At 47.1% G+C, this 268,123-nt stretch overlaps 4 protein-coding genes across 8 annotated transcripts in view; 2 read left to right on the top strand and 2 right to left on the bottom strand.

The window, feature by feature from the left end:
- The first annotated feature begins 4,356 nt into the window (after positions 1–4,356).
- Positions 4,357–15,481, top strand: LOC139404892 (transmembrane protein 198-like). Its single transcript, XM_071147429.1, has 5 exons — positions 4,357–4,365; positions 4,525–4,718; positions 7,881–8,026; positions 14,505–14,725; positions 15,326–15,481. The coding sequence occupies exons 1-5, from the start codon at positions 4,357–4,359 to the stop codon at positions 15,479–15,481; spliced, it is 726 nt and encodes a 241-aa protein (XP_071003530.1).
- An 11,390-nt stretch (positions 15,482–26,871) lies between these two features.
- Positions 26,872–58,739, bottom strand: LOC139404889 (desmin-like). Of its 2 annotated transcripts, XM_071147424.1 has the most exons (10): positions 58,036–58,739; positions 47,836–47,896; positions 47,185–47,280; positions 39,642–39,803; positions 36,899–37,024; positions 36,081–36,301; positions 34,910–35,004; positions 33,519–33,604; positions 32,117–32,197; positions 27,503–27,793 (listed from the first exon to the last, which is right to left on the bottom strand). In XM_071147424.1, exons 1-10 carry the CDS (start codon positions 58,611–58,613, stop codon positions 27,752–27,754), a joined length of 1,548 nt encoding a protein of 515 aa, XP_071003525.1. In that variant the 5' UTR covers positions 58,614–58,739; the 3' UTR covers positions 27,503–27,751. The 2 variants fall into 2 exon arrangements, with proteins under 2 accessions (XP_071003526.1, XP_071003525.1); XM_071147425.1 differs by lacking the exon at positions 32,117–32,197 and having other exon boundaries at positions 26,872–27,793; positions 58,036–58,684.
- A 34,869-nt stretch (positions 58,740–93,608) lies between these two features.
- On the top strand, positions 93,609–232,031 carry LOC139404890 (receptor-type tyrosine-protein phosphatase-like N). Its single transcript, XM_071147426.1, has 23 exons — positions 93,609–93,684; positions 117,189–117,299; positions 120,187–120,286; positions 120,847–121,098; positions 121,759–121,903; positions 130,173–130,509; positions 197,584–197,715; positions 198,779–198,804; positions 199,436–199,704; positions 200,277–200,363; positions 200,435–200,514; positions 203,070–203,134; positions 216,283–216,492; positions 221,456–221,704; positions 224,491–224,638; positions 225,525–225,598; positions 225,712–225,793; positions 226,269–226,384; positions 227,739–227,905; positions 230,128–230,181; positions 231,280–231,344; positions 231,493–231,566; positions 231,679–232,031. The coding sequence occupies exons 1-23, from the start codon at positions 93,609–93,611 to the stop codon at positions 231,748–231,750; spliced, it is 2,991 nt and encodes a 996-aa protein (XP_071003527.1). The 3' UTR covers positions 231,751–232,031.
- Positions 232,032–238,063: 6,032 nt separating this feature from the next.
- LOC139404886 (dnaJ homolog subfamily B member 6-like) overlaps positions 238,064–268,123 on the bottom strand; it is a 55,985-nt gene continuing 25,925 nt past the window's right edge. Inside the window, exons 3-11 of one of the 4 annotated variants that reach the window (XM_071147422.1) lie at positions 268,043–268,123; positions 267,869–267,925; positions 263,181–263,297; positions 260,410–260,511; positions 258,183–258,318; positions 257,945–258,015; positions 257,452–257,787; positions 239,558–239,631; positions 238,064–238,376 (exon numbers count right to left, since the gene is read on the bottom strand). The exon at positions 268,043–268,123 is cut by the window's right edge and continues 29 nt beyond it. In XM_071147422.1, coding sequence (XP_071003523.1) covers positions 239,603–239,631; positions 257,452–257,787; positions 257,945–258,015; positions 258,183–258,318; positions 260,410–260,511; positions 263,181–263,297; positions 267,869–267,925; positions 268,043–268,123 — 929 coding nt within the window. In that variant the 3' untranslated portion in view covers positions 238,064–238,376; positions 239,558–239,602. Of the gene's footprint in view, positions 239,632–255,978; positions 257,788–257,944; positions 258,016–258,182; positions 258,319–260,409; positions 260,512–263,180; positions 263,298–267,868; positions 267,926–268,042 lie in introns of those variants that run through there. The other 3 variants (XM_071147421.1, XM_071147420.1, XM_071147419.1) reach the window with 3 other exon arrangements.

The following is a 268,123-nucleotide window of genomic DNA, read 5'->3' as shown; positions in this document are numbered from 1 at the left end:
GAGATTGGCGTTTTCTATCAGGAGTTTGAAGCACATAATCAGTTTCACTTAATTTATTTTCAATGAAATAAGGACCAGAGAAACGAGCTGACAGTGAAGATCCTGGAACAGGTAATAACACCAGTACTTGGTCACCTGGCTGTAGTGGACGAGAAATAGCCCGTTTATCATAGTGTCTTTGTATTCTCTTCTTTTAGGAACACAGAGCTTCCTTTGCGAGAGCACAAGCTTGGTGTAGGCGCTCACGAAAGCGACTAACGTAGTCCAACACATTCTCATCTCCCGCACACAACTCTTGGGACAAAAACTGTTCTTTAAGGACTTTCATTGGTCCTCTCACTGTGTGACCAAATACTAGTTCAGCTGGGCTGAACCCTGGGGACTCCTTTACAGTTTCACGAGCAGCAAACAAAACTAGAGGAACTCCCTCATCCCAATCTTTCTCAGATTCCAAACAATATTTACGTAGCATAGACTTCAGTGTCTGATGCCAACGTTCAAACGCACCCTGAGACTCTGGGTGATAGGCGCTTGACACACTTTTAACACCTGCTTGAAGAGCTTTGATAGGAAATTGGTACCTTGATCACTTTGTACCACCTTAGGTAACCCGCATGTCGTGAGGAATTTAATTAAGGCTTTACTCACTACTGGGGCTGTAATCCTTCGCAGAGGAATGGCCTCGGGGTATCTTGTTGCCATACACATAACCGTTAACAGAAACTGGTTACCCGATTTTGTCTTCGGTAACGGTCCGACACAATCAACCACCACATGCTCGAATGGTTCACCTATGACAGGTATGGGACAAAGAGGAGCGGGAGGAATAACCTGATTTGGTTTTCCTGTTATCTGACATGTGTGGCATGTCTGACAGAACTGAGCCACATCTTGTTTTAAACCCGGCCAAAAGAAATGTCGAAGGATCCGATCATACGTCTTTGTAATTCCTAAATGACCAGACCACTGGTGATCATGAGCAAGGGATAACACATTTTGTCGAAAGGCTGTAGGAATCACTATGTGGTAAACAGCATTCCAATCTCCACCCGCGTCAACATGGGATGTCCATTTACGCATGAGGAGATTACCATCAACGCCACGTTCTTCTTCGTTACCTCTTCCAATGAGACAACACTAGAAAAACATTTAGCAAGCTTGTTGTCAACCTTTTGGTTAGCAATCAGCTGCTCACGAGTGACTGGTAACTGTATTGCATCAGCAATACGTTCCACATACTTAGATTCATCCCTGGGTTGTTTGTCAGAGGTGATCAGCTTCCCAGTGGTAGCACACAACCCGTCCCCTTGATCAACCTCTTTGAACAGAACAGTGTTTGACAAATCTATCACGTCACCCTCTTGTCGTGCCTGAGCACGAGTGACAGCACAAGCGGGGAACACATGTGGATAACTCTGTGCCAGCTCATTGGAGAGAGAGTGGTCACTTTTATCCAATACTTCCAATACGGGTACTACCTTTCCTCCAGCAATATCGTTACCCATTATAAAGGTCACACCTTTCACTGGCAACATAGGACGTACCCCCACTCTCGTATTCCACTGATTAACTCAGAGTTTCACAAAGTGCAATGACACTGGGACAAAACCCCTTTCAATACCCTGCACTAACACACTGGAACCACAGTATGTATCGTCAGATACGGGCAACACATCAGACAATATAAACGACTGCGCCGCACCAGTATCGCTAAGGATTTTAACCGGACGCTGAGACGCTTCGTCATTCGTTAGGGACACAAACCCCTCGAAAATGAACGGTTCATAACTGCAGTCGGGGACTAAGACTTTCAAACTACAGTTACCCTGAGGCACCTGTTTTGTTGCAGACCTCACAACCGTACGAATTAGACCAACACCTGTTGGCGGCTTGGCACGAAGAGGCATCCCTTGTTTGCGTTTTAGCAGGAAGCAATCATTAATCATATGTCCCACCTTCTGACAATCGAAACAGGGACGCTCATTTTTCTGGCGTGCTTGATATACAACTGGCCGACTAGGACTAAAACTAGGCAATTCAGTGGCTCTACTCTCCGTATGAGCCGAAAACACGCTCTTGTGCGTCAACACAAACTCGTGTGCCAACACAAACTCGTGTGCCAACACAGACGCTTCTGACAGGGAGGATATCTACTACAATGCATTCCGGTAAGGAATTTTTAAACTCTCCCAACAAGATTAACTCCCGGAGAGAGTTGAAATCAGTTATCTTGCTAGCAGCATGCCATTTATCAAACAGATTTCCTTTGTCTCTTGCAAATTACACATAAGTCTTACTAGAAGACATTCTATGAGACCTAAATCTCTGTCAGTATGCCTCAGGCACAAGCTCATAGGCACGAAGAACAGTAGCTTTGACCACTTCATAATTCAAACTGTCCTCCAGAGGTAGCGCTGACAAAATCTCTTGGGCTTTACCAGTTCATTTACACTGAAGTAATAGGCACCATACCTCTTCAGGCCATTTCAATGCTACGGCTATACGCTGAAATACACAAAAATAGGAGTCAACCTCTGACTCTATGAACAAAGATACCAAGGCAATCTGCCTACTAATGTCAAAAGTGTTAGAAGCTCCAGTTGGTGAGGACGGCTCACTAACAGGCACAGCAGGAACGGAGGCTAGCCTCGCTGTCTCTGCGTCTCTCCAACGCTAATGCTAAATCAGCTATTCCCAGCGGTGACGCTCAACACTGAACTAGACCACTATAACAATCTGCACCAGTAGTGACAGATCCCAGATGAGCCCCCACTTATGTTACTTTTTCACTATTATACTTTGCATGAGTTACAGTGAGGGGAAAAAAAGTATTTGCTCCCCTGCTGATTTTGTACGTTTGCCCACTGACAAAGATATGAGTCTATAATTGTAATGGTTTATTTGAACAGTGAGAGACCAAATAACAACAACAAAAATCCAGAAAAACGCATGTCAAAAACGTTATCAATTGATAATGAGGGAAATAAGTATTTAACCCCTCTGCAAAACATGACTTAGTACTTGGTGGCAAAACCCTTGTTGGCAATCACAGAGGTCAGACGTTTCTTGTAGTTGGCCACCAGGTTTGCACACATCTCAGGAGGGATTTTGTCCCACTCCTCTTTGCAGATCTTCTCCAAGTCATTAGGGTTTCGTTTGGCAACTTGAACGTTCAGTTCCCCCCACATAGACTGGCTAGGCCACTCCAGGACCTTAATGTGCTTCTTCTTGAGCCACTCCTTTGTTGCATTGGCCATGTGTTTTGGGTCATTGTCATGCTGTAATACCCATCCCCGACCCATTTTCAATGCCCTGGCTGAGGGAAGGAGGTTCTCACCCAAGATTTGATGGTACATGGCCCCGTCCATCGTCCCTTTGATACGGTGAAGTTGTCCTGTCCCCTTAGCAGAAAAACACCTCCAAAGCATAATGTTTCCACCTCCATGTTTGACGGTGGGGATGGTGTTCTTGGGGTAATAGGCAGCATTCCTCCTCCTCCAAACATGGCGAGTTGAGTTGATGCCAAAGAGCTCCATTTTGGTCTGATCTGACCACAACACTTTCACCCAGTTGTCCTCTGAATCAATCAGATGTTCATTGGCAAACTTCAGATGGGCATGTACATGTGCTTTCTTGAGCAGGTGGACCTTGCGGGCGCTGCAGGATTTCAGTCCTTCACAGCGTAGTGTGTTACCAATTGTTTTCTTGGTGACTATGGTCCCAGCTGCCTTGAGATCATTGACAAGATCCTCCCGTGTAGTTCTGGGCTGATTCCTCACCGTTCTCATGATCATTGCAAATCCACGAGGTGAGATCTTGCATGGAGCCCCAGGCCAAGTGACATTGACAGTTCTTTTGTGTTTCTTCCATTTGCGAATAATCGCACCAACTGTTGTCACCTTCTCACCAAGCTGCTTGGAGATGGTCTCATAGCCCATTCCAGCCTTGTGTAGGTCTACAATCTTCTCCCTGACATCCTTGGAGAGCTCTTTGGTCTTGGCCATGGTGGAGAGTTTGGAATCTGATTGATTGCCTCTGTGGACAGGTGCCTTTTATACAGGTAACAAGCTGAGATTAGGAGCACTCCCTTTAAGAGTGTGCTCCTAATCTCAGCTCGTTACCTGTATAAAAGACACCTGTTAGCCAGAAATCTTTCTGATTGAGAGGGGGTCAAATATTTATTTCCCTCATTAAAATGCAAATCAATTTATAAAATTTTTGACATGCGTGTTTCTGGATATTTTGTCTCTCACTGTTCAAATAAACCTACCATTAAAATGATAGACTGATCATATCTTTGTCAGTGGGCAAACGTACAAAATCAGCAGGGGATCAAATAGTTTTTTCCCTCACTGTATGTTACGGGTCTCGTTAACACTGCCGGGCCAAAGGGATTCGTAACACTAGTGTTTTGTACACTCAGTGTTCACGTTACCCCTGCTCACATATCACGTTTCCATATGGGGATAATAAGGTTCATTTGATTGGTTGATTGATTGATTGGTTGATTGAATCCCCATTCAGGTGGTAATGGAGGAGTTCCACCACCCTCGGACGGTGTGGGTGCCCCTGGGGGTGTTGCTGGGGTCAGGCATGCTGTTCGCCGTCCTCACCCTCCAATGGCAACGCTTCTTCACCACCCTCTCCACCGCTGTGTTCGGCTCGGCTGTCATCACCGTGACTGTGGACTACTTCCTCGAGCTGTTCGCTCTGGTCAGGTATGTTGGTGTTGTAGTTAGGGCTCTCTCCTCTCCTCACCTCTCCTCTCCCCTCTCCTCCTCTGCTCACCTCTCCTCTCCTCACCACTCTCCTCACCCCTCACACCTTCTCACCGCTACCCTCTCCTCACTCCTCCCCTCCCCTCTCCTCTTCTCCTTCTCACTACTCCCATCTCCTCCTCTCCTCCTCTCCTCATCACTACCCTCTCCTCACTCCTCCCCTCTCCTCTTCTCCTCCTCACCACTCCCCTCTCCTCCTCTCCTCACCCATCCTCTCCTCTCTCCTCTCCTCACCACTATACTCTCTTCACTGCTCCCCTCTCCTCTTCTCCTCCTCACCATTCCCCTCTCCTCACCCCTCCTCTCCTCTCTCCTCCTCACCCCTCCTCTTCTCTCCTCTCCTCTGTTGCTCAGCTGGTAGAGAGAGGTGCTTCCAACACCAGGATTGTGGAGGCCACCCATATGAAATTCAATTTCCACAGAGGCCACCCATCTGAAAATGTATTCAAATCTTTGCACGCACTACTGTATGATAATACTACTGTAAAATAACACTACTGTAAGATAACACTACTGTAAGATAACATTACTGTAATATAACACTACTGTAAGATAACACTACTGTAAGATAACTGGGCTGCAGGCCCAGACGGCATCCCCAGCCGCGCCCTCAGAGCATGCGCAGACCAGCTGGCCGGTGTGTTTACGGACATATTCAATCAATCCCTATACCAGTCTGCTGTTGCCACATGCTTCAAGAGGGCCACCATTGTTCCTGTTCCCAAGAAAGCTAAGGTAACTGAGCTAAACGACTACCGCCCCGTAGCACTCACATCCGTCATCATGAAGTGCTTTGAGAGACTAGTCAAGGACCATATCACCTCCACCCTACCTGACACCCTAGACCCACTCCAATTTGCTTACCGCCCAAATAGGTCCACAGACGATGCAATCTCAACCACACTGCACACTGCCCTAACCCATCTGGACAAGAGGAATACCTATGTGAGAATGCTGTTCATCGACTACAGCTCGGCATTCAACACCATAGTACCCTCCAAGCTCGTCATCAAGCTCGAGACCCTGGGTCTCGACCCCGCCCTGTGCAACTGGGTACTGGACTTCCTGACGGGCCGCCCCCAGGTGGTGAGGGTAGGCAACAACATCTCCTCCCCGCTGATCCTCAACACTGGGGCCCTACAAGGGTGCGTTCTGAGCCCTCTCCTGTACTCCCTGTTCACCCACGACTGCGTGGCCACGCACGCCTCCAACTCAATCATCAAGTTTGCGGACGACACAACAGTGGTAGGCTTGATTACCAACAACAACGAGACGGCCTACAGGGAGGAGGTGAGGGCCCTCGGAGTGTGGTGTCAGGAAAATAACCTCACACTCAACGTCAACAAAACTAAGGAGATGATTGTGGACTTCAGGAAACAGCAGAGGGAACACCCCCCTATCCACATCGATGGAACAGTAGTGGAGAGGGTAGCAAGTTTTAAGTTCCTCGGCATACACATCACAGACAAACTGAATTGGTCCACTCACACAGACAGCATTGTGAAGAAGGCGCAGCAGCGCCTCTTCAACCTCAGGAGGCTGAAGAAATTTGGCTTGTCACCAAAAGCACTCACAAACTTCTACAGATGCACAATCGAGAGCATCCTGGCGGGCTGTATCACCGCCTGGTATGGCAACTGCACCGCCCTCAACCGTAAGGCTCTCCAGAGGGAAGTGAGGTCTGCACAACGCATCACCGGGGGCAAACTACCTGCCCTCCAGGACACCTACACCACCCGATGTCACAGGAAGGCCATAAAGATCATCAAGGACATCAACCACCCGAGCCACTGCCTGTTCACCCCGCTATCATCCAGAAGGCGAGGTCAGTACAGGTGCATCAAAGCTGGGACCGAGAGACTGAAAAACAGCTTCTATCTCAAGGCCATCAGACTGTTAAACAGCCACCACTAACACTGAGTGGCTGCTGCCAACACACTGACACTGACTCAACTCCAGCCACTTTAATAATGGGAAATGATGTAAATATATCACTAGCCACTTTAAACAATGCTACCTTATATAATGTTACTTACCCTACATTATTCATCTCATATGCATACGTATATACTGTACTCTATATCATCGACTGTATCCTTATGTAATACATGTATCACTAGCCACTTTAGCCTATGCCACTTTGTTTACATACTCATCTCATTTGTACATACTGTATTCGATACCATCTACTGTATCTTGCCTATGCTGCTCTGTACCATCACTCATTCATGTATCCTTATGTACATATTCTTTATCCCCTTACACTGTGTACAAGACAGTAGTTTTGGAATTGTTAGTTAGATTACTTGTTATTACTGCATTGTCGGAACTAGAAGCACAAGCATTTCGCTACACTCGCATTAACATCTGCTAACCATGTGTATGTGACAAATAAAATTTGATTTGATTTGATTTTGATTTAATTTGATTTGATTTGTTCGATCACATTACTGTAAAATAACACTACTGTAAGAAAACACTACTGTAAGATAACATAACTGTAAAATAACAATACTGTAAGATAACATTACTGTAATATAACACTAATGTAAGATAACATTACTGTAATATAACACTAATGTAAGATAACATTACTGTAAGATAACATTACTGTAAGATAACACTACTGTAAGATAACATTACTGTAAGATAACACTACTGTAAGATAACACTACTGTAAGATAACATTACTGTAATATAACACTAATGTAAGATAACATTACTGTAATATAACACTAATGTAAGATAACATTACTGTAAGATAACATTACTGTAAGATAACACTACTGTAAGATAACATTACTGTAAGATAACACTACTGTAAGATAACATTACTGTAAGATAACACTACTGTAAGATAACATTACTGTAATATAACACTAATGTAAGATAACATTACTGTAATATAACACTACTGTAAGATAACATTACTGTAAGATAGCACTATTGTATGATAACATTACTGTAAGATAACATTACTGTAAGATAACACTGTAATTGGCTTTGGGGAAAATACGTTTCTGCTAAAGAGCATAAATTAAACGTCTGTTGTTTGATTTCCAAGATGACACACCCCCCTCTTATTCCTTGACTCTATTACAGATACATGTCGGAGAGGATCGAGGTGGCTCCGCCCCGTCCTCTATGCTGGTTCACCTGGGTCGTCATGGGGGTGTGGCCTGTCCTGGCATTGCTGGGGGTCCTCATCCAGTGGAAGGTGACCGCAGAGGGATGTTCACACACTGAGGGTGAGTCTGATCCCTGACCTTTAACCCTAACAGAAGGATACTCACACACTGAGGGTGAGTCTGATCCCTGACCTTTAACCCTAACAGAGGGATACTCACACACTGAGGGTGAGTCTGATCCCTGACCTTTAACCCTAACAGAGGGATACTCACACACTGAGGGTGAGTCTGATCCCTGACCTTTAACCCTAACAGAGGGATACTCACACATTGAGGGTGAGTCTGATCCCTGACCTTTAACCCTAACAGAGGGATACTCACACACTGAGGGTGAGTCTGATCCCTGACCTTTAACCCTAACAGAGGGATACTCACACACTGAGGGTGAGTCTGATCCCTGACCTTTAACCCTAACAGAGGGATACTCACACATTGAGGGTGAGTCTGATCCCTGACCTTTAACCCTAACAGAGGGATATTCACACACTGAGGGTGAGTCTGATCCCTGACCTTTAACCCTAACAGAGGGATACTCACACACTGAGGGTGAGTCTAATCCCTGACGTTTAACCCTAATAGAGGGATATTCACACACTGAGGGTGAGTCTGATCCCTGACCTTTAACCCTAATCGAGGGATATTCACACAATGAGGGTGAGTCTGATCCCTGAGCTTTAACCCTAACAGCGGGATACTCACACACTGAGGGTGAGTCTGATCCCTGACCTTTAACCCTAACAGAGGGATACTCACACACAAAGGGTGAGTGATAGATATGGTGCGGTCTTGCCAGCTGTGGTCTTTGTCATACCAAGTTTCAAGTCCTAGACATGATTAAAGTACCTGTCCAGTGTTTCCATATGTCCATGAAATTTTACTTACAATTATTTACAATGTGAGTGAAAGAGTTTTCCTTACAAAAAATGAGTAACAAGCAGCTTTTCTGTGTTGGAATGGTGTGGGCGTACCCCAACAACAGAATGGTGTGGGCGTACCCCAACAACAGAATGGTGTGGGCGTACCCCAACAACAGAATGGTGTGGGCGTACCCCAACAACAGAATGGTGTGGGCGTATCCCAACAACAGAATGGTGTGGGCGTACCCCAACAACAGAATGGTGTGGGCGTACCCCAACAACAGAATGGTGTGGGCGTACCCCAACAACAGAATGGTGTGGACCCACCCCAACAACAGAATGGTGTGGGCGTACCCCAACAACAGAATGGTGTGGGCGTACCCCAACAACAGAATGGTGTGGGCGTACCCCAACAACAGAATGGTGTGGGCGTACCCCAACAACAGAATGGTGTGGGCGTACCCCAACAACAGAATGGTGTGGACCCACCCCAACAACAGAATGGTGTGATAATTAAAAATATTAATGCTCTAGACCACTGATTGGCCAGCTCATCCTCTACGCTCTTGACCACTGATTGGCCAGGTCATCCTCTACGCTCTAGACCACTGATTGGCCAGCTCATCCTCTATGCTCTATAGGCACTGATTGGCCAGCTCATCCTACCCAAGAGCAGCACATCCTCCTCAATGAGGAAATAGTATTTTTTAAATGGTCTCTGTGAGGTAGAAGTTTGAGGTGGGTTTTTTTTAAGTGTTTTTTTTCTGCCATTCATGCAATGGCCACAAATACAAGCATAGGACGAGTCAGCAACATTATTTTTGGTACGAGTTAACAGAATGTTAACTTTTAAAAGAAAGCTTTTGACTGGGCAGTAACTTTAAGTTACTTTAAGTCCAATACTACAAATCAATGGGGTCACCACTACCACATATCTACAGTACAAAATCCATGTGTACGTGTGTGTATAGTGTGTACGTTATCATGTGTTTGTATGCGTGTGTCTGTGCCTATGTTTGTGTTGCTTCACAGTCCCCGTTGTTCCATAAGGTGTATTTTTATGATGAAGTAAATCTCTCCTCCACTTTCAGCCAGAAGAGATTGACATGCATATTATTAATATTAGCTCTCTGTGTACATCCAATGGCCAGCTGTGCTGCTCTGTTCTGAGCCAATTGTAAGTCCCTTTTTGTGGCACCTGACCACACAACTGAACAGTAGTCCAGATGCAACAAAACTAGGGCCTGTAGGACCTGCCTTGTTGATAGTGTTGTTAAGAAGGTAGAAACTAGAGCCTGTAGGACCTGCCTTGTTGATAGTGTTGTTAAGAAGGTAGAAACTAGGGCCTGTACAACCTGCCTCAACTTCCACATTATTTATTACAAGATTTAGTTGAGGTTTAGTGAATTATTTTATTCCCAAATATTATGCTTTTATTTTTTTTAAATTTTTATTTAGCTCTAACTTCTTCCTTGCCACCCATTCTGAAACTAACTACAGCTCTTTATTAAGTGTTGCAGTCATTTCAGTCGCTGTGTTGAGTCATCCGCATACATAGACACTCTGGCTTTACTCAAAGCACGTGGCATGTCATTAGTAAAGATTGAAAAAAAATACTGGGCCTAGACAGCTGCCCTGGGGAATTCCTGCTTCTACCTGGATTATGTTGGAGAGGCTTCCATTAAAGAACACCCTCTGTGTTCTGTTAGACAGGTAACTCTTTATCCACAATATAGCAGGGGGGTGTAAAGCCATAACACATACGTTTTTTTCAGCAGCAGACTATGATCGATAATGTTAAAATCCGCACTGAAGTCTAACAAAGGTTGGAGGTAGGCTATATACCACCACAGAATCAGAGGTTTCATATAATGAGGTTCTATATATATAATTATGCTTTAACAGGAAGTCACACATCTAATGTGATTAAACTATGAACACGTGATGGCTTGTGATCAAAGCATGTACTCTAGATCAAGAGAAGGAAAGGAAGCTTTGGCGCTGTGGTTGGAATCTGGTGGTTGTCATAGTAACAACCTGTGGACCCCTCCTCCCCACTCTCCCAAGATTATACCTTTTGATTGCGGGGAAGAGGATGAAGGGGGGCAGAGGGATGTGGGGGGGAGGGGCAGCAAGGAGGTCAAGAGGTGGTTGGGGGGTGGCAGCAATGAGGTCAAGATGGGGTAGGGAGATCAAGGGGGCAGGGACAGGATGGGAGAGGCAATGAGTTATCGAGAGGAGGGTTAGAGAGGGTAAGAGACAGGGTGAGGAAGAGAGGAGGGTAAAGAGGGATGAGAGACAAAGAGATGCGGAGAGGAGAGTAAAAAGAGATTAGATGGGGTGAGGAGTGGTAAGAGACAATGAGAGGCAGAGAAGAGAGTAAAGAGGGTTGAGAGACAAAGAGAGGCGGAGAGGAGAGTCAAAAGAGATGAGATGGGGTGAGGAGTGGTGAGAGACAAGGAGAGGCAGAGAAGAGGGTAAAGAGGGTTGAGAGACAGGGAGGGGCAGACAGGAGGGTAAAGAGGGTTGAGAGACAGGGAGAGACAGACAGGAGGGTAAAGAGGGTTGAGAGACAGGGAGAGACAGACAGGAGGGTAAAGAGGGGGTTGAGAGACAGGGAGAGACAGACAGGAGGGTAAAGAGGGTTGTGAGACAGGGGGCGGCAGACAGGAGGGTAAAGAGGACATCATTCAGTGGAGATAATGACAGATGGTGACTCTACCTCTCTGGCTGTGTGTGGACTGTTGAGGCACAAAAGAGAGAGAGAGCAGCAGATATGACACAAATTCTGCTGCTGCTGATAATGAACAGGGAACAGTATTATTAGTCCTGTCGATAATGAACAGAGAACAGTATTATTAGTCCCAATGAAAATGAATAGGGGGCAGTATTATTAGTCCTGATGATAATGATAATGTACAGGGAACAGTATTATTAGTCCTGACCTCTTACTTCTACCCCCTCCTTTTTCGAACATTCTGTTAAAAATCGCGCACCTTTTCAGCGTCCTGCTACTCATGCCAGGAATATAGTATATGCATATGATTAGTATGTGTGGATAGAAAACACTCTGAAGTTTCTAAAACTGGTTAAATCACGGCTGTGACTATAACAGATTGTGTGTTTCATTGAAAAACGCAAGAAAAACTGCTCTCTGAAAGCTAAAAATAATTTCCATAAGTCACTTCCATGGGTTGTTAAAAGAGGACAAAATTTAATATCGACTTGCATGCAATTCATACAAATTCCACACGATGTCGCCATTGTCGTCATTTTCAATTGAATTTATTGTTGGAAAATCCATCTATCTGGCTTCCGTTTCTTCCAGTCTCCACCCGGATGTTGTTAATGTGGACATGGGCAGCCATTGATTTGCACACGAGGAGCTATTGAATATACATCGCCCTGTAATCATTTTGATAGATTATAAACGTTTACTAATACCTAAAGTTGGATTACAAAAGGATTTCGAAGTGTTTTGTGAAAGTTTATCGTCGACTTTTTTCATTTTAAAAAATGATGCGGCGTTAAAAAACAATGTTTTTTTCTGAATGACACAGCTTCCATAGAAAGCTATTTTGGGTATATATGGACCGATTTAAACGAAAAAAAGACCCAATAGTGATGTTTATGGGGCATATAGGAGTGCCAAGAAAGAAGCTCGTCAAAGGTAATGAATGTTTTATATTTTATTTCTGCGTTTTGTGCTGCGTCGGATAAGCAGAGTCTTTGTTTACGTCGCATTCATGCATTTTCAGGTGGTGCATGCTATCAGATAATAGCTTCTCATGCTTTCGCCGAAAAGCATTTTAAAAATCTGACTTGCTGGCTAGGTTCACAACGAGTGTAGCTTTAATTCAATACCCTGCTTGTGAATTTTGATCAAGGTTTGAGTTTAAACGAGTACATTTAGCATTTAGCGTAGCGTATTTGCATTTCCAGGTGCCTACTTGAGACATATGCGTCTCAAGTAGAATCAAGAAGTTAATAATGATAATGAACAGGGAACAGTATTATTAGTCCTGATGATAATGATAATGTACAGGGAACAGTATTATTAGTCCTGTAAATAATGATAATGAACAGGGAGCAGTATTATTAGCCCTGTTGATAATGAACAGGGAACAGTATTATTAGCCCTGTTGATAATGCTAATGTACAGGGAGCAGTAGTATTAGTCCTGTTGATAATGATAATGAACGGGGGACAGTATTATTAGTCCTGCTGATAATGATAATGAACAGGCAACAGTATTATTTGTCCTGTTGATAATGATAATAAACATTGAACAGTAGTATTAGTCCTGTCGATAATGATAATGAACAGTGAACAGTATTATTAGTCCTAATGATAATGAACAGCGCACATTATTATTAGTCATAATGATAATGATAATGATAATGAACAGTGAACAGTATTATTAGTCCTGTTGATAATGAACAGGGAACTGTGTTATTAGTCCTGTTGATAACGATAATGCACAGGGAACAGTATTATTAGTCCTGATGATAATGAACAGGGAACAGTATTATTAGTCCTGTTGATAATGATAATTTACAGGGAACAGTATTATTAGTCCTGATGATAATGAACAGGGAACAGTATTATTAGTCCTGATGATAATGATACTGAACAGGGAACAGTATTATTAGTCCTTTTGATAATGATAATGAACAGGGAAGAGTATTATCTGTCATATGCTTCTTTGGGGAGGGTGTCAAAACATTGTAGGATTCTGTTTGTGCTGGGATTCAGTATCCCCAGACATTGTGGTGGGGGGATAATTGTGTCTTGAACGATATGAAAAGAAGGAGGCTGTATGAATGATGGAAGACGAGGAGATTATATTCGTCTGGACGCTGTATGAATGATGGAAGACGAGGAGATTATATTCGTCTGGAGGCTGTATGAATGATGGAAGACGAGGAGATTATATTTGTCTGGACGCTGTATGAATGATGGAAGACGAGGAGGTTATATTCGTCTGGACGCTGTATGAATGATGGAAGACGAGGAGGTTATATTCGTCTGGTCGCTGTATGAATGATGGAAGACGAGGAGGTTATATTCGTCTGGACGCTGTATGAATGGGGGACTGTGCTATTTGTGCTGTTTGATGGAAGATGAGGAGGTTTCAGACTGTCTTTATTTATCTCTCTTCCTCTTGGTCTTTTTTTTATCCCCCCCTCTCTCTCTCTCTCCCTCTCTCTCTCTCTCTCTCTCTGTCTCTCTCTACCCTTCATCGCCCTCTTTCTCTCTCTGCCCTCCCTCTCTCATCCTCTCCTCCTGTCTCTCTCTCTCTCTACCCTTCATCTCTCTCTTTCTCTCTCTGCCTTCCCTCTCTCATCCTCTCCTCCTCTCTCTCCCTCTCTCTCTCTCTCTGTCTCTCTCTACCCTTCATCTCCCTCTTTCTCTCTCTGCCCTCCCTCTCTCATCCTCTCCTCCTCCTCTCTCTCTCTCTCTCTCTCTCTCTCCCTCTCTCTCTCTCTCTCTCTCTACCCTTCATCTCCCTCTTTCTCTGTCTGCCCTCCCTCTCTCATCCTCTCCTCCTGTCTCTCTCTCTCTCTACCCTTCATCTCTCTCTTTCTCTCTCTGCCCTCCCTCTCTCATCCTCTCCTCAAATCTCTCTCTATCTCTCTCTCTCTCTCTCTCTCTCTCTCTTGCTCTCTCTCTCTCTCCAGTGGTTCTCAGTCGACAGCAGCGGAGGGTCCAGTTGATTAGGATCCACCAGAAGGAAGATAGGATGCAGAAAGAAGTGAGGAAGAAGAGGAAGAGACAGAAGCAGTACCACCACCCTCCTCCATTTACCACCACCACCAACAAACCCCTTCTCCCTCAGCCTATCACCTACCACAGGAAACCAAACCACACTCTATGCTTCGATGGGGACGTGCTGTCTCCTGTAAGACCCTGGATCTCTCTGCCTGTATTTGTCCCAAGTGGCACCGTTTTCCCTTTGGGCCCAGGCCAATAGCAGTACACTATAGGGAATACTGTATCTAATTGCCCGTCTCAATGGGTGTCAATATGTCTGTGTCAATATGCATTTGTGCCTATTTCAGTGTCTGTAAATAGGTATGTGTGCCTCTCAATATATCTTCTGTAAAACTGTGCCTTTCTTCATCTGTCTTCATCTGTCTTCATCTGTGTCGATCACTGTCTGTTTGTCTTGGCTCTGGACAAACCCTCTCTCCCTTTCCTTCTCTCTCCCTTTCTCTCTCTCTCTCTCTCTCTCTCTCTCTCTCTCTCTCTCTCTCTCTCTCTCTCTCTCTCTCTCTCTCCCTCTCCCTCTCTCTCCCTCCTACACCCTCCCTCTTCCTTTTCACTCCTCTCCCCCTCTCCCTCTCTCTCTCTCCCTCCCTCTCCCTCTCTCTCCCTCCTACACCCTCCCTCTCTCTCTCCTTCTCTCTCCCTCTCTCTCCCTCCTACACCCTCCCCCTCCCTCTCCTTCTCCCTCCCTCCCTCCCTCTCCCTCTCTCTCCCTCTCCCTCTCCCTCCTCAGAGTTACATCGCTAGTTTCCGGGACAGACAAGTGGACAGACAGGGATACCCTCACCACGGCAGGCCCATCGCCAGGCACCACATAGCTGACCGAGACTACGACTGTGGATCCCAAGTACCCCTGACCGCCCCCAATGGACCGGCTGTACGGGTGTGACAATGACAATGACCCATAGTGTTCTGGTCGGTCCATTCAATGTCCAGAAAATATCTTCAGTGTCTGGATTGAACGTTCATCTCTGGACCGATTTTTTTTCTGAGGTGCGTATAGACTATTGATGCAGTCCCTTCCCTTCTCTTTCGTTCCACCCTGAAGCAATCAGTGTCCAGATTGAGATTGACCTTTGAACCCTGGACTGATTTATTGAAAGGCTGTCTTCCATTCCGTCCTTTAGTCTGTGGTTTTACCTTTAACCCTGAACCTGTGGTTCCTACGTCTCAGCTCTTAAGGGTGCAAGAAAGCACTGACTGAAGTCTTCAAGACGTCTATTTTTGAAGTGTTACAATTTCCCAGAATGCCCGCAAGTCATTTTTGGGGCCCCCCATAGTCTTTGGGAGGTAGTTTAGTTTTTGGTATAAAAATAAGACTGTAAAATCACCAGGAATTCAACAAAACATCTGTTTAATTTAGGAAATCTGTTCATAAGTATCCCCCCCCCCCCCCCAGTGTACAAACGATTATAATTATGTTCCGGCCCCCGACCATCCCCCCAGCCACCCCCCCAGCCACCCCCCCAGCCACCCCCCCCAGCCATCCCCCGGCCACCCCCCAGCCATATTATATCTGAGGAGGCCTGCTGTGATACTTTATACAGTATGTTATTATATCTGAGGAGGCCTGCTGTGATACTTTATACAGTATGTTATTACAGCTGAGGAGGCCTGCTGTGATACTTTATACAGTATGTTATTACAGCTGAGGAGGCCTGCGGTGATACTTTATACAGTATGTTATTACAGCTGAGGAGGCCTGCTGTGATACTTTATACAGTATGTTATTATATCTGAGGAGGCCTGCTGTGATACTTTATACAGTATGTTATTACAGCTGAGGAGGCCTGCTGTGATACTTTATACAGTATGTTATTATATCTGAGGAGGCCTGCTGTGATACTTTATACAGTATGTTATTATATCTGAGGAGGCCTGCTGTGATACTTTATACAGTATGTTATTATATCTGAGGAGGCCTGCTGTGATACTTTATACAGTATGTTATTATATCTGAGGAGGCCTGCTGTGATATGTGTGCTAGTATTGATTTGTTGTGTTTGGTGTTTGGTGCATGCCTACTGCCTTGCCCTCCTCAACTGATCCTGATTTTCCCCAGGCTGTTGAACCTGTTCATCTCATTATGGGTTGCGTTCATTATTAAACCCCACTAAGTCTGTTTATTAACCTGTTCATCTCATTATGACTGTATTTAATTGAACGGATTTGAAACCTGAGGAAGGGATGTTATCTACTGTATTATTCAAACTAACCTGCTATGGCTTCAATGTTGCCCTTTACTGGTCCTCTGGGAGAGACAGTACAAATCACATGCTGTCTCCTCTCCTCTCCTCTCCTCTCCTCTCCTCTCCTCTCCTCTCCTCTCCTCTCGTCTCCTCTCCTCTCCTCTCCTCCCCTCCCCTCCCCTCTCCTCTCCCCTCTCCTCTCCTCTCCTTCCCTCCCTCCCTCCCCTCCCCTCCCCTCCCCTCCCCTCCCCCCTGTCAGCCATTGTTGCCATTAATGGTGGTTAGTGCTAGTTTGACCACCAGAGGGCATCTTTAAGAAACTAAGTTATTAAATCGCTCATCAATTTGTACATGTCATCACCCAGCGTACAAGTCATCCAAGTCTTTAAATAGAGTCAAAACATTTTAGTTATAAAACTAAATAACAAAAGGGAGCCTTGATTCATTTTTTTTTAAAGCGATTTAATTAAGAAATGCATTTGACGATTATTAACATTGACTGCACTAGAGACTTTAAACCCTTTTATGGGATGGATTTTTAGAAATGTAGCTTCATTGGTTAGATTAATATTGTGGTGTTTATATTCAGAGAAAAATCAGAAATGCATTTCTGACTGTAGCCGATGTAGGTCTACGGGTTTCAGTTAGGAAAATATGGCGCTGCACAACGTGACAGTCATCCAGACCTCAGTAGAATAAGGTAACATCACCTCAACAAGTCCGTTAGACACATTCTGTGCTGTGAAGGTAAAGTCTAGTTGGGGTTAGTAACTGGGTTAGTAACTGGGTTTGTAACTGGGTTAGTACCCAGGTTTGTAACTGGGTTAGTACCTGGGTTAGTAACTGGGTTTGTAACTGGGTTAGTACCTGGGTTTGTAACTGGGTTAGTACCTGGGGTTACTACCTGGGTTTAGTATCTGGGGTTAGTACCTGGGTTAGTACCTGGGTTATTACCTGGGTTAGTACCTGGGGTTACTACTTGTGTTAGTACCTGGGGTTAGCACCTGGGTTACTACCTGGGGGTACTACCAAGGGTTACTACCTGGTTAGTACCTGGGGTTAGTACCTGGGGTTGGTACCTGGGGTTAGTACCTGGGTTATTACCTGGGGTTACTACCTGGATTAGTACCTAGGGTTATTACCTGGGTTATTACCTGGGTTTACTACCTGGGTTAGTACCTGGGGTTATTATCTGGGTTATTACCTGAATTAGTACCTTGGGTTATTACCTGGGGTTAGTACCTGGGGTTAGTACCTGGGGTTAGTAACTGGGTTAGTAACTGGGTTAGTACATGGGTTAGTACCTGGGGTTAGTACCTGGGTTAGTACCTGGGGTTAGTACCTAGATTAGTACCTGGGGTTATTACCTGGGTTAGTACCTGGGGTTACTACCTGGGTTAGTACCTAGGGTTAGTACCTGGGATTAGTACCTGGGGCTACTACCTGAGGTTAGTACCCGGGGGTTAGTACATGGGTTAGTACCTGGGGTTAGTACCTGGGGGTTAGTACCTGGGTTAGTACCTGGGTTACTACCTGGGTTACTACCTGGGGTTAGTAACTGGGTTACTACCTGGGTTAGTACCTGGGGTTACTACCTGGGTTAGTACCTAGAGTTAGTACCTGGGATTAGTACCTGGGGCTACTACCTGAGGTTGGTACCTGGGGGTTAGTACCTGGGTTAGTACCTGGCTTACTACCTGGGTTACTACCTGAGGTTAGTAACTGGGTTAGTAACTGGGTTAGTACCTGGGTTAGTAACTCGGTTAGTACCTGGGTTAGTAACTCGGTTAGTACCTGGTTTAGTACCTGGGGTTACTACCTGGCTTACTACCTGGGTTACTACCTGAGGTTAGTAACTGGGTTAGTACCTGGGTTACTACCTGGGTTACTACCTGGGGTTACTACCTGAGGTTAGTAACTGGGTTAGCAACTGGGTTAGTACCTGGGTTAGTAACTGGGTTAGTACCTGGGTTAGTACCTGGGGTTACTACCTGGCTTACTACCTGGGTTACTACCTGAGGTTAGTAACTGGGTTAGTACCTGGGTTAGTACCTGGGTTAGTACCTGGGTTACTACCTGGGTTACTACCTGGGGATACTACCTGGGGTTACTACCTGGGGTTAGTAACTTGGGTTAGTACCTGGGTTACCGCCTGGGTTACTTCCTGAGGTTAGTAACTGGGTTAGTACCTGGGTTAATACCTGGGTTAGTACCTGGGGTTAGTACCTGGGGTTACTATCTGGGTTAGTACCTAGGGTTAATACCTGGGTTAGTACCTGGGGTTATTACCTTTGTTAGTACCTGGTTTACTGCCTGGATTACTACCTGAGGTTAGTAACTGGGTTAGTACCTGGGTTAGTAACTGGGTTAGTACCTGGGTTAGTACCTGGGGTTACTAACTGGCTTACTACCTGAGGTTAGTAACTGGGTTAGTACCTGGGTTACTGCCTGGGGTTACTACCTGGGGTTAGTAACTGGGTTAGTAACTGGGTTAGTACCTGTGGGTTAGTACCTGGGGTTACTACCTGGCTTACTACCTGGGTTACTACCTGAGGTTAGTAACTGGGTTAGTAACTGGGTTAGTACCTGGGTTAGTAACTCGGTTAGTACCTGGGTTAATACCTGGGTTAGTACCTGGGGTTAGTACCTGGGGTTACTATCTGGGTTAGTACCTAGGGTTAATACCTGGGTTAGTACCTGGGGTTATTACCTTTGTTAGTACCTGGTTTACTACCTGGCTTACTACCTGGGTTAGTACCTGAGGTTAGTAACTGGGTTAGTAACTGGGTTAGTACCTGGGTTACTACCTGGGTTACTACCTGGGGTTACTACCTGAGGTTAGTAACTGGGTTAGTAACTGGGTTAGTACCTGGGTTAGTAACTGGGTTAGTACCTGGGTTAGTAACTGGGTTAGTACCTGGGTTAGTACCTGGGGTTACTTCCTGGCTTACTACCTGGGTTACTACCTGAGGTTAGTAACTGGGTTAGTAACTGGGTTAGTACCTGGGTTACTACCTGGGTTACTACCTGGGGTTACTACCTGGGGTTACTACCTGGGGTTAGTAACTGGGTTAGTAACTGGGTTAGTACCTGGGTTACTACCTGGGCTTACTACCTGGGGTTAGTAACTTGGGTTAGTACCTGGGTTACCGCCTGGGTTACTTCATGGGGTTAGTAACTGGGTTAGTACCTGGGTTAATACCTGGGGTTAGTACCTGGGGTTACTACCTGGGGTTAGTAACTTGGGTTAGTACCTGGGTTAATACCTGGGTTAGTACCTGGGGTTAGTACCTGGGGTTAGTAACTGGGTTAGTAACTGGGGTAGTACCTGGGTTACTACCTGAGGTTAGTACCTGGGTTACCGCCTGGGTTACTTCCTGGGGTTAGTAACTTTGGTTAGTACCGGGGTTAATACCTGGGTTAGTACCTGGGGTTAGTAACTTGGGTTAGTACCTGGGTTACCGCCTGGGTAACTTCCTGGGGTTAGTACCTGGGTTACTGCCTGGGTTACTTCCTGGGGTTAGTACCTGGGGTTACTACCTGGGGTTAGTAACTTGGGTTAGTACCTGGTTTACTGCCTGGGTTAGTACCTGGGGTTAGTACCTGGGTTAGTACCTGGGTTACCACCTGGGTTACTTCCTGGGGTTAGTACCTGGGGTTACTACCTGGGGTTAGTACCTGGGTTAGTACCTGGGTTACCACCTGGGTTACTGCCTGGGTTAGTACCTGGGGTTAGTACCTGGGTTAGTACCTGGGTAACCACCTGGGTTACTTCCTGGGGTTAGTACCTGGGGTTAGTACCTGGGGTTAGTACCTGGGTTAGTACCTGGGTTACCACCTGGGTTACTGCCTGGGTTAGTACCTGGGGTTAGTACCTGGGTTAGTACCTGGGTTACCACCTGGGTTACTTCCTGGGGTTAGTACCTGGGTTAGTACCTGGGTTAGTACCTGGGTTACCACCTGGGTTACTTCCTGGGGTTAGTACCTGGGGTTAGTACCTGGGGTTAGTACCTGGGTTAATACCTGGGTTACTTCCTGGGTTTAGTACCTGGGTTAGTACCTGGGTTACTTCCTGGGTTTAGTACCTGGGTTAGTACCTGGGTTAATACCTGGGTTAGTACCTGGGTTAGTACCTGGGTTAATACCTGGGGTTAATACCCGGGTTAGTACCTGGGGTTAGTACATGGGTTATCGCCTGGGTTACTTCCTGGGGTTACTGCCTGGGTTACTACCTGGGGTTATTAACTTGGGTTAGTACCTGGGTTAATACCTGGGTTAGTACCTGGGGTTAGTACCTGTGGTTAGTACCTGGGGTTACTACCTGGGGTTAGTACCTGGGGTTAGTAGCTGGGGTTAGTACCTGGGTTAATACCTGGGTTAGTACCTGGGGTTAGTACCTGGGGTTAGTACCTGGGGTTACTACCTGGGGTTAGTACCTGGGGTTACTTCCTGGGGTTAGTAACTGGGTTAGTACCTGGGTTAATATCTGGGTTAGTACCTGGGGTTAGTACCTGGGTTACCGCCTGGGTTACTTCCTGGGGTGTAGTGGTAAAACTATAGATGGGTAAATTCTGATCACCGGGTCGCAAAAAGCGCGTCTACCGCGTTTACTTGTTTCCCCTCCGCTACACCACTGGTTGGTACATTACACATCTCCCTCTGTGTCAGGTTTAGGACCGTACCATGTACACCATATGAAGGGGGAGATCATTTCAAATGCTGAAGAAGGTACTGAAAGCTTTGCCTCAAGACTGTTATTTCCTGTTATCCAGTGTGAAATTGTATCCTTGTGTTGGTGGTTAGTCAGATGTGACGGAGGTCAACGTCAGGATAAATACACAACTTTGAATTCATGCCTTATTAAGTGTACTCTGCTCTCTCTCTCTGTTGAACACACTACAACGAGCCAAGCACCAGATGTTGAGTAGTATCCTTCTCTTGTCTCTTCTCTCCTCCTCTCTTCTCTCCTCCTCTCTTCTCTCCTCCTCTCTTATCTCTTCTCCTCTCTTCTCCTCTCCTTCTATCCTCTTCTCCTCTCTTCTCCTCTCCTCTTCTCCTCTCTTCTCTCCTCCTCTCTTCTCTCCTCCTCTCTTATCTCTTCTCCTCTCTTCTCTTCTCCTTCTCCTCTCTTCTCTCCTCCTCTCTTATCTCTTCTCCTCTCTTCTCCTCTCCTCCTATCCTCTTCTCCTATCTTCTCCTCTCCTCTTCTCCTCTCTTCTCCTCTCCTCTTCTCCTTCTCCTCTCTTCTCCTTTATTCTCCTCTCTTCTCCTCTCCTCTTCTCCTCTCCTGTTCTCCTCTCTTGTCTTCTCTTCTCTTCTCCTCTCCTCTTCTCCTTCTCCTCTCTTCTCTCCTCCTCTCTTATCTCTTCTCCTCTCTTCTCCTCTCCTCTTCTCCTCTCCTCTTCTCCTCTCTTCTCTTCTCTTCTCTTCTCCTCTTCTCTTCTCCTTCTCTCCTCCTCTCTTATCTCTTCTCCTCTCTTCTCTTCTCCTTCTCCTCTCTTCTCTCCTCCTCTCTTATCTCTTCTCCTCTCTTCTCCTCTCCTCCTATCCTCTTCTCCTATCTTCTCCTCTCCTCTTCTCCTCTCTTCTCCTATCCTCTTCTCCTCTCTTCTCCTCTCCTCTTCTCCTTCTCCTCTCTTCTCCTTTATTCTCCTCTCTTCTCCTCTCCTCTTCTCCTCTCCTCTTCTCCTCTCTTGTCTTCTCTTCTCTTCTCCTCTCCTCTTCTCCTTCTCCTCTCTTCTCTCCTCCTCTCTTATCTCTTCTCCTCTCTTCTCCTCTCCTCTTCTCCTCTCTTCTCTTCTCTTCTCCTCTTCTCTTCTCCTTCTCTCCTCCTCTCTTATCTCTTCTCCTCTCTTCTCTTCTCCTTCTCCTCTCTTCTCTCCTCCTCTCTTATCTCTTCTCCTCTCTTCTCCTCTCTTCTCCTCTCCTCTTCTCTTGTCTCTTCTCTCCTCTCCTCTTCTCCTCTTTTTTCTCGGTTTTTGTTACATAGTGAAAAGGGCTTGAGGGTGTTGATTGGAACAGTTTCTCTCCGCTTGTTATGAGACTAAACATCAGTCAATGTCTTTGTAAATATTGTACATATTTGATTGTTGTATATATATATATATATATATATATATATTATGTGTTCTTGCTTTTAATGTAATAATTATGAATGAATCTATTTATGTTTTATTGATGTTCTGAGTATTCTGAGGACAGCTAGCGTTTTGTAAGTACTGTGTTATTTGTTGACGACGGCGCGTTATAGAAACGGTAAACATGGTGAGTGTCGGATCAACTGTTAAGGACCTTTCAACTATACCTGAACACTGAACAGAGCCATGTCTGCTACGTTGCTCTGTAACACACCTCGGACGGTACTGAACAGAGCGATGTCTGGTACGTTGCTCTGTAACACACCTCGGACGGTACTGAACAGAGCGATGTCTGGTACGTTGCTCTGTAACACACCTCGGACGGTACTGAACAGAGCCATGTCTGGTACGTTGCACTGTAGCACACCTCGGACGGTACTGAACAGAGCCATGTCTGGTACGTTGCTCTGTACCACACCTCGGACGGTACTGAACAGAGCGATGTCTGGTACGTTGCTCTGTAACACACCTCGGACGGTACTGAACAGAGCCATGTCTGGTACGTTGCTCTGTGACACACCTCGGACGGTACTGAACAGAGCGATGTCTGGTACGTTGCTCTGTAACACACCTCGGACGGTACTGAACAGAGCGATGTCTGGTACGTTGCTTTGTAACACACCTCGGACGGTACTGAACAGAGCGATGTCTGGTACGTTGCTCTGTAACACACCTCGGACGGTACTGAACAGAGCGATGTCTGGTACGTTGCTCTGTAACACACCTCGGACGGTACTGAACAGAGCCATGTCTGGTACGTTGCTCTGTAACACACCTCGGACGGTACTGAACAGAGCCATGTCTGGTACGTTGCTCTGTAACACACCTTGGACGGTACTGAACAGAGCGATGTCTGGTACTTTGCTCTGTAACACACCTCGGACGGTAGTGAACAGAGCCATGTCTGGTACGTTGCTCTGTAACACACCTCGGACGGTACTGAACAGAGCGATGTCTGGTACGTTGCTCTGTAACACACCTTGGACTATACTGAACAGAGCCATGTCTGGTACGTTGCTCTGTAACACACCTCGGACGGTACTGAACAGATCCATGTCTGGTACGTTGCTCTGTAACACACCTCGGACGGTACTGAACAGAGCCATGTCTGGTACTTTGCTCAGTAACACACCTCGGACGGTAGTGAACAGAGCCATGTCTGGTACGTTGCTCTGTAACACACCTCGGACGGTACTGAACAGAGCCATGTCTGGTACGTTGCTCTGTGACACACCTCGGACGGTACTGAACAGAGCGATGTCTGGTACGTTGCTCTGTAACACACCTCGGACGGTACTGAACAGAGCCATGTCTGGTACGTTGCTCTGTAACACACCTCGGACGGTACTGAACAGAGCGATGTCTGGTACGTTGCTCTGTAACACACCTCGGACGGTACTGAACAGAGCGATGTCTGGTACGTTGCTTTGTAACACACCTCGGACGGTACTGAACAGAGCGATGTCTGGTACGTTGCTCTGTAACACACCTCGGACGGTACTGAACAGAGCGATGTCTGGTACGTTGCTCTGTAACACACCTCGGACGGTACTGAACAGAGCCATGTCTGGTACTTTGCTCTGTAACACACCTCGGACGGTACTGAACAGAGCGATGTCTGGTACGTTGCTCTGTAACACACCTCGGACGGTACTGAACAGAGCCATGTCTGGTACGTTGCTCTGTAGCACACCTCGGACGGTACTGAACAGAGCGATGTCTGGTACGTTGCTCTGTAACACACCTCGGACGGTAATGAACAGAGCCATGTCTGGTACGTTGCTCTGTAGCACACCTCGGACGGTACTGAACAGAGCGATGTCTGGTACGTTGCTCTGTGACACACCTCGGACGGTACTGAACAGAGCGATGTCTGGTACGTTGCTCTGTAGCACACCTCGGACGGTACTGAACAGAGCGATGTCTGGTACGTTGCTCTGTAACACACCTCGGACGGTACTGAACAGAGCGATGTCTGGTACGTTGCTCTGTAACACACCTCGGACGGTACTGAACAGAGCGATGTCTGGTACGTTGCTCTGTAGCACACCTCGGACGGTACTGAACAGAGCCATGTCTGGTACGTTGCTCTGTGACACACCTCGGACGGTACTGAACAGAGCGATGTCTGGTACGTTGCTCTGTAACACACCTCGGACGGTACTGAACAGAGCGATGTCTGGTACGTTGCTCTGTAGCACACCTCGGACGGTACTGAACAGAGCGATGTCTGGTACGTTGCTCTGTAACACACCTCGGACGGTATCCAGGCTTTTTTGAGGAAGTACGATTACACGATTTTCACTTTTAGTCTATGGTCGGCGGGTTGGTTTTCCATAGCTGTGTGTCCCAAACGACGCTCTATTCCCTATATAGTGCACTACTTTTGTTCAGGGTCCATAGGGCTCTGGTCAAAAGTAGTGCACTATGTAGGTACAAGTGTGCCATTTGGTAAGCACAATATGAGTTGAAGCATTATTCTGTCATGTGTGCAAAGGGGGTAACTTAAACAGAAGATCTGAGCCTTGTGTTAAATATTAGAATTTTTTTATTGAGCATGTATTTGTATGAACCTGGATATGATAAACATTATGATTCTAAAATCGCTGACTACGCAGTTTCATTACAGCAGTTTGTTGTTTCTACATCTACAGTAGCAACACATGTGATCCACCATTAGACTCTTTTAAGAATTCACATGTGAGGCCATGTGCTAAACAGAGGGAGTAAGGAGACTAAAATCGTGGTAAAAGTAGTAGCCTACAATAAGGAAAAACTACAGGTAAAAATACACTTTATCTCGTCCTTAGCCTTTATCCTAATCTGGTAAAACACACACTTTAACAAATAAAATCCACGTTTATTTGTCACATGCACAGGACACACAAGGTGCAAACGGTACAGTGAAATAGTTACTTGCATAGTACATGCAATTTAAAAAACAGAAAGTGTCCAGATAAAATATGTTATAATTATTAGATGATGCTTAGCCAGACACACTTCGATGTGAAACAAATGCTATACCCCCAGCTACATCTAGCTATTGTCACGACATGTACACATGTACCATAATCACCCCCAGACACACCTGGCTAACTTTATGGGTCATGTCGTCATCTGGCGTAGTGGAGTCTTTTGTTTAAACATAGCTAGCTAGCTAGCTAAACAATTAACCAAAATCCCAACCCATACAGTACTAGCAATAGAAACTGATTGTCATAGCTAGCCACCATACACGAAATGGTGTAGTATGAATCTGCAGGTAGCTAAAGCTAACCAATTAGAAACTAAATCGTTGTTACTCCACTGTAAAACACTCAGATCTGTGATAGTACAATGTGGAAAAAAACGGGTAGCTCATTAATAAAGCCATCCATGTTTTAATCCACCGTTAATCCACCGTTAATTCACTGTTAATCCACTGTTAATCCACTGTTAATCCACTGTTAATCCACCGTTAATCCACTGTTAATCCACTGTTAACCCACTGTTAATCCACTGTTAATCCACTGTTAATTCACTGTTAATCCACTGTTAATCCACCGTTAGTCCACCGTTAATTCACTGTTAATCCACTGTTAATCCACTGTTAATCCACAGTTAATCCACCGTTAATCCACTGTTAATCCACTGTTAATCCACTGTTAACCCACTGTTAATCCACTCTTAATCCACTGTTAATCCACTGTTAATCCACTGTTAATCCACTGTTAGTCCACCGTTAATTCACTGTTAATCCACTGTTAATCCACTGTTAATCCACCGTTAATCCACTGTTAATCCACCATTAATCCACCGTTAATCCACCGTCTATCCTCTGTTAATCCACCGTTAATCCACTGTTAATCCACCGTCTATCCACTAAATAAAATATGACCCACGCTTGACTGATCATGTTACTCTCACTTGATAGTAATGTACACACAGAGGTGAAGGGGTAAATAAAAGGCAAATCAACATACACTGTATTTTATTTCAGATCATCGGCTGTGAAACATTGTGAAGCAGACTCTTTCTGACACACACACACATAAAGAAACGTGGACTACAGAGATTCATCTCTTGACATTCTGGAGATCCCCTCTAGCCATGCGTGTTCTGTTCTGGCCAGGGCCTGACTTGAATTTCATTTCACCTTGTTCCCACCTTCTGATTACTGTAACATTGTCTTCTGATTACGGTAACATTGTATTCTGATTACGGTAACATTGTCTTCTGATTACGGTAACATTGTCTTCTGATTACATTAACATTGTCTTCTGATTACGGTAACATTGTCTTCTGATTACGGTAACATTGTCTTCTGATTACGATAACATTGTATTCTGATTACGGTAACATTGTATTCTGATTACAGTAACATTGCCTTCTGATTACGGTAACATTGTCTTCTGATTACGGTAACATTTCGTTCTGATTACGGTAACATTGTCTTCTGATTACGGTAACATTGCCTTCTGATTACGGTAACATTGCCTTCTGATTATGGTAACATTGCCTTCTGATTACGGTAACATTGTCTTCTGATTATGGTAACATTGCCTTCTGATTACGGTAATATTGTCTTCTTCTGTCTTCTTCTCCTTTGGTGATTGGTCATATAAAATCTGATTACTAGGAGTTAGTGAGTTATGAACATACCTAAGGCAGGTATAACCCTTTGTAAATGTGGTTATAACTCTTCATACGGTGTTAATAACTCACTCCCTCTCAAAAAGAGACCTTTCAAAAGAGGCTTTCCCTAGAAAAGCTACCTAGAGCAGCCCATGTATCTTGGTATGTAAAAAAAAATGTTTTAACTTGTTGTTGCTTCATTTGTTTGTTTGTGGTTGTTTACATGATGTCCTGCTGGTGCTGTGTAGATTCACTGACCACCTGTGGAAGGAGAGGACAGTCAGTCAAGGTCGAGAGGTCAGGCACAGAGAGACAACAACCAGATAGCCCAGAGAGACGAAGTGTATAGATTTGTATTTGACTTGTTTGTTGTACCTTTCGTTCAACAGGGAGTCCCATTGAGACCAAGGTCTCTTTCACAAGGGAGCCCCGCATCGTACAATCACACAACTTTTTTTTACAAAATACAACATAATACAAAAATACGATAACGAACGAGTCCCCTCATATAAATACCTTGGGCATTTGGATCGACGACGAGCTGTCATTTAAAACACGCAGATGAGCTACCGAAGAAACTGAGTCTTAAACTGGGCTTGTTCTTCAGGTTGTAGGAAAACTATTGATCAGTCAATTTCCCTGTCAAATCAAATCAAATCAAATGTATTTATATAGCCCTTCGTACATCAGCTAATATCTCAAAGTGCTGTACAGAAACCCAGCCTAAAACCCCAAACAGCAAGCAATGCAGGTGTAGAAGCACGGTGGCTAGGAAAAACTCCCTAGAAAGGCCAGAACCTAGGAAGAAACCTAGAGAGGAACCAGGCTATGTGGGGTGGCCAGTCCTCTTCTGGCTGTACCGGGTAGAGAGGAACCAGGCTATGAGGGGTGGCCAGTCCTCTTCTGGCTGTGCCAGGTGGAGATTATAACAGAACATGGCCAAGATGTTCAAATGTTCATAATGTCGGCCTTTGACTATGGGCGATATCATCTATATAAACGCTGCTGTCACTTCTTTAAAACCATTGGACACTGCTTGTCGTGGGCCACGTTCTCACGGGTAAATTCGCTGTGTGTCAGAGTCGCTGGCGGAGCCCAGCGGGCAGCTTAGCGGTTAGAGCGTCTGGGGCAGTAAGCGAAAGATCGCAGGGTTTTATATACCCAAGGTGAAAAATCAGTCGGCGTGCCGTTGAGAAAGGCACTTAACCCTAATTTGCGCCTGGGGCTCCGTACCACTATGACTGACCCTGTAAAACAACACCAATCATACTACTATGGCTGACCCTGTAAAACAACACCTATCATACTACTATGACTGACCCTGTAAAACAACACCTATCATACTACTATGACTGACCCTGTAAAACAACACCTATCATACTACTATGACTGACCCTGTAAAACAACACCTATCATACTACTATGACTGACCCTGTAAAACAACACCTATCATACTACTATGACTGACCCTGTAAAACAACACCTATCATACTACTATGACTGACCCTGTAAAACAACACCTATCATACTACTATGACTGACCCTGTAAAACAACACCTATCATACTACTATGACTGACCCTGTAAAACAACACCTATCATACTACTATGACTGACCCTGTAAAACAACACCTATCATACTACTATGACTGACCCTGTAAAACAACACCTATCATACTACTATGACTGACCCTGTAAAACAACACCTATCATGCTACTATGACTGACCCTGTAAAACAACACCTATCATGCTACTATGGCTGACCCTGTAAAACAACACCTATCATACTACTATGACTGACCCTGTAAAACAACACCTATCATACTACTATGACTGACCCTGTAAAACAACACCTATCATGCTACTATGACTGACCCTGTAAAACAACACCTATCATGCTACTATGACTGACCCTGTAAAACAACACCTATCATGCTACTATGACTGACGCTGTAAAACAACACCTATCATACTACTATGACTGACCCTGTAAAACAACACCTATCATACTACTATGACTGACCCTGTAAAACAACACCTATCATACTACTATGACTGACCCTGTAAAACAACACCTATCATGCTACTATGACTGACGCTGTAAAACAACACCTATCATGCTACTATGACTGACCCTGTAAAACAACACCTATCATACTACTATGACTGACCCTGTAAAACAACACCTATCATACTACTATGACTGACCCTGTAAAACAACACCTATCATGCTACTATGACTGACCCTGTAAAACAACACCTATCATGCTACTATGACTGACCCTGTAAAACAACACCTATCATACTACTATGACTGACCCTGTAAAACAACACCTATCATGCTACTATGACTGACGCTGTAAAACAACACCTATCATGCTACTATGACTGACGCTGTAAAACAACACTGCACCTATCCGGTTTATGTGTTTGTTGTCTTGTTGTATTTGTTGTATTGTTTCTATTGTTGTGTTGTTGTATTGTTTTATTTGTTGTATTGTTGTGTTGTTGTGTTGTTGTGTTGTTGTATTGTTGTATTGTTGTGTTGTTGTGTTGTTGTGTTGTTGTATTGTTGTATTGTTGTGTTGTTGTGTTGTTGTGTTGTTGTATTGTTGTATTGTTGTGTTATTGTATTGTTATATTTGTTGTGTTGTTGTGTTGTTGTGTTGTTGTGTTGTTGTATTGTTGTATTGTTGTGTTATTGTATTGTTATATTTGTTGTGTTGTTGTGTTGTTGTGTTGTTGTATTGTTGTGTTGTTGTGTTGTTGTATTGTTGTATTTGTTGTATTGTTGTGTTATTGTATTGTTATATTTGTTGTGTTGTTGTGTTGTTGTGTTGTTGTATTGTTGTGTTGTCATGACACTGCCGTTATCTCAACTCTTTCCTTGTTGTGTTGTTGTATTTGTTGTGTTGTTGTTTTGTTGTGTTGTTGTGTTGTTGTATTGTTGTATTTGTTGTGTTGTTGTATTTGTTGTGTTGTCATGACACTGCCGTTATCTCAACTCTTTCCTTGTTGTGTTGTTGTATTTGTTGTGTTGTTGTTTTGTTGTGTTGTTGTATTGTTGTATTTGTTGTGTTGTTGTATTGTTGTATTGTTGTGTTGTTGTATTTGTTGTATTGTTGTGTTGTTGTTTTGTTGTGTTGTTGTGTTGTTGTATTGTTGTATTGTTGTGTTATTGTATTGTTATATTTGTTGTGTTGTTGTGTTGTTGTGTTGTTGTTTTGTTGTGTTGTTGTATTGTTGTATTTGTTGTGTTGTTGTATTGTTGTGTTGTTGTATTGTTGTATTTGTTGTGTTGTTGTGTTGTTGTGTTGTTGTATTGTTGTATTTGTTGTGTTGTTGTATTTGTTGTGTTGTTGTATTGTTGTGTTGTTGTGTTGTTATATTTGTTGTATTGTTGTGTTATTGTATTGTTATATTTGTTGTGTTGTTGTGTTGTTGTGTTGTTGTTTTGTTGTGTTGTTGTATTGTTGTATTTGTTGTGTTGTTGTATTTGTTGTGTTGTTGTGTTGTTATATTTGTTGTATTTGTTGTGTTATTGTGTTGTTGTGTTGTTGTGTTGTTGTGTTGTTGTATTTGTTGTGTTGTTGTGTTGTTATATTTGTTGTATTTGTTGTGTTATTGTGTTGTTGTGTTGTTGTATTTGTTGTGTTGTTGTGTTGTTGTGTTGTTGTATTGTTGTGTTGTCATGACACTGCCGTTATCTCAACTCTTTCCTTGTTGTGTTGTTGTTTTGTTGTGTTGTTGTATTTGTTGTCTTGTTGTATTTGTTGTATTGTTGTATTTGTTGTGTTTGTTGTGTTGTTGTATTTGTTGTGTTGTTGTGTTGTTGTATTGTTGTATTGTTGTATTTGTTGTATTTGTTGTGTTTGTTGTGTTGTTGTATTTGTTGTGTTGTTGTGTTGTTGTATTGTTGTATTGTTGTATTTGTTGTATTGTTGTGTTATTGTATTGTTATATTTGTTGTGTTGTTGTGTTGTTGTGTTGTTGTGTTGTTGTGTTGTTGTGTTTGTTGTGTTGTTGTATTTGTTGTGTTTGTTGTGTTGTTGTATTTGTTGTGTTGTTGTGTTGTTGTATTGTTGTATTTGTTGTATTGTTGTGTTATTGTATTGTTATATTTGTTGTGTTGTTGTGTTGTTGTGTTGTTGTGTTGTTGTATTGTTGTATTGTTGTGTTATTGTATTGTTATATTTGTTGTGTTGTTGTGTTGTTGTGTTGTTGTTTTGTTGTGTTATTGTATTGTTGTATTTGTTGTGTTGTTGTATTTGTTGTGTTGTTGTGTTGTTGTGTTGTTGTTTTGTTGTGTTATTGTATTGTTGTATTTGTTGTGTTGTTGTATTGTTGTATTGTTGTATTGTTGTATTGTTGTGTTGTTGTATTGTTGTGTTGTCATGACACTGCCGTTATCTCAACTCTTTCCTTGTTGTGTTGTTGTATTTGTTGTCTTGTTGTATTGTTGTATTTGTTGTGTTGTTGTGTTGTTGTGTTGTTGTATTTGTTGTATTGTTGTTTTGTTGTGTTGTTGTGTTGTTGTGTTGTCATGACACTGCCGTTATCTCAACTCTGTCCTTGTTTATGTACCTTGTTTTTTCTGCTGCTCTTTTTTTTTTTTTGTGAGACAGGGCTCTCTTCCAAAAGAGACATGGTCTCAAAGGGACTTTCCTGTGAAAATAAAGGTTAAATAAACACAATAAAATACATATAGATATACCGGAGACAAGGACTATACAACTGTAGTTTACTGTGAACAATAATGTGTCCTCCAGGGTTCAGTCAATCCAGGAAGTAAAATGTAAATTCAGGAAGTAAAATGTAAATCCAGGAAGTAAAATGTAAATCCAGGAAGTAAAATGTAAATTCAGGAAGTAAAATGTAAATTCAGGAAGTAAAATGTAAATCAGGAAGTAAAATGTAAATTCAGGAAGTAAAATGTAAATCCAGGAAGTAAAATGTAAATTCAGGAAGTAAAATGTAAATTCAGGAAGTAAAATGTAAATTCAGGAAGTAAAATGTAAATTCCAATTCCTAATTCTCCTCAATGATTTTATTTTTGGTTGTTGTAATTTACCCCTCTTTTTCTCCCCAATTTCGTGATTTCCAATAGGGATCCAATTACGATCTTGTCTCATCGCTGCAACTCCCCAACGGGTTCGGGAGGTGAAGGTCGAGTTATGCATCCTACGAAACAGGAACCACCAAAACTTTGCTTCTAAACACCCGCCCGCTTAACCCGGAAACACTGTTCAACTGACGACCAAGGGGTCAGCCTGCAGGCGCCCAGCCCGCCACAAGGAGTCGCTGGAGTGCGATGAGCCAAGTAAACCCCCCGCCGGCCAAACTCTCCCCTAACCCGGACGACGCTGGGCCAATTGTGTTCTGCCCTATGGGACTTTCGGTCACGGCCGGTTGTGACGGCCTGGGATCGAACCCGGGTCTGTCGTAATGCATCAAGCATTGTACCACTTGGGAGGCCGTCTCAATGCTTTTCCATTAAGAAAATGTTTAATTGGGAATCAGGAATTTCTGTTCACTTCATGAATTGTCTGAAATGAAATTATATTGACCCGAACCCTGGTGTCCTCTGTACATCTCTGAACTGTGAGAGGAGGGTGAGATGCTCGGAGGTGGGGTAGAGTCATCAGGTCTAATACTGAGGTGCTCCGGATAGGAGAAGTGAGTTAATTAAAAGATAGTTGATCAACAGTTGAGATTTAAACTGTACTTAAACACAGAGCACTAGCACCCTCTCTCAATGAATATTTAATCTAGATCAAAATGTATTAATTAAATGACTGTAAGGCTATGAGATGCTATGTCCAAGTGCAAAATAAACACCCTATTCCTTATATATAGTGTGCTACTTTTGACACGATGTCCCGGGCCCTGGTAGTGCACTATGAAGGGGATATGGAGTTATTTAAGTTGAGGCCTATATTGGTCCATAGTGTCTGCTGTTTTTTGTCGTTCTGTCTGTTTAGCTCACCTCTCCATCGCGGGTTTCGATGGTCTTGATCAGAACAGTCTTCTTTGAGTGGACCTCTGATGAATGCCCTACGTCTGGGCTGGTCTCTGCAGGGAGAGGACAGAGGTAACACAACCTCAGTCTAATCCAGGACTCAGCTCTCAGGCTTAATGAGACTTGAAAAAGATGTAAACTCAAGACTAACCAACTATCTCTAGGCTGATGTTTTGAATGGAAAGACCACAAGTAAGACTATCTCAACCGTAACCTAGCCACAACCACAACCTAACCCTACCTCAACCAAACCTAAACACAACCTGATCAAACCACAACCTAACCTTACCTCAACCTAACCTAACCACAACCTGATCAAACCACAACCTAACCTTACCTCAACCTAACCTAACCATAACCTGATCAAAACCACAACCTAAGCTTACCTCAACCTAACCTCAACCTAACCACAACCTGATCAAACCACAACCTAACCCCCAAAACAACCTTAGTCTCTTACCACAGCAGCAGAGAGGAGATAGGCCCGCGAAATGAGGTAAAAAACAACCACAAGCTAACCCAAAAGCCACATTTGATTTATGACATCCATGATCAATATTAATTAAGTCTAATCGGGCTCCATTATTTTCATTTGGCTGGTGAACAAGACATACCCCCTACTCCTCCCCTCCCCCTACTCCTCCCCTCCCCCCTACACCTCTCCTCCCCCCTACTCCTCCCCTCCCCCCTTCTCCTCCCCTCCCCCCTACACCTCTCCTCCCCCCTACTCCTCCCCTCCCCCTACACCTCTCCTCCCCCCTACTCCTCCCCTCCCCCTACACCTCTCCTCCCCCCTACACCTCTCCTCCCGCCTACTCCTCCCCTCCCCCTACACCTCCCCCCTTCTCCTCCCCTCCCCCTACTCCTCCCCTCCCCCTACTCCTCTCCTCCGCCCTTCTCCTCCCCTCCCCCCTACACCTCTCCTCCCCCCTACTCCTCCCCTCCCCCTACACCTCTCCTCCCCCCTTCTCCTCCCCTCGCCCCTACACCTCTCCTCCCCCCTACTCCTCCCCTCCCCCCTACACCTCTCCTCCCCCCTACTCCTCCCCTCCCCCCTACACCTCTCCTCACCCCTATTCCTCTCCTCCTCCCTACACCTCTCCTCCCCCCTACTCCTCCCCTCCCCCTACACCTCTCCTCCCCCCTTCTCCTCCCCTCCCCCTTCTCCTCCCCCCTACACCTCTCCTCCCCCCTACTCCTCTCCTCCTACACCTCTCCTCCCCCCTACACCTCCCCTCCCCCTACTCCTCCCATCCCTGGTCTTAGAATAATCAATATCTGAAATGCATCAACTGTCAACCTATTTTCCGCTTCTCCCCCTTCTGGTAAAATGTGATGCTGAAGAAATGTGTTCTCACCTCTGAATCCAATAGTGGAATATGATGAGGCAGCAGAGTGAGCAGCAGAGTGAGCAGCAGAGTGAGAGGCGGAGTGGGAGCCAGATACAGTGATGCTGGGGAAAGAGAGAGAGAGAAGACAAAACATACAGGAAATGACAGGTTAGATATCTATTTGACTGAACGTTTGAAAGTCCCTGCAACAATCTATTGTGGCTGATTCCATTCATGATGACCTCCCTCGCCTACTTTTACCCTGGCTCTATCGCAACGTGTCTTTTGCAATTCCTTGCATCTTATCTCCTCCCTCCTCCTCAACGGTAATGGGGAAGAGGAAGCACAAGTGTATCTATCTACCGGGAAGAGTTTAAATATCTTCCACACCCCATTTGAATCATTGTCTGGGGAGAAAAGCCTGCAAACATTTAAACATAATGGTACTTATTGTTTTATCTATAAAATGTATTGCACAACTACCTTACTTTGTTTTGATCAATTTATACATGTATTTTGGGATCCCTCCCCCTACTCCTCTCCTCCCACTTCTCTATCCCTCCCCCTACACCTCCCTTCCCCCTACTCCTCCCCTACCTCTTCTCCATCCCTCCCCCTACTCCTACTCTCCATCCCTCCCCCTACTCCTCCTCTCCCTCTTCTCTATCCCTCCCCCTCCCCCTCTCCTCCCTCTTCCACCTCTCCTCCCACTTCTCTATCCCTCCCCTCCCCCTACTCCTCCTCTCCCTCTTCTCTATCCCTCCCCCTACTCCTCTCCTCCCTCTTCTCTATCCCTCCCCCTCCCCCTACTCCTCCTCTCCCTCTTCTCTATCCCTCCCCCTCTCCCTACTCCTCTCCTCCCTCTTCTCTATCCCTCCCCCTCCCCCTACTCCTCCTCTCCCTCTTTTCTATCCCTCCCCCTCCCCCTACTCCTCTCCTCCCTCTTCTCTATCCCTCCCCCTGCCCCTTCCCCTACTCCTTCTCTCCCTCTTCTATATCCCTCGCCCTACACCTCTCCTCCCTCTTCTCTATCCCTCCCCCTACACCTCTCCTCCCTCTTCTCTATCCCTCCCCTACCCCTCCATCTTCTCTATCCCTCCCAATACTCCACTCTTCTCTCCCTCTTCTCTGTCCCTCCCCCTGCACCTCCCTCCCTCCCTCTTCTCTATCCCTCCCTCTACTTATCCCTCTCTCCTACCGGCTCTCCTCTCCTTCCAGTAGCTTCCTGTAGGTAGCGATCTCTATATCCAGGGCCATCTTGACATTGAGGAGGTCCTGGTACTCTCTGAGGTGACGAGCCATCTCATCCTTCATCTTAGCGATCTCAGCCTCCAGACGGGTGATGGAGTCCTGGTAACTTCCAGCCTCGTTTCCCAGACGATCCTCCATCTCCCTCATCTGCCTCAGCAGAGACTCATTCTGTAGGGAGGAGAGAGAGAGAGAGAGAGAGAGAGGGATGATTACATTAACAGTAAAGTAGGTAAACAGGTATCATAGTTAGATTGAGAGGGGGGATGGGGGAATCGGGGAGAGGTGATTGAAGTGATGATAGGTTAGGGAATTGTCCTGAAGTGCATCGTACCCACATATTTAAAACCATTGGAGTGTCAAATACAATAAGTAATATAGAGTAGGGTGTAGTAATATAGAGTAGGGTGTAGTAATATAGAGTAGAATGTAGTAATATAGAGTAGGGTGTAGTAATATAGAGTAGGGTGTAGTAATATAGAATAGAATGTAGTAATATAGAGTAGGATGTAGTAATATAGAGTAGGGTGTAGTAATAAAGAGTAGGGTGTAGTAATATAGAGTAGAATGTAGTAATATAGAGTAGGGTGTAGTAATATAGAGTAGGGTTTAGTAATATAGAGTAGAATGTAGTAATATAGAGTAGAATGTAGTAATATAGAGTAGGGTGTAGTAATATAGAGTAGAATGTAGTAATATAGAGTATAATGTAGTAATATAGAGTAGGGTGTAGTAATATAGTGTAGAATGTAGTAACAGAGTACTTACGGTTCCCTTGAGAGAGTCGATCTCACAGGTGTAGGACTGGATTTGATGCCTGAACTCCATGCTCTCCTGTTTAGACTGTCTCAGAGCATCGTTGTTCTTGTTCACAGCCTGGTTCAGGTCTGACACCTGGAGAGGAGGTGGAGACATGGGGTGGAATAGATGCTACTGTCACTGTGTAGTGGTGCCAATGTAGTTAGCTTAGCTACAGTCACTGTGGAGTGGTGCCGATGTAGTTAGCTTAGCTACTGTCACTGTGTAGTGGTGCCGATGTAGTTAGCTTAGCTACAGTCACTGTGTAGTGGTGCCGATGTAGTTAACTTAGCTACAGTCACTGTGTAGTGGTGCCCGATGTAGTTAGCTTAGCTACTGTTACCTGTGTAGTGGTGCCGATGTAGTTACCTTAGCTACTGTCACTGTGTAGTGGTGCCCGATGTAGTTAGCTTAGCTACAGTCACTGTGTAGTGGTGCCGATGTAGTTAGATTAGCTACTGTCACTGTTTAGTGGTGCCGATGTAGTTAGCTTAGCTACTGTCACCTGTGTAGTGGTGCCCGATGTAGTTAGCTTAGCTACTGTCACTGTGTAGTGGTGCCCGATGTAGTTAGCTTAGCTACTGTTACCTGTGTAGTGGTGCCGATGTAGTTAGCTTAGCTACAGTCACTGTGGAGTGGTGCCGATGTAGTTAGCTTAGCTACAGTCACTGTGGAGTGGTGCCGATGTAGTTAGCTTAGCTACAGTCACTGTGGAGTGGTGCCGATGTAGTTAGCTTAGCTACTGTTACCTGTGTAGTGGTGCCCGATGTAGTTAGCTTAGCTACAGTCACTGTGTAGTGGTGCCGATGTAGTTAGATTAGCTACTGTCACTGTTTAGTGGTGCCGATGTAGTTAGCTTAGCTACTGTCACCTGTGTAGTGGTGCCCGATGTAGTTAGCTTAGCTACTGTCACTGTGTAGTGGTGCCCGATGTAGTTAGCTTAGCTACTGTTACCTGTGTAGTGGTGCCGATGTAGTTAGCTTAGCTACAGTCACTGTGGAGTGGTGCCGATGTAGTTAGCTTAGCTACAGTCACTGTGGAGTGGTGCCGATGTAGTTAGCTTAGCTACAGTCACTGTGTAGTGGTGCCGATGTAGTTAGCTTAGCTACTGTTACCTGTGTAGTGGTGCCCGATGTAGTTAGCTTAGCAACTGTTACCTGTGTAGTGGTGCCGATGTAGTTAGCTTAGCTACTGTCACCTGTGTAGTGGTGCCCGATGTAGTTACCTTAGCTACTGTTACCTGTGTAGTGGTGCCCGATGTAGTTAGCTTAGCTACTGTTACCTGTGTAGTGGTGCCGATGTAGTTAGCTTAGCTACTGTCACTGTGTAGTGGTGCCGATGTAGTTAGCTTAGCTACTGTTACCTGTGTAGTGGTGCCGATGTAGTTAGCTTAGCTACAGTCACTGTGGAGTGGTGCCGATGTAGTTAGCTTAGCTACAGTCACTGTGGAGTGGTGCCGATGTAGTTAGCTTAGCTACAGTCACTGTGTAGTGGTGCCGATGTAGTTAGCTTAGCTACTGTTACCTGTGTAGTGGTGCCCGATGTAGTTAGCTTAGCAACTGTTACCTGTGTAGTGGTGCCGATGTAGTTAGCTTAGCTACTGTCACCTGTGTAGTGGTGCCCGATGTAGTTACCTTAGCTACTGTTACCTGTGTAGTGGTGCCCGATGTAGTTAGCTTAGCTACTGTTACCTGTGTAGTGGTGCCGATGTAGTTAGCTTAGCTACTGTCACTGTGTAGTGGTGCCGATGTAGTTAGCTTAGCTACTGTTACCTGTGTAGTGGTGCCGATGTAGTTAGCTTAGCTACTGTTACCTGTGTAGTGGTGCCGATGTAGTTAGCTTAGCTACTGTTACCTGTGTAGTGGTGCCCGATGTAGTTAGCTTAGCTACAGTCACTGTGTAGTGGTGCCCGATGTAGTTAGCTTAGTTACAGTCACTGTGTAGTGGTGCTGATGTAGTTAGCTTAGCTACTGTCACTGTGTAGTGGTGCCCGATGTAGTTAGCTTAGCTACAGTCACTGTGTAGTGGTGCCGATGTAGTTAGCTTAGCTACTGTCACTATGTAGTGGTGCCGATGTAGTTAGCTTAGCTACTGTCACTATGTAGTGGTGCCGATGTAGTTAGCTTAGCTACTGTCACTGTGTAGTGGTGCCGATGTAGTTAGCTTAGCTACTGTCACTGTGTAGTGGTGCCGATGTAGTTAGCTTGGCTACTGTCACTGTTTAGTCGTGCCGATGTAGTTAGCTTAGCTACTGTCACTGTGTAGTGGTGCCCGATGTAGTTAGCTTAGCTACAGTCACTGTGTAGTGGTGCCAATGTAGTTAGCTTAGCTACTGTCACCTGTGTAGTGGTGCCGATGTAGTTAGCTTAGCTACTGTCACTGTTTAGTGGTGCCCGATGTAGTTAGCTTAGCTACAGTCACTGTGTAGTGGTGCCGATGTAGTTAGCTTAGCTACTGTCACCTGTGTAGTGGTGCCCGATGTAGTTAGCTTAGCTACTGTCACTGTGTAGTGGTGCCCGATGTAGTTAGCTTAGCTACTGTTACCTGTGTAGTGGTGCCCGATGTAGTTAGCTTAGCTACTGTCACCTGTGTAGTGGTGCCCGATGTAGTTAGCTTAGCTACTGTTACCTGTGTAGTGGTGCCCGATGGTGTGTTATAGATGGTTCCTCTGTACTATACCATATTATATAATACTGTTATAGATGGTGTTCACCTTTGACTTGTACCAGTCCTCTGCCTCTGAGATGTTCTTGGCTGCGATGCCCTCGTACTGCATACGGATGTCCCTGAGGGCAGCGGTCAGGTCTGGTTTGGACATGTCCATCTGGACCTGCACCGAGGTCTCCTGGATCTGGCTCGTCATCTCATGGATCTCCTGCAGGGGGTACGAGGTCAGAGGTCAGGGGTTGTAGGTCAGGGGATAAAGGTCAGGGGTCAGAGGTTAGTTGTTATAGGGGTCAACTAGAGTTGAATCAGAGTGGTTTTACATGTAAGAATCAGAATCGCTGCTACAGTGGATGTTTTTCGTAGTAGTATGAACAGGATTTTATTTGGATAACTAGCCTTTGTGAAGAGAGGTTCTGATGAACCCTGAAACTTCAAGTTTATTTTTATAGTTGCGTTAATAAAGTAATACGGTTTTAATGGCGAGCGTTGTGCCTTTTTCTTTTTTTAGGATCCTTTAGCATAATTAGCTACTTCTTTCCTCAACGTTCCTGAGTCATTCAATATACAGGTCAAAACCCTGGCTGCTACGACATATAGACAGGACAAAACCCTGGCTCCTACGACATATAGACAGGTCAAAACCCTGGCTCCTACGACATATAGACAGTACAAAACCCTGGCTCCTACGACATATAGACAGGTCAAAACCCTGGCTCCTACAACATATAGACAGGACAAAAGCCTGGCTGCTACAACACACAGACAGGACAAAACCCTGGCTCCTACAATACACAGACAGGACCAATGGTCTCTCTCTCTCTCATTGTCCTACAAAGACAGGACCAATGGTCTCTCTCTCTCTCTCTCTCTCTCTCTCTCTCTCTCTCTGTCCTACAAAGACAGGACCAATGGTCTCTCTCTCTCTCATTGTCCTACAAAGACAGGACCAATGGTCTCTCTCTCTCTCATTGTCCTACAAAGACAGGACCAATGGTCTCTCTCTCTCTCTCTCTCTCTCTCTCTCTCTCTCTCTCTCTCTCTCTCTCTCCCTCTCTCTCTCTCTCGCTGTCCTACATAGACAGGATCAAAGATCTCTTTCTCTGCCCTAAATATTTCCCAGCTGCTAGTCTCTCTCTCTCATGGTTTAATTTTAGCTGTGCATCTGTTGAACAATGTTACAGAGGGCCCTCGATGTCACAGGCCCAGCTGACACTCTGCCTTAACCAAGTCAGGACAGGTCAGGCCAGCATAGCACTGAAGTCCAAATGTCAGAAGAGACAGCATGACAGGATCTGGCTTTAGAAACCAGATCAAGTTCCTCCATCCATTGTGCACTGTGTAACTGTACGGGTGTGTGTGTGTGTGTGTGTGTGTGGTGGTGGTGGTGGTGGTGGTGGGGGTGTGTGTTTTGCCCAGAATGTTCTGGCTACCATAGGAGTGAGTGTCACATATATGATCAACTCACTATAGAAATGATGAACTATGCAATTAGAAACTAGGAAAGTCCCGCACACTGTGCAGGATGTGACTGTATGGTTGGAGATGTATGGTTAGAGATGTATGGTTAGAGATGTATGGTTGGAGATGTATGGTTAGAGATGTATGGTTAGAGATGTATGGTTGGAGATGTATGGTTGGAGATGTATGGTTGGAGATGTATGGTTGGAGATGTATGGTTGGAGATGTATGTTTAGAGATGTATGGTTGGAGATGTATGGTTGGAGATGTATGGTTGGAGATGTATGGTTGGAGATGTATGGTTGGAGATGTATGGTTAGATATGTATGGTTGGAGATGTATGGTTGGAGATGTATGGTTAGAGATGTATGGTTGGAGATGTATGGTTGGAGATGTATGGTTGGAGATGTATGGTTGGAGATGTATGGTTAGAGATGTATGGTTAGAGATGTATGGTTGGAGATGTATGGTTGGAGATGTATGGTTAGAGATGTATGGTTAGAGATGTATGGTTAGAGATGTATGGTTAGAGATGTATGGTTGGAGATGTATGGTTGGAGATGTATGGTTGGAGATGTATGGTTGGAGATGTATGGTTAGAGATGTATGGTTGGAGATGTATGGTTAGAGATGTATGGTTAGAGATGTATGGTTGGAGATGTATGGTTGGAGATGTATGGTTAGATATGTATGGTTAGAGATGTATGGTTAGATATGTATGGTTAGATATGTATGGTTAGAGATGTATGGTTAGATATGTATGGTTGGAGATGTATGGTTGGAGATGTATGGTTAGAGATGTATGGTTAGAGATGTATGGTTAGAGATGTATGGTTGGAGATGTATGGTTAGATATGTATGGTTAGAGATGTATGGTTGGAGATGTATGGTTAGATATGTATGGTTGGATATGTATGGTTAGAGATGTATGGTTAGAGATGTATGGTTAGAGATGTACAGTAGCTAGTAGGTATAGTAGCTGGGAGTACAGTAGCTGGGAGAACAGTAGCTGGAGGTATAGTAGCTGGGAGTACAGTAGCTGGAAGCATAGTAGCTAGTAGGTATAGTAGCTGGGAGTATAGTAGCTGGAAGTACAGTAGCTAGTAGGTATAGTAGCTGGGAGTACAGTAGCTGGGAGTACAGTAGCTGGGAGCATAGTAGCTAGTAGGTATAGTAGCTGGGAGTATAGTAGCTGGAAGTACAGTAGCTAGTAGGTATAGTAGCTGGGAGTATAGTAGCTGGAAGTACAGTAGCTAGTAGGTATAGTAGCTGGGAGTACAGTAGCTGGAAGCATAGTAGCTAGTAGGTATAGTAGCTGGGAGTATAGTAGCTGGAAGTACAGTAGCTAGTAGGTATAGTAGCTGGGAGTATAGTAGCTGGAAGTACAGTAGCTAGTAGGTATAGTAGCTGGGAGTATAGTAGCTGGAAGTACAGTAGCTGGGAGTTCAGTAGCTAGTAGGTATAGTAGCTGGGAGTACAGTAGCTGGGAGTACAGTAGCTGGGAGCATAGTAGCTAGTAGGTATAGTAGCTGGGAGTATAGTAGCTGGGAGTACAGTAGCTGGGAGTATAGTAGCTAGTAGGTATAGTAGCTGGGAGTATAGTAGCTGGGAGTACAGTAGCTGGTAGTATAGTAGCTAGTAGGTATAGTAGCTGGGAGTATAGTAGCTGGGAGTAGAGTAGCTGGGAGTACAGTAGCTGGGAGTATAGTAGCTGGGAGTATAGTAGCTGGGATGTATAGTAGTTGGGAGTACAGTAGCTAGTAGGTACAGTAGCTGGGAGTACAGTAGCTGGGAGTATAGTAGCTGGGAGTACAGTAGCTGGGAGTATAGTAGCTGGGAGTATAGTAGCTGGGAGTACAGTAGCTGGGAGTATAGTAGCTGGGAGTATAGCAGCTAGTATGTATAGTAGTTGGGAGTACAGTAGCTAGTAGGTACAGTAGCTGGGAGTACAGTAGCTGGGAGTATAGTAGCTGGGAGTATAGTAGTTGGGAGTACAGTAGCTGGGAGTACAGTAGCTGGGAGTACAGTAGCTGAGAGTATAGTAGCTGAGAGTACAGTAGCTGGGAGTATAGTAGCTGGGATGTATAGTAGTTGGGAGTACAGTAGCTAGTAGGTACAGTAGCTGGGAGTATAGTAGCTAGTAGGTATAGTAGCTGGGAGTATAGTAGCTGGGAGTACAGTAGCTGGTAGTATAGTAGCTAGTAGGTATAGTAGCTGGGAGTATAGTAGCTGGGAGTAGAGTAGCTGGGAGTACAGTAGCTGGGAGTATAGTAGCTGGGAGTATAGTAGCTGGGATGTATAGTAGTTGGGAGTACAGTAGCTAGTAGGTACAGTAGCTGGGAGTACAGTAGCTGGGAGTATAGTAGCTGGGAGTACAGTAGCTGGGAGTATAGTAGCTGGGAGTATAGTAGCTGGGAGTACAGTAGCTGGGAGTATAGTAGCTGGGAGTATAGCAGCTAGTATGTATAGTAGTTGGGAGTACAGTAGCTAGTAGGTACAGTAGCTGGGAGTACAGTAGCTGGGAGTATAGTAGCTGGGAGTATAGTAGTTGGGAGTACAGTAGCTGGGAGTACAGTAGCTGGGAGTACAGTAGCTGAGAGTATAGTAGCTGAGAGTACAGTAGTTGGGAGTACAGTAGCTGGGAGTATAGTAGCTGGGAGTATAGTAGCTGAGAGTACAGTAGCTAGTAGGTATAGTCACTGGGAGTATAGTAGCTGGGAGTATAGTAGCTAGTAGGTATAGTAGCTGGGAGTACAGTAGCTGGGAGTACAGTAGCTGGGAGTATAGTAGCTGGGAGTACAGTAGCTGGGAGTACAGTAGCTGGGAGTATAGTAGCTAGTAGGTATAGTAGCTGGGAGTACAGTAGCTGAGAGTACAGTAGCTGGGAGTATAGTAGCTGGGAGTATAGTAGCTGAGAGTACAGTAGCTAGTAGGTATAGTCACTGGGAGTATAGTAGCTGGGAGTATAGTAGCTAGTAGGTATAGTAGCTGGGAGTACAGTAGCTGGGAGTACAGTAGCTGGGAGTATAGTAGCTGGGAGTACAGTAGCTGGGAGTACAGTAGCTGGGAGTATAGTAGCTGGGAGTATAGTAGCTGGGAGTACAGTAGCTGGGAGTACAGTAGCTGGGAGTATAGTAGCTGGGAGTACAGTAGCTGAGAGTACAGTAGCTAGTAGGTATAGTCACTGGGAGTACAGTAGCTGAGAGTATATTAGCTGGGAGTATCAAATCAAATCAAATCAAATTTTATTTGTCACATACACATGGTTAGCAGATGTTAATGCGAGTGTAGCGAAATGCTTGTGCTTCTAGTTCCGACAATGCAGTAATAACAAGTAATCTAACTAACAATTCCAAAACTACTGTCTTGTACACAGTGTAAGGGGATAAAGAATATGTACATAAGGATATATGAATGAGTGATGGTACAGAGCAGCATAGGCAAGATACAGTAGATGGTATCGGGTACAGTATGTACAAATGAGATGAGTATGTAAACAAAGTGGCATAGTATAGTATAAAGTGGCTAGTGATACATGTATTACATAAGGATACCGTCGATGATATAGAGTACAGTATATACGTATGCGTATGAGATGAATAATGTAGGGTAAGTAACATTTATATAAGGTAGCATTGTTTAAAGTGGCTAGTGATATATTTACATCATTTCCCATCAATTCCCATTATTAAAGTGGCTGGAGTTGAGTCAGTGTCAGTGTGTTGGCAGCAGCCACTCAGTGTTAGTGGTGGCTGTTTAACAGTCTGATGGCCTTGAGATAGAAGCTGTTTTTCAGTCTCTCGGTCCCAGCTTTGATGCACCTGTACTGACCTCGCCTTCTGGATGATAGCGGGGTGAACAGGCAGTGGCTCGGGTGGTTGATGTCCTTGATGATCTTTATGGCCTTCCTGTGACATCGGGTGGTGTAGGTGTCCTGGAGGGCAGGTAGTTTGCCCCCGGTGATGCGTTGTGCAGACCTCACTACCCTCTGGAGAGCCTTACGGTTGAGGGCGGTGCAGTTGCCATACCAGGCGGTGATACAGCCCGCCAGGATGCTCTCGATTGTGCATCTGTAGAAGTTTGTGAGTGCTTTTGGTGACAAGCCGAATTTCTTCAGCCTCCTGAGGTTGAAGAGGCGCTGCTGCGCCTTCTTCACGATGCTGTCTGTGTGAGTGGACCAATTCAGTTTGTCTGTGATGTGTATGCCGAGGAACTTAAAACTTGCTACCCTCTCCACTACTGTTCCATCGATGTGGATAGGGGGGTGTTCCCTCTGCTGTTTCCTGAAGTCCACAATCATCTCCTTAGTTTTGTTGACGTTGAGTGTGAGGTTGTTTTCCTGACACCACACTCCGAGGGCCCTCACCTCCTCCCTGTAGGCCGTCTCATCGTTGTTGGTAATCAAGCCTACCACTGTTGTGTCGTCCGCAAACTTGATGATTGAGTTGGAGGCGTGCGTGGCCACGCAGTCGTGGGTGAACAGGGAGTACAGGAGAGGGCTCAGAACGCAACCTTGTGGGGCCCCAGTGTTGAGGATCAGCGGGGAGGAGATGTTGTTGCCTACCCTCACCACCTGGGGGCGGCCCGTCAGGAAGTCCAGTACCCAGTTGCACAGGGCGGGGTCGAGACCCAGGGTCTCGAGCTTGATGACGAGCTTGGAGGGTACTATGGTGTTGAATGCCGAGCTGTAGTCGATGAACAGCATTCTCACATAGGTATTCCTCTTGTCCAGATGGGTTAGGGCAGTGTGCAGTGTGGTTGAGATTGCATCGTCTGTGGACCTATTTGGGCGGTAAGCAAATTGGAGTGGGTCTAGGGTGTCAGGTAGGGTGGAGGTGATATGGTCCTTGACTAGTCTCTCAAAGCACTTCATGATGACGGATGTGAGTGCTACGGGGCGGTAGTCATTTAGCTCAGTTACCTTAGCTTTCTTGGGAACAGGAACAATGGTGGCCCTCTTGAAGCATGTGGGAACAGCAGACTGGTATAGGGATTGATTGAATATGTCCGTAAACACACCGGCCAGCTGGTCTGCGCATGCTCTGAGGGCGCGGCTGGGGATGCCATCTGGGCCTGCAGCCTTGCGAGGGTTAACACGTTTAAATGTCTTACTCACCTCGGCTGCAGTGAAGGAGAGACCGCATGTTTTCGTTGCAGGCCGTGTCAGTGGCACTGTATTGTCCTCAAAGCGGGCAAAAAAGTTATTTAGTCTGCCTGGGAGCAAGACATCCTGGTCCGTGACTGGGCTGGGTTTCTTCCTGTAGTCCGTGATTGACTGTAGACCCTGCCACATGCCTCTTGTGTCTGAGCCGTTGAATTGAGATTCTACTTTGTCTCTGTACTGGCGCTTAGCTTGTTTGATAGCCTTGCGGAGGGAATAGCTGCACTGTTTGTATTCGGTCATGTTACCAGACACCTTGCCCTGATTAAAAGCAGTGGTTCGCGCTTTTAGTTTCACACGAATGCTGCCATCAATCCACGGTTTCTGGTTAGGGAATGTTTTAATCGTTGCTATGGGAACGACATCTTCAACGCACGTTCTAATGAACTCGCACACCGAATCAGCGTATTTGTCAATGTTGTTATCTGACGCAATACGAAACATCTCCCAGTCCACGTGATGGAAGCAGTCTTGGAGTGTGGAGTCAGCTTGGTCGGACCAGCGTTGGACAGACCTCAGCGTGGGAGCCTCTTGTTTTAGTTTCTGTCTGTAGGCAGGGATCAACAAAATGGAGTCGTGGTCAGCTTTTCCGAAAGGGGGGCGGGGCAGGGCCTTATATGCGTCGCGGAAGTTAGAGTAACAATGGTCCAAGGTCTACCAAACACCATCAGTGTATTGAAGGGTAGGATGTGAGAAATAAGGCAGGGGAACTGACACTGATGGCTTGAACTTTACTGTAAATAAGTTTTGTCCGAGCCAGAATGGTCCATAGGGCAGGATCCTATCTCCTGTTTCCACAGCATAATGTGCTGGTTTGATATGTTCTGTTCACATTAACCTTGTAGCATGGTTTGAGCAACTATGGTAGAAGCCTCAACAGGCCGGCCCAGTTTAGTTTGGCCGGGCTTGGCTCAGTTGTGTGAAAAGGAGTTAGGAATTGTCTCAAAAGGCCATGCAGGACCACACTAACCTCCTCGTGGAACTTCTTGAGGAAGGCGATCTCCTCCTGTAGACTCTCAATGCGTCTCTCCAGGTCCAGCCTGGCCAGAGTGGCAGAGTCCACGTCCTAGAAAAACAGAACAAGAACAGGGGATAGAGTTGACGTTTAGTATTGATGTTTCAGCATAAGGCCTTTCCAAAGATGAGAGCCGACATACTGTCACAGATACAGAGAGAGAGACAGAGAGAGAGAGAGAGGAGAGAGAGAGACAGACAGACAGAGAGGAGAGAGAGAGAGAGAGACAGAGAGACAGAGAGATAGACAGAGAGCGCGAGAGAGATAGACAGAGATAGACAGAGAGACAGAGATAGACAGACAGATAGACAGACAGAGAGATAGACAGAGAGAGAGAGAGATAGAGAGAGAGAGATAGACAGAGAGATAGACAGAGAGACAGAGATAGACAGAGAGAGAGATAGAGAGAGAGATAGAGAGATACTGAGAGAGACACTCAGAAGTTACTCTATAGAATAATTGCAGCTTCAGTTCATGTTGGTATCACACTCGGTACTGTCATCAATGATCTAACCTGACAGCATGTTGATCATTGATCATTTGGGAAGAGAGAAAGTTCTGAAGGCAGACAAAGAGAGAGAGAAGGAGAGGGAAAGTGTAACTCACAGCTCTGAAGGCAGACAGGTTGTTCTCTGCCTCTTCCCTCTGGTGGATCTCCTCCTGCAGTCTGGAGGGAGGGAGGGAGGGAGGGAGGGAGGGAGGAAGGGAGGGAGGGAGGGAGGGAGGGAGGGAGGGAGGGAGGGAGGGAGGGAGGGAGGGAGGGAGGGAGGGAGGGATTAAAGAAAAGGTTCAAATTTAGTTTAAACAGATTTCAAATGCAGCCCTTTTCCTCCCTGTTTGTGCCTGTTGGAACAGCAGACTTTACACTGATGGAACAGCAGACTTTACACTGATGGAACAGCAGACTTTATACTGATGGAACAGCAGACTTTACACTGATGGAACAGCAGACTTTATACTGATGGAACAGCAGACTTTATACTGCTGGAACAGCAGACTTTATACTGCTGGAACAGCAGACTTTACACTGATGGAACAGCAGACTTTACACTGTTGGAACAGCAGACTTTATACTGATGGAACAGCAGACTTTATACTGATGGAACAGCAGACTTTACACTGATGGAACAGCAGACTTTATACTGATGGAACAGCAGACTTTACACTGTTGGAACAGCAGACTTTATACTGATGGAACAGCAGACTTTATACTGATGGAACAGCAGACTTTATACTGATGGAACAGCAGACTTTATACTGATGGAACAGCAGACTTTATACTGTTGGAACAGCAGACTTTACACTGATGGAACAGCAGACTTTATACTGATGGAACACCTGAATTTATACTGATGGAACAGCAGACTTTATACTGATGGAACAGCAGACTTTACACTGTTGGAACAGCAGACTTTATACTGATGGAACAGCAGACTTTATACTGTTGGATCAGCAGACTTTACACTGATGGAACAGCAGACTTTACACTGATGGAACAGCAGACTTTACACTGTTGGAACAGCAGACTTTATACTGATGGAACAGCAGACTTTATACTGATGGAACAGCAGACTTTATACTGATGGAACAGCAGACTTTACACTGATGGAACAGCAGACTTTATACTGATGGATCAGCAGACTTTACACTGATGGAACAGCAGACTTTACACTGATGGAACAGCAGACTTTACACTGATGGAACAGCAGACTTTACACTGTTGGACCAGCAGACTTTATACTGATGGAACAGCAGACTTTATACTGATGGAACAGCAGACTTTATACTGATGGAACAGCAGACTTTATACTGATGGAACAGCAGACTTTACACTGTTGGAACAGCAGACGTTATACTGATGGAACAGCAGACTTTATACTGATGGAACAGCAGACTTTATACTGATGGAACAGCAGACTTTATACTGTTGGAACAGCAGACTTTACACTGATGGAACAGCAGACTTTATACTGATGGAACACCAGAATTTATGCTGATGGAACAGCAGACTTAATACTGATGGAACAGCAGACTTTACACTGTTGGAACAGCAGACTTTATACTGATGGAACAGCAGACTTTATACTGATGGAACAGCAGACTTTACACTGTTGGAACAGCAGACTTTATACTGATGGAACAGCAGACTTTACACTGTTGGAACAGCAGACTTTACACTGTTGGAACAGCAGACTTTACACTGAAGGAACAGCAGACTTTACACTGTTGGAACAGCAGACTTTACACTGATGGAACAGCATACTTTATACTGATGGATCAGCAGACTTTATACTGTTGGATCAGCAGACTTTACACTGATGGAACAGCAGACTTTACACTGATGGAACAGCAGACTTTACACTGTTGGAACAGCAGACTTTACACTGATGGAACAGCAGACTTTATACTGATGGAACAGCAGACTTTATACTGATGGAACAGCAGACTGTATACTGATGGAACAGCAGACTTTACACTGTTGGAACAGCAGACTTTATACTGATGGAACAGCAGACTTTACACTGTTGGAACAGCAGACTTTACACTGTTGGAACAGCAGACTTTACACTGAAGGAACAGCAGACTTTACACTGTTGGAACAGCAGACTTTACACTGATGGAACAGCAGACTTTACACTGTTGGAACAGCAGACTTTACACTGTTGGAACAGCAGACTTTACACTGTTGGAACAGCAGACTTTATACTGTTGGAACAGCAGACTTTACACTGTTGGAACAGCAGACTTTACACTGTTGGAACAGCAAACTTTATACTGATGGAACAACTTTATACTGATGGAACAGCAGACTTTATACTGATGGAACAGCAGACTTTATACTGATGGAACAGCAGACTTTACACTGTTGGAACAGCAGACTTTATACTGATGGAACAGCAGACTTTACACTGTTGGAACAGCAGACTTTACACTGTTGGAACAGCAGACTTTACACTGAAGGAACAGCAGACTTTACACTGTTGGAACAGCAGACTTTACACTGATGGAACAGCAGACTTTATACTGATGGAACAGCAGACTTTATACTGATGGAACAGCAGACTTTATACTGATGGAACAGCAGACTTTACACTGTTGGAACAGCAGACTTTACACTGTTGGAACAGCAGACTTTACACTGTTGGAACAGCAAACTTTATACTGATGGAAAAGCAGACTTTATACTGATGGAACAGCAGACTTTATACTGATGGAACAGCAGACTTTATACTGATGGAACAGCAGACTTTATACTGATGGAACAGCAGACTTTACACTGTTGGATCAGCAGACTTTACACTGTTGGAACAGCAGACTTTACACTGAAGGAACAGCAGACTTTACACTGTTGGAACAGCAGACTTTACACTGATGGAACAGCATACTTTATACTGATGGATCAGCAGACTTTATACTGTTGGATCAGCAGACTTTACACTGATGGAACAGCAGACTTTACACTGATGGAACAGCAGACTTTACACTGTTGGAACAGCAGACTTTACACTGATGGAACAGCAGACTTTATACTGATGGAACAGCAGACTTTATACTGATGGAACAGCAGACTTTATACTGATGGAACAGCAGACTTTACACTGTTGGAACAGCAGACTTTATACTGATGGAACAGCAGACTTTACACTGTTGGAACAGCAGACTTTACACTGTTGGAACAGCAGACTTTACACTGAAGGAACAGCAGACTTTACACTGTTGGAACAGCAGACTTTACACTGATGGAACAGCAGACTTTACACTGTTGGAACAGCAGACTTTACACTGTTGGAACAGCAGACTTTACACTGTTGGAACAGCAGACTTTATACTGTTGGAACAGCAGACTTTACACTGTTGGAACAGCAGACTTTACACTGTTGGAACAGCAAACTTTATACTGATGGAACAGCAGACTTTATACTGATGGAACAGCAGACTTTACACTGTTGGAACAGCAGACTTTATACTGATGGAACAGCAGACTTTACACTGATGGAACAGCAGACTTTACACTGTTGGAACAGCAGACTTTATACTGATGGAACAGCAGACTTTATACTGATGGAACAGCAGACTTTACACTGTTGGAACAGCAGACTTTATACTGATGGAACAGCAGACTTTACACTGATGGAACAGCAGACTTTACACTGTTGGAACAGCAGACTTTATACTGATGGAACAGCAGACTTTATACTGATGGAACAGCAGACTTTACACTGTTGGAACAGCAGACTTTACACTGTTGGAACAGCAGACTTTATACTGATGGAACAGCAGACTTTATACTGATGGAACAGCAGACTTTACACTGTTGGAACAGCAGACTTTACACTGTTGGAACAGCAGACTTTATACTGATGGAACAGCAGACTTTACACTGATGGAACAGCAGACTTTACACTGTTGGAACAGCAGACTTTACACTGATGGAACAGCAGATTTTACACTGTTGGAACAGCAGACTTTACACTGTTGGAACAGCAGACTTTATACTGATGGAACAGCAGACTTTATACTGATGGAACAGCAGACTTTACACTGTTGGAACAGCAGACTTTACACTGTTGGAACAGCAGACTTTACACTGTTGGAACAGCAGACTTTACACTGATGGAACAGCAGACTTTACACTGATGAAACAGCAGACTTTACACTGTTGGAACAGCAGACTTTACACTGATGGAACAGCAGACTTTATACTGATGGAACAGCAGACTTTACACTGATGGAACAGCAGACTTTATACTGATGGAACAGCAGACTTTACACTGATGGAACAGCAGACTTTACACTGTTGGAACAGCAGACTTTACACTGATGGAACAGCAGACTTTATACTGATGGAACAGCAGACTTTACACTGATGGAACAGCAGACTTTACACTGATGGAACAGCAGACTTTACACTGATGGAACAGCAAACTTTATACTGATGGAAAAGCACTGTTCACACTACACAGCAGATATAGGCTGAGAAGGAACTCTATTTTGAAAGCAGAAACAGACAAAGACTCTCAGTGGAGAGTTAATGATGTGCAGTTGTTACTTCAACTTTACAGCACAGTCTCTCTCTGTGACTACAGGAATAGAGTCTGGACCCTTCCACAGTCTCTCTCATTTAAGAACAATTTCTTATTTTCAATGACGGCCTAGGAGCAGTGGGTTAACTGCCTGTTCAGGGGGTTTGAACTTGCAACCTTCCGGTTACTAGTCCAACGCTCTAACCACTAGTCTACCCTGCCGCCCTGTAGTTGCTCTCTGACTACAGGAATAGAGTCTGGACCCTTCCACAGTCTCTCTCTCTCTCTGACTACAGGAATAGAGTCTGGACCCTTCCACACTCTCTCTCTCTGACTACATGAATAGAGTCTGGACCCTTCCACAGTCTCACTCTCTGACTACAGGAAGAGAGTCTGGACCCTTCCACAGTCTCTCTCTCTCTGACTACAGGAATAGAGTCTGAACCCGTCCACACTCTCTCTCTCTCTCTGACTACGGGAATATAGTCTGGACCCTTCCACAGTCTCTCTCTCTGACTACATGAATAGAGTCTGGACCTTTCCACAGTCTCTCTCTCTCTCTCTCTGACTACAGGAATAGAGTCTGGACCCTTACACACTCTCTCTCTCTGACTACAGGAATAGAGTCTGGACCCTTCCACAGTCTCTCGCTCTGACTACAGGAATAGAGTCTTGACCCTTCCACACTCTCTCTCTCTGACTACAGGAATAAAGTCTGGACCCTTACGCACTCTCTCTCTCTGACTACAGGAATAGAGTCTGGACCCTTCCACACTCTCTCTCTCTGACTACATGAATAAAGTCTGGACCCTTCCACAGTCTCTCTCTCTCTCTGACTACAGGAATAGAGTCTGAACCCTTCCACACTCTCTCTCTCTCTGACTACAGGAATAGAGTCTGAACCCTTCCACACTCTCTCTCTCTCTGACTACAGGAATAGAGTCTGGACCCTTCCTCAGTCTCTCTCTCTGACAACAGGAATAGAGTCTGGACCCTTCCACAGTCTCTATCTGTGACTACAGGAATAGAGTCTGGACCCTTCCACAGTCTCTCTCTCTCTGACTACAGGAATAGAGTCTGGACCCTTCCACACTCTCTCTCTGTGACTACAGGAATAGAGTCTGGACCCTTCCACAGTCTCTCTCTCTCTGACTACAGGAATATAGTCTGGATCCTTCCACAGTCTCTCTCTCTGACTACAGGAATAGAGTCTGTACCCTTCCACAGTCTCTCTCTCTGACTACATGAATAGAGTCCGGACCCTTCCACAGTCTCTCTCTCTCTCTCTGACTACAGGAATAAAGTCTGGACCCTTCCACACTCTCTCTCTCTCTCTGACTACAAGAATAGAGTCTGGACCCTTCCACAGTCTCTCTCTCTGACTACAGGAATAGAGTCTGGACCCTTCCACAGTCTCTCTCTCTGACTACATGAATAGAGTCCGGACCCTTCCACAGTCTCTCTCTCTCTCTCTGACTACAGGAATAGAGTCTGGACCCTTCCACACTCTCTCTCTCTCTCTGACTACAAGAATAGAGTCTGGACCCTTCCACACTCTCTCTCTGTGACTACAGGAATAGAGTCTGGACCCTTCCACAGTCTCTCTCTCTCTGACTACAGGAATAGAGTCTGGACCCTTCCACAGTCTCTCTGTGAATACAGGAATAGAGTCTGTACCCTTCCACAGTCTCTCTCTCTGACTACAGGAATAGAGTCTGGACCCTTCCACAGTCTCTCTCTCTGACTACAGGAATAAAGTCTGGACCCTTCCACAGTCTCTCTCTATGTGACTACAGGAATAAAGTCTGGACCCTTCCACAGTCTCTCTCTATGTGACTACAGGAATAGAGTCTGGACCCTTCCACAGTCTCTCTCTCTCTGACTACAGGAATAGAGTCTGGACCCTTCCACAGTCTCTCTCTATGTGACTACAGGAAAAGAGTCTGGACCCTTCCACAGTCTCTCTCTCTCTCTGACTACAGGAATAGATTCTGGACCCTTCCACACTCTCTCTCTGTGACTACAGGAATAGAGTCAAATCAAATCAAATCAAACAATTTTTTGTCACATACACATGGTTAGCAGATGTTAATGCGAGTGTAGCGAAATGCTTGTGCTTCTAGTTCCGACAATGCAGTAATAACAAGTAATCTAACTAACAATTCCAAAACTACTGTCTTGTACACAGTGTAAGGGGATAAAGAATATGTACATAAGGATATATGAATGAGTGATGGTACAGAGCAGCATAGGCAAGATACAGTAGATGGTATCGAGTACAGTATGTACAAATGAGATGAGTATGTAAACAAAGTGGCATAGTTTAAAGTGGCTAGTGATACATGTATTACATAAGGATACAGTCGATGATATAGAGTACAGTATATACGTATGCATATGAGATGAATAATGTAGGGTAAGTAACATTATATAAGGTAGCATTGTTTAAAGTGGCTAGTGGTATATTTACATCATTTCCCATCAATTCCCATTATTAATTATTAAGTCTGGACCCTTCCACAGTCTCTCTCTCTGACTACAGGAATAGAGTCTGGACCCTTCCACAGTCTCTCTTTTTGACTACATGAATAGAGTCCGGACCCTTCCACAGTCTGTCTCTCTCTCTGACTACAGCAATAGAGTCTGGACCCTTCCACACTCTCTCTCTCTCTCTGACTACAAGAATAGAGTCTGGACCCTTCCACAGTCTCTCTCTCTGACTACAGGAATAGAGTCTGGACCCTTCCACAGTCTCTCTCTCTGACTACATGAATAGATTCCGGACCCTTCCACAGTCTCTCTCTCTCTCTGACTACAGGAATAGAGTCTGGACCCTTCCACACTCTCTCTCTATCTCTGACTACAATAATAGAGTCTGGACCCTTCCACAGTCTCTCTGTGACTACAGGAATAGAGTCTGTACCCTTCCACAGTCTCTCTCTCTGACTACAGGAATAGAGTCTGGACCCTTCCACAGTCTCTCTCTCTGACTACAGGAATAAAGTCTGGACCCTTCCACAGTCTCTCTCTCTGTGACTACAGGAATAGTGTCTGGACCCTTCCACAGTCTCTCTCTATGTGACTACAGGAATAGAGTCTGGACCCTTCCACAGTCTCTCTCTCTGTGACTACAGGAATAAAGTCTGGACACTTCCACAGTCTCTCTCTCTCTCTCTCTCTCTCTGACTACAGGAATAGAGTCTGGACCCTTCCACAGTCTCTCTCTCTGACTACATGAATAGAGTCCGGACCCTTCCACAGTCTCTCTCTCTCTCTCTGACTACAGGAATAGAGTCTGGACCCTTCCACACTCTCTCTCTCTCTCTGACTACAAGAATAGAGTCTGGACCCTTCCACACTCTCTCTGTGACTACAGGAATAGAGTCTGGACCCTTCCACAGTCTCTCTCTATGTGACTACAGGAAAAGAGTCTGGACCCTTCCACAGTCTCTCTCTCTCTGACTACAGGAATAGATTCTGGACCCTTCCACACTCTCTCTCTGTGACTACAGGAATAGAGTCAAATCAAATCAAACAATTTTTTGTCACATACACATGGTTAGCAGATGTTAATGCGAGTGTAGCGAAATGCTTGTGCTTCTAGTTCCGACAATGCAGTAATAACAAGTAATCTAACTAACAATTCCAAAACTACTGTCTTGTACACAGTGTAAGGGGATAAAGAATATGTACATAAGGATATATGAATGAGTGATGGTACAGAGCAGCATAGGCAAGATACAGTAGATGGTATCGAGTACAGTATGTACAAATGAGATGAGTATGTAAACAAAGTGGCATAGTTTAAAGTGGCTAGTGATACACGTATTACATAAGGATACAGTCGATGATATAGAGTACAGTATATACGTATGCATATGAGATGAATAATGTAGGGTAAGTAACATTATATAAGGTAGCATTGTTTAAAGTGGCTAGTGGTATATTTACATCATTTCCCATCAATTCCCATTATTAATTATTAAGTCTGGACCCTTCCACAGTCTCTCTCTCTGACTACAGGAATAGAGTCTGGACCCTTCCACAGTCTCTCTTTTTGACTACATGAATAGAGTCCGGACCCTTCCACAGTCTGTCTCTCTCTCTGACTACAGCAATAGAGTCTGGACCCTTCCACACTCTCTCTCTCTCTCTGACTACAAGAATAGAGTCTGGACCCTTCCACAGTCTCTCTCTCTGACTACAGGAATAGAGTCTGGACCCTTCCACAGTCTCTCTCTCTGACTACATGAATAGATTCCGGACCCTTCCACAGTCTCTCTCTCTCTCTGACTACAGGAATAGAGTCTGGACCCTTCCACACTCTCTCTCTATCTCTGACTACAATAATAGAGTCTGGACCCTTCCACAGTCTCTCTGTGACTACAGGAATAGAGTCTGTACCCTTCCACAGTCTCTCTCTCTGACTACAGGAATAGAGTCTGGACCCTTCCACAGTCTCTCTCTCTGACTACAGGAATAAAGTCTGGACCCTTCCACAGTCTCTCTCTCTGTGACTACAGGAATAGTGTCTGGACCCTTCCACAGTCTCTCTCTATGTGACTACAGGAATAGAGTCTGGACCCTTCCACAGTCTCTCTCTCTGTGACTACAGGAATAAAGTCTGGACACTTCCACAGTCTCTCTCTCTCTCTCTCTCTCTGACTACAGGAATAGAGTCTGGACCCTTCCACAGTCTCTCTCTCTCTCTCTCTCTGACTACAGGAATAGAGTCTGGACCCTTCCACAGTCTCTCTCTCTCTCTCTCTGTGACTACAGGAATAGAGTCTTGTCTAGCGTGTGTAATGCTTGGCAGTCCAGGCTATTTGTATGCAGTATCGATTGACGGCTACACGTGCAATGTGTCTGATTTTACCATCGACGATAATACCTCGTCAGAGGTCACACACAGCCAAGGTGTTTGTGGAACATAATTGCAGAGTGTGTTCTAATACCTGATCTAAGATCAGTCTCTACCAGGTCTGGTAAACCAGGGTACAGAACAGACCTGATCTGATCAGAATTCCTATTCTGAGACTCTTTATGACAACCAACCCTGAGCTGATCTGAGGTCAGTGTTACACAGCAGCTGCATATTCCACCCCTAACCTTCTCAACCTTTCCTTCACTTCCACAGTATTTTGCCTCTCCCTCATCCCCCCCCCCCACCCCCCGTTCCCCCTCATTCACGGCATCCTTTCATGCACACCCCTCCCCCCACAGAGGCCTTGAAGGAGATAGACCCTACCAGCTGTTGCAGTAACGGAGAGACAATCCAATACAAAAAAACGCCAGAGATGATTTCGCACTGCTGATCCAATAGCTTTAAATAGAAAACATCTATTAACAGCTCTGCAAACCGTTGCATTGACTAAAATGTATCCCCACAAAATGGGATGTCTCCCTACGGGCTGTGGAACGCGTATAAAAAAAATAAATAAAAAAAAAAACCTCTACTGTGCCAGGTGACTTATTGACAAGTGACCTATGAACCTATAAAGCTTATAAACAACAGACCAGTCCAAGTATTTATATCTTAGGGGCCCATAATCGAACAGTCCAAAATTCCCAAGCTAATAACTTTAAAGAGTCTATTACAGAGGTGGTTTCAGTAATTCTCTTTATGTTTTTACAGACTTCTACCGCATGCGGTTTGAGTCAAATCTACTTCCATTGTGGCTCCTGAATATGACGAGCTTCTCGTCTTCAGTGTTTGCTGGCATGGTGCATAACCTCTGGCCTCTCATGCAGTCCGTCTGACCCCTGACTCCTAACCTCTCACCTGAGTTTGAGTTTCTGCAGGTCGTCTGCCAGGTTGTCTCTCTCCACCTCCATGCGGGCTCTGTCATTGGACATGCCGTCCACCTGACGCCTCAGCTCTTTCATCTCCTCCTCGTACATCTCGGCCACGCGGGTCGGCTCGTGACCCCTCAGCCTCTGGATCTCCACCTCCAGAGTAGCGTTCTGCTGCTCCAGGAAACGGACCTTCTCGATGTAGCTGGCGAACCGGTCGTTCAGGTGCTGCAGCTCTGCCTTCTCATTGGTCCTGGTGTCCAGGAAGTCGCGGTTCGTGGCGTCGGCCAAGCTGAAGTCCAGCTTCTCGCCCATCCCGGCGTACGAGCGCATCGCGCCGCCGGAAGAGGAACGAATGCTACCGGAGGAGTAGCTGGGGCGGGCGGAGCTTTTGGTCATCTCGTAGACTCTAGAGGACATGTGGGCCGAGCCGGAGGAGCCGGAGGAGCCGCGTCCACTGTGGGAGAACATGGAGGACATGCCTGGGGTGGATCCAATACCAGAACCAAAGGTCCGGCGGTAGGAAGAGGCTGACTGGGCGGACTGGGAGGAGAAGGACTTGCTCATGGTGGACGTTGTCCGAGGGTCTGGCTGGAGGAACTGGGCTGCTGTTGAAGGTTGATAACTGAATGAGGGGCTGTTGGACAGGAGATCTGCTATTTGTAGACATACAACGCCCACTCCATAACCCCAAGCCTCGAACTCCCTCACTCACCCCACTCCTTCTCATCTCCTGCTCTCTCTCTCTCGCTCTTTCTCTCTCTCTCTCTCTCTCTCTCTCTCTCAGCTGTCATAGGGTCTAGTTTCCAGTAGCAGGGTGGAGTCTGGCCAGAGAGGGGGTGTACCATGTGGGGGTGAAGGGGGGAGGCAGGAAGGAGGCGGAAGGGGGGGAGGTGGGAAGGAGGGGGGAGGGGGGGAGAGGGAAGGAAGGTGGGCAGGAAGGAAGGTGGGGGAGGGAAGGAAGGAGGGGGGAGGTGGGAGGAGGGGGAGGGAAGGAAGGTGGGGGGGTAGGAGGGGGGAGGAGGAAGGTCGGGGGGGGGGTATATTAGTATTGTGGCTCTCTTAGAAAGATGACGTTCTGTTTACCGTTAGTTACCCTACGTATCTCTATCACAGAAAGATGACGTTCTGGTTACCGTTAGTTACCCTACGTATCTCTATCACAGAACACAAATAGATTACACCTAGTCGACGCAGATATTTACCCTGTACACCTGTTCACCTGTACACCCTACCATGTTGCTGGTTTCACAATGTGTTAACGACTGAGCTCCATTTTTACTGGTGGAAGCCTCACCAAGCCATCAAACTACTGTTTCAGTGGACATAATGTCAGGAGTACAGGAGGTTTCATGGCGTTGTGTTAGAGCTAGAGGTCACCCACTTCCTCATGACCTGAACACAGGATCCATCTAGTGAGCTCACACACATTGGGCCCTGTGTGTGTGTGTGTGTGTGTGTGTGTGTGTGTGTGTGTGTGTGTGTGTGTGTGTGTGTGTGTGTGTGTGTGTGTGTGTGTGTGTGTGTGTGGGTGTGTGTGTGTGTGGGTGTGTGTGTGTGGGTGGGTGGCCATGATGTTTCCCATGGCAACACCTGAGAAAGCCAGCATGCCTGGTCAGGTAGCAGGGCAGTGGGCCAGAGCAGCACATGGTACCGAAGACATTATCCAGTAACTCTTTCCACTGGGATTCTCTGCCTCTAACCCTATTACAGGGGCTGAGTCACTGGTCACTATTCGGTGTCCTGTGTGAATTTAAGTGTGCTCTCTCTAATTCTCTCTTTCTCTCTTTCTCTCTCTCAGAGGACCTGAGCCCTAGGACCATGCCCCAGGACTACCTGACATGATGACTCCTTGCTGTCCCCAGTCCACCTGGCCATGCTGCTGCTCCAGTTTCAACTGTTCTGCCTTATTATTATTTGACCATGCTGGTCATTTATGAACATTTGAACATCTTGGCCATGTTTTGTTATAATCTCCACCCGGCACAGCCAGAAGAGGACTGGCCACCCCACATAGCCTGGTTCCTCTCTAGGTTTCTTCCCTTGGTTTTGCCTTTCTAGGGAGTTTTTCCTAGCCACCGTGCTTCTACACCTGCATTGCTTGCTGTTTAGGGTTTTAGGCTGGTTTTCTGTACAGCACTTTGAGATATCAGCTGATGTAAGAAGGGCTATATAAATACATTTGATTTGATTTGATTTAATGGACTTTAGGGTAGATCAGGAGGCCCTGACTACTGTCTAGTCTGACCTGATGATAAACAGATACCATCTGACTACTGTCTAGACTGACCTGATGATAAACAGATACCATCTGACTACTGTCTAGTCTGACCTGATGATAAACAGATACCATCTGACTACTGTCTAGTCTGACCTGATGATAAACAGATACAGAAGTCAAGGTAATATGTACATGTAGGGTAAAGTGACTACACATAGATAGTAATCAGCAGGTAGCAGCAGTGTAAAAACACACGGGGGTTGGGGGTCAACGTAAATAGTCCGGTGGTCATTTGATTAATTGTTCAGGAGTCTTATGGCTTGAGGTGTAGAAGCTGTTAAGGAGACTTTTGTTCCAAGATTTGGCACTCCGGTACCGCTTGCCGTCCAGTAGAAAAGAGAACAGTCTATAACTGTGGTGATTGGAGTCTTAGACCATTTTTTGGCATTCCTCTGACACCGCCTGGTATAGAGGTCCTGAATGGCAGGAAGCTTGGCCCCAGTGATGTACTGGGCCGTTCGCACTAACCTCTGTAGCGCCTTATGGTCAGATGCCCAATAGTTGCGTTACCAGGCGGTGATGCAACCGGTCAGGATGCTCTCAATGGTGCAGCTGTAGAACATTTTGAGGATTTGAGGACCGATGTCAAAAAATGTTCAGTCTCCTGAGGGGGAAAAATCATTATTGTGCCCTCTTCACGACTGTCTTGGTGTGTTTGGACTATGACAGTTTGTTGGTGATGTGGACACCAAGGAACTTGAAACTCATTGCTTCTCATTGCTATTCATTGCTATTTAAGTTATCACATGCCAATACAAGTGAGTCATTACGCTTCACACACTAAAATACAGCTCAGCTGCTGTTGTTGTTGTTGTGTCTGTGTGTGTGTGTGTGTGTGTGTGTGTGTGTGTGTGTGTGTGTGTGTGTGTGTGTGTGCGTGTGTGCGCACACACGTCTCAGCTGCTGGTGTCACAGCTATCGTTAGCCTGTTAGTCTAATCTTAGTCACTGCATGGCCCAAGAGGGGACCTGTCAAGGAAGCAGAAAATAGACCCCCAGTCTCATCTCCTACACGTTGGACCATGGGGTGATAATGGCGGGTAAAAATGACATTTATCAGGGAGGCCTCTTTTTATGTTAGAAAATGTGTAATTCTCTTAAACACGAAGCAAGGAGCCCTGCAGCTGTAGGGAGTTTTGAGTTGGAATAGAAAATGGACAAGTTAAAAGGCATTCCTGGTTAATAGCAGTTAGCACCAGCCATTACAATAGTCATGTGACCTCTCTGTCCTTGATGGGAACATGCACCAGCCATTACAATAGTCATGTGACCTCTCTGTCCCTGATGGGAACATGCACCAGCCATTACAATAGTCATGTGACCTCTCTGTCCTTGATGGTAACATGCACCAGCCATTACAATAGTCATGTGACCTCCCTGTCCTTGATGGGAACATGCACCAGCCATTACAATAGTCATGTGACCTCTCTGTCCTTGATGGGAACATGCACCAGCCATTACAATAGTCATGTGACCTCTCTGTCCTTGATGGTAACATGCACCAGCCATTACAATAGTCATGTGACCTCTCTGTCCTTGATGGGAACATGCACCAGCCATTACAATAGTCATGTGACCTCTCTGTCCTTGATGGGAACATGCACCAGCCATTACAATAGTCATGTGACCTCTATGTCCTTGATGGGAACATGCACCAGCCATTACAATAGTCATGTGACCTCTCTGTCCTTGATGGGAACATGCACCAGCCATTACAATAGTCATGTGACCTCTCTGTCCTTGATGGGAACATGCACCAGCCATTACAATAGTCATGTGACCTCTCTGTCCTTGATGGGAACATGCACCAGCCATTACAATAGTCATGTGACCTCTCTGTCCTTAATGGTAACATGCACCAGCCATTACAATAGTCATGTGACCTCTCTGTCCTTGATGGGAACATGCACCAGCCATTACAATAGTCATGTGACCTCTCTGTCCTTGATGGGAACATGCACCAGCCATTACAATAGTCATGTGACCTCTCTGTCCTTGATGGGAACATGCACCAGCCATTACAATAGTCATGTGACCTCTCTGTCATTGATGGTAACATGCACCAGCCATTACAATAGTCATGTGACCTCTCTGTCCTTGATGGTAACATGCACCAGCCATTACAATAGTGATGTGACCTCTCTGTCCTTGATGGGAACATGCACCAGCCATTACAATAGTCATGTGACCTCTCTGTCCTTAATGGTAACATGCACCAGCCATTACAATAGTCATGTGACCTCTCTGTCCTTGATGGGAACATGCACCAGCCATTACAATAGTCATGTGACCTCTCTGTCCTTGATGGTAACATGCACCAGCCATTACAATAGTCATGTGACCTCTCTGTCCTTGATGGGAACATGCACCAGCCATTACAATAGTCATGTGACCTCTCTGTCCTTGATGGGAACATGCACCAGCCATTACAATAGTCATGTGACCTCTCTGTCCTTGATGGGAACATGCACCAGCCATTACAATAGTCATGTGACCTCTCTGTCCTTGATGGGAACATGCACCAGCCATTACAATAGTCATGTGACCTCTCTGTCCTTGATGGGAACATGCACCAGCCATTACAATAGTCATGTGACCTCTCTGTCCTTGATGGTAACATGCACCAGCCATTACAATAGTCATGTGACCTCTCTGTCCTTGATGGTAACATGCACCAGCCATTACAATAGTCATGTGACCTCTCTGTCCTTGATGGTAACATGCACCAGCCATTACAATAGTCATGTGACCTCTCTGTCATTGATGGGAACATGCACAAGCCATTACAATAGTCATGTGACCTCTCTGTCCTTGATGGTAACATGCACCAGCCATTACAATAGTCATGTGACCTCTCTGTCCTCGATGGGAACATGCACCAGCCATTACAATAGTCATGTGACCTCTCTGTCCCTGATGGGAACATGCACCAGCCATTACAATAGTCATGTGACCTCTCTGTCCTTGATGGGAACATGCACCAGCCATTACAATAGTCATGTGACCTCTCTGTCCTTGATGGGAACATGCACCAGCCATTACAATAGTCATGTGACCTCTCTGTCCTTGATGGGAACATGCACCAGCCATTACTATAGTCATGTGACCTCTCTGTCCTTGATGGGAACATGCACCAGCCATTACAATAGTCATGTGACCTCTCTGTCCTTAATGGGAACATGCACCAGCCATTACAATAGTCATGTGACCTCTCTGTCCTTGATGGTAACATGCACCAGCCATTACAATAGTCATGTGACCTCTCTGTCCTTGATGGGAACATGCACCAGCCATTACAATAGTCATGTGACCTCTCTGTCCTTGATGGGAACATGCACCAGCCATTACAATAGTCATGTGACCTCTCTGTCCTTGATGGTAACATGCACCAGCCATTACAATAGTCATGTGACCCCTCTGTCATTGATGGTAACATGCACCAGCCATTACAATAGTCATGTGACCTCTCTGTCCTTGATGGTAACATGCACCAGCCATTACAATAGTGATGTGACCTCTCTGTCCTTGATGGGAACATGCACCAGCCATTACAATAGTCATGTGACCTCTCTGTCCTTGATGGTAACATGCACCAGCCATTACAATAGTCATGTGACCTCTCTGTCCTTGATGGGAACATGCACCAGCCATTACAATAGTCATGTGACCTCTCTGTCCTTGATGGTAACATGCACCAGCCATTACAATAGTCATGTGACCTCTCTGTCCTTGATGGGAACATGCACCAGCCATTACAATAGTCATGTGACCTCTCTGTCCTTGATGGGAACATGCACCAGCCATTACAATAGTCATGTGACCTCTCTGTCCTTGATGGGAACATGCACCAGCCATTACAATAGTCATGTGACCTCTCTGTCCTTGATGGGAACATGCACCAGCCATTACAATAGTCATGTGACCTCTCTGTCCTTGATGGGAACATGCACCAGCCATTACAATAGTCATGTGACCTCTCTGTCCTTGATGGTAACATGCACCAGCCATTACAATAGTCATGTGACCTCTCTGTCATTGATGGTAACATGCACCAGCCATTACAATAGTCATGTGACCTCTCTGTCCTTGATGGTAACATGCACCAGCCATTACAATAGTGATGTGACCTCTCTGTCCTTGATGGGAACATGCACCAGCCATTACAATAGTCATGTGACGTCTCTGTCCTTGATGGTAACATGCACCAGCCATTACAATAGTCATGTGACCTCTCTGTCCTTGATGGGAACATGCACCAGCCATTACAATAGTCATGTGACCTCTCTGTCCTTGATGGGAACATGCACCAGCCATTACAATAGTCATGTGACCTCTCTGTCCTTGATGGGAACATGCACCAGCCATTACAATAGTCATGTGACCTCTCTGTCCTTGATGGTAACATGCACCAGCCATTACAATAGTCATGTGACCTCTCTGTCCTCGATGGGAACATGCACCGGCCATTACAATAGTCATGTGACCTCTCTGTCCCTGATGGGAACATGCACCAGCCATTACAATAGTCATGTGACCTCTCTGTCCTTGATGGGAACATGCACCAGCCATTACAATAGTCATGTGACCTCTCTGTCCTTGATGGGAACATGCACCAGCCATTACAATAGTCATGTGACCTCTCTGTCCTTGATGGGAACATGCACCAGCCATTACTATAGTCATGTGACCTCTCTGTCCTTGATGGGAACATGCACCAGCAATTACAATAGTCATGTGACCTCTCTGTCCTTAATGGGAACATGCACCAGCCATTACAATAGTCATGTGACCTCTCTGTCCTTGATGGTAACATGCAACAGCCATTACAATAGTCATGTGACCTCTCTGTCCTTAATGGGAACATGCACCAGCCATTACAATAGTCATGTGACCTCTCTGTCCTTGATGGTAACATGCACCAGCCATTACAATAGTCATGTGACCTCTCTGTCCTTGATGGGAACATGCACCAGCCATTACAATAGTCATGTGACCTCTCTGTCCTTGATGGGAACATGCACCAGCCATTACAATAGTCATGTGACCTCTCTGTCCTTGATGGTAACATGCACCAGCCATTACAATAGTAATGTGACCCCTCTGTCATTGATGGTAACATGCACCAGCCATTACAATAGTCATGTGACCTCTCTGTCCTTGATGGGAACATGCACCAGCCATTACAATAGTCATGTGACCTCTCTGTCCTTGATGGGAACATGCACCAGCCATTACTATAGTCATGTGACCTCTCTGTCCTTGATGGGAACATGCACCAGCAATTACAATAGTCATGTGACCTCTCTGTCCTTAATGGGAACATGCACCAGCCATTACAATAGTCATGTGACCTCTCTGTCCTTGATGGTAACATGCACCAGCCATTACAATAGTCATGTGACCTCTCTGTCCTTAATGGGAACATGCACCAGCCATTACAATAGTCATGTGACCTCGCTGTCCTTGATGGTAACATGCACCAGCCATTACAATAGTCATGTGACATCTCTGTCCTTGATGGGAACATGCACCAGCCATTACAATAGTCATGTGACCTCTCTGTCCTTGATGGGAACATGCACCAGCCATTACAATAGTCATGTGACCTCTCTGTCCTTGATGGTAACATGCACCAGCCATTACAATAGTCATGTGACCTCTCTGTCCTTGATGGTAACATGCACCAGCCATTACAATAGTGATGTGACCTCTCTGTCCTTGATGGGAACATGCACCAGCCATTACAATAGTCATGTGACCTCTCTGTCCTTGATGGTAACATGCACCAGCCATTACAATAGTCATGTGACCTCTCTGTCCTTGATGGGAACATGCACCAGCCATTACAATAGTCATGTGACCTCTCTGTCCTTGATGGTAACATGCACCAGCCATTACAATAGTCATGTGACCTCTCTGTCCTTGATGGGAACATGCACCAGCCATTACAATAGTCATGTGACCTCTCTGTCCTTGATGGGAACATGCACCAGCCATTACAATAGTCATGTGACCTCTCTGTCCTTGATGGGAACATGCACCAGCCATTACAATAGTCATGTGACCTCTCTGTCCTTGATGGTAACATGCACCAGCCATTACAATAGTCATGTGACCTCTCTGTCATTGATGGTAACATGCACCAGCCATTACAATAGTCATGTGACCTCTCTGTCCTTGATGGTAACATGCACCAGCCATTACAATAGTGATGTGACCTCTCTGTCCTTGATGGGAACATGCACCAGCCATTACAATAGTCATGTGACGTCTCTGTCCTTGATGGTAACATGCACCAGCCATTACAATAGTCATGTGACCTCTCTGTCCTTGATGGGAACATGCACCAGCCATTACAATAGTCATGTGACCTCTCTGTCCTTGATGGGAACATGCACCAGCCATTACAATAGTCATGTGAACTCTCTGTCCTTGATGGGAACATGCACCAGCCATTACAATAGTCATGTGACCTCTCTGTCCTTGATGGTAACATGCACCAGCCATTACAATAGTCATGTGACCTCTCTGTCCTCGATGGGAACATGCACCAGCCATTACAATAGTCATGTGACCTCTCTGTCCCTGATGGGAACATGCACCAGCCATTACAATAGTCATGTGACCTCTCTGTCCTTGATGGGAACATGCACCAGCCATTACAATAGTCATGTGACCTCTCTGTCCTTGATGGGAACATGCACCAGCCATTACAATAGTCATGTGACCTCTCTGTCCTTGATGGGAACATGCACCAGCCATTACTATAGTCATGTGACCTCTCTGTCCTTGATGGGAACATGCACCAGCAATTACAATAGTCATGTGACCTCTCTGTCCTTAATGGGAACATGCACCAGCCATTACAATAGTCATGTGACCTCTCTGTCCTTGATGGTAACATGCACCAGCCATTACAATAGTCATGTGACCTCTCTGTCCTTGATGGGAACATGCATCAGCCATTACAATAGTCATGTGACCTCTCTGTCCTTGATGGGAACATGCACCAGCCATTACAATAGTCATGTGACCTCTCTGTCCTTGATGGTAACATGCACCAGCCATTACAATAGTCATGTGACCTCTCTGTCATTGATGGTAACATGCACCAGCCATTACAATAGTCATGTGACCTCTCTGTCCTTGATGGGAACATGCACCAGCCATTACAATAGTCATGTGACCTCTCTGTCCTTGATGGTAACATGCACCAGCCATTACAATAGTCATGTGACCTCTCTGTCCTTGATGGTAACATGCACCAGCCATTACAATAGTCATGTGACCTCTCTGTCCTTGATGGGAACATGCACCAGCCATTACAATAGTCATGTGACCTCTCTGTCCTTGATGGGAACATGCACCAGCCATTACAATAGTCATGTGACCTCTCTGTCCTTGATGGGAACATGCACCAGCCATTACAATAGTCATGTGACCTCTCTGTCCTTGATGGGAACATGCACCAGCCATTACAATAGTCATGTGACCTCTATGTCCTTGATGGGAACATGCACCAGCCATTACAATAGTCATGTGACCTCTCTGTCCTTGATGGGAACATGCACCAGCCATTACAATAGTCATGTGACCTCTCTGTCCTTGATGGGAACATGCACCAGCCATTACAATAGACATGTGACCTCTCTGTCCCTGATGGTAACATGCACCAGCCATTACAATAGTCATGTGACCTCTCTGTCCTTGATGGGAACATGCACCAGCCATTACAATAGACATGTGACCTCTCTGTCCTTGATGGGAACATGCACCAGCCATTACAATAGTCATGTGACCTCTCTGTCCTTGATGGGAACATGCACCAGCCATTACAATAGACATGTGACCTCTCTGTCCTTGATGGGAACATGCACCAGCCATTACAATAGTCATGTGACCTCTCTGTCCTTGATGGGAACATGCACCAGCCATTACAATAGTCATGTGACCTCTCTGTCCTTGATGGTAACATGCACCAGCCATTACAATAGTCATGTGACCTCTCTGTCCTTGATGGTAACATGCACCAGCCATTACAATAGTCATGTGACCTCTCTGTCCTTGATGGGAACATGCACCAGCCATTACAATAGTCATGTGACCTCTCTGTCCTTGATGGGAACATGCACCAGCCATTACAATAGTCATGTGACCTCTCTGTCCTTGATGGGAACATGCACCAGCCATTACAATAGTCATGTGACCTCTCTGTCCTTGATGGTAACATGCACCAGCCATTACAATAGTAATGTGACCTCTATGTCCTTGATGGGAACATGCACCAGCCATTACAATAGTCATGTGACCTCTCTGTCCTTGATGGTAACATGCACCAGCCATTACAATAGTCATGTGACCTCTCTGTCCTTGATGGGAACATGCACCAGCCATTACAATAGTCATGTGACCTCTCTGTCCTTGATGGGAACATGCACCAGCCATTACAATAGTCATGTGACCTCTCTGTCCTTGATGGTAACATGCACCAGCCATTACAATAGTCATGTGACCTCTCTGTTCTTGATGGGAACATGCACCAGCCATTACAATAGTCATGTGACTTCTCTGTCCTTGATGGGAACATGCACCAGCCATTACAATAGTCATGTGACCTCTCTGTCCTTGATGGGAACATGCACCAGCCATTACAATAGTCATGTGACCTCTCTGTCCTTGATGGGAACATGCACCAGCCATTACAATAGTCATGTGACCTCTCTGTCCTTGATGGGAACATGCACCAGCCATTACAATAGTCATGTGACCTCTCTGTCCTTGATGGGAACATGCACCAGCCATTACAATAGTCATGTGACCTCTCTGTCCTTGATGGGAACATGCACCAGCCATTACAATAGTCATGTGACCTCTCTGTCCTTGATGGTAACATGCACCAGCCATTAAAATAGTCATGTGACCTCTCTGTCCATGATGGGAACATGCACCAGCCATTACAATAGTCATGTGACCTCTCTGTCCTTGATGGGAACATGCACCAGCCATTACAATAGTCATGTGACCTCTCTGTCCTTGATGGTAACATGCACCAGCCATTACAATAGTCATGTGACCTCTCTGTCCTTGATGGGAACATGCACCAGCCATTACAATAGTCATGTGACCTCTCTGTCCTTGATGGGAACATGCACCAGCCATTACAATAGTCATGTGACCTCTCTGTCCTAGATGGTAACATGCACCAGCCATTACAATAGTCATGTGACCTCTCTGTCCTCGATGGGAACATGCACCAGCCATTACAATAGTCATGTGACCTCTCTGTCCCTGATGGGAACATGCACCAGCCATTACAATAGTCATGTGACCTCTCTGTCCTTGATGGGAACATGCACCAGCCATTACAATAGTCATGTGACCTCTCTGTCCTTGATGGGAACATGCACCAGCCATTACAATAGTCATGTGACCTCTCTGTCCTTGATGGGAACATGCACCAGCCATTACAATAGTCATGTGACCTCTCTGTCCTTGATGGGAACATGCACCAGCCATTACAATAGTCATGTGACCTCTCTGTCCTTGATGGGAACATGCACCAGCCATTACAATAGTCATGTGACCTCTCTGTCCTTGATGGGAACATGCACCAGCCATTACAATAGTCATGTGACCTCTCTGTCCTTGATGGTAACATGCACCAGCCATTACAATAGTCATGTGACCTCTCTGTTCTTGATGGGAACATGCACCAGCCATTACAATAGTCATGTGACCTCTCTGTCCTTGATGGGAACATGCACCAGCCATTACAATAGTCATGTGACCTCTCTGTCCTTGATGGGAACATGCACCAGCCATTACAATAGTCATGTGGCCTCTCTGTCCTTGATGGGAACATGCACCAGCCATTACAATAGTCATGTGACCTCTCTGTCCTTGATGGGGACATGCACCAGCCATTACAATAGTCATGTGACCTCTCTGTCCTTGATGGGAACATGCACCAGCCATTACAATAGTCATGTGACCTCTCTGTCCTTGATGGGAACATGCACCAGCCATTACAATAGTCATGTGACCTCTCTGTCCTTTATGGGAACATGCACCAGCCATTACAATAGTCATGTGACCTCTCTGTCCTTGATGGGAACATGCACCAGCCATTACAATAGACATGTGACCTCTCTGTCCCTGATGGTAACATGCACCAGCCATTACAATAGACATGTGACCTCTCTGTCCTTGATGGGAACATGCACCAGCCATTACAATAGTCATGTGACCTCTCTGTTCTTGATGGGAACATGCACCAGCCATTACAATAGTCATGTGACCTCTCTGTCCTTGATGGGAACATGCACCAGCCATTACAATAGTCATGTGACCTCTCTGTCCTTGATGGGAACATGCACCAGCCATTACAATAGTCATGTGACCTCTCTGTCCTTGATGGGAACATGCACCAGCCATTACAATAGTCATGTGACCTCTCTGTCCTTGATGGTAACATGCACCAGCCATTACAATAGTCATGTGACCTCTCTGTCCTTGATGGTAACATGCACCAGCCATTACAATAGTCATGTGACCTCTCTGTCCTTGATGGGAACATGCACCAGCCATTACAATAGTCATGTGACCTCTCTGTCCTTGATGGGAACATGCACCAGCCATTACAATAGTCATGTGACCTCTCTGTCCTTGATGGGAACATGCACCAGCCATTACAATAGTCATGTGACCTCTCTGTCCTTGATGGTAACATGCACCAGCCATTACAATAGTAATGTGACCTCTATGTCCTTGATGGGAACATGCACCAGCCATTACAATAGTCATGTGACCTCTCTGTCCTTGATGGTAACATGCACCAGCCATTACAATAGTCATGTGACCTCTCTGTCCTTGATGGGAACATGCACCAGCCATTACAATAGTCATGTGACCTCTCTGTCCTTGATGGGAACATGCACCAGCCATTACAATAGTCATGTGACCTCTCTGTCCTTGATGGGAACATGCACCAGCCATTACAATAGTCATGTGACCTCTCTGTCCTTGATGGGAACATGCACCAGCCATTACAATAGTCATGTGACCTCTCTGTCCTTGATGGGAACATGCACCAGCCATTACAATAGTCATGTGACCTCTCTGTCCTTGATGGGAACATGCACCAGCCATTACAATAGTCATGTGACCTCTCTGTCCTTGATGGGAACATGCACCAGCCATTACAATAGTCATGTGACCTCTCTGTCCTTGATGGGAACATGCACCAGCCATTACAATAGTCATGTGACCTCTCTGTCCTTGATGGGAACATGCACCAGCCATTACAATAGTCATGTGACCTCTCTGTCCTTGATGGGAACATGCACCAGCCATTACAATAGTCATGTGACCTCTCTGTCCTTGATGGGAACATGCACCAGCCATTACACTAGTCATGTGACCTCTCTGTCCTTGATGGGAACATGCACCAGCCATTACAATAGTCATGTGACCTCTCTGTCCTTGATGGTAACATGCACCAGCCATTAAAATAGTCATGTGACCTCTCTGTCCTTGATGGGAACATGCACCAGCCATTACAATAGTCATGTGACCTCTCTGTCCTTGATGGGAACATGCACCAGCCATTACAATAGTCATGTGACCTCTCTGTCCTTGATGGGAACATGCACCAGCCATTACAATAGTCATGTGACCTCTCTGTCCTTGATGGGAACATGCACCAGCCATTACAATAGTCATGTGACCTCTCTGTCCTTGATGGTAACATGCACCAGCCATTAAAATAGTCATGTGACCTCTCTGTCCTTGATGGGAACATGCACCAGCCATTACAATAGTCATGTGACCTCTCTGTCCTTGATGGGAACATGCACCAGCCATTACAATAGTCATGTGACCTCTCTGTCCTTGATGGGAACATGCACCAGCCATTACAATAGTCATGTGACCTCTCTGTCCTTGATGGGGACATGCACCAGCCATTACAATAGTCATGTGACCTCTCTGTCCTTGATGGGAACATGCACCAGCCATTACAATAGTCATGTGACCTCTCTGTCCTTGATGGGAACATGCACCAGCCATTACAATAGTCATGTGACCTCTCTGTCCTTTATGGGAACATGCACCAGCCATTACAATAGTCATGTGACCTCTCTGTCCTTGATGGGAACATGCACCAGCCATTACAATAGACATGTGACCTCTCTGTCCCTGATGGTAACATGCACCAGCCATTACAATAGATGTGACCTCTCTGTCCTTGATGGGAACATGTGACCTCTCTGTCCTTGATGGGAACATGCACCAGCCATTACAATAGTCATGTGACCTCTCTGTCCTTGATGGGAACATGCACCAGCCATTACAATAGTCATGTGACCTCTCTGTCCTTGATGGGAACATGCACCAGCCATTACAATAGTCATGTGACCTCTCTGTCCTTGATGGGAACATGCACCAGCCATTACAATAGTCATGTGACCTCTCTGTCCTTGATGGGAACATGCACCAGCCATTACAATAGTCATGTGACCTCTCTGTCCTTGATGGTAACATGCACCAGCCATTACAATAGTCATGTGACCTCTCTGTCCTTGATGGTAACATGCACCAGCCATTACAATAGTCATGTGACCTCTCTGTCCTTGATGGGAACATGCACCAGCCATTACAATAGTCATGTGACCTCTCTGTCCTTGATGGGAACATGCACCAGCCATTACAATAGTCATGTGACCTCTCTGTCCTTGATGGGAACATGCACCAGCCATTACAATAGTCATGTGACCTCTCTGTCCTTGATGGGAACATGCACCAGCCATTACAATAGTCATGTGACCTCTCTGTCCTTGATGGTAACATGCACCAGCCATTACAATAGTAATGTGACCTCTATGTCCTTGATGGGAACATGCACCAGCCATTACAATAGTCATGTGACCTCTCTGTCCTTGATGGTAACATGCACCAGCCATTACAATAGTCATGTGACCTCTCTGTCCTTGATGGGAACATGCACCAGCCATTACAATAGTCATGTGACCTCTCTGTTCTTGATGGGAACATGCACCAGCCATTACAATAGTCATGTGACCTCTCTGTCCTTGATGGGAACATGCACCAGCCATTACAATAGTCATGTGACCTCTCTGTCCTTGATGGGAACATGCACCAGCCATTTCAATAGTCATGTGACCTCTCTGTCCTTGATGGGAACATGCACCAGCCATTACAATAGTCATGTGACCTCTCTGTCCTTGATGGGAACATGCACCAGCCATTACAATAGTCATGTGACCTCTCTGTCCTTGATGGGAACATGCACCAGCCATTACAATAGTCATGTGACCTCTCTGTCCTTGATGGGAACATGCACCAGCCATTACAATAGTCATGTGACCTCTCTGTCCTTGATGGTAACATGCACCAGCCATTAAAATAGTCATGTGACCTCTCTGTCCTTGATGGTAACATGCACCAGCCATTACAATAGTCATGTGACCTCTCTGTCCTTGATGGGAACATGCACCAGCCATTACAATAGTCATGTGACCTCTCTGTCCTTGATGGTAACATGCACCAGCCATTACAATAGTCATGTGATCTCTCTGTCCTTGATGGGAACATGCACCAGCCATTACAATAGTCATGTGACCTCTCTGTCCTTGATGGGAACATGCACCAGCCATTACAATAGTCATGTGACCTCTCTGTCCTTGATGGGAACATGCACCAGCCATTACAATAGTCATGTGACTTCTCTGTCCTTGATGGGAACATGCACCAGCCATTACAATAGTCATGTGACCTCTCTGTCCTTGATGGGAACATGCACCAGCCATTACAATAGTCATGTGACCTCTCTGTCCTTGATGGGAACATGCACCAGCCATTACAATAGTCATGTGACCTCTCTGTCCTTGATGGTAACATGCACCAGCCATTAAAATAGTCATGTGACCTCTCTGTCCTTGCTGGGAACATGCACCAGCCATTACAATAGTCATGTGATCTCTCTGTCCTTGATGGGAACATGCACCAGCCATTACAATAGCCATGTGACCTCTCTGTCCTTGATGGTAACATGCACCAGCCATTACAATAGTCATGTGATCTCTCTGTCCTTGATGGGAACATGCACCAGCCATTACAATAGTCATGTGACCTCTCTGTCCTTGATGGGAACATTCACCAGCCATTACAATAGTCATGTGACCTCTCTGTCCTTGATGGTAACATGCACCAGCCATTACAATAGTAATGTGACCTCTCTGTCCTTGATGGGAACATGCACCAGCCATTACAATAGTCATGTGACCTCTCTGTCCTTGATGGTAACATGCACCAGCCATTACAATAGTCATGTGACCTCTCTGTCCTTGATGGGAACATGCACCAGCCATTACAATAGTCATGTGACCTCTCTGTTCTTGATGGGAACATGCACCAGCCATTACAATAGTCATGTGACCTCTCTGTCCTTGATGGGAACATGCACCAGCCATTACAATAGTCATGTGACCTCTCTGTCCTTGATGGGAACATGCACCAGCCATTACAATAGTCATGTGACCTCTCTGTCCTTGATGGGAACATGCACCAGCCATTACAATAGTCATGTGACCTCTCTGTCCTTGATGGGAACATGCACCAGCCATTACAATAGTCATGTGACCTCTCTGTCCTTGATGGGAACATGCACCAGCCATTACAATAGTCATGTGACCTCTCTGTCCTTGATGGGAACATGCACCAGCCATTACAATAGTCATGTGACCTCTCTGTCCTTGATGGTAACATGCACCAGCCATTAAAATAGTAATGTGACCTCTCTGTCCTTGATGGGAACATGCACCAGCCATTACAATAGTCATGTGACCTCTCTGTCCTTGATGGGAACATGCACCAGCCATTACAATAGTCATGTGACCTCTCTGTCCTTGATGGTAACATGCACCAGCCATTACAATAGTCATGTGATCTCTCTGTCCTTGATAGGAACATGCACCAGCCATTACAATAGTCATGTGACCTCTCTGTCCTTGATGGGAACATGCACCAGCCATTACAATAGTCATGTGACCTCTCTGTCCTTGATGGGAACATGCACCAGCCATTACAATAGTCATGTGACTTCTCTGTCCTTGATGGGAACATGCACCAGCCATTACAATAGTCATGTGACCTCTCTGTCCTTGATGGGAACATGCACCAGCCATTACAATAGTCATGTGACCTCTCTGTCCTTGATGGGAACATGCACCAGCCATTACAATAGTCATGTGACCTCTCTGTCCTTGATGGTAACATGCACCAGCCATTAAAATAGTCATGTGACCTCTCTGTCCTTGATGGGAACATGCACCAGCCATTACAATAGTCATGTGATCTCTCTGTCCTTGATGGGAACATGCACCAGCCATTACAATAGTCATGTGACCTCTCTGTCCTTGATGGTAACATGCACCAGCCATTACAATAGTCATGTGATCTCTCTGTCCTTGATGGGAACATGCACCAGCCATTACAATAGTCATGTGACCTCTCTGTCCTTGATGGGAACATTCACCAGCCATTACAATAGTCATGTGACCTCTCTGTCCTTGATGGGAACATGCACCAGCCATTACAATAGTCATGTGACTTCTCTGTCCTTGATGGGAACATGCACCAGCCATTACAACAGTCATGTGACCTCTCTGTCCTTGATGGTAACATGCACCAGCCATTAAAATAGTCATGTGACCTCTCTGTCCTTGATGGGAACATGCACCAGCCATTACAATAGTCATGTGACCTCTCTGTCCTTGATGGAAACATGCACCAGCCATTACAATAGTCATGTGACCTCTCTGTCCTTGATGGGAACATGCACCAGCCATTACAATAGTCATGTGACCTCTCTGTCCTTGATGGGAACATGCACCAGCCATTACAATAGTCATGTGACCTCTCTGTCCTTGATGGGAACATGCACCAGCCATTACAATAGTCATGTGACCTCTCTGTCCTTGATGGGAACATGCACCAGCCATTACAATAGTCATGTGACCTCTCTGTCCTTGATGGGAACATGCACCAGCCATTACAATAGTCATGTGACCTCTCTGTCCTTGATGGGAACATGCACCAGCCATTACAATAGTCATGTGACCTCTCTGTCCTTGATGGTAACATGCACCAGCCATTACAATAGTCATGTGACCTCTCTGTCCTTGATGGTAACATGCACCAGCCATTACAATAGTCATGTGACCTCTCTGTCCTTGATGGGAACATGCACCAGCCATTACAATAGTCATGTGACCTCTCTGTCCTTGATGGTAACATGCACCAGCCATTGCAATAGTCATGTGACCTCTCTGTCATTGATGGTAACATGCACCAGCCATTACAATAGTCATGTGTTCTCTCTGTCCTTGATGGGAACATGCACCAGCCATTACAATAGTCATGGCCTCTCTGTCCTTGATGGGAACATGCACCAGCCATTACAATAGTCATGTGACCTCTCTGTCCTTGATGGGAACATGCACCAGCCATTACAATAGTCATGTGACCTTTCTGTTCTTGATGGGGACATGCACCAGCCATTACAATAGTGATGTGACCTCTCTGTACTTGATGGGAACATGCACCAGCCATTACAATAGTCATGTGACCTCTCTGTCCTTGATGGGAACATGCACCAGCCATTACAATAGTCATGTGACCTCTCTGTCCTTGATGGTAACATGCACCAGCCATTACAATAGTCATGTGACCTCTATGTCCTTGATGGTAACATGCACCAGCCATTACAATAGTCATGTGACCTCTCTGTCCTTGATGGGAACATGCACCAGCCATTACAATAGTCATATGACCTCTCTGTCCTTGATCGGAACATGTACCAGCCATTACAATAGTCATGTGACCTCTCTGTCCTTGATGGGAACATGCACCAGCCATTACAATAGTCATGTGATCTCTCTGTCCTTTATGGGAACATGCACCAGCCATTACAATAGTCATGTGACCTCTCTGTCCTTGATGGTAACATGCACCAGCCATTACAATAGTCATGTGACCTCTCTGTCCTTTATGGGGACATGCACCAGCCATTACAATAGTCATGTGACCTCTCTGTCCTTGATGGGAACATGCACCAGCCATTACAAGTGTCATGTGACCTCTCTGTCCTTGATGGGAACATGCACCAGCCATTACAATAGTCATGTGACCTCTCTGTCCTTGATGGGAACATGCACCAGCCATTACAATAGTCATGTGACCTCTCTGTCCTTGATGGGAACATGCACCAGCCATTACAATAGTCATGTGACCTCTCTGTCCTTGATGGTAACATGCACCAGCCATTACAATAGTCATGTGACCTCTCTGTCCTTGATGGGAACATGCACCAGCCATTACAATAGTCATGTGACCTCTCTGTCCTTGATGGTAACATGCACCAGCCATTACAATAGTCATGTGACCTCTATGTCCTTGATGGTAACATGCACCAGCCATTACAATAGTCATGTGACCTCTCTGTCCTTGTTGGGAACATGCACCAGCCATTACAATAGTCATATGACCTCTCTGTCCTTGATCGGAACATGTACCAGCCATTACAATAGTCATGTGACCTCTCTGTCCTTGATGGGAACATGCACCAGCCATTACAATAGTCATGTGATCTCTCTGTCCTTGATGGGAACATGCACCAGCCATTACAATAGTCATGTGACCTCTCTGTCCTTGATGGTAACATGCACCAGCCATTACAATAGTCATGTGACCTCTCTGTCCTTTATGGGGACATGCACCAGCCATTACAATAGTCATGTGACCTCTCTGTCCTTGATGGGAACATGCACCAGCCATTACAAGTGTCATGTGACCTCTCTGTCCTTGATGGGAACATGCACCAGCCATTACAATAGTCATGTGACCTCTCTGTCCTTGATGGGAACATGCACCAGCCATTACAATAGTCATGTGACCTCTCTGTCCTTGATGGGAACATGCACCAGCCATTACAATAGTCATGTGACCTCTCTGTCCTTGATGGTAACATGCACCAGCCATTACAATAGTCATGTGACCTCTCTGTCCTTGATGGGAACATGCACCAGCCATTACAATAGTCATGTGACCTCTCTGTCCTTGATGGTAACATGCACCAGCCATTACAATAGTCATGTGACCTCTCTGTCCTTGATCGGAACATGCACCAGCCATTACAATAGTCATGTGACCTCTCTGTCCTTGATGGGAACATGCACCAGCCATTACAATAGACATGTGACCTCTCTGTCCTTGATGGTAACATGCACCAGCCATTACAATAGTCATGTGACCTCTCTGTCCTTGATGGTAACATGCACCAGCCATTACAATAGTCATGTGACCTCTCTGTCCTTGATGGGAACATGCACCAGACATTACAATAGTCATGTGACGTCTCTGTCCTTGATGGGAACATGCACCAGCCATTACAATAGACATGTGACCTCTCTGTCCTTGATGGTAACATGCACCAGCCATTACAATAGTGATGTGACCTCTCTGTCCTTGATGGTAACATGCACCAGCCATTACAATAGTCATGTGACCTCCCTGTCCCTGATGGTAACATGCACCAGCCATTACAATAGTCATGTGACCTCTCTGTCCTTGATGGGAACATGCACCAGCCATTACAATAGTCATGTGACCTCTCTGTCCTTGATCGGAACATGCACCAGCCATTACAATAGTAATGTGACCTCTATGTCCTTGATGGGAACATGCACCAGCCATTACAATAGTCATGTGACCTCTCTGTCCGTGATGGGGACATGTACCAGCCATTACAATAGTCATGTGACCTCTCTGTCCTTGATGGGAACATGCACCAGCCATTACAATAGTCATGTGACCTCTATGTCCTTGATGGGAACATGCACCAGCTATTACAATAGTCATGTGACCTCTCTGTCCTTGATGGGAACATGCACCAGCCATTACAATAGTCATGTGACCTCTCTGTCCTTGATGGGAACATGCACCAGCCATTACAATAGTCATGTGACCTCCCTGTCCCTGATGGTAACATGCACCAGCCATTACAATAGTCATGTGACCTCTCTGTCCTTGATGGGAACATGCACCAGCCATTACAATAGTCATGTGACCTCTCTGTCCTTGATCGGAACATGCACCAGCCATTACAATAGTAATGTGACCTCTCTGTCCTTGATGGGAACATGCACCAGCCATTACAATAGTCATGTGACCTCTCTGTCCTTGATGGGAACATGCACCAGCCATTACAATAGTCATGTGACCTCTCTGTCCTTGATGGTAACATGCACCAGCCATTACAATAGTCATGTGACCTCTCTGTCCTTGATGGGAACATGCACCAGCCATTACAATAGTCATGTGACCTCTCTGTCCTTGATGGGAACATGCACCAGCCATTACAATAGTCATGTGACCTCTCTGTCCTTGATCGGAACATGCACCAGCCATTACAATAGTCATGTGACCTCTCTGTCCTTGATGGGAACATGCACCAGCCATTACAATAGACATGTGACCTCTCTGTCCTTGATGGTAACATGCACCAGCCATTACAATAGTCATGTGACCTCTCTGTCCTTGATGGTAACATGCACCAGCCATTACAATAGTCATGTGACCTCTCTGTCCTTGATGGGAACATGCACCAGACATTACAATAGTCATGTGACGTCTCTGTCCTTGATGGGAACATGCACCAGCCATTACAATAGACATGTGACCTCTCTGTCCTTGATGGTAACATGCACCAGCCATTACAATAGTGATGTGACCTCTCTGTCCTTGATGGTAACATGCACCAGCCATTACAATAGTCATGTGACCTCCCTGTCCCTGATGGTAACATGCACCAGCCATTACAATAGTCATGTGACCTCTCTGTCCTTGATGGGAACATGCACCAGCCATTACAATAGTCATGTGACCTCTCTGTCCTTGATCGGAACATGCACCAGCCATTACAATAGTAATGTGACCTCTATGTCCTTGATGGGAACATGCACCAGCCATTACAATAGTCATGTGACCTCTCTGTCCGTGATGGGGACATGTACCAGCCATTACAATAGTCATGTGACCTCTCTGTCCTTGATGGGAACATGCACCAGCCATTACAATAGTCATGTGACCTCTATGTCCTTGATGGGAACATGCACCAGCTATTACAATAGTCATGTGACCTCTCTGTCCTTGATGGGAACATGCACCAGCCATTACAATAGTCATGTGACCTCTCTGTCCTTGATGGGAACATGCACCAGCCATTACAATAGTCATGTGACCTCACTGTCCTTGATGGGAACATGCACCAGCCATTACAATAGTCATGTGACCTCACTGTCCTTGATGGGAACATGCACCAGCCATTACAATAGTCATGTGACCTTTCTGTTCTTGATGGGGACATGCACCAGCCATTAGAATAGTCATGTGACCTCTCTGTCCTTGATGGGAACATGCATCAGCCATTACAATAGTCATGTGACCTCTCTGTCCTTGATGGGAACATGCACCAGCCATTGCAATAGTCATGTGACCTCTCTGTCCTTGATGGTAACATGCACCAGCCATTACAATAGTCATGTGACCTCTCTGTCCTTGATGGGAACATGCACCAGCCATTGCAATAGTCATGTGACCTCTCTGTCCTTGATGGTAACATGCACCAGCCATTACAACAGTCATGTGACCTCTCTGTCCTTGATGGTAACATGCACCAGCCATTACAATAGTCATGTGACCTCTCTGTCCTTGATGGTAACATGCACCAGCCATTACAATAGTCATGTGACCTCTCTGTCCTTGATGGTAACATGCACCAGCCATTACAATAGTCATGTGATCTCTCTGTCCTTGATGGGAACATGCACCAGCCATTACAATAGTCATGTGACCTCTCTGTCCTTGATGGGAACATGCACCAGCCATTACAATAGTCATGTGACCTCTCTGTCCTTGATGGTAACATGCACCAGCCATTACAATAGTCATGTGACCTCTCTGTTCTTGATAGGAACATGCACCAGCCATTACAATAGTCATGTGACCTCTCTGTCCTTGATGGGAACATGCACCAGCCATTACAATAGTCATGTGACTTCTCTGTCCTTGATGGGAACATGCACCAGCCATTACAATAGTCATGTGACCTCTCTGTCCTTGATGGTAACATGCACCAGCCATTAAAATAGTCATGTGACCTCTCTGTCCTTGATGGGAACATGCACCAGCCATTACAATAGTCATGTGACCTCTCTGTCCTTGATGGAAACATGCACCAGCCATTACAATAGTCATGTGACCTCTCTGTCCTTGATGGGAACATGCACCAGCCATTACAATAGTCATGTGACCTCTCTGTCCTTGATGGGAACATGCACCAGCCATTACAATAGTCATGTGACCTCTCTGTCCTTGATGGTAACATGCACCAGCCATTACAATAGTCATGTGACCTCTATGTCCTTGATGGTAACATGCACCAGCCATTACAATAGTCATGTGACCTCTCTGTCCTTGATGGGAACATGCACCAGCCATTACAATAGTCATATGACCTCTCTGTCCTTGATCGGAACATGCACCAGCCATTACAATAGTCATGTGACCTCTCTGTCCTTGATGGGAACATGCACCAGCCATTACAATAGTCATGTGACCTCTCTGTCCTTGATGGGAACATGCACCAGCCATTACAATAGTCATGTGACCTCTCTGTCCTTGATGGTAACATGCACCAGCCATTACAATAGTCATGTGACCTCTCTGTCCTTGATGGGGACATGCACCAGCCATTACAATAGTCATGTGACCTCTCTGTCCTTGATGGGAACATGCACCAGCCATTACAAGTGTCATGTGACCTCTCTGTCCTTGATGGGAACATGCACCAGCCATTACAATAGTCATGTGACCTCTCTGTCCTTAATGGGAACATGCACCAGCCATTACAATAGTCATGTGACCTCTCTGTCCTTGATGGGAACATGCACCAGCCATTACAATAGTCATGTGACCTCTCTGTCCTTGATGGGAACATGCACCAGCCATTACAATAGTCATGTGACCTCTCTGTCCTTGATGGGAACATGCACCAGCAATTACAATAGTCATGTGACCTCTCTGTCCTTGATGGTAACATGCACCAGCCATTACAATAGTCATGTGACCTCTCTGTCCTTGATCGGAACATGCACCAGCCATTACAATAGTCATGTGACCTCTCTGTCCTTGATGGGAACATGCACCAGCCATTACAATAGACATGTGACCTCTCTGTCCTTGATGGTAACATGCACCAGCCATTACAATAGTCATGTGACCTCTCTGTCCTTGATGGTAACATGCACCAGCCATTACAATAGTCATGTGACCTCTCTGTCCTTGATGGGAACATGCACCAGCCATTACAATAGTCATGTGACGTCTCTGTCCTTGATGGGAACATGCACCAGCCATTACAATAGACATGTGACCTCTCTGTCCTTGATGGTAACATGCACCAGCCATTACAATAGTGATGTGACCTCTCTGTCCTTGATGGTAACATGCACCAGCCATTACAATAGTCATGTGACCTCTCTGTCCTTGATGGTAACATGCACCAGCCATTACAATAGTCATGTGACCTCTCTGTCCTTGATGGGAACATGCACCAGCCATTACAATAGTCATGTGACCTCTCTGTCCTTGATGGGAACATGCACCAGCCATTACAATAGTCATGTGACCTCTCTGTCCTTGATGGGAACATGCACCAGCCATTACAATAGTCATGTGACCTCTCTGTCCTTGATGGTAACATGCACCAGCCATTACAATAGTCATGTGACCTCTCTGTCCTTGATGGGGACATGCACCAGCCATTACAATAGTCATGTGACCTCTCTGTCCTTGATGGGAACATGCACCAGCCATTACAAGTGTCATGTGACCTCTCTGTCCTTGATGGGAACATGCACCAGCCATTACAATAGTCATGTGACCTCTCTGTCCTTGATGGTAACATGCACCAGCCATTACAATAGTCATGTGACCTCTCTGTCCTTGATGGGAACATGCACCAGCCATTACAATAGTCATGTGACCTCTCTGTCCTTGATGGGAACATGCACCAGCCATTACAATAGTCATGTGACCTCTCTGTCCTTGATCGGAACATGCACCAGCCATTACAATAGTAATGTGACCTCTATGTCCTTGATGGGAACATGCACCAGCCATTACAATAGTCATGTGACCTCTCTGTCCGTGATGGGGACATGTACCAGCCATTACAATAGTCATGTGACCTCTCTGTCCTTGATGGGAACATGCACCAGCCATTACAATAGTCATGTGACCTCTATGTCCTTGATGGGAACATGCACCAGCTATTACAATAGTCATGTGACCTCTCTGTCCTTGATGGGAACATGCACCAGCCATTACAATAGTCATGTGACCTCTCTGTCCTTGATGGGAACATGCACCAGCCATTTCAATAGTCATGTGACCTCACTGTCCTTGATGGGAACATGCACCAGCCATTACAATAGTCATGTGACCTTTCTGTTCTTGATGGGGACATGCACCAGCCATTAGAATAGTCATGTGACCTCTCTGTCCTTGATGGGAACATGCACCAGCCATTACAATAGTCATGTGACCTCTCTGTCCTTGATGGTAACATGCACCAGCCATTACAACAGTCATGTGACCTCTCTGTCCTTGATGGTAACATGCACCAGCCATTAGAATAGTCATGTGACCTCTCTGTCCTTGATGGTAACATGCACCAGCCATTACAATAGTCATGTGACCTCTCTGTCCTTGATGGGAACATGCACCAGCCATTACAACAGTCATGTGATCTCTCTGTCCGTGATGGGGACATGCACCAGCTGTTACTTGTCCTCTTGACAGTATTTTAAAAAATTCTTCCTTTATTGAACTAGGCATGTCAGTTAAGAACAAATTCTAATTTACAATGACATTCTACTGGGGAACAGTGGGTTAAATGCCTTGTTCAGCGGTAGAACAACACGGTAGAACAACACCTTGTCAGCTCGGGGATTCGATCCTGCAAGATAGAGGCTTTGGAGATAGGACTGAGGAGACCGATGCTGAGGAGGCTGAATGAGGAGACTGAAACAGGTTGAGTAGATAGAGGATGAGGAGACAGAGGCTGAGGAGACAGAGGCTAAGGAGACAGAGGCTGAGGAGACAGAGTTTGTGGAGACAGAGGATGCGGAGGCTGAATGAGGAGTCTGAGGAGACAGTGGCTGAGGAGACAGAGGATGAGGAGACAGAGGATGAGGAGGCTGAATGAGGAGTCTGAGGAGACAGAGGCTGAGGAGACAGAGGATGCGGAGGCTGAATGAGGAGTCTGAGGAGACAGTGGCTGAGGAGACAGAGGATGAGGAGACAGAGGATGAGGAGGCTGAATGAGGAGTCTGAGGAGACAGAGGCTGAATAAGGAAGCTGAGGAGGATGAATGAGGAGTCTGAGGAGACAGAGGCTGAGGAGGATGAATGAGGAGTCTGAGGAGACAGAGGCTGAGGAGGCTGAATGAGGAGTCTGAGGAGACAGAGTCTGAGGAGACAGAGGTGGAGGAGACTGAATAAGGAGCCCAGAAAAGACAGAGGTGGATCCTCCCCTCCGGATGTTGGCAAATTTATCATTTTTCAAAACTCATCTGCAACCTTGAATCATAAACATGATGCCTAATTATTTGTAATAAAAAATATGTAGATTTTTCTGGATAGGTTATATAACCATACCTGTTGATTTGTCATCACATAAGTGGGCCGAGACTATGGTGGAGTGGGGTCCACATCCCGCTCCAGAGCCGCCACCGCGGTAAAAGCCCACCCAGACCCTCCCCTATAGGTTCAGGTTTTGCGGCCGGAGTCCGCACATTTGGGGGGGGGGGGGGGGGGGGGGGGGGGTACTGTCACGTTCTGACCTTAGTTCCTTTTTATGTCTTTATTTTAGTTGGTCAGGGCGTGAGTTTGGGTGGGCATTCTATGCTTTGTTCTGTTATATTTCTATGTGTTTGGCCTAGTATGGTTCTCAATCAGAGGCAGGTGTCAGCCGTTGTCTCTGATTGGGAGCCATATTTAGGTAGCCTGTTTTCTGTTTTCTATTTTCTATTGTGTTTTGTGGGTGGTTGTATCCTGTGTTAGTGCTTGTTTCGGTTGTTATTTTGTTCAGTGTTCTGTTGATTGATTAAATATATCATTATGGACACTTACCACGCTGCACATTGGTCTGATCCTTGCTACTCCTCCTCTGAAGAAAAGGAATGTTGGTACAGTTGGATAGGTTCCACTGGTGTACAGCAATATTTAAGTCATACCACAGATTTTGAATTGGATTGAGGTCTGGCCTTTAACTAGGCCATTCCAAGACATTTAAATGTTTCCCATTAAACCACTCAAGTGTTGCTTTAGCAGTATGCTTAGGGTCATTGTCCTGCTGGAAGGTGAACCTCTGTCCCAGTCTCAAATCTCTGGAAGACTGAAACAGGTTTCCCTCCCTCCCTTCAAGAATTTCCCTGTATTTAGCGCCATCCATCATTCCTTCAATTCAGACAAGTTTCCCAGTCCCTGTCAATGAAAAACATTCACACAGCATGATACTGCCTTCACCATGCTTCACTGTGGAGATGGTGTTCTCGGGGTGATGAGAGGTGTTGGGTTTGTGCCAGACATAGTGTTTTCCATGATGGCCAAAAAAGCTCAATTTTAGTCTCATCTGACCAGAGAACCTTTTGCCATATGTTTTTGGGAGTCTCACATATACCTTTTGGCGAACACCAAACGTGTTTTCTTATTTTGTTCTGTAAATAATGGCTTTTTTCTGGCCCCACTTCCATAAAGCCCAGCTCTGTGGAGTGTACGGCTTAAAGGGGTCTTATGGACAGATACTTCTCCGCTATGCAGCTTTGCAGCTTCATGTCTCTTTGCTGCCTCTCTGACTAATGTCCTCCTTGCCTGGTCCATGAGTTTTGGTGGGCGGCCCTCTCTTGGCAGGTTTGTTGTGGTGCCATATTCATTACATTTTTTAATAATAGATTTAATGGTGCTCCATGGGATGTTCAATGTTTCTGATTATTTTTTTCATAACCCAACCCTGATCTGTACTTCTCCACAACTTTGTCCCTGACCTGTTTGGAGAGCTCCTTGGTCTTCATGCTGCTGCTGTGTGTGTTGCAGACTCTGGGGCCTTTCAGAACAGTTGTATATATACTGAGATCATGTGACAGATCATGTGACACGTAGATTGCACACAGACGGACTTTATTTAACTAATTATGTGACTTCTGAAGGTAATTAGTTGCACCAGATCTTATTTATGGGCTTCATAGTAAAGGGGGTGAATACATATGCACGTACCACTTTTTCCGTTTTTAAATTAACTTTTGTTTTGAAACAAGATATTATTTTCAATTTCAATTCACCAATTTGGACTATTTTGTGTATGTTCATTACATGAAATCCAAATATAAATCTATTTAAATTACAGGTTGTAATGCAACAAAATAGGAAAAACTCCAAGGGGGATGAATACTTTTGCAAGGCACTGTAATGCAATAACATGCCTAGGATATTACATCTAAATTACAACATGGTACATTGTATCATAACACACATCATAAATACAGGCACATATCATGGCATCATTTATTTTACCTTTATTTATCATAATACATTTTATCATAATTAATACACAAATAACATGATGTTATCATAAGGTACCAGATTACATTTAAAGCAAGTCTTTAACTGCATATCTAACCTCTTCAGCAGTCTGCAGTCTGTGGTTCTTTTTTGAAAAGAAACATCTGCATCTGAAACATCTGCTCCTGCCACGTCCTCATCCGGTCTCCCTAACCTGCCGCCACTCCCCAAGTGCTCTCTCCCTCTCTCTCTGTGTGTGATTGTGTGGGCGGAGACAGGTGTGCTGGAGACAGAGCAGATCCCTTACCAGCTGCAACCTGGTCCATAATCAAGACCTCTACAAATATTCAGCCCTGCCTCTTCCACACTGCCAGATCGTAACCTCTTCTCAGTCAGTCTGCGTTTTTCTATCAGTTTGTTCCTGTTGAGATCTTGTTATCCTGTTATGCCTGTTTTCCCTTGCCCGAAGCTGTTTTCCTCTCCGCTACAGTTCTACCCGCTCTGACTTTGGCCCCTGTCTCCAGTCCCACGTCTTCAGTTCTGCTACTCTGTCCTGGCCCGCCCACTCCTCTGCGTCCTTGGATTCCTCTCCGGACCTACCCAACTCCCAACTCCAGCCTCAGCCTCTGCACCCGGCTTCCTTCAACCCGCCCGAGCTTCCCCTGGCCTGCACCCCATCTTCCCCCTGTGTTTCAATAAATACATTGGTTACCTCATCCCAGTCTCCTCGTCTGAGTCTGCTCTTGGGTTCACCTGTTCCGCTCTGCGTGACAACATCTCTGCTAAAGTCTGAATAAGATGGAAAGGAATGGGAGTCTTATTCAGTATAACAGCAGGCAAGTATATGTTGTCTTCTAGAGAATACAGCAATTATTATAATGATTGAAGCGTATGTCATTTTGATGGTGCCCACATTGATCGTGTCCCCAGTTATAAATATCATTTGGATGAAAAGCTGTCTTTTTTTAAAAGCATATTGATGAGTTGACTAACTAAGTTGAGAATAAAAATTTACTTCTATAGAAATAGGCCACGCCTCTCGCTATACAGAATGTCGACCATTCAGTCGACGTTCCTTCCTGTCCTAGACTATGGTGACATCTACATGAATGCAGCTGCCACTTCATTAAAGCCGTTCGAGGCAGTTTATCAGGTCTTGCACTCATCGTTGCTTGCCCTATCAGAAAGTAGGACTCCTTATTGCTTACCCTATCAGAAAGTAGGACTCCTTATTGCTTGCCCTATCAGAAAGTAGGCCGGAATGCTGACTTTTATTCATTTATAAACTCCCTCGTGTTTAATTACCCATAGAAGTATGAGTTACCATACCCAATCACAGGGATGGCTAACTCTGAAAATTCTGTCTGACGCTACAGACTTAGAAAAAGCAACTGTTAGTTTCCTTTCACCCCATGTATCAAACAATCTGCAGAGTTCCCTACAAATGGATGTATTTTAGCCTTTCGGGGCAGTTCAGAGTGTCGCTCGAGGACCTCTTTTCTGAGGAATGTGATTGTGTGTGTTTTACTTATTTTATACTGTATTTCTATGTGTAATTTGTTGTGTGATTGTACGTTGTAGGGCTCCCTTGCAAAAGAGACCTTGGTCTCAATGGGACTCCCTGTGAAACAGAAACTACTCCAGTCAGTACTTAGTGAGGTGTCTTAGTGTTGGAACTGGTCCAATCCAATCAGTTCTTAGTGAGGTGTCTTAGTGTTGGAACTGGTCCAATCCAGTCAGTTCTTAGTGAGGTGTCTTAGTGTTGGAACTGGTCCAATCAGTTCTTAGTGAGATGTCTTAGTGAGGTGTCTTAGTGTTGGACAGACAGATGGACAGACAAGACCAACAGACTGGCTGAACACACACACACACACACACACACCTACATACATTCTGTCTTGTCGTGTCCAGTTGACTGCCAAGAAAAGAAGCTGAGTCAGGATTATTTAGGCTTGTTGGATCAGATCAACTGCAACACTAAAAGCCAGTTTAAAACGTGGTCTAACCTGACAATTAGTTTGAATGCGACAATTGTCGCTGGTCAAAATTACATTTAATTTATACTCCGATGGAATATATGTGTAGACTGTCGCTGTGACTGTCAGTTTCTTTGTCGCAGAGACATGGAAAAAGTTTAAATCTCTGCTACTGTCCGTTGTCATGGTTGTCAGATTGCCGCGGCAACCAGACCAAAAATTCTCTGATAGAATTACCTACTTTTATTTGGTCCAACTGTAGCAGTAAGCTATTTTCTGTAAGTTGTCCATTATCACGTAAATAATTGTTGTTGCGGGTTTATTTTCCTGTGATTATATATATATTTTTTTAAGTCGCTAAACTTAAGACGTTGTCAGCTTAGTTATACTTTGGTCATTATTTGAATTAGCTAGTTGTAACGATTGTCTGTTGAATAAGGTGTGGACCAAAGAGCAGCGCGGTAAGTGTATATACTTATATTTCAACTTAACACGAAATAACAAAAAATAACACTGAGACTGAACAAAAACCAGAAACAGTCCTGTCAGGTGCAGAAACACAAAATAACTACCCACAAAAACCCTGTGGGGAAAAAGCTACTTAAATATGGTTCCCAATAAGAGACAACGATAGACAGCTGTCCCTGATTGATTGATTTCCCCCCTGGAGACATAACAAACACCCATGATACATCCAAAACCTATTAGCTCAGGACACTGGACACAAAAGTAGTGCACTACATAGGGCATAGGGTGCCATTTTGGAAACAGTATGTCCCATTTGAAGCTAGGGGTCTTCGGTTGCTTGGCAACCCCAAACAGTGGGGACAGAAACTAACCTGTGCTCTAGATATTCTCAACTTAATATAGCCCTGAGCTATGCCCAGTCTGCCGTGTGCCACTGCCAACGGTCGTAAAATGTCTCTGAATGAATCTAGTTTCTAGTTCTTTCTACAGAACCAATATTGCATGCATGCTGGTCGGGCCATGTTTCATCTGTCACAAAAGAGTATCTACACACTTAGAAAAAAAGGGTGCTATCTAGAACCTAGGAGAACACATGGAGGAACCCTTTTTTGGTTCCAGGTAGAACCAATTTAAGTTCTATGTAGAAACCTTTACACAGAAGCTTCAACTCGGGAACCCAAAAGAGTTCTACCTGGAACCAAAAAGGGTTCTATGTGGAACCAAAACAGGTTATCCTATGGGGACAGCCAAAGAACCCTTTTGGAACCCTTTTCCTAAGAGTGTAGCGACTACAGTATAGTGACCACAGCAAAAAACTCTACTGTATTTCACTGGACTGTGTGCACCTGACCAATGAACTTTAGAAGAGTCAGTCTGAATGTCTGACATTTTACAATTATCCCCTCTCATTCTCATGGATACACAATCGTGGCAATAAGTCCTCCTGCTGACAGCTTCAGCTGGTATCAGGCTGGTAGAGGGTTGAGAGGGTTGTGGAGAAAGAGAGAGAGAGACAGAGAGAGAGAGAGAGAGGGGGTAGAGACAGAGAGAGGGGGGAGATAGAGAGAAAGAGGGTGGGTGGAAGGGGGGGAAGAGAGAGGGGATGAGAGAGAGAGAGAGAGAGAGAGAGAGAGAGAGAGGGAGGAGGGCCTATGGAATGTGGACCATGTGGGAGTTGCCTGTACCTGGAAGAGTGGCATGCTGGGAAATAATGGCCCTGTAGAGTAGGTGAAATGGGAAGAAAGAGGGAGTAGGAAAGAGAGAGAGAGAGAGAGAGAGAGAGAGAGGGGGGGGGGGTGGTGAGGGGTAGAGGGAGAGAGATACAGAGACAGACACACAGACAGAGAAACAGGGAGCCAGAGTGAGAGTGAGTGAGAGAGAGAGAGAGTGAGAGAGAGAGAGAGAGAGAGAGAGAGAGAGAGAGAGAGAGAGAGAGAGAGAGCAGAAATGCCATGACATCTGACATTTGATATGGTGTTAGAGAGATGTGGATTGCATAGTGGGGGTCATCGGTCAAAAACACACACCCGCTGCCGAGCAACCCACAAAACACACATACACACATGCCAGAGAGGTGAACCACCACACGAGACGAGAGAGAGAGAGAGAGAGAGAGAGAGAGAGAGAGAGAGAGAGAGAGAGAGAGAGAGAGAGTAACAGAGAGACAGAGAGAGAGTAACAGAGAGACAGAGAGAGAGAGAGAGAGAGACAGAGAGAGACAGAGCGAGAGACAGAGAGAGAGAGAGAGAGAGACAGAGTAACAGAGATACAGAGAGAGAGAGACAGAGAGAGAGAGAGAGAGAGAGAGACAGAGAGAGAGAGAGAGAGAGAGACAGAGAGAGAGAGATAGAGAGAGACAGAGTAACAGAGAGACAGAGAGAGAGAGACAGAGAGAGAGAGAGAGAGAGAGACAGAGAGAGACAGAGACAGAGAGAGAGAGAGAGAGACAGAGAGAGAGAGAGAGAGACAGAGACAGAGAGAGACAGAGACAGAGAGAGAGAGAGACAGAGAGAGAGAGAGAGACAGAGAGAGAGAGAGAGAGAGAGAGAGACAGAGTAACAGAGAGACAGAGAGAGAGAGACAGAGAGAGAGAGAGAGACAGAGACAGAGAGAGACAGAGACAGAGAGAGAGAGAGAGAGAGAGAGACAGAGAGAGAGAGAGAGAGAGAGACAGAGAGAGAGAGAGAGAGACAGAGAGAGAGAGAGAGAGAGACAGAGACAGAGAGAGACAGAGACAGAGACAGAGAGAGACAGAGACAGAGAGAGAGAGAGACAGAGAGAGAGAGTTTCACAACTGCTTGGGAAAGTTTCACTGTGGCATAAACAAACCCATAAAACATAATATTTCAAACAAACATATGACCTGTGGTTATTCTTATTCTCCCTTAAACAATATGCTAAAAAAAAAATACACCTAGACCATCTTTTATCTTAGCAGCAGTGACTTCATGTGAGTCATCTTTACCACAAGCCTCGGGAAGGACAGCTGGTGGTGAGCGGCTTTCCTTTGATGATTAGGTTTTAATATAATCCTACGTAATAATCAATCAGCTTGCCTTTGTCTCTGCACACTGAGGGGCGGAAAGAGTACTGAAATATTCTACTCAAGTAAGAGTACTGTTAGTGGTAGGATAGAAAATAACAAGAAAAGTCAAACGTAGCTCATTTAAAAAGTACTCAGTAGTTGGAGTAGAGTACAGTAGTTGGACTAGAGTAGTTGGAGATGAGTAGAGTAGTTGTAGTAGAGTAGTTGGATGAGTGTAGTTGGACTAGAGTAGTTGGAGATGAGTAGAGTAGTTGTAGTAGAGTAGTTGGATGAGTGTAGTTGGACTAGAGTAGTTGGAGATGAGTAGAATAGTTGTAGTAGCGTAGTTGAATAGATTAGAGTAGTAGAATAGAGTAGTTGGATAAATACAGTAGTTGTAGTAGAGTACTTTGGAGTAGAGTACTTGGACTACAGTACTTGGAGAGGAGTAGAGTAGTTGTAGTTAGAGTAGTTGGAGGGAGAAGTTGGACTAGAGTAGTTGGAGTAGTGTAGAGTAGTTGGAGAAGAGTAGAGTTAAACAGTTGGAGTAGTGTAGAGTAGCTGGAGGTTTAGGAAAGCTTCTAAAGTTTGTAATATCTACTTTAAAATGTCAGACTTGATTTCCCCAACGAAAAATGTATCAACCCCTACAAAGAATGTCCATTAATTGTCCTCATTCACACTGTCTGTTGCTGCAGGACTATTTCCGGCTGTAGCAAACTAGCTCAAGTGTAGATCTTACTTCTTCTGTCGATGAATGACAATGCAGTATTGAAAAGCAGACACTAGGTGTCCCTGCTGTCATGTCAATTTGTATAAACAGCCACGAAGCCTACGTCCTAGTTTGCATGGCAGCAGGTGGTAGGAAGAGGGAGGACATCGAACATATTGAATACTTCACATTTTCTGTCTCTTTGTGTTCTTCAGTTAGCCCCCCCCCCCTCCCCTCCCCTCCGGGTAGCCTTGTTTCATTTGAACATTCTTCAAAGATGTCCCTCAGCCTCAGGTGAGGGGTGCTCATTTAGGGGTGTATGAGTAAAGCTTAGTCAAGCAGTATCAATATCAGCACAGATTTCGAATGAACTACTAACCCTAACCTAAAAGTGGGCTGAGAATCAGTTTCTCTATCCAAAAATAGGACAGAAGAAGCAGAACCAACATTGACCATCAAAAATAAAGACCGTATAGACCATTTCCCTACGGCTGTTCTCTGATATAAGTCATCTGACACAGTCACAGGTGTAGCTCTCATTACCGTCGGTCCACTGCGTTCTCCTGTGACGTCATTGCGGGTCCCCCACCATATGAATGTATAATATGAATGTCCCCGCCACCACAGACCGAGCAATTCCCCCTCCCCAATCCGCTCCAGAATTTCAAGGGTTTGGATGCCCTTGTGTCGTATGTGTGTTTGGTTTTTTCCTCTCTTTTTCTGGCCAAACCCAGTTATTGCACTTTAGCTAAACATTTTGTTTCGGTGAATCCAGCGCGGTATAGGTCTGCCCGTAGCTCGGTGAAGAAACATGGGGATTTGATTCTATTTCCAACGGGACAGGAATTTGATCGTGTTGGTACATCAGACAATAGTTGTATTTTAGGTGGTGTCTGTCTAAAAATGAAGCACCCGAAGCTATGGAGAGCGTTGCTTTTCATGACGGTGTTGTACCAGTTTGGGACGTCAAGCAGATACGGTAAGATGATGTTGGAGTGTCGGGAACATGGAGTTTTAGTGGAGGCAGAGATGGAAGAGAAGAGGCAGTGATAGAGGGAAACTTCACTGAGCGGTAGCTACTGAAGCAGTGTTTGGAATGAGGTCCGCGGTTTAGAGAAATGTATGATTCACACGTTTTTACCTTAAAGATCTACAAGGTGTGAATGGCATTACATTTCATCAAAGTAATGAAATAAATCGGAATTGGGAAGAGATATTGAGTAAATACATTTTTATTAGTTGGATGTTTTTAAATAGCTTTGGTGTCGGTTTTTGTAACTTCAATTAACAGCTAAACGTTTAACAATTAACAGCTAAAACAACCACAGTTCACTGTTGACAAGAAAAAGTCCATAAAGTAGAAATGGTTTTCTATTGGCTTTATGAAATACCAGCTTTATAGCTTTCAGACCTAAAGTTTGCAGTATCGGCTTTCCACTTGCATGAAGTTTATGCGTTTCAGAACCACGGAGAGCAACTAGGCTACGGTTTACCGCTACTTGCATTGCCTGTTCAGATTATACTCTCCGTCTCTTCTCTGCAAACCTTGGTCTCCACTTCCCTGTTTTTTATACCCCTCTCTATTCCTACTCCCCCCTCCTCCTACACCCTCGTCACACCATTTAGTTCCACATTGAGCATTATTCTGACTCTCAGGTCTCATAATGCCTAGCTCCCTGGTAACAGAGGAGCACCGCCTCATCCCAGCCAGTTACCATGGCTACCTGGCCTTTATAAAGGTGAAGGTTCAGGGATTTAGTTATTTCTGTATTGTTATTCATTAGAATAATGGAAGCAGTTAGTATGGCCATTAAATGAATGTGTTCCCCGTTTGACTTAAACATGCATTTTTAATGTTGTCACTCATCATTATTTACAGCATCTGTGTTCCATCTCCGTGTTTGTCTGTTATGCTGTGGAATATGCTGTCTCCATAGGTGTTGGTTTGGCCCTACCGAGCTAATTATAAGATCCCTTCATCTCTTGCGTTTCTTTTGTACACTGAAGTGCATCTGGCATTAAGTGAATGTGGATAAATGAAAAGAGTTCAAACAAAAGTGTGTGGATCGCAGATCTCCTTTTAGAAGCATCCTCTGAACAATATGAATGAGGGAACAAACACCCAGAATATACAGGGAACAAACACCCAGAATATACAGGGAACAAACACCCAGAATATAAGGGGAACAAACACCCAGAATATACAGGGAACAAACACCCAGAATATACAGGGAACAAACACCCAGAATATAAGGGGAACAAACACCCAGAATATACAGGGAACAAACACCCAGAATATGCAGGGAACAAACACCCAGAATATAAGGGGAACAAACACCCAGAATATACAGGGAACAAACACCCAGAATATGCAGGGAACAAACACCCAGAATATACAGGGAACAAACAGCCAGAATATACAGGGAACAAACACCCAGAATATAAGGGGAACAAACACCCAGAATATACAGGGAACAAACACCCAGAATATGCAGGGAACAAACACCCAGAATATACAGGGAACAAACAGCCAGAATATACAGGGAACAAACACCCAGAATATACAGGGAACAAACACCCAGAATATACAGGGAACAAACACCCAGAATATAAGGGGAACAAACACCCAGAATATACGGGGAACAAACTCCCAGAATATACGGGGAACAAACACCCTGAATATACAGGGAACAAACACCCAGAATATACGGGGAACAAACACCCAGAATATACGGGGAACAAACACCCAGAATATACGGGGAACAAACACCCAGAATATACAGGGAACAAACACCCAGAATATACAGGGAACAAACACCCAGAATATAAGGGGAACAAACACCCAGAATATACAGGGAACAAACACCCAGAATATGCAGGGAACAAACACCCAGAATATAAGGGGAACAAACACCCAGAATATACAGGGAACAAACACCCAGAATATGCAGGGAACAAACACCCAGAATATACAGGGAACAAACAGCCAGAATATACAGGGAACAAACACCCAGAATATAAGGGGAACAAACACCCAGAATATACAGGGAACAAACACCCAGAATATGCAGGGAACAAACACCCAGAATATACAGGGAACAAACAGCCAGAATATACAGGGAACAAACACCCAGAATATACAGGGAACAAACACCCAGAATATACAGGGAACAAACACCCAGAATATAAGGGGAACAAACACCCAGAATATACGGGGAACAAACACCCAGAATATACGGGGAACAAACACCCTGAATATACAGGGAACAAACACCCAGAATATACGGGAAACAAACACCCAGAATATACGGGGAACAAACACCCAGAATATACGGGGAACAAACACCCAGAATATACAGGGAACAAACACCCAGAATATACAGGGAACAAACACCCTGAATATACGGGGAACAAACACCCTGAATATACGGGGAACAAACACCCAGAATATACAGGGAACAAACACCCAGAATATACAGGGAACAAACACCCAGAATATATGGGGAACAAACACCCAGAATATACAGGGAACAAACACCCAGAATATACAGGGAACAAACACCCAGAATATACGGGGAACAAACACCCTGAATATACGGGGAACAAACACCCTGAATATACAGGGAACAAACACCCAGAATATACAGGGAACAAACACCCAGAATATACGGGGAACAAACACCAAGAATATACAGGGAACAAACACCCAGATTATACGGGGAACAAACACCCTGAATATACGGGGAACAAATACCCAGAATATACAGGGAACAAACACCCAGAATATACAGGGAACAAACACCAAGAATATACAGGGAACAAACACCAAGAATATACGGGGAACAAACACCCAGAATATACAGGGAACAAACACCCAGAATATACAGGGAACAAACACCCAGAATATACAGGGAACAAACACCCAGAATATACAGGGAACAAACACCCAGAATATACGGGGAACAAACACCCAGAATATATGGGGAACAAACACCCAGAATATACGGGGAACAAACACCCAGAATATACAGGGAACAAACACCCTGAATATACAGGGAACAAACACCCAGAATATACGGGGAACAAACACCCAGAATATACAGGGAACAAACACCCAGAATATACAGGGAACAAACACCCAGAATATACAGGGAACAAACACCCTGAATATACGGGGAACAAACACCCTGAATATACGGGGAACAAACACCCAGAATATACAGGGAACAAACACCCAGAATATACAGGGAACAAACACCAAGAATATACAGGGAACAAACACCAAGAATATACGGGGAACAAACACCCAGAATATACAGGGAACAAACACCCAGAATATACAGGGAACAAACACCCAGAATATACAGGGAACAAACACCCAGAATATACAGGGAACAAACACCCAGAATATACGGGGAACAAACACCCAGAATATACGGGGAACAAACACCCAGAATATACGGGGAACAAACACCCAGAATATACGGGGAACAAACACCCAGAATATACAGGGAACAAACACCCTGAATATACAGGGAACAAACACCCAGAATATACGGGGAACAAACACCCAGAATATACGGGGAACAAACAGCCTGAATATACGGGGAACAAACACCCAGAATATACAGGGAACAAACACCCTGAATATACGGGGAACAAACACCCTGAATATAATGAACAGGGAACAAACACCCTGAATATAATGAACAGGGAACAAACACCCTGAACATAATGAACGGGGAACAAACACCCTGAATATAATGAACAGGGAACAAACACCCTGAACATAATGAACAGGGAACAAACACCCTGAATATAATGAACAGGGAACAAACGCCCTGAACATAATGAACAGGGAACAAACACCCTGAACATAATGAACAGGGAACAAACACCCTGAATATAATGAACAGGGAACAAACACCCTGAATATAATGAACAGGGAACAAACACCCTGAATATAATGAACAGGGAACAAACACCCTGAATATAATGAATGGGGAACAAACACCCTGAATATAATGAACAGGGAACAAACACCCTGAATATAATGAACAGGGAACAAACACCCTGAATATAATGAACAGGGAACAAACACCCTGAATATAATGAACAGGGAACAAACACCCTGAATATTATGAACAGGGAACAAACACCCTGAATGTAATGAACGGGGAACAAACACCCTGAACATAATGAACAGGGAACAAACACCCTGAATATAATGAACAGGGAACAAACACCCTGAATATAATGAACAGGGAACAAACACCCTGAATATAATGAACGGGGAACAAACACCCTGAATATATTTTCTGACATGTCTTATCCACATGTCTGTCTGTCTGTCTGTCTGTCTGTCTGTCTGTCTTTCTGTCTGTCTGTCTGTCTGTCTGTCTGTCTGTCTGTCTCTGTCTCTGTCTCTGTCTCTCTCTCTCTCTCTCTCTCTCTCTCTCTCTCTCTCTCTCTCTCGCTCTGTGTGTTGTCAGGGGAGAGCTATTAGTCATTGCATACATCATGACAGCTCTGGGTACATGATGGAGACCAGGAGGTTTTAGCTGGGTACATGATGGAGACCAGGAGGTTTTAGCTGGGTACATGATGCAGGAGACCAGGAGGTTTTAGCTGGGTGCATGATAGAGACCAGGAGGTTTTAGCTGGGTACATGATGGAGACCAGGAGGTTTTAGCTGGGTACATGACAGAGACCAGGAGGTTTTAGCTGGGTACATGATGGAGACCAGGAGGTTTTAACTGGGTACATGACAGAGACCAGGAGGTTTTAGCTGGGTACATGATGTAGACCAGGAGGTTTTACTGGGTACATGATGGAGACCAGGAGGTTTTAACTGGGTACATGACAGAGACCAGGAGGTTTTAGCTGGGTACATGATGTAGGAGACCAGGAGGTTTTACTGGGTACATGATGGAGACCAGGAGGTTTTACCTGGGTACATGATGGAGACCAGGAGGTTTTAGCTGCGTACATGATGGAGACCAGGAGGTTTTGCTGGGTACATGATGGAGACCAGGAGGTTTTACCTGGGTACATGATGGAGTGCAGGAGGTTTTAGATGGGTACATGATGGAGACCAGGAGGTTTTAGCTGGGTACATAATGTAGGAGACTAGAAGGTTTTGCTGGGTACATGATGTAGGAGACCAGGAGGTTTTAGCTGGGTACATGATGTAGGAGACCAGGAGGTTTTAGCTGGGTACATGATGTAGGAGACTAGAAGGTTTTGCTGGGTACATGATTTAGGAGACTAGAACGTTTTGCTGGGTACATCATGTAGGAGACCAGGAGGTTTTGCTGGGTACATGATGTAGGAGACCAGGAGGTTTAAGCTGGGTACATCATGTAGGAGACCAGGAGGTTTTAGATGGGTACATGATGGAGACCAGGAGGTTTTAGCTGGGTACATGATGTAGGAGACCAGGAGGTTTTTCTGGGTACATGTAAGAGACCAGGAGGTTTAAGCTGGGTACATGATTGAGGTGACCAGGAGGTTTTACCTGGGTACATGATGGAGACCAGGAGGTTTTACCTGGGTACATGATGGAGACCAGGAGGTTTTACCTGGGTACAGGATGGAGACCAGGAGGTTTTAGCTGGGTACATGATGGAGACCAGAAGGTTTTAGCTGGGTACATGATGTAGGAGACCAGGAGGTTTTTCTGGGTACATGTAAGAGACCAGGAAGTTTTGCTGGGTACAGGTAAGAGACCAAGAGGTTTTGCCTGGGTACAGGATGCATGCGGGCACGCTGAACTCTTTGTTTCCACTCTGGGGAAATAAGGGCAATTCCGGGTAAACATTTTGTTACCAAAGACCGGGTTATATGTTGGGTTATAGGTTGAACCTGCACTCCAGACACGTTCGATCAAATCGCTCAAAGATTTCTAAAAGATGTCTGGTCTGCTGCGAGGATACATGTGTTTGTGTTGTCTGACATTGTGGATGTGTGTGTCTGTGCTATCTGTCTGTGTATAATAGCTAAAGGCTAATAGCCATGGAAGAGATCAGTCCAATCTGTCCAGGCAGCCGTCAATTCTGAGGTCTGTGATAGCATTATCCCTATTCTCCACTGGTTTCAGTCTATAATCAATACTGAGATCTGTAAAAGCATTATCCCTATTCTCCACTGGTTTCCGTTGATAATCAATACTGAGTTCTGTGAAAGCATTATCCCTATTCTCCACTGGTTTCAGTCCATAATCAATACTGAGGTCTGTGAAAGCATTATCCGTATCCTCCACTGGTTTCAGTCCATAATCAATACTGAGGTCTGTGAAAGCATTATCCCTATTCTCCACTGGTTTCAGTCCATAATCAATACTGAGGTCTGTGAAAGCATTATCCGTATTCTCCACTGGTTTCAGTCCATAATCAATCACCACAGTTCACTATTGTCAGTTACTGATGTTTTATTGACCAGCTTTGTGCTATGTTATATTCCTCATTACATTTGACACCTGAAACCAGACCAAGCACTCAACAACAAGAATGTCATATGACCGTGTCCCCAGCTGCTACTGTAGAAAGGACATGGTATCCAGGCATGGTATCCATTCAACAACAAGAATGTCATATGACCGTGTCCTCAGCTGCTACTGTAGAAAGGACATGGTATCCAGGCATGGTATCCATTCAACAACAAGAATGTCATATGACCGTGTCCTCAGCTGCTACTGTAGAAAGGACATGGTATCCAGGCAGAAATGGCAGAACAGAACTATCGCTGCATTGTTCCTGCCCCACACTGTCCTTCCTTTTGTTGCCCCAGAGAGAGAAGGACAGGAATAACAGTAACCTAGTTCAGACTTTACTCTGAGCCCCACCTCACCCCACCTCCATCTAGGCCAGTTCAGACTTTACTCTGGACCCCACCTCCTTCTAGACCAGTTCAGACTTTACTCTGAGCACCACCTCCTTCTAGACCAGTTCAGACTTTACTCTGAGCCCCACCTCACCCCACCTCCATCTAGGCAAGTTCAGACATTACTCTGAGCCCCACCTCCTTCTAGACCAGTTCAGACATTACTCTGAGCCCCACCTCACCCCACCTCCTTCTAGGCCAGTTCAGACTTTACTCTGAGCCCCACCTCCATCAAGGCCAGTTCAGTCTTTACTCTGAGCCCCACCTCCATCTAGGCCAGTTCAGACTTTACTCTGAGCCCCACCTCACCCCACCTCCTTCTAGGCCAGTTCAGACTTTACTCTGAGCCCCACCTCCATCAAGGCCAGTTCAGTCTTTACTCTGAGCCCCACCTCCATCTAGGCCAGTTCAGACTTTACTCTGAGCCCCACCTCACCCCACCTCCTTCTAGGCCAGTTCAGACTTTACTCTGAGTTACTCTACCCATACTTCCTCCATACTCTACCCATACTTCCTCCATACTCTACCCATACTTCCTCCGTACTCTACCCATACTTCCTCCATACTCTACCCATACTTCCTCCATACTCCACCCATACTCCGTCCATACTCTACCCATACTTCCTCCGTACTCTACCCATACTTCCTCCATACTCTACCCATACTTCCTCCGTACTCTACCCATACTTCCTCCATACTCTACCCATACTTCCTCCATACTCTACCCATACTTCCTCCGTACTCTACCCATACTTCCTCCATACTCTACCCATCCTTCCTCCATACTCTACCCATACTTCCTCCGTACTCTACCCATACTTCCTCCATACTCTACCCATACTTCCTCCATACTCTACCCATACTTCCTCCGTACTCTACCCATACTTCCTCCATACTCTACCCATACTTCCTCCATACTCTACCCATACTTCCTCCATACTCTACCCATACTTCCTCCATACTCTACCCATACTTCCTCCATACTCTACCCATACTTCCCCCATACTCGACCCATACTTCCTCCATACTCTACCCATACTTCCTCCATACTCTACCCATACGTCCTCCGTACTCTACCCATACTTCCTCCATACTCTACCCATACTTCCTCCATACTCTACCCATACTTCCTCCATACTCTACCCATACTTCCTCCGTACTCTACCCATACTTCCTCTGTACTCTACCCATACTTCCTCTGTACTCTACCCATACTTCCTCCATACTCTACCCATACTTCCTCCATACTCTACCCATACTTCCTCCATACTCTAGCCATACTTCCCCCATACTCTACCCATACTTCCTCCATACTCTACCCATACTTCCTCCATACTCTACCCATACTTCCTCCGTACTCTACCCATACTTCCTCCATACTCTACCCATACTTCCTCCATACTCTACCCATACTTCCTCCGTACTCTACCCATACTTCCTCCATACTCTACCCATACTTCCGCCATACTCTACCCATACTTCCTCCATACTCTACCCATACTTCCTCCATACTCTACCCATACTTCCTCCATACTCTACCCATACTTCCCCTATACTCTACCCATACTTCCTCCATACTCTACCCATACTTCCTCCATACTCTACCCATACTTCCTCCGTACTCTACCCATACTTCCTCCATACTCTACCCATACTTCCTCCGTACTCTACCCATACTTCCTCCATACTCTACCCATACTTCCTCCATACTCTACCCATACTTCCTCCATACTCTACCCATACTTCCTCCATACCCTACCCATACTTCCTCCGTACTCTACCCATACTTCCTCCATACTCTACCCATACTTCCTCCATACTCTACCCATACTTCCTCCATACTCTACCCATACTTCCTCCATACTCTACCCATACTTCCTCCGTACTCTACCCATACTTCCTCCACCTATACTCCATCCATATTCTCTCCACGCTCCATGCGTACTCTCTCCATACTCTCTCCATAGTCCAACCATACTCAGGTGTATGTAAACTTCCAACTATGTGTTAACATCGCCAAAGCAAGTGAAATAGATCATAAAACAGAGTGAAATAAACCATCAAACAATAACAATAACAGAGTAAACAGGAGGCTAGGAGACCAAATGGTTTTCACAACAACAGGATGCATCTACTCTGTAATTGAAATGCCACTCTGAATACAAGCAGGGAGAACACAAATACACGTCTTAGGTTCTGTCCCAAATGGCAGCCTACTCTATATAGTGCATCTCACTCACTCACTCACTCACTCACTCACTCACTAAAGCAAGTGAAGTAGATAATACACAAAAGTGAAATGAACAGTAAACATTACACTCACAGAAGTTCCAAAAGAATAAAGACATTTCCAATGTCATATTATGTCTATATACAGTGTTGTAACGATGTGCAAATAGTTAAAGTACACAAGGGAAAATAAATTAGCATAAATATTGGTTTTATTTACAATGGTGTTTGTTCTTCACTGCTTGCCCTTTTCTTGTGGCAACAGGTCACAAATCTTGCTGCTGTGATGGAACAGTGTGGTATTTCACCCAGTAGATATGGGAGTTTATGATGAAAATTACAGGCCTCTCTCATCTTTTTAAGTAGGAGAACTTGCACAATTGGTGGCTGACTAAATACTTTTTTGCCCCACTGTATTCTCATTCTCTTCCACAGTGCGAGACAGAGTGAATATATGGTACAGGAACCTCATGCTGTTTGCTGTTATGTCACATGTGATAGTATGTCTGTACAGTGTGCATCTATCTGTGATCAGACTTGTGTGTTCGTTGGGTTTGTTCCTCTGATAGCTAATCTCTTGTGGACAGAAGTACGTAATATAAATCTATCGAGTATCTGGCACAGCGTTTTGGTTCTGGGTTGCTGAGATTACTTATAGCTGATGCTTGATGAGTGTGTGACGCCCTTACAGCTAACATTAGTAGAGCAGGTAGCAGGTTGCGGGTAGCGGGTAGAGGGTAGTGGGTAAAGGGTAGCGGGTAGCGGGTAGCAGGTAGAAGGTAGCAGGTAGAAGGTAGCAGGTAGTAGGTAAGAGGTAGCAGGTAGAAGGTAGCAGGTAGAAGGTAGCAGGTAGCAGGTAGTAGGTAGGAGGTAGAAGGTAATAAGTAGCAGGTAGCAGGTAGCAGGTAGAAAGTAGTAAGTAGTAGGTAGCAGGTTGTAGGTAAGAGGTAGGAGGTAGAAGGTAGTAGGTATCAGGTAGAAGGTAGTAGGTAGTAGGTAGCAGGTATCAGGTAGAAGGTAGTAGGTAGTAGGTAGCAGGTAGCAGGTAGCAGGTAGAAAGTAGTAGGTAGTAGGTAAGAGGTCGCAGGTAGAAGGTAGCTGGTAGCAGGTAGAAGGTAGCAGGTAGCAGGTAGAAGTTAGTAGGTAGTAGGTAGCAGGAAGCAGGTAGAAGGTAGTAGGTAGCAGGTAGCAGGTAGTATGTAGCAGGTAGCAGGTAGCAGGTAGCAGGTAGAAAGTAGTAGGTAGTAGGTAAGAGGTAGCAGGTAGAAGGTAGCTGGTAGCAGGTAGAAGGTAGCAGGTAGCAGGTAGAAGTTAGTAGGTAGTAGGTAGCAGGAAGCAGGTAGAAGGTAGTAGGTAGCAGGTAGCAGGTAGTATGTAGCAGGTAGCAGGTAGCAGGTAGCAGGTAGAAAGTAGTAGGTAGTAGGTAAGAGGTAGCAGGTAGAAGGTAGCAGGGAGCAGGTAGTAGGTAGTAGGTAGTAGATAAGAGGTAGCAGGTAGAAGGTAGCAGGTAGCAGGTAGTAGGTAGCAGGAAGCAGGTAGAAGGTAGCAGGTAGCAGGTAGCAGGTAGTAGGTAGCAGGAAGCAGGTAGAAGGTAGTAGGTAGCAGGTAGCAGGTAGAAAGTAGTAGGTAGTAGGTAAGAGGTAGCAGGTAGAAGGTAGCAGGTAGCAGGTAGTAGGTAGCAGGAAGCAGGTAGAAGGTAGTAGGTAGCAGGTAGCAGGTAGTAGGTAGTAGGTAAGAGGTAGCAGGTAGCAGGTAGCAGGTATAACCTAGACTCTTTAGAAGTTACTGTAACAGTTTCCAATCAATTAATGCTTTTAACAGAGCTGCTGTTAATCTCTCTCTCTCACCATATCTCTCTCACCCGCTCTCTCACACATCTCTCTCCCTCTGTCTCTCCTCCATCTCTCCCTCTCTCTCCTCCATCTCTCCCCCTCTCTCTCTCGTCCATCTCTCCCTCTCCCTCTCCCCATATCTCTCTCTCCACCCCCTCTCTCTCCCCCTTTCTCTCCACCCCTCTCCCCTCTCTCTCTCCCTCTCTTTCACCCTTTCTCATTCTCTCTCCTCCATCTCTCTCCCCTCTCCCTCTCTCTCTCCCTCTCTCTCTCCCTCTCTCTCTCCTTCTCTCTCTCCCACTCTCAGGTTGTGTGTTTGAGACAAGGCTGTGCTCCAGGGAGCAGTTCTGCTCTGATGGTGAGTATCCTCTGTTTGTCTGTCTGTCTGTCTGTCTGTCTGTCTGTCTGTCTGTCTGTCTGTCTGTGTATCTGTCTGTCTGTCTGTCTGTCTGTCTGTCTGTCTGTCTGTCTGTCTGTGTGTCTGTGTGTGTTTGTGTCTGTGTGTGTGTGTCTGTATGTGTGTGTGTGTGTGTGTAGGAGCTACTGAGCACTTAACGGGTCTCCACAATTCAAATCAAATCAAATCACATTTATTTCTATAGCCCTTCTTACATCAGCTGATATCTCAAAGTGCTGTACAGAAAGCCAGCCTAAAACCCCAAACAGCAAGCAATGCAGGTGTAGAAGCACGGTGGCTAGGAAAAACTCCCTAGAAAGGCCAAAACCTAGGAAGAAACCTAGAGAGGAACCAGGCTATGTGGGGTGGCCAGTCCTCTTCTGGCTGTGCCGGGTGGAGATTATAACAGAACATGGCCAAGATGTTCAAATGTTCATAAATGACCAGCATGGTCGAATAATGATAAGGCAGAACAGTTGAAACTGGAGCAGCAGCACGGCCAGGTGGACTGGAGACAGCAAGGAGTCATCATGTCAGGTAGTCCTGAGGCATGGTCCTAGGGCTCAGGTCCTCAGAGAGAGAGAAAGAAAGAGAGAAGGAGAGAATTAGAGAACGCACACTTAGATTCACACAGGACACCGAATAGGACAGGAGAAGTACTCCAGATATAACAAACTGACCCTAGCCCCCCGACACATAAACTACTGCAGCACAAATACTGGAGGCTGAGACAGGAAGGGTCAGGAGACACTGTGGCCCCATCGGAGGACACCCCCGGACAGGGCCAAACAGGAAGGATATAACCCCACCCACTTTGCCAAAGCACAGCCCCCACACCACTAGAGGGATATCTTCAACCACCAACTTACCATCCTGAGACAAGGCTGAGTATAGCCCACAAAGATCTCCACCACGGCACAACCCAAGGGGGCTGGGGGGGCGCCAACCCAGACAGGATGATCACATCAGTGAATCAACCCACTCAGGTGACGCAACCCTTCCAGGGACACAAGTGTTTGCGTGTGTGTGTGTGTGGGGGGGGGGGGGGGGGGGGGGGTCCTGGTCCTGATCCTGGTCCCCCGAACAAACCCAATCACCCTCTTCCTCTATTTCCTAGAGATATCTCCTATCTCCCCAATCACCCTCTTCCTGTATCTCCTAGAGGTATCTCCTATCTCCCCAATCACCCTCTTCCTGTATCTCCTAGAGATATCTCCTAGAGGTATCTCCTATCTCCCGAATCACCCACTTCCTGTATCTTCTAGAGATATCTCCTAGAGGTATCTCCTATCTCCCCAATCACCCTCTTCCTGTATCTCCTAGAGATATCTCCTAGAGGTATCTCCTATCTCCCGAATCACCAACTTCCTGTATCTCCTAGAAATATCTCCTAGAGGTATCTCCTATCTCCCCAATCACCCTCTTCCTGTATCTCCTAGAGATATATCCTAGAGGTATATCCTATCTCCTCAATCACCCTCTTCCTTTTTCTCCTAGAAGTATCTCCTATCTTCCCAATCACCCTCTTCCTGTATCTCCTAGAGATATCTCCTAGAGGTATCTCCTATCTCCCCAATCACCCTCTTCCTGTATCTCCTAGATATATCTCCTATCTCCCGAATCACCCACTTCCTGTATCTCCTAGAGGTATCTCCTAGAGGTATCTCCTATCTCCCCAATCACCGTCTTCCTGTATCTCCTGTTCCTCAAACACTTTCTGTATCTCCCTGGGGCATGTAAGCGTTTACTACAGTTTCCATAAACCCAAAACGTACAGGAATGGGACTAAGCACTCACCCCAGAGGGGGTACCCGTGTTGAGGCTCAGTATGGCGGATGTGTTGTTGCCTACCCTTACCACCTGGGGGCGGCCCGTCAGGAAGTCCAGGATCCAGTTGCAGGTGTTCAATCTCATGGTCCGGAGCTTAGTCTTTACGTTTGTCAAATAGACTATGATGGTCTGCTTGAAACATGTAGATATTACAGACTGGGTCAGAGAGACACTTGCCAGCTGGTCAGCGCATGCTTTTAATACATGTCCTCGTAATCTGTCTGGCCCTGTGGCTTTGCGAATTTTAACCTGTTTCAAGGTCCTACTTACATCACTACGGAGAGCGAGATCACACAGTCGTCCAGAACTTGCTGGTGCTCTCATGCATGGTTCAGTGTTGCTTTCCTCAAAACGATCCTAGAAGGCATTTAGCTCGTCTGGTATGTCACTGGACACAAACAAAGAGGTAAAACTGATTTTAGTTTTCCTGCATTAAAGTCCCTTGCCACTAGGAGCGCTGCTTCTGGATGAGCATTTTCTTCTTTACTTATGGCCTTATACAGCTCGTTGAGTGCAGTCTTAATGACAGCATCGGTTTGGGGTGATAAATAGACAGCTACAAAAATTATAGATGAAAGCTCTCTCGGCAAATAGTATGATCTGCAGCTTATTCATGAGGTATTCTAACTCAGACGAGCAAAAAACTTGAGACTTCTTTAAAACATTTGAGAGAGAGTGAGGTGTATATTATCCCATGTTGTTCCCGTGTAACTCAGTTGGTAGGGCATGGCGCGTGCAGCACTAGGGTTGTAGGTTCGCTAGGGTTGTAGGTTCGATTCCCATGGGGGACCAGTAAGAAAAAACTATTCAAGTCACTCTGGATACCCTGATGAAGACAGCTTGGCTGTCGAAACGTTGGATATTACATTTTTGCATCTGAGCTCCTAGAGTGTGCGGCTCGCCTTTATTTTCACATTTTCTACTCCGCTAGCCAGCACCTTACCTAAATAGGTGTGCATTTATTTTTCTTCTAGATTGTTCTGGATAAGAGTGTCTGCTAAAATATTAAATGTTATTCAGCTATGAGAAACATTAGGACATTACAGTTATTCTGTTCCTGTTGATAGATTTCTTCTCTAGTAAATTGCACGTTCGCTGACAAGACAATGGAGGTCTAGATGCATGCCGACGTAGTCTAATCATGACACTTCCTCTTTCGACTCCCGGGGATAGGGCCCTGTGTAACGGATGTGAAACGGCTAGCTTAGTTAGCGGTGGTGCGCGCTAAATAGCGTTTCAATCGGTGACGTCACTTGCTCTGAGACCTTGAAGTAGTTGTTCCCCTTGCTCTGCAAGGGCCGTGGCTTTTGTGGAGCGATGGGTAATGATGCTTCGTGGGTGTCAGTTGTTGATGTGTGCAGGAGGGTCCCTGGTTCGCGCCCGGGCATGGGCGAGGGGACGGTCTAAAGTTATACTGTTACACCTGGTCTGTGGTCAGCTTTACACAGTGGTATAAAAATACTACTTTTAAGTTGTTTTTGGGGGTGTATCTGTACTTTACTTTACTATTTATATTTATTTATATTCTATTTATATTTATGACAAATTGTATTTTTACTTCACTACATTTCTAAAGAAAATAATGTACTTTTTACTCTAGACATTTTCCCTGACACCCAAAAGTACTTGTTACATTTTGACAGGAAAACAGTCCAAGTCATCCCTACTGCCTCTGATCTGGCAGATCATGGATCACATGACATCCAGAGAAGCTGCCTCGTTGAAGTAGAAATCTTCCCCCAAATCGAGATTCTTGATCGCTGTTTTAGGAAATGATGGCGGGAATATTATCTCCCAAAGAAACACCACAAAATAGCAGTTGGTGTGAAGCCGACAGTTGTACAGCGCCATTTCCCAGTGTCCTATCCTCACAGCAGCTACGTAGCTGTTGGTTTATTTGTCCTATCCTCACAGCAGCTACGTAGCTGTTGGTTTATTTGTCCTATCCTCACAGCAGCTACGTAGCTGTTGGTTTATTTGTCCTATCCTCACAGCAGCTACGTAGCTGTTGGTTTATTTGTCCTATCCTCACAGCAGCTACGTAGCTGTTGGTTTATTTGTCCTATCCTCACAGCAGCTATGTAGCTGTTGGTTTATTTGTCCTATCCTCACAGCAGCTACGAAGCTGTTGGTTTATTTGTCCTATCCTCACAGCAGCTACGTAGCTGTTGGTTTATTTGTCCTATCCTCACAGCAGCTATGTAGCTGTTGGTTTATTTGCCCTATCCTCACAGCAGCTACGTAGCTGTTGGTTTATTTGTCCTATCCTCACAGCAGCTATGTAGCTGTTGGTTTATTTGTCCTACCCTCACAGCAGCTACGTAGCTGTTGGTTTATTTGTCCTATCCTCACAGCGGCTACGTAGCTGTTGGTTTATTTGTACTATCCTCACAGCAGCTACGTAGCTGTTGGTTTGTTTGTCCTATCCTCACAGCAGCTACGTAGCTGTTGGTTTATTTGTCCTATCCTCACAGCAGCTACGTAGCTGTTGGTTTATTTGTCCTATCCTCACAGCAGCTACGTAGCTGTTGGTTTATTTGTCCAAACCTCACAGCAGCTACGTAGCTGTTGGTTTATTTGTCCTATCCTCACAGCAGCTACGTAGCTGTTGGTTTGTTTGTCCTATCCTCACAGCAGCTACGTAGCTGTTGGTTTATTTGTCCTATCCTCACAGCAGCTACGTAGCTGTTGGTTTATTTGTCCTATCCTCACAGCAGCTACGTAGCTGTTGGTTTATTTGTCCTATCCTCACAGCAGCTACGTAGCTGTTGGTTTTATTTGTCCTATCCTCACAGCAGCTACGTAGCTGTTGGTTTATTTGTCCTATCCTCACAGCAGCTACGTAGCTGTTGGTTTATTTGTCCTACCCTCACAGCAGCTACGTAGCTGTTGGTTTATTTGTCCTATCCTCACAGCAGCTACGTAGCTGTTGGTTTATTTGTCCTATCCTCACAGCGGCTACGTAGCTGTTGGTTTATTTGTCCTATCCTCACAGCAGCTATGTAGCTGTTGGTTTATTTGCCCTATCCTCACAGCAGCTACGTAGCTGTTGGTTTATTTGTCCTATCCTCACAGCGGCTACGTAGCTGTTGGTTTATTTGTACTATCCTCACAGCAGCTACGTAGCTGTTGGTTTGTTTGTCCTATCCTCACAGCAGCTACGTAGCTGTTGGTTTATTTGTCCTATCCTCACAGCAGCTACGTAGCTGTTGGTTTATTTGTCCTATCCTCACAGCAGCTACGTAGCTGTTGGTTTATTTGTCCTATCCTCACAGCAGCTACGTAGCTGTTGGTTTATTTGTCCAAACCTCACAGCAGCTACGTAGCTGTTGGTTTATTTGTCCTATCCTCACAGCAGCTACGTAGCTGTTGGTTTATTTGTCCTACCCTCACAGCAGCTACGTAGCTGTTGGTTTATTTGTCCTATCCTCACAGCAGCTGCGTAGCTTTTGATTGAGTGTAATGGATTTTCATCAGTGTTATGATGCGTGGGTGTATGATATGTATGATGTATTGGTGCAGACTTATTCATTGATGCATAGTAGCTATTTAGCTACCTAGATACCACCGACACTGACACATAACCTTAGCCTGCTAGGTACCACAGACACATAACCTTATCTATCTAGGTACCACAGACACAGACACATAACCTTAGCTAGCTAGGTACCACAGTCACATACACATAACCTTAGCTAGCTAGGTACCACAGACACAGACACATAACCTTAGCTAGCTAGGTACCACAGACACATAACCTTAGCTAGCTAGGTACCACAAACACAGACAAATAACCTTAGCTAGCTAGGTACCACAGACACATAACCTTAGCTAGCTAGGTACCACAGACACAGACACATAACCTTAGCTAGCTAGGTACCACAGTCACATACACATAACCTTAGCTAGCTAGGTACCACAAACACAGACAAATAACCTTAGCTAGCTAGGTACCACATACACATAACCTTAGCTAGCTAGGTACCAAAGACACAGACACATAACCTTAGCTAGCTAGGTACCACAGTCACATACACATAACCTTAGCTAGCTAGGTACCACAGACACAGACACATAAACTTAGCTAGCTAGGTACCACAGACACATAACCTTAGCTAGCTAGGTACCACAGACACAGACAAATAACCTTAGCTAGCTAGGTACCACAGACACATAACCGTAGCTAGCTATCTAGGTACCACAGACACACAACCTTAGCTATCTAGGTACCACAGACACATAACCTTAGCTATCTAGGTACCACAGACACACAACCTTAGCTATCTAGGTACCACAGACACACAACCTTAGCTATCTAGGTACCACAGACACACAACCTTAGCTATCTAGGTTCCACAGACACACAACCTTAGCAACCTGCATTCAGCATTGAAATTGAGCGACATTCCATTTGAATTTGCACCGGGTACCCTGTGTGTTACTGTGTATGCCATATTATGGTGATGAGTGTGTTTATGTGTGTGTGCATGTGTGTTTGTGTTTATTGTTATAGTGTATTAGGGAGGGGTAGACACACACAGGCAAACATCTCCCTCCTCGCTCTCTTCTGTCACCTCCTCACTCATTCCTTCCCTCTCCTCCCTCACTCCCTCCCTCTCCTCCGTCATTCCCTCCCTCCCTCCGTCATTCCCTCCCTCCCTCTCCTCCGTCATTCCCTCCCTCCCTCCGTCATTCCCTCCCTCCCTCTCCTCCGTCATTCCCTCCCTCCCTCTCCTCCATAATTCCCTCCCTCCCTTTCCTCCATAATTCCCTTCCTCCCTCTCCTCCGTCACTGCCTCTCCTCCGTCATTCCTTCTCCTCCCTCTCCTCCATAATTCCCTCCCTCCCTCTCCTCCGTCACTCCCTCTCTTCCGTCATTCCCTCTCCTCCCTCTCCTCCGTAATTCCCTCCCTCCCTCCCTCTCCTCTCCTCTCCTCTCCTCAGCCTCATCAAAGCTCCTCTTCAACACTACATATCGTCTCCCTGGCAACGGTGAAATCATCAGGCTGATAGCAGCTAGGCAGCTGGGTCAACGCCCCCACAGTCTCTCTCTCCTTCCTCTCTCGCTTTCCTCTCTCTCGCTCTCCTTCTCTCTCGCTTGCCTCTCTCTCTCTCCTTCTCTCTCGCTTTCCTCTCTCTCTTTATCTCTCTCTCTCTTTATCTCTCTGCTCCTCAGAAAGAGGATGAATCACTAGTGCTTACACACTACTCCTCCACACATACGTACACACTCACTATCCCTTTCTCATCCCTCTCTCTCTCCTCCTTCCTCTCTCTCTCTCCCTCTCTCATCTCCTCCTTCCTCTCTCTCTCCCTCTCTCATCTCCTCCTTCCTCTCTCTCATCTCCTCCTTCCTCTCTCTCTCTCCCTCTCTCATCTTCTCCTTCCTCTCTCTCTCCGTCTCTCATCTCCTCCTTCCTCTCCCTCTCTCTCATCTCCTCCTTCCTCTCTGCCTCACTCTCATCTCCTCCTTCCTCTCTCTCCCTCCCTCATCTCCTCCTTCCACTCTCTTTCTCTCCCTCTCTCATCCCCTCCTTCCACTCTCTCTCATCGCTGCCTTCTTCTCTCTCATCTCCTCCTTCCTCTCACTCTCTGTCTCTCCTCCTCCTTCCCCGCGCTCATCTCCTCCTTCCCCGCTCTCTCCTCCTCTTTCCTCTCGCTCATCTCCTCCTTCCCTGCTTTCACCTCCTCCTTCCTCTCTCTCCCTCCCTCTCTCATCTCCTCCTTCCTCTCTCTCATCTCCTCCTTCCTCTCCCTCTCTCATCTCCTCCTTCCTCTCTCTTTCTCTCTCTCTCCCTCCCTCTCTCACCTCCTCCTTCTCCGCTCTCACCTCCCCGGCCACGATGTGTTTACAATACAACGATGTGTTTACAATACCACGATGTGTTTACAATACCACGATGTGTTTACAATACCACGATGTGTTTACAATACCACGACCACGATGTGTTTACAATACAACGATGTGTTTACAATACCACGATGTGTTTACAATACCACAATGTGTTTACAATACCACGATGTGTTTACAATACCACGATGTGTTTACAATACCACGATGTGTTCACAATACCACGATGTGTTCACAATACCACGATGGCACTTTTAAGATAATAGAAGTTAAGAAAATATTTACTAAAAAACAGTTACACAATAAAATAACAATAATGAAGTTATATACAGGGTCTACCGGTACTGAGTCAATCTGCAGGGGTACTTGTTAGTTGAGGTAATATATGCTTATAGCCATAGTCTAGGTCTACTGACTAAAATCTGGGTTTATGATTGTCTTTACATTTTGCCATGGTTTGGTTTGCTAGATGTAGGTAACCTATAGACCATGATAGGCCTACATCTTATTTCAAATAGCCGACAATAACCGAGGCAAGATGTCATGGAAAATAAACCCTTTTAGCATTTTATTCAAATTGATTTTATTTCGTATGAACAGCGAGGCGATTTCGAGATAAGAAGTGCTTCTTTCGCCCCCTGCTGGAATAGGCTACTGAAGATGCGGGTCGTCGTTTCAATCCCTGAATCAACTATTAATAATATAGTTATGAACTGAATAGGCCTCTGGAATAGGCTACTGAAGATGCGGGTCGTCGTTTCAATCCCTGAATCAAATATTAATAATATAGTTATGAACTGAATAGGCCGATGTTTGTCAACAACAGCCAGTGTTTTTTTTTGTTTTTTTTTACCTGTAGCTTAATCTGACTGTTACTGTTAGCCTACCTGGAGCAGGAAAACAGATTGAATAAATAGCCTATAACAAGGCAAAGGAGTACCATCACTTCCATTTCAAATTTCCACTGATTACGCCGAAAACCCTTCGCTTGATACGGTTTTCGATAAGCAAAAAGTCGACATTAGGAATGCAGTTTAAACAACCTCTTAGCAAATGTATCTAAAGTGCTCTAGAGCGCGTGAAGTCGTTTTCCTGTACTTTGTCGCACGTTATTTATTAATATGTGTCTCGAATATGGTCATAGTTTTTGCAAGAGGTTAGGAAGTGCCAGCTCAGTTTCCACCTCATTATGTGGGCAGTGTGCACATAGCCTGTCTTCTCTTGAGAGCCATGTCTGCCTACGGTGGCCTCTTTCAATAGCAAGGCTCTGCTCACTGAGTCTGTACATAGTATGTATACATTTCCACCTGCAACCTTCCGACCAATACATTTCCACCTGCAACCCTACGACCAATACATTTCCACCTGCAACCTTCCGACCAATACATTTCCACCTGCAACCCTCCGACCAATACATTTCCACCTGCAACCTTCCGACCAATACACTATCACCTGCATCCATCGACCAATACATTTCCACCTGCAACCCTCCGACCAATACATTTCCACCTGCAACCCTCCGACCAATACATTTCAACCTGCAACCCTCCGACCAATACATTTCCACCTGCAACCCTCCGACCAATACATTTCCACCTGCAACCCTCGACCAATACATTTCCACCTGCAACTCTCCGACCAATACATTTCCACCTGCAGCCCTCCGACCAATAAATTTCCACCTGCAACCCTCGACCAATACATTTTCACCTGCAACCCTCTGACCAATACATTTCAACCTGCAACCCTCGACCAATACATTTTCACCTGCAACCCTCCGACCAATACATTTCTACCTGCAACCCTCCGACCAATACATTTTCACCTGCAACCCTCTGACCAATACATTTCAACCTGCAACCCTCGACCAATACATTTTCACCTGCAACCCTCCGACCAATACATTTCTACCTGCAACCCTCCGACCAATACATTTCCACCTGCAACCCTCCGACCAATACATTTCCACCTGCAACCCTCAACCAATACATTTCCACCTGCAACCCTCCGACCAATACATTTCATCCTGCAACCCTCCGACCAATACATTTCCACCTGCAACCCTCCGACCAATACATTTCCACCTGCAACCCTCCGACCAATACATTTTCACCTGCAACCCTCCGACCAACACATTTCCACCTGCAACCCTCCGACCAATACATTTTCACCTGCAACCCTCCGACCAATACATTTCCACCTGCAACCCTCCGACCAATACATTTCCACCTGCAACCCTCGACCAATACATTTCAACCTGCAACCCTCCGACCAATACATTTCCACCTGCAACCCTCGACCAATACATTTCCACCTGCAACCCTCGACCAATACATTTCCACTTGCAACCCTCCGACCAATACATTTCCACCTGCAACCCTCCGACCAATAGATTTCCACCTCCGACATAGTTTCCGGGGAAACCACAGATACAGTGCCTTGCGAAAGTATTCGGCCCCCTTGAACTTTGCGACCTTTTGCCAAATTTCAGGCTTCAAACATAAAGATATAAAACTGTATTTTTTTGTGAAGAATCAACAACAAGTGGGACACAATCATGAAGTGGAACGACATTTATTGGATATTTCAAGTTTTTTTAACAAATCAAAAACTGAAAAATTGGCCGTGCAAAATTATTCAGCCCCCCTAAGTTAATACTTTGTAGCGCCACCTTTTGCTGCGATTACAGCTGTAAGTCGCTTGGGGTATGTCTCTATCAGTTTTGCACATCGAGAGACTGAAATTTTTTCCCATTCCTCCTTGCAAAACAGCTCGAGCTCAGTGAGGTTGGATGTAGAGCATTTGTGAACAGCAGTTTTCAGTTCTTTCCACAGATTCTCGATTGGATTCAGGTCTGGACTTTGACTTGGCCATTCTAACACCTAGATATGTTTATTTTTGAACCATTCCATTGTAGATTTTGCTTTATGTTTTGGATCATTGTCTTGATGGAAGACAAATCTCCGTCCCAGTCTCAGGACTTTTGCAGACTCCATCAGGTTTTCTTCCAGAATGGTCCTGTATTTGGCTCCATCCATCTTCCCATCAATTTTAACCATCTTCCCTGTCCCTGCTGAAGAAAAGCAGGCCCAAACCATGATGCTGCCACCACCATGTTTGACAGTGGGGATGGTGTGTTCAGGGTGATGAGCTGTGTTGCTTTTACTCCAAACATAACGTTTTGCATTGTTGCCAAAAAGTTCAATTTTGGTTTCATCTGACCAGAGCACCTTCTTCCACATGTTTGGTGTGTCTCCCAGGTGGCTTGTGGCAAACTTTAAACAACACTTTTTATGGATATCTTTAAGAAATGGCTTTCTCCTTGCCACTCTTCCATAAAGGCCAGATTTGTGCAATATACGACTGATTGTTGTCCTATGGACAGAGTCTCCCACCTCAGCTGTAGATCTCTGCAGTTCATCCAGAGTGATCATGGGCCTCTTGGCTGCATCTCTGATCAGTCTTCTCCTTGTATGAGCTGAAAGTTTAGAGGGACGGCCAGGTCTTGGTAGATTTGCAGTGGTCTGATACTCCTTCCATTTCAATATTATCGCTTGCACAGTGCTCCTTGGGATGTTTAAAGCTTGGGAAATCTTTTTGTATCCAAATCCGGCTTTAAACTTCTTCACAACAGTATCTCGGACCTGCCTGGTGTGTTCCTTGTTCTTCATGATGCTCTCTGCGGTTTTAACGGACGGTTATAATGTCAAATATACTGTTTAGGTTCTCTACTGCCAAGTTTACACCTTCACTATTACAGTGAAACATTTTGTCCAGGAAGTTGTCTAAAAGGGATTGAATTCAAGTAGAATGTGTAGATTTTGCTGTGATCTGATAGGGCTGTCAGTGGACTGACTGTGAACGCTCTGAGAGACGTCAGTGATAAAGTAGTCTACAGTACTACTGCCAAGAGATGAGCTATAGGTGTACCTACCATAGGAGTCCCCTCGAAGCCTACCATTGGCTATGTACATACCCAGCGTGTGACAGAGCTGCAGGAGTTGTGACCCATTTTTGTTGGTTATGTTGTCATAGTTGTGCCTAGGGGGGCATATGGGGGAGGGAATGCTGTCACCTGCAGGCAGGTGTTTGTCCCCCTGTTTGCTGAGGGTGTCAGGTTCTTGTCCGGTTCTGGCATTTAGGTCATCACAGATTAGTACATGTCCCTGGGCCTGGAAATGATGGATTTCCCCCTCCAGGATGGAGAAGCCGTGTGTGTGTGTGTGTGTGTGTGTGTGTGTGTGTGTGTGTGTGTGTGTGTGTGTGTTGAAGACAGTGTGTGTTGTGTTTTGATGTGTTCTGCTGTGTGTTATAGACGGTCTCTTTGGGCACTGTGTCTGTCTATGTGTGTCTAGTAACTGTGTTGATGTGTTCTGCTGTGTGTTACAGACGGTCTCTTTGGGCACTGTGTCTGTCTATGCGTGTCTAGTAACTGTGTTGACGTGTTCTGCTGTGTGTTACAGACGGTCTCTTTGGGCAGTGCCGTACCTCTAAGCAGGACCAGGTGCAGTACCAGGTGTCATTTCCTGTTTTGAAGAGGATGCAGGAAGTCCTCAAGCAGCTCATGCTACAGGGTGAGTCAACAGCCTAACACAACCACTGCATGTGGTTGAAATCTAAGGGCTCTATTTTAAACAAACCAACAACAACAACAAAACAACAAAAATAAGGTAAATCTTAGCTCTAGGTCCGGGGGTGTGTCACAAATATTTGTGTTATTTACATAATTATGAGGCCCAATAGCAGGCGGTGGTGCAAGAGGGCTGGGTTTTGATTTATAAACAAATTGTTGGTGTGACGAGGCCTTGGCCACTCACTAGCCAATCAACACATCCATTGTCTTAATGTTGCATGTTTGTCTCCGGTTCTGTAGGTTATTGATGGTCTTTGAGTTGTCATCAACTCCAATTCGGCTGTGTGCGCGGAATATTCTCGTCCTGGTCGACTGTGGATTGATATTACAGTTTATTAAATAGCATAGGCTACAGTGTTAGCAAAAGTTTAAAAAAAACATCCAGTGTTTGCTCAATAGCCAACATTGTTGTAATTGGCTTCAATGAGCCTAGCCGAGCCTAGCCAAACCTTGCCGAATCTAGCGTAGCCGAACTTTGCATAGCCGAACCTAGCCTGGCCGAGCCTAGCCAAACCTATCCGATTCTATCCTAGCCGAACCTAGCCGATCCTAGCCTAGCTGTGCTGAGCCTAGCCGAGTTGAGCTGAGCCTAGCCGAGCCGAGCTTAGCCGAGCCTAGCCGATCTTAGCCGAGCCTAGCTGGCCCGAACCTAGCCTAGCCTAGCCGAGCCTAGCCGATCCTAGCGTAGCCAAACCTCACCGGCTCGAACCTTGCCTAGGCGAGCCGAGCTGAGTTGAGCTGAGCCTAGCCGAGCCGAACCTAGCCGAACCTAGCCTAGCTGAGCTGAGCCTAGCCGAGTTGAGCTGAGCATAGCCGAGCCGAGCTTAGCCGAGCCTAGCCGATCTTAGCCGAGCCTAGCTGGCCCGAACCTAGCCTAGCCTAGCCGTGCCTAGCCGATCCTAGCGTAGCCAAACCTCACCGGCTCGAACCTTGCCTAGGCGAGCCGAGCTGAGTTGAGCTGAGCCTAGCCGAGCCGAGCTTAGCCGAGCCTAGCCGATCTTAGCCGAGCCTAGCCGGCCTGAACCTAGCCTAGCCTAGCCGAGCTGAGCCTAGCCGAACCGAGCCTAGCCGAACCTAGACTACTTGTCTTTAAGTGTCGCACTTCTCCTAAATGAAAATATACTTGTCAGCTTTGCAAGGCCAGGATAAAAAAGAAACAATGTATTGCTGTACTAGCCTTCATTATATTAGCCTTTGCCCAGAGTACGCATAACATTCGCACATCTGTACAAAACACTGGGCTCCTGTCAAATGTACCTATGTGTGAGGCAGATTATTATTTTTTTCTCAATCTGCCGTAGATATGGTATTATAGGAGGACTGAATAGTTTGAAGCGTGTCTTTGAGGGTTTGGCCGGGGTAGGCAGTCATTGGCCGTTTGGCCGGGGTAGGCAGTCATTGACCGTTTGGCCTGGGTAGGCAGTCATTGGCCGTTTGGCCAGGGTAGGCAGTCATTGGCCATTTGGCCGGGGTAGGCAGTCATTGGCCGTTTGACCGGGGTAGGCAGTCATTGGCCGTTTGGCCGGGGTAGGCAGTCATTGGCCGTTTGGTCGGGGTAGGCAATCATTGGCCGTTTGGCCGGGGTAGGCAGTCATTGGCCGTTTGGCCGGGGTAGGCAGTCATTGGCCGTTTGACCGGGGTAGGCAGTCATTGGCCGTTTGGCCGGGGTAGGCAGTCATTGGCCGTTTGACCGGGGTAGGCAGTCATTGGCCGTTTGGCCGGGGTAGGCAGTCATTGGCCGTTTGGCCGGGGTAGGCAGTCATTGGCAGTCATTTGTCCTTAACTGACTTGCCTTTTTAAATTAATGAATTAAATTAGGAAACGATCCAAAGCACTCTTAGTTGACTAATTAAAACCCTTTTATTCATAGGCTACTTGGCTAATGGCCAGAGAAAAAGTATGCACCTATGCAATGCTTCTAAACCAGCATTGATTAAAGGGTGGGTAGGCTATGCTTGGTTTTTAATTCAATGGGGGATGGGGGGGACCCCATTTGTTTTTTAATGTTTCTAAATAGGAAATTCTCCAGCACAAAAATAAACATCTCTTCTTCCATGGGAACTGTGCGTCATGGCAGGAAAGGCTGGGCTTTCGCTCTCTAAATACACTGGGCTTTCGCTCTCTAAATACACTGGCCTTTCGCTCTCTAAATACACTGGGCTTTCGCTCTCTAAATACACTGGGCTTTCGCTCTCTAAATACACTGGCCTTTCGCTCTCTAAATACACTTGGCTTTTGCTCTCTAAATACACTGGCCTTTCGCTCCCTAAATACACTGGGCTTTCGCTCTCTAAATACACTGGCCTTTCGCTCTCTAAATACACTGGGCTTTCGCTCTCTAAATACACGTCATTGTCAACCGTATTACTGCTAAGTGCTGCTTCTTTTGTGGGTATTAAGACGTCCCATTAGCTCTCCATTAAATTGTCACTTTTACGCTTGTTTTTAAGGACACACCTCATATACTGCCAAGCTTCCCACCTCAGCGCAAGTGAGCTTATGTCGAATTGCATTTCGGGCTGGGAAATGTTGTTGAATTACCAAACCTGGCGTTAATACGGCTGGGAAATTATGTTGAATAGCCAAACTTAGCGTTAAGGCAGGAAAATGCCAGTGCACCAGTATTACTTGACCAAATTGCAAACTAACGTGCGTTTGACCCTTGCGCCTCCTTAGCACCAGAAAATAGAGCCCCCTGTGTTTTACAATGACTTTTTAGCTGATTTAACCAAAAATCGACTCATGTTCAAATACATCATTGATTCAACATGTTCCTAAAATATGAATTACCTAAGCAAATATTCTTTAACCCAATTGTCCAATTGTAGGTCTGTCCTGGCAGGATGACATTACCCAGTACGTTGTTGCCAAAGAGCTGAGCAGAGTTCCTCACACCACACAGTCCCTAAAGGCCTCATCCTTTTCACAGTAAGGTTTACTAATAGATTTGAGAGAATGTAAAGTTGACCTCTAGGACTTCTCCCAGCTGGTCTATCCAGTATTTTGTCTCTGTGTAGCTGTAAATGTAAAGATGCTTACAAGAACTGAAAGTGGATTTAGACCAGTGAGCTTTTTCTCTAGACTATCCAACATTGTCTTGTGTGTCTTATACACCTCTGTGTAGTAGACGGAAGCAGCACTATGCTCAGGGCCCGTATTCAAAATGTGTCTCAGACTAGGAACAGGTCCCCCATGTCTGTATAACATTTGATTAACTATGACCTAGAAAGCTAAGCTGATCCTATATCAGCACTCCTATTCTGAGCACTTTGTTGAATGACTCTCTCTGATCTGCTAAACTCTCCCCCTTGGCTTGTACTCCCTACCAGAACCAAGCAGAGCTCCTCCAATCAGAGAGCACACCTCAGCAGCTCCTCCAGTCAGGGAGGATACCCCAGCAGCTCCTCCAGTCAGGGAGGATACCTCAGCAGCTCCTCCAGTCAGGGAGGATACCCCATCAGCTCATTCAATCAGGGAGGATACCCCAGCAGCTCCTCCAATCAGGGAGGATACCCCAGCAGCTCCTCTAAGCAGGGAGGATATCCCAGCAGCTCCTCTAAGCAGGGAGGATACCCCAGCAGCTCCTCCAATCAGGGAGGATACCCCAGCAGCTCCTCCAATCAGGGAGGATATCCCAGCAGCTCCTCTAAGCAGGGAGGATACCCCAGCAGCTCCTCCAATCAGGGAGGATACCCCAGCAGCTCCTCCAATCAGGGAGGATATCCCAGCAGCTCCTCTAAGCAGGGAGGATACCTCAGCAGCTCCTCCAGTCAGGGAGGATACCCCAGCAGCTCCTCCAGTCAGGGAAGATACCCGAGCAGCTCCTCTAAGCAGGGAAGTTACCCCAGCAGCTCCTCTAAGCAGGGAGGATACCCCAGCAGCTCCTCCAGTCAGGGAGGATACCCCAGCAGCTCCTCCAGTCAGGGAGAATACTCCAGCAGCTCCTCTAAGCAGGTAGGGTACCCCAGCAGCTCCTCTAAGCAGGGAGGATATCCCAGCAGCTCCTCTAAGCAGGGAGGATACCCCAGCAGCTCCTCTAAGCAGGGAGGGTACCCCAGCAGCTCCTCTAAGCAGGGAGGATACCCCAGCAGCTCCTCTAAGCAGGGAGGATACCCCAGCAGCTCCTCTAAGCAGGGAGGATACCCCAGCAGCTCCTCCAGTCAGGTAGGATACCCCAGCAGCTCCTCTAAGCAGGGAGGATACCCCAGCAGCTCCTCCAATCAGGGAGGATACCCCAGCAGCTCCTCCAATCAGGGAGGATACCCCAGCAGATCCTCCAGTCAGGGAGGACACCCCAGCAGATCCTCCAGTCAGGGAGGATACCCCAGCAGATCCTCCAGTCAGGGAGGATACCCCAGCAGCTCCTCCAATCAGGGAGGATACCCCAGCAGATCCTCCAGTCAGGGAGGATACCCCAGCAGCTCCTCCAATCAGGGAGGATATCCCAGTCAGGCTGACAGCCACCAGGACCACTTGATAGTAGACCATCTCCAGTCCCTGCTCCGCATGCAGACATCTCCCATGGACCCCTTTACCTACCAACAGGTACTGTAGGCTACAGCCATGCATGTTAACACAGACACTCAGACACACAGCAAACTTTATATTGTAAAGATAATTTGTCCACTTTCGGTAAACTCTGTACAATACAACTATTGGGAGTTTACGCGCAAGCACCCTCTACTGAAGAACAATAGAATCACATCTGACAAGTCCAATGAACACCGTACCTCACATGAAGTCCCGCCTTCTACAGGTGATAAACTCGAGGTACCTCACATGAAGGCCCGCCTTCTACAGGTGATAAACTCGAGGTACCTCACATGAAGGCCCGCCTTCTACAGGTGATAAACTCGAGGTACCATGTCCCATGTTTCGTGAGCTGAAATTTAAGAAATCACAGAATTTTCCTACAGTCCAAAATATTATTATTTAGTAAGAAAAAAAAATGTACATCCCTGTTAGTGAGCATTTCTCCTTTGCCAAGATAATCCATCCACCTGACAGGTCTGGCATATGATCGAAGCAATCTTGAAGCGTGGAATCCGATTGGTCAGACCAGCGTTGGATAGACCTAAGCACGAGCGCTTCCTGTTTTAGTTTCTTAAGTTGACCTTATTTTGAAAGCTACATATGGTCAATTCAATTCTTCTTTCCTATGTAGCTTATCAGAGATAGACATAACGTGGAGAAAAAACTAAGTACAATTAAAAACAATGTTGAGCTAATATTCAGTCAATCAGGCGTGTGTGTGTGTGTGTGTGTGTGTGTGTGTGTGTGTGTGTGTGTGTGTGTGTGTGTGTGTGTGTAGACTGGAGCTGCTGACCCGGAAGCAGGGAGATATACACGGCTGTGACGATAACCGAGGAGAGTTCTCTTGGGTTCTCTCGGCTCCTCCCAGGCTTTCTGGAAGGAGGGTGGACAACACAGGAGACTGCTGAAGGGGGGACGGCTCATAATAATGTCCAGAACGGAGCAAATGGAATGGCATCAAACAGTCGGAAAGTGTTTGATATATTTGATACCAATCCACCTATTCTGCTCCAGCCATTACCACGAGCCCAACCTCCCGTGGTGGACAATGAGCTTATCGTAGGGGATGTAAGCAATGACACCACGCTTTCTGGCAGCTTTCTGGCAGCTTTCTGGTAGCTTCCATACGTTTTTTTCCCACCTCTGGTTCCTCTCAAGTTCTTGGCTCTCTCCAGAACAGCCGTATTGTCCTTGAACCTTAGGAACTTCACCACTATCAACCTGAGACTGTCACCTGGGCTCGTTACAGCGCGCTCCACCTCAATCTGCCTATGTTCCATCTGCAGCTTTTTTTCACTGATAATTGTTCTCACTTTCTCTTCAGTCTCCATCCAGGTGGAGACTCTGGTATGACATCCACAACAACGTTGTTCCTCCTGGATTGTCCGTCTAGATAGTATTTTTTTCCTAGTCATCTGTAGTAATGATTCACAGACAGTGCTGATGTCATCTCGAATGGACTTACAGTTTGTCATCTTGCTGTAAGTCTGTCTCTATCATGACATCCGCATTCTCCCGGGGAGAACTGCAAACTGTTCTGGTCAGATCAGCCATTCTTTTGTTAGTTGAGTCCACCAGTATTTGGACAAAACACTTGAAGCTATTTTCCTGTTGCTGTAACAAGTGCTTGTATACATCGTGTTGTTGATTTTAAAAGATCTTTAACTTTTGGTGGCATGATGATGGCAACGAAGGCTAACGTTGGTAAAACAACGTAATTCCAGCCAGCACAGCTCACAGGTCCAATGGAAATGGCCACAAACAGCAGGGATTTAAACAGCTACAAGCCCGGAACTATCCATGGTGCCAGACACAAAGGCTAACCACGTCGCGGGCTGTGTTCAAACTGTTAAAGGAAACTTGGCTAGCTTGATAGCTAGCAGCTAGGCTAGCTGCTTCGCCAAGCAACAGCTCTTCAGACTTTAGCGGTATCGCGGGACATATAGCAACAGTCCCAGCAACTGAGGTTAACTGTGTCGCGGGATCTGAATTAAACAGGTAGAATAGTAAAGGTAGAATAGTAAAGGTAGAATAGTAAAGGTAGAATAGTAAAGGTAGATTAGTAAAGGTAGAATAGTAAAGGTAGAATAGTAAAGGTGGATTAGTAAAGGTATAATAGTAAAGGTATAATAGTAAAGGTAGAATAGTAAAGGTAGAATAGTAAAGGTAGATTAGTAAAGGTAGAATAGTAAAGGTGGATTAGTAAAGGTAGAATAGTAAAGGTAGAATAGTAAAGGTAGATTAGTAAAGGTAGAATAGTAAAGGTAGAATAGTAAAGGTAGAATAGTAAAGGTAGAATAGTAAAGGTAGAATAGTAAAGGTATAATAGTAAAGGTATAATAGTAAAGGTATATTAGTAAAGGTAGAATAGTAAAGGTAGAATAGTACACAAGTTCAGCATGTGTTGTGCTCTGATGACATGTGACCTGTTACACACTACCCTGCTGTGGATGTAGCATGGGAATCCTTGGCTTCCGCTCATTGAGACGCTTATAAGTGGAGTGGCCATCCTCCTCCCCCAGGTGTGGAAGGCATCCCGGTTTGGTGAGAAATAGCTGCCACTGGTGCTAGCCACAGTCAAGCGCTGCTTGCCTTATTTTCCAGACTTCATCGATTAGATGACCTGGGCCCAAGCTAATGTTGCATGGGTATTCCCACTTCATGGATGTGGAGGGCTTGGAGAGTGCGGGGCTTGTCCAAGCGTCCTCTGGTGGATGGGATGGGAAACTAGCTGGCTACCTAGTCCCATTGGCTAACAAAGCGATGGTTAACCCCAACCCGTCACTCCCGAATAAGCACTGTCATTTTTCAAGGGGGCGCAGCTTGAGAGGGTGTACCGGGCCCAGGGGTGTGGCAGCACGGGCCCTGAACCTACAGTCGCAAAGCTGCAGGTTTAACAGACTGAGCTGTTGGCTGACCTGGGGAGCCCCACACCAAGCTCCTAGATGAGATTTGTGCTACGGTCGATTTCATCATGTCCTGTTCATCGTCTCAGCGCTTTGGGAAAAGCCTGGGCGCTACCGTGAGAGAGACTGGCAGTTGTACTTGGATGAGCTGATTTTCTCCTACGGGGTTGTTTGGTTTGGCCCTGGAGTCTATGCAGTCTCATTCGGAGGAAAAATAAGCAGGAGGCAGTGCTGCGCGTCCTCTTTCCTCAGTGCTGCGCGTCTTCTTTCCTCAGTGCTGCGCGTCTTCTTTCCTCAGTGCTGCGCGTCTTCTTTCCTCAGTGCTGCGTGTCTTCTTTCCTCAGTGCTGCGCGTCCTCTTTCCTCAGTGCTTATCTTGCTGCTGCTGCAGCCTCATATTCTAGAGTGTCTGCAGACAGAGGCCCGGTGGCTAAGCTGGCTTCCCAAGCTTCTGGGTCCACCACCATGTCTGCTCCTGCTTGTCTTGTTCCACAAGAGCAGACTAAGTTGCTTGCAACAGGTGTCGTTTTACTTCCAAGTGTGAAGGGAAAGCTGGTCCATCCGTGGTGGAAATTCAAAAAGGCATGGAAAAATAACAATTCTCCAAGTCCACAAGCTGGTGTTCCACCCCTTCAGATTTACTGGAGACTCGCTGTGCACATGTGCTGTGTCTCTCTTGATTAGGCAAACAGCAACATTGAGGTACAGGCTAAAATTCTATGTGCATCACCTATGTTTTTACGGTATCACTGAGAACTCAGAGACAGTTTTAGGAAGGAGAATTCTCCAGAAGCAGTGGTTCCTATGTCAGAGGCCCAGGACAGCTTGTACACCCGGAATCTCCTGGTTCCCAAAAGGGGCCGGACTTTGCGCCCCCATTTTGACCTGCATGCCCTAAACAAGCACCTAAGGGTCTACAAATTCAGAATGCTCATGAATAGCCGGTTGTTACAGCCCGTGCGATTGGTTCACCTCCGTCGTCTTGAAGGATGCATACTTTCATGGGGCCATACTGTATATCCCCCTCCCCATAACAGAAAATTCCTGAGGTTCCATTTTGAGGCTGCAGCCTACGATTTTTTGGTCCTCCCTTTTGGGCTGTCCCTCTTGCTTCGCATTTTCACCAAAGTTGTGTAGGTGGATCTGACAACTTTGCAGTGTCTGGGGTAGAAGATATTGGACTACCTGGACGATTGGCTGGTGGTAGCGGAGTCGAAGGAGCCGGTATTACACACATCTATGCTGGTTTCCCATGTTCAGTCTCTGGGTTTCATAGAGAATCAACAGAAGAGCTGTTTGACTCAATCTCAACGCATTCCGTTTCTGGGTCTTGAGTTAGACTCAGTCGAGAACCGTGCGTTCTTGTCCCCGCATATAGCTTGGACGCAATCTCACCACCTGGACCGGTCACTTCAGGTGTCCCCGTCATGTCTACAGGCTCTAGCTCGGTGGACGGACCCTGTTGTCTCGGTGGACGGACCCTGTTGTCCCCCCGTCCCCCCCCCCCCCCACCCCCGCAGCTCAATTCGGGGGTTGTGGAAAGTGCCACACAGTGCACTGCACATCAATTACCTGGAGCTGTTGGCTGTTTTTTGACCTCCACTGGTTAGGGATGCTCTCGCGCACCATTGACCTAGGACCCTCTTTTACACATTTCTCCCTGTGGACCTGATTCAGCCCACACTGGGGATGGATGCTCTCGGGAGGGATTGTTGTTGATGCTTGTTACCCCCCGTTGACCCAAACAACCTTGGTTCATGGAGATGATCTGCCTTTTTTCACTCTGTTATGGAAGTACAAAGAATGGCTATAAATAATATGGCTCCACGTAGGGACACAGATCAAAGAGTGGCTAAAAAGCATATGGCTCCACTTAGGGACACAGATCAAAGAATAGCTATATATAATATGTCTCCACTTAGGGACACAGATCAAAGAGTGGCTAAAAAGCATATGGCTCCACGTAGGGACACAGATCAAAGAATGGCTATAAATAATATGGCTCCACGTAGGGACACAGATCAAAGAGTGGCTAAAAAGCATATGGCTCCACTTAGGGACACAGATCAAAGAATAGCTATATATAATATGTCTCCACTTAGGGACACAGATCAAAGAGTGGCTAAAAAGCATATGGCTCCACGTAGGGACACAGATCAAAGAATGGCTATAAATAATATGGCTCCACGTAGGGACACAGATCAAAGAGTGGCTAAAAAGCATATGGCTCCACTTAGGGACACAGATCAAAGAATGGCTATAGATAATATGTCTCCACTTAGGGACACAGATCAAAGAGTGGCTAAAAAGCATATGGCTCCACTTAGGGACACAGATCAAAGAATGGCTAAAAAGCATATGGCTCCACTTAGGGACACAGATCAAAGAATGGCTATAGATAATATGTCTCCACTTAGGGACACAGATCAAAGAATGGCTATAGATAATATGTCTCCACTTAGGGACACAGATCAAAGAATGGCTATAGATAATATGTCTCCACTTAGGGACACAGATCAAAGAATGGCTATAGATAATATGTCTCCACTTAGGGACACAGATCAAAGAATGGCTATAGATAATATGTCTCCACTTAGGGACACAGATCAAAGAATGACTATAGATAATATGGCTCCACGCAGGGACACAGATCAAAGAATGGTTATAGATAATATGGCTCCACGTAGGGACACAGATCAAAGAATGGCTATAGATAATATGTCTCCACTTAGGGACACAGATCAAAGAATGGCTATAAAGCATATTACATAAATACATTTGATTGATTGGTTTATAAATACATTTGATTGATTGGTTTATAAATACATTTGATTGATTGGTTTATAAATACATTTGATTGATTGGTTTATAAATACATTTGATTGATTGGTTTATAAATACATTTGATTGATTGGTTTATAACTTCATTTGATTAATCCATCCATTACATAGTTAGTTCAACCGTTGAAGTTGCCATATTCAAATGACAGACGGTGTCACCAGCAAAGCACCCCCACATCATCACACCTCCTCCTCCGTGCTTCACAGTGGGAACCACACATGCCGAGATCGTCCGTTCACCTACTCTCAAATTTGGACTCATCAGACCAAAGGACAGATTTCCACCGGTCTAATGTCTATTGCTCATGTTTCTTGGTCCAAGCAAGTCTCTTCTTATTATTGGTGTCAATTCGACCATGAAGGCCTGATTCACGTAGTCTCCTCTGAACAGTTGATGATGAGTTGTGTCTGTACTTGAACTCTGTGAAGCATTTATTTGGGCTGCAATTTCTGCAGCTGGTAACTGTAATGAACTTATCCTCTACAGCAGAGGTAACTCTGGGTATTCCTTTCCTGTGGCGGTCCTCATGAGAGCCAGTTTCATCACAGCACTTGATGGTTTTTGCGACTGCACTTTAAGAAACTTTCAAAGTTCTTGAAATTTTCCGGATTGAATGACCTTCATGTCTTAAAGAAATGATGGACTGTCGTTTCTCTTTGCTTATTTGAGATGTTCTTGTCATACATTGGACTTGGTATTTTACTAAATAGGGCTATCTTCTGTATACCACTCCTACCTTGTCACAACACAACTGATTGGCTCAAATGCATTAAGAAGGAAAGAATTTCCACAAACACCTGTTAATTTAAATGCATTCCAGGTGACTACCTCATGAAAATGGTTGAGAGAATACCAACAGTGCACAAAGCTGTCATCAAGGCAAAGGGTGGCTACTTTGAAGAATCTCAAATCTCAAATATATTTTTTAGTTACTACGTGATTCCATATGTGTTATTTCATACTTTTTTTCAACAATTTAGAAAATGGTTAAAAAAAAAATAAAAATAACTCTGGAATGAGTAGGTGTGTCCAAACTTTTGACTAGTTCTGTATATTCATATACTAAACTGTATATCAACCGTAAACCCACTGTATTTGTATATCTATTCATTCCCTTGAGGCTCTGTGCCTTCTCTACCTAGTTGTATATAATGTATGTAAACTTGGTTTAAAACCTGTTAAAGAGGCTGCGAATTTTTGCAGCTTTTTGTTAAAAATCGCGCAACATTTCAACGTCCTGCTACTCATGCCAGGAATATAGTATATGCATATGATTAGTATGTGTGGATAGAAAACACTCTGAAGTTTATAAAACTGGTTAAATCATGTCTGTGACTATAACAGAACGCGTTTAGCAGGAAAAATCCCAAGGAAAACTGTTCACAAAAAAAACCCAAAGAATATCCCTCCGCCAGTCTCTGTATTGTCTATGGCAAGGGAAAATAGATAGGGCCCTGTTTACAATGCCTACAGCTTCCACACGATGTTGCCAGTACTGTCAATTGATTTTAAATTAATAGGCACTTCCTGTCGTCGAGCACACCACAGGACGTTATGAAAGAGAGAATGTGGACCATGATTTCAAAACGTGCTGCTATTGAATACAGATCGCTCCGTGATCAAATTGATCAATTTGTCTATCACTAGCAGCACCATATCACCAGGTAACATTCTGAGTATGTTGTCTAACAGCACCATATCACCAGGTAACATTCTGAATATGTTGTCTAGCAGCACCATATCACCAGGTAACATTCTGAGTATGTTGTCTAGCAGCACCATATCACCAGGTAACATTCTGAGTATGTTGTCTAGCAGCACCATATCACCAGGTAACATTCTGAGTATGTTGTCTAGCAGCACCATATCACCAGGTAACATTCTGAATATGTTTGCTTAGCAGCACCATATCACCAGGTAACATTCTGAGTATGTTGTCTATCACTAACAGCACCATATCACCAGGTAACATTCTGAGTATATTGTCTAGCAGCACCATATCACCAGGTAACATGCTGAGTATGTTGTCTAGCAGCACCATATCACCAGGTAACATTCTGAATATGTTTGCTTAGCAGCACCATATCACCAGGTAACATTCTGAGTATGTTGTCTATCACTAACAGCACCATATCACCAGGTAACATTCTGAGTATATTGTCTAGCAGCACCATATCACCAGGTAACATGCTGAGTATGTTGTCTAGCAGCACCATATCACCAGGTAACATTCTGAGTATGTTGTCTATCACTAGCAGCACCATATCACCAGGTAACATTTTGAGTATGTTGTCTAACAGCACCATATCACCAGGTAACATTCTGAGTATGGTGTCTAGCAGCACCATATCACCAGGTAACATTCTGAACATGTATACATGTACTTGGTGATTCTCTCCATCAGGGAACAGTAGTTATAGTCATAACTGTACATTTGCAACGACTTACCTGGCTACAAGTAAAGGTTTAATGTATGAAATCACTCACGCACACACACAGACCTCATCCGTAAACCATCTCTCTGTGTATTACAGCACAGATACCAGGAAGAAATGGAGCGCTCCCTCCACCAGGGAAGAGGAGTCTACGCAGGGCTCCGCCCCTCCGCCAGATACCAACAGGCCAAACAGAGAGAGAGAGACCATCAACTGCTACAGCACGTCATCTCCCTCTATCTGTCCTCTTCCCCTGCACAGCCCTCATTCCGCCACCGGGGGGCAGCAGGCCTGCCGGCCCCACCCTACTACGAGGAACCGGAGCTGCCTCTGGACTATGTAGAGGACTACAGTTTGACAGAGCTGGCTATGGCTAGAGCCAGACAACAGCAGCAGCTTCCACAGCATGACTACAGCTCTCTGGCTGGGCTGGATGGTGAGTTAGTAGAACCTGCTGTCTTAAAACCTCTTCGGGATCACTTCTATCCTACTCCCACTCGAATCCCGTTAACGCGATTGATTTGACAACACCCAGTGAAATTGCAGTGCGCCAAATTCAAAAACAGAAATACTCATCATAAAAATGCATAAAACATACAAGTGTTATACATCAGAATAAAGCTTAACTTCTTGTTAATCCAGTGTCAGATTTCAAAAAGGCTTTACGGCGAAAGCAAACCATGCGATTATCTGAGGACAGCACCCCACATACAAACACATGAAAATGAGATTTCAACCAGGCAGGTGCGCGACAAAAGACAGAAATAGTGATATAATGAATGCCTTACCTTTGAAGATCTTCTTCTGTTGGCACTCCAAAATGTCCCAGAAACATCACAAATTGTCATTTTGTTCGATAATGTCCTTGTTTATGTCCCAAAAATCGATAATGTCCTTGTTTATGTCCCAAAAATGTCAATTTATTTGGCGCGTTTGATTCACAAATACAACTCGCCCAACATTCCTACAAAGTATCTAATAAGTTATCTTTAAACTTGGTCCAAACATTTCTAACACCATTCCTAATCCGACTGTAGGTACCCTAAAACATAAATAATCTATACAATTTAAGAAGGGATATACTGTGCTCAATACCGGACGAAAACAAAGCACGTTCCAGGTCGCGTTCAACAAAAGACTTGTGACACATGGAACGGAAAAGAATACTTATTCATTTCTCAAAAGAAAAACATCAACCAAATTCTAAAGAAGAATCGTTTATATCAATAGCAGTCATTAATTATTCTTTACCTTGTTATTCTCATTCCAAACGTCGTAAAATTCTTGCACATCTGCACGAACCCTAGTTTCCATAATGAATCAGCGATATACAAATTGAATGAATTATTTATTTACTAAATAATCACAGAAATCCATAACAATCAAACAGTAGATATTGTTTACTAACAATAAAAGTCCCTAGTGGACTAAACAAAAACAGTTTGGTTATAGCATGATAGATTCAGAGAGGAAAAGGGGGGAGCGGAGGAAGACAATGGGAACCTATTCTTGCATAAATGTGAATACATATGCACTTTAACAATCGCTCGTTCGGATAAAGGAATGAAATCAGTATTTACGATTAAGCTGGTGATGCGAGGCTCTGGTTTGCCGAGTCGAGGTCACCATTGTCCCTTTGTGGATTCTGCCGGGTCGTTGTGGAATGAGATGTTCATCTCACTTGCGGTCTTCTGCGTCGGTCAATGTTTTTACTAGATTTGCTACCTTTACAGCTGCAGTCTGTTAGGCTGTGATCTAGGACTCTCTTCTTCTTGAGAGATCAATAGTTCAGAGTTCATACCATTTCACGTGTGGAGCAGGCGCTCACGTTTTCTATTCTGTAGAGTTGAAATTAGAATTAGCCCTTTTTAAACGTGAGGACAAGTCGACATGGTATTTGGAACTGATATGACTTTGGGTCACGGGGGGAGGGTTTTTTTATAAAAAATTAGAAAAGGGGTTGGTTCATCATTTACAACCAATGTCTGTTCACTTGGGCGGGGCCACTTGGCTGGGCATGAGTTACCATTAGATCAAAACAATTCATTTTAGAAGACTTAAATAACATTGTAATATTTTCAAAAGCATTCTTATACTTAGTCAAACATTTTATCCAACCTGTAGATGCAAGCCTCATACTTGAGGAAAAGCAGGGTAATGTGGCTGTGCGTTTCTTTTTTTCCCCCCATGGTGTCACAACGGTGAACAAAGTGCACGGATCGTAGCTGCCCCCCCCCCCCCACCGACCATTTACACATTCTCAACAAAATAAATATTGTTCAATTCTCAAATTCTCGGACGTTGTGCAATTGGGCGGGAGAGTCCCTTTGTCTTGGGCGGGAGAGTCCCTTTGTCTTGGGCGGGAGAGTCCCTTTGTCTTGGGCGGGAGAGTCCCTTTGTCTTGGGAGAAAGAGTCCCTTTGTCTTGGGCGGGAGAGTCCCTTTGTCTTGGGCGGGAGAGTCCCTTTGTCTTGGGTGAAAGAGTCCCTTTGTCTTGGGCGGGAGAGTCCCTTTGTCTTGGGCGAAAGAGTCCCTTTGTCTTGGGAGGGAGAGTCCCTTTGTCTTGGGCGAAAGTGTCCCTTTGTCTTGGGCGGGAGAGTCCCTTTGTCTTGGGCGGGAGAGTCCCTTTGTCTTGGGCGAAAGAGTCCCTTTGTCTTGGGCGAAAGAGTCCCTTTGTCTTGGGCGGGAGAGTCCCTTTGTCTTGGGCGAAAGAGTCCCTTTGTCTTGAGCGGGAGAGTCCCTTTGTCTTGGGCGGGAGAGTCCCTTTGTCTTGAGCGGGAGAGTCCCTTTGTCTTGGGCGGGAGAGTCCCTTTGTCTTGGACGGAAGAGTCCCTTTGTCTTGGGCGAAAGAGTCCCTTTGTCTTGGGCGAAAGAGTGCCTTTGTCTTGGGTGAAAGAGTCCCTTTGTCTTGAGCGGGAGAGTCCCTTTGTCTTGGGCGAAAGAGTCCCTTTGTCTTGGGCGAAGGAGTCCCTTTGTCTTGGGCGAAAGAGTCCCTTTGTCTTGGGCGAGAGAGTCCCTTTGTCTTGGGCGAAAGAGTCCCTTTGTCTTGGGCGAAAGAGTCCCTTTGTCTCGGGCGAAAGAGTCCCTTTGTCTTGGGCGAAAGAGTCCCTTTGTCTTGGGCAGGAGAGTCCCTTTGTCTTGGGCGGGAGAGTCCCTTTGTCTTGGGCGGGAGAGTCCCTTTGTCTTGGGCGAACGAGTCCCTTTGTCTTGGGCGGGAGAGTCCCTTTGTCTTGGGCGGGAGAGTCCCTTTGTCTTGGGCGAAAGAGTCCCTTTGTCTTGGGCGAAAGAGTCCCTTTGTCTTGGGTGAAAGAGTCCCTTTGTCTTGAGCGGGAGAGTCCCTTTGTCTTGGGCGAAAGAGTTCCTTTGTCTTGGGCGAAAGAGTCCCTTTGTCTTGGGCGAGAGAGTCCCTTTGTCTTGGGCAGGAGAGTCCCTTTGTCTTGGGCGGGAGTGTCCCTGTGTCTTGGGCGAAAGAGTCCCTTTGTCTTGGGCGGGAGTGTCGCTTTGTCTTGGGCGCGAGAGTCCCTTTGTCTTGGGTGAAAGAGTCCCTTTGTCTTGGAAGAAAGAATCCCTTTGTCTTGGGCGAAAGAGTCCCTTTGTCTTGGGCGAAAGAGTCCCTTTGTCTTGGGCGGGAAATTCCCTTTGTCTTGGGCAAAAGAGTCCCTTTGTCTTAGGCGAAAGAGTCCCTTTGTCTTGGGCGGGAGAGTCCCTTTGTCTTGGGCGGGAGAGTCCCTTTGTCTTGGGCGGGAGAGTCCCTTTGTCTTGGGCGAAAGAGTCCCTTTGTCTTGGGCGGGAGAGTCCCTTTGTCTTGGGCAAAAGAGTCCCTTTGTCTTGGGCGGGAGAGTCCCTTTGTCTTGGGCGAAAGAGTCCCTTTGTCTTGGGCAGGAGAGTCCCTTTGTCTTGGGCGGGAGAGTCCCTTTGTCTTGGGTGAAAGAGTCCCTTTGTCTTGAGCGGGAGAGTCCCTTTGTCTTGGGCGAAAGAGTCCGTTTGTCTTGGGAGAAAGAGTCCCTTTGTCTTGGGTGAAAGAGTCCCTTTGTCTTGAGCGGGAGAGTCCCTTTGTCTTTGGCGAAAGAGTCCCTTTGTCTTGGGCGAAATAGTCCCTTTGTCTTGGGCGAGAGAGTCCCTTTGTCTTGGGCAGGAGAGTCCCTTTGTCTTGGGCGGGAAAGTCCCTTTGTCTTGAGAGGGAGAGTCCCTTTGTCTTGGGCGAAAGAGTCCCTTTGTCTTGGGCGAAAGAGTCCCTTTGGGCGAAAGAGTCCCTTTGTCTTGGGCGGGAGATTCGCTTTGTCTTGGGCGGGAGAGTCCCTTTGTCTTGGGCGAAAGAGTCCCTTTGTCTTGGAAGAAAGAGTCCCTTTGTCTTGGGCGAAAGAGTCCCTTTGTCTTGGGCGAAAGAGTCCCTTTGTCTTGGGCGGGAAAGTCCCTTTGTCTTGGGCAAAATAGTCCCTTTGTCTTAGGCGAAAGAGTCCCTTTGTCTTGGGCGGGAGAGTCCTTTTGTCTTGGGCAGGAGAGTCCCTTTGTCTTGGGCGGGAGAGTCCCTTTGTCTTGGGCGAAAGAGTCCCTTTGTCTTGGGCGGGAGAGTCCCTTTGTCTTGGGCGGGAGAGTCCCTTTGTCTTGGGCGGGAGAGTCCCTTTGTCTTGGGCGGGAGAGTCCCTTTGTCTTGGGCGAAAGAGTCCCTTTGTCTTGGGCGGGAGAGTCCCTTTGTCTTGGGCGAAAGAGTCCCTTTGTCTTGGGCGGGAGAGTCCCTTTGTCTTGGGCGGGAGAGTCCCTTTGTCTTGGGCGAAAGAGTCCCTTTGTCTTGGGCGAAAGAGTCCCTTTGTCTTGGGCGGGAGAGTCCCTTTGTCTTGGGCGAAAGAGTCCCTTTGTCTTGGGCGGGAGAGTCCCTTTGTCTTGGGCGAAAGAGTCCCTTTGTCTTGGGCTGGAGAGTCCCTTTGTCTTGGGCGGGAGAGTCCCTTTGTCTTGGGTGAAAGAGTCCCTTTGTCTTGAGCGGGAGAGTCCCTTTGTCTTGGGCGAAAGAGTCCGTTTGTCTTGGGAGAAAGAGTCCCTTTGTCTTGGGTGAAAGAGTCCCTTTGTCTTGAGCGGGAGAGTCCCTTTGTCTTTGGCGAAAGAGTCCCTTTGTCTTGGGCGAAATAGTCCCTTTGTCTTGGGCGAGAGAGTCCCTTTGTCTTGGGCAGGAGAGTCCCTTTGTCTTGGGCGGGAAAGTCCCTTTGTCTTGAGCGGGAGAGTCCCTTTGTCTTGGGCGAAAGAGTCCCTTTGTCTTGGGCGAAAGAGTCCCTTTGGGCGAAAGAGTCCCTTTGTCTTGGGCGGGAGATTCGCTTTGTCTTGGGCGGGAGAGTCCCTTTGTCTTGGGCGAAAGAGTCCCTTTGTCTTGGAAGAAAGAGTCCCTTTGTCTTGGGCGAAAGAGTCCCTTTGTCTTGGGCGAAAGAGTCCCTTTGTCTTGGGCGGGAAAGTCCCTTTGTCTTGGGCAAAATAGTCCCTTTGTCTTAGGCGAAAGAGTCCCTTTGTCTTGGGCGGGAGAGTCCTTTTGTCTTGGGCAGGAGAGTCCCTTTGTCTTGGGCGGGAGAGTCCCTTTGTCTTGGGCGAAAGAGTCCCTTTGTCTTGGGCGGGAGAGTCCCTTTGTCTTGGGCGGGAGAGTCCCTTTGTCTTGGGCGGGAGAGTCCCTTTGTCTTGGGCGGGAGAGTCCCTTTGTCTTGGGCGAAAGAGTCCCTTTGTCTTGGGCGGGAGAGTCCCTTTGTCTTGGGCGAAAGAGTCCCTTTGTCTTGGGCGGGAGAGTCCCTTTGTCTTGGGCGGGAGAGTCCCTTTGTCTTGGGCGAAAGAGTCCCTTTGTCTTGGGCGAAAGAGTCCCTTTGTCTTGGGTGAAAGAGTCCCTTTGTCTTGAGCGGGAGAGTCCCTTTGTCTTGGGCGAAAGAGTCCCTTTGTCTTGGGCGAAAGAGTCCCTTTGTCTTGGGCGAGAGAGTCCCTTTGTCTTGGGCAGGAGAGTCCCTTTGTCTTGGGCGGGAGTGTCCCTTTGTCTTGGGCGCAAGAGTCCTTTTGTCTTGGGCGGGAGTGTCGCTTTGTCTTGGGCGGGAGAGTCCCTTTGTCTTGGGCGAAAGAGTCCCTTTGTCTTGGAAGAAAGAGTCCCTTTGTCTTGGGCGAAAGAGTCCCTTTGTCTTGGGTGAAAGAGTCCCTTTGTCTTGGGCGGGAAAGTCCCTTTGTCTTGGGCAAAAGAGTCCCTTTGTCTTAGGCGAAAGAGTCCCTTTGTCTTGGGCGGGAGAGTCCCTTTGTCTTGGGCGGGAGAGTCCTTTTGTCTTGGGCGGGAGAGTCCCTTTTGTCTTGGGCGAAAGAGTCCCTTTGTCTTGGGCGTGAGAGTCCCTTTGTCTTGGGCGAAAGAGTCCCTTTGTCTTGGGCGAAAGAGTCCCTTTGTCTTGGGCGAAAGAGTCCCTTTGTCTTGGGCGAAAGAGTCCCTTTGTCTTGGGCGAGAGAGTCCCTTTGTCTTGGGCGAAAGAGTCCCTTTGTCTTGGGCGAAAGAGTCCCTTTGTCTTGGGCGAAAGAGTCCCTTTGTCTTGGGCGAAAGAGTCCCTTTGTCTTGGGCGGGAGAGTCCCTTTGTCTTGGGCGAAAGAGTCCCTTTGTCTTGGGCGGGAGAGTCCCTTTGTCTTGGGCGAAAGAGTCCCTTTGTCTTGGGCGGGAGAGTCCCTTTGTCTTGGGCGGGAGAGTCCCTTTGTCTTGGGCGGGAGAGTCCCTTTGTCTTGGGCGAAAGAGTCCCTTTGTCTTGGGCGAAAGAGTCCCTTTGTCTTGGGCGAAAGAGTCCCTTTGTCTTGGGCGAAAGAGTCCCTTTGTCTTGGGCGAGAGAGTCCCATTGTCTTGGGCGAAAGAGTCCCTTTGTCTTGGGCGAAAGAGTCCCTTTGTCTTGGGCGAAAGAGTCCCTTTGTCTTGGGCGAAAGAGTCCCTTTGTCTTGGGCGAAAGAGTCCCTTTGTCTTGGGCGGGAAAGTCCCTTTGTCTTGGGCAAAATAGTCCCTTTGTCTTAGGCGAAAGAGTCCCTTTGTCTTGGGCGGAAGAGTCCTTTTGTCTTGGGCAGGAGAGTCCCTTTGTCTTGGGCGGGAGAGTCCCTTTGTTTTGGGCGAAAGAGTCCCTTTGTCTTGGGCGGGAGAGTCCCTTTGTCTTGGGCGGGAGAGTCCCTTTGTCTTGGGCGGGAGAGTCCCTTTGTCTTGGGCGGGAGAGTCCCTTTGTCTTGGGCGAAAGAGTCCCTTTGTCTTGGGCGGGAGAGTCCCTTTGTCTTGGGCGAAAGAGTCCCTTTGTCTTGGGCGTGAGAGTCCCTTTGTCTTGGGCGGGAGAGTCCCTTTGTCTTGGGCGAAAGAGTCCCTTTGTCTTGGGCGAAAGAGTCCCTTTGTCTTGGGTGAAAGAGTCCCTTTGTCTTGGGCGGGAGAGTCCCTTTGTCTTGGGCGAAAGAGTCCCTTTGTCTTGGGCGAAAGAGTCCCTTTGTCTTGGGCGAGAGAGTCCCTTTGTCTTGGGCAGGAGAGTCCCTTTGTCTTGGGCGGGAGTGTCCCTGTGTCTTGGGCGAAAGAGTCCTTTTGTCTTGGGCGGGAGTGTCGCTTTGTCTTGGGCGAAAGAGTCCCTTTGTCTTGGGCGAAAGAGTCCCTTTGTCTTGGAAGAAAGAGTCCCTTTGTCTTGGGCAAAAGAGTCCCTTTGTCTTGGGCGAAAGAGTCCCTTTGTCTTGGGCGAGAGAGTCCCTTTGTCTTGGGTGAAAGAGTCCCTTTGTCTTGGGCGAAAGAGTCCCTTTGTCTTGGGCGAAAGAGTCCCTTTGTCTTGGGCAAAAGAGTCCCTTTGTCTTGGGCGGGAGATTCCGGTTGTCTTGGGCGGGAGAGTCCCTTTGTCTTGAGCGGGAGAGTCCCTTTGTCTTGGGCGAAAGAGTCCCTTTGTCTTGGGCGGGAGAGTCCCTTTGTCTTGGGCGGGAGAGTCCCTTTGTCTTGGGCGGGAGAGTCCCTTTGTCTTGGGCGGGAGAGTCCCTTTGTCTTGGGCGAAAGAGTCCCTTTGTCTTGGGCGGGAGAGTCCCTTTGTCTTGGGTGAAAGAGTCCCTTTGTCTTGGGCGGGAGAGTCCCTTTGTCTTGGGCGGGAGAGTCCCTTTGTCTTGGGCGAAAGAGTCCCTTTGTCTTGGTCGAAAGAGTCCCTTTGTCTTGGGTGAAAGAGTCCCTTTGTCTTGAGCGGGAGAGTCCCTTTGTCTTGGGCGAAAGAGTCCCTTTGTCTTGGGCGAAAGAGTCCCTTTGTCTTGGGCGAGAGAGTCCCTTTGTCTTGGGCAGGAGAGTCCCTTTGTCTTGGGCGGGAGTGTCCCTGTGTCTTGGGCGAAAGAGTCCTTTTGTCTTGGGCGGGAGTGTCGCTTTGTCTTGGGCGGGAGAGTCCCTTTGTCTTGGGCGAAAGAGTCCCTTTGTCTTGGAAGAAAGAGTCCCTTTGTCTTGGGCGAAAGAGTCCCTTTGTCTTGGGTGAAAGAGTCCCTTTGTCTTGGGCGGGAAAGTCCCTTTGTCTTGGGCAAAAGAGTCCCTTTGTCTTAGGCGAAAGAGTCCCTTTGTCTTGGGCGGGAGAGTCCCTTTGTCTTGGGCGGGAGAGTCCTTTTGTCTTGGGCGGGAGAGTCCCTTTGTCTTGGGCGAAAGAGTCCCTTTGTCTTGGGCGTGAGAGTCCCTTTGTCTTGGGCGAAAGAGTCCCTTTGTCTTGGGCGAAAGAGTCCCTTTGTCTTGGGCGAGAGAGTCCCTTTGTCTTGGGCGAAAGAGTCCCTTTGTCTTGGGCGAAAGAGTCCCTTTGTCTTGGGCGAAAGAGTCCCTTTGTCTTGGGCGAAAGAGTCCCTTTGTCTTGGGCGGGAGAGTCCCTTTGTCTTGGGCGAAAGAGTCCCTTTGTCTTGGGCGGGAGAGTCCCTTTGTCTTGGGCGAAAGAGTCCCTTTGTCTTGCGCGGGAGAGTCCCTTTGTCTTGGGCGGGAGAGTCCCTTTGTCTTGGGCGAAAGAGTCCCTTTGTCTTGGAAGAAAGAGTCCCTTTGTCTTGGGCGAAAGAGTCCCTTTGTCTTGGGTGAAAGAGTCCCTTTGTCTTGGGCGGGAAAGTCCCTTTGTCTTGGGCAAAAGAGTCCCTTTGTCTTAGGCGAAAGAGTCCCTTTGTCTTGGGCGGGAGAGTCCCTTTGTCTTGGGCGGGAGAGTCCTTTTGTCTTGGGCGGGAGAGTCCCTTTGTCTTGGGCGAAAGAGTCCCTTTGTCTTGGGCGTGAGAGTCCCTTTGTCTTGGGCGAAAGAGTCCCTTTGTCTTGGGCGAGAGAGTCCCTTTGTCTTGGGCAGGAGAGTCCCTTTGTCTTGGGCGGGAGTGTCCCTGTGTCTTGGGCGAAAGAGTCCTTTTGTCTTGGGCGGGAGTGTCGCTTTGTCTTGGGCGAAAGAGTCCCTTTGTCTTGGGCGAAAGAGTCCCTTTGTCTTGGAAGAAAGAGTCCCTTTGTCTTGGGCAAAAGAGTCCCTTTGTCTTGGGCGAAAGAGTCCCTTTGTCTTGGGCGAGAGAGTCCCTTTGTCTTGGGTGAAAGAGTCCCTTTGTCTTGGGCGAAAGAGTCCCTTTGTCTTGGGCGAAAGAGTCCCTTTGTCTTGGGCTAAAGAGTCCCTTTGTCTTGGGCGGGAGATTCCGGTTGTCTTGGGCGGGAGAGTCCCTTTGTCTTGAGCGGGAGAGTCCCTTTGTCTTGGGCGAAAGAGTCCCTTTGTCTTGGGCGGGAGAGTCCCTTTGTCTTGGGCGGGAGAGTCCCTTTGTCTTGGGCGGGAGAGTCCCTTTGTCTTGGGCGGGAGAGTCCCTTTGTCTTGGGCGAAAGAGTCCCTTTGTCTTGGGCGGGAGAGTCCCTTTGTCTTGGGTGAAAGAGTCCCTTTGTCTTGGGCGGGAGAGTCCCTTTGTCTTGGGCGGGAGAGTCCCTTTGTCTTGGGCGAAAGAGTCCCTTTGTCTTGGTCGAAAGAGTCCCTTTGTCTTGGGTGAAAGAGTCCCTTTGTCTTGAGCGGGAGAGTCCCTTTGTCTTGGGCGAAAGAGTCCCTTTGTCTTGGGCGAAAGAGTCCCTTTGTCTTGGGCGAGAGAGTCCCTTTGTCTTGGGCAGGAGAGTCCCTTTGTCTTGGGCGGGAGTGTCCCTGTGTCTTGGGCAAAAGAGTCCTTTTGTCTTGGGCGGGAGTGTCGCTTTGTCTTGGGCGGGAGAGTCCCTTTGTCTTGGGCGAAAGAGTCCCTTTGTCTTGGAAGAAAGAGTCCCTTTGTCTTGGGCGAAAGAGTCCCTTTGTCTTGGGTGAAAGAGTCCCTTTGTCTTGGGCGGGAAAGTCCCTTTGTCTTGGGCAAAAGAGTCCCTTTGTCTTAGGCGAAAGAGTCCCTTTGTCTTGGGCGGGAGAGTCCCTTTGTCTTGGGCGGGAGAGTCCTTTTGTCTTGGGCGGGAGAGTCCCTTTGTCTTGGGCGAAAGAGTCCCTTTGTCTTGGGCGTGAGAGTCCCTTTGTCTTGGGCGAAAGAGTCCCTTTGTCTTGGGCGAAAGAGTCCCTTTGTCTTGGGCGAGAGAGTCCCTTTGTCTTGGGCGAAAGAGTCCCTTTGTCTTGGGCGAAAGAGTCCCTTTGTCTTGGGCGAAAGAGTCCCTTTGTCTTGGGCGAAAGAGTCCCTTTGTCTTGGGCGGGAGAGTCCCTTTGTCTTGGGCGAAAGAGTCCCTTTGTCTTGGGCGGGAGAGTCCCTTTGTCTTGGGCGAAAGAGTCCCTTTGTCTTGCGCGGGAGAGTCCCTTTGTCTTGGGCGGGAGAGTCCCTTTGTCTTGGGCGAAAGAGTCCCTTTGTCTTGGAAGAAAGAGTCCCTTTGTCTTGGGCGAAAGAGTCCCTTTGTCTTGGGTGAAAGAGTCCCTTTGTCTTGGGCGGGAAAGTCCCTTTGTCTTGGGCAAAAGAGTCCCTTTGTCTTAGGTGAAAGAGTCCCTTTGTCTTGGGCGGGAGAGTCCCTTTGTCTTGGGCGGGAGAGTCCTTTTGTCTTGGGCGGGAGAGTCCCTTTGTCTTGGGCGAAAGAGTCCCTTTGTCTTGGGCGTGAGAGTCCCTTTGTCTTGGGCGAAATACTCCCTTTGTCTTGGGCGAAAGAGTCCCTTTGTCTTGGGCGAAAGAGTCCCTTTGTCTTGGGCGAAAGAGTCCCTTTGTCTTGGGCGAGAGAGTCCCTTTGTCTTGGGCGAAAGAGTCCCTTTGTCTTGGGCGAAAGAGTCCCTTTGTCTTGGGCGAAAGAGTCCCTTTGTCTTGGGCGAAAGAGTCCCTTTGTCTTGGGCGGGAGAGTCCCTTTGTCTTGGGCGAAAGAGTCCCTTTGTCTTGGGCGGGAGAGTCCCTTTGTCTTGGGCGGGAGAGTCCCTTTGTCTTGGGCGGGAGAGTCCCTTTGTCTTGGGCGAAAGAGTCCCTTTGTCTTGGGCGAAAGAGTCCCTTTGTCTTGGGCGAAAGAGTCCCTTTGTCTTGGGCGAAAGAGTCCCTTTGTCTTGGGCGAGAGAGTCCCATTGTCTTGGGCGAAAGAGTCCCTTTGTCTTGGGCGAAAGAGTCCCTTTGTCTTGGGCGAAAGAGTCCCTTTGTCTTGGGCGAAAGAGTCCCTTTGTCTTGGGCGAAAGAGTCCCTTTGTCTTGGGCGGGAAAGTCCCTTTGTCTTGGGCAAAATAAACCCTTTGTCTTAGGCGAAAGAGTCCCTTTGTCTTGGGCGGGAGAGTCCTTTTGTCTTGGGCAGGAGAGTCCCTTTGTCTTGGGCGGGAGAGTCCCTTTGTTTTGGGCGAAAGAGTCCCTTTGTCTTGGGCGGGAGAGTCCCTTTGTCTTGGGCGGGAGAGTCCCTTTGTCTTGGGCGGGAGAGTCCCTTTGTCTTGGGCGGGAGAGTCCCTTTGTCTTGGGCGAAAGAGTCCCTTTGTCTTGGGCGGGAGAGTCCCTTTGTCTTGGGCGAAAGAGTCCCTTTGTCTTGGGCGGGAGAGTCCCTTTGTCTTGGGCGGGAGAGTCCCTTTGTCTTGGGCGAAAGAGTCCCTTTGTCTTGGGCGAAAGAGTCCCTTTGTCTTGGGTGAAAGAGTCCCTTTGTCTTGAGCGGGAGAGTCCCTTTGTCTTGGGCGAAAGAGTCCCTTTGTCTTGGGCGAAAGAGTCCCTTTGTCTTGGGCGAGAGAGTCCCTTTGTCTTGGGCAGGAGAGTCCCTTTGTCTTGGGCGGGAGTGTCCCTGTGTCTTGGGCGAAAGAGTCTTTTTGTCTTGGGCGGGAGTGTCGCTTTGTCTTGGGCGAAAGAGTCCCTTTGTCTTGGGCGAAAGAGTCCCTTTGTCTTGGAAGAAAGAGTCCCTTTGTCTTGGGCAAAAGAGTCCCTTTGTCTTGGGCGAAAGAGTCCCTTTGTCTTGGGCGAGAGAGTCCCTTTGTCTTGGGTGAAAGAGTCCCTTTGTCTTGGGCGAAAGAGTCCCTTTGTCTTGGGCGAAAGAGTCCCTTTGTCTTGGGCAAAAGAGTCCCTTTGTCTTGGGCGGGAGATTCCGGTTGTCTTGGGCGGGAGAGTCCCTTTGTCTTGAGCGGGAGAGTCCCTTTGTCTTGGGCGAAAGAGTCCCTTTGTCTTGGGCGGGAGAGTCCCTTTGTCTTGGGCGGGAGAGTCCCTTTGTCTTGGGCGGGAGAGTCCCTTTGTCTTGGGCGGGAGAGTCCCTTTGTCTTGGGCGAAAGAGTCCCTTTGTCTTGGGCGGGAGAGTCCCTTTGTCTTGGGTGAAAGAGTCCCTTTGTCTTGGGCGGGAGAGTCCCTTTGTCTTGGGCGGGAGAGTCCCTTTGTCTTGGGCGAAAGAGTCCCTTTGTCTTGGTCGAAAGAGTCCCTTTGTCTTGGGTGAAAGAGTCCCTTTGTCTTGAGCGGGAGAGTCCCTTTGTCTTGGGCGAAAGAGTCCCTTTGTCTTGGGCGAAAGAGTCCCTTTGTCTTGGGCGAGAGAGTCCCTTTGTCTTGGGCAGGAGAGTCCCTTTGTCTTGGGCGGGAGTGTCCCTGTGTCTTGGGCGAAAGAGTCCTTTTGTCTTGGGCGGGAGTGTCGCTTTGTCTTGGGCGGGAGAGTCCCTTTGTCTTGGGCGAAAGAGTCCCTTTGTCTTGGAAGAAAGAGTCCCTTTGTCTTGGGCGAAAGAGTCCCTTTGTCTTGGGTGAAAGAGTCCCTTTGTCTTGGGCGGGACAGTCCCTTTGTCTTGGGCAAAAGAGTCCCTTTGTCTTCGGCGAAAGAGTCCCTTTGTCTTGGGCGGGAGAGTCCCTTTGTCTTGGGCGGGAGAGTCCTTTTGTCTTGGGCGGGAGAGTCCCTTTGTCTTGGGCGAAAGAGTCCCTTTGTCTTGGGCGTGAGAGTCCCTTTGTCTTGGGCGAAAGAGTCCCTTTGTCTTGGGCGAAAGAGTCCCTTTGTCTTGGGCGAGAGAGTCCCTTTGTCTTGGGCGAAAGAGTCCCTTTGTCTTGGGCGAAAGAGTCCCTTTGTCTTGGGCGAAAGAGTCCCTTTGTCTTGGGCGAAAGAGTCCCTTTGTCTTGGGCGGGAGAGTCCCTTTGTCTTGGGCGAAAGAGTCCCTTTGTCTTGGGCGGGAGAGTCCCTTTGTCTTGGGCGAAAGAGTCCCTTTGTCTTGCGCGGGAGAGTCCCTTTGTCTTGGGCGGGAGAGTCCCTTTGTCTTGGGCGAAAGAGTCCCTTTGTCTTGGAAGAAAGAGTCCCTTTGTCTTGGGCGAAAGAGTCCCTTTGTCTTGGGTGAAAGAGTCCCTTTGTCTTGGGCGGGAAAGTCCCTTTGTCTTGGGCAAAAGAGTCCCTTTGTCTTAGGCGAAAGAGTCCCTTTGTCTTGGGCGGGAGAGTCCCTTTGTCTTGGGCGGGAGAGTCCTTTTGTCTTGGGCGGGAGAGTCCCTTTGTCTTGGGCGGGAGAGTCCCTTTGTCTTGGGCGAAAGAGTCCCTTTGTCTTGGGCGGGAGAGTCCCTTTGTCTTGGGCGGGAGAGTCCCTTTGTCTTGGGCGGGAGAGTCCCTTTGTCTTGGGCGAAAGAGTCCCTTTGTCTTGGGCGAAAGAGTCCCTTTGTCTTGGGCGAAAGAGTCCCTTTGTCTTGGGCGAAAGAGTCCCTTTGTCTTGGGCGAGAGAGTCCCATTGTCTTGGGCGAAAGAGTCCCTTTGTCTTGGGCGAAAGAGTCCCTTTGTCTTGGGCGAAAGAGTCCCTTTGTCTTGGGCGAAAGAGTCCCTTTGTCTTGGGCGAAAGAGTCCCTTTGTCTTGGGCGTGAGAGTCCCTTTGTCTTGGGCGAAAGAGTCCCTTTGTCTTAGGCGAAAGAGTCCCTTTGTCTTGGGCGGGAGAGTCCTTTTGTCTTGGGCAGGAGAGTCCCTTTGTCTTGGGCGGGAGAGTCCCTTTGTTTTGGGCGAAAGAGTCCCTTTGTCTTGGGCGGGAGAGTCCCTTTGTCTTGGGCGGGAGAGTCCCTTTGTCTTGGGCGGGAGAGTCCCTTTGTCTTGGGCGGGAGAGTCCCTTTGTCTTGGGCGAAAGAGTCCCTTTGTCTTGGGCGGGAGAGTCCCTTTGTCTTGGGCGAAAGAGTCCCTTTGTCTTGGGCGGGAGAGTCCCTTTGTCTTGGGCGGGAGAGTCCCTTTGTCTTGGGCGAAAGAGTCCCTTTGTCTTGGGCGAAAGAGTCCCTTTGTCTTGGGTGAAAGAGTCCCTTTGTCTTGTGCGGGAGAGTCCCTTTGTCTTGGGCGAAAGAGTCCCTTTGTCTTGGGCGAAAGAGTCCCTTTGTCTTGGGCGAGAGAGTCCCTTTGTCTTGGGCAGGAGAGTCCCTTTGTCTTGGGCGGGAGTGTCCCTGTGTCTTGGGCGAAAGAGTCCTTTTGTCTTGGGCGGGAGTGTCGCTTTGTCTTGGGCGAAAGAGTCCCTTTGTCTTGGGCGAAAGAGTACCTTTGTCTTGGAAGAAAGAGTCCCTTTGTCTTGGGCAAAAGAGTCCCTTTGTCTTGGGCGAAAGAGTCCCTTTGTCTTGGGCGAGAGAGTCCCTTTGTCTTGGGTGAAAGAGTCCCTTTGTCTTGGGCGAAAGAGTCCCTTTGTCTTGGGCGAAAGAGTCCCTTTGTCTTGGGCAAAAGAGTCCCTTTGTCTTGGGCGGGAGATTCCGGTTGTCTTGGGCGGGAGAGTCCCTTTGTCTTGAGCGGGAGAGTCAATTTGTCTTGGGCGAAAGAGTCCCTTTGTCTTGGGCGGGAGAGTCCCTTTGTCTTGGGCGGGAGAGTCCCTTTGTCTTGGGCGGGAGAGTCCCTTTGTCTTGGGCGGGAGAGTCCCTTTGTCTTGGGCGAAAGAGTCCCTTTGTCTTGGGCGGGAGAGTCCCTTTGTCTTGGGTGAAAGAGTCCCTTTGTCTTGGGCGGGAGAGTCCCTTTGTCTTGGGCGGGAGAGTCCCTTTGTCTTGGGCGAAAGAGTCCCTTTGTCTTGGTCGAAAGAGTCCCTTTGTCTTGGGTGAAAGAGTCCCTTTGTCTTGAGCGGGAGAGTCCCTTTGTCTTGGGCGAAAGAGTCCCTTTGTCTTGGGCGAAAGAGTCCCTTTGTCTTGGGCGAGAGAGTCCCTTTGTCTTGGGCAGGAGAGTCCCTTTGTCTTGGGCGGGAGTGTCCCTGTGTCTTGGGCGAAAGAGTCCTTTTGTCTTGGGCGGGAGTGTCGCTTTGTCTTGGGCGGGAGAGTCCCTTTGTCTTGGGCGAAAGAGTCCCTTTGTCTTGGAAGAAAGAGTCCCTTTGTCTTGGGCGAAAGAGTCCCTTTGTCTTGGGTGAAAGAGTCCCTTTGTCTTGGGCGGGAAAGTCCCTTTGTCTTGGGCAAAAGAGTCCCTTTGTCTTAGGCGAAAGAGTCCCTTTGTCTTGGGCGGGAGAGTCCCTTTGTCTTGGGCGGGAGAGTCCTTTTGTCTTGGGCGGGAGAGTCCCTTTGTCTTGGGCGAAAGAGTCCCTTTGTCTTGGGCGTGAGAGTCCCTTTGTCTTGGGCGAAAGAGTCCCTTTGTCTTGGGCGAAAGAGTCCCTTTGTCTTGGGCGAGAGAGTCCCTTTGTCTTGGGCGAAAGAGTCCCTTTGTCTTGGGCGAAAGAGTCCCTTTGTCTTGGGCGAAAGAGTCCCTTTGTCTTGGGCGAAAGAGTCCCTTTGTCTTGGGCGGGAGAGTCCCTTTGTCTTGGGCGAAAGAGTCCCTTTGTCTTGGGCGGGAGAGTCCCTTTGTCTTGGGCGAAAGAGTCCCTTTGTCTTGCGCGGGAGAGTCCCTTTGTCTTGGGCGGGAGAGTCCCTTTGTCTTGGGCGAAAGAGTCCCTTTGTCTTGGAAGAAAGAGTCCCTTTGTCTTGGGCGAAAGAGTCCCTTTGTCTTGGGTGAAAGAGTCCCTTTGTCTTGGGCGGGAAAGTCCCTTTGTCTTGGGCAAAAGAGTCCCTTTGTCTTAGGCGAAAGAGTCCCTTTGTCTTGGGCGGGAGAGTCCCTTTGTCTTGGGCGGGAGAGTCCTTTTGTCTTGGGCGGGAGAGTCCCTTTGTCTTGGGCGAAAGAGTCCCTTTGTCTTGGGCGTGAGAGTCCCTTTGTCTTGGGCGAAAGAGTCCCTTTGTCTTGGGCGAAAGAGTCCCTTTGTCTTGGGCGAAAGAGTCCCTTTGTCTTGGGCGAAAGAGTCCCTTTGTCTTGGGCGAGAGAGTCCCTTTGTCTTGGGCGAAAGAGTCCCTTTGTCTTGGGCGAAAGAGTCCCTTTGTCTTGGGCGAAAGAGTCCCTTTGTCTTGGGCGAAAGAGTCCCTTTGTCTTGGGCGGGAGAGTCCCTTTGTCTTGGGCGAAAGAGTCCCTTTGTCTTGGGCGGGAGAGTCCCTTTGTCTTGGGCGAAAGAGTCCCTTTGTCTTGGGCGGGAGAGTCCCTTTGTCTTGGGCGGGAGAGTCCCTTTGTCTTGGGCGGGAGAGTCCCTTTGTCTTGGGCGAAAGAGTCCCTTTGTCTTGGGCGAAAGAGTCCCTTTGTCTTGGGCGAAAGAGTCCCTTTGTCTTGGGCGAAAGAGTCCCTTTGTCTTGGGCGAGAGAGTCCCATTGTCTTGGGCGAAAGAGTCCCTTTGTCTTGGGCGAAAGAGTCCCTTTGTCTTGGGCGAAAGAGTCCCTTTGTCTTGGGCGAAAGAGTCCCTTTGTCTTGGGCGAAAGAGTCCCTTTGTCTTGGGCGGGAAAGTCCCTTTGTCTTGGGCAAAATAGTCCCTTTGTCTTAGGCGAAAGAGTCCCTTTGTCTTGGGCGGGAGAGTCCTTTTGTCTTGGGCAGGAGAGTCCCTTTGTCTTGGGCGGGAGAGTCCCTTTGTTTTGGGCGAAAGAGTCCCTTTGTCTTGGGCGGGAGAGTCCCTTTGTCTTGGGCGGGAGAGTCCCTTTGTCTTGGGCGGGAGAGTCCCTTTGTCTTGGGCGGGAGAGTCCCTTTGTCTTGGGCGAAAGAGTCCCTTTGTCTTGGGCGGGAGAGTCCCTTTGTCTTGGGCGAAAGAGTCCCTTTGTCTTGGGCGGGAGAGTCCCTTTGTCTTGGGCGGGAGAGTCCCTTTGTCTTGGGCGAAAGAGTCCCTTTGTCTTGGGCGAAAGAGTCCCTTTGTCTTGGGTGAAAGAGTCCCTTTGTCTTGAGCGGGAGAGTCCCTTTGTCTTGGGCGAAAGAGTCCCTTTGTCTTGGGCGAAAGAGTCCCTTTGTCTTGGGCGAGAGAGTCCCTTTGTCTTGGGCATGAGAGTCCCTTTGTCTTGGGCGGGAGTGTCCCTGTGTCTTGGGCGAATGAGTCCTTTTGTCTTGGGCGGGAGTGTCGCTTTGTCTTGGGCGAAAGAGTCCCTTTGTCTTGGGCGAAAGAGTCCCTTTGTCTTGGAAGAAAGAGTCCCTTTGTCTTGGGCAAAAGAGTCCCTTTGTCTTGGGCGAAAGAGTCCCTTTGTCTTGGGCGAGAGAGTCCCTTTGTCTTGGGCGAAAGAGTCCCTTTGTCTTGGGCGAAAGAGTCCCTTTGTCTTGGGCGAAAGAGTCCCTTTGTCTTGGGCGAGAGAGTCCCATTGTCTTGGGCGAAAGAGTCCCTTTGTCTTGGGCGAAAGAGTCCCTTTGTCTTGGGCGAAAGAGTCCCTTTGTCTTGGGCGAAAGAGTCCCTTTGTCTTGGGCGAAAGAGTCCCTTTGTCTTGGGCGGGAAAGTCCCTTTGTCTTGGGCAAAATAGTCCCTTTGTCTTAGGCGAAAGAGTCCCTTTGTCTTGGGCGGGAGAGTCCTTTTGTCTTGGGCAGGAGAGTCCCTTTGTCTTGGGCGGGAGAGTCCCTTTGTTTTGGGCGAAAGAGTCCCTTTGTCTTGGGCGGGAGAGTCCCTTTGTCTTGGGCGGGAGAGTCCCTTTGTCTTGGGCGGGAGAGTCCCTTTGTCTTGGGCGGGAGAGTCCCTTTGTCTTGGGCGAAAGAGTCCCTTTGTCTTGGGCGGGAGAGTCCCTTTGTCTTGGGCGAAAGAGTCCCTTTGTCTTGGGCGGGAGAGTCCCTTTGTCTTGGGCGGGAGAGTCCCTTTGTCTTGGGCGAAAGAGTCCCTTTGTCTTGGGCGAAAGAGTCCCTTTGTCTTGGGTGAAAGAGTCCCTTTGTCTTGAGCGGGAGAGTCCCTTTGTCTTGGGCGAAAGAGTCCCTTTGTCTTGGGCGAAAGAGTCCCTTTGTCTTGGGCGAGAGAGTCCCTTTGTCTTGGGCAGGAGAGTCCCTTTGTCTTGGGCGGGAGTGTCCCTGTGTCTTGGGCGAAAGAGTCCTTTTGTCTTGGGCGGGAGTGTCGCTTTGTCTTGGGCGAAAGAGTCCCTTTGTCTTGGGCGAAAGAGTCCCTTTGTCTTGGAAGAAAGAGTCCCTTTGTCTTGGGCAAAAGAGTCCCTTTGTCTTGGGCGAAAGAGTCCCTTTGTCTTGGGCGAGAGAGTCCCTTTGTCTTGGGTGAAAGAGTCCCTTTGTCTTGGGCGAAAGAGTCCCTTTGTCTTGGGCGAAAGAGTCCCTTTGTCTTGGGCAAAAGAGTCCCTTTGTCTTGGGCGGGAGATTCCGGTTGTCTTGGGCGGGAGAGTCCCTTTGTCTTGAGCGGGAGAGTCCCTTTGTCTTGGGCGAAAGAGTCCCTTTGTCTTGGGCGGGAGAGTCCCTTTGTCTTGGGCGGGAGAGTCCCTTTGTCTTGGGCGGGAGAGTCCCTTTGTCTTGGGCGGGAGAGTCCCTTTGTCTTGGGCGAAAGAGTCCCTTTGTCTTGGGCGGGAGAGTCCCTTTGTCTTGGGTGAAAGAGTCCCTTTGTCTTGGGCGGGAGAGTCCCTTTGTCTTGGGCGGGAGAGTCCCTTTGTCTTGGGCGAAAGAGTCCCTTTGTCTTGGTCGAAAGAGTCCCTTTGTCTTGGGTGAAAGAGTCCCTTTGTCTTGAGCGGGAGAGTCCCTTTGTCTTGGGCGAAAGAGTCCCTTTGTCTTGGGCGAAAGAGTCCCTTTGTCTTGGGCGAGAGAGTCCCTTTGTCTTGGGCAGGAGAGTCCCTTTGTCTTGGGCGGGAGTGTCCCTGTGTCTTGGGCGAAAGAGTCCTTTTGTCTTGGGCGGGAGTGTCGCTTTGTCTTGGGCGGGAGAGTCCCTTTGTCTTGGGCGAAAGAGTCCCTTTGTCTTGGAAGAAAGAGTCCCTTTGTCTTGGGCGAAAGAGTCCCTTTGTCTTGGGTGAAAGAGTCCCTTTGTCTTGGGCGGGAAAGTCCCTTTGTCTTGGGCAAAAGAGTCCCTTTGTCTTAGGCGAAAGAGTCCCTTTGTCTTGGGCGGGAGAGTCCCTTTGTCTTGGGCGGGAGAGTCCTTTTGTCTTGGGCGGGAGAGTCCCTTTGTCTTGGGCGAAAGAGTCCCTTTGTCTTGGGCGTGAGAGTCCCTTTGTCTTGGGCGAAAGAGTCCCTTTGTCTTGGGCGAAAGAGTCCCTTTGTCTTGGGCGAGAGAGTCCCTTTGTCTTGGGCGAAAGAGTCCCTTTGTCTTGGGCGAAAGAGTCCCTTTGTCTTGGGCGAAAGAGTCCCTTTGTCTTGGGCGAAAGAGTCCCTTTGTCTTGGGCGGGAGAGTCCCTTTGTCTTGGGCGAAAGAGTCCCTTTGTCTTGGGCGGGAGAGTCCCTTTGTCTTGGGCGAAAGAGTCCCTTTGTCTTGCGCGGGAGAGTCCCTTTGTCTTGGGCGGGAGAGTCCCTTTGTCTTGGGCGGGAGAGTCCCTTTGTCTTGGGCGAAAGAGTCCCTTTGTCTTGGGCGAAAGAGTCCCTTTGTCTTGGGCGAAAGAGTCCCTTTGTCTTGGGCGAAAGAGTCCCTTTGTCTTGGGCGAGAGAGTCCCTTTGTCTTGGGCGAAAGAGTCCCTTTGTCTTGGGCGAAAGAGTCCCTTTGTCTTGGGCGAAAGAGTCCCTTTGTCTTGGGCGAAAGAGTCCCTTTGTCTTGGGCGGGAGATTCCCTTTGTCTTGGGCGGGAGAGTCCCTTTGTCTTGAGCGGGAGAGTCCCTTTGTCTTGGGCGGGAGAGTCCCTTTGTCTTGGACGGGAGAGTCCCTTTGTCTTGGGCGAAAGAGTCCCTTTGTCTTGGGCGAAAGAGTCCCTTTGTCTTGGGTGAAAGAGTCCCTTTGTCTTGAGCGGGAGAGTCCCTTTGTCTTGGGCGAAAGAGTCCCTTTGTCTTGGGCGAAAGAGTCCCTTTGTCTTGGGCGAGAGAGTCCCTTTGTCTTGGGCAGGAGAGTCCCTTTGTCTTGGGCAGGAGAGTCCCTGTGTCTTGGGCGAAAGAGTCCCTTTGTCTTGGGCGGGAGAGTCGCTATGTCTTGGGCGGGAGAGTCCCTTTGTCTTGGGCGAAAGAGTCCCTTTGTCTTGGAAGAAAGAGTCCCTTTGTCTTGGGCAAAAGAGTCCCTTTGTCTTGGGCGAAAGAGTCCCTTTGTCTTGGGCGAAAGAGTCCCTTTGTCTTGGGCGAAAGAGTCCCTTTGTCTTGGGCGAGAGAGTCCCATTGTCTTGGGCGAAAGAGTCCCTTTGTCTTGGGCGAAAGAGTCCCTTTGTCTTGGGCGAAAGAGTCCCTTTGTCTTGGGCGAAAGAGTCCCTTTGTCTTGGGCGAAAGAGTCCCTTTGTCTTGGGCGGGAAAGTCCCTTTGTCTTGGGCAAAATAGTCCCTTTGTCTTAGGCGAAAGAGTCCCTTTGTCTTGGGCGTGAGAGTCCTTTTGTCTTGGGCCACAGAGTCCCTTTGTCTTGGGCGTGAGAGTCCCTTTGTTTTGGGCGAAAGAGTCCCTTTGTCTTGGGCGTTAGAGTCCCTTTGTCTTGGGCGGGAGAGTCCCTTTGTCTTGGGCGGGAGAGTCCCTTTGTCTTGGGCGGGAGAGTCCCTTTGTCTTGGGCGAAAGAGTCCCTTTGTCTTGGGCGGGAGAGTCCCTTTGTCTTGGGCGAAAGAGTCCCTTTGTCTTGGGCGGGAGAGTCCCTTTGTCTTGGGCGGGAGAGTCCCTTTGTCTTGGGCGAAAGAGTCCCTTTGTCTTGGGCGAAAGAGTCCCTTTGTCTTGGGTGAAAGAGTCCCTTTGTCTTGAGCGGGAGAGTCCCTTTGTCTTGGGCGAAAGAGTCCCTTTGTCTTGGGCGAAAGAGTCCCTTTGTCTTGGGCGAGAGAGTCCCTTTGTCTTGGGCAGGAGAGTCCCTTTGTCTTGGGCGGGAGTGTCCCTGTGTCTTGGGCGAAAGAGTCCTTTTGTCTTGGGCGGGAGTGTCGCTTTGTCTTGGGCGAAAGAGTCCCTTTGTCTTGGGCGAAAGAGTCCCTTTGTCTTGGAAGAAAGAGTCCCTTTGTCTTGGGCAAAAGAGTCCCTTTGTCTTGGGCGAAAGAGTCCCTTTGTCTTGGGCGAGAGAGTCCCTTTGTCTTGGGTGAAAGAGTCCCTTTGTCTTGGGCGAAAGAGTCCCTTTGTCTTGGGCGAAAGAGTCCCTTTGTCTTGGGCAAAAGAGTCCCTTTGTCTTGGGCGGGAGATTCCGGTTGTCTTGGGCGGGAGAGTCCCTTTGTCTTGAGCGGGAGAGTCCCTTTGTCTTGGGCGAAAGAGTCCCTTTGTCTTGGGCGGGAGAGTCCCTTTGTCTTGGGCGGGAGAGTCCCTTTGTCTTGGGCGGGAGAGTCCCTTTGTCTTGGGCGGGAGAGTCCCTTTGTCTTGGGCGAAAGAGTCCCTTTGTCTTGGGCGGGAGAGTCCCTTTGTCTTGGGTGAAAGAGTCCCTTTGTCTTGGGCGGGAGAGTCCCTTTGTCTTGGGCGGGAGAGTCCCTTTGTCTTGGGCGAAAGAGTCCCTTTGTCTTGGTCGAAAGAGTCCCTTTGTCTTGGGTGAAAGAGTCCCTTTGTCTTGAGCGGGAGAGTCCCTTTGTCTTGGGCGAAAGAGTCCCTTTGTCTTGGGCGAAAGAGTCCCTTTGTCTTGGGCGAGAGAGTCCCTTTGTCTTGGGCAGGAGAGTCCCTTTGTCTTGGGCGGGAGTGTCCCTGTGTCTTGGGCGAAAGAGTCCTTTTGTCTTGGGCGGGAGTGTCGCTTTGTCTTGGGCGGGAGAGTCCCTTTGTCTTGGGCGAAAGAGTCCCTTTGTCTTGGAAGAAAGAGTCCCTTTGTCTTGGGCGAAAGAGTCCCTTTGTCTTGGGTGAAAGAGTCCCTTTGTCTTGGGCGGGAAAGTCCCTTTGTCTTGGGCAAAAGAGTCCCTTTGTCTTAGGCGAAAGAGTCCCTTTGTCTTGGGCGGGAGAGTCCCTTTGTCTTGGGCGGGAGAGTCCTTTTGTCTTGGGCGGGAGAGTCCCTTTGTCTTGGGCGAAAGAGTCCCTTTGTCTTGGGCGTGAGAGTCCCTTTGTCTTGGGCGAAAGAGTCCCTTTGTCTTGGGCGAAAGAGTCCCTTTGTCTTGGGCGAGAGAGTCCCTTTGTCTTGGGCGAAAGAGTCCCTTTGTCTTGGGCGAAAGAGTCCCTTTGTCTTGGGCGAAAGAGTCCCTTTGTCTTGGGCGAAAGAGTCCCTTTGTCTTGGGCGGGAGAGTCCCTTTGTCTTGGGCGAAAGAGTCCCTTTGTCTTGGGCGGGAGAGTCCCTTTGTCTTGGGCGAAAGAGTCCCTTTGTCTTGCGCGGGAGAGTCCCTTTGTCTTGGGCGGGAGAGTCCCTTTGTCTTGGGCGGGAGAGTCCCTTTGTCTTGGGCGAAAGAGTCCCTTTGTCTTGGGCGAAAGAGTCCCTTTGTCTTGGGCGAAAGAGTCCCTTTGTCTTGGGCGAAAGAGTCCCTTTGTCTTGGGCGAGAGAGTCCCTTTGTCTTGGGCGAAAGAGTCCCTTTGTCTTGGGCGAAAGAGTCCCTTTGTCTTGGGCGAAAGAGTCCCTTTGTCTTGGGCGAAAGAGTCCCTTTGTCTTGGGCGGGAGATTCCCTTTGTCTTGGGCGGGAGAGTCCCTTTGTCTTGAGCGGGAGAGTCCCTTTGTCTTGGGCGGGAGAGTCCCTTTGTCTTGGACGGGAGAGTCCCTTTGTCTTGGGCGAAAGAGTCCCTTTGTCTTGGGCGAAAGAGTCCCTTTGTCTTGGGTGAAAGAGTCCCTTTGTCTTGAGCGGGAGAGTCCCTTTGTCTTGGGCGAAAGAGTCCCTTTGTCTTGGGCGAAAGAGTCCCTTTGTCTTGGGCGAGAGAGTCCCTTTGTCTTGGGCAGGAGAGTCCCTTTGTCTTGGGCAGGAGAGTCCCTGTGTCTTGGGCGAAAGAGTCCCTTTGTCTTGGGCGGGAGAGTCGCTATGTCTTGGGCGGGAGAGTCCCTTTGTCTTGGGCGAAAGAGTCCCTTTGTCTTGGAAGAAAGAGTCCCTTTGTCTTGGGCAAAAGAGTCCCTTTGTCTTGGGCGAAAGAGTCCCTTTGTCTTGGGCGAGAGAGTCCCTTTGTCTTGGGTGAAAGAGTCCCTTTGTCTTGGGCGAAAGAGTCCCTTTGTCTTGGGCGAAAGAGTCCCTTTGTCTTGGGCAAAAGAGTCCCTTTGTCTTGGGCGGGAGATTCCCTTTGTCTTGGGCGGGAGAGTCCCTTTGTCTTGAGCGGGAGAGTCCCTTTGTCTTGGGTGGGAGAGTCCCTTTGTCTTGGGCGAAAGAGTCCCTTTGTCTTGGGCGAAAGAGTCCCTTTGTCTTGGGTGAAAGAGTCCCTTTTTCTTGAGCGGGAGAGTCCCTTTGTCTTGGGCGAAATAGTCCCTTTGTCTTGGGCGAAAGAGTCCCTTTGTCTTGGGCGAGAGAGTCCCTTTGTCTTGGGCAGGAGAGTCCCTTTGTCTTGGGCCGGAGAGTCCCTGTGTCTTGGGCGAAAGAGTCCCTTTGTCTTGGGCGGGAGAGTCGCTTTGTCTTGGGCGGGAGAGTCCCTTTGTCTTGGGCGAAAGAGTCCCTTTGTCTTGGAAGAAAGAGTCCCTTTGTCTTGGGCGAAAGAGTCCCTTTGTCTTGGGCGAAAAAGTCCCTTTGTCTTGGAAGAAAGAGTCCCTTTGTCTTGGGCGAAAGAGTCCCTTTGTCTTGGGCGAAAGAGTCCCTTTGTCTTGGGCGGGAAAGTCCCTTTGTCTTGGGCAAAATAGTCCCTTTGTCTTAGGCGAAAGAGTCCCTTTGTCTTGGGCGGGAGAGTCCTTTTGTCTTGGGCAGGAGAGTCCCTTTGTCTTGGGCGGGAGAGTCCCTTTGTCTTGGGCGGGAGAGTCCCTTTGTCTTGGGCGGGAGAGTCCCTTTGTCTTGGGCGGGAGAGTCCCTTTGTCTTGGGCGGGAGAGTCCCTTTGTCTTGGGCGAAAGAGTCCCTTTGTCTTGGGCGGGAGAGTCCCTTTGTCTTGGGCGAAAGAGTCCCTTTGTCTTGGGCGGGAGAGTCCCTTTGTCTTGGGCGGGAGAGTCCCTTTGTCTTGGGCGAAAGAGTCCCTTTGTCTTGGGCGAAAGAGTCCCTTTGTCTTGGGTGAAAGAGTCCCTTTGTCTTGAGCGGGAGAGTCCCTTTGTCTTGGGCGAAAGAGTCCCTTTGTCTTGGGCGAAAGAGTCCCTTTGTCTTGGGCGAGAGAGTCCCTTTGTCTTGGGCAGGAGAGTCCCTTTGTCTTGGGCGGGAGTGTCCCTGTGTCTTGGGCGAAAGAGTCCTTTTGTCTTGGGCGGGAGTGTCGCTTTGTCTTGGGCGGGAGAGTCCCTTTGTCTTGGGCGAAAGAGTCCCTTTGTCTTGGAAGAAAGAGTCCCTTTGTCTTGGGCGAAAGAGTCCCTTTGTCTTGGGTGAAAGAGTCCCTTTGTCTTGGGCGGGAAAGTCCCTTTGTCTTGGGCAAAAGAGTCCCTTTGTCTTAGGCGAAAGAGTCCCTTTGTCTTGGGCGGGAGAGTCCCTTTGTCTTGGGCGGGAGAGTCCTTTTGTCTTGGGCGGGAGAGTCCCTTTGTCTTGGGCGAAAGAGTCCCTTTGTCTTGGGCGTGAGAGTCCCTTTGTCTTGGGCGAAAGAGTCCCTTTGTCTTGGGCGAAAGAGTCCCTTTGTCTTGGGCGAAAGAGTCCCTTTGTCTTGGGCGAAAGAGTCCCTTTGTCTTGGGCGAGAGAGTCCCTTTGTCTTGGGCGAAAGAGTCCCTTTGTCTTGGGCGAAAGAGTCCCTTTGTCTTGGGCGAAAGAGTCCCTTTGTCTTGGGCGAAAGAGTCCCTTTGTCTTGGGCGGGAGAGTCCCTTTGTCTTGGGCGAAAGAGTCCCTTTGTCTTGGGCGGGAGAGTCCCTTTGTCTTGGGCGGGAGAGTCCCTTTGTCTTGGGCGGGAGAGTCCCTTTGTCTTGGGCGGGAGAGTCCCTTTGTCTTGGGCGAAAGAGTCCCTTTGTCTTGGGCGGGAGAGTCCCTTTGTCTTGGGCGAAAGAGTCCCTTTGTCTTGGGCGGGAGAGTCCCTTTGTCTTGGGCGGGAGAGTCCCTTTGTCTTGGGCGAAAGAGTCCCTTTGTCTTGGGCGAAAGAGTCCCTTTGTCTTGGGTGAAAGAGTCCCTTTGTCTTGAGCGGGAGAGTCCCTTTGTCTTGGGCGAAAGAGTCCCTTTGTCTTGGGCGAAAGAGTCCCTTTGTCTTAGGCGAGAGAGTCCCTTTGTCTTGGGCAGGAGAGTCCCTTTGTCTTGGGCGGGAGTGTCCCTGTGTCTTGGGCGAAAGAGTCCTTTTGTCTTGGGCGGGAGTGTCGCTTTGTCTTGGGCGGGAGAGTCCCTTTGTCTTGGGCGAAAGAGTCCCTTTGTCTTGGAAGAAAGAGTCCCTTTGTCTTGGGCGAAAGAGTCCCTTTGTCTTGGGTGAAAGAGTCCCTTTGTCTTGGGCGGGAAAGTCCCTTTGTCTTGGGCAAAAGAGTCCCTTTGTCTTAGGCGAAAGAGTCCCTTTGTCTTGGGCGGGAGAGTCCCTTTGTCTTGGGCGGGAGAGTCCTTTTGTCTTGGGCGGGAGAGTCCCTTTGTCTTGGGCGAAAGAGTCCCTTTGTCTTGGGCGTGAGAGTCCCTTTGTCTTGGGCGAAAGAGTCCCTTTGTCTTGGGCGAAAGAGTCCCTTTGTCTTGGGCGAAAGAGTCCCTTTGTCTTGGGCGAAAGAGTCCCTTTGTCTTGGGCGAGAGAGTCCCTTTGTCTTGGGCGAAAGAGTCCCTTTGTCTTGGGCGAAAGAGTCCCTTTGTCTTGGGCGAAAGAGTCCCTTTGTCTTGGACGAAAGAGTCCCTTTGTCTTGGGCGGGAGAGTCCCTTTGTCTTGGGCGAAAGAGTCCCTTTGTCTTGGGCGGGAGAGTCCCTTTGTCTTGGGCGAAAGAGTCCCTTTGTCTTGGGCGGGAGAGTCCCTTTGTCTTGGGCGGGAGAGTCCCTTTGTCTTGGGCGGGAGAGTCCCTTTGTCTTGGGCGAAAGAGTCCCTTTGTCTTGGGCGAAAGAGTCCCTTTGTCTTGGGCGAAAGAGTCCCTTTGTCTTGGGCGAAAGAGTCCCTTTGTCTTGGGCGAGAGAGTCCCTTTGTCTTGGGCGAAAGAGTCCCTTTGTCTTGGGCGAAAGAGTCCCTTTGTCTTGGGCGAAAGAGTCCCTTTGTCTTGGGCGAAAGAGTCCCTTTGTCTTGGGCGGGAGATTCCCTTTGTCTTGGGCGGGAGAGTCCCTTTGTCTTGAGCGGGAGAGTCCCTTTGTCTTGGGCGGGAGAGTCCCTTTGTCTTGGACGGGAGAGTCCCTTTGTCTTGGGCGAAAGAGTCCCTTTGTCTTGGGCGAAAGAGTCCCTTTGTCTTGGGTGAAAGAGTCCCTTTGTCTTGAGCGGGAGAGTCCCTTTGTCTTGGGCGAAAGAGTCCCTTTGTCTTGGGCGAAAGAGTCCCTTTGTCTTGGGCGTGAGATTCCCTTTGTCTTGGGCAGGAGAGTCCCTTTGTCTTGGGCAGGAGAGTCCCTGTGTCTTGGGCGAAAGAGTCCCTTTGTCTTGGGCGGGAGAGTCGCTTTGTCTTGGGCGGGAGAGTCCCTTTGTCTTGGGCGAAAGAGTCCCTTTGTCTTGGAAGAAAGAGTCACTTTGTCTTGGGCAAAAGAGTCCCTTTGTCTTGGGCGAAAGAGTCCCTTTGTCTTGGGCGAGAGAGTCCCTTTGTCTTGGGTGAAAGAGTCCCTTTGTCTTGGGCGAAAGAGTCCCTTTGTCTTGGGCGAAAGAGTCCCTTTGTCTTGGGCAAAAGAGTCCCTTTGTCTTGGGCTGGAGATTCCCTTTGTCTTGGGCGGGAGAGTCCCTTTGTCTTGAGCGGGAGAGTCCCTTTGTCTTGGGCGGGAGAGTCCCTTTGTCTTGGGCGAAAGAGTCCCTTTGTCTTGGGCGAAAGAGTCCCTTTGTCTTGGGTGAAAGAGTCCCTTTGTCTTGAGCGGGAGAGTCCCTTTGTCTTGGGCGAAATAGTCCCTTTGTCTTGGGCGAAAGAGTCCCTTTGTCTTGGGCGAGAGAGTCCCTTTGTCTTGGGCAGGAGAGTCCCTTTGTCTTGGGCAGGAGAGTCCCTGTGTCTTGGGCGAAAGAGTCCCTTTGTCTTGGGCGGGAGAGTCGCTTTGTCTTGGGCGGGAGAGTCCCTTTGTCTTGGGCGAAAGAGTCCCTTTGTCTTGGAAGAAAGAGTCCCTTTGTCTTGGGCGAAAGAGTCCCTTTGTCTTGGGCGAAAGAGTCCCTTTGTCTTGGGCGAGAGAGTCCCTTTGTCTTGGGCGAAAGAGTCCCTTTGTCTTGGGCGAAAGAGTCCCTTTGTCTTGGGCGAAAGAGTCCCTTTGTCTTGGGCAAAAGAGTCCCTTTGTCTTGGGCGGGAGATTCCCTTTGTCTTGGGCGGGAGAGTCCCTTTGTCTTGAGCGGGAGAGTCCCTTTGTCTTGGGCGGGAGAGTCCCTTTGTCTTGGGTGGGAGAGTCCCTTTGTCTTGGGCGAAAGAGTCCCTTTGTCTTGGAAGAAAGAGTCCCTTTGTCTTGGGCGAAAGAGTCCCTTTGTCTTGGGCGGGAAAGTCCCTTTGTCTTGGGCAAAAGAGTCCCTTTGTCTTAGGCGAAAAGAGTCCCTTTGTCTTGGGCGGGAGAGTCCCTTTGTCTTGGGCGAAAGAGTCCCTTTGTCTTGGGCGAGAGAGTCCCTTTGTCTTGGGCAGGATAGTCCCTTTGTCTTGGGCGGGAGAGTCCCTGTGTCTTGGGCGAAAGAGTCCCTTTGTCTTGGGCGGGAGAGTCGCTTTGTCTTGGTCGGGAGAGTCCCTTTGTCTTGGGCGAAAGAGTCCCTTTGTCTTGGAAGAAAGAGTCCCTTTGTCTTGGGCGAAAGAGTCCCTTTGTCTTGGGCGGGAAAGTCCCTTTGTCTTGGGCAAAAGAGTCCCTTTGTCTTAGGCGAAAAGAGTCCCTTTGTCTTGGGCGGGAGAGTCCCTTTGTCTTGGGCGGGAGAGTCCCTTTGTTTTGGGAGGGAGAGTCCCTTTGTCTTGGGCGAAAGAGTCCCTTTGTCTTGGGCGGGAGAGTCCCTTTGTCTTGGGCGGGAGAGTCCCTTTGTCTTGGGCGGGAGAGTCCCTTTGTCTTGGGCGTGAGAGTCCCTTTGTCTTGGGCGAAAGAGTCCCTTTGTCTTGGGCGGGAGAGTCCCTTTGTCTTGAGCGAAAGAGTCCCTTTCTCTTGGGCGGGAGAGTCCCTTTGTCTTGGGCGGGAGAGTCCCTTTGTCTTGGGCGAAAGAGTCCCTTTGTCTTTGGCGAAAGAGTCCCTTTGTCTTGGGCGAAAGAGTCCCTTTGTCTTGGGCGAAAGAGTCCCTTTGTCTTGGGCGAGAGAGTCCCTTTGTCTTGGGCGAAAGAGTCCCTTTGTCTTGGGCGAAAGAGTCCCTTTGTCTTGGGCGAAAGAGTCCCTTTGTCTTGGGCGAAAGAGTCCCTTTGTCTTGTGCGGGAGAGTCCCTTTGTCTTGGGCGAAAGAGTCCCTTTGTCTTGGGCGGGAGAGTCCCTTTGTCTTGGGCGAAAGAGTCCCTTTGCCTTGGGCGGGAGAGTCCCTTTGTCTTGGGCGGGATAGTCCCTTTGTCTTGAGCGGGAGAGTCCCTTTGTCTTGGGCGAAAGAGTCCCTTTGTCTTGGGCGAAAGAGTCCCTTTGTCTTGGGCGAAAGAGTCCCTTTGTCTTGGGCGAAAGAGTCCCTTTGTCTTGGGCGAGAGAGTCCCTTTGTCTTGGGAGAAATATTCCCTTTGTCTTGGGTGAAAGAGTCCCTTTGTCTTGGGCGAAAGAGTCCCTTTGTCTTGGAAGAAAGAGTCCCTTTGTCTTGGGCGAAAGAGTCCCTTTGTCTTGGGCGAAAGAGTCCCTTTGTCTTGGGCGGGAGATTCCCTTTGTCTTGGGCGGGAGAGTCCCTTTGTCTTGAGCGGGAGAGTCCCTTTGTCTTGGGCGGGAGAGTCCCTTTGTCTTGGACGGGAGAGTCCCTTTGTCTTGGGCGAAAGAGTCCCATTGTCTTGGGCGAAAGAGTCCCTTTGTCTTGGGTGAAAGAGTCCCTTTGTCTTGTGCGGGAGAGTCCCTTTGTCTTGGGCGAAAGAGTCCCTTTGTCTTGGGCGAAAGAGTCCCTTTGTCTTGGGCGAGAGAGTCCCTTTGTCTTGGGCAGGAGAGTCCCTTTGTCTTGGGCAGGAGAGTCCCTGTGTCTTGGGCGAAAGAGTCCTTTTGTCTTGGGCGGGAGAGTCGCTTTGTCTTGGGCGGGAGAGTCCCTTTGTCTTGGGCGAAAGAGTCCCTTTGTCTTGGAAGAAAGAGTCACTTTGTCTTGGGCAAAAGAGTCCCTTTGTCTTGGGCGAAAGAGTCCCTTTGTCTTGGGCGAGAGAGTCCCTTTGTCTTGGGTGAAAGAGTCCCTTTGTCTTGGGCGAAAGAGTCCCTTTGTCTTGGGCGAAAGAGTCCCTTTGTCTTGGGCAAAAGAGTCCCTTTGTCTTGGGCGGGAGATTCCCTTTGTCTTGGGCGGGAGAGTCCCTTTGTCTTGAGCGGGAGAGTCCCTTTGTCTTGGGCGGGAGAGTCCCTTTGTCTTGGGCGAAAGAGTCCCTTTGTCTTGGGCGAAAGAGTCCCTTTGTCTTGGGTGAAAGAGTCCCTTTGTCTTGAGCGGGAGAGTCCCTTTGTCTTGGGCGAAATAGTCCCTTTGTCTTGGGCGAAAGAGTCCCTTTGTCTTGGGCGAGAGAGTCCCTTTGTCTTGGGCAGGAGAGTCCCTTTGTCTTGGGCAGGAGAGTCCCTGTGTCTTGGGCGAAAGAGTCCCTTTGTCTTGGGCGGGAGAGTCGCTTTGTCTTGGGCGGGAGAGTCCCTTTGTCTTGGGCGAAAGAGTCCCTTTGTCTTGGAAGAAAGAGTCCCTTTGTCTTGGGCGAAAGAGTCCCTTTGTCTTGGGCGAAAGAGTCCCTTTGTCTTGGGCGAGAGAGTCCCTTTGTCTTGGGCGAAAGAGTCCCTTTGTCTTGGGCGAAAGAGTCCCTTTGTCTTGGGCGAAAGAGTCCCTTTGTCTTGGGCAAAAGAGTCCCTTTGTCTTGGGCGGGAGATTCCCTTTGTCTTGGGCGGGAGAGTCCCTTTGTCTTGAGCGGGAGAGTCCCTTTGTCTTGGGCGGGAGAGTCCCTTTGTCTTGGGTGGGAGAGTCCCTTTGTCTTGGGCGAAAGAGTCCCTTTGTCTTGGAAGAAAGAGTCCCTTTGTCTTGGGCGAAAGAGTCCCTTTGTCTTGGGCGGGAAAGTCCCTTTGTCTTGGGCAAAAGAGTCCCTTTGTCTTAGGCGAAAAGAGTCCCTTTGTCTTGGGCGGGAGAGTCCCTTTGTCTTGGGCGAAAGAGTCCCTTTGTCTTGGGCGAGAGAGTCCCTTTGTCTTGGGCAGGATAGTCCCTTTGTCTTGGGCGGGAGAGTCCCTGTGTCTTGGGCGAAAGAGTCCCTTTGTCTTGGGCGGGAGAGTCGCTTTGTCTTGGTCGGGAGAGTCCCTTTGTCTTGGGCGAAAGAGTCCCTTTGTCTTGGAAGAAAGAGTCCCTTTGTCTTGGGCGAAAGAGTCCCTTTGTCTTGGGCGGGAAAGTCCCTTTGTCTTGGGCAAAAGAGTCCCTTTGTCTTAGGCGAAAAGAGTCCCTTTGTCTTGGGCGGGAGAGTCCCTTTGTCTTGGGCGGGAGAGTCCCTTTGTTTTGGGAGGGAGAGTCCCTTTGTCTTGGGCGAAAGAGTCCCTTTGTCTTGGGCGGGAGAGTCCCTTTGTCTTGGGCGGGAGAGTCCCTTTGTCTTGGGCGGGAGAGTCCCTTTGTCTTGGGCGTGAGAGTCCCTTTGTCTTGGGCGAAAGAGTCCCTTTGTCTTGGGCGGGAGAGTCCCTTTGTCTTGAGCGAAAGAGTCCCTTTCTCTTGGGCGGGAGAGTCCCTTTGTCTTGGGCGGGAGAGTCCCTTTGTCTTGGGCGAAAGAGTCCCTTTGTCTTTGGCGAAAGAGTCCCTTTGTCTTGGGCGAAAGAGTCCCTTTGTCTTGGGCGAAAGAGTCCCTTTGTCTTGGGCGAGAGAGTCCCTTTGTCTTGGGCGAAAGAGTCCCTTTGTCTTGGGCGAAAGAGTCCCTTTGTCTTGGGCGAAAGAGTCCCTTTGTCTTGGGCGAAAGAGTCCCTTTGTCTTGTGCGGGAGAGTCCCTTTGTCTTGGGCGAAAGAGTCCCTTTGTCTTGGGCGGGAGAGTCCCTTTGTCTTGGGCGAAAGAGTCCCTTTGCCTTGGGCGGGAGAGTCCCTTTGTCTTGGGCGGGATAGTCCCTTTGTCTTGAGCGGGAGAGTCCCTTTGTCTTGGGCGAAAGAGTCCCTTTGTCTTGGGCGAAAGAGTCCCTTTGTCTTGGGCGAAAGAGTCCCTTTGTCTTGGGCGAAAGAGTCCCTTTGTCTTGGGCGAGAGAGTCCCTTTGTCTTGGGCGAAAGAGTCCCTTTGTCTTGGGAGAAATATTCCCTTTGTCTTGGGTGAAAGAGTCCCTTTGTCTTGGGCGAAAGAGTCCCTTTGTCTTGGAAGAAAGAGTCCCTTTGTCTTGGGCGAAAGAGTCCCTTTGTCTTGGGTGGGAAAGTCCCTTTGTCTTGGGCAAAAGAGTCCCTTTGTCTTAGGCGAAAAGAGTCCCTTTGTCTTGGGCGGGAGAGTCCCTTTGTCTTGGGCGGGAGAGTCCCTTTGTTTTGGGAGGGAGAGTCCCTTTGTCTTGGGCGAAAGAGTCCCTTTGTCTTGGGCGGGAGAGTCCCTTTGTCTTGGGCGGGAGAGTCCCTTTGTCTTGGGCGGGAGAGTCCCTTTGTCTTGGGCGTGAGAGTCCCTTTGTCTTGGGCGAAAGAGTCCCTTTGTCTTGGGCGGGAGAGTCCCTTTGTCTCTAGCGAAAGAGTCCCTTTCTCTTGGGCGGGAGAGTCCCTTTGTCTTGGGCGGGAGAGTCCCTTTGTCTTGGGCGAAAGAGTCCCTTCGTCTTTGGCGAAAGAGTCCCTTTGTCTTGGGCGAAAGAGTCCCTTTGTCTTGGGCGAAAGAGTCCCTTTGTCTTGGGCGAGAGAGTCCCTTTGTCTTGGGCGAAAGAGTCCCTTTGTCTTGGGCGAAAGAGTCCCTTTGTCTTGGGTGAAAGAGTCCCTTTGTCTTGGGCGAAAGAGTCCCTTTGTCTTGTGCGGGAGAGTCCCTTTGTCTTGGGCGAAAGAGTCCCTTTGTCTTGGGCGGGAGAGTCCCTTTGTCTTGGGCGAAAGAGTCCCTTTGTCTTGGGCGGGAGAGTCCCTTTGTCTTGGGCGGGATAGTCCCTTTGTCTTGGGCGGGATAGTCCCTTTGTCTTGGGCGGGAGAGTCCCTTTGTCTTGGGCGAAAGAGTCCCTTTGTCTTGGGCGAAAGAGTCCCTTTGTCTTGGGCGAAAGAGTCCCTTTGTCTTGGGCGAGAGAGTCCCTTTGTCTTGGGCGAAAGAGTCCCTTTGTCTTGGGAGAAAGATTCCCTTTGTCTTGGGTGAAAGAGTCCCTTTGTCTTGGGCGAAAGAGTCCCTTTGTCTTGGGCGGGAGATTCCCTTTGTCTTGGGCGGGAGAGTCCCTTTGTCTTGAGCGTGAGAGTCCCTTTGTCTTGGGCGGGAGAGTCCCTTTGTCTTGGACGGTAGAGTCCCTTTGTCTTGGGCGAAAGAGTCCCTTTGTCTTGGGTGAAAGAGTCCCTTTGTCTTGAGCGGGAGAGTCCCTTTGTCTTGGGTGAAAGAGTCCCTTTGTCTTGGGCGAAAGAGTCCCTTTGTCTTGGGCGGGGAGTCGCTTTGTCTTGGGCGGGAGAGTCCCTTTGTCTTGGGCGAAAGAGTCCCTTTGTCTTGGAAGAAAGAGTCCCTTTGTCTTGGGCGAAAGAGTCCCTTTGTCTTGGGCGAAAGAGTCCCTTTGTCTTGGGCGAGAGAGTCCCTTTGTCTTGGGCGAAAGAGTCCCTTTGTCTTGGGCGAAAGAGTCCCTTTGTCTTGGGCGAAAGAGTCCCTTTGTCTTGGGCGAAAGAGTCCCTTTGTCTTGGGCGGGAGATTCCCTTTGTCTTGGGCGGGAGAGTCCCTTTGTCAAGAGCGGGAAAGTCCCTTTGTCTTGGGCGGGAGAGTCCCTTTGTCTTGAGCGGGAGAGTCCCTTTGTCTTGGGCGGGAGAGTCCCTTTGTCTTGGGTGGGAGAGTCCCTTTGTCTTGGGCGAAAGAGTCCCTTTGTCTTGGGCGAAAGAGTCCCTTTGTCTTGGGCGAGAGAGTCCCTTTGTCTTGGGCAGGATAGTCCCTTTGTCTTGGGCGGGAGAGTCCCTGTGTCTTGGGCGAAAGAGTCCCTTTGTCTTGGGCGGGAGAGTCGTTTTGTCTTGGGCGGGAGAGTCCCTTTGTCTTGGGCGAAAGAGTCCCTTTGTCTTGGAAGAAAGAGTCCCTTTGTCTTGGGCGAAAGAGTCCCTTTGTCTTGGGCGGGAAAGTCCCTTTGTCTTGGGCAAAAGAGTCCCTTTGTCTTAGGCGAAAAGAGTCCCTTTGTCTTGGGCGGGAGAGTCCCTTTGTCTTGGGCGGGAGAGTCCCTTTGTTTTGGGAGGGAGAGTCCCTTTGTCTTGGGCGAAAGAGTCCCTTTGTCTTGGGCGGGAGAGTCCCTTTGTCTTGGGCGGGAGAGTCCCTTTGTCTTGGGCGGGAGAGTCCCTTTGTCTTGGGCGTGAGAGTCCCTTTGTCTTGGGCGAAAGAGTCCCTTTGTCTTGGGCGGGAGAGTCCCTTTGTCTTGAGCGAAAGAGTCCCTTTCTCTTGGGCGGGAGAGTCCCTTTGTCTTGGGCGGGAGAGTCCCTTTGTCTTGGGCGAAAGAGTCCCTTTGTCTTTGGCGAAAGAGTCCCTTTGTCTTGGGCGAAAGAGTCCCTTTGTCTTGGGCGAAAGAGTCCCTTTGTCTTGGGCGAGAGAGTCCCTTTGTCTTGGGCGAAAGAGTCCCTTTGTCTTGGGCGAAAGAGTCCCTTTGTCTTGGGCGAAAGAGTCCCTTTGTCTTGGGCGAAAGAGTCCCTTTGTCTTGGGTGAAAGAGTCCCTTTGTCTTGGGCGAAAGAGTCCCTTTGTCTTGGGCGGGAGAGTCCCTTTGTCTTGGGCGAAAGAGTCCCTTTGTCTTGGGCGGGAGAGTCCCTTTGTCTTGGGCGAAAGAGTCCCTTTGCCTTGGGCGGGAGAGTCCCTTTGTCTTGGGCGGGATAGTCCCTTTGTCTTGGGCGGGAGAGTCCCTTTGTCTTGGGCGAAAGAGTCCCTTTGTCTTGGGCGAAAGAGTCCCTTTGTCTTGGGCGAAAGAGTCCCTTTGTCTTGGGCGAAAGAGTCCCTTTGTCTTGGGCGAGAGAGTCCCTTTGTCTTGGGCGAAAGAGTCCCTTTGTCTTGGGAGAAAGATTCCCTTTGTCTTGGGTGAAAGAGTCCCTTTGTCTTGGGCGAAAGAGTCCCTTTGTCTTGGAAGAAAGAGTCCCTTTGTCTTGGGCGAAAGAGTCCCTTTGTCTTGGGAGAAAGATTCCCTTTGTCTTAGGTGAAAGAGTCCCTTTGTCTTGGGCGAAAGAGTCCCTTTGTCTTGGGCGGGAGATTCCCTTTGTCTTGGGCGGGAGAGTCCCTTTGTCTTGAGCGGGAGAGTCCCTTTGTCTTGGGCGGGAGAGTCCCTTTGTCTTGGACGGGAGAGTCCCTTTGTCTTGGGCGAAAGAGTCCCTTTGTCTTGGGCGGGAGAGTCCCTTTGTCTTGGGCGAAAGAGTCCCTTTGTCTTGGGCGAAAGAGTCCCTTTGTCTTGGGCGAAAGAGTCCCTTTGTCTTGGGCGAAAGAGTCCCTTTGTCTTGGGCGAGAGAGTCCCTTTGTCTTGGGCGAAAGAGTCCCTTTGTCTTGGGAGAAAGATTCCCTTTGTCTTGGGTGAAAGAGTCCCTTTGTCTTGGGCGAAAGAGTCCCTTTGTCTTGGAAGAAAGAGTCCCTTTGTCTTGGGCGAAAGAGTCCCTTTGTCTTGGGCGGGAAAGTCCCTTTGTCTTGGGCAAAAGAGTCCCTTTGTCTTAGGCGAAAAGAGTCCCTTTGTCTTGGGCGGGAGAGTCCCTTTGTCTTGGGCGGGAGAGTCCCTTTGTTTTGGGAGGGAGAGTCCCTTTGTCTTGGGCGAAAGAGTCCCTTTGTCTTGGGCGGGAGAGTCCCTTTGTCTTGGGCGGGAGAGTCCCTTTGTCTTGGGCGGGAGAGTCCCTTTGTCTTGGCCGTGAGAGTCCCTTTGTCTTGGGCGAAAGAGTCCCTTTGTCTTGGGCGAAAGAGTCCCTTTGTCTTGGGCGAAAGAGTCCCTTTGTCTTGGGCGAAAGAGTCCCTTTGTCTTGTGCGGGAGAGTCCCTTTGTCTTGGGCGAAAGAGTCCCTTTGTCTTGGGGGGGAGAGTCCCTTTGTCTTGGGCGAAAGAGTCCCTTTGTCTTGGGCGGGAGAGTCCCTTTGTCTTGGGCGGGATAGTCCCTTTGTCTTGGGCGGGATAGTCCCTTTGTCTTGGGCGGGAGAGTCCCTTTGTCTTGGGCGAAAGAGTCCCTTTGTCTTGGGCGAAAGAGTCCCTTTGTCTTGGGCGAAAGAGTCCCTTTGTCTTGGGCGAGAGAGTCCCTTTGTCTTGGGCGAAAGAGTCCCTTTGTCTTGGGAGAAAGATTCCCTTTGTCTTGGGTGAAAGAGTCCCTTTGTCTTGGGCGAAAGAGTCCCTTTGTCTTGGGCGGGAGATTCCCTTTGTCTTGGGCGGGAGAGTCCCTTTGTCTTGAGCGGGAGAGTCCCTTTGTCTTGGGCGGGAGAGTCCCTTTGTCTTGGACGGGAGAGTCCCTTTGCCTTGGGCGAAAGAGTCCCTTTGTCTTGGGTGAAAGAGTCCCTTTGTCTTGAGCGGGAGAGTCCCTTTGTCTTGGGTGAAAGAGTCCCTTTGTCTTGGGCGAAAGAGTCCCTTTGTCTTGGGCGGGAGAGTCGCTTTGTCTTGGGCGGGAGAGTCCCTTTGTCTTGGGCGAAAGAGTCCCTTTGTCTTGGAAGAAAGAGTCCCTTTGTCTTGGGCGAAAGAGTCCCTTTGTCTTGGGCGAAAGAGTCCCTTTGTCTTGGGCGAGAGAGTCCCTTTGTCTTGGTCGAAAGAGTCCCTTTGTCTTGGGCGAAAGAGTCCCTTTGTCTTGGGCGAAAGAGTCCCTTTGTCTTGGGCGAAAGAGTCCCTTTGTCTTGGGCGGGAGATTCCCTTTGTCTTGGGCGGGAGAGTCCCTTTGTCAAGAGCGGGAAAGTCCCTTTGTCTTGGGCGGGAGAGTCCCTTTGTCTTGGGCGGGAGAGTCCCTTTGTCTTGGGCGAAAGAGTCCCTTTGTCTTGGGCGAAAGAGTCCCTTTGTCTTGGGCGAGAGAGTCCCTTTGTCTTGGGCAGGAGAGTCCCTTTGTCTTGGGTGAGGGAGAGTCCCTGTGTCTTGGGCGAAAGAGTCCCTTTGTCTATGGCGGGAGAGTCGCTTTGTCTTGGGCGGGAGAGTCCCTTTGTCTTGGGCGGGAGAGTCCCTTTGTCTTGGGCGGGAGAGTCCCTTTGTCTTGGGCGGGAGAGTCCCTTTGTCTTGGAAGAAAGAGTCCCTTTGTCTTGGGCGAAAGAGTCCCTTTGTCTTGGGCGAAAGAGTCCCTTTGTCTTGGGCGAGAGAGTCCCTTTGTCTTGGGCGAAAGAGTCCCTTTGTCTTGGGCGAAAGAGTCCCTTTGTCTTGGGCGAAAGAGTCCCTTTGTCTTGGGCAAAAGAGTCCCTTTGTCTTGGGCGGGAGATTCCCTTTGTCTTGGGCGGGAGAGTCCCTTTGTCTTGAGCGGGAGAGTCCCTTTGTCTTGGGCGGGAGAGTCCCTTTGTCTTGGGCGGGAGAGTCCCTTTGTCTTGGGCGAAAGAGTCCCTTTGTCTTGGGCAAAAGAGTCCCTTTGTCTTGGGCGAGAGAGTCCCTTTGTCTTGGGCAGGATAGTCCCTTTGTCTTGGGCGGGAGAGTCCCTGTGTCTTGGGCGAAAGAGTCCCTTTGTCTTGGGCGGGAGAGTCGCTTTGTCTTGGGCGGGAGAGTCCCTTTGTCTTGGGCGAAAGAGTCCCTTTGTCTTGGAAGAAAGAGTCCCTTTGTCTTGGGCGAAAGAGTCCCTTTGTCTTGGGCGGGAAAGTCCCTTTGTCTTGGGCAAAAGAGTCCCTTTGTCTTAGGCGAAAGAGTCCCTTTGTCTTGGGCGGGAGAGTCCCTTTGTCTTGGGCGGGAGAGTCCCTTTGTTTTGGGCGGGAGAGTCCCTTTGTCTTGGGCGAAAGAGTCCCTTTGTCTTGGGCGGGAGAGTCCCTTTGTCTTGGGCGGGAGAGTCCCTTTGTCTTGGGCGGGAGAGTCCCTTTGTCTTGGGCGAAAGAGTCCCTTTGTCTTGGGCGGGAGAGTCCCTTTGTCTTGAGCGAAAGAGTCCCTTTCTCTTGGGCGGGAGAGTCCCTTTGTCTTGGGCGGGAGAGTCCCTTTGTCTTGGGCGAAAGAGTCCCTTCGTCTTTGGCGAAAGAGTCCCTTTGTCTTGGGCGAAAGAGTCCCTTTGTCTTGGGCGAAAGAGTCCCTTTGTCTTGGGCGAGAGAGTCCCTTTGTCTTGGGCGAAAGAGTCCCTTTGTCTTGGGCGAAAGAGTCCCTTTGTCTTGGGCGAAAGAGTCCCTTTGTCTTGGGCGAAAGAGTCCCTTTGTCTTGTGCGGGAGAGTCCCTTTGTCTTGGGCGAAAGAGTCCCTTTGTCTTGGGCGGGAGAGTCCCTTTGTCTTGGGCGAAAGAGTCCCTTTGTCTTAGGCGAAAGAGTCCCTTTGTCTTGGGCGGGAGAGTCCCTTTGTCTTGGGCGGGAGAGTCCCTTTGTTTTGGGAGGGAGAGTCCCTTTGTCTTGGGCGAAAGAGTCCCTTTGTCTTGGGCGGGAGAGTCCCTTTGTCTTGGGCGGGAGAGTCCCTTTGTCTTGGGCGGGAGAGTCCCTTTGTCTTGGGCGTGAGAGTCCCTTTGTCTTGGGCGAAAGAGTCCCTTTGTCTTGGGCGGGAGAGTCCCTTTGTCTTGAGCGAAAGAGTCCCTTTCTCTTGGGCGGGAGAGTCCCTTTGTCTTGGGCGGGAGAGTCCCTTTGTCTTGGGCGAAAGAGTCCCTTCGTCTTTGGCGAAAGAGTCCCTTTGTCTTGGGCGAAAGAGTCCCTTTGTCTTGGGCGAAAGAGTCCCTTTGTCTTGGGCGAGAGAGTCCCTTTGTCTTGGGCGAAAGAGTCCCTTTGTCTTGGGCGAAAGAGTCCCTTTGTCTTGGGCGAAAGAGTCCCTTTGTCTTGTGCGGGAGAGTCCCTTTGTCTTGGGCGAAAGAGTCCCTTTGTCTTGGGCGGGAGAGTCCCTTTGTCTTGGGCGGGATAGTCCCTTTGTCTTGGGCGGGAGAGTCCCTTTGTCTTGGGCGAAAGAGTCCCTTTGTCTTGGGCGAAAGAGTCCCTTTGTCTTGGGCGAAAGAGTCCCTTTGTCTTGGGCGAGAGAGTCCCTTTGTCTTGGGCGAAAGAGTCCCTTTGTCTTGGGAGAAAGAGTCCCTTTGTCTTGGGTGAAAGAGTCCCTTTGTCTTGGGCGAAAGAGTCCCTTTGTCTTGGGCGGGAGATTCCCTTTGTCTTGGGCGGGAGAGTCCCTTTGTCTTGAGCGGGAGAGTCCCTTTGTCTTGGGCGGGAGAGTCCCTTTGTCTTGGGCGAAAGAGTCCCTTCGTCTTTGGCGAAAGAGTCCCTTTGTCTTGGGCGAAAGAGTCCCTTTGTCTTGGGCGAAAGAGTCCCTTTGTCTTGGGCGAGAGAGTCCCTTTGTCTTGGGCGAAAGAGTCCCTTTGTCTTGGGAGAAAGAGTCCCTTTGTCTTGGGTGAAAGAGTCCCTTTGTCTTGGGCGAAAGAGTCCCTTTGTCTTGGGCGGGAGAGTCCCTTTGTCTTGGGCGGGAGAGTCCCTTTGTTTTGGGAGGGAGAGTCCCTTTGTCTTGGGCGAAAGAGTCCCTTTGTCTTGGGCGGGAGAGTCCCTTTGTCTTGGGCGGGAGAGTCCCTTTGTCTTGGGCGGGAGAGTCCCTTTGTCTTGGGCGTGAGAGTCCCTTTGTCTTGGGCGACAGAGTCCCTTTGTCTTGGGCGGAAGAGTCCCTTTGTCTTGAGCGAAAGAGTCCCTTTCTCTTGGGCGGGAGAGTCCCTTTGTCTTGGGCGGGAGAGTCCCTTTGTCTTGGGCGAAAGAGTCCCTTCGTCTTTGGCGAAAGAGTCCCTTTGTCTTGGGCGAAAGAGTCCCTTTGTCTTGGGCGAAAGAGTCCCTTTGTCTTGGGCGAGAGAGTCCCTTTGTCTTGGGCGAAAGAGTCCCTTTGTCTTGGGCGAAAGAGTCCCTTTGTCTTGGGCGAAAGAGTCCCTTTGTCTTGGGCGAAAGAGTCCCTTTGTCTTGTGCGGGAGAGTCCCTTTGTCTTGGGCGAAAGAGTCCCTTTGTCTTGGGCGGGAGAGTCCCTTTGTCTTGGGCGAAAGAGTCCCTTTGTCTTGGGCGGGAGAGTCCCTTTGTCTTGGGCGGGATAGTCCCTTTGTCTTGGGCGGGAGAGTCCCTTTGTCTTGGGCGAAAGAGTCCCTTTGTCTTGGGCGAAAGAGTCCCTTTGTCTTGGGCGAGAGAGTCCCTTTGTCTTGGGCGAAAGAGTCCCTTTGTCTTGGGAGAAAGAGTCCCTTTGTCTTGGGTGAAAGAGTCCCTTTGTCTTGGGCGAAAGAGTCCCTTTGTCTTGGGCGGGAGATTCCCTTTGTCTTGGGCGGGAGAGTCCCTTTGTCTTGAGCGGGAGAGTCCCTTTGTCTTGGGCGGGAGAGTCCCTTTGTCTTGGGCGAAAGAGTCCCTTCGTCTTTGGCGAAAGAGTCCCTTTGTCTTGGGCGAAAGAGTCCCTTTGTCTTGGGCGAAAGAGTCCCTTTGTCTTGGGCGAGAGAGTCCCTTTGTCTTGGGCGAAAGAGTCCCTTTGTCTTGGGCGAAAGAGTCCCTTTGTCTTGGGCGAAAGAGTCCCTTTGTCTTGGGCGAAAGAGTCCATTTGTCTTGTGCGGGAGAGTCCCTTTGTCTTGGGCGAAAGAGTCCCTTTGTCTTGGGCGGGAGAGTCCCTTTGTCTTGGGCGAAAGAGTCCCTTTGTCTTAGGCGAAAGAGTCCCTTTGTCTTGGGCGGGAGAGTCCCTTTGTCTTGGGCGGGAGAGTCCCTTTGTTTTGGGAGGGAGAGTCCCTTTGTCTTGGGCGAAAGAGTCCCTTTGTCTTGGGCGGGAGAGTCCCTTTGTCTTGGGCGGGAGAGTCCCTTTGTCTTGGGCGGGAAAGTCCCTTTGTCTTGGGCGTGAGAGTCCCTTTGTCTTGGGCGAAAGAGTCCCTTTGTCTTGGGCGGGAGAGTCCCTTTGTCTTGAGCGAAAGAGTCCCTTTCTCTTGGGCGGGAGAGTCCCTTTGTCTTGGGCGGGAGAGTCCCTTTGTCTTGGGCGAAAGAGTCCCTTCGTCTTTGGCGAAAGAGTCCCTTTGTCTTGGGCGAAAGAGTCCCTTTGTCTTGGGCGAAAGAGTCCCTTTGTCTTGGGCGAGAGAGTCCCTTTGTCTTGGGCGAAAGAGTCCCTTTGTCTTGGGCGAAAGAGTCCCTTTGTCTTGGGCGAAAGAGTCCCTTTGTCTTGGGCGAAAGAGTCCCTTTGTCTTGTGAGGGAGAGTCCCTATGTCTTGGGCGAAAGAGTCCCTTTGTCTTGGGCGGGAGAGTCCCTTTGTCTTGGGCGAAAGAGTCCCTTTGTCTTGGGCGGGAGAGTCCCTATGTCTTGGGCGGGATAGTCCCTTTGTCTTGGGCGGGAGAGTCCCTTTGTCTTGGGCGAAAGAGTCCCTTTGTCTTGGGCGAAAGAGTCCCTTTGTCTTGGGCGAAAGAGTCCCTTTGTCTTGGGCGAAAGAGTCCCTTTGTCTTGGGCGAGAGAGTCCCTTTGTCTTGGGCGAAAGAGTCCCTTTGTCTTGGGAAAAAGAGTCCCTTTGTCTTGGGTGAAAGAGTCCCTTTGTCTTGGGCAAAAGAGTCCCTTTGTCTTGGGCGGGAGATTCCCTTTGTCTTGGGCGGGAGAGTCCCTTTGTCTTGAGCGGGAGAGTCCCTTTGTCTTGGGCGGGAGAGTCCCTTTGTCTTGGACGGGAGAGTCCCTTTGTCTTGGGCGAAAGAGTCCCTTTGTCTTGGGTGAAAGAGTCCCTTTGTCTTGAGCGGGAGAGTCCCTTTGTCTTGGGCGAAAGAGTCCCTTTGTCTTGGGCGAAAGAGTCCCTTTGTCTTGGGCGGGAGAGTCGCTTTGTCTTGGGCGGGAGAGTCCCTTTGTCTTGGGCGAAAGAGTCCCTTTGTCTTGGAAGAAAGAGTCCCTTTGTCTTGGGCGAAAGAGTCCCTTTGTCTTGGGCGAAAGAGTCCCTTTGTCTTGGGCGAGAGAGTCCCTTTGTCTTGGGCGAAAGAGTCCCTTTGTCTTGGGCGAAAGAGTCCCTTTGTCTTGGGCGAAAGAGTCCCTTTGTCTTGGGCGAAAGAGTCCCTTTGTCTTGGGCGGGAGAGTCCCTTTGTCTTGGGCGGGAGAGTCCCTTTGTCAAGAGCGGGAGAGTCCCTTTGTCTTGGGCGGGAGAGTCCCTTTGTCTTGGGCGGCAGAGTCCCTTTGTCTTGGGCGAAAGAGTCCCTTTGTCTTGGGCGAAAGAGTCCCTTTGTCTTGGGCGAGAGAGTCCCTTTGTCTTGGGCAGGAGAGTCCCTTTGTCTTGGGTGAGGGAGAGTCCCTGTGTCTTGGGCGAAAGAGTCCCTTTGTCTTTGGCGGGAGAGTCGCTTTGTCTTGGGCGGGAGAGTCCCTTTGTCTTGGGCGGGAGAGTCCCTTTGTCTTGGGCGGGAGAGTCCCTTTGTCTTGGGCGAAAGAGTCCCTTTGTCTTGGGCGGGAGAGTCCCTTTGTCTTGGAAGAAAGAGTCCCTTTGTCTTGGGCGAAAGAGTCCCTTTGTCTTGGGCGAAAGAGTCCCTTTGTCTTGAGCGAGAGAGTTCCTTTTGTCTTGGGCGAAAGAGTCCCTTTGTCTTGGGCGAAAGAGTCCCTTTGTCTTGGGCGAAAGAGTCCCTTTGTCTTGGGCAAAAGAGTCCCTTTGTCTTGGGCGGGAGATTCCCTTTGTCTTGGGCGGGAGAGTCCCTTTGTCTTGAGCGGGAGAGTCCCTTTGTCTTGGGCGGGAGAGTCCCTTTGTCTTGGGCGGGAGAGTCCCTTTGTCTTGGGCGAAAGAGTCCCTTTGTCTTGGGCGAAAGAGTCCCTTTGTCTTGGAAGAAAGAGTCCCTTTGTCTTGGGCGAAAGAGTCCCTTTGTCTTGGGCGAAAGAGTCCCTTTGTCTTGGGCGAGAGAGTCCCTTTGTCTTGGGCGAAAGAGTCCCTTTGTCTTGGGCGAAAGAGTCCCTTTGTCTTGGGCGAAAGAGTCCCTTTGTCTTGGGCGAAAGAGTCCCTTTGTCTTGGGCGGGAGATTCCCTTTGTCTTGGGCGGGAGAGTCCCTTTGTCAAGAGCGGGAGAGTCCCTTTGTCTTGGGCGGGAGAGTCCCTTTGTCTTGGGCGGGAGAGTCCCTTTGTCTTGGGCGAAAGAGTCCCTTTGTCTTGGGCGAAAGAGTCCCTTTGTCTTGGGCGAGAGAGTCCCTTTGTCTTGGGCAGGAGAGTCCCTTTGTCTTGGGTGAGGGAGAGTCCCTGTGTCTTGGGCGAAAGAGTCCCTTTGTCTTTGGCGGGAGAGTCGCTTTGTCTTGGGCGGGAGAGTCCCTTTGTCTTGGGCGGGAGAGTCCCTTTGTCTTGGGCGGGAGAGTCCCTTTGTCTTGGGCGAAAGAGTCCCTTTGTCTTGGGCGGGAGAGTCCCTTTGTCTTGGAAGAAAGAGTCCCTTTGTCTTGGGCGAAAGAGTCCCTTTGTCTTGGGCGAAAGAGTCCCTTTGTCTTGAGCGAGAGAGTTCCTTTTGTCTTGGGCGAAAGAGTCCCTTTGTCTTGGGCGAAAGAGTCCCTTTGTCTTGGGCGAAAGAGTCCCTTTGTCTTGGGCAAAAGAGTCCCTTTGTCTTGGGCGGGAGATTCCCTTTGTCTTGGGCGGGAGAGTCCCTTTGTCTTGAGCGGGAGAGTCCCTTTGTCTTGGCCGCGAGAGTCCCTTTGTCTTGGGCGGGAGAGTCCCTTTGTCTTGGGCGATAGAGTCCCTTTGTCTTGGGCGAAAGAGTCCCTTTGTCTTGGGCGAGAGAGTCCCTTTGTCTTGGGCAGGATAGTCCCTTTTTCTTGGGCGGGAGAGTCCCTGTGTCTTGGGCGAAAGAGTCCCTTTGTCTTGGGCGGGAGAGTCGCTTTGTCTTGGGCGGGAGAGTCCCTTTGTCTTGGGCGAAAGAGTCCCTTTGTCTTGGAAGAAAGAGTCCCTTTGTCTTGGGCGAAAGAGTCCCTTTGTCTTGGGCGGGAAAGTCCCTTTGTCTTGGGCAAAAGAGTCCCTTTGTCTTAGGCGAAAGAGTCCCTTTGTCTTGGGCGGGAGAGTCCCTTTGTCTTGGGCGGGAGAGTCCCTTTGTTTTGGGCGGGAGAGTCCCTTTGTCTTGGGCGAAAGAGTCCCTTTGTCTTGGGCGAGAGAGTCCCTTTGTCTTGGGCGGGAGAGTCCCTTTGTCTTGGGCGGGAGAGTCCCTTTGTCTTGGGCGGGAGAGTCCCTTTGTCTTGGGCGAAAGAGTCCCTTTGTCTTGGGCGGGAGAGTCCTTTTGTCTTGAGCGAAAGAGTCCCTTTCTCTTGGGCGGGAGAGTCCCTTTGTCTTGGGCGGGAGAGTCCCTTTGTCTTGGGCGAAAGAGTCCCTTCGTCTTTGGCGAAAGAGTCCCTTCGTCTTGGGCGAAAGAGTACCTTTGTCTTGGGCGAAAGAGTCCCTTTGTCTTGGGCGAGAGAGTCCCTTTGTCTTGGGCGAAAGAGTCCCTTTGTCTTGGGCGAAAGAGTCCCTTTGTCTTGGGCGAAAGAGTCCCTTTGTCTTGGGCGAAAGAGTCCCTTTGTCTTGTGCGGGAGAGTCCCTTTGTCTTGGGCGAAAGAGTCCCTTTGTCTTGGGCGAAGAGTCCCTTTGTCTTGGGCGAAAGAGTCCCTTTGTCTTGGGCGGGAGAGTCCATTTGTCTTGGGCGGAATAGTCCCTTTGTCTTGGGCGGGAGAGTCCCTTTGTCTTGGGGAAAGAGTCCCTTTGTCTTGGGCGAAAGAGTCCCTTTGTCTTGGGCGAAAGAGTCCCTTTGTCTTGGGCGAAAGAGTCCCTTTGTCTTGGGCGAGAGAGTCCCTTTGTCTTGGGCGAAAGAGTCCCTTTGTCTTGGGAGAAAGAGTCCCTTTGTCTTGGGTGAAAGAGTCCCTTTGTCTTGGGCGAAAGAGTCCCTTTGTCTTGGGCGGGAGATTCCCTTTGTCTTGGGCGGGAGAGTCCCTTTGTCTTGAGCGGGAGAGTCCCTTTGTCTTGGGCGGGAGAGTCCCTTTGTCTTGGACGGGAGAGTCCCTTTGTCTTGGGCGAAAGAGTCCCTTTGTCTTGGGTGAAAGAGTCCCTTTGTCTTGAGCGGGAGAGTCCCTTTGTCTTGGGCGAAAGAGTCCCTTTGTCTTGGGCAAAAGAGTCCCTTTGTCTTGGGCGGGAGAGTCGCTTTGTCTTGTGCGAAAGAGTCCCTTTGTCTTGGGCGAAAGAGTCCCTTTGTCTTGGAAGAAAGAGTCCCTTTGTCTTGGGCGAGAGAGTCCCTTTGTCTTGGGCGAAAGAGTCCCTTTGTCTTGGGCGAAAGAGTCCCTTTGTCTTGGGCGAGAGAGTCCCTTTGTCTTGGGCGAAAGAGTCCCTTTGTCTTGGGCGAAAGAGTCCCTTTGTCTTGGGCGGGAGATTCCCTTTGTCTTGGGCGGGAGAGTCCCTTTGTCAAGAGCGGGAGAGTCCCTTTGTCTTGGGCGGGAGAGTCCCTTTGTCTTGGGCGAAAGAGTCCCTTTGTCTTGGGCGAGAGAGTCCCTTTGTCTTGGGCAGGAGAGTCCCTTTGTCTTGGGCGGGAGAGTCCCTGTGTCTTGGGCGAAAGAGTCCCTTTGTCTTTGGCGGGAGAGTCGCTTTGTCTTGGGCGGGAGAGTCCGTTTGTCTTGGGCGGGAGAGTCCGTTTGTCTTAGAAGAAAGCGTACCTTTGTCTTGGGCGAAAGAGCCCCTTTGTCTTGGGCGAAAGAGTCCCTTTGTCTTGGGCGAGAAAGTCCCTTTGTCTTGGGCGGGAGAGTCCCTTTGTCTTGGGCGGGAGAGTCCCTTTGTCTTGGGCGAAAGAGTCCCTTTGTCTTGGGCGAAAGAGTCCCTTTGTCTTGGGCGAAAGAGTCCCTTTGTCTTGGGCAAAAGAGTCCCTTTGTCTTGGGCAAAAGAGTCCCTTTGTCTTGGGCGAAAGAGTCCCTTTGTCTTGGGCGGGATAGTCCCTTTGTCTTGGGCGAAAGAGTCCCTTTGTCTTGGGCGGGAGAGTCCCTTTGTCTTGGGCGAAAGAGTCCCTTTGTCTTGGGCGAAAGAGTCCCTTTGTCTTGGGCGAAAGAGTCCCTTTGTCTTGGGCGAGAGAGTCCCTTTGTCTTGGGCAGGATAGTCCCTTTGTCTTGGGCGGGAGAGTCCCTGTGTCTTGGGCGAAAGAGTCGCTTTGTCATGGGCGGGAGAGTCCCTTTGTCTTGGGCGAAAGAGTCCCTTTGTCTTGGGCGAGAGAGTCCCTTTGTCTTGGGCGAAAGAGTCCCTTTGTCTTGGGCGAAAGAGTCCCTTTGTCTTGGGCGAAAGAGTCCCTTTGTCTTGGGCGAAAGAGTCCCTTTGTCTTGGGCGGGAGATTCCCTTTGTCTGGGGCGGGAGAGTCCCTTTGTCTTGTGCGTGAGAGTCCCTTTGTCTTGGGCGGGAGAGTCCCTTTGTCTTGGGCGAAAGAGTCCCTTTGTCTTGGGCGGGAGAGTCCCTTTGTCTTGGGCGAAAGAGTCCCTTTGTCTTGGAAGAAAGAGTCCCTTTGTCTTGGGCGAAAGAGTCCCTTTGTCTTGGGCGAAAGAGTCCCTTTGTCTTGGGCGAGAGAGTCCCTTTGTCTTGGGCGAAATAGTCCCTTTGTCTTAGGCGAAAGAGTCCCTTTGTCTTGGGCTGGAGAGTCCCTTTGTCTTGGACGGGAGAGTCCCTTTGTCTTGGGCGAAAGAGTCCCTTTGTCTTGGGCGAAAGAGTCCCTTTGTCTTGGGTGAAAGAGTCCCTTTGTCTTGAGCGGGAGAGTCCCTTTGTCTTGGGCGAAAGAGTCCCTTTGTCTTGGGCGAAATAGTCCCTTTGTCTTGGGCGAGAGAGTCCATTTGTCTTGGGCAGGAGAGTCCCTTTGTCTTGGGCGGGTTAGTCCCTGTGTCTTGGGCGAAAGAGTCCCTTTGTCTTGGGCGGGAGAGTCGCTTTGTCTTGGGCGAAAGAGTCCCTTTGTCTTGGGCGAGAGAGTCCCTTTGTCTTGGGCGATAGAGTCCCTTTGTCTTGGGCGAAAGAGTCCCTTTGTCTTGGGCGAAAGAGTCCCTTTGTCTTGGGCGAAAGAGTCCCTTTGTCTTGGGCGGGAGATTCCCTTTGTCTTGGGCGAAAGAGTCCATTTGTCTTGGGCGAAAGAGTCCCTTTGTCTTGGGCGAGAGAGTCCCTTTGTCTTGGGCGAAAGAGTCCCTTTGTCTTGGGCGAAAGAGTCCCTTTGTCTTGGGCGAAAGAGTCCCTTTGTCTTGGGCGAAAGAGTCCCTTTGTCTTGGGCGGGAGATTCCCTTTGTCTTGGGCGGGAGAGTCCCTTTGTCAAGAGCGGGAGAGTCCCTTTGTCTTGGGCGGGAGAGTCCCTTTGTCTTGGGCGAAAGAGTCCCTTTGTCTTGGGCGAGAGAGTCCCTTTGTCTTGGGCAGGAGAGTCCCTTTGTCTTGGGCGGGAGAGTCCCTGTGTCTTGGGCGAAAGAGTCCCTTTGTCTTTGGCGGGAGAGTCGCTTTGTCTTGGGCGGGAGAGTCCGTTTGTCTTGGGCGAAAGAGTCCCCTTGTCTTAGAAGAAAGCGTACCTTTGTCTTGGGCGAAAGAGCCCCTTTGTCTTGGGCGAAAGAGTCCCTTTGTCTTGGGCGAGAAAGTCCCTTTGTCTTGGGCGGGAGAGTCCCTTTGTCTTGGGCGGGAGAGTCCCTTTGTCTTGGGCGAAAGAGTCCCTTTGTCTTGGGCGAAAGAGTCCCTTTGTCCTGAGCGAGAGAGTTCCTTTTGTCTTGGGCGAAAGAGTCCCTTTGTCTTGGGCGAAAGAGTCCCTTTGTCTTGGGCGAAAGAGTCCCTTTGTCTTGGGCAAAAGAGTCCCTTTGTCTTGGGCGAAAGAGTCCCTTTGTCTTGGGCGGGAAAGTCCCTTTGTCTTGGGCGAAAGAGTCCCTTTGTCTTGGGCGGGAGAGTCCCTTTGTCTTGGGCGAAAGAGTCCCTTTGTCTTGGGCGAAAGAGTCCCTTTGTCTTGGGCGAAAGAGTCCCTTTGTCTTGGGCGAGAGAGTCCCTTTGTCTTGGGCAGGATAGTCCCTTTGTCTTGGGCGGGAGAGTCCCTGTGTCTTGGGCGAAAGAGTCCCCTTGTCTTAGAAGAAAGCGTACCTTTGTCTTGGGCGAAAGAGCCCCTTTGTCTTGGGCGAAAGAGTCCCTTTGTCTTGGGCGAGAAAGTCCCTTTGTCTTGGGCGGGAGAGTCCCTTTGTCTTGGGCGGGAGAGTCGCTTTGTCTTGGGCGGGAGAGTCCGTTTGTCTTGGGCGAAAGAGTCCCCTTGTCTTAGAAGAAAGCGTACCTTTGTCTTGGGCGAAAGAGCCCCTTTGTCTTGGGCGAAAGAGTCCCTTTGTCTTGGGCGAGAAAGTCCCTTTGTCTTGGGCGGGAGAGTCCCTTTGTCTTGGGCGGGAGAGTCCCTTTGTCTTGGGCGAAAGAGTCCCTTTGTCTTGGGCGAAAGAGTCCCTTTGTCTTGAGCGAGAGAGTTCCTTTTGTCTTGGGCGAAAGAGTCCCTTTGTCTTGGGCGAAAGAGTCCCTTTGTCTTGGGCGAAAGAGTCCCTTTGTCTTGGGCAAAAGAGTCCCTTTGTCTTGGGCGAAAGAGTCCCTTTGTCTTGGGCGGGAAAGTCCCTTTGTCTTGGGCGAAAGAGTCCCTTTGTCTTGGGCGGGAGAGTCCCTTTGTCTTGGGCGAAAGAGTCCCTTTGTCTTGGGCGAAAGAGTCCCTTTGTCTTGGGCGAAAGAGTCCCTTTGTCTTGGGCGAGAGAGTCCCTTTGTCTTGGGCAGGATAGTCCCTTTGTCTTGGGCGGGAGAGTCCCTGTGTCTTGGGCGAAAGAGTCCCCTTGTCTTAGAAGAAAGCGTACCTTTGTCTTGGGCGAAAGAGCCCCTTTGTCTTGGGCGAAAGAGTCCCTTTGTCTTGGGCGAGAAAGTCCCTTTGTCTTGGGCGGGAGAGTCCCTTTGTCTTGGGCGGGAGAGTCCCTTTGTCTTGGGCGAAAGAGTCCCTTTGTCTTGGGCGAAAGAGTCCCTTTGTCTTGAGCGAGAGAGTTCCTTTTGTCTTGGGCGAAAGAGTCCCTTTGTCTTGGGCGAAAGAGTCTCTTTGTCTTGGGCGAAAGAGTCCCTTTGTCTTGGGCAAAAGAGTCCCTTTGTCTTGGGCGAAAGAGTCCCTTTGTCTTGGGCGGGAAAGTCCCTTTGTCTTGGGCGAAAGAGTCCCTTTGTGTTGGGCGGGAGAGTCCCTTTGTCTTGGGCGAAAGAGTCCCTTTGTCTTGGGCGAAAGAGTCCCTTTGTCTTGGGCGAAAGAGTCCCTTTGTCTTGGGCGAGAGAGTCCCTTTGTCTTGGGCAGGATAGTCCCTTTGTCTTGGGCGGGAGAGTCCCTGTGTCTTGGGCGAAAGAGTCGCTTTGTCTTGGGCGGGAGAGTCCCTTTGTCTTGGGCGAAAGAGTCCCTTTGTCTTGGGCGAGAGAGTCCCTTTGTCTTGGGCGAAAGAGTCCCTTTGTCTTGGGCGAAAGAGTCCCTTTGTCTTGGGCGAAAGAGTCCCTTTGTCTTGGGCGGGAGATTCCCTTTGTCTGGGGCGGGAGAGTCCCTTTGTCTTGAGCGGGAGAGTCCCTTTGTCTTGGGCGGGAGAGTCCCTGTGTCTTGGGCGAAAGAGTCCCTTTGTCTTGGGCGGGAGAGTCCCTTTGTCTTGGGCGAAAGAGTCCCTTTGTCTTGGAAGAAAGAGTCCCTTTGTCTTGGGCGAAAGAGTCCCTTTGTCTTGGAAGAAAGAGTCCCTTTGTCTTGGGCGAAAGAGTCCCTTTGTCTTGGGCGAAAGAGTCCCTTTGTCTTGGGCGAGAGAGTCCCTTTGTCTTGGGCGAAATAGTCCCTTTGTCTTAGGCGAAAGAGTCCCTTTGTCTTGGGCTGGAGAGTCCCTTTGTCTTGGACGGGAGAGTCCCTTTGTCTTGGGCGAAAGAGTCCCTTTGTCTTGGGCGAAAGAGTCCCTTTGTCTTGGGTGAAAGAGTCCCTTTGTCTTGAGCGGGAGAGTCCCTTTGTCTTGGGCGAAAGAGTCCCTTTGTCTTGGGCGAAATAGTCCCTTTGTCTTGGGCGAGAGAGTCCCTTTGTCTTGGGCAGGAGAGTCCCTTTGTCTTGGGCGGGTTAGTCCCTGTGTCTTGGGCGAAAGAGTCCCTTTGTCTTGGGCGGGAGAGTCGCTTTGTCTTGGGCGAAAGAGTCCCTTTGTCTTGGGCGAGAGAGTCCCTTTGTCTTGGGCGAAAGAGTCCCTTTGTCTTGGGCGAAAGAGTCCCTTTGTCTTGGGCGAAAGAGTCCCTTTGTCTTGGGCGAAAGAGTCCCTTTGTCTTGGGCGGGAGATTCCCTTTGTCTGGGGCGGGAGAGTCCCTTTGTCTTGAGCGGGAGAGTCCCTTTGTCTTGGGCGGGAGAGTCCCTGTGTCTTGGGCGAAAGAGTCCCTTTGTCTTGGGCGGGAGAGTCGCTTTGTCTTGGGCGGGAGAGTCCCTTTGTCTTGGGCGAAAGAGTCCCTTTGTCTTGGAAGAAAGAGTCCCTTTGTCTTGGGCGAAAGAGTCCCTTTGTCTTGGGCGAAAGAGTCTCTTTGTCTTGGGCGAGAGAGTCCCTTTGTCTTGGGCGAAAGAGTCCCTTTGTCTTGGGCGAAAGAGTCCCTTTGTCTTGGGCTGGAGGGTCCCTTTGTCTTGGACGGGAGAGTCCCTTTGTCTTGGGCGAAAGAGTCCCTTTGTCTTGGGCGAAAGTGTCCCTTTGTCTTGGGTGAAAGAGTCCCTTTGTCTTGAGCGGGAGAGTCCCTTTGTCTTGGGCGAAAGAGTCCCTTTGTCTTGGGCGAAATAGTCCCTTTGTCTTGGGCGAGAGAGTCCCTTTGTCTTGGGCAGGAGAGTCCCTTTGTCTTGGGCGGGTTAGTCCCTGTGTCTTGGGCGAAAGAGTCCCTTTGTCTTGGGCGGGAGAGTCGCTTTGTCTTGGGCGGGAGAGTCCCTTTGTCTTGGGCGAAAGAGTCCCTTTGTCTTGGAAGAAAGAGTCCCTTTGTCTTGGGCGAAAGAGTCCCTTTGTCTTGGGCGAAAGAGTCCCTTTGTCTAAGGCGAGAGAGTCCCTTTGTCTTGGGCGAAAGAGTCCCTTTGTCTTGGGCGAAAGAGTCCCTTTGTCTTGGGCGGGAGAGTCCCTTTGTCTTGAGCGGGAGAGTCCCTTTGTCTTGGGCGGGAGAGTCCCTTTGTCTTGGGCGGGAGAGTCCCTTTGTCTTGGGCGAAAGAGTCCCTTTGTCTTGGGCGAAAGAGTCCCTTTGTCTTGGGCGAGAGAGTCCCTTTGTCTTGGGCAGGAGAGTCCCTTTGTCTTGGACGGGAGAGTCCCTGTGTCTTGGGCGAAAGAGTCCCTTTGTCTTTGGCGGGAGAGTCGCTTTGTCTTGGGCGGGAGAGTCCCTTTGTCTTGGGCGAAAGAGTCCCTTTGTCTTGGGCGAAAGAGTCCCTTTGTCTTGGGCGAAAGAGTCCCTTTGTCTTGGGCGAAAGAGTCCCTTTGTCTTGGGCGAGAGAGTCCCTTTGTCTTGGGCGAAAGAGTCCCTTTGTCTTGGGCGAAAGAGTCCCTTTGTCTTGGGCGGGAGAGTCGCTTTGTCTTGGGCGGGAGAGTCCCTTTGTCTTGGGCGAAAGAGTCCCTTTGTCTTGGAAGAAAGAGTCCCTTTGTCTTGGGCGAAAGAGTCCCTTTGTCTTGGGCGAGAGAGTCCCTTTGTCTTGGGCGAAAGAGTCCCTTTGTCTTTGGCGAAAGAGTCCCTTTGTCTTGGGCGAAAGAGTGCCTTTGTCTTGGGCGAAAGAGTCCCTTTGTCTTGGGCGGGAGAGTCCCTTTGTCTTGGGCGAAAGAGTCCCTTTGTCTTGGGCGGGAGAGTCCCTTTGTCTTGGGCGAAAGAGTCCCTTTGTCTTGGGCGGGAGAGTCCCTTTGTCTTGGGCGGGAGAGTCCCTTTGTCTTGGGCGAACGAGTCCCTTTGTCTTGGGCGAAAGAGTCCCTTTTTCTTGGGCGAAAGAGTCCCTTTGTCTTGGGCGAAAGAGTCCCTTTGTCTTGGGCGAGAGAGTCCCTTTGTCTTGGGCGAAAGAGTCTCTTTGTCTTGGGCGGGAGAGTCCCTTTGTCTTGGAAGAAAGAGTCCCTTTGTCTTGGGCGAAAGAGTCCCTTTGTCTTGGGCGAAATAGTCCCTTTGTCTTGGGCGAAAGAGTCCCTTTGTCTTGGGCGAAAGAGTCCCTTTGTCTTGGGCGAAAGAGTCCCTTTTTGTCTTGGGCGAGAGAGTCCCTTTGTCTTGGGCGAAAGAGTCCCTTTGTCTTGGGCGAAAGAGTCCCTTTGTCTTGGGCGAAAGAGTCCCTTTGTCTTGGGCGAGAGAGTCCCTTTGTCTTGGGCGAAAGAGTACCTTTGTCTTGGGCGAAAGAGTCCCTTTGTCTTGGAAGAAAGAGTCCCTTTGTCTTGGGCGAAAGAGTCCCTTTGTCTTGGGCGAAATAGTCCCTTTGTCTTGGGCGAAAGAGTCCCTTTGTCTTGGGCGGGAGAGTCCCTGTGTCTTGGGCGAAAGAGTCCCTTTGTCTTGGGCGGGAGAGTCCCTTTGTCTTGGGCGAAAGAGTCCCTTTGTCTTGGAAGAAAGAGTCCCTTTGTCTTGGGCGAAAGAGTCCCTTTGTCTTGGGCGAAAGAGTCCCTTTGTCTTGGGCGAGAGAGTCCCTTTGTCTTGGGCGAAATAGTCCCTTTGTCTTAGGCGAAAGAGTCCCTTTGTCTTGGGCTGGAGAGTCCCTTTGTCTTGGACGGGAGAGTCCCTTTGTCTTGGGCGAAAGAGTCCCTTTGTCTTGGGCGAAAGAGTCCCTTTGTCTTGGGTGAAAGAGTCCCTTTGTCTTGAGCGGGAGAGTCCCTTTGTCTTGGGCGAAAGAGTCCCTTTGTCTTGGGCGAAATAGTCCCTTTGTCTTGGGCGAGAGAGTCCCTTTGTCTTGGGCAGGAGAGTCCCTTTGTCTTGGGCGGGTTAGTCCCTGTGTCTTGGGCGAAAGAGTCCCTTTGTCTTGGGCGGGAGAGTCGCTTTGTCTTGGGCGAAAGAGTCCCTTTGTCTTGGGCGAGAGAGTCCTTTTGTCTTGGGCGAAAGAGTCCCTTTGTCTTGGGCGAAAGAGTCCCTTTGTCTTGGGCGAAAGAGTCCCTTTGTCTTGGGCGAAAGAGTCCCTTTGTCTTGGGCGGGAGATTCCCTTTGTCTGGGGCGGGAGAGTCCCTTTGTCTTGGGCGGGAGAGTCCCTTTGTCTTGGGCGGGAGAGTCCCTGTGTCTTGGGCGAAAGAGTCCCTTTGTCTTGGGCGGGAGAGTCGCTTTGTCTTGGGCGGGAGAGTCCCTTTGTCTTGGGCGAAAGAGTCCCTTTGTCTTGGAAGAAAGAGTCCCTTTGTCTTGGGCGAAAGAGTCCCTTTGTCTTGGGCGAAAGAGTCTCTTTGTCTTGGGCGAGAGAGTCCCTTTGTCTTGGGCGAAAGAGTCCCTTTGTCTTGGGCGAAAGAGTCCCTTTGTCTTGGGCTGGAGAGTCCCTTTGTCTTGGACGGGAGAGTCCCTTTGTCTTGGGCGAAAGAGTCCCTTTGTCTTGGGCGAAAGTGTCCCTTTGTCTTGGGTGAAAGAGTCCCTTTGTCTTGAGCGGGAGAGTCCCTTTGTCTTGGGCGAAAGAGTCCCTTTGTCTTGGGCGAAATAGTCCCTTTGTCTTGGGCGAGAGAGTCCCTTTGTCTTGGGCAGGAGAGTCCCTTTGTCTTGGGCGGGTTAGTCCCTGTGTCTTGGGCGAAAGAGTCCCTTTGTCTTGGGCGGGAGAGTCGCTTTGTCTTGGGCGGGAGAGTCCCTTTGTCTTGGGCGAAAGAGTCCCTTTGTCTTGGAAGAAAGAGTCCCTTTGTCTTGGGCGAAAGAGTCCCTTTGTCTTGGGCGAAAGAGTCCCTTTGTCTAAGGCGAGAGAGTCCCTTTGTCTTGGGCGAAAGAGTCCCTTTGTCTTGGGCGAAAGAGTCCCTTTGTCTTGGGCGGGAGAGTCCCTTTGTCTTGAGCGGGAGAGTCCCTTTGTCTTGGGCGGGAGAGTCCCTTTGTCTTGGGCGGGAGAGTCCCTTTGTCTTGGGCGAAAGAGTCCCTTTGTCTTGGGCGAAAGAGTCCCTTTGTCTTGGGCGAGAGAGTCCCTTTGTCTTGGGCAGGAGAGTCCCTTTGTCTTGGACGGGAGAGTCCCTGTGTCTTGGGCGAAAGAGTCCCTTTGTCTTTGGCGGGAGAGTCGCTTTGTCTTGGGCGGGAGAGTCCCTTTGTCTTGGGCGAAAGAGTCCCTTTGTCTTGGGCGAAAGAGTCCCTTTGTCTTGGGCGAAAGAGTCCCTTTGTCTTGGGCGAAAGAGTCCCTTTGTCTTGGGCGAGAGAGTCCCTTTGTCTTGGGCGAAAGAGTCCCTTTGTCTTGGGCGAAAGAGTCCCTTTGTCTTGGGCGGGAGAGTCGCTTTGTCTTGGGCGGGAGAGTCCCTTTGTCTTGGGCGAAAGAGTCCCTTTGTCTTGGAAGAAAGAGTCCCTTTGTCTTGGGCGAAAGAGTCCCTTTGTCTTGGGCGAGAGAGTCCCTTTGTCTTGGGCGAAAGAGTCCCTTTGTCTTTGGCGAAAGAGTCCCTTTGTCTTGGGCGAAAGAGTGCCTTTGTCTTGGGCGAAAGAGTCCCTTTGTCTTGGGCGGGAGAGTCCCTTTGTCTTGGGCGAAAGAGTCCCTTTGTCTTGGGCGGGAGAGTCCCTTTGTCTTGGGCGAAAGAGTCCCTTTGTCTTGGGCGGGAGAGTCCCTTTGTCTTGGGCGGGAGAGTCCCTTTGTCTTGGGCGAACGAGTCCCTTTGTCTTGGGCGAAAGAGTCCCTTTTTCTTGGGCGAAAGAGTCCCTTTGTCTTGGGCGAAAGAGTCCCTTTGTCTTGGGCGAGAGAGTCCCTTTGTCTTGGGCGAAAGAGTCTCTTTGTCTTGGGCGGGAGAGTCCCTTTGTCTTGGAAGAAAGAGTCCCTTTGTCTTGGGCGAAAGAGTCCCTTTGTCTTGGGCGAAATAGTCCCTTTGTCTTGGGCGAAAGAGTCCCTTTGTCTTGGGCGAAAGAGTCCCTTTGTCTTGGGCGAAAGAGTCCCTTTGTCTTGGGCGAAAGAGTCCCTTTGTCTTGGGCGAGAGAGTCCCTTTGTCTTGGGCGAAAGAGTACCTTTGTCTTGGGCGAAAGAGTCCCTTTGTCTTGGAAGAAAGAGTCCCTTTGTCTTGGGCGAAAGAGTCCCTTTGTCTTGGGCGAAATAGTCCCTTTGTCTTGGGCGAAAGAGTCCCTTTGTCTTGGGCGAGAGAGTCCCTTTGTCTTGGGCGAAAGAGTCCCTTTGTCTTTGGCGAAAGAGTCCCTTTGTCTTGGAAGAAAGAGTCCCTTTGTCTTGGGCGAAAGAGTCCCTTTGTCTTGGGCGAAAGAGTCTCTTTGTCTTGGGCGAGAGAGTCCCTTTGTCTTGGGCGAAAGAGTCCCTTTGTCTTGGGCGACAGAGTCCCTTTGTCTTGGGCTGGAGAGTCCCTTTGTCTTGGGCGGGAGAGTCCCTTTGTCTTGGGCGAAAGAGTCCCTTTGTCTTGGGCGAAAGTGTCCCTTTGTCTTGGGTGAAAGAGTCCCTTTGTCTTGAGCGGGAGAGTCCCTTTGTCTTGGGCGAAAGAGTCCCTTTGTCTTGGGCGAAATAGTCCCTTTGTCTTGGGCGGGAGAGTCCCTTTGTCTTGGGCGAAAGAGTCCCTTTGTCTTGGGCGTGAGAGTCCCTTTGTCTTGGGCGAAAGAGTCCCTTTGTCTTGGGCGGGAGAGTCCCTTTGTCTTGGGCGGGAGAGTCCCTTTGTCTTGGGCGAACGAGTCCCTTTGTCTTGGGCGAAAGAGTCCCTTTTTCTTGGGCGAAAGAGTCCCTTTGTCTTGGGCGAAATAGTCCCTTTGTCTTGGGCGAAAGAGTCCCTTTGTCTTGGGCGAAAGAGTCCCTTTGTCTTGGGCGAAAGAGTCCCTTTGTCTTGGGCGAAAGAGTCCCTTTGTCTTGGGCGAGAGAGTCCCTTTGTCTTGGGCGAAAGAGTACCTTTGTCTTGGGCGAAAGAGTCCCTTTGTCTTGGAAGAAAGAGTCCCTTTGTCTTGGGCGAAAGAGTCCCTTTGTCTTGGGCGAAATAGTCCCTTTGTCTTGGGCGAAAGAGTCCCTTTGTCTTGGGCGAGAGAGTCCCTTTGTCTTGGGCGAAAGAGTCCCTTTGTCTTTGGCGAAAGAGTCCCTTTGTCTTGGAAGAAAGAGTCCCTTTGTCTTGGGCGAAAGAGTCCCTTTGTCTTGGGCGAAAGAGTCTCTTTGTCTTGGGCGAGAGAGTCCCTTTGTCTTGGGCGAAAGAGTCCCTTTGTCTTGGGCGAAAGAGTCCCTTTGTCTTGGGCTGGAGAGTCCCTTTGTCTTGGACGGGAGAGTCCCTTTGTCTTGGGCGAAAGAGTCCCTTTGTCTTGGGCGAAAGTGTCCCTTTGTCTTGGGTGAAAGAGTCCCTTTGTCTTGAGCGGGAGAGTCCCTTTGTCTTGGGCGAAAGAGTCCCTTTGTCTTGGGCGAAATAGTCCCTTTGTCTTGGGCGAGAGAGTCCCTTTGTCTTGGGCAGGAGAGTCCCTTTGTCTTGGGCGGGTTAGTCCCTGTGTCTTGGGCGAAAGAGTCCCTTTGTCTTGGGCGGGAGAGTCGCTTTGTCTTGGGCGGGAGAGTCCCTTTGTCTTGGGCGAAAGAGTCCCTTTGTCTTGGAAGAAAGAGTCCCTTTGTCTTGGGCGAAAGAGTCCCTTTGTCTTGGGCGAAAGAGTCCCTTTGTCTAAGGCGAGAGAGTCCCTTTGTCTTGGGCGAAAGAGTCCCTTTGTCTTGGGCGAAAGAGTCCCTTTGTCTTGGGCGGGAGAGTCCCTTTGTCTTGGGCGGGAGAGTCCCTTTGTCTTGGGCGGGAGAGTCCCTTTGTCTTGGGCGGGAGAGTCCCTTTGTCTTGGGCGAAAGAGTCCCTTTGTCTTGGGCGAAAGAGTCCCTTTGTCTTGGGCGAGAGAGTCCCTTTGTCTTGGGCAGGAGAGTCCCTTTGTCTTGGACGGGAGAGTCCCTGTGTCTTGGGCGAAAGAGTCCCTTTGTCTTTGGCGGGAGAGTCGCTTTGTCTTGGGCGGGAGAGTCCCTTTGTCTTGGGCGAAAGAGTCCCTTTGTCTTGGGCGAAAGAGTCCCTTTGTCTTGGGCGAAAGAGTCCCTTTGTCTTGGGCGAAAGAGTCCCTTTGTCTTGGGCGAGAGAGTCCCTTTGTCTTGGGCGAAAGAGTCCCTTTGTCTTGGGCGAAAGAGTCCCTTTGTCTTGGGCGGGAGAGTCGCTTTGTCTTGGGCGGGAGAGTCCCTTTGTCTTGGGCGAAAGAGTCCCTTTGTCTTGGAAGAAAGAGTCCCTTTGTCTTGGGCGAAAGAGTCCCTTTGTCTTGGGCGAGAGAGTCCCTTTGTCTTGGGCGAAAGAGTCCCTTTGTCTTTGGCGAAAGAGTCCCTTTGTCTTGGGCGAAAGAGTGCCTTTGTCTTGGGCGAAAGAGTCCCTTTGTCTTGGGCGGGAGAGTCCCTTTGTCTTGGGCGAAAGAGTCCCTTTGTCTTGGGCGGGAGAGTCCCTTTGTCTTGGGCGAAAGAGTCCCTTTGTCTTGGGCGGGAGAGTCCCTTTGTCTTGGGCGGGAGAGTCCCTTTGTCTTGGGCGAACGAGTCCCTTTGTCTTGGGCGAAAGAGTCCCTTTTTCTTGGGCGAAAGAGTCCCTTTGTCTTGGGCGAAAGAGTCCCTTTGTCTTGGGCGAGAGAGTCCCTTTGTCTTGGGCGAAAGAGTCTCTTTGTCTTGGGCGGGAGAGTCCCTTTGTCTTGGAAGAAAGAGTCCCTTTGTCTTGGGCGAAAGAGTCCCTTTGTCTTGGGCGAAATAGTCCCTTTGTCTTGGGCGAAAGAGTCCCTTTGTCTTGGGCGAAAGAGTCCCTTTGTCTTGGGCGAAAGAGTCCCTTTGTCTTGGGCGAGAGAGTCCCTTTGTCTTGGGCGAAAGAGTCCCTTTGTCTTGGGCGAAAGAGTCCCTTTGTCTTGGGCGAAAGAGTCCCTTTGTCTTGGGCGAGAGAGTCCCGTTGTCTTGGGCGAAAGAGTACCTTTGTCTTGGGCGAAAGAGTCCCTTTGTCTTGGGCGAAAGAGTCCCTTTGTCTTGGGCGAAAGAGTCCCTTTGTCTTGGGCGAAAGAGTCCCTTTGTCTTGGGCGAGAGAGTCCCTTTGTCTTGGGCGAAAGAGTCCCTTTGTCTTGGGCGAAAGAGTCCCTTTGTCTTGGGCGGGAGAGTCGCTTTGTCTTGGGCGGGAGAGTCCCTTTGTCTTGGGCGAAAGAGTCCCTTTGTCTTGGAAGAAAGAGTCCCTTTGTCTTGGGCGAAAGAGTCCCTTTGTCTTGGGCGAGAGAGTCCCTTTGTCTTGGGCGAAAGAGTCCCTTTGTCTTTGGCGAAAGAGTCCCTTTGTCTTGGGCGAAAGAGTGCCTTTGTCTTGGGCGAAAGAGTCCCTTTGTCTTGGGCGGGAGAGTCCCTTTGTCTTGGGCGAAAGAGTCCCTTTGTCTTGGGCGGGAGAGTCCCTTTGTCTTGGGCGAAAGAGTCCCTTTGTCTTGGGCGGGAGAGTCCCTTTGTCTTGGGCGGGAGAGTCCCTTTGTCTTGGGCGAACGAGTCCCTTTGTCTTGGGCGAAAGAGTCCCTTTTTCTTGGGCGAAAGAGTCCCTTTGTCTTGGGCGAAAGAGTCCCTTTGTCTTTGGCGAGAGAGTCCCTTTGTCTTGGGCGAAAGAGTCCCTTTGTCTTGGGCGAAAGAGTCCCTTTGTCTTGGGCGAAAGAGTCCCTTTGTCTTGGGCGAGAGAGTCCCTTTGTCTTGGGCGAAAGAGTACCTTTGTCTTGGGCGAAAGAGTCCCTTTGTCTTGGGCGAAAGAGTCCCTTTGTCTTGGGCGAAAGAGTCCCTTTGTCTTGGGCGAAAGAGTCCCTTTGTCTTGGGCGAGAGAGTCCCTTTGTCTTGGGCGAAAGAGTCCCTTTGTCTTGGGCGAAAGAGTCCCTTTGTCTTGGGCGGGAGAGTCGCTTTGTCTTGGGCGGGAGAGTCCCTTTGTCTTGGGCGAAAGAGTCCCTTTGTCTTGGAAGAAAGAGTCCCTTTGTCTTGGGCGAAAGAGTCCCTTTGTCTTGGGCGAGAGAGTCCCTTTGTCTTGGGCGAAAGAGTCCCTTTGTCTTTGGCGAAAGAGTCCCTTTGTCTTGGGCGAAAGAGTGCCTTTGTCTTGGGCGAAAGAGTCCCTTTGTCTTGGGCGGGAGAGTCCCTTTGTCTTGGGCGAAAGAGTCCCTTTGTCTTGGGCGGGAGAGTCCCTTTGTCTTGGGCGAAAGAGTCCCTTTGTCTTGGGCGGGAGAGTCCCTTTGTCTTGGGCGGGAGAGTCCCTTTGTCTTGGGCGAACGAGTCCCTTTGTCTTGGGCGAAAGAGTCCCTTTTTCTTGGGCGAAAGAGTCCCTTTGTCTTGGGCGAAAGAGTCCCTTTGTCTTGGGCGAGAGAGTCCCTTTGTCTTGGGCGAAAGAGTCTCTTTGTCTTGGGCGGGAGAGTCCCTTTGTCTTGGAAGAAAGAGTCCCTTTGTCTTGGGCGAAAGAGTCCCTTTGTCTTGGGCGAAATAGTCCCTTTGTCTTGGGCGAAAGAGTCCCTTTGTCTTGGGCGAAAGAGTCCCTTTGTCTTGGGCGAAAGAGTCCCTTTGTCTTGGGCGAGAGAGTCCCTTTGTCTTGGGCGAAAGAGTCCCTTTGTCTTGGGCGAAAGAGTCCCTTTGTCTTGGGCGAAAGAGTCCCTTTGTCTTGGGCGAGAGAGTCCCTTTGTCTTGGGCGAAAGAGTACCTTTGTCTTGGGCGAAAGAGTCCCTTTGTCTTGGAAGAAAGAGTCCCTTTGTCTTGGGCGAAAGAGTCCCTTTGTCTTGGGCGAAATAGTCCCTTTGTCTTGGGCGAAAGAGTCCCTTTGTCTTGGGCGAGAGAGTCCCTTTGTCTTGGGCGAAAGAGTCCCTTTGTCTTTGGCGAAAGAGTCCCTTTGTCTTGGAAGAAAGAGTCCCTTTGTCTTGGGCGAAAGAGTCCCTTTGTCTTGGGCGAAAGAGTCTCTTTGTCTTGGGCGAGAGAGTCCCTTTGTCTTGGGCGAAAGAGTCCCTTTGTCTTGGGCGAAAGAGTCCCTTTGTCTTGGGCTGGAGAGTCCCTTTGTCTTGGACGGGAGAGTCCCTTTGTCTTGGGCGAAAGAGTCCCTTTGTCTTGGGCGAAAGTGTCCCTTTGTCTTGGGTGAAAGAGTCCCTTTGTCTTGAGCGGGAGAGTCCCTTTGTCTTGGGCGAAAGAGTCACTTTGTCTTGGGCGAAATAGTCCCTTTGTCTTGGGCGAGAGAGTCCCTTTGTCTTGGGCAGGAGAGTCCCTTTGTCTTGGGCGGGTTAGTCCCTGTGTCTTGGGCGAAAGAGTCCCTTTGTCTTGGGCGGGAGAGTCGCTTTGTCTTGGGCGGGAGAGTCCCTTTGTCTTGGGCGAAAGAGTCCCTTTGTCTTGGAAGAAAGAGTCCCTTTGTCTTGGGCGAAAGAGTCCCTTTGTCTTGGGCGAAAGAGTCCCTTTGTCTAAGGCGAGAGAGTCCCTTTGTCTTGGGCGAAAGAGTCCCTTTGTCTTGGGCGAAAGAGTCCCTTTGTCTTGGGCGGGAGAGTCCCTTTGTCTTGAGCGGGAGAGTCCCTTTGTCTTGGGCGGGAGAGTCCCTTTGTCTTGGGCGGGAGAGTCCCTTTGTTTTGGGCGAAAGAGTCCCTTTGTCTTGGGCGAAAGAGTCCCTTTGTCTTGGGCGAGAGAGTCCCTTTGTCTTGGGCAGGAGAGTCCCTTTGTCTTGGACGGGAGAGTCCCTGTGTCTTGGGCGAAAGAGTCCCTTTGTCTTTGGCGGGAGAGTCGCTTTGTCTTGGGCGGGAGAGTCCCTTTGTCTTGGGCGAAAGAGTCCCTTTGTCTTGGGCGAAAGAGTCCCTTTGTCTTGGGCGAAAGAGTCCCTTTGTCTTGGGCGAAAGAGTCCCTTTGTCTTGGGCGAGAGAGTCCCTTTGTCTTGGGCGAAAGAGTCCCTTTGTCTTGGGCGAAAGAGTCCCTTTGTCTTGGGCGGGAGAGTCGCTTTGTCTTGGGCGGGAGAGTCCCTTTGTCTTGGGCGAAAGAGTCCCTTTGTCTTGGAAGAAAGAGTCCCTTTGTCTTGGGCGAAAGAGTCCCTTTGTCTTGGGCGAGAGAGTCCCTTTGTCTTGGGCGAAAGAGTCCCTTTGTCTTTGGCGAAAGAGTCCCTTTGTCTTGGGCGAAAGAGTGCCTTTGTCTTGGGCGAAAGAGTCCCTTTGTCTTGGGCGGGAGAGTCCCTTTGTCTTGGGCGAAAGAGTCCCTTTGTCTTGGGCGGGAGAGTCCCTTTGTCTTGGGCGAAAGAGTCCCTTTGTCTTGGGCGGGAGAGTCCCTTTGTCTTGGGCGGGAGAGTCCCTTTGTCTTGGGCGAACGAGTCCCTTTGTCTTGGGCGAAAGAGTCCCTTTTTCTTGGGCGAAAGAGTCCCTTTGTCTTGGGCGAAAGAGTCCCTTTGTCTTGGGCGAGAGAGTCCCTTTGTCTTGGGCGAAAGAGTCTCTTTGTCTTGGGCGGGAGAGTCCCTTTGTCTTGGAAGAAAGAGTCCCTTTGTCTTGGGCGAAAGAGTCCCTTTGTCTTGGGCGAAATAGTCCCTTTGTCTTGGGCGAAAGAGTCCCTTTGTCTTGGGCGAAAGAGTCCCTTTGTCTTGGGCGAAAGAGTCCCTTTGTCTTGGGCGAGAGAGTCCCTTTGTCTTGGGCGAAAGAGTCCCTTTGTCTTGGGCGAAAGAGTCCCTTTGTCTTGGGCGAAAGAGTCCCTTTGTCTTGGGCGAGAGAGTCCCTTTGTCTTGGGCGAAAGAGTACCTTTGTCTTGGGCGAAAGAGTCCCTTTGTCTTGGAAGAAAGAGTCCCTTTGTCTTGGGCGAAAGAGTCCCTTTGTCTTGGGCGAAATAGTCCCTTTGTCTTGGGCGAAAGAGTCCCTTTGTCTTGGGCGAGAGAGTCCCTTTGTCTTGGGCGAAAGAGTCCCTTTGTCTTTGGCGAAAGAGTCCCTTTGTCTTGGGCGAAAGAGTGCCTTTGTCTTGGGCGAAAGAGTCCCTTTGTCTTGGGCGGGAGAGTCCCTTTGTCTTGGGCGAAAGAGTCCCTTTGTCTTGGGCGGGAGAGTCCCTTTGTCTTGGGCGAAAGAGTCCCTTTGTCTTGGGCGGGAGAGTCCCTTTGTCTTGGGCGGGAGAGTCCCTTTGTCTTGGGCGAACGAGTCCCTTTGTCTTGGGCGAAAGAGTCCCTTTGTCTTGGGCGAAAGAGTCCCTTTGTCTTGGGCGAAAGAGTCCCTTTGTCTTGGGCGAGAGAGTCCCTTTGTCTTGGGCGAAAGAGTCCCTTTGTCTTGGGCGGGAGAGTCCCTTTGTCTTGGGCGGGAGAGTCCCTTTGTCTTGGGCGAAAGAGTCCCTTTGTCTTGGGCGAGAGAGTCCCTTTGTCTTGGGCGAAAGAGTCCCTTTGTCTTGGGCGAAAGAGTCCCTTTGTCTTGGGCGGGAGAGTCGCTTTGTCTTGGGCGGGAGAGTCCCTTTGTCTTGGGCGAAAGAGTCCCTTTGTCTTGGAAGAAAGAGTCCCTTTGTCTTGGGCGAAAGAGTCCCTTTGTCTTGGGCGAAATAGTCCCTTTGTCTTGGGCGAGAGAGTCCCTTTGTCTTGGGCGAAAGAGTCCCTTTGTCTTGGGCGAAACAGTCCCTTTGTCTTGGGCGAAAGAGTGCCTTTGTCTTGGGCGAAAGAGTCCCTTTGTCTTGGGCGGGAGAGTCCCTTTGTCTTGGGCGAAAGAGTCCCTTTGTCTTGGGCGGGAGAGTCCCTTTGTCTTGGTCGAAAGAGTCCCTTTGTCTTGGGCGGTTGAGTCCCTTTGTCTTGGGCGGGAGATTCCCTTTGTCTTGGGCGGGAGAGTCCCTTTGTCTTGGGCGAACGAGTCCCTTTGTCTTGGGCGAAAGAGTCCCTTTGTCTTGGGCGAAAGAGTCCCTTTGTCTTGGGCGAAAGAGTCCCTTTGTCTTGGGCGAGAGAGTCCCTTTGTCTTGGGCGAAAGAGTCCCTTTGTCTTGGGCAAAAGAGTCCCTTTGTCTTGGGCGAAAGAGTCCCTTTGTCTTGGGCGAAAGAGTCCCTTTGTCTTGGGCGAAAGAGTCCCTTTGTCTTTGGCGGGAGATTCCCTTTGTCTTGGGCGGGAGAGTCCCTTTGTCTTGAGCGGGAGAGTCCCTTTGTCTTGGGCGGGAGAGTCCCTTAGTCTTGGACGGGAGAGTCCCTTTGTCTTGGGCGAAAGAGTCCCTTTGTCTTGGGCGAAAGAGTCCCTTTGTCTTGGGCAAAAGAGTCCCTTTGTCTTGGGCGGGAGATTCCCTTTGTCTTGGGCGGGAGAGTCCCTTTGTCTTGAGCGGGAGAGTCACTTTGTCTTGGGCGGGAGATTCCCTTTGTCTTGGGCGGGAGAGTCCCTTTGTCTTGGGCGAAAGAGTCCCTTTGTCTTGGGCGGGAGAGTCCCTTTGTCTTGGGCGACAGAGTCCCTTTGTCTTGGAAGAAAGAGTCCCTTTGTCTTGGGCGAAAGAGTCCCTTTGTCTTGGGCGAAAGAGTCCCTTTGTCTTGGGCGAAAGTCCCTTTGTCTTGGGCGAAAGAGTCCCTTTGTCTTGGGAGAAAGAGTCCCTTTGTCTTGGGCGAAATAGTCCCTTTGTCTTGGGCGAAAGAGTCCCTTTGTCTTGGGTCGAAAGAGTCCCTTTGTCTTGGGCGAAAGAGTCCCTTTGTCTTGGGCGAAAGAGTCCCTTTGTCTTGGGCGGGAGATTCCCTTTGTCTTGGGCGGGAGAGTCCCTTTGTCTTGACCGGGAGAGTCCCTTTGTCTTGGGCGGGAGAGTCCCTTTGTCTTGGACGGGAGAGTCCCTTTGTCTTGGGCGAAAGAGTCCCTTTGTCTTGGGCGAAAGAGTCCCTTTGTCTTGGGCGAAAGAGTCCCTTTGTCTTGGGCAAAAGAGTACCTTTGTCTTGGGCGGGAGATTCCCTTTGTCTTGGGCGGGAGAGTCCCTTTTGCCTTTAGCGGGAGAGTCCCTTTGTCTTGGGCGGGAGATTCCCTTTGTCTTGGGCGAAAGAGTCCCTTTGTCTTGGAAGAAAGAGTCCCTTTGTCTTGGGCGAAAGAGTCCCTTTGTCTTGGGCGAAAGAGTCCCTTTGTCTTGGGCGGGAAAGTCCCTTTGTCTTGGGCGGGAGAGTCCCTTTGTCTTGGGCGAAGGAGTCCCTTTGTCTTGGGCGGGAGAGTCCCTTTGTCTTGGGCGGGAGAGTCCCTTTGTCTTGGGCAAAAGAGTCCCTTTGTCTTGGGCGAAAGAGTCCCTTTGTCTTGGGCGAAAGAGTCCCTTTGTCTTGGGCGGGAGATTCCCTTTGTCTTGGGCGGGAGAGTCCCTTTGTCTTGGGCGAAAGAGTCCCTTTGTCTTGGGCGGGAGAGTCCCTTTGTCTTGGGCGAAAGAGTCCCTTTGTCTTGGAAGAAAGAGTCCCTTTGTCTTGGGCGAAAGAGTCCCTTTGTCTTGGGTGAAAGAGTCCCTTTGTCTTGGGCAAAAGAGTCCCATTGTCTTGGGCGAGAGAGTCCCTTTGTCTTGGGCGGGAGAGTCCCTTTGTCTTGGGCGGGAGAGTCCCTTTGTCTTGGGCGAAGGAGTCCCTTTGTCTTGGGCGGGAGAGTCCCTTTGTCTTGGGCGGGAGAGTCCCTTTGTCTTGGGCAAAAGAGTCCCTTTGTCTTGGGCGAAAGAGTCCCTTTGTCTTGGGCGAAAGAGTCCCTTTGTCTTGGGCGGGAGATTCCCTTTGTCTTGGGCGGGAGAGTCCCTTTGTCTTGGGCGGGAGTTTCCCTTTGTCTTGGGCGGGAGAGTCCCTTTGTCTTGGGCGGGAGAGTCCCTTTGTCTTGGGCGAAAGAGTCCCTTTGTCTTGGGCGGGAGAGTCCCTTTGTCTTGGGCGAAAGAGTCCCTTTGTCTTGGAAGAAAGAGTCCCTTTGTCTTGGGCGAAAGAGTCCCTTTGTCTTGGGCGAAAGAGTCCCTTTGTCTTGGGCGAAAGAGTCCCTTTTTCTTGGGCGGGAAAGTCCCTTTGTCCTGGGCGAAAGAGTCCCTTTGTCTTGGGCGGGAGAGTCCCTTTGTCTTGGGCGGGAAAGTCCCTTTGTCTTTGGCGAAAATGTCCCTTTGTCTTGGGCGAGAAAGTCCCTTTGTCTTGGCGGGAGATTCTCTTTGTGACACTCTCTCTCTCTTCATGTGGCAAGGGAGAAGAGGGCCTCTGCCAGGAATTTATGACACTGTTGTAAAGTCATAAAACTGGTGAGTTCACATCTCTGCTAGAGAGGGCTAGTGTCATGACACAGTTAAGGGCTGTTAAGCTAAAACCAGGACTTGAATTGAGGTGGTATGAGAGGGTATGCCATGGGCCTACCTTTTATTAAAGAAAATTGAGAAAGAAAACCACAGGCCTAACCATTGTTAGCTTAAGATTTTTCAGAAAATAAAACAGATCCAATTACATAAAGTGATTTATAACAGCGCGTTAGTCCACAATGCTTTATGCTAGAAACAAAGTCATGGGAATGACGTGACTCCGATGCATGTGGGGATATCAGTGTTTAGTTTCAGAGACATTCAGAGGCTGAGCTACAACCTTCTATAGCCGAGGAGACAAAACATTCACTTTGCTTGGAAACTAATCTAATTCTGTCACTATCAATTGACTAAGCTGTTCACTTTCTGTGACAGCTTTCAGGGAAACAGTTATGACTTCTCTTGTTGGGTTAAGCTTCTGAAGATGAGTAGCCAGCATTTAAAGCTTACATTTGTCTGCGTCTGTAGGCCTACTGTCTGGGTGTAGAAAGGTAGGCCTAACTTTTGAAAGTACCAAGCTCAAATTCCTAAGATTTAATTATTTGCGAACGGGGACAGTTTCGTTGCAAACAAGCACACTGATTTGGCATTGGAGAAATGTGATAAGATGAACACATAGACCTATCTCTCTGTCCATTCTTAGCCTGTAGTTTTGGTCATTGGTGTGGAAATAAAAAAAGATTCTGCTAATATAGGCCGTCATTGTAAATAAGAATTTGTTCTTATTAACTAACTTGTCTAGTTAAATAAAGGTTAAATAAATAAATTAAATAAAAAACATTATATGTAAAATGACGTAAAATTACTTGAAATGTTTTCTAAAAGGCATCTCTTTCTCTGACCTGCAAATGCGATGATAGATTCATGCAATGATTTTATTACAAAGGAAATGTTTCCACCTTTACTCTTGTCCACGTTGGTCTGTGAACCCATAACCTTCTGGCTAGCAGCCCTATCTAACAAAATGCCTGCATTGCCATGTAATGGTTACAGGACAAATATCAGTTTCCAAAACTGCAAATCTATCTAAGGCTCTGTTCTGTCCAGGGAGTGAGGGTAAACTGCATATCTAAGGCTCTGGTCTGTCCAGGGAGTGAGGGTAAACTGCATATCTAAGACTCTGTTCTGTCCAGGGAGTGAAGGTAAACTGCATATCTAAGACTCTGTTCTGTCCAGGGAGTGAGGGTAAACTGCAGATCTAAGGCTCTGGTCTGTCCAGGGAGTGAGGGCAACAAGAATATAAACCCAACACGCAACAAGATTATAAACCCAACACGCAACAAGATTATAGACCCAACACGCAACAAGATTATAAACCCAACACGCAACAAGATTATAAACCCAACACGCAACAAGATTATAAACCCAACACGCAACAAGATTATAGACCCAACACGCAACAAGATTATAAACCCAACACGCAACAAGATTATAAACCCAACACGCAACAAGATTATAAACCCAACACGCAACAAGATTATAGACCCAACACGCAACAAGATTATAAACCCAACACGCAACAAGATTATAAACCCAACACGCAACAAGATTATAAACCCAACACGCAACAAGATTATAAACCCAACACGCAACAAGAATATAAACCCAACACGCAACAAGAATATAAACCCAACACGCAACAATAATATAAACCCAACACGCAACAAGATTTGACTGAGTTATAGTTCATATGAGGAAATCAGTAAATTTCAATAAACTCATTAGGCCCTAATCTATGGGTTTCACATGACTAGGCATGGGTGCTGCCATGGGCCAATCACAATGGGTTTTTCCAGTAGCTAGCTGCACCACTACCTGGTAAAACAGTAGTGTGTAGTTCCAGTAGTTAGCTACATGGTAAAACAGTAGTGTGTAGTTCCAGTAGTTAGCTACACCGCTACATGGTAAAACAGTAGTGTGTAGTTCCAGTAGTTAGCTACACCGCTACATGGTAAAACAGTAGTGTGTAGTTCCAGTAGTTAGCTACACCGCTACATGGTAAAACAGTAGTGTGTAGTTCCAGTAGTTAGCTACACCGCTACTTAGTAAAACAGTAGTGTGTAGTTCCAGTAGTTAGCTACACCGCTACATGGTAAAACAGTAGTGTGTAGTTCCAGTAGTTAGCTACACCGCTACTTAGTAAAACAGTAGTGTGTAGTTCCAGTAGTTAGCTACACCGCTACATGGTAAAACAGTAGTGTGTAGTTCCAGTAGCTAGCTACACCGCTACATGGTAAAACAGTAGTGTGTAGTTCCAGTAGTTAGCTACACCGCTACATGGTAAAACAGTAGTGTGTAGTTCCAGTAGCTAGCTACACCGCTACATGGTAAAAAGTAATTAACTACTGAAAACACTGCCAAGATTTGAATTTAGTTCAACTACCACCAAACTACAACAAAATGTAACTAAATTAATAGTTGAACTATATGTAGTTCACTACTCTCCAATACTGACATAGTCTCCTGTCTGTGTAGAGTCTATCCTACAGCGTATGGTGGAGACCCTGGACAGGTATGGTATTGACCCTAGAGAGCTGACCCCCCAGCAGCTCTACAGACTGGCTGTGGTGCTGCAGCTGATGCAGGCTGAGGACAAGGACAACATAGGTACTTACTTACAACACATTACACATTACATGAGTCGTTAAATAAATGATACAGATTTCCTTATTTTTTTTGCCTCCCAGTCTGTCCTTTTTATTGAATTTCCAGCAACCTGGTCTCAGAGCATTTTGTATTATTCTGTGCGTAAGTCACTCCGTTTAGTATGATACGTTACGTTTAATTTGGTATGTATTCATTTGTGAATGTCAATCGCACATTTCGTATAATTACAATTCATATTGTATGTAATGAATTTGCAAAATGTGCAATATGTTACGAATTTGGTAAATGTACAATATGTTATGAATTTACAAAATGCTACGAATTCTAGCTAGCTTGCTAACGTTAGCTAGGCTAGGGGTTCGGGTTAGGAGTTAGGGTTAAGGTTACAATTAAGCTTAGGAGTTAGGTTAAAGGTTTAAGGTTAGGAGAAGGGTTCGTTAACATGCTAAGTAGTTGCAAAGTAGCTAACAAGTTGCAAGTAGTTGAAAGTTGCTAATTCGCTAAAATGCTAAATGTGTAAGTGATGAGATTCAAACTCGCAACTTTTGGGTTGCTAGACATTCGCGTTACCCATCCACCCCGACCAACCACCCTCTAGTTGATTATGCCTCAAGTAACCATCTGTCTTGTGTAATCATACAAAAACGTAACATATCATACCAAATGGAGAGCCTTCGGATTTGCATACAGAATAATACAAAATGCTCTGAGACCAGGTTGGTATACATAATGACCTGTGAAGTGCTGTGCCCACGTACTACAGCACACTGTTACCCTTTTCATCTTGTTGGACCATCCTAATCTCACGAGCTGCCAGGATGGTATATCAGGGCAGTCCTTTTCAACACAGTTCGTGTAAACTATGGTGGGATGCCTCACAAGGCTAGCGCAGTACATCTTGGTTTGGCTCGATATGTGTGAAAAGGGGGTATATCTGTCTGCACACAGAAAGGCCCATAGTCATTTAATACCAATGAATAATGAATACATTACATGAGTCATTTCCTATACTCCATCTGCCTTGTTAAAAAAGGCCTTTAAATTGCTCCCTCTTGTTTTTCAGAGCCACTTACCGATGATCCAAAGAAGGTATGTTCAGATCAGACAGGAGTATACACGGTACATAAAGTACATCAAATGTCATGTGACGAAAACATGTTGTTTACTGTAACGTAATGACCGTATAACCATAATCTTCATGTGTGTCCTCCTCCTTCTTCTTCTCCTCCTCATCTTCATTCCTCCTTCGCCTCCTCCTGCTCCTCCTCCTCTGCCTCTTCCTCCTCTTCCTCCTCCATCTTCCCTCCACCTCCTCCTGCTCCTCCTCCTTCTTCTCCTCCTCATCTTCATCCTCCTTCCTCCTTCGCCTCCTCCTGCTCCTCTTCCTCTGCCTCTTCCTCCTCTTCCTCCTCCATCTTCCCTCCACCTCCTCCTGCTCCTCCTCCTCATCTTCCTCATCTTCATCTTCCTTCCTCCTTCGCTTCCTCCGCCTCCTCCTGCTCCACCTCCTCTGCCTCTTCCTCCTCCATCTTCCCTCCACCTCCTCCTGCTCCTCCTCCTCATCTTCCTCATCTTCATCTTCCTTCCTCCTTCGCCTCCTCCTCCTTCTCCTCCTCATCTTCCTCATCTTCATCTTCCTTCCTCCTTCGACCTCCTCCTGCTCCTCCTCCTCTGCCTCTTCCTCCTCCGTCTTCCCTCCACCTCCTCCTCCTATACACAGACTCAGCAGGTTCTTAAAAGCAGTGACACAGTGCCCGAAAAGGTAGAGAAAGCTCCCGTCCTTGTCCGCGGGCCCAAAGTGGTCCCTACCCTGGCCTCAGCTGCCACTAGTCCCCCCATCACGGCACCTCTAGAGGGCAGCGTGACGGCCAAGGACTCCTCCGTCTCTGTGGAGGATGTGAAAGAGAAGGTGAAAAGCTCCAATATCCCAGCTGCTGAGAGGGGAACAGCAGACAGGGAGAAGTATGGATACATCGTCACCAACCAGAGGTCTGTTCTGGTAACTGACTGTGTGAATATCTAGTTTAATAACCTCTCATAGTACATAATACAGGCTGGACTGGGTCATCCTGTTACAAATGGATATGACGTACGTTAAATGTATCTGTGCCTGAGTCCCTGAGTCATTAGCTCGTCAATGCCGGATGGCAAGGTCACATGCTGTGATGTTGAGTCTCGACTCAGGTCACATGCTGTGATGTTGAGTCTCTAAGGTCACATGCTGTGATGTTGAGTCTCTAAGGTCACATGCTGTGATGTTGAGTCTCTAAGGTCACATGCTGTGATGTTGAGTCTAGACTCAGGTCACATGCTGTGATGTTGAGTCTCTAGGGTTTTATGCTGTGATTTTGAGACTAGACTCTCAGGTCATATGCTGTGATGTTGAGTCTAGGCCCTAAGGTCACATGCTGTGATGTTGAGTCTAGGCCCTAAGGTCACATGCTGTGATGTTGAGTCTAGGACCTAAGGTCACATGCTGTGATGTTGAGTCTCTAAGGTCATATGCATGTTGATGAACGTGTTGATTCTGTGTTGTTGTTGGTGTTGTTATTGCTCTCCAGTCCTCTCAGTCTGTATAATGGGGTGAAACTACTGGGCGTACTTGCAGAGAGGATCCACCTGACTACCAGCAGCTTCATCAACATCAGGTAGTGCACTGTGTGTGTGTGTGGTGTGTGTGTGTGGTGTGTAAGCTAATCGACTCATTTTGTTCCTCCAGTGTGGTGGGCCCTGCCCTGACGTTCAGGATCAGGCAGAACCCTCAGAACATGAGTGCAGAGGATATGGCTGAGAAGGCTGGTGAGAACATCTCTCTCTCTCTCTCTCTCTCTCTCTCTCTCTCTCTGTCTCTATGTCTATCTCTCTCTCTATGTCTCTCTCTCTCTCTCTCTCTCTGTCTCTCTCTCTCTGTCTCTCTCTCTCTCTCTCTGTCTCTCTCTCTCTCTGTCTAACTCTCTCTGTCTATCTCTCTCTCTCTCTCTCTCTCTCTCTCTCTCTCTCTGTCACTCTCTCTCACTGTCTCTCTCTATGTCTCTCTCTCTCTCTGTCTCTCTCTCAATTCAATTCAATTCAATTCAAGGGCTTTATTGGCATGGGAAACGTGTTAACATTGCCAAAGCAAGTGAGGTAAATAATATACAAAAGTGAAATAAACATTAAAAATAACAGTAAACATTACACATACAGAAGTTTCAAAACAATAAAGACATTACAAGTGTCATATTATATATAAAATATATACAGTGTTATAACAATGTACAAATGGTTAAAGGACACAAGGGAAAATAAATAAGCATAAATATGGGTTGTATTTACAATGGTGTTTGTTCTTCACTGGTTGCCCTTTTCTTGTGGTAACAGGTCATAAATCTTGCTGCTGTGATGGCACACTGTGGAATTTCACCCAGTAGATATGAGAGTTTATCAAAATGGGATTTGTTTTCAAATTCTTTGTGGATCTGTGTGATCTGAGGGAAATATGTCTCTCTAATATGGTCATACATTGGGCAGGAGGTTAGGAAGTGCAGCTCAGTTTCCACCTCATTTTGTGGGCAGTGTGCACATAGCCTGTCTTCTCTTGAGAGCCAGGTCTGACTACGGTGGCCTTTCTCAATAGCAAGGTTATGCTCACTGAGTCTGTACATAGCCTGTCTTCTCTTGAGAGCCATGTCTGCCTACGGCGGCCTTTCTCAATAGCAAGGCTATGCTCTCTGAGTCTGTACATAGCCTGTCTTCTCTTGAGAGCCATGTCTGACTACGGTGGCCTTTCTCAATAGCAAGGCTATGCTCACTGAGTCTGTACATAGCCTGTCTTCTCTTGAGAGCCATGTCTGACTACGGTGGCCTTTCTCAATAGCAAGGCTATGCTCACTGAGTCTGTACATAGCCTGTCTTCTCTTGAGAGCCATGTCTGACTACGGTGGCCTTTCTCAATAGCAAGGCTATGCTCACTGAGTCTGTACATAGTCAAATCTGTACGAGTCTGCTGTTAATGATAATGCAGAGGATTTTCCCAAGGTTGCTGTTGACTCATATCCCATGGTATTTATTGGGGTAAAATTTGTCTCCACTTTTGTAGATTGGGGTGATCAGTCCTTCGTTCCAAATAAAAGATGCCAGAGCTGAGGATGATGTTAAAAAGTTTAAGTTTAGCCAATTGGAATTTGTGGTCTGTATATTTTATTTCATTTAGGATACCATCAACACCACAGGACATTTTGGGTTGGAGGGTTTGTATTTTGTCCTGTAGTTCATTCAATGTAATTGGATAATCCAGTGGGTTCTGGTAGTCTTTAATAGTAATTCTAAGATTTGTATTTGAATCTCTCTCTCTCGTTCTCTCTTTCTCTCTTTCTGTCTCGTGCTCTCTCTCTCGTTCTCTCTCTCATTCTCTCGTTCTCTCTCTCGTTCTCTCGTTCTCTCTCTCGTTCTCTCTCCCGTTCTCTCGTTCTCTCTCTCGTTCTCTCGTTCTCTCTCTCGTTCTCTCTCGTTCTCTCGTTCTCTCTCGTTCTCCCACGCTCCCGAACTGTCTGTCTTTATCTCTCGCTCTGTCTGTCTCCCTCCTTTCTGTCTGTCTTCATCTCCCTGTCTTTCTCTCTCTCTCGTTCTCTCTCACGCTCTCAATCTGTCTGTCTTTCTCTCTGTCTCTCCTTTCTCTGTCTTTCTCTCTCTCTCTCTGTCTCTTGCTCTCTCTGTCTTTCTCTCTCTCGTTCTCTCTCTCTCTTGTTCTCTATCGTTCTCTCTCTCGTTCTCTCATGCTCTCAATCTGTCTGTCTTTCTCTATCTATCTATCTCTCTCTATCTCTCTCCTTTCTCTCCTTTCTCTGTCTTTGTCTGTCTCTCTCTCCTTTCTCTGTCATCCATATTAACACTGTATCCCAGCACAGGCCTCTCTGGCAGATTAAAGCTCTGTAAAAGAGGGAAAGAAAGACAGAACCATTCTCTCTCAGCGGTCAGAACCTGTTGTTCTCAGAGACGCAGTCTGATGGGTGTCCATCTATTAATTGACTCTGGTGAACTTTTAGTCCAAAATACTTCTCATAGGACCAATCCTTTATCTATATAATGTCCCTAAGCCTACCAGAGATATTCTTATTGTGTTCTGTCGTCTGACTGTGGCTATACTTCAGCTGAATGTAAAGGTTGGGTCTCTGGCCGGGTTGAAGGATATGAGTATCTAACTGTACATTTCCATGATTCCAGGGATGAACCCACAATCCCTTTCACTCTGACCCTCCGTAGGGGTTAAAACTAAAACAGGGAACAGTGTACCATTTGAGGTATAGACAGAATAGTCTGTTAAAAATTGTGAATAACGACTGTTTTGGTTTGTTGTGTGTTTTTGTCTCTGTCAGCGTCTCAGAAGTCTTTTCTGGAATCTGAGACAGGGTTGAAGATACTGCAGACTGGTGTGGGAGAGGTACAGTACAACTTCCTTCTGCCCTTCTTCATGTCATCAACCCTCTCTAGAGGGGGAACACTTAGACGAGGGTGACGCTCTCTGCCTTTATGCCTTCTCTCTCTCTCTCTCTCTCTCTCTCTCTCTGTCTCTCTCTCAATTCAATTTCAATTCAAGGGCTTTATTGGCATGGGAAACATGTGTTAACATTGCCAAAGCAAGTGAGGTAGATAATATATAAAGTGAATATTCTCTCTCTCCCTCCCTCCATGTGTTTGTAACGCTGCTAGGAGATGAGTAATACAGTAGAATGATACAGGACAACCTTGCTAAATGTCTATGTATTCCCCCACTCCTCTCTCTCTTCCCCACTCGTCTCTCTCCTCTCTCTTCCCCCACTCCTCACTCCTCTCTCTTCCCCCTCTCCTCTCTCTTCCCCCTCTCCTCTCTCTTCCACCTCTCCTCTCTCTTCCACCTCTCCTCTCTCTCCTCTCTCTTCCCCCTCTCCTCTCTCTTCCAACACTCCTCTCTCTCCTCTCTCTTCCCCCTCTCCTCTCTCTCCTCTCTCTTCCCCCTCTCCTCTCTCTTCCCCCTCTCCTCTCTCTTCCCCCTCTCCTCTCTCTCCTCTCTCTTCCCACACTCCTCTCTCTTCCCCCTCTCCTCTCTCTTCCCCACTCATCTCTCTCCTCTCTCTTCCCCCTCTCCTCTCTCTTCCCCCTCTCCTCTCTCTCCTCTCTCTTCCCCTCTCCTCTCTCTCCTCTCTCTTCCCCCACTCCTCTCTCTCTTCCCCCACTCCTCTCTCTCTTCCCCTACTCCTCTCTCTTCCCCCGTCTACTCTCTCTTCCCCCTCTCCTCTCTATTCCCCCTCTCCTCTCTCTCCTCTCTCTTCCCCCACTCCTCTCTCTCCTCTCTCTTCTCCCCCTCTAAGGTTTACAGTTAGAGTTAGAGTTACGATAAGGTTTACAGTTACGGTAATGTTTATGGTTAGAGTTACGGTAAGGTTTACGGTTAGAGATATGGTAAGGTTTACGGTTAGAGATATGGTAAGGTTTACGGTTAGAGTTACGGTAAGGTTTACGGTTAGAGATATGGTAAGGTTTACGGTTAGAGATATGGTAAGGTTTACGGTTAGAGTTACGGTAAGGTTTACGGTTAGAGATATGGTAAGGTTTACGGTTAGAGATATGGTAAGGTTTACGGTTAGAGTTACGGTAAGGTTTACGGTTAAGGTTACGGTAAGGTGTACAGTTAGGGTTACGGTGAGGTTAGAGTTACGGTAAGGTTTACGTTTAGAGTTACGGTAAGGTTTACGGTTAGAGATATGGTAAGGTTTACGGTTAGAGATATGGTAAGGTTTACGGTTAGAGATATGGTAAGCTTTACGGTTAGAGTTACGGTAAGGGTTACGGTTACGGTTACAGTAAGGTTAGGGGTTAAGGTATCAGACCTCAGGATAAGACCCAGATGTAGACCGTTTGAAATAATAAATGTTTATTTATGAAACAGGGGGCAGGCAAACGACAGGTCAAAGGCAGGCAGAGGTCAGTAATCCAGGGCAAAGTCTGTAAGGTACAGAACGGCAGGCAGGCTCAGGGTCAGGTAGGCAGAATGATCAACAACCGGGAAAACTAGAAAACAGGAAACAGGAGTACAGTCAAAACAAAAACGCTGGCAACAGACAAACAGAGAACACGGGTATAAATACACTGGGGATAATGAGGAAGACGGGCGACACCTGGAGGGGGGTGGAGACGAGCACAAAGACAAGTGAAACAGATCAGGGTGTGACATAAGGTAAGAGTAGGGTTAGGGTAGGGATGTCTTAAGGACCCTGGATAGCACTGGCACTGAGTCATTTGTTCTCATGTGTTTTCATCCCTTCACATACAGTGCATTCGGAAAGTATTCAGACCCCTTGACTTTTTCCACATTTTGTTACGTTACAGCCTCATTCTAAAATGGGTTAAATAAATGTTTTTCCCTCATCAATCTACACACAATACCCCATAATGACAAAGCAAAAACTGTTTTTTAGAAATGTTTGCACAAATAAAAAACTTGAAAATTGATCACCTTTGAGATGTTTCTACAACTTGATTCTACCTGTGGTAAATTCAATTGATAGTTGGATGCGCTGGTCAAAATTGACACACAAAAATATGCTTTTTTACAAAAATAAGACAATGTAAAAGGTGACATGGTTGGCAGCCCCATGGGCCTGTTAAGATTTATGATTTTTACTCAATTTCTCTGTCATACTAACCTATAACGAGCCTTTGGTTGATCAATGGGCAACGCCCAGGCACCTATCAAGAGGCCTTGGCTAACCCCAGCTCTTTTCCTAACCTTAACCTAATTCTCCTAACCTGCAATGAAATTTTAAGAAAAATAAGTGTTAAGTAAATAAAAAAATAGAAAATAAAAGTAACAAATAAATAAAAACAGCAGCAGTAAAATAACAATACAGGTATATATACAGGGTGTTATGGTACAGAGTCAATGTGGAGGCTATACACAGGGTGTTACGGTACAGAGTCAATGTGGAGGCTATACACAGGGTGTTACGGTACAGGGTCAATGTGGAGGCTATATACAGGGTGTTACGGTACAGAGTCAATGTGGAGGCTATATACAGGGTGTTACGGTACAGAGTCAATGTGGAGGCTATATACAGGGTGTTACGGTACAGAGTCTATGTGGAGGCTATATACAGGGTGTTACGGTACAGAGTCAATGTGGAGGCTATATACAGGGTGTTACGGTACAGAGTCTATGTGGAGGCTAAATACAGGGTATTACGGTACAGAGTCAATGTGGAGGCTATATACAGGGTGTTACGGTACAGAGTCAATGTGGAGGATATATACAGGGTATTACGGTACAGAGTCAATGTGGAGGATATATACAGGGTATTACGGTACAGAGTCTATGTGGAGGCTATATACAGGGGGTACAAGTACAGAGTCATTGTGGAGGCTATATACAGGGTATTACGGTACAGAGTCTATGTGGAGGCTATATACAGGGTATTACGGTACAAAGTCTATGTGGAGGCTATATACAGGGTATTACGGTACAGAGTCAATGTGGAGGCTATATACAGGGTGTTACGGTACAGAGTCAATGTGGAGGCTATATACAGGGTATTACGTTACAGAGTCAATGTGGAGGCTATATACAGGGTGTTACGGTACAGAGTCAATGTGGAGGCTATATACAGGGTGTTACGGTACAGAGTCAATGTGGAGGCTATATACAGGGTGTTACGGTACAGAGTCAATGTGGAGGCTATATACAGGGTGTTACGGTACAGAGTCAATGTGGAGGCTATATACAGGGTGTTACGGTACAGAGTCAATGTGGAGGCTATATACAGGGTGTTACGGTACAGAGTCAATGTGGAGGCTAAATACAGGGTGTTACGGTACAGAGTCAATGTGGAGGCTATATACAGGGGGTACCGGTACAGAGTCAATGTGGAGGCTATATACAGGGTGTTACAGTACAGAGTCAATGTGGAGACTATATACAGGGTGTTACGGTACAGAGTCAATGTGGTGGCTACATACAGGGTGTTACGGTACAGGGCACAGGTTAGTCAAAGAAATTGAGGTAATATGTACATATAGGTAGAAAGAGCCCATTCTACATTATCACCTCACTCAAAACCTCCTATTTTGGGGGTGTGTGGTTAAAACCATGATTTGGTCAAACAGTAAAGAGCATTATCTACCGTCATTATTCCTGTAATGAACGTGTCTTGCTGCCAGACAATAACCCCAAGCACACATCAAAATCCACAAAGAAATGGTTAATTGACCACAAAAATGAACATTTTGCAATGGCCATCTCAGTCTCCGGACTTCAACCCCATTGAAAACCTGTGGTTGGAATTGAAAGAGGACAGTCCATAATTACTGATGAAGAATATCAAGGATCTGGACGGATTCTGTATGGTGGAATGGTCTAAGATCCCTGTCGTAAAATAAAAGGTGAAGAAAAGTTTGAAGAATTTTTTTTTTTTAGTAAATCTATAAATAAAGCCATGGATGCCTGTACCTTGTGTAAAAATATTACTTAGCTTGTCCACTATAACAGGTTCAAGCGTAACCAGATTAACTTTCTTTGAAGATGAAAACTGCTTTCAACGCACACACAAACCCCGTGTCCCAGTCGCTAGACTAGTGACTTCAGCCGCCATCTAGTGGAAATTAATGGTAACTAGAGCTTCAGCCGCCATCTAGTGGAAATTAATGGTAACTAGAGCTTTGGCTGCCATCTAGTGGAAATGAATGGTAACTACACTAGTTAGTTGGCCGGTGTCAAAGTAGACTTTAATAATATATGCCATTCAGCAGACACCTTTATCCAAAGCAAACTGGGTACATGGTAGTGGAAACAGACCATAGAAACAGGATTACAATGTTGATATCATGGATGGTCAGTCCTTGTATCTATAGCTCTGTCTATTAATCTGAGAGTGGTTACATTTCTCCAGGCCAGGCATCAATCAGCTTTTTACCCAAAGAGGAGCAGGGAGACACTGTTTCTACTGCTGATTGACACTTTAAGAAATTAAAATGCAGATTAAATACACAACAAAAATTGTTACAGATACTATATAAATGTCCCATCACTCAGACAGTCAGTGAATAGACAACATCCAGCACAGCAAACAATCAATCAATCAATCAAATATATTTTACAAAAAGCCCTTTTTACATCAGAAATAATAACCACCGTGATTATAGAAGGTGCAACAGTTCAACACCTCAGGAGCAAATGTCAGTTGGCTTTTCATAGCTGATCATACGTATGTTGAGAGAGAGAGAGTCGAAACATTCATATGTTGAGAGAGAGAGAGTCGAAACATTAATATGTTGAGAGAGAGAAAGAGTCGAAACATTCATATGTTGAGAGAGAGAGAGTCGAAACATTCATATGTTGAGAGAGAGAGTCGAAACATTCATGTGTTGAGAGAGAGAGAGTCTAAACATTCATATGTTGAGAGAGAGAGAGTTGAAACATTCGTATGTTGAGAGAGAGAGAGTCAAAACATTCGTATGTTGAGAGAGAGAGAGAGAGTCGAAACATTCGTATGTTGAGAGAGAGAGAGTCAAAACATTCGTATGTTGAGAGAGAGAGAGAGAGTCGAAACATTCGTATGTTGAGAGAGAGAGAGTCAAAACATTCGTATGTTGAGAGAGAGAGAGAGTTGAAACATTCGTATGTTGAGAGAGAGAGAGTCAAAACATTCGTATGTTGAGAGAGAGAGAGAGAGAGTCGAAACATTCGTATGTTGAGAGAGAGAGAGTCGAAACATTAATATGTTGAGAGAGAGAGTCGAAACATTAATATGTTGAGAGAGAGAGAGTCGAAACATTCATGTGTTGAGAGAGAGAGAGAGTCGAATACAGCCAGCAGGTATCACATTCGTTGAAACGAGTCAAAAATAAATCTGCGGAAAAACAATTCTACTTCGATTCCCTTTGTGGATGGGGTGTATCTTTTGAATTCACTGCTGAATGGCCTGCTCCTATTCCGTTTTTCGTGAACACCATCCCGCTCACCCAAAGTGATCGATAGTATATCTTGGCTCACACTGTGATGGTGATTCTGAGCGCTGAGGTTCATACAGCGAGTTCTGGTCTTCACTGTTCTCACTCTCCGTCAGCTCCATCTGTTGTGTAGTTCAAATCAAATGTATTTATAAAGCCCTTCTTACATCAGCTGATGTCACAAAGTGCTGTACAGAAACCCAGCCTAAAACCCCCAAACAGCAAGCAATGCAGGTGTAGAAGCACGGTGGCTAGGAAAAACTCCCTAGAAAGGCAAAAACGTAGGAAGAAACCTAGAGAGGAACCAGGCTATGTGGGGTGGCCAGTCCTCTTCTGGCTGTGCTGTGTGGAGATTATAACAGAACATGGCCAAGATGTTCAAATGTTCATAAATGACCAGCAGGGTCAAATAATAATAATCACAGTGGTTGTAGAGGGTGCAACAAGTCAGCACCTCAGGAGTAACTGTCAGTTGGCTTTTCATAGCCGATCATTCAGAGTATCTCTACCACTCCTGCTGTCTGTAGAGAGTTGAAAACAACAGGTCTGGGACAAGTAGCACATCCGGTGAACAGGTCAGGGTTCCACAGCCGCAGGCAGAACAGTTGAAACTGGAGCAGCAGCACGACCAGGTGGACTGGGGACAGCAAGGAGTCATCATGCCAGGTAGTTCTAATTCATCTAGCCTGGTGCTATACAGTTCATGTTTGAATTACTACTTGTTGTTGCCATCTTCGTTGTCCGCCCCTAACCTCACTGTCTTCGATAACACAGACAATTTGTTGATTCCTGCCAGTGACACACTGGCGTCAGTCGTTACTATGGCAATTTGAGATGGAGCTGACCATAGCTCAAATTAACATAGTTGACGATAAAAAATACTAAATATAGAGATGTTTTTGTGTTAAATACACATGTTTAGTATTAGTGGATTGAATACATCTCTTTGTTTAGATTTACTTCCTAAAGTGTTTCCATTCCCCTTTAAGAGTTGATAGTGTTTCCATTCCCCTTTAAGAGTTGATAGTGTTTCCATTCCCCTTTAAGAGATGATAGTGTTTCCATTCCCCTTTAAGAGTTGATAGTGTTTCCATTCCCCTTTAAGAGTTGATAGTGTTTTCATTCCCCTTTAAGAGTTGATAGTGTTTCCATTCCCCTTTAAGAGATGATAGTGTTTCCATTCCCCTTTAAGAGTTGATAGTGTTTCCATTCCCCTTTAAGAGTTGATAGTGTTTCCATTCCCCTTTAAGAGATGATAGTGTTTCCATTCCCCTTTAAGAGTTGATAGTGTTTCCATTCCCCTTTAAGAGTTGATAGTGTTTCCATTCCCCTTTAAGAGATGATAGTGTTTTCATTCCCCTTTAAGAGATGATAGTGTTTCCATTCCCCTTTAAGAGTTGATAGTGTTTTCATTCCCCTTTAAGAGATGATAGTGTTTCCATTCCCCTTTAAGAGATGATAGTGTTTCCATTCCCCTTTAAGAGATGATAGTGTTTCCATTCCCCTTTAAGAGATGATAGTGTTTCCCTTTAAGAGATGATAGTGTTTCCATTCCCCTTTAAGAGATGTTAGTGTTTCCCTTTAAGAGAAGAAAGTGTTTCCCTTTAAGAGATGATAGTGTTTCCCTTTAAGAGTTGATAGTGTTTCCATTCCCCTTTAAGAGATGATAGTGTTTCCATTCCCCTTTAAGAGATGATAGTGTTTCCATTCCCCTTTAAGAGTTGATAGTGTTTCCATTCCCCTTTAAGAGATTATAGTGTTTCCATTCCCCTTTAAGAGTTGATAGTGTTTTCATGCCCCTTTAAGAGATGATAGTGTTTCCATTCCCCTTTAAGAGATGATAGTGTTTCCATTCCCCTTTAAGAGATGATAGTGTTTTCATGCCCCTTTAAGAGATGATAGTGTTTCCATTCCCCTTTAAGAGATGATAGTGTTTCCATTCCCCTTTAAGAGATGATAGTGTTTCCATTCCCCTTTAAGAGATGATAGTGTTTCCATTCCCCTTTAAGAGTTGATAGTGTTTTCATTCCCCTTTAAGAGTTGATAGTGTTTTCATTCCCCTTTAAGAGATGATAGTGTTTCCATTCCCCTTTAAGAGATGATAGTGTTTCCATTCCCCTTTAAGAGATGATAGTGTTTCCCTTTAAGAGATGATAGTGTTTCCCTTTAAGAGATGATAGTGTTTCCCTTTAAGAGATGATAGTGTTTCCATTCCCCTTTAAGAGATGATAGTGTTTCCCTTTAAGAGTTGACGGTGTGCTCAGTGATGTGGGCTGGTGTGGATAAAATGCCAGGGCCAAATTCTTGTCCCAGTCTGCCCCTGCTGCTGTTCTGTTCGCTCCCACAGACTGCCTATCCTATCCAAGACATCAAACCCGACCCGCCCCCACCTCCGTTACTCTCCCCATCCCAAAAAGCAACATGTGGAGCTGTGCCTTTTGAAGTGACACAAGTGGCGGCGTCGGTTGAATGGAGTTTGAAGGAGAGCTAGAGGCCGGGAGAGCGCAGAGAGAGAGAGAGAGGGAGAAGCACATGTTTATTTATTTCCCTTTCCCTTCCTCTTTGCTTGAGTGTAGGCCTAGGCTACTTGCTACAAGTTTCCACAATCCTTTTCAAATGACTTTTTCCGGGTATTATTCGTGATATCAGGGGCTTGTCGGAACTTAAATGTGATATTGGGTCGTGCATCATGAGTGGAAGAAAGAGAAAGAGCTCCTCCAGTGCTCTACCGGCCACATTAGCCGTATCTGATTCAGGAGAGATGCAGAGGTTGATCCGGGTGGAAACCACCCCGGTGCTAAAATGTAGGATGGATTGTGGTGAGTGTTATTTTCAGTCTCTAGATATATATATATTTTTTGTGAAATGAATTGGTCTGTATGAGTCAAGCTTTATGGTTTAACAACTTACATTTTTTTTTTACATTTGTGCTAAATATTACATTGAGTAGACGACTCACTCAGAACTAAGTACAAGGGCAGCTTCTTTCAGGACTACTTAAAGATCAATTATTTTAGTAGAAACAAACGTTTTGGGCCTCATTGCTCATATCGTAAGGATGCGATGGATTCTTATTTTCCAACTAAATAAATTAATAAAAACAATGTAGACTGTCAAAAAAACGAGAGGACATTTTCTATGAACACATATAGGCAAACTACTAATAACATGGCCTGAAATGAAATGTATTATAACGATGATAATACTAATAAATAATTAGCCAACATTTAAAGCCTATTCATTAATACACCTGCATAATTTAAACCTAGGCCTGCTACAGGTAATTTCCAATTAAAATGCATAACTAAGTGCTTGTTATATGAATGCATTCAGTTGATCAAAAGGAACAACTTGAATTAATTGATTTTTGGTTACAGAATAACCTGGAAAGATTTATATAATAGGCCTTCTGGTGAATTAGTGATGTTTATATAATAGGCCTCCTGGTGAATTAGTCATGTTTATATAATAGTCCTGCTGGTGAATTAGTCATGTTTATATAATAGGCCTCCTGGTGAATTAGTCATGTTTATATAATAGGCCTGCTGGTGAATTAGTGATGTTTATATAATAAGCCTTCTGGTGAATTAGTGATGTTTATATAATAGGCCTGCTGGTGAATTAGTCATGTTTATATAATAGGCCTGCTGGTGAATTAGTCATGTTTATATAATAGGCCTGCTGGTGAATTAGTCATGTTTATATAATAGGCCTGCTGGTGAATTAGTCATGTTTATATAATAGGCCTGCTGGTGAATTAGTCATGTTTATATAATAGGCCTCCTGGTGCATTAGTCATGTTTATATAATAGGACTGCTGGTGAATTAGTCATGTTTATATAATAGGCCTGCTGGTGAATTAGTGATGTTTATATAATAGGCCTGCTGGTGAATTAGTCATGTTTATATAATAGTCCTGCTGGTGAATTAGTGATGTTTATATAATAGGCCTGCTGGTGAATTAGTCATGTTTATATAATAGGCCTGCTGGTGAATTAGTGATGTTTATATAATAGGACTGCTGGTGAATTAGTGATGTTTATATAATAGGCCTGCTGGTGAATTAGTGATGTTTATATAATAGGACTGCTGGTGAATTAGTGATGTTTATATAATAGGCCTGCTGGTGAATTAAAATGTCATATAATGGGACTGCTGGTGAATTAAAATGTCATATAATAGTACCAATACATCTAATGATATTGACTTCACATGAATAATGTTTGATGCATTATTTTAGAGTTATTTTCTTCATTTTATTGAAACAATAAAATTGAATACCACAATTTATCAGCTAGGCTGAATACAATCAAAGACAATAACACCAAAACATGGTGTTTAAGGGCAAGAGAAGATCGTGTTTAGGGGGCAACTGTGTCTCTACCGTTCACTCCTTTTTAGTAGTTGTGCTTTAGAAGGTTAAACAGTATGTAGTGTGCTCTTTTCTCTCTCTGCTCTCACCTCAGCTAGAGGTGCCAGCTGGTGGGGTGGGTGGGGGTTGCTGTGGTTACAGGGTCGGTTTGGCACTGTGATGAAAGACGTGATGATGTAACGTGTCTGCCTCCCGTTACTGGCCCTGCAGATAACAGCTAATCATTCCTCAACAATGAGTCACTTTTACTTTCTAAAGAATGTGTTGATTGTATGAATAAAAAAAAATTATTGCCATTTTCAGCATTATTGTGGTCATTATTGTGATCATTATTGTGGTCATTATTGTGATCATTATTGTGGTCATTATTGTGATCATTATTGTGATCATTATTGTGATCATTATTGTGGTCATTATTGTGATCATTATTGTGATCATTATTGTGGTCATTATTGTGATCATTATTGTGATCATTATTGTGATCATTATTGTGATCATTATTGTGATCATGTTAATGTCAGTGGTTCTGCCTACGCCGGCTGCAGTGATGTTAATCAGGGATTATCTGTGGCTGACTGAGTGGCTGAGAAGGGTTAGAGGTCAAGGGTCAGGGGTTGAAGAGGTGATAGAGGGGGGGCCTGGAACCCTGGCTGATTTAGTTATTTGGTGTTTTGTTCCTTGTTTCTTGTGTTATACTGCTATGTTGCTGACTAGTGTTTAGTGGGGTCAGACATCAGTAATGTATTCGTTATATTCACTGCCCCTCCGAGGACCCTCTCTACAACTCTTAACCCCCTCTCTACAACTCTTAACCCCTCCCCCTCAGAACCTTACCCCATCTCTACAACTCTTAACCCCTACCCCCCCTCCAGGACCTTACCCCATCTCTACAACTCTTAACCCCTACCCCCCAGGACCTTACCCCATCTCTACAACTCTTAACCCCTACCCCCCAGGACCTTACCCCATCTCTACAACTCTTAACCCCTACCCCCCAGGACCTTACCCCATCTCTACAACTCTTAACCCCTACCCCCCCTCCAGGACCTTACCCCCTCTCTACAACTCCTAACCCCTACCCCCAAGGACCTTACCCCCTCTCTACAACTCTTAACCCCTACCTCCCAGGACCTTACCCCCTCTCTACAACTCCTAACCCCTACCCCCAAGGACCTTACCCCCTCTCTACAACTCCTAACCCCTACCCCCAAGGACCTTACCCCCTCTCTACAACTCCTAACCCCTACCCCCAAGGACCTTACCCCCTCTCTACAACTCTTAACCCCTACCCCCATCTCTCCCTGGCCTCTACAAATCCTAACCGTTACCTCTCCTAACACCCCAAAACTGTGTGGCAATGGCAATGGCAACCTATTCCCATAGGGCTCTGGTCTATAGTAGTGCACTATATAAGGAATAGGGCTCTGGTCTAAAGTAGTTTACTATATAGGGAATAGGGCTCTGGTCTAAAGTAGTGCACTATATAGGGAATAGGGCTCTGGTCTATAGTAGTGCACTATATAGGGAATAAGGTTCTGGTCTAAAGTAGTGCACTATATAGGGAATAGGGTGCGACACGCACTCCCTTCGAGGACCCCTCTGGAGTAGCAGGTGAGGAGCCCTAGTCCGAAGCCCTGTCCCCTCCGTACCACAGTCCATTCATGCTCCCCCTCCCCGGGACATTTTAAGAAGAGGAGGGAGAGGGGAGGGAGAGAGAGATAGAGAGATAGAGAGAGAGAGATATAGAGAGAAAATTGGGTTGAATGTCCAGGGTGTTAGTTAGTGAGGTGTAGGTTGGATCACTAGAGAGTGAGCAGGGCGCCTCTTCCCCTAACGACCACACATTACACCGAGCATTTCTCTGTTGCCATGGAAGAAGCCTGGCCCAGTCCTCCCCCACTGAGGCTGCCAGACACCAGCTTCAACAGACAGGGGGTGGTATCATGCTGTGCTCTCGCTCTCTATCTCTCTTTCTCTCTCTCAATTCAGTTTCAATATAAGGGGCTTTATTGGCATGGGAAACATATGTTTACATTGCCAAAGCAAGTGAAGTAGACAATAAACAAAAGTGAAAATCCCAAATTGTTTGGATAGTCAAGTTACACACAGCTCTGACTTACACACCCCACCAGACATGCCACCAGGGGTCTTTTCACAGTCCCTAAACCTAGAACAAATTCAAGGAAATGTACAGTATTATATAGATCCGTTATTGTATGGAACTCCATTCCATCTCATATTGCTCAAATAAACAGCAAACCTGGTTTCAAAAAACAGATCAAGCAACACCTCACGGCACAACGTCTCTCACAGTGTGTTTTTCTGTATTGACATGTAGGCTACGTGCCTTTTTAGTTCTGTCCTGAGCTTTTCATGTCTATTAATGTTCTGTATTATGTTTCATGTTCTGTGTGGACGAAGAGTAGCTACTGCTTCAGCCGTGGGTAGCAGCTAGCAGGTGGTTAGAGTTTTGGGCCAGTAACCGGAAGGCAGTTAACCCACTGTTTCTAGGCCATCATTGGAAGTAAGAATTTGTTCATAACTCACTTACCTAGTTAAAATGTCTATATATATTTGGCAGGAGGTTAGGAAGTGCAGCTCAGTTTCCATCTCATTTTGTGGGCAGTGAGCACATAGCCTGTCTTCTCTTGAGAGCCAGGTCTGCCTACGGTGGCCTTTCTCAATAGCAAGGCTATGCTCACTGAGTCTGTACATAGTCAAAGCTTTCCGTTGTACACAGAGGATAATTCTGCATACAGAGTCTCAATTTGGTGTTTGTCCCATTTTGTGAATTCTTGGTTGGTGTCGGACCCCAGACCTCACAACAACGAAGGGCGATGGGCTCTATGACTGATTCAAGTATTTTTAGCCAGAGATCCTAATTGGTAATCGACACCGCAGTTTTGAGCTGTGTTATTTAATTAACAAGGTTATTTCTAAGTCACCCCAAACTTTTGAACGGTAGTGTACATGTAAACAAACAGGTATCTTTGTCGACATGAATCTTTCTCTTTCCTATTTCCCTTGACCCCTTTCCTTCCTTCCTTCCTCTCTCTCTCTCTCTCTCTCTCTCTGTCTCTGTCTCTGTCTCTCTCTCTCTCTCTCTCTCTGTCTCTCTATCTCTCTCTCTCTCTCTCTGTCTCCCTGTCTCTGTCTCTCTCTCGCTCTCTCTGTCTCCCTCTCTCTCTCTCTGTCTCCCTCTCTCTCTCTTTCTCTCTCTCTCCCCCCACCCCCTACAGAGGAGCGAGGGTCATGGGCTGCTCCATGCCACGCGGGTGAGGGGGGGCTCCAGTGGGCTGGTACTGACGCTGGTGTCCATGGCGTGTGTGGGCGGGGTGGTGGTGGTAGCGTTGACCATCGCCTGTCTCCGACACCACGCCAAGCAGCTGGCCTCAGGGAAACTGGGCCTTGGACCCGAGGGAGGACCGGAGACACACGTTGACTACCAGGTAGGAGAGGTCAGGAGGTACTTTGTCCCAAATGACACCCTATTCTTTATATAGAGAACTACTTCTAAAGCGTTGGTGCACGTAATTTCAACCAAAACATTTGATGACGTTGGAAAACATTGGATTTGCAAAAAGTCATCAATCTAAAGGAATTCTGTCATTATTTTCACCAAACTTTTAATCTAAATTCCTTTTTTTTCAATTCTGTTTGTGGATTTCATATTGAAAATATATATAGATAATTGGTTAATTGGTTTGACTTATGTACACCTGAGGCAACGGACATTCAGGAGAGTATTATGGGATGCTGTGTGCTCTATTCATTCTCTTTACAGCCCTGCCGTTAGTTGAAGGCAGCCATTCCAATAGTTTCAGAAAAGTAGTTACTTTCTTAGATCTGTATTCAAATAGCTTTAAAAAGTAGTCCTTTTTAGGGGGTCTGTATTCAAATAGTTATACACTGCTCAAAAAAATAAAGGGAACACTTAAACAACACAATGTAACTCCAAGTCAATCACACTTCTGTGAAATCAAACTGTCCACTTAGGAAGCAACACTGATTGACAATAAATTTCACATGCTGTTGTGCAAATGGAATAGACAACAGGTGGAAATTATAGGCAATTAGCAAGACACTCCCAATAAAGGTAGGTGCTGCAGGTGGTAATCACAGACCATTTCTCAGTTCCTATGCTTCCTGGCTGATGTTTTGGTCACTTTTGAATGCTGGCGGAGCTTTCACTCTAGTGGTAGCATGAGACAGAGTCTACAACCCACACAAGTGGCTCAGCTAGTGCAGATCAACCAGGATGGAACATCAATGCGAGCTGTGGCAAGCAGGTTTGCTGTGTCTGTCAGCGTAGTGTCCAGAGCATGGAGGCGCTACCAGGAGACAGGCCAGTACATCAGGAGACGTGGAGGAGGCCGTAGGAGGGCAACAACCCAGCAGCAGGACCGCTACCTCCGCCTTTGTACAAGGAGGAGCAGGAGGAGCACTGCCAGAGCCCTGCAAAATGACCTCCAGCAGGCCACAAATGTGCATGTGTCTGCTCAAACGCACATGTGACATTTTCAGTATAATAGCACAGAGGCTGTCCACTTATCTGGAAAGGAACAAGTACATTGATACATCTGTACAGAAAGCAGGCATTCCTGGTTTCTCTGGTTGCCTGGAACATACTAGTATGATTTGGCACCAGATCCAAACAGCTAAGAAGGACAAGAGAGACCTCTATGTCATCTTCCTCGACCTGGCCAATGCCTTTGGCTCAGTTCCCCATGAACTCCTCTGGGAATCCTTCAACTTTTTCCACGTACCAGAACCCATCACTACACTGGTAAAGGCCTATTTCCAAGACCTGCAATTGTGTTTCACAACACCTGACTTCACAACAACATGGCAGCGCTTGGAAGTAGGCATAATGGCAGGCTGTACAATTTCTCCTCTGGCCTTCACTATGGCCATGGAAGTCATCATCAGGGCATCGAGATGGGTGGTCGGCGGTGAGAGAACTAAGGAAGGGCTCCGTCTCCCACCTATCCGAGCATACATGGATGACATGACTACACTGACCACCACTGCAGCATGCACCAGGCGGCTACTTGCAAAACTGCAGGATAACATCAAGTGGGCCCGGATGAAAATCAAGCCAAGCAAATCTCGAAGCATTTCCATAGTCAAGGGACAGCTTAAAGATGTGAGGTTCTGCATTGGAGATGACCCGATACCAACGGTGTCTGAGCAACCCATCAAGAGCCTGGGTAGATGGTACAATGAAAGCCTCCGGGATAAAGATCAAGTGCAGCAAGTAAGGCAGGACATCGCCGACGGTCTTGAGAACATCAACAAGACCCTACTGCCTGGGAGGCTCAAGCTTTGGTGCCTACAGTTTGGACTTCTCCCCCGGGTAATGTGGCCACTCACCGTCTATGAGGTCCCAATAACAACAGTGGAGAAGATGGAGCGAACCATTACCTCATACGTGAAGAAATGGCTGGGTGTCCCACGATGCTTGAGTAACATCGGCCTCTATGGCAAAGGGGTCCTTGAACTACCTCTTACAAGTCTAACGGAGGAGTACAAGTGCTCTAAAGTAAGACTTCAGATGACATTGAAGGACTCCAAAGACCAGACCATTAGCAAGGCTGCACCTCCCCTACAAACTGGACGGAAATGGACATCATCCAAGGCTGTGCAGCAAGCAACATCAGCCCTGAGACACCAAGACATTGTGGGGAATATCCAGCATGGAAGAGGAGGCTTTGGCCTGGCAGCAAGCAAACCAACGTTCCATAAGGCAACAACATCTGAACGCAGGAAGCTGGTGGTCGAGGAGGTGCGCAGACAGGAGGAGACTGCAAGAAGTGCAAAGGCTGTCTCTCTTGCTAAACAAGGGCAATGGACGCGGTGGGAAGGCCTGGAGAGGAGAAAGATCAACTGGAGTGAGCTTTGGCAAATGGAGGCAAGCAACATCAGCTTCATCATAAGAGCTGTTTATGATGTGCTTAAAAATCTACATCTACTGTTTATGATGTGCCAAAAAATCTACATCAATGGTATGGCGAGGACTCGACCTGCCCCCTCTGCCCAGCTCCAGCGACTCTCAGGCATATAATGACAGGTTGCAAGACCAGCCTCTCACAAGGCCGCTACACCTGGAGGCACAATCAGGTCCTCAAGAGCCTGGCTGCAGCACTTGAGACCAAGAGGAGTGCAACCAATTCATTACCTCCAAAAACAAGCAATCCCGTCAAAACAACAACATTCATCCGGGAGGGACAGAAAAGGCCCAAGTATCCTCCTACAAAGCCAGAAACTGGACACCTAGCCATGGCCCGGGACTGGAAGATGCTTGTCGATATTGGCCAGCAACTAATTTTTCCACCTGAGATTGCTTCTACCAACCTTAGGCCAGACATGGTACTCTGGTCCCCTTCACGAAAGGCTGTGTACATCATAGAGCTCACAGTCCCGTGGGAAAACTCTGTTGAAGAGGCCTACGAGCGTAAGAAACTGCGTTACACAGAGTTGGCAGCAGACGCAACTCAGCGTGGCTGGAATGCAAAAGTCTGGCCAGTTGAAGTGGGATGCAGAGGATTCGTGGCTTCTTCCACCATCAGGTTGCTGAAAGAACTTGGAATCCATGGACAGGCTCTGCGGCAGACCGTCAGAGCAGTTTCTCAAGCAGCTGAAAGAGGCAGCCAGTGGATCTGGATCAAACGGAAGGACCCTTGCTGGGCTATAACTTCATGACCCCCCACCCCCACCTGAGAACCCAATTCAGATCCCTCCAACTTGAGGAGGGTATATGAGGTATGCGGTCAGCTGTAGGACTGGCTCAGGGAAGAGGACGCCCCTGCCTTGCATAGTCCCGTGGGACATCTTAATTGGGCATGGGACACAAGCTAAGGCTTGATCACCCTTTAGCTGGCCACCTTTGATGAGAGTGTTTAGTGATTAAAGGCCGAAACACCCACTGATTCGAAGGCACACTACTGAGGATGTGTCCCAAAATTGACATCTTAACCCAGTCTAAGAAATAAACCTCCCATGCCACTCTGTCAACATCACGGCAAATCTCATGCGAGTGCATTCCATCTATTGGCACAATGGACAGTTTTTAACATCTCGTCCCGTGTTTTATGATTCTGTGACAGACGTGACAGTCTGGAGACGCCGTGGAGAACATTCTGCTGCCTGCAACATCCTCCATCATGACCGGTTTGGCAGTGGGTCAGTCATGGTGTGGGGTGGCATTTCTTTGGGGGCCGCACAGCCCTCCATGTGCTCGCCAGAGGTAGTCTGACTGCCATTAGGTACCGAGATGAGATCCTCAGACCCCTTGTGAGACCATATGCTGGTGAGGTTGGCCCTGGATTCCTCCTAATGCAAGAAAATTCTAGACCTCATGTGGCTGGAGTGTGTCAGCAGTTCCTGCAAGAGGAAGGCATTGATTCTATGGACTGGCCCGCCCGTTCCCCAGACCTGAATCCAATTGAGCACATCTGGGACATCATGTCTCGCTCCATCTACCAACGCCACGTTGCACCACAGACTGTCCAGGAGTTGGCGGATGCTTTAGTCCAGGTCTGGGAGGAGATCCCTCAGGAGACCATCCACCACCTCATCAGGAGCATGCCCAGGCATTGTAGGGAGGTCATACAGGCACGTGGAGGCCACACACACTACTGAGCCTCATTTTGACTTGTTTTAAGGACATTACATCAAAGTTGGATCAGCCTGTAGTGTGGTTTTACACTTTAATTTTGAGTGTGACTCCAAATCCAGACCCCCATGGGTTGATAAATTTGATTTGCATTGATAATTTTTGTGTGATTTTGTTGTCAGCACATTCAACTATGTAAAGAAAAAAGTATTTAATAAGAAAATTTAATTCATTCAGATCTAGGATGTGTTATTTTAGTGTTCCCTTTATTTTTTTTGAGCAGTGTAGTTAGCTCCACCTGGAATGAGAGTTCCTTTCCAAGTTAAACCTCTAGTTCTCCCGGTCTGTCACCGGTAAGGGGGATGTTAGAGGTTATAGGTAAGGTTAACATGAAAGACTGAGGGGGTCTCAATCATAGTGATGATTATGACGATCATGATGGAATAGAATACACCTTCATTATTGTGACAACGATCACCAAACTACTTCCTCTGCTTCACATGACACATGACGAAGATGATAGTGAACAGGTGTCATAATGATGAAGATGTTTACAGCAAATGAGGATGATAGTAAACCGGAGGAGTCATAATAATATAGGTGTTAACAACGAACGATGATTATCGCAGATGAAAATGATGATACACAATTAGCTTCTCGTTTTAAATGTCTTTGTTAATTTTCTCAGAAGTTGTGACGATATAATCATATTTATGGGCTGATGAAAGTGATTAACATCTTGTTTAGTGGAATCTCTCTCTCTCTCTCTCTCTCTCTCTCTCTGTTGACTTTCTCAGGAGCTCTGCAGGCAGCACATGGCAGCCAAGCCGTCATTCAGTCGTCAGGAGGCGGTGGGCGGGGGAGCGGGGGGTCGGAGGGGGACAGACACCTCCAGGGTGAGCAGTGTGTCATCCCAGTTCAGTGACGGCCCACAACACAGCCCCTCCTCACACAGCAGTACGCCCTCCTGGAGCGAGGAGCCCGCCCAGTCCAACATGGACATCTCTACTGGTCACATGATACTGGTCAGTATGAGAGGGCATGGGGTCATTATATTTACTACTGGACAGTATCAGAGGGTATGGGGTCATTACGTTTACTATTGGCCAGTATCAGAGGGTATGGGGTCATTATATTTACTACTGGTCAGTATGAGAGGGTATGGGGTCTTTATATTTACTACTGGTCAGTATCAGAGGGTATGGGGTCATTATATTTACTACTGGTCAGTATCAGAGGGTATGGGGTCATTATATTTACTACTGGTCAGTATCAGAGGGCATGGGGTCATTATATTTACTACTGGCCAGTATCAGAGGGCATGGGGTCATTATATTTACTACTGGTCAGTATCAGATGGTATGGGGTCATTATATTTACTACTGGTCAGTATCAGAGGGTATGGGGTCAATATATTTACTACTGGTCAGTATCAGAGAGTATGGGGTCATTATATTTACTACTGGTCAGTATCAGAGGGTATGGGGTCATTATATTTACTACTGGTCAGTATCAGAGGGTATGGGGTCATTATATTTACTACTGGTCAGTATCAGAGGGTATGGGGTCATTATATTTACTACTGGTCAGTATCAGAGGGTATGGGGTCATTATATTTACTACTGGTCAGTATCAGAGGGTATGGGGTCATTATATTTACTATTGGTCAGTATCAGAGGGTATGGGGTCATTATATTTACTACTGGTCAGTATCAGAGGGTATGGGGTCATTATATTTACTACTGGTCAGTATCAGAGGGTATGGGGTCATTATATTGACTACTGGTCAGTATCAGAGGGTAAGGGGTCATTATATTTACTACTGGACAGTATCAAAGGGTATGGGGTCATTATATTTACTACTGGTCAGTATCAGAGGGTATGGGGTCATTATATTTACTACTGGTCAGTATCAGAGGGTATGGGGTCATTATATTGACTACTGGTCAGTATCAGAGGGTTTGGGGTCATTATATGTATTATTGGTCAGTATCAGAGGGTATGGGGTCATTATATTTACTACTGGTCAGTATCAGAGGGTATGGGGTCATTATATTTACTACTGGTCAGTATCAGAGGGTATGGGGTCATTATATTTACTACTGGTCAGTATCAGAGGGTATGGGGTCATTATATTTACTATTGGTCAGTATCAGAGGGTATGGGGTCATTATATTTACTACTGGTCAGTATCAGAGGGTATGGGGTCATTATATTTACTACTGGTCAGTATCAGAGGGTATGGGGTCATTATATTGACTACTGGTCAGTATCAGAGGGTAAGGGGTCATTATATTTACTACTGGACAGTATCAAAGGGTATGGGGTCATTATATTTACTACTGGTCAGTATCAGAGGGTATGGGGTCATTATATTTACTACTGGTCAGTATCAGAGGGTATGGGGTCATTATATTGACTACTGGTCAGTATCAGAGGGTTTGGGGTCATTATATGTATTATTGGTCAGTATCAGAGGGTATGGGGTCATTATATTTACTACTGGTCAGTATCAGAGGGTATGGGGTCATTATATTTACTACTGGTCAGTATCAGAGGGTATGGGGTCATTATATTGACTACTGGTCAGAGGGTCAGAGGGTATGGAGTCATCAACTCAACATGTGGCATTGACCTAAAAAACAGTGGGTTCAATCTGTGACCAGGACCGGGTTTAATCTGTGACCAGGACCGGGTTTAATCTGTGACCAAGACCGGGTTTAATCTGTGACCAGGACCGGGTTTAATCTGTGACCAGGACCGAGTTTAATCTGTGACCAGGACCGGGTTTAATCTGTGACCAGGACCAGGTTTAATCTGTGACCAGGACCGGGTTTAATCTGTGACCAGGAAGCTTATCCTCATTGTTTAATAATGATGACGTTCTGGAGCTTTCATCAAAACACACTGTTACAGCTAGTAGAATATCTGTTACAGCTAGTAGAATATCTGTTACAGCTAGTAGAATATCTGTTACAGCTAGTAGAATATCTGTTACAGCTAGTAGAATATCTGTTACAGCTAGTAGAATATCTGTTACAGCTAGTAGAATATCTGTTACAGCTAGTAGAATATCTGTTACAGCTAGTGGAATATCTGTTACAGCTAGTAGAATATCTGTTACAGCTAGTAGAATATCTGTTACAGCTAGTAGAATATCTGTTACAGCTAGTAGAATATCTGTTACAGCTAGTAGAATATCTGTTACAGCTAGTAGAATATCTGTTACAGCTAGTAGAATATCTGTTACAGCTAGTGGAATATCTGTTACAGCAAGTGGAATATCTGTTACAGCTAGTAGAATATCTGTTACAGCTAGTAGAATATCTGTTACAGCTAGTAGAATATCTGTTACAGCTAGTAGAATATCTGTTACAGCTAGTAGAATATCTGTTACAGCTAGTAGAATATCTGTTACAGCTAGTGGAATATCTGTTACAGCTAGTGGAATATCTGTTACAGCTAGTAGAATATCTGTTACAGCTAGTAGAATATCTGTTACAGCTAGTAGAATATCTGTTACAGCTAGTAGAATATCTGTTACAGCTAGTAGAATATCTGTTACAGCTAGTAGAATATCTGTTACAACTAGTAGAATATCTGTTACAACTAGTAGAATATCTGTTACAGCTAGTAGAATATCTGTTACAGCTAGTAGAATATCTGTTACAGCTAGTAGAATATCTGTTACAGCTAGTAGAATATCTGTTACAACTAGTAGAATATCTGTTACAGCTAGTAGAATATCTGTTACAGCTAGTAGAATATCCCATGAGAATGGGGAGGAGATCCTGAACTCTCCTGTTAACGTTAGTGTTCCTCTCTGCCCCAGGCCTATATGGAGGATCATCTGGAGAATAAGGACCGTCTGCTGAAGGAGTGGGAGGATCTTTGTTCCTACCAGGCCGAACCCAGTGTTGTCACTGTAGCACAGAGTGAAGCCCACCTGGAGAAGAACCGCTGTTCGGACTCTCTTCCCTGTGAGTCTTACATACCTCTCCTCGGGTTTATCCTCCTCCGGTCTCAGGCTGGGATTCAAATAGACTCAGACGAATAACCTGTTCGCTGTGGTTGACTTAATGTGGATTTCTGCTTGAGCTGGCATCCGTAGCGTTTACAGCAAACGTGATCTCAGAGCTGAATGTCAGGGGAAATGCCTTTAAAAGTATATTGCTGTTCACAGGCCGTTAATTAAACTGTGTTGGATTGGCACCTTATTTCTGTACAGCTTGGTCTGTTACTATCTGTTCTGATCCTCCTGTACAGCTTGGTCTGTTACTATCTGTTCTGATCCTTCTTTACAGCTTGGTCTGTTACTATCTGTTCTGATCCTCCTGTACAGCTTGGTCTGTTACTATCTGTTCTGATCCTCCTGTACAGCTTGGTCTGTTACTATCTGTTCTGATCCTCCTGTACAGCTTGGTCTGTTACTATCTGTTCTGATCCTCCTGTACAGCTTGGTCTGTTACTATCTGTTCTGATCCTCCTGTACAGCTTGGTCTGTTAATATCTGTTCTGATCCTCCTGTACAGCTTGGTCTGTTACTATCTGTTCTGATCCTCCTGTACAGCTTGGTCTGTTACTATCTGTTCTGATCCTCCTGTACAGCTTGGTCTGTTACTATCTGTTCTGGTCCTCCTGTACAGCTTGGTCTGTTACTATCTGTTCTGATCCTCCTGTACAGCTTGGTCTGTTACTATCTGTTCTGATCCTCCTGTACAGCTTGGTCTGTTACTATCTGTTCTGATCCTCCTGTACAGCTTGGTCTGTTACTATCTGTTCTGATCCTCCTGTACAGCATGGTCTGTTACTATCTGTTCTGTTTTTCCTGTACAGCTTGGTCAGTTACTATCTGTTCTATTCCAGATGATCATTCCCGTGTGAAACTGAAGGCGGAGAGCAACTCCACCAAGGAAGACTACATTAACGCCAGCACCATAGTAAGATCTCTGACTGCTACTCTTAAGATGGTGATGGTGTAGACTTTGTCCCGTGGTTGACACAATGTCACACGTCACAAATATCATTATTATTCTCTCTCTGTAAACCCCAGATTGACCATGACCCTCGGCTGCCTGCTTACATCGCCACCCAGGGACCACTGGCACACACAATCGCTGACTTCTGGCAGGTCAGTAGCACACACCATCGCTGACTTCTGGCAGGTCAGTAGCACACACCATCGCTGACTTCTGGCAGGTCAGTAGCACACACCATCGCTGACTTCTGGCAGGTCAGTGGCACACACCATCGTTGACTTCTGGCAGATCAGTGGCACACACCATCGTTGACTTCTGGCAGATCAGTGGCACACACCATCATTGACTTCTGGCAGATCAGTGACACACACCATCGTTGACTTCTGGCAGATCAGTGGCACACACCATCATTGACTTCTGGCAGATCAGTGACACACACCATCGTTGACTTCTGGCAGATCAGTGGCACACAGTACACTGAGGAAACATTATTGCTAACACTAAAGACTGTGGTAGTGAAAGGTGACCAATACTGTGTATTTGTTGTGTAGTAGTACATTTGACACAGATATCTCACAATGTGCCGGTATAGTACACTGCTTTTGTAACTGCTGTGTTGTTCTATAGACAGTCTGGGAGAATGGCTGTACAGTGATAGTGATGATGACAGCCCTGGTTGAGGATGGAGAGATTCAGTGTGTTCGCTACTGGCCTGACGAGGGATCCTCCCTCTACCACATCTACGAGGTGAGGGGGTTTGACTCTGGATAGACACAAGCTGGTGTGTGTGTGGTGTGTGTGTGTGTGTGTTTGAATCTTTTTATTGTTGTTCTTCTTCTTAGTTTTCTTTGTGTTTGACCAAATACAATGCTATTTCTCTGTTTAAAAAATTAACAACATACTTTGCATGCTTATAGAGAAGGGGCACTCAACATGTACTGCACTGACACTAATGACTGATGATAGGTTGAAAGAAATTGATAATACGAAGATTGTGGGAGCTGTACTGTTAGATTTCAGTGCAGCCTTTGATATTATGTTGTTGAGAACTTGTGTTGTGGCTTTTCAACTTCTGTCATATCCTGGATTCAGAGCCATCTATCTAATAGAACTCAAAGGGTTTTCTTTAATAGAAGTGTCTCTAATGTAAAACAGGTAAAGTGTGGTGTACCGCAGGGCAGCTCTCTAGGCCCTCTACTCTTTCCTATTTTTACCAATGACTTGCCACTGGCATTTTAAAAAAAAAGCCTTTCTGTCCATGTATGCTGATGATTTGACCATGTATGCATCAGCAACCACAGCTAATGAAGTCCCTGAAACTCTTAACAAAGAGTTGCAGTCTGTTTTTGGAATGGGTGGCCAGTAATAAACTGGTCCTGAACATCTCTAAAACTAAGATAATTTTATTTGGTACAAATCATTCCCTAAGTTCTAGACCTCAGCTGAATCTGATAATGAATGGTGTGGCTGTTGAACAAGTTGAGGAAACTGAATTACTTGGTGTTACCTTAGATTGTACACTGTCATGGTCAAAACATATAGATTCAATGGTTGTAAAGATGGGGAGAGGTCTGTCTGTAATAAAGAGATGGGGAGAGGTATGTCTGTAATATAGAGATGGGGAGAGGTCTGTCCGTAATAAAGAGATGGGGGAGAGGTCTGTCCGTAATAAAGAGATGGGGAGAGGTATGTCTGTAATATAGAGATGCTCTGCTTTTTTGACACTCCAAAAAGCAAGTCCTGCAGGCTCTAGTTTTATCTAATCTTGATTATTGTCCAGTCATATGGTCCAGTGCTGCAAAGAAAGACCTAGTTAAGCTGCAGCTGGCCCAGAACAGAGCGGCAAGTCTTACTCTTCATTGTAATCAGAGGGCTGATATAAATACTATGCTGCCAGTCTCTCTTGGCTAAGAGTTGAGGAGAAAAATGAATGTGTTGAAAATCCCAAATTGTTTACATAGTCAATTTACACACAGCACTGACACCAACACTTACTCCACCAGACATGCCACCAGGGGTCTTTTCACAGTCCCCAGGTCAGAGCAAAAATGTTCTACCAGGTGAATTTGTATTATATATCTCTATGGATATTCCCTACCAGGTGAATTTGGTCTCTGAACACATCTGGTGTAAAGACTTCCTGGTTCGTAGTTTCTACCTGAAGAACGTTCAGACCCAGGAGACTCGTACCTTGACACAGTTCCACCTGCTCAGCTGGCCCTCCAACGGAATCCCTACCTCAACACGCCCTCTGCTGGACTTCCGCAGGTACTGCAAATAACCTCGAGGTTAGAGCTTTGGGCCAGTAACTGAAAGGTTGCTGATATAAATATCAGAGCCGTCAAGGTGAAAAATTCTGTCAATGTGTCCTTGAGCAAGACACTTGACCCTAATTTGCCATAGGGTGCGCCATACTACTATATGCCTGACCCTGTAAAACAATATATTTCACTGCACCTATCTGGTCTATGTGTCAATATATTTCACTCCACCTATCTGGTCTATGTGACAATATATTTCACTGCACCTATCTGGTCTATGTGACAATATATTTCACTGCACCTATCTGGTCTATGTGACAATATATTTCACTGCACCTATCTGGTCTATGTGACAATATATTTCACTGCACCTATCTGGTCTATGTGACAATATATTTCACTGCACCTATCTGGTCTATGTGACAATATATTTCACTGCACCTATCTGGTCTATGTGTCAATATATTTCACTCCACCTATCTGGTCTATGTGTCAATATATTTCAACGGCACCTATCTGGTCTATGTGACAATATATTTCACTGCACCTATCTGGTCTATGTGTCAATATATTTCACTCCACCTATCTGGTCTATGTGTCAATATATTTCAACGGCACCTATCTGGTCTATGTGACAATATATTTCACTGCACCTATCCGGTCTATGTGTCCCTGTCTCCCTGGTTCTACTGTGTATGATACTGTAGCTGTAACCTAGTAGCAGATGGGGGTCTGTGAAACTCACTCCTCAGCCTCAGGTGTCTCCTCTTGCACTGCCGAATAGGATAAGAAGCTTCGGGAGGGCGGTCGTGTCTGTTTGCAAGGCAGAGGTCCAGGGTTAGAGCCTCGGGTATGAGCCGAATCGGGAGGAAGCGGTACTCGCTAAGCAAACAGCGTGATGTCCTTTTCACTATCATATGGCCAGTGATGCCCCATAGGGTCCTGTATGACCTAGCCTCCTTGACCCTTGACCCTGACAGGATTAATGAAACCCGTGTACTGTATATTAGCCTTCATTTTTAGTTGTCCCTCCCTGATTGTCCCTCTCTTCCTCTAGCCATCTCTCGTTCCAACCATCTATATCTCTCCGTCCCTCTCTCTCAGTGACGGTGGTCAGCTATTGGCCCTTGGGGTTCCCACATCTCCCAGTGTCATTTTTGTGATTTGCAGCTAGTAGTCTGGGTCCAGTTGCATAGTCACAAAAATGATTATTGGCAGGTGTGACTGCAGCAGGAGTCGACGCTGGCCGGATAGTCCATCAGTCTCCTCCCCCTTTCTTATTTTCTTCCATCCTTCCTTCCTTCCATCCTTCCTTCCTTCCATCTTTCCTTCCTTCCATCTTTCCTTCCTTCCATCCTTCCTTCTAACCTTCCTTCCATCTTTCCTTCCTTCCATCCTTCCTTCTAACCTTCCTTACATCCTTCCATCCTTTTTTCCATCCTTCCATCTTTCCTTCCTTCCATCCTTCCTTCTAACCTTCCATTCTTCCTTCCTTCCTTCCATCCATCCTTCCTTCTAACCTTCCTTCCTTTTATCCATTCTTCCTTCCTTCCTTCCATCATCCCTTTCTTCCTTCCCTCCTCTACTCCTCCCTCACTTTCTGTCCTGTCCACTGAAGGGTTGAGCTTCTCTAACCTCAACCTCAAAGACTATTGTTTTATAACTAACTTGAATTGTTATCCTTTAGGCAGGCAGAGTTTGGCATTTTGTTTTTCTGTGTATGGTTTAAGATCAGTACAGTAGAAATGTAACACAGTACTGCAGTACCCAATTTAAACTTGTCAGCTAATATGATATTTTATGAAATATTCTCTATCCCTCCTCCCTCCATGCCCCTCCCTCCCTCCCTCTCTCCCACCCCCTCCCTCCCTCCCCTCCCTCTCTCCCACCCACCCACCCCTCCCTCTCTCACACACCTTCCCTCTCTCCCTCCCCTCCCTCTCTCCCTCTCTCCCTCCCCTCCCTCTCTCCCACCCCTCACTCTCTCCCACCCACCCCTCCCTCTCTCCCACCCACCCCTCCCTCTCTCCCACCCACCCCTCCCTCTCTCTCACCCCCTCCCTCCCTCACTCCCACCCCCTCCCTCCCTCACTCCCACCCCCTCCCTCCCTCACTCCCACCTCCTCCTCCCTCTCTCCCACCCCTCCCTCTCTCCCACCCCTCCCTCTCTCCCACCCACCCCTCTCTCTCTCCCTTCCTCCCTTCCTGTCCTCTGCCTCCCTCCAACAGGAAGGTGAATAGGTGCTACAGAGCTCGATCCTGCCCCATCATCATCCACTGCAGGTAAACTTAGCTCAGTGTCTTCATCGACAAAGGGCCATAGAAGTTGGCTGTGCAGCACAAACAGGTAGAACAGACATTTGCATCCCTTTTGATATTTTAAGTAGAAATTGTGCAACAATATTGAATTTAAAAAACAAACATGTTATATTAAATGAAGGGCTCTTTTAATATAGACCATAATAAATCTGATTGTAAATATGAATGAAGACTTGCTGAAGTGCAAATAATTCAGCATTTGACATGTCCCTCTGTGCATCTTCTGTGACTTCCAAGAAGATTTTAACCCACTTAAACCCCCCAAAAAAAATTCTCAAAGTTGTCATCATCATTGTAAATCCCTAGTTTATTTTGTTGCTTTGGCAAAGTAATTATTGAAGATTATTAATTTACGTCTGTCCATCATTTTAAGATCAACCCTGTTTTGTGAACTGAACTCTCATTTTAATATGGAGAAACAATTTATTTTTGAAACAAATTTTCAAAAGAAACACTGAAACATCTAATAGTCAAATCATAGTGTAAAAGCAGGTTGTACTCTTCTTGTTTTAGCCTTTAGCCTCTTTGTCATTTGTGGAGGAAACACAGAACGGGTCGAACGTAGCACGTCAACCCTACTACCCTTAGAGAGAAACGTTTTGACAAAAAAAATAAAAAAATTGTGAAGCCGGCATTCGATTGCCATTCCCAATTAGACAGAAGAGTCCATTCCCTCTGTCACGAGGGGATTTTTGGCTGATTTAAGATAAAATTACAGTAGTCTGTTACTTTATTTTACACTTAATAGGCACTTACAGTATATATATTTTTTCTTTATTTAACCTCTTTTATATAGGAAAACATGTTATTTTTGTAAGTTTAAAATGTGCGCTTTATGACATAATGTTACAATTAGATGACATAAAAAAAAAACGTTTTTAAAAGGGTCTTGGAACTTCTAACCCTGACAATTTGACTGGAAAACTCATGCAGACACACGCAATGGCTGCCTGTCCACCCATTATGACATCATTGAATAGGGACACCCGTTCTATAGATCCCATTTCTGCGGTCTTTATGACGTGCCGTGTGATCTGACGAGGTATTCCCTGTCTCGTACAGTGACGGCACTGGCAGAACGGGAACCTACATCCTTATTGACATGGTCCTCAATCGCATGGCTAAGGGTGAGTCAGACATCTTGATCTTGTCAGACGTCTTTGATAGTCTGGCCTTGTAGTTTATATCACTGGATAGACACCAGGATAGTATTACGAGTCAGAGATTCCTTGTTGGCGAATGTGATATGTCGTAATGCGTACTGTGTGTTTCCAGGCGTGAAGGAGATTGATATTGCTGCGACATTGGAACACATTCGGGATCAGAGACCGAACTTAGTCCGCACCAAGGTATGGCCTTCTCAACTATATATCTCATGGCAGCAGCATGATCTGTCTGTGTGCGTGCATGCGTGCGTTTGTATCTCTGACAGTCTCCCTCGCTTTCTGGCACCCTCTCCAGGATCAGTTTGAGTTTGCACTGACTGCCGTGGCAGAAGAGGTCAATGCCATCCTGAAGGCTCTGCCACAGTGAGCCATGTGTCTACCACCTCTACCACCTCGTGTGCCAGAACCTTACAACTAGAATTACCATGAAAGTTATGCATCATAATACCAATGACGGCCATATTGAGTGTCCCCCATGATTGTACCATTCACACTGCTGTGGTCTGACGGGTTGTTGACGATCTAGTAATTCTATTTCTATGGCCATTATTAACCCTTCCTCTACATCCAGATACACAACCAGGGAGGAACTACATTTCCCAGAGTCCATTACTACTACACCAATGACCCTAGGAGTCAGCAAGACCGAACAAACAGATCTGAGGCCAGGCTGCTATCATTATGCATTCATAATGGAATTAAATGAGGTTTTAAAAAATCCTGTAGATTATTCCGTTCAGGCAAAAACACTTTAAATGTACAGTAGGACCCCTTTACAGTGTCTTGTTATTCGATTTTAGTCTTAAAATACTGTGACTTGATTCTGTAACATTTCTCCTTGCTCTGATTCTCAGTCATGTCTCACTAGAGATATTACAATTACCATGATCCCTCCTGTTCTGTTGTCATGGAGATGTTGTATTACCATGATCCCTCCTGTTCTGTTGTCATGGAGATGTTGTATTACCATGATCCCTCCTGTTCTGTTGTCATGGAGATGTTGTATTACCATGATCCCTCCTGTTCTGTTGTCATGGAGATGTTGTATTACCATGATCCCTCCTGTTCTGTTGTCATGGAGATGTTGTATTACCATGATCCCTCCTGTTCTGTTGTCATGGAGATGTTGTATTACCATGATTCCTCCTGTTCTGTTGTCATGGTGATGTTATATTACCATGATCCCTCCTGTTCTGGTGTCATGGAGATGTTGTATTACCATGATCCCTCCTGTTCTGTTGTCATGGAGATGTTGTATTACCATGATCCCTCCTGTTCTGTTGTCATGGAGATGTTGTTTAAAACCACATTGTACTCTAGAAGGTATCCATCCATATAACATAACAGCATGAGGCCCGTGGCTTGTTTATGCAAGAAGACAGAGACCCTCACTATGGTGAGGATGAAGTGAGTGACATACTAGTGTACAATACGTTACACCAGTTTCTCTAAGGGGCTGGCGTTTACCTCTAAGGGGCAGGCGTTTACCTCTAAGGGGCTGGCGTTTACCTCTAAGGGGCAGGCGTTTACCTCTAAGGGGATGGCGTTTACCTCTAAGGGGCAGGCGTTTACCTCTAAGGGGCTTGCGTTTACCTCTAAGGGGCAGGCGTTTACCTCTAAGGGGCTTGCGTTTACCTCTAAGGGGCTGGCGTTTACCTCTAAGGGGCAGGCGTTTACCTCTAAGGGGCTGGCGTTTACCTCTAAGGGGCTGGCGTTTACCTCTAAGGGGCAGGCGTTTACCTCTAAGGGGCTGGCGTTTACCTCTAAGGGGCTGGCGTTTACCTCTAAGGGGCAGGCGTTTACCTCTAAGGGGCTGGCGTTTACCTCTAAGGGGCTGGCGTTTACCTCTAAGGGGCAGGCGTTTACCTCTAAGGGGCTGGCGTTTACCTCTAAGGGGCTGGCGTTTACCTCTAAGGGGCAGGCGTTTACCTCTAAGGGGCTGGCGTTTACCTCTAAGGGGCAGGCGTTTACCTCTAAGTTGAACTCTAAACCCAATGATTAATATATATTCATTTTGTAATTGAACTATTACTGTACACTATCTAGTCACTCACATCTGAATCATATCAATTAGTGTCTTCAATGTTACTGTAAAACCTCTGTGTTTATTGTAAATAACTCACCTGATTATTTATTATATGTTTATTAATGTAGCAACACATAGAAAACAACTATAAAAATATTTTTCACTCAATGTATGTAATTAAATCTCTATCGTGATGTGGTGCAACAGCATAGAGGGGTCTGACTGTGTTCTTTTCCATTCACATCCCATAATACTGACTAGTAACCATTAGGAACCAATGTCTACATCCCATAATACTGACAGGTAACCATTAGCAACCAATGTCTATATCCCATAATACTGACAGGTAACCATTAGGAACCAATGTCTACATCCCATAATACTGACAGGTAACCATTAGGAACCAATGTCTACATCCCATAATACTGACAGGTAACCATTAGGAACCAATGTCTACATCCCTACATCCCATAATACTGACAGGTAACCATTAGGAACCAATGTCTACATCTCATAATACTGACAGGTAACCATTAGGAACCAATTTCTACATCCCATAATACGGACAGGTAAACATTAGGAACCAATGTCTACATCCCTACATCCCATAATACTGACAGGTAACCATTAGGAACCAATGTCTACATCCCATAATACTGACAGGTAACCTTTAGGAACCAATGTCTACATCCCTACATCCCATAATACTGACAGGTAACCATTAGGAACCAATGTCTACATCCCTACATCCCATAATACTGACAGGTAACCATTAGGAACCAATGTATTCAGCTGGCCAGGTTAAACCAGAGTGAAAGCTGTCCCACTGGACACAGACGTCACTACAACATCTAGTATTAAGTTGCCAAATTAACGTGAATTCAGAGTCAAATCAACAAATTCCTGTACGCTGATGACTTTTTGCAAAGCCAATCAGATTTTTTGCACCTCTGATGCAGAGGGGTTGAGTTAAATGCAGGAAGACACACCTCTCTGATTCAGAGGGGTTGAGTTAAATGCAGGAAGACACACCTCTCTGATACAGAGGGGTTGGGTTAAATGCAGGAAGACACACCTCTCTGATTCAGAGGGGTTGAGTTAAATGCAGGAAGACACACCTCTCTAATTCAGAGGGGTTGGGTTAAATGCAGGAAGACATACCTCTCTAATTCAGAGGGGTTGGGTTAAATGCAGGAAGACACACCTCTCTGATTCAGAGGGGTTGGGTTAAATGCAGGAAGACACACCTCTCTGATTCAGAGGGGTTGAGTTAAATGCAGGAAGACACACCTCTCTGATTCAGAGGGGTTGGGTTAAATGCAGGAAGACACACCTCTCTGATTCAGAGGGGTTGAGTTAAATGCAGGAAGACACACCTCTCTGATTCAGAGGGGTTGAGTTAAATGCAGGAAGACACACCTCTCTGATTCAGAGGGGTTAAATGCAGGAAGACACACCTCTCTGATTCAGAGGGGTTGAGTTAAATGCAGGAAGACACACCTCTCTGATTCAGAGGGGTTAAATGCAGGAAGACACACCTCTCTGATTCAGAGGGGTTGGGTTAAATGCAGGAAGACACACCTCTGATTCAGAGGGGTTGGGTTAAATGCAGGAAGATACACCTCTCTGTTTCAGAGGGGTTGGGTTAAATGCAGGAAGATACACCTCTCTGATTCAGAGGGGTTGAGTTAAATGCAGGAAGACACACCTCTCTGATTCAGAGGGGTTGGGTTAAATGCAGGAAGACATACCTCTCTAATTCAGAGGGGTTGAGTTAAATGCAGGAAGACACACCTCTCTGATTCAGAGGGGTTGGGTTAAATGCAGGAAGACACACCTCTCTGATTCAGGTTAAATGCAGGAAGACACATTTCAGTTGAATGCATTCAGTTGTACAACTGACTAGGTCTCCCCCCTTTCCCCTTTCATGTTTATTCAGTTGAATCACACTGAATCACAGTTGTTCAAATGACGTAGAAACAACGTCTAATCAACCAGTTTCATATGTGAAATAGCTATTTTCACAAGTTCAGGTTGAATTTCACATGTTGAAACCATATTTGCACATGTATTAAATTCAGTAGCAGTGCATGGGTAAAATCACTGGGGAGGCCAAGCCCCCTCCCCCCATATTACAACCATATAACATACTACGTGTTGTGATACTTGCATTGTTCTCTCTATAACCTGTTAGTGCATATGCCTTGTGACCCTGATATATATTAGAGGCCCGAGACAATAAGAATAAATTCAACCACTCCTTTGTTTTATAACAAAACCCGGCTAGCAACTTCTGTCCAGTGAAGTCCACAACAGCATATTGCATGTACAGTACCAGACAGTTACCTGACCTACAGCACCAGACAGTTACCTGACCTACAGTACCAGACAGTTACCTGACCTACAGTACCAGACAGTTACCTGACCTACAGTACCAGACAGTTACCTGACCTACAGTACCAGACAGTTACCTGACCTACAGTACCAGACAGTTACCTGACCTACAGCACGGTCAAGTTAATGTACAGTACCAGACAGTTACCTGACCTACAGTACCAGACAGTTACCTGACCTACAGCACCAGACAGTTACCTGACCTACAGTACCAGACAGTTACCTGACCTACAGTACCAGACAGTTACCTGACCTACAGCACCAGACAGTTACCTGACCTACAGCACCAGACGTTCGGACCACTAAACAACTATTGATTTAGAACCACAGAGAGTTATCGCAGGTCGCACAGAAAACAGGAGCTGCCTCCTCTATTCCAGCACCATTTCAATATAAAATCATCTCTGCTTAGTCTAATACAGTGACAACTAAATTATACCAAAAACTATGTAGTCCAATCAACGTAAGCTAAATATGATGTGGCTGTCCATGGTTCTGATTTCTGGGTTTTGTGTGTGTGTGTGTGTGTGTGTGTGTGTGTGTGTGTGTGCGTTCGTGCGAGTAGAAAACATGTTGACTCACTATACTTGTAGAGAAACACCAATGCCATCCTCCTCTCTTTCATGTTGCTGAAACGGTCTATCACTCAGTCATACAGTACACACTTATAGTTTTTGTTGTCCTAGGCTACCTGGCTAAAACGCTCGCTAGCCTAACTTCCAACATTAGCTAGTTAACATTAGCCTTCTACATCTAGCTACATATTGAACTTCCATCCTCTCAGACCAGGAATTAATGAGTGGATCAGAATCGGCGTTGTAATTATTGACCAGTACGGAGAATGAAGTTAAGCCACATCCCTATCTCCATCCGTGGCTAATTTAAGAAAAGGTCTTAGCTAGCTGGCTAGCTAGCTACCCACTGGAGGACAACAACACAATGAGATGCAACAGTTCAAGTTGCTCTCCATGGGATTTGATAGGAGTGATGCCAAATCCAAGATGGCTTCCCTTCACACTTGTTTGGGGAGGAGGGTCACTAAGACCATTCACAGTTGAGCAAGCTCAGTTTATCTCAACGCTGATTGGCTAATTTTGTATACTCTTTTTTTTATGAAGGGAGGCCAGATGCTCGCTGGCTTCCATTTGCCTTCTATGCTACGGGCGGCAACAATGTCCTTCTCGTTTGGACCAGACAGTATCAGATAGATGGTCTACACGTAGAGAGACAGAGGGGAACTGTTTCGCTCGCTAGGATGCTTTCTCCGGTGAGATATTATGAAACACAGAGAGACGAAAAGATACATATTTTTAGCCAATTTCTTTTATAAGAACCAAATTAAATAAAACGCCTCCCTCTTTCCTAGAATTTTCGATATCTTGGGTAATGTTACCCTGGTCTTGGGTAATGTTGCCCTGGTCTTGGGTAATGTTGCCCTGGTCTTGGGTAATGTTACCCTGGTCTTGGGTAATGTTACCCTGGTCTTGGGTAATGTTACCCTAGTCTTGGGTAATGTTACCCTGGTCTTGGGTAATGTTGCCCTGGTCTTGGGTAATGTTGCCCTGGTCTTGGGTAATGTTACCCTGGTCTTGGGTAATATTACCCTGGTCTTGGGTAATGTCACCCTGGTCTTGGGTAATGTTACCATGGTCTTGGGTAATGTTACCCTGGTCTTGGGTAATGTTACCCTGGTCTTGGGTAATATTACCCTGGTCTTGGGTAATGTTACCCTGGTCTTGGGTAATATTACCCTGGTCTTGGGTAATGTTACCCTGGTCTTGGGTAATGTTACCCTGGTCTTGGGTTATGTTACCCTGGTCTTGGGTAATGTTACCCTGGTCTTGGGTAATATTACCCTGGTCTTGGGTAATATTACCCTGGTCTTGGGTAATGTTACCCTGGTCTTGGGTAATGTTACCCTGGTCTTGGGTAATGTTACCCTGGTCTTGGGTAATATTACCCTGGTCTTGGGTAATGTTACCCTGGTCTTTGCTTACGCTGCCTTTTCTCCAGTTGCGAGTTTTGGCACATTCACTTCAGCAACATAGCACTGTTGGTTTACCTCTGAAGCTAAGCAGGGTTGGTCCTGGTTGGTCCCTGAATTGGAGACCAGATGTAGCAGGAAGTGGAGAAATAACCATGTGTTTTCATTCGTAATACATTCACGTGTTGTTGATGATTGGGTTGCTCGGTGTAAAGTTTCAGTCTGGTACAACCAGGCTAACATTCAAGGTGTGTGGCAAATTGATCAGCTTTTCAATTCATATATAGATAACTTTATTATCATACATTTACATGGTATTGAAACATGTAGTCGTGGTTTAAAATGCTTTCCAGGACACTTCTCTTATAAGACACGTTAAAATGCCAATTATTTAATGTGGATGAGTTACTTATGGTTGAAAATACTTTACAAAGAGTCTTTATTTAATTTAGCTATATACACACAGACACACACTCACACATACAAAGTACATACATTTGTTTTTGTCAGTTTAATTTTCTTTTTCAAATAAAACTTTGAAAAGTGTGGATCAGCTGGTACAGTACGCCAGGGAGATTTGACCTTTGACCTGTTGGGAGCAAACGGATATGGACGCAACATTAGAGCCACAGCAAAGGCTGCTGGGAGTTACAGCACACCTCTCTCTAGTCTACATCTATACGTATCTATCCCAATCTGTTCATCTTGGGTTAACTAGCTACCTTGTTCATCTTGGGTTAACTAGCTCGTAGCAAACCTGTTCATCTTGTGTTAACTAGCTACTAGCTATCTTGTTCATCTTGGGTTAACTAGCTACTAACTATCCTGTTCATCCTCAGTTAACTAGCTACTAGCTATCCTGTTCATCTTGGGATAACTAGTTACTAGCTATCCTGTTCATCCTCGGTTAACTAGCTACTAGCTATCCTGTTCATCTTGGGATAACTAGCTACTAGCTATCCTGTTCATCCTCGGTTAACTAGTTACTAGCTATCCTGTTCATCCTCGGTTAACTAGTTACTAGCTATCCTGTTCATCCTCGGTTAACTAGTTACTAGCTATCCTGTTCATCCTTGGTTAACTAGTTACTAGCTATCCTGTTCATCCTCGGTTAACTAGTTACTAGCTATCCTGTTCATCCTCGGTTAACTAGTTACTGGCTATCCTGTTCATCCTCTGTTAACTAGCTACTAGCTATCCTGTTCATCTTGGGATAACTAGCTACTAGATATCCTGTTCATCCTCGGTTAACTAGTTACTAGCTATCCTGTTCATCATTGGTTAACTAGTTACTAGCTATCCTGTTCATCCTCGGTTAACTAGTTACTAGCTATCCTGTTCATCCTCGGTTAACTAGTTACTAGTTATCCTGTAATCAAACCCTGACATCTACCCCCAATCTGTTCATCCTGCCTCCCTCTCCAAGGTTCACCCATTCTCACCATTGAATAGGTTATATTAACTTCCCTACATCCTACTGTAAACACAGCAAAAAAAAATCAGTTGTACGTTCTCTTCTATATCCTCTATGTTCTCTTGTGATAACCAGAGGTCTACTACTCAGGTCTTCTACTACGGGGAGTATCGGAGGGCAAAACCCAGGGTAGGTCGTGGTTTGGAGAGTAAACAGATGGGCTGCTGGTGGGACCCAGAGTTTAGTGGTGTTCTAGGGGTGACGGGGTGCAGGATGGGATGAAGGGTTGGATGACGCAACAGTGAAGGTGGGAGGAGCTGATGATGGAGGAGGAGACTGTTTTGTTTGGGCTTTACCTCAGGCTCAGAGGTCAGGGGTCAGACGGGCAACGGCCAATCAGATCAGCCCGTGAAGGCCTGGAAGTGTGAGTCTGAAACAGGAAGCACAGCAAGTAAGAAGAGTGACACAGAGAAAAAAACGCCAGGTTTTGGCTAGATGGAGTACAACGACTGACCAAAAGTTGCATGGTCCAGTCGCTTCGGGGACAACTGTAGAAATTTGAGCTAAAGTCACTTCTGTCCGTAGCTGTACCCCATCTAGCCAAAACCAAAAGACCAGAACAAAATAATAAATACATCTAGGGGAATCTAGAACTTAATCAGAGCCTGTATTCTAGAACTTAATCAGAGCCTGTATTCTAGAACTTAATCAGAGCCTGTATTCTAGAACTTAATCAGAGCCTGTATTCTAGAACTTAATCAGAGCCTGTATTCTAGAACTTAATCAGAGCCTGTATTCTAGAACTTAATCAGAGACTGTATTCTAGAACTTAATCAGAGCCTGTATTCTAGAACTTACTCAGAGCCTGTATTCTAGAACTTAATCAGAGCCTGTATTCTAGAACTTAATCAGAGCCTGTATTCACAAAGTGTCTCAGAGTTATAGTGCTGATCTAGGAATCTAGAACTTAATCAGAGCCTGTATTCACAAAGTGTCTCAGAGTTATAGTGCTGATCTAGGAATCTAGAACTTAATCAGAGCCTGTATTCACAAAGTGTCTCAGAGTTATAGTGCTGATCTAGGAATCTAGAACTTAATCAGAGCCTGTATTCACAAAGTGTCTCAGAGTTATAGTGCTGATCTAGGAATCTAGAACTTAATCAGAGCCTGTATTCACAAAGTGTCTCAGAGTTATAGTGCTGATCTAGGAATCTAGAACTTAATCAGAGCCTGTATTCACAAAGTGTCTCAGAGTTATAGTGCTGATCTAGGAATCTAGAACTTAATCAGAGCCTGTATTCACAAAGTGTCTCAGAGTTATAGTGCTGATCTAGGAATCTAGAACTTAATCAGAGTCTGTATTCACAAAGTGTCTCAGAGTTATAGTGCTGATCTAGGAATCTAGAACTTAATCAGAGCCTGTATTCACAAAGTGTCTCAGAGTTATAGTGCTGATCTAGGAATCTAGAACTTAATCAGAGCCTGTATTCACAAAGTGTCTCAGAGTTATAGTGCTGCTCTAGGAATCTAGAACTTAATCAGAGCCTGTATTCACAAAGTGTCTCGGAGTTATAGTGCTGCTCTAGGAATCTAGAACTTAATCAGAGCCTGTATTCACAAAGTGTCTCAGAGTTATAGTGCTGATCTAGGAATCTAGAACTTAATCAGAGCCTGTATTCACAAAGTGTCTCAGAGTTATAGTGCTGCTCTAGGAATCTAGAACTTAATCAGAGCCTGTATTCACAAAGTGTCTCAGAGTTATAGTGCTGATCTAGGAATCTAGAACTTAATCAGAGTCTGTATTCACAAAGTGTCTCAGAGTTATAGTGCTGCTCTAGGAATCTAGAACTTAATCAGAGCCTGTATTCACAAAGTGTCTCAGAGTTATAGTGCTGATCTAGGAATCTAGAACTTAATCAGAGCCTGTATTCACAAAGTGTCTCAGAGTTATAGTGCTGATCTAGGAATCTAGAACTTAATCAGAGCCTGTATTCACAAAGTGTCTCAGAGTTATAGTGCTGATCTAGGAATCTAGAACTTAATCAGAGCCTGTATTCACAAAGTGTCTCAGAGTTATAGTGCTGATCTAGGAATCTAGAACTTAATCAGAGCCTGTATTCACAAAGTGTCTCAGAGTTATAGTGCTGATCTAGGAATCTAGAACTTAATCAGAGCCTGTATTCACAAAGTGTCTCAGAGTTATAGTGCTGATCTAGGAATCTAGAACTTAATCAGAGCCTGTATTCACAAAGTGTCTCAGAGTTATAGTGCTGATCTAGGAATCTAGAACTTAATCAGAGCCTGTATTCACAAAGTGTCTCAGAGTTATAGTGCTGATCTAGGAATCTAGAACTTAATCAGAGCCTGTATTCACAAAGTGTCTCAGAGTTATAGTGCTGATCTAGGAATCTAGAACTTAATCAGAGCCTGTATTCACAAAGTGTCTCAGAGTTATAGTGCTGCTCTAGGAATCTAGAACTTAATCAGAGCCTGTATTCACAAAGTGTCTCGGAGTTATAGTGCTGCTCTAGGAATCTAGAACTTAATCAGAGCCTGTATTCACAAAGTGTCTCAGAGTTATAGTGCTGATCTAGGAATCTAGAACTTAATCAGAGCCTGTATTCACAAAGTGTCTCAGAGTTATACTGCTGCTCTAGGAATCTAGAACTTAATCAGAGCCTGTATTCTCCACCCGGCACAGCCAGAAAAGGACTGGCCATCCCACATATGCTCTCTCTAATTCTCTCTTTCTTTCTCTCTCTCGGAGGACCTGAGCCATAGGACCATGCCCCAGGAATACCTGACATGATGACTCCTTGCTGTCCCCAGTCCACCTGACTGTGCTGCTGCTCCAGTTTCAACTATTCTGCCTTATTATTATTCGACCATGCTGGTCATTTATGAACATTTGAACATCTTGACCATGTTTTGTTATAATCTCCACCCGGCACAGCCAGAAGAGGACTGGCCACCCCACATAGCCTGGTTCCTCTCTAGGTTTCTTCCTAGGTTTTGGCCTTTCTAGGGAGTTTTTCCTAGCCACCGTGCTTCTACACCTGCATTGCTTGCTGTTTGGGGATTTAGGCTGGGTTTCTGTACAGCACTTTGAGATATCAGCTGATGTACGAAGGGCTATATAAATAAATTTGATTTGATTTGATTTGATATTCACAAAGTGTCTCAGAGTTATAGTGCTGCTCTAGGAATCTAGAACTTAATCAGAGCCTGTATTCACAAAGTGTCTCAGAGTTATAGTGCTGATCTAGGAATCTAGAACTTAATCAGAGCCTGTATTCACAAAGTGTCTCAGAGTTATAGTGCTGATCTAGGAATCTAGAACTTAATCAGAGCCTGTATTCACAAAGTGTCTCAGAGTTATAGTGCTGATCTAGGAATCTAGAACTTAATCAGAGCCTGTATTCACAAAGTGTCTCAGAGTTATAGTGCTGCTCTAGGAATCTAGAACTTAATCAGAGCCTGTATTCACAAAGTGTCTCGGAGTTATTGTCACGTTCTGACCTCTATTTCCTTTGTTTTTGTATTTATTTAGTATGGTCAGGGCGTGAGTTGGGTGGGCAGTCTATGTTTGTTTTTCTATGTTTTGGGGCAGTTCTATGTTTTCGGCCTAGTATGGTTCTCAATCAGAGGCAGGTGTCATTAGTTGTCTCTGATTGAGAATCATACTTAGGTAGCCTGGGTTTCACTGTTTGTTTGTGGGTGATTGTTCCTGTCACTGTGTGTGTGTTGTCACAGGATAGGCTGTATAGGTTTTCACGTTCCGTTTGTTGTTTTGTAGAGTTAAGTTATTTCATGTATCGTTCAGTTTCCATTTATTAAAGAACATGAGTAATCACCACGCTGCGCTTTGGTCCGCTTCTTCTCCTCCTATAGACGAACACCGTTACAGAATCACCCACCGCAACAGGACCAAGCGGCGTGGTAACGGGCAACAGCGGCACAAGGAGGAATGGACTTGGGATGACGTTATGGACAGCAATGGCATGGAGTATACTACTTGGGAGGAGATCGACAGGTGGGCGGCCGACCCAGGGAGAGTGCCGGAGCCCGCCTGGGATTCGATGGAGCAGTGCGCAGAAGGCTATCAGAGAATGGAGTTGGCGAAGCAGGCACGGCGGCGCGGAAGGAAGCCCGGGAGTCAGCCCCAAAAATTTCTTGGGGGGGGGGCTAACAGGGAGTATGGCTACGCCAGGTAGGAGACCTGAGCCAACTTCCTGTGGTTACCGGGGGGCTAGAGAGACCGGGCAGGCACCGTGTTATGCTGTGGAGCGCACGGTGTCCCCAGTGCGGGTGCACAGCCCGGTGCGGTACATTCCAGCTCCGCGTATCGGCCGGGCTAGAGTGGGCATCGAGCCAAGTGCCATGAAGCCGGCTCTACGCATCTGGTCTCCAGTGCGTCTCCTTGGGCCGGCTTACATGGCACCAGCCTTGCGCACGGTGTCCCCGGTTCGCCTGCATAGCCCAGTGCGGGCTATTCCACCTCGCCGCACTGGCAGGGCGACCGGGACCATTCAACCGGGTAAGGTTGGGCAGGCTCGGTGCTCAAGAGCTCCAGTGCGCCTGCACGGTCCGGTCTATCCGTCACCACCTCCACACCCCAGCCCTCCGGTGGCAGCTCCCCGTACCAGGCTGTCTCTCCGGCCCATCCGTCCAGAGCCTTCCTCCTCTCCAGCGCTGCCGGAGTCTCCCGCCTCTCCGGCGCTACCAGAGCCTTCCTCCTCTCCAGCGCTGCCGGAGTCTCCCGTCTGTCCGGCGCCTCTGCCGGAGCCTCCCGCCTGTCCGGCGCCTCTGCCGGAGCCTCCCGCCTGTCCGGCGCCTCTGCCGGAGTCTCCCGCCTGTCCGGCGCCTCTGCCGGAGCCTCCCGCCTGTCCGGCGCCTCTGCCGGAGCCTCCCGCCTGTCCGGCGCCTCTGCCGGAGCCTCCCGCCTGTCCGGCGCCTCTGCCGGAGCCTCCCGCCTGTCCGGCGCCTCTGCCGGAGCCTCCCGTCTGCCCAGCGCCGCCAGCGCCGCCCGTCTGCCCAGCGCCGCCAGCGCCGCCCGTCTGCCCAACGCCGCCAACGCCGCCAGCGCCGCCCGTCTGCCCAGCGCCGCCAGCGCCGCCCGTCTGCCCAGCGCCGCCAGCGCCGCCCGTCTGCCCAGCGCCGCCAGTGCCGCCCGTCTGCCCAGCGCCGCCAGTGCCGCCCGTCTGCCCAGCGCCGCCAGTGCCGCCCGTCTGCCCAGCGCCGCCAGTGCCGCCCGTCTGCCAGGAGCCGCCAATGCCGCCCGTCTGCCAGGGGCCGCCAGTGCCGCCCGTCAGCCAGGGGCCGCCAGTGCCGCCCGTCAGCCAGGGGCCGCCAGTGCCGCCCGTCAGCCAGGGGCCGCCAGTGCCGCCAGTCAGCCAGGGGCCGCCAGTGCCGCCCGTCAGCCAGGGGCCGCCAGTGCCGCCCGTCAGCCAGGGGCCGCCAGTGCCGCCAGTCAGCCAGGGGCCGCCAGTGCCGCCAGTCAACCAGGGGCCGCCAGTGCCGCCAGTCAGCCAGGGGCCGCCAGTGCCGCCAGTCAGCCAGGGGCCGCTAGAGCCCCTCCGCCCGGAGCAGCTGCCCCTCCGTCCCGAGCAGCTGCCCCTCCGTCCCGAGCAGCTGTCCCTCCGTCCCGAGCAGCTGTCCCTCTGTCCCGAGCAGCTGCCCCTCTGTCCCGAGCAGCTGCCCCTCTGTCCCGAGCAGCTGCCCCTCTGTCCCAAGCAGCCCCTCTGTCCAGTGGGGTCATTGAGAGGGGTGGGCATGGTGTGTAAGCCACGGAGGCGGACAATAAGGCGGACTGAGACAATGGCGAAGTGGGGTCCGCGTCCCGCGCCAGAGCCGCCACCGCGGACAGACGCCCACCCAGACCCTCCCCTATAGGTCAAGGTTTTGCGGCCGGAGTCCGCACCTTTGGGGGGGGGATACTGTCACGTTCTGACCTCTATTTCCTTTGTTTTTGTATTTATTTAGTATGGTCAGGGCGTGAGTTGGCTGGGCAGTCTATGTTTGTTTTTCTATGTTTTGGGGCAGTTCTATGTTTTCGGCCTAGTATGGTTCTCAATCAGAGGCAGGTGTCATTAGTTGTCTCTGATTGAGAATCATACTTAGGTAGCCTGGGTTTCACTGTTTGTTTGTGGGTGATTGTTCCTGTCACTGTGTGTGTGTTGTCACAGGATAGGCTGTATAGGTTTTCACGTTCCGTTTGTTGTTTTGTAGAGTTAAGTTATTTCATGTATCGTTCAGTTTCCATTTATTAAAGAACATGAGTAATCACCACGCTGCGCTTTGGTCCGCTTCTTCTCCTCCTATAGACGAACACCGTTACAGTTATAGTGCTGCTGCTCTAGGAATCTAGAACTTAATCAGAGCCTGTATTCACAAAGTGTCTCAGAGTTATAGTGCTGATCTAGGAATCTAGAACTTAATCAGAGCCTGTATTCACAAAGTGTCTCAGAGTTATAGTGCTGCTCTAGGAATCTAGAACTTAATCAGAGCCTGTATTCACAAAGTGTCTCAGAGTTATAGTGCTGATCTAGGAATCTAGAACTTAATCAGAGTCTCTATTCACAAAGTGTCTCAGAGTTATAGTGCTGCTCTAGGAATCTAGAACTTAATCAGAGCCTGTATTCACAAAGTGTCGCAGAGTTATAGTGCTGATCTAGGAATCTAGAACTTAATCAGAGCCTGTATTCACAAAGTGTCTCAGAGTTATAGTGCTGATCTAGGAATCTAGAACTTAATCAGAGCCTGTATTCACAAAGTGTCTCAGAGTTATAGTGCTGATCTAGGAATCTAGAACTTAATCAGAGCCTGTATTCACAAAGTGTCTCAGAGTTATAGTGCTGATCTAGGAATCTAGAACTTAATCAGAGCCTGTATTCACAAAGTGTCTCAGAGTTATAGTGCTGATCTAGGATCAGTGTTGCCCCTTAACGTCCTAATTAATAACAAGAGGGACCTGATCCTAGACACTTTGCCTCGTAAAGGTATTATATCCAGGCTGTCATTGTAAATAAGACTTTGTTCTTAACTGACTTGCCTACTTAAATAAAGGTGAAATAAATACACATTTAAATAAATAAAAGTTGATTATTATGAGGCTGCTAGGTTTTCCTACATGGCTCTCTTTCACCAGATTAATACATCTGGTTTTGGAGTATAGCTGTTATTTTGGTGGTGATTGGAATGCTGGACTCGGTGTGAATCTTGACATGCAACCAAAGCCTACTACACTAAAGATAGGCTCTAGGTCAAAAACTATACACCAAATGTTAGATGTGATTGGTCTAACGGATGTGTGGAAACTTTTCAATCTTGCCAATAGAAATGATACATGGTATTCTAATCTGCATAAATCATACCGCAGGATTGACTTCTTCCTGGTTCCCCGGATTACCACTGATTTAGTTCAGGAATGTACTGTTGGGTCTATCCATATCTCCAATCCCAAGCCAGTTTCATTCCAGCTTCCTTATTTCCAATTCAGAGTGTAATAATTCTGTACTATCAGCTGCAGATGTTTATTCAGGTGATTGATAATGATGACGCTGATTCGTTATTTACTTTGAGGCTAAATCCTATTATGCCCACTATTGTGGTTCCAGACCCAACTGATTTGTGCAAAATAGGCAGTCCTACTCTGCCTGGAGATTGTTAGAAGTACTGCAGTATGCTAAAGCCAAAGAAAGGGGATGCTCTAGTGGTGACATTAGATACCGAAGAAAAAAAAAAGCATTTGATAGAATTGAGTGGTACCATCTTTTTAAGACTGCAACAATTGTCTTTTGGAGAGGCACTCACTGACTGGGTCAGACTTATTTACTCAGCCTCTCAAGCGGGTGTTCCTATAAACGGCACAGTATTGCATCCCTTCCTCATAGGTAGAGGCACAAAACAAGGGTGTCCTCAATCTCCCTTCTTATTTGCTTTGGTTATGAAACGAGCAGAGTTTATTCTCTGTCCCAATGTTCATTCAGATATTTAATGACTTCAGTTACTTTTCTGGTTATAAGATTAATTTTGGGAAACCAATGGCTCTCCCACTTGGAAAATAAAGAAATGGCGGTTATGATATCATTTAGTACCTTGAGCGTGGCTGAGGTTCCCCCGTGACCGGCTCGGAAACCGGATTGCACAGCGGAGAAGGTACGGTGGGATTCTAAATGGTCAGTGATCTGTTTATTAACTTGGCTTTCAAATACTTTAGAAAGGCAGAGCAGGATGGATATAGGTCATTAACAGTTTGGGTCTAGAGGCAGGGCAGGATGGATATAGGTCTGTAACAGTTTGGGTCTAGAGGCAGGGCAGGGCAGGGCAGGGCAGGGCAGTCTCAGTTCTTCTGCTATTTGCAGCTCAGAAGCTTTAACTCTGTACCTCAATATAAAACTATATTAACTCTGTGCCTCAATTTAAAACAGCCTTGAACACTAATCAATATAAAAACAGCCTGGAACTGTCACGTCCTGACCTTAGAGATTCTTATTATTCTCTATGTTTGGTTAGGTCAGGATGTGACTCGGGTGGGAAATTCCATGTCTTCTGTTTCTTTGTTTTTGGCCGAGTGTGGTTCCCAATCAGAGGCAGCTGTCTATCGTTGTCTCTGATTGGGTATCATACTTAGGCAGCCCTTTTTCCCACCATTAGGTTGTGGGATCTTGTTTTCTGTTTAGTGTCTTAGCCTGACAGAACTGTGCGCTTTCGTTTTCGCTTTTGTTATTTTGTTTGAGTGTTTTTTGAATAAAAAAATCACTTCTATCAACACGTCTCCTTCACCACTAGGGGGCGATATAATCTTAGATCGCAGATCCTCTACCCCTTACAACCTGGAATTAAAATAGATATTTTGGGGGGGGCTTGTATCATTTGATTTACACAACATGCCTACCACTTTGAAGATGCATTTATTTATTTATTGTGAAACAAACAATAAATAAGGCAAAAATGGAGAACTTGAGCGTGCATAACTATTAACCCCCCAAAGTCAAAACTTTGTAAAGCCACCTTTTGCAGCAATTACAGCTGCATGTCTCTTGGGGTATGTCTCTATAAGCTTGGCAAATCATTCTTCAAGGCAAAACTGCTCCAGCTCCTTCAAGTTGAATTGGTTCCGCTGGTGTACAACAATCTTTAAGTCATACCACAGATTCTCAATTGGATTGAGGTCTGAGCTTTGACTAGGCCATTCCAAGACATTTAAATGTCTCCCTTTAAACCACTCGATTGTTGCTTTTGCAGTATGCTTAGGGTCATTGTCCTGCTGGAAGGTGAATCTCCGTCCCAGTCTCAAATCTCTGGAAGACTGAAACAGGTTTCCCTCAAGAATTTCCCTGTATTTAGCGCCGTCCATCATTCCTTCAATTCTGACTAGTGTCTGAGTCCCTGCCGATGAAAAACATCCCCACAACATGATGCTGCCACCACCATGCTTCATTGTGGGGATGGTTTTCTTGGGGTGATGAGCGGTGTTGGGTTTGCGCCAGACATAGCATTTTCCTTGATGGCCAAAAAATCAATTTTAGTCTCATCTGACCAGAAAACCTTCTTCCATATGTTTGGGGAATCTCCCATGTGCCTTTTGGTGAACATCAAACGTGTTTACTTATTTTTTCTTTATGCAATGGCTTTTTTCTGGCCACTCTTCCGTAAAGCCCAGCTCTGTGGAGTGCACGGTTTAAAGTGGTCCTATGAACAGATACTCCAATCTATGCTGTGGAGCTTTGCAGCTCCTTCAGGGTTATCTTTGGTCTCTTTGTTACCTCTCTGATTAATGCTCTCCTTGCCTGGTCTGTGAGTTTTGTTGGGCGGCCCTCTCTTGGCAGGTTTGTTGTGGTGCCATATTCTTTCCATTTTTTAATAATAGATGTAATGGTGTTCCTTGGGATGTTCAAAGTTTCGTATATTTTTTATAACCCAACCCTGATCTGTACTTCTCCACAACTTTGTCCCTGACCTGTTTGGAGAACTCCTTGGTCTTCATAGTGTCGCTTGCATGGTGGTGCCCCTTTCTTAGTGGTGTTGCAGACTCTGGGGCCTTTCAGAACAGTTGTATATATACTGAGATCATGTGACACTTAAATTAAGTCCACCTGTGTGCACTCTAATTATGTTACTTCTGAAGGTAATTGGTTGCACCAGATCTTATTTAGGGGCTTCATAGCAAAGGGGTTGAATACATATGCATAAACCACTTTTCAGTTTATTTTTGATTTTGTTTAAACAAGTTATTTTTTAAATTTCACTTCACCAATTTGGACTATTTTGTGTATGTCCATTACATGAAATCCAAATAAAATCCATTTCAAGTACAGGTTGTTATGCAACAAAATAGGAAAAACCGCAAGGGGGATGGATACTTTTGCAAGGCACTGTACAAGCCCCCTCCCCCCCCCCCTTGGAAAGTCGGATTATGACTCTATACTCCTGCTTCCAGATTACAAACAAAAGCTCAAACAGGAAGTACCTTGCGCTCCTTAGAAAAATGGTCGGCTGAAGGAGAGGCTGTGTTGCTTCAGGCGTCTGTTTCTCAAACTAGACACTCTAATGTACTTGTCCTTTTGCTCAGTTGTGCACCGGGGCCTCCCACTCCTCTTTCTATTCTGTTTAGAACCCGTTTGTGTCATTCTGTGAAGGGAGTAGGAGAAAGCGTTGTATCAGATCGTCAGTTCCTTGGCAATTTCTCGCATGGAATAGCCTTCATTTCTCAGAACAAGAATAGACTGCCGTATTTTCAGAAGAAAGTTATTTGTTTCTAGCCATTTTGAGCCTGTAATCGAACCCACAAATGCTGATGCTCTAGATACTCAACTAGTCTAAGGAAGGTCAGTATTATTGCTTCTTTAATCAGACCAACAGTTTTCAGCTCTGCTAACAAAATTGCAAAAGGGGTTTTCTAATGATCAATTAGCCTTTTAAAATGATAAACTCGGATTAGCTAACCCAACGCGCCATCAGAACAAGGTCACTTTCAGAGCAACACTCTCCTCCTCTCAAACGTTTGTTTGTGGACCTCAATGAACAACACATCAGCTGTGTGTGACCAAGCGAGAGAAAAAAACACAGCCTACATCGTTGTCCCCATATTAGCTAAAGTAACATCCTAGTCATAGCTAACAGAACAAATGCGTTAGTAAACCCGTTACAACCATGCAGTAACCGTGTATAATCAGTAAGCAGATACACCGGCGGGCTCCGGTGGCATTCAATTAATAAAACCAAAAGCTTACCTTGACTTGGAAAAGTTCCAGTGTTGTGTTGGATAGTCATAGCCAGCTAGCTAACATAGCATTCCTCTGTTTGAGCAGGGTGTTTGAATAACTAAACTGCATTTACTAGCTAAATGAGTGAAACTTATAGTGGATTACTACATTTCTCTTTCTTCTCCTTCATTTTTAAAGAAATTAAGTTGTTCTAAACTGTTCAATTATTGACTTTCTCTCTGAGTCAACTACTCGCCACATTTGATGCACTGCAGTGCTAGCTAGCTGTAGCTTATGCTTTCAGTACTAGGTTATTTCTCTGATCCTTTGATTGGGTGGACAACATGTCAGGTCATGCTGCAAGAGCTCTGATAGTTTGGAAGATGGCCTCTGGAAGTTGTCATAATTACTGAGTAAGTCTATGGAAGGGGGTGAGAACCATGAGCCTCCTGGGATTTGTATTGAAGTCAATGTACCAAGAGGAGGACGGAAGCTAGCTGTCCTCCGGCAACACCGTGGCTCTACCCTACAGAGTGCTGTTGAGGCTATTTGTTTAACCTTTATGTAACTTGGCAAGTCAGTTAAGAACAATTTCTTAGTTTTCAATGACAGGCTACCCTGACCAAACCCTCCTCTAACCCGGACTATGCTGAGCCAATGACCCCATAAGCAAATTATGTTTTTCGAAAAGGATAAAAAATGAAAAGCTGAAATATCCTGAGTCAATAAGTATTAAAGCCCATTGTTATGGTAAGCCTAAATAAGTCCAGGAGTAAAAATGTGCTTAACAAGTCACATAATAAGTTGCATGGACTCACTCTGTGTGCAATAATAGTGTTTAACATTATTTTTGAATGACTAGCTCATCTCTGCATCTCTGTACATCTCTGTACATACAATTATCTGTAAGGTCGAGCAGTGAATTTCAAACACAGATTCAACCATAATGATCAGGGAGGTTTTTTTAATGCCTCGCAATGAAGGGCACCTATTGGTAGATGGGTAAACATATCAAAAGCAGATACTGAATATCCATTTGAGCATAGTGAAGTTATTAATTACACTTTAGATGGTATATGAATACACACAGTCACTACAAAAGTTACAGGCATCCTTCCTAACTCAGTTGCCGGAGAGGAAGGAAACCACTCAGGGATTTCACTGTGAAGCCAATGGTGACTTTAAAACAGTTACAGAGTTGAATGGCTGTGATAGGAGAAAACTGAGTATGGATAAACAACACTGTAGTTACTCCATAATACTAAACTAAATGACAGATTGAAAATAAGGAAGCCTGTACAACAACAAAAACACATTCAAAACATGCATCTTGTTTGCAACAAGGCACTAAAATAATCCTGCATAAAAATGTGGCAAAGCAATTCACTTTTTGTCCTGAATACAAAGTGTTATCAATACAACACAACACATTACTGAGTACCTCTTTCCATATTTTCAAGCATAGTGGTGGCTGCATCATGTTATGGGTATGCTTGTAATCATTAAGGACTGGAGAGTATTTTGGGATAAAATAAATTCACGGAAAGGAGCTAAGCACATACAAAATCATAGAGGAACACCTGGTTTCCACCAGACACTGGGAGATGAATTAACCTTTCATTAGGATAATAACCTAAAACACAAGGCCACATCTTGCTTACCAAGAAGACTACTTACAGTTTGGACTTAATTGGACTTAATTCTGATGGAAAATCTATGGCAAAACTCTAAAATGGCTTTAAGTTTTTTTTAAGAATAATATGATACAATCCAGCTATTCAAAGCTCATAGAAACTTACCCAGGAAGTCTCACAGCTGTAATCACGGCCAAATGTGATTCTAACATGTATTGACGGATGGGTGTAGATTGGTGAGAATTATATTTTATTTATTAATTTTGAACTCTTATTCCACATACCAAAATGTGGAATAAGTCTAGGGGTATGAATACTTTCTAAAGGCAGTGTAAATGCTGGTTAACTAAACATGTGAAGACCTCCCTCCATCCCTCACTGACACACTTACACACACACTCACACTAACACCCGGACACATACACTCACACACACACACACACACACACACACACACCACCACACACTCACCACCACACACACACTAACATGAACCCACAACTTATTCTGATGCCATACCGTTGATTATTATTATTATCATTATTATTATCATAATTATTATCATTATTACCATTATCATTGTTATGATTATTATCATTATCATTGTTATTATTATTATAATTATGATCACTATTATGAACATTATTATTATTAATAGTATCGTTGTTATTATTATAATTATGATCACTATTATGAACATTATTATTATTAATAGTATCGTTGGAATTAAAATTATCATCATTATTATTATCATTATTATCATTACTATTGTTATTATCATTTTTATTATGATTTATTATCATTATCATTATTATTATCTTAATTATCATAATTATTATTAATATTATCATTATTATCATTATTATTATTTATATTATCATTATCATTATTAATATTATCATTATTACTGTTGTTATTATCATTATTATCATTACTATTGTTATTATCATTGTCATCATTACTATTGTTATTATCATTATTATTATTAATATTATCATTATTATTATCATTATTATTAATATTATCATTATTATTATCATTATTTACATTATATGTTCATTATTATTATCATAATTATCATTAATATTATCATTATTATCGTTATATTATCATTATTATCATAATTATTATTAATATTATCATTATTATCGTTATATTATCATTATTGTCATCATTATTATTATTATATTATCATTATTATTATATTATCATTATTATAATTATTTATATTATTATTTTATTATTAATAATATATAAGTATCATTATTGTTATTTATAATATTATTATTATTATTTTGATCATTGGTGTTATTATCATTATTATTATTAATATATTATCATTATTAATATTATCATTATTATTATTATTATCATTATTAATATTATCATTATCATTATTAATATTATCATTATCATTATTCATACTAATATTATTATTATTATCATTATTATTATCATCATTTATCATTATCTATATTATTATTTATATACCAGTCATTATTTTCTGCTACCAGTCTCACTTTCAAGAAATCCCTTTATATGCCAGTATCCCTGCATATATGTCCATATCTACCTCAATACTCCAGTATCCCTGCCTATATGTCCATATCTACCTCAATACTCCAGTATCCCTGTCTATATGTCCATATCTACCTCAATACTCCAGTATCCCTGTCTATATGTCCATATCTACCTCAATACTCCAGTATCCCTGCCTATATGTCCATATCTACCTCAATACTCCAGTATCCCTGCCTATATGTCCATATCTACCTCAATACTCCAGTATCCCTGCCTATATGTCCATATCTACCTCAATACTCCAGTATCCCTGCCTATATGTCCATATCTACCTCAATACTCCAGTATCCCTGCCTATATGTCCATATCTACCTCAATACGCCAGTATCCCTGCCTATATGTCCATATCTACCTCAATACTCCAGTATCCCTGCCTATACTCCAGTATCCCTGCCTATATGTCCTTATCTACCTCAATACTCCAGTATCCCCGCCTATACTCCAGTATCCCTGCCTATAAGTCCATATCTACCTCAATACTCCAGTATCCCTGCCTATATGTCCTTATCTACCTCAATACTCCAGTATCCCTGCCTATATGCCCATATCTACCTCAATACTCCAGTATCCCTGCCTATATGTCCATATCTACCTCAATACTCCAGTATCCCTGCCTATATGTCCATATCTACCTCAATACTCCAGTATCCCCGCCTATATGCCCATATCTACCTCAATACTCCAGTATCCCCGCCTATATGTCCATATCTACCTCAATACGCCAGTATCCCTGCCTATATGTCCATATCTACCTCAATACTCCAGTATCCCCGCCTATACTCCAGTATCCCTGCCTATATGTCCATATCTACCTCAATACTCCAGTATCCCTGCCTATATGTCCATATCTACCTCAATACTCCAGTATCCCTGCCTATATGTCCATATCTACCTCAATACTCCAGTATCCCTGTCTATGTGTCCATATCTACCTCAATACTCCAGTATCCCTGCCTATATGTCCTTATCTACCTCAATACGCCAGTATCCCTGCCTATATGTCCATATCTACCTCAATACTCCAGTATCCCTGCCTATATGCCCATATCTACCTCAATACGCCAGTATCCCTGCCTATATGTCCTTATCTACCTCAATACGCCAGTATCCCTGCCTATATGTCCTTATCTACCTCAATACGCCAGTATCCCTGCCTATATGCCCATATCTACCTCAATACGCCAGTATCCCTGCCTATATGTCCATATCTACCTCAATACTCCAGTATCCCTGCCTATATGTCCTTATCTACCTCAATACGCCAGTATCCCTGCCTATATGTCCATATCTACCTCAATACTCCAGTATCCCTGCCTATATGCCCATATCTACCTCAATACGCCAGTATCCCTGCCTATATGTCCTTATCTACCTCAATACGCCAGTATCCCTGCCTATATGTCCTTATCTACCTCAATACTCCAGTATCCCTGCCTATATGTCCTTATCTACCTCAATACGCCAGTATCCCTGCCTATATGTCCTTATCTACCTCAATACTCCAGTATCCCTGCCTATATGTCCATATCTACCTCAATACTCCAGTATCCCTGCCTATATGTCCATATCTACCTCAATACGCCAGTATCCCTGCCTATATGTCCATATCTACCTCAATACTCCAGTATCCCTGCCTATATGCCCATATCTACCTCAATACTCCAGTATCCCTGCCTATATGTCCATATCTACCTCAATACTCCAGTATCCCTGCCTATATGCCCATATCTACCTCAATACGCCAGTATCCCTGCCTATATGTCCTTATCTACCTCAATACGCCAGTATCCCTGCCTATATGTCCTTATCTACCTCAATACTCCAGTATCCCTGCCTATATGTCCTTATCTACCTCAATACGCCAGTATCCCTGCCTATATGTCCTTATCTACCTCAATACTCCAGTATCCCTGCCTATATGTCCATATCTACCTCAATACTCCAGTATCCCTGCCTATATGTCCATATCTACCTCAATACGCCAGTATCCCTGCCTATATGTCCATATCTACCTCAATACTCCAGTATCCCTGCCTATATGCCCATATCTACCTCAATACTCCAGTATCCCTGCCTATATGTCCATATCTACCTCAATACTCCAGTATCCCTGCCTATATGTCCATATCTACCTCAATACTCCAGTATCCCTGCCTACATGTCCATATCTACCTCAATACTCCATTACCCCTGCACATTGTAAATGTGGTACTGGCAGTGACCTTGTATAAAGCTTCCTCTCTGAGCTAGTGAGGCACTGAACACTGAGCCAGTATAAAGCTTCATCTCTGAGCTAGTGAGGTACTGAACACTGAGCCAGTATAAAGCTTCCTCTTTAATTTCTTATTTCTAATGTTTTTATTTTTAGTTATAATATTTTGATATTGATTACTGCACTGTTGGGTAGGGCTCGCAAGTTAAGCATTTCACTGTACTTATGCACGTGACAATAAAACGTGTGCACGTGACAATCAAATGTGTGCACGTAGCCTCCCGGGTGGTGCAGTGGTCTAGGGCGCCTGCATCGCAGTGCTAGCTGTACCACCAGAGACTCTGGGTTCGAGCCCAGGCTCTGTCGCAGCCGGCCGCGACCGGGAGGTCCATGGAGCGATGCACAATTGGCCTAGCGTTGTTCGTGTTAGGGGAGGGTTTGGCCGGTATCCTTGTCTCATCGCGGACTAGCGACTCCTGTGGTGGGCACGGTGCAGTGCACGCTAACCAGGTCGCCAGGTGCACAGTGTTTCCTCCGGCACATTGGCGCGGCTGGCTTCCGGGTTGGATGCGCGGCTGTGTTAAGAAGCAGTGCGGCTTGGTTGGGTTGTGTATCGGAGGACGCATGACCTTCAACCTTCGTCTCTCCCGAGCCAGTACGGGAGTTGTAGCGATGAGACAAGATCATAACTACTAACAATTGGATACCATAAATAGGGGGTAAAATTCAAAATAAATGTAACTAATTATTATTATTTTTTAACGTGTGCACGTGACAATAAAAGCGCACGTTTTTGTTCCTAGTGAATTCTATCCAACTCCTAGAAATAGAATGAGTAGAAAGGGGAAAAAGCCCGTCTGACCACGGCATTTTGACAGGTAAACTCATAGACATTCTATTTCTACGCTCCTTTAGAAAAGGGACTGTGGACTTGGCACATGAAGACATGATGTTATAATTGTAACGCCCAGACTTGATATACAGACATACTGTAAACTGGGATCATTGTAGATTTATTGGCTGGTTGGCTACATTGTGAAAAGTGGCCATCTGAGAACACAGCAAGACAGTCACAACACAACACTGTACAAGGCCCTCGGACAGCTTTATATACATCTAATGGGCCAAGGCACACACTTCAAAAAGGGGAAAACACATAAACACTGGAGTAGAGTTTGATCTCTGAGAACACACACACTCACACACACACACACACACCACACACTCACCATACACTCACACTCACTCACCACACACACACTCACCACACACACTCTCACCACACACACACTCTCACACACACACCACACACTCACACACACAATCACACACACTCACCACACACACTCAACACACCATACAACCACACTTTTTATTTTTCACAGTGGAGCTGCTGGTGGTTTTAGCAGCCGGCTCCTCAGTGGCTCCCTGCTCCTGGAGGTGGTTGAGGAGCCCCCTGTGGTCCAGTGGAGAGGGGCTGCTGTGTGGTGACATGTCCCCTGACCCTGACCTCTTCTTTGGTGCTGTTGACTGGCCTGGGCCAAGGTCTAGGACCACTCTCCCCACCCCAACCCCCGCCTCACCCCCAACCTCTACCATCACCACACCCCCAGCACCTGAGATGACGTCTGGTGCTGAAGCCGACGCTCTCTGCTGGGCCTCCATCTCAGACAGGCTGTAGGCCAGGGCCATCTGGAGATCTTCATCATCATCCTCTTCCTCCCTGGGGACGTCAGGGTAGTGGAAGTAGGGGGCTGAGCTGAAGGAGCGCTGGGCCATAGACCGGGGGCCGGAGATGGGTCGGTGTGGATGGGTCTGGGTCTGGAGCTCCACAGGTAACGCCCTCTCTGCCTGCTGCTGAAGGTGTTGCCTGGGAGTCTGTGAGGGTTGACTAGGGGGCAGGTGGTCTCTCTTGCTGAGCTCCAGAGCCAAGGCCAACTCATCCTCCACACCTGGGGGAAAGGAGGGGGACAGGAGGGGGTTAGGAGGGGGACAGGAGGGGTTAGGAGGGTGACAGGAGGAAGAATAACCCAGACACAGCTAGTCAGGAACAGTTGACAAGGGACTGGATGAGGGGAGGGAGGGAGGGACACAGGGTGGATGGATTACCATTGATGAGCACCGTCTTCAAGACCCCGTCTTCCTCGATCTCTGTTCTCTCCTGACCGTTTTCTTTGATCCTGTTGACAAGAACAGTCAGTCACCGCCCATATCATCATATTTAGGGAACCAGTAAACATGTTTCCCTCACATGACCATGCAGAGACACAAACACTGGAACAAATGGGACCATTTGTTTTACACTAAATAGGGTTTATGGTGCAAATTGGGATGCAGATTTACTGACTTCTTGGTGGCGGTGCGTTTGCCGTTGATGACACGCGTAGAGGTGGAGACAGACTTGAAATTTCCCATCCCTCCTCCGATGCTGTCCATCCAATCCATTCCAGCCATGGAGGACGAGGACGAGGTGAAGTCATGCACTGTGAAATAGGGAGGAAGAGGTGAATTCATGCACTGTGAAAGAGGGAGGAAGAGGAAGAGGTGAAGTAATGCACTGTGAAAGAGGGAAGAGAAGGAAGAGGTGAAGTCATGCACTGTGAAAGAGGGAGGAGGAGGAAGAGGTGAAGTCATGCATTGTGAAAGAGGGAGGAGGAGGAGGAAGAGGTGAAGTCATGCACTGTGAAGGAGGAAGGAGGAGGAAGAGGTGAAGTCATGCACTGTGAAGGAGGGAGGAAGAGGTGAAGTCGTGCACTGTGAAGGAGGAAGGAGGAGGAAGAGGTGAAGTCATGCACTGTGAAGGAGAGAGGAAGAGGAAGAGGTGAAGTCATGCACCGTGAAGGAGGGAGGAAGAGGGGAAGTCATGCACCGTGAAGGAGGGAGGAGGAGGAAGAGGTGAAGTCATGCACCGTGAAGGAGGGAGGAGGAGGAAGAGGTGAAGTCATGCACTGTGAAGGAGGGAGGAAGAGGTGAAGTCATGCACTGTGAAAGAGGGAGGAGGACGAGGAAGAGGTGAAGTCGTGCACTGTGAAAGAAGCAGGAGGACGAGGAAGAGGTGAAGTCGTGCACTGTGTAAGAGGGAGGAGGACGAGGAAGAGGTGAAGTCGTGCACTGTGAAAGAGGGAGGAGGACGAGGAAGAGGTGAAGTCGTGCACTGTGAAAGAGGGAGGAGGACGAGGAAGAGGTGAAGTCGTGCACTGTGAAAGAGGGAGGAGGAGGAAGAGGTGAAGTCGTGCACTGTGAAAGAGGGAGGAGGAGGAGGAGGAGGAAGAGGTGAAGTCATGCACTGTGAAATAGGGAGGAATAGGTGAATTCATGCACTGTGAAAGAGGGAGGAGGAGGAGGAAGAGGTGAAGTCATGCACTGTGAAGGAGGGAGGAAGAGGGGAAGTCATGCACCGTGAAGGAGGGAGGAGGAGGAAGAGGTGAAGTCATGCACCGTGAAGGAGGGAGGAGGAGGAAGAGGTGAAGTCGTGCACTGTGAAGGAGGAAGGAGGAGGAAGAGGTGAAGTCATGCACTTTGAAATAGGGAGGAAGAGGTGAATTCATGCACTGTGAAAGAGGGAGGAAGAGGAAGAGGTGAAGTCATGCACTGTGAAAGAGGGAGGAGAAGGAAGAGGTGAAGTCATGCACTGTGAAAGAGGGAGGAGGAGGAAGAGGTGAAGTCATGCATTGTGAAAGAGGGAGGAGGAGGAGGAAGAGGTGAAGTCATGCACTGTGAAGGAGGAAGGCGGAGGAAGAGGTGAAGTCATGCACTGTGAAGGAGGGAGGAAGAGGTGAAGTCGTGCACTGTGAAGGAGGAAGGAGGAGGAAGAGGTGAAGTCATGCACTGTGAAGGAGGGAGGAAGAGGAAGAGGTGAAGTCATGCACCGTGAAGGAGGGAGGAAGAGGGGAAGTCATGCACCGTAAAGGAGGGAGGAGGAGGAAGAGGTGAAGTCATGCACCGTGAAGGAGGGAGGAGGAGGAAGAGGTGAAGTCGTGCACTGTGACGGAGGAAGGAGGAGGAAGAGGTGAAGTCATGCACTGTGAAGGAGGGAGGAAGAGGTGAAGTCATGCACCGTGAAGGAGGGAGGATGAGGTGAAGTCATGCACTGTGAAGGAGGACGAGGAAGAGGTGAAGTCATGCACCGTGAAGGAGGGAGGAAGAGGTGAAGTCATGCACTGTGAAGGAGGGAGGAAGAGGGGAAGTCATGCACCGTGAAGGAGGGAGGAGGAGGAAGAGGTGAAGTCATGCACTGTGAAGGAGGGAGGAAGAAGGGAAGTCATGCACCGTGAAGGAGGGAGGAGGAGGAAGAGGTGAAGTCATGCACTGTGAAGGAGGGAGGACGAGGACCAGTCAGATAAACTATACTGTGACTGGAGCTGATTGTATTGTGTTGTAACTGTGTAATAAATGTGTTAACTGTGTAATACATGTGTTAAAACCCTCTTATTATGGAATTGTGTCCCAAATGACACCCTGTTCTCTACATAGTGCACTAGTTTTGACCAGAGCCCTATCAGTGCAGTCTAACGTAGTGCACTACATAGGGAATAGGGTGACATTTGGGATCCAGTTATTGTTTTATTACGGACCTCCAGCAGAGGGGAAGGAGAAAAACCGGCTTGGGCCGAGCCTCGAAGTGCCAGGATGTCCATGGAAGCCACTGTGCATCCCACCTCCGAAGGCAAAGTCATCTGAGAGGACAGAGATAACAGAGAGACTATGAGGACAGAGATAACAGAGAGACTATGGGGACAGAGATAACAGAGAGACTATGGGGACAGTAACAACAGAGAGACTATGGGGACAGTGATAACAGAGAGACTATGAGGACAGTGATAACAGAGACACTGAGGACAGAGATAACAGAGACTATGAGGACAGAGATAACAGAGAGACTATGACGACAGAGATAACAGGGAGACTATGAGGACAGTTTTAACAGAGAGACTATGAGGACAGTGATAACAGAGAGACTATGAGGACAGTGATAACAGAGAGACTATGAGGACAATGATAACAGAGAGACTATGAGGACAGTGATAACAGAGAGACTAAGGACAGTGATAACAGAGAGACTATGAGGACAGTGATAACAGAGAGACTATGAGGACAGTGATAACAGAGAGACTATGAGGACAGTAACAACAGAGAGACTGAGGACAGTGATAACAGAGAAACTATGAGGACAGTGATAACAGAGAGACTATGAGGCCAGTAACAACAGAGAGACTATGAGGACAGTGATAACAGAGAGACTATGAGGACAGTGATAACAGAGAGACTATGAGGACAGTGATAACAGAGCGACTATGAGGACAGTGATAACAGAGAGACTATGAGGACAGTGATAACATAGAGACTATGAGGACAGTGATAACAGAGAGACTATGAGGACAGTGATAACAGAGAGACTATGAGGACAGTGATAACAGAGAGACTATGAGGACAGTGATAACTGAGAGACTATGAGGACAGTGATAACAGAGAGACTATGAGGACAGTGATAACAGAGAGACTATGAGGACAGTGATAACAGAGAGACTATGAGGACAGTGATAACAGAGAGACTATGAGGACAGTGATAACAGAGAGACTATGAGGACAGTGATAACAGAGAGACTGAGGACAGTGATAACAGAGAGACTATGAGGACAGTGATAACAGAGAGACTATGAGGACAGTGATAACAGGGAGGCTATGAGGACAGTGATAACAGAGAGACTATGAGGACAGTGATAACAGAGAGACTATGAGGACAGTGATAACAGAGAGACTATGAGGACAGTGATAACAGAGAGGCTATGAGGACAGTGATAACAGAGAGGCTATGAGGACAGTGATAACAGAGAGACTATGAGGACAGTGATAACAGAGACTATGAGGACAGTGATAACAGAGAGACTATGAGGACAGTGATAACAGAGAGGCTATGAGGACGAGGACAGTGATAACAGAGAGACTATGAGGACAGTGATAACAGAGAGACTATGAGGACAGTGATAACAGAGAGACTATGAGGACAGTGAGAACAGAGAGACTATGAGGACAGTGATAACAGAGAGACTATGAGGACAGTGATAACAGAGAGACTATGAGGACAGTGATAACAGAGAGACTATGAGGACAGTGATAACAGAGAGACTATGAGGACAGTGATAACAGAGAGACTATGAGGACAGTGATAACAGAGAGACTATGAGGACAGTGATAACAGAGAGACTATGAGGACAGTGATAACAGAGAGACTATGAGGACAGTGATAACAGAGAGACTATGAGGACAGTGATAACAGAGACACTATGAGGACAGTGATAACAGAGAGACTATGAGGACAGTGATAACAGAGAGACTATGAGGACAGTGATAACAGAGAGACTATGAGGACAGTGATAACAGAGAGACTATGGGGACAGTGATAACAGAGAGACTATGAGGACAGTGATAACAGGGAGACTATGAGGACAGTGATAACAGAGAGACTATGAGGACAGTGATAACAGAGAGACTATGTGGACAGTGATAACAGAGAGACTATGAGGACAGTGATAACAGAGAGACTGAGGACAGTGATAACAGAGAGACTATGAGGACAGAGATAACAGAGAGACTATGAGGACAGTGATAACAGAGAGACTATGAGGACAGTGATAACAGAGAGACTATGAGGACAGTGATAACAGAGAGACTATGAGGACAGAGATAACAGAGAGACTATGAGGACAGTGATAACAGAGAGACTATGAGGACAGTGATAACAGAGAGACTATGTGGACAGTGATAACAGAGAGACTATGAGGACAGTGATAACAGAGAGACTATGAGGACAGTGATAACAGAGAGACTATGAGGACAGCGATATCAGAGAGACTATGAGGACAGTGATAACAGAGAGACTATGAGGACAGTGATAACAGAGACACTATGAGGACAGTGATAACAGAGAGACTATGAGGACAGTGATAACAGAGAGACTATGAGGACAGTGATAACAGAGAGACTATGAGGACAGAGATATCAGAGAGACTATGAGGACAGTGATAACAGAGAGACTATGAGGACAGTGATAACAGAGAGACTATGAGGACAGTGATAACAGAGAGACTATGAGGACAGAGATATCAGAGAGACTATGAGGACAGTGATAACAGAGAGACTATGAGGACAGTGATAACAGAGAGACTATGAGGACAGAGATATCAGAGAGACTATGAAACATAGAAGAAGCAGGTAGTGTTCTGCTTTGTGTGAACTGCTGCGATTCACCTACGGACTGGTTTCCCGGTCAGATTTAGCCTCGACTAAGGAACACATAAAGACGTAGGATATTGTTGAAGGACCGTAGGATATTGGTCAGACCCACCGAAGAAATTTGCAAAAGGATCCTGGCCTCCAAAGAATTCCTGAAACACTTCCTCTGGACTCCGGAATGTAAAGGTGAACCCTGGGAAGTCTTCTGGAGTGGGATGGCTACTGGAGCCTGGTGGGAGGGAGGGAGGGAGGGAGGGAGGGAGGGAGGGGATACATTTTGATTGATTAATAGGGACACTACCAACATTGTTGATCAAAAACAGAACAGAATAGAATAGATGATGTAATTGTAGACAACTCTATAAAATTTGACTTGCGTAAACCCCTGGTTCTATGAGAATACAGTGAGATGTCACTTATGGGATACATCTTAGGGCAGGGTCACAAGCTCAAAGTATCCAATCACAAAGCGTCTGTTGGAGACAGACAGGTCAAGTGGCGAATGAGGTGAACAGCTCTCCTCCATAAACAAAAGAGCCACAACGCCTGCCGATTGGTCATTCACGAACGTACCGCTCTTCCTTTTTTACGGGAAAAAGTGGTCACACATCTCACTCGTATTCTCACAGAACCACGTGTCCCTTATTATGGTGTATGGCCAATTCCCGTGACGCAGACCTGGTCTCCCGAAACCGGGGTAGTTCTAACAGCATCACCCCTCCGAACACTGAGGACGGTATACGCCAATGAAGGTGCAATTAATTGCAGGAGGTCGCCCAAGACACAAAGTCTTGGTCACTCTTGTGCCATCCAAGTAGGTGCTGGGCATAAACAGTGGAAACGGCCTTCTTTCGAAGAAGTAAATGGAGGCGGGTTGAAAGCATAAGCTCTAAGGCGAAACAATTGTAATTGCAAGGGTGTGATAACGCGTCCAAGTGCGAAGAGATCTATTATGGTGGCTGGACATTATGGGCTAAAAAATGTCAACATTTTAAATCTGGGTTTATAAATATCCGGATTCTGTAATCCTCTGTTTTGCTATTAGCACGATCAGATCTGATCTGGCTGTTTTTGAGACTTTTTTATTTATTTGTTATTTTTCAAAACATAATCGGATAGGATCATTCTGATCCAGATGTCACAATCTGGCCTTTCTGTGATTTGAACAGGCACCTCGCCATCTACTGGACAGGTTGTGTTACTACTTCTACACTGTCATAGGGAAACAGAGATGAGTAAACTACATGAATAAAGATACCTAGAATATAATAGAGCCTGCATATCCACTTATAAGTGTGTAGATGCATTTATTTGACACTTCTCAATATAACAACTGATCACATACCTATACTACAGTCAATTTAACATAAACCTTTGGGGGTGACATGTAGCCTAGTGGTTAGAGTGTTGGACTTGGAAACAAAAGGTTGCAAACTCAAATCCCCTGAGCTGACAAGGTACAAATCTGTGTTCTACCCCTGAACAAGGCAGTTAACCCACTGTTTGACTCACCTAGTTAAATAAAAATTCACATGTAAGAAACTGTTCTAAACTTCTGCACATTTCTTGGATTTAGTGCCCTTCATCTTTTCTAAATCCACCCTGAATTCACCCTTGGATCAAGATAATCCAGATTTTCAGCATCAAAACTATCCTAATGACTGTCTTTTGAATTTTGGTCAAAGGTCAGATTGGATGAACAAATCCTTACCCCTATCTGGAGGATCAGAAGCTTTCAGTTTTTTTTATTTCATATTTCAGTTATTTATTTATTTTTTCAATTTAAATTCTAACATTTAATCCTATCTGACCGCTGAAATCCGCGTAGGTAACTTTTGAAAAACTGGGCCGAGGGAATGGAATCTCCCCCATATAGGGGATTCCCTCTGGACAAAAAGTTTCACATTCAATACACCTGGGACTTGAGTCACGCATAGTAAAAGTAGGTATGCTCTGCTCCACAGAATAATCTTAACAGTAAGTCTGTGTAGACACAGAAGAGCGTGTGCCACCCTGGCGGTTGATGTACACCACAACAGTAGTCTGTGTGTGCCACCCTGGCGGTTGATGTACACCACAACAGTAGTCTGTGTAGACACAGAAGAGTGTGTGCCACCCTGGGGGTTGATGTATACCACAACAGTAGTCTGTGTAGACACAGAAGAGCGTGTGCCACCCTGGCGGTTGATGTACACCACAACAGTAGTCTGTGTATACACAGAGGAGCGTGTGCCACCCTGGCGGTTGATGTATACCACAACAGTAGTCTGTGTAGACACAGAGGAGCGTGTGCCACCCTGGCGGTTGATGTACACCACAACAGTAGTCTGTGTAGACACAGAAGAGCGTGTGCCACCCTGGCGGTTGATGTATACCACAACAGTAGTCTGTGTAGATACAGAAGAGCGTGTGCCACCCTGTGCCACCCTGGCAGTCGTATTGTCCGCCCCTTACAAGGATGTGACAAATTCAAAGGAAAGGGCAGAAAGTGTATCAATGCATTAAACACTGTCAGCAGTTCAAAGGTCATTTATATACGCGTGGCAGAGCTGTGGGGACCACAATTCGTTTATTGCTCTTCTCTCGCGAACTGCGCCCCCACCCTCTGAGTGACACATCTGTCGTCACCCCCTTTCCTTAATGACAGGGGGTGAAGAGCGGATGACAGCGGATGACGGGGGGGGGGGGGGGGTGACAGGGGAAGTGCCTGAAATGAAGATGGAGGGGCTCCTCCAGTGACGAAGAGCTGAGAGCTAGCTGACAGTTGCGCTGGCGTTGGTGTTGGACACAGACGAAGGGCAGCCACCCAACGCTGAAAGCCTCTCATTCTCAATAGTCCCTGTGGACACTACTGAGACGGTGGATACCATCAACCCCAGCACTCGGAGACACATTGTGAGCATGACGCAGCGCCCCCCTTGCAGAACAGGGCAAGGGCCATCCAATAGCCCAATAAGAGAGAGAATCCAGCCTAACGCCAGGTCTGGTTTGTCTTGAACTGTAGTTACGAGGAAAGGCGTGTCTCAAAGCGCTTGCTGCTGTGTAGGGGGGCAACGCAGGTAATTGACTATGTAGGCGGAGACTCTTGGTTCTCAGGGGCGGTAGTGCCGTCTCCACACACTTGCTGAACAAACAGGGAGTTGGTGCTAGCCTGAAGGGAACAGCGAACGTATTCGTAGGCTGTGCCTCAAAAAGGCAAACCTGAGAAACCTCCTGTTAAAATAAGCATTCTTGCATGTTGACTGAACTGAACCAGTCGCCTTGATGAATAGAGTGAGAGAGCACGTTGAAAGTAAGCATACGGATCTGGCTCTCTACCATTAATGGTAATGCTCTGATAGCCCCTTCGCTTAATCAACTGTTTGTTTTTTCCTGCTCTAGTATGCGAGCCGAGTCGCCAATCGCTGTTCAAATGAAAACTCTGTTGAAAACGGGTGGTTTCATAGCAGTGAACTGCAGTCTACATCCCTCTGTGACTGTGGACAAGACCCAGCGATGGACATGCGCTTCAAGACTCCAAATAGTCTAATGACTCTCGCACGCCAGGGGTGCCGGAACACCCTTCTGGTGACGTTAGAGAAAAGTTACCCCGTTATTTTCTATTTTTTGGTTCTGTGCTCTTGGCAAGCCGCATGGATGCGACAGATACTTATTTTTGTATCTGTCGGCGGTTGAAAGACTGGTATTTGGGGACGGTGATTGGTGGCGACTGAGGGAAGAGCTGGGGGGAGGGTTGAGTGAGTCTTCCCTGTGAGCAGATGCATAGAGATGAGGTGCTGAACAAGGGGTTTCAGAAGTATAGAAGTTGCCCCCTCCTTGCTTTGTGGAGGGTAGACAAAGTTGCCACGGTACCTAGGTCTACAGGGTAAGAAGTTTGAGGCTTCACCTTCAAACTTTTGTCGCATGGTAGCGTCAGAAGGCCCAAACAGTTTGTTAGCCGTGATAGCCTTTTCCTTGTCCGAGAGGCTGGGCAAGTTGAGCCCTTTGTGTGGTTATCTAGCCTTGCAGCTAGCTAGCCAAGTTAGCTAAAGTCTTTGCGGCAAGGGCTAACCAAGGCTCAATAGCTAGCCATGTGGCGTTAGCTAAACTGAGACTGACATTCAGCAGAGTTAACCTCACGGTCCTACATTCAGCAGAGTTAACCTCACGGTCCTACATTCAGCAGGTTAACCTCAAGGTCCTACATTCAGCAGAGTTAACCTCACGGTCCTACATTCAGCAGAGTTAACCTCACGGTCCTACATTCAGCAGGTTAACCTCAAGGTCCTACATTCAGCAGAGTTAACCTCACGGTCCTACATTCAGCAGAGTTAACCTCATGGTCCTACATTCAGCAGAGTTAACCTCATGGTCCTACATTCAGCAGAGTTAACCTCACGGTCCTACATTCAGCAGAGTTAACCTCACGGTCCTACATTCAGCAGTGTTAACCTCACGGTCCTACATTCAGCAGTGTTAACCTCACGGTCCTACATTCAGCAGCGTTAACCTCACGGTTCCTCTGATAATGGTTCAGTAGGAAGACAGGAATCTAGTCGTGCTAAGGGGAGTTTTTTTAGTGAACGCAGTCACTTCCGCAAGGAAGACAGGCGAGAATGACCAGTTGGCGAACGAGTGGCTCCCTTTACGGAGGAGAGGGGCTAACCTCATTCGACACTTGACCAGTCTTTCTCCAACAGACGCTGTGTGATTGCATACTTGGAGCTTGTGACTCGTCCTAAGGCGTATCCCATAAGGGATACCTCGAAACGTGTTTTAGAAACAGAATCACAAGAGATAGAGCAGATAAGATTCCTTCACCTGTGTTGTTGGGAATTCGGTCTTTGCCATAGGTATCATACGCCTCTCGTTTTCTCCCTGTAAAGATAAGGAGACGTATTCTCACTGTTGTTAAACACGAAGTCCACAGAACAGTGGAGAAGGGGTAATAATTAGGTTAATTATAGGTTTAAACCAGGTTGAGGTTTGTCTTACGGTCTGACAGAACTTCATAGGCCTCAGCCAGCTCCTTAAACTTCCCCTCTGCCTCCTCCTTGTTGTCTGGGTTCTTGTCCG

The sequence above is a fragment of the Oncorhynchus clarkii genome, unplaced genomic scaffold, assembly GCF_045791955.1.
Source record: "Oncorhynchus clarkii lewisi isolate Uvic-CL-2024 unplaced genomic scaffold, UVic_Ocla_1.0 unplaced_contig_4687_pilon_pilon, whole genome shotgun sequence".
Classification (NCBI taxonomy): domain Eukaryota; kingdom Metazoa; phylum Chordata; class Actinopteri; order Salmoniformes; family Salmonidae; genus Oncorhynchus; species Oncorhynchus clarkii.
The sequence above is the reverse complement of the archived record's forward strand: the minus strand, read 5'-3'. Positions and strand labels throughout refer to the sequence as shown.

What these genes read in the sequence shown, in the direction of transcription:
- LOC139404892 (XM_071147429.1), top strand. An exon ending in GGGATGTTCACACACTGAGG is followed by an intron (nt 8,027 to 14,504) that starts GTGAGTCTGATC and finishes CTCTCTCTCCAG; the next exon opens with TGGTTCTCAGTCGACAGCAG. An exon ending in ATGGGGACGTGCTGTCTCCT is followed by an intron (nt 14,726 to 15,325) that starts GTAAGACCCTGG and finishes CTCCCTCCTCAG; the next exon opens with AGTTACATCGCTAGTTTCCG.
- LOC139404889 (XM_071147424.1), bottom strand. Translation starts at nt 58,613, where the DNA reads ATGAGCAAGTCCTTCTCCTCCCAGTCCGCCCAGTCAGCCTCTTCCTAC. An exon ending in TTCCACTATTGGATTCAGAG is followed by an intron (nt 33,605 to 34,909) that starts GTGAGAACACAT and finishes CTCTCCCTGCAG; the next exon opens with AGACCAGCCCAGACGTAGGG. An exon ending in TCGAAACCCGCGATGGAGAG is followed by an intron (nt 32,198 to 33,518) that starts GTGAGCTAAACA and finishes TTATTTTCACAG; the next exon opens with GAAAGTCCCTTTGAGACCAT.
- LOC139404890 (XM_071147426.1), top strand. Translation starts at nt 93,609, where the DNA reads ATGAAGCACCCGAAGCTATGGAGAGCGTTGCTTTTCATGACGGTGTTG. An exon ending in CTCTCTGGCTGGGCTGGATG is followed by an intron (nt 130,510 to 197,583) that starts GTGAGTTAGTAG and finishes CTGTCTGTGTAG; the next exon opens with AGTCTATCCTACAGCGTATG. An exon ending in CCCATCATCATCCACTGCAG is followed by an intron (nt 230,182 to 231,279) that starts GTAAACTTAGCT and finishes TGTCTCGTACAG; the next exon opens with TGACGGCACTGGCAGAACGG.